The 211,813-nt window shown below is 43.3% G+C and overlaps 3 protein-coding genes and 1 long non-coding RNA gene across 19 annotated transcripts; 2 read left to right on the forward strand and 2 right to left on the reverse strand.

Annotated features, from left to right (window-relative positions):
- Positions 1 to 13,423: 13,423 nt before the first annotated feature.
- On the forward strand, positions 13,424 to 18,078 carry LOC308472953. The gene is made up of 2 exons (XR_013983813.1): positions 13,424 to 13,592; positions 14,715 to 18,078. It is a non-coding gene; the product is annotated as an uncharacterized lncRNA (long non-coding RNA).
- Positions 18,079 to 30,466: 12,388 nt separating this feature from the next.
- Positions 30,467 to 121,805, reverse strand: RASSF7 (Ras association domain family member 7). Of its 13 annotated transcripts, XM_080975663.1 has the most exons (9): positions 121,715 to 121,805; positions 109,697 to 109,817; positions 95,404 to 95,467; positions 94,661 to 94,777; positions 46,106 to 46,256; positions 41,803 to 42,710; positions 39,034 to 39,202; positions 36,016 to 36,123; positions 30,467 to 33,503 (listed from the first exon to the last, which is right to left on the reverse strand). In XM_080975663.1, the coding sequence occupies exons 5-9, from the start codon at positions 46,206 to 46,208 to the stop codon at positions 33,472 to 33,474; spliced, it is 1,320 nt and encodes a 439-aa protein (XP_080831789.1). In that variant the 5' UTR covers positions 46,209 to 46,256; positions 94,661 to 94,777; positions 95,404 to 95,467; positions 109,697 to 109,817; positions 121,715 to 121,805; the 3' UTR covers positions 30,467 to 33,471. The 13 variants fall into 13 exon arrangements, with proteins under 13 accessions (XP_080831789.1, XP_080831784.1, XP_080831786.1 ...); XM_080975658.1 differs by lacking the exon at positions 94,661 to 94,777; XM_080975660.1 differs by lacking the exon at positions 94,661 to 94,777 and having other exon boundaries at positions 39,014 to 39,202.
- Positions 82,799 to 171,555, forward strand: LMNTD2 (lamin tail domain containing 2). 4 transcript variants are annotated; one of them, XM_080975609.1, is made up of 16 exons: positions 82,799 to 83,138; positions 98,795 to 98,894; positions 124,174 to 124,386; positions 130,170 to 130,355; positions 134,677 to 134,758; positions 136,150 to 136,311; positions 142,112 to 142,210; positions 143,367 to 143,464; positions 149,764 to 149,900; positions 153,004 to 153,106; positions 155,698 to 155,893; positions 157,092 to 157,211; positions 158,142 to 158,332; positions 159,240 to 159,388; positions 161,266 to 161,348; positions 170,589 to 171,555. In XM_080975609.1, the coding sequence occupies exons 3-16, from the start codon at positions 124,301 to 124,303 to the stop codon at positions 170,733 to 170,735; spliced, it is 1,839 nt and encodes a 612-aa protein (XP_080831735.1). In that variant the 5' UTR covers positions 82,799 to 83,138; positions 98,795 to 98,894; positions 124,174 to 124,300; the 3' UTR covers positions 170,736 to 171,555. The 4 variants fall into 4 exon arrangements, with proteins under 4 accessions (XP_080831735.1, XP_080831733.1, XP_080831734.1 ...); XM_080975607.1 differs by lacking the exons at positions 82,799 to 83,138; positions 98,795 to 98,894 and adding an exon at positions 121,807 to 121,934; XM_080975608.1 differs by lacking the exons at positions 82,799 to 83,138; positions 98,795 to 98,894 and adding an exon at positions 121,807 to 121,934 and having other exon boundaries at positions 159,240 to 159,370.
- Positions 171,556 to 173,497: 1,942 nt separating this feature from the next.
- On the reverse strand, positions 173,498 to 208,950 carry LRRC56 (leucine rich repeat containing 56). Its single transcript, XM_080975819.1, has 13 exons — positions 208,811 to 208,950; positions 203,938 to 204,107; positions 197,503 to 197,590; positions 195,093 to 195,153; positions 187,243 to 187,339; positions 186,683 to 186,880; positions 183,537 to 183,714; positions 181,753 to 181,950; positions 179,884 to 179,948; positions 179,257 to 179,387; positions 177,112 to 177,305; positions 175,640 to 176,009; positions 173,498 to 173,878 (listed from the first exon to the last, which is right to left on the reverse strand). Exons 1-13 carry the CDS (start codon positions 208,839 to 208,841, stop codon positions 173,686 to 173,688), a joined length of 1,974 nt encoding a protein of 657 aa, XP_080831945.1. The 5' UTR covers positions 208,842 to 208,950; the 3' UTR covers positions 173,498 to 173,685.
- Positions 208,951 to 211,813: the final 2,863 nt, after the last annotated feature.

Raw genomic sequence — 211,813 nt, forward strand, 5'->3', positions numbered from 1 at the left:
GAGGACGTGCCAGGCAGCCCCTCCTCACAGCCCCGCCTCCGCTGCTGCTGCTGCTGCTGCAGCTGCTGGGCCATGTTGCATTTTCCTCGCCTCTCTGCCCCCCTCCTCCTCCGGGCAAGCGGCGTGGTTTGGGCGGCAGCGCCAGCAGCAACTCGACTCAGATCGGCAGGTTAGGGGTTGGGGGGGGGCGCAAATTACTTGCCTTGCCCCGGGTTAGGGGGCGCAAATTACTTGCCTTGCCCCGGGTGCTGACAACTCACGCTACGCCGCTGGGCTGCAGTGTGTAGGTGTGTCACGCAAACACCCTTATAAGGGGTTAGTTTAACCTCTGGTTTGCTAGTAAAACTAAATTACTGTATCACGAAATGATGTAAAACTGAATTACTGTGTCACGAAATGATGCATGTCTAAAAAGTGTGTCACCAACATGAAAAATTTTGAAAGCTCTGATTTAGATTATTTGTACCTGGCTCTTCAGCCAAAAGAGCTCCCGGAGTAGCTTTGAAACAATCAATTAAAACAAGACGGTCCTTACCTGGAGACTTAAAAAAAAAGGACACACAAGGAAAAAGGGACATGGAATGAAGAAGAAAATCACTCTGGTACAACAAATTCTTACAATGACCAGGCGGCACAGTTCAGGGGCAGGAGGTGCTGATGGAGCTGGTCTTTTGGCAAAGCTGATGGAATGAGCCCTGCTCCCCATCTCTCCCACTGAGGCAGTCTGGTGGAATGGCTGCCCCAGGTGACAGCTGAGGGAGAGGAGGCCTGATGGCAGCGAACTCCACACATTTATCATGCACTGTTTGTGAAGGTCTGCCTGAAATCTCCTGCCAGTCAGTTTCATTGGTTAGTTCTAGAATAACATCCCATTCTTCTCCCCCAAAACCACTCATAATTGTATAGCCTTCCTCAAGTCCCCCACTAGTTATCTTATTTACGATTTTCCTCTGTTATGAGAACTGCCTGTTTAATCTAGGCTCTTGTTCCTGAATACAGTGGTACCCCTGTATCTACAGATATCTCTGTATCTGAGAACTACCGTTCTCAGATCATTTGCAGTGTAGTCCTTTTAAAGCCAATGTGACTACTTAAGAAAAAACAAATAGGCCGTGCGCTTAGTACGAATTTGCACTACCACAGTAAGAATTGCACCTCCCAGTGGTACCTCTGTTACTATGTTCAGTTTAGTGACGGCTGGAAAAATGAGCAATTGTTTCAAAAACCCCTGGGGAAATGGCATTAAAGGGAAAGGGCAGGTAAGTCCAGGATACCGAACAACTAACTTGATGCCTAGTAGGGTTGCCAAGCTTCCACACCCTTTCAGTGCCATAGCTGTGATGTAAGTGGAAACGAAGCCAGTGAAACTTTTCTAAGCATGCCATGATGGAGGAAGCTACTGCTGCTCAATTCCTGTTTGCTATGTGACAGTTTAAGCAGTTTTGTAAATAAGCCCACAAAAGTTACTAGCCTGCCCCCACCCAATGTACCAGCCTGCTGGGGTCTCACTAAGGACAGGCAGAGCGCTCCACCAGCCTCCTCACTCACCTGCACGCAATTCCTTGTCACCTATGGCTACCAGGCTAGTGCTTAAATGCAGGGCTGAGTAAAAGGCATAGTAGTTCTCCCAAGAAAAATAGAGTGGCAACTCAAGCTACCTGTGGGGACAAATCGAGACATGAGCCAGGAGATAAGCAATTAGGATCTCCTGTACCCCCCCCCCCCCATTTAACAGCTTCAAGTTCATCTTTCCCCATCCAGATTATTTATTTTCCTATCCCACCTATTCTCCAAGGAGCTCCTTCCCATTTTATCCTCACAACAACCCAATGAGAGAGGTTAGGCACTGCAGGTGGAGACAGTGACTGGCCTAATGCCACTCAGTGACAGCTTCATGACAGAGTGGGGATTTGAACCCTGGTCTCCCAGGTCCTAGTCCAACAATCTGATCACTATAGCAGAGTTCGGGACTGCAATGCTGGCGGGGGATGGAGAGGATTATTTCCCTACCACCAGCAGCTCCTGGGCAAATGTTTTCCAAATAAAATTGCTTCCCCAAGCTATTTTTGGCCTTGTAGGGGAAATGTACGGGTATTTGCCCTTCCTCTACAGAATAACAACTTGGAGGGTGGGATTTTAATTGGGAAAACAAGGGGGCGGTTATCTCCCCCTCCCACCACATTATGGTTCGAGTACCATTTGCCCACAGTAGCTGCTGTTAATCGATGCTTAAAAAACAAATAGTCTGGGAAATCCTAACACCAAACCCCCATGCTGCATCTGGCCGTGCCTCTAACTCCCACCTCATCCAGCAGCTGACCAGCCCTGTGAGTGTGCCTGGACTGGGAAGCTGCTGGGGTGAAGCAGTGGGACCAGGGAGGAGTGGGAGAGGAAGCTTTGTCTGGCGGTCTCTGTCTCCCCAATGCCTGGCCCACTGCAAACAGATCAGGTACTCCCTCTCTCCACTCCTAGTCTGCAAAGGATTGGGCCTAAGCTTCCCAGAACCTTGGGAGTTATTCTTTCCACATGCTTCTGGGCCTGTTCTGGGGAGGGCAGGATGGTCAGCAGGCAGCATGCAATAGCACCAAGGTGGAGAATAGCATGTTCTCTGGTGTGCCCTTAGGGCTGCAGGTGGCTGCAAGCTCTATTGAATTCAGTAGGGCTTACTTCTGAGTAGGCACGCAGAGAATCAGACTGACCTTTGAGTTTATCTGCAAGGAGAGGCAGTTTGTTGAAAGCATAAGACTCCCAAGGAAACTGGGAAACGTACGAAGCAATCTCTCTCCCTTATACATAACATGTACTCATGAATCATGTAGGTTTCTTGCTCAGCCTTGGGATGGGATCTTGTCAGAAACCAGGGGAGGGTAGAGAGTGCCTTTCCCTGGTAAGACTAAAAAAATCAAAGTGAAGCAAGAACGACACCAGCCCCAGCTGTCCCTTTCTAGCAACGCTGAGAATGAAACGAAGCAAAAGTAGGAAACGGCCTTTCCAGCTATAATTCATGAGACGCTGAATGTTGAGGAGGAAAACAAGGCCTCCGCTATGAATGGAAGCCCGCCCAGATGCAATCTGAAGCACTCTTTTGGAACAAAGCAGGATTTGTTGATGTTTGGGGCTGTTCTTAGCAGAGAATACAGTTCCAGGGGGGGATCAGAGGAAGAGGGAAGGGGGGGTCAGGAATTAGAGAAGTTAGTTTAGTGCTCCTAAACCCCAAATGCTAGTCTTTCATTTACAGCAGAGTCCCTGTGTAATCACCTGACGTTTCCTACTTGTCCTTGTGCCTGCGTCGGCACCTTGAAATGCAGAAATGTAGCAGACAAAGCTTTTCCTGGCTTGGAGAGAAGAAATCTCTACCTGTGGAATTTCAGCCTGTTGGGCTGGTTTTAAAAAAAGGAGGAATACATTCAACTTCAGCTGGTACTCTTTAAATACCGTACTTCAAAGATATCTCAACCATTTTAATTCTTAAGATGCTGGAGCTGTAAAACAAGGGGAACACAATGCCATACCCTTCAACATTTCTCCAATGAAAATAGGGACGTCCCGTTCCATAATAAAAAATTTACTATTTATACCCCACACATCTTATTGGGTTGCCCCAGCACTCTGGGTAGCTTCCAGCATGTATAAAAACATCATAAAACATTAAACATTTTTTTAAAAAAACTTCCCTATACAAGATTGCCTTCAGACAGCTCCAGGGTCAGATAACTCTATACCTTCCAACATTTCTTCAATGAAAATAGGGACATCCTAAGGAAAAGCAGGACATGCAGGGATCAAATCGCCTCTCTAAATCAGGGACGTCCCTGGAAAATAGGGACACTTGGAGGGTCTGCAATGTAAAGTCATAAAAAGCTCCTGGCAAAGTAAAACAAGGAAGATCTGCCTCTGAAGATGGTTCAGAAACTGCAGAATACTGCTGCTGCGCTACTAAACGGGATCAGACATTACAAGCATTTCTCATTCCAGTTTAAGGTCTTGAGCTTGAAAGGGCTTCGAGACTTGGAGTAAAGGGCCCGACTCCAAATCTGCCTGCCCATAGTCTGGAATCACTGTCAGAGCCACCCCCCATATGAATTACAGAGAAAAGGGCCTTTTCAGTGGTGCTGCCTTGGCCTTGGAATGATCATCTCATAAAACTTTGCCAGACACCCACTTTTCAGTGGCAAATACCCCCAGGCTTCTTACTTTTCCTTGCTTGGTTTTATCTGGGTTATTTTGATGCTGTTTTGATGCTCCTTTTGTATGCTTCCCTTTTTTTTTTTTTAAGCTTATTTTTATGTATTCGTTATTTTATAGTGCTTTCAACATTTTATCGTAAGCTGATTACATGTCCAAAGAGTGTTGCATACAAAGTCATGATATATAAATAACTAAAACAATGAATATTGGCTTTGGTACAGCTCTAATCACATACATTGTTCTGTGACTAGTGGCCCCAGTTAAGGGGTGCATTTCCCCATCACTACACTCATCCATCAAATTCATGCTTGCATGAGCATCCTAAGGTGGGCACTCATCAGCTGAGTGCACAGGTCTCTCTCTTGAGAGAGGGAAGTCAGTGGTAGAGGTCATGTTTTGAATCCAAAGGTCCCAGGTTTAAACCTTGGCATCTCCAGATAGGGCTGGGAAATACTCCTGCCTGCAACACCGAGAAGCTCCTGGAAGCCAGTGAAGAGTAAACAATGCTGAGCTAAATAAACCAAAGGTCTGACTCAGTATAAGGCAGCTTCCTAGAATAAATGGATTAGTTGCCACTAACACTTGGGCTGTTTGACTTCTCAGGAAACACAGGAAGCTGTGAGCTTTCAGAGCCACACGATGACAAGGCATATTGCTGTGCTGAGCTGCAAGAAATGCCCGAGATCAGTGACGGCGAACCTTTTATAGACTGAGTGCCCAAACTGCAACCCAAGACCCACTTATTTATTGCAAAGTGCAAATACGGCAATTTAACCGGAATACTGAGGCTTTAGTTTAGAAAAAGCAGCACATACATTAACATAGTTTGTCTTAAAAGAAAAACACAATAACAGAGCTTTCAATGATACAACTGGTAAAAGTTTGAATTAAGATTATCCAAACTACGTAAGTAAGGAAAGCAATCCCAAGTGCTTTCATTGACTTAAAATTATTTGGCAGAGAATTCCACTTTAAGGATTCCCCGCTTTTAAGCTCCAGCCCGAGCAAGCAAGCGTTTTTGGCGTGGCCCTCTGAGCGTGCGCAGAGCGGTGACCCCATCGCACTACTGTTTTCTGAATGGCCCTGAGGGCTGCCCCACATGCTAGCCCCGCTCCCTCGCCCAGCCCCAACTGGCCCCTACGCAGGGCCCCTACGCGTGGCCAGAGAGTGTGTAAAGCCTCAAGCTCACAGCAAGAGGAGGAAGGCGGCCCACCAACACGGCAGTGTGCCTCTGAGCGTGTGCAGAGCGCTGTGCCCTCCCCACCCACAGCAGAGGCTCCCCAAGGGAAAACGCGCACCTTGGGCGTTGTGGCTTTGTTTTGCACCACCACCACCCCGACGTCCCATCCAAGGCGCTTCTACTCGGACACAAGTCCTAGGATCCACGCCCAGCCTCTGAAAAGAACATGAGTGCCTGCTTGGGGATAGTGTCACGTATCCGAATGGGACCAATGCTCCATCTGGCCCTTCCCTTTGCACCTCCCTGGCCACGAGGGCGCCTTCTCGGTCTGAGCATCTTGCGTGGAGCAGCTGAGCAAAAGGAGCCCTAAAGATGCTGCAGCAGCCAGGCCAGTTTGGGGAATTTGGCTCTTTACTGTTCTGCTTGTGCAGCATCCGAAACTGAGGGCCCACCATAATAATTGCCAGTGCTATTTTGCAACCCACTTGAACAAAATACTAATTGCCACAATATGCTCCAGAAACCTCTCCGCAATGGGGCGCAATGAACTCAGGCCAAAGAATAGCTGCGACCCCCATTTTGGAGAGAGTCAACACCCTGACGGGCATCACATCCCACTCCTGCTGCACAGTTTCCTGCGCCAACCCTCCACGCACATGGCGCTCTGGCCACCCAAGTTGAGCTAAGGACTCGATGCGCCACCCTTGCCTTCTGCCGGCTCTGTGCTGGGGCGACGGCCTGCGTGCCCCCTCTGGCATGCGTGGCATAGGTTCAACCACCACTGCCCTAGATTGACACTGGTTTATCAGCAGTGATTGACTTAACTAAAAATATATTATGGGAAACATTTAGCAAGGTGTCCACATACATGTTAAAAATCATTTATACATTATTGCTTTCTAAACAAAAAAAATATGTTACAATGCTGGAAACCTGATCAAAATCCGGAGAATGTACACGAATATCTTGCTAAATAAATTGTGTTTTTAATCTGACTTAATAGAATGAAATATAATCCAGCAATTATTGCATTTCCTCTTTGTAGTGAGAAATAAAATAATAGTAATAATGATATCGTCATCTACTCTTCCTCAAAAAGCCCAAGGAGGCTACCACCACAAGTCAGAAGAGTAAGTTATCCATTTTAAATACAGTTTGAAGACAACAACAATAAATACAATAAAGCAACCATAAAACACTAAAACATCAGAGACAGAAAAGATAAAAGACAGACCACCATCTCAATTATTTCTTGGACATTACAGCCACTGATGTCTGTGGTCCCTGACTGTAAGATATACTTTGGCTCTGACTGAAAAACACCCCATTGTCTTCACATAGAGGATTTGAATCCACTCCAGCCTCCGATGTGCTCTCCAGTGTATGGTCACGCACAGCTAAACACTGGGATAATTAGAACTACAGACACATTTCCCACGTAAAGCCAGCCATGGACTGTTCATTTTTATTGCTGAGCTGTAAAAGTGTTTCTGTGAGTCACAGAAAGGCAAATAAAGGCTCGACCAGTTTAGATTGTTAAGGGAGATCTCCACAGTAGATCGGACTGAAATTCAAAGAACACTAACTTGGAAAGCTATCCTTGTTCTCCCAGGCTTCCATCAGATGATCCCAGGCCAGCCACCAAGCTCTCTGTGTGGTCTCATGCAAGTCACTCTCCCTCTCTCAGCCTTCAACCTACCTCACAAGGTCATTGTTTGGGTCAATGAGGAAAGAGCTGTCAACAATTATAAAAACTGGGAAAAGCTAAGCATGACAAATCATAAGCCTTATGCCGGGAGTGGGGGGTGGACTGGATATTAAAAAAATCATTTTGAAGCAAACTGGGATCTCGGGACTTTCAATATTTTACACAAACTATCCAAAGCCGTGATTTCCAATGCCCCCACAGGGGGGCAATTTGATTTTTAAGGAGGGCAATTTGGAAGCTTGTTTAGACCAAGTTAATGGCCTTTTAGGCTTCCTTCACGTGAATCGGAGTTCACTTTTTGAATAACAAGAATTATATGTCATGGGGGGGGGGGCATCAGGATTTTAGAGATGCTTAGGTGGGGCATGGCTAAAAAAAGGTTGGGAACCACTGATCTAGAGTCTCTGTGAAAAACTGGTGTATGAAATTCTCATTACTTCTACATTCCACTTGACACACATCAATTTTGTTATTGGATTCCAACTAACTCAGTCTGAGGAAAAGGCTGTTGCTAAGAGGCCAGGCTCATGCTTTGTATGTGGAAGATTTAAAGCCCCTCAACTCCAAATGATCAAAGAGCTGGGAAAGGCTTTCCTTTGAGCTGTTGAAGAGCATCTGTCCGTCTCACTTTGAGACAGTTCTGGGTTACATGAACCAAGAAGTCTACCTAATATAAGGCAGCTTTGTATGGTCCGTTTATCCTCCTTGACTTCAGCTGTGGGGCAGGCTGAATATAAACTGTGCAAACGTCTAGGTGTGTCTGTGAGCTATAAACAGATGTGGTTTTATTGAAGGGCATTACCAGCAATGTACATATATATATGTGTGTGTGTGTGTGTGTGTGTGTGTGTGTGTAGTATAACCAGTATCTTCAGGCTCACACTGCTGTCATGTATAGGGTCAGGTTCAAGGTGCTGGCTTTGACCTTTAAAGCCCTTTGTGGCTTAGGGCCCTTGTATTTACAGAACCGCCTCTCCTGGTATGCCCTGCAGAGGACCTTAAGGTCCATGAATAACTATAGTTTAGAGGTCCCAGGCCCTAAGGAAGTCAGACTATCCTCCACCAGGGCCAGGGCCTTTTCAGTGATGACGCCGACCTGGTGGAATGCTCTGTCCCATGAGACCAGGGCCCCTCAGGATTTAACCTCCTTCCGTCAGGGCTGTAAGGCAGAGCTATTCCGCCTGGCCTTTAATTTGAATGCAGCCTGATCTTTTATTTCCCTTCTCTTCCCTCCCCCTCCCCTTTTATGAAGATTACCCACTCTGAGACCCCACAGCTAATTCTCCCCTGACCTCCTCGCTGGCCCAAGTAGGACTAATTCAGCCAACTAGCCCTGGTGACTATCTAATGCTTATTAGATGAATTTCCCCCAAATTGATTTATAAATTTTGAATTTTATTGTTATTCATGTTTTTATACTGTATTTTATGCTGCTTCTACAATTAAGGGTTTTTAATTTGTTGTTAGCTGCCCTGAGCCCAGTTTTCTGAACCAGGAAGGGCGGGGTATAAATAAAAATTTATTTATTATTATCATTATCATCATCGTTATTATTAAATGGACAAGGAACCACCTATTAGAACAAAGTAAATCTGCAGAAAATGTTTTACAAACTCTTTGATTTTTAAAATATGGTATTTCTCCTTTCTCCAGGGAAAAACTGTACAAGAACTTCTAGAGGTATAGCAGAAAATGCAGGAAGGTGCAGTAACATAATTATCAGCCTACACGTCTCTGCATTTTATTTTATTTATTTATTTAATTTATACTGCCCTTCATCACAAGATCTCAGGGCGGTTCACAAGATAAAAATAAGGGATAAAAGCACAAATAAACAGTTAGAACAAACACAACAAAACAATAACTCCCACCTCCCACAAACACATTCAAAAGCTTTACAATTTAAAATATTTACACACACAAAAAAACCATATGTATACCTGAAATTCAAGATAACACTTCATGTATCTGATGACATGAGTGTAATATGGGAAAGCTTACATCATAATAAAATGGTTGGTCTTTAAGTTGTCTGTCACAAGTTTCTTTGTTCACTAGAATGTAATGGGTGCTATTCCTCCCATTTTGCAGGGCAAGGGAACTTCAGCAGCCCTCAAATAGTCCTTTCTCACCCTCAGACCTGTCTCCTAGGCCATTCTTCTAATTGGCCCTGCTTCACACCCGATATTTTTGCCTGGCTGGAATGTGTCCTTCAACTCCTACAATGCCCTCATGCTTTGCGAATAGAGGAGGTGTGGCCAGTGGCCTACAGCATGAGAGCAACATTTGCATTTGTTGCTCCGCCCACTTTTGACTCTGGCCCTACCCACCCCTGGCGTTTGGTCCTCAGTCTGAAAATGGTTCCCCACCCCTGCTTTTGGGGATGCTTCTCTTCTGATACCTAACTATTTGGGAGGGACAAGTCCTTATTGGTTTCTATGGAGTTTACTCTAAGCCTCCATGTATTGCCCCATTGCTCTCAAGCATGTGGTTCAGCATGGGGCAGTAGGGAGCTACAGTTCACAGATCACCTAATTGTCGCAATCCAGTGGTAGCAGACACGGGTAAAGTGACCAACTACTCATGAAAGAAACCGCACGACAACCTGTTCTTGTGCCTTCAGCAGCAGCTGAGAAACAGCAGCTGGGTCTGCAGAAACCAGGAAATACTTTTCACAACACAGCTAAAAACCTGTATCATGTGCTAATCTTTGCCACAATGACCACCTGAAAAAATGATTAGCCATCACCCTTGGACAAAACCAGTACCTTTTCTTTACTGGCATGTATTGGAAGACCTTGTGTACAAGTATTAAAACTGTGTAAACTCATGCAAAGGGATCTAAGTCTTTAGGGCTTAGTTACTGCAAATCCCTGCAAAAGACAATTAGCCTGAGTCTAATCTCATTTACAGTGGTTCTAAACCACTGTAATTCCATGACTTCATTGGTATTGCTCTGCATGTATGCCAGCAGCACTAGATTAACCAATGAGCTTACTACACTCCAGTAAAGGAGGTTAGTCCATGCTGTTTTGTACACGTGCTGGTCTGCTGTGTAAGTAGACTAGAAATATTTTCAGTCTATCAAGTTGCCAACACCAGAGACAGCTTGCTCCAGTGAAATTGGCATATGAAGTAAGCAAGAAGCCACCCAAAGAAATGGAAAGCAGCAGTTTTCTAGTGCTGTTGTGGGACAGCTAGAAACACAGATTCAAGTATTACCAAGCAAAATTAGATGGAATACCAGGAAACATGCCTTAACTGTATGAATAGGCAGGCAACATGGAACACGAGAGGCAGGGAAGTTGTGGAGCATCGCAGGTTGACGGTTTTCTTTTTCTGGTTCATGTAACACCAGTGTTTGCTAAAAATCCCAAACTCTTTGAAACACTTCCTCTTGGGAGCAGAATGAATGCTCTGAAATGTACTTAATTTGGCTAATTCATTCTGGTTGCAGAACTCCACTTTCCTTGGCACTGAATCTACATTAGATTGGCAGCTAGTATGTATGCCAGTCACATATGACATATGAAAGCAATGCTGTTTCTAAGGGCAGAAAAGGATATGTGTTAAAAGCAGCCGATTAACTGGCTCAGAGGGGCAAACATACAGCTTAAAAAGCAGTGAGCAAGTGTGGAATTAACTAAGTAATCCAGAGAGAGGGGGGTGAATGCAAAGCAGAATATGATTAGCCCTCCCTTCGTTTTTGCACAGATGCTTGTCAGAGAGTAAGGGGGGGGGCTGCCTAGTCCAGATGCTCCTATACCTTTCAGTTGCCTAAAAATATTTTCCCGCCGCAGTTCCTACTGATAGGAGCGGCAACTGGTGGAATTTCCCCTTCTACACAATTCCTAAATTGATCTCTCTGGGGTCCTCTGGAAGCTCGCCAGCTGAGTGCCCCTAGGGCTCCTTCTGCCTTAGCAGTGGCTAGGATAAACCACTCACTGCTGTCTACCAGGGAAAGGGGGGCAGCAGGAGCTATGGAAAGACCCAGGGTGACTGACTGAGGATGTTTGCTGAGGGTTTATATGGGGCTGCTCATCATTAGGGGAGCGCAGGGTCCCACCAAGGACAAATACTGAGCTGTGGCAAGATGCTCCAGGTCCAACACGAACTCCAGATGCGAAGTGGGGAGAAAGAGCAACATAGGAAAGAACTAAATGGAGGGAGAGAGCAGCAAGTTGGGGCACTGGTGAGAGGAGAGAGGGGAAGAAAAAGGGGAAATGCGGGGGGTGGGGGTGGAAGGTGGAGAAATGGCAAAGGAGTAAATCTGGTCAGAAGAGAGTGGGAGTAGGAGGGCGATGATTGACAGGGAAACGGTAGCAGTAAGATCAATGCCTTTTTAATTGGCATCATCCGTGTCCCTATTCAGCATGGCCACCCGTGCCCCATTCCTATGCAGTGAGGTAAGGGGGCAGTAGTCCGTAGCCATTCCCCTCCATGCCTGCATAAGTTGTGCACAAATCCCTTATGCATCGTTGCTCTTTTGGCCTGAAAGCTTCCTGCCCTGCATTCCCGTCCTCTGGACTGCAGCCTCCGCCGCCGCTATAGGCTGAGTCTCTCCTCTTATGTAACACTTTTGCCACACTGTTATTTGAGGCTGAGCCGGGAGTGCAAGTGCTGAAGGCGTTCGACACGCTCCTCCTCCCAAGGATTCTTGTTCTTAGTTGACACCAATTCTGTAAATCTCATTGTAAAATTGGGGTAGGGAGTCAGAAAGAGGTTTTACAAATTACTTGGAAGGATTGCTGTAGTAGTGCATTGTCATTGCCATTTCTGCACTTTATCCTTTGCCTATACTTGATCGAGTCAAAGAATTGTAAAGTTGGAAGGGACGGCCGGGGGGGCGGGCGGGATACTGCTAGCCTACATTTAACAAAAACAATTGTGTAATTAAGAAAAATATGCCAAACATAATCTATGTGCAAACATGTGCACGTGTTGTGTGTGCGTTCTAGGGCCATGCCACTAGATACCCTTTCTGGAATGCAAGAGGGAGCTTGCTATAATAACGTTTAGGCGTTATGTGATCAGCTGAGAGACCTCCATTGTCATGCACGTCTTTTGCCCCAGCTACTGTACAAAGTGCCATGCAGTTCATAAAAGGTCACATTGTACTAAAAATCCACCCTGAGAATTCCTGCAAACCTAGAATTCCCGCAGTGGAAGATGATGAAACAGCATCTCAAAATCGCATCAAGGACTTGAACGGGGCTTGAAAGCAATACATTTAGATGCCCCTTCACGTGTTCTGTGCATCACTTAAGAAAAATTCAAATACACCTCTCCGGCTATGGTTCTATACACTTTTTTAAAAAGAAAAAAACTACGAAAGTGTCTGAAAGGAGCCATGCAATCCATGGACGCCAAGGAGCCCAACTTGAAGTACGAGGCTCAGGTGCACAAATGCCTTCGATTTGCACCACCACCATCCCAGGCAGCGTGCAAGATTTGTAGCGTTTGCCGCACAGTCTTGAATGTACTGTTCCCGTGCTAAAGATAAACCAGATCCCTTGGGCTTTTTGCACGCACACAAACACGCACACGCGCGCGCATCCTTTAAAGAAGCAAATGAGGTAAAAGAGCAGGGCGGGGTTTCTTTCGCTCCGTCTACCTTTTTGGAGAGGTGGAGGGGGGGATAGAGCAGGAGCGGCCGGGCTGCGCTCGAAAGATCCTTTGAGGACAGCGCGCGCCAGCTGCAAACAGCAGCTGCCTCGGCGGCCGCGCGGGGAAACATCTCGCGGCGCGCGCCCGCCCCTGCCGGCACCGCGCGCCGCTTGGGACCCGGCCTTCTGCCGCTCCTGCGCTTGCTACGTGCGCACTGACACTGTCCTCATGGCAAAGCCCAGGCTGGGCTGTACCACTCGGCGCCCCCGAGGAGGGGAGGGGCGGCCGAGGGGAGCCGAACCGCGCCAACTGAGAAAGGCGGCGGACGCGACGCCGCGGGCTCGACCCCGCCCGGCCCTTTCGCCAGCCGCGTTCCTGGAAAGGAGCCTGGCCGGCGGCAACCATTGCGGGAAAGGGAGCGGGGGGGAGGGAGGCGGGCGGGAGGAGAGCGGCATCGACGCTCGGGCAAGTACAGTTGGTTCCTCCCTAAAGTAAGGACGTGCAGAACCGAACGCGCCGCACCCCGCGCTGTAACTCCCGGGGCAGGGCGAAGGAGGGAGCTGCCTAGCCCCGCGCGAGGAGGGGGTCTCCGCCGATTGGCGGGCGCGGCGGGAGGCGTGGCTGGCCGGCAGCCGGGCGCAGCCTCCATTGGCGGACCCGCCGCGCGACGTCACCAGCCTCGATTTGCATGTAGCCAGGGCGGGGTAGGGGAGCGAAAGAGAAGGCAGGTTGCGCGGCAGCGGCGTGGGCTGGGTAGCGCAGCGCAACGCCGGGAAGGAGAAGTTTCCGCTGCTGCTGCCTCTGCTTCGCTCGCGCTCTCCCTCCTGCCTGTGGAAAGTGGGCAGCGCAGGCTGCCGAAAGGAGCCGGGTGGAAAGTGCCCGAGGAGAGGCGGCGCCTGCGAAGTTCAGGTAAGTGGGGTAACTAGGGAGGGAGGTGGGTGCTGGGGCTTCGGGGTAGGGCTTGGTTTCCGGCTGGGTGTTTTAAGGTTGGGCGCAGTTAAGGGGAAGCATTTTTAAAAAGTGGGGGGGGGGGACAGCATTTCTTGGTTTCACTTTCAGCGTGCGGCATAGAGCACCCCCCCCCCTTTCCCGGCCAAGTCAATTAAAAGGCGCATCCGTACTCAGGGAAGAATTTAAGTCGTCAAAGCCAAGTGTAGATGTTCGCCGAGGAACGAACGGAAGCAAGTTCGTACCAGGTCATTGACAGTCCTCGATCCCCCCCCCCCCAAGCTCTGGGAAAGGGCTCTGAACTTCCATTTAACTTTTTTCCTCCCCTTCTTAATATTATTTCGAAACGCTTCGTTGCCTAATGAAATTGCAGCTGATCCATTGAGGAGGAAAGAAGCAGTTTCACTTTGTCGCAAATTAGCCGGTCGATTAATTGGTCGGCCAGGTTTCCACACTCGCTCCGCTTCAGGGTGTGCAAGGAAAGGAATGGGGCTTCTTGCTTCGTTTTGGTTTGCGATCAGTATAACTTGATTCTGAGCAGACTTGCAAAAAGGGGTTGCGCTGTTCGGTTGCCTGTGCTTGTATAAACACCAAGTGGGGTGGCGGAGGATGTAATTCATATCCAGTTAAGTCAGTGGGTAAAAGTGGCGGCGTGGAATTGTCCTCCAGGTGGAAACGGAACTTCCTTATTGCTCCAACTTCTACAGCAAGATCTCTTCCTTTCTTTTCTGTGAATTAGCTGGGGGCTCTGAATCCACTTTTCAATGGACTGACCAGTTTCTTCCAAGTTGACATGATGTTTTGTGTTGGGAAAGTGCAGAACAGAATTAAGCAAAAAGTGGCCAAAGGGAGAGACTTCAAAACGCCTGCAGCTGACGCCTTGTCCTGTGTTGTAGAAAGTCCCTCTGGTGTGGTCTGCATCTGTCTTGCACATGTTGGAATGGCCCAGGGGTGTTGAAACAGAAGCTTTCTGGGCTTATTTTTGTATGTGTTGAAATATGGGAAGTAGTGTGGCCGAACATATTGGGTCTTAGGGAGTGCTGGTGGTGACTCTGCTGCTGATCTATTTCTTGTGTATTTCAGATCCATGTTGGTAGGGGCAGGGGTGGTGGTAGTGGGGTGTCTGTTGCTGACATCTTAGAAGAGCCAGCCTGCCTGTGGTTGGTCTAATTCTCCAGAAGCAGGTGAGCCACTGACTAACGCACATTGTGCTGCTAGTGCCCCCACTGTGCGTGTGACAGCGGCTAACCTGCTTTTCGGGCATCACTATGTCTCCTTCTGCTACCTCCTGCCCCTTCCCCAAGAAGAAACAACGCATTGGAGCCTGGTGACTTCTTCCAGTCTGAATGCAGTTGGAGAAAAGACTCCTTCAAGAGCTGGACATCAACCACTAACAAGCTTGCACGTCCATGGCTGTTGCAGAAGAGCAGAGTTGACGTGTGCACACTCATGGGCATGTATGTTCCTTCCTTTGAGGATGTATGGAAGATTCAAAATAAAATGTGTTGGATGTGCTATTAAATAGGTTGTGCTTTCCCTCGGGAAGGCGTGCAATTGGCAAAGACTACTTGGCTTGGACTCTCTTGGGTTTTCCCATAAAATCAATGAAGTGGAATGCATACAGAATGAAGCAGAGAGCTGTGTGGGTAAATGTATGATGGTCTGTCTAAGGGATTGAACACCCTTGCCAAAATAAAATAAAATTATACACTTCTAAAAAGTTGCTTAGTGGAGATTGTACTGAATCAAAGAATCTTCCTCCTGTCACGGTATAGTAATGAGTGAGTGAGTCAGGCAGTTGAGAAATTACAAGTGTGAGGGGCGCTCTCTGATCTTCTGAGCATCATTTGCAACCATTCTCCCCCCTTCCTCTGAGGTCTTTGTGGTTTCTTGCTCCTTTCTCCGCTTACTTGTCCTGTAGGTGCAGATTAGGACAGGACAAGGGGTTAAGCAATGGCCTGTAATCTCAGACACACGGACCACTTAAAAGTCCTTGGCACATGAGACCACCGCATTGCTGAAGCTGATCTGATCTAGGTCAGATGGATGAGTGACCCTCTCCCACAGAGCTATCTGTGTGCCACCTTGAATTCCATAATGGACGAAAGGCAGGATATAAATGTAGGAAAACAAACACTTACAAGCCTCTCTCCTGCATGAAAGGCAGAAATGCAGTTTTATGTGCACTGTCAGGGTTTTAAACTGATTGGTCATGCAGGAAAGTATATTTACAACTGCATTTCAGGCTTCTTTCATTTTCATGAAACCTGTGAAGAGGTTTTCTACCTGAAGTGCTTTTTTTTGTTTTTCAATCTGCCATTTCACATTTTTTACATTTTCCCTGCAGAAAAGTGATGGGAGGAAAAGCTTTTTCAATTTCACCAATATTGGGAACAGCTTCACCCACTCTTCCTTTCCCTGCTACTCCATAGCTGCTGCTGCTGCTGCTTCAAGAAAGAGAAGAGGGGAGCTTCCTCTTCAAAAGGGCATGGGGGATGCACACAGTGATTCCCCCCCTCCCGCCGGAAACTGTCAAGGCCCTGTTTCTCTGGAGAGCAGAGAAAAGGACAGTAAAGAAAATAGTTGAGCAAGCTAGGAGGATATCTGTGGGGTTGCATCATAGTCTAAACACAGAGCAAGGTGGAGTAGGCAAATGCCCTTGGGGGGTGTCTTCTCCCACGGCACCTGGGATGGTTAAGGTATAACATTTAAAGAGGTGAAAACACAACCTGTGAATAATGAAAATGTGGCATTAACAGGTGACTATCATTTTACCATTTGTGTCCAGTAGAAGGACTCTAGGATGGCCAAATTATTACTTTTTTATGTCTGGCTATGAAATAATTTTGCTTGAAGGAATGGTTAAAATTTTCTTGTAGGTCATTCTGTTCATGATGTAAAAACTGCCAGATTACCGTGGTTTTGTATCACTTCTGTTGGTTCTGTCTAACACTAGTTTTATGTGCAATGTTGTACAATTACTATTCCATTCCTCCTAATCACAATCTTATTAAGCAGGTCATTGCGCTCCGGCTGCCAAACCAAAATTGTGAGGGAGATACTCTTGGCAGTGATACTTAAGGAATCCATGGTGACAACTGGAATTTGGACCCAAATTTCCCTAGGTAGTCAAGCAATCCACTGTGTTGCATTGGCTCATTGTTCAGATGTGTTTATTTTCACAGTGAGGTTCCAGGAAAATGAAGGTGTAGTTACTGACAAAGCAGTATGCAAACACTAAAGGAGATGCTATATATGCCTCCCCAGCTACACAAATGTGGGACCATAAAACTGCTTCAAATATTAATTGTTGTACTAGCCCAAAGAGCTATGGTAGTGCTCAATGTCTTGCTAGCATGATTTGTGGAATGTGTGTTGCCAAAATATATATTATTTCCTTACATATACTTTGCAGCTTCTGATTGTAACACAGATCTGCCTGGCCTCTGTAGGGTGGTTAAAAACATAGTTGCCTTAATCTAATTCCAATGCCCAGACAGAAAGGAAAGTGATGCTGACAGCTGTTGGTTGATTAATGTTCTTAGGTTGTCTTTGGTTTGTGTGCTGTGCTCCTCCAGACTCTGGGAGTGCTCCAGTACACCTTACAATGTACACCTCATTGCAGTTCACTGGGTGTCTTTTTCATCAGAGAGGTTGCGAACTAAGTAAGCTAGAGGGAATTTCCTAGAGATATGTGTCTTCTGCAGTACCAACAACATAGATGAAATGGCCAGCTTTGCTTGTTACCAATTCCCTTGACAACAACACATATACTTCTGTCTTATAGGCAGGCAGGCACACTCATCCAGGCATGCTCCTCAGTTGATATACTGGAAGATCAAATAGCATGTGTGAATGAGCAATCGAAGACATGAAATAATTTTATCACCTCATTTTAAAAGAAGTCAGTGGAACTGGTTTACATATCCAGCTGTGAGTAATCAAGTGATGTATGTGAATGTGAGAACCAGCTTTAGTGATGAAACCTGGAGAAATATTCATTATGTATTAACGTGATTCTCTAAATGAAAGTGGATGACTTCTTCGAACAGAACGGATCCATTAGCCACCAACAATCAACTTACTTACAGTTTGTTGTTTGTTCTCAACTTTACAACTGTGTGTAAATTACCTATACGATACTGCTCAAAATAAGCAAGATTTTATATAGCATCACATTCACTATAAGGAAGATTTACTTTTTTCAGGGTACCCCACCAGTAAATTTCCCATTGCAGTGGCTCATGAACTCGTATGCTTATCTGTAAAATGGGAATAATTATGACCTAATGCAGGTTTGTGGCAAGGCTGAATAAGAGTTTGTAAAGCATTATATAACATAAGAAATTCATCATGTAATCTACTGGAAGGTTGTTGGCATTGGCAAATATTATTTGTCACTTCATCTTTGTCTTATTGTTAAATCAGTAAACATTTGCAACCAAAATGTGTGTGTGTGTGTTACTTTTGGGATGGAAATATGCTTTACTATGAGCCACATTTGATAATCCTCAGTTACTGAAAATGAGGAGGGGATCTAATTTCATCTTCTTTTATAACCTCACTTTACCATCCAAGTCACTGCATTTATACTCCCCTTTCGTTGTGACTTCATTTGCCATTTAGCTGACCTGTAGATATGTACAGGAACAATAAGAAATATTAGTATCCTCATCAAGACTATGGACTCTAGAGATCTCAAGAGGACCTTTAATTCTAAACAATGCACATTTCTGATGAGAAAAAGCAATTTATTTGTTGTGAACCCCGCCCCCCGCAACATAAGGCATGGATCTTAAATGGTAACTTTCAGGTATTTCTGTTTTGATGAAGAATGTTATGAGTTAAAAGTCAAATTATCTTAATTCTTGTTTTGCTACCAGTACATACATACTGAGAATTGAGATCCATGGTCATGCATGATTAAAGCATGTAGCTATGAAAGCAAAGATACCAGAATTCAAATGCAGGCTACTTAAGCAAAGTATGAAGGCTCTGCATTAAAAAAATAATAAAAAAATGTAATCAGACGCTCAAGTGGGGTAAAGTTTTGCTAAATATAAAATAACCAAGCACATAGGAGAACAAGTCTTGCTTACACAGGCAGCATAACTTCTCCAAGGGCAACTCCTGTCTCACAACTGATTATAAGTTATTTGGGAGTTTTAAGTATACTGATAGTTGTTTCAGCTTGCAGAGTATACTTGGACTTTCAAAAAGACTCCTGGGTTAAGCTTAGTTGTGTAAAAAGATGAGAGGTCCTGTGATTTAAGGGGACGGAGCAATTCCCTATGAGGAAAGCATTCAGGACCTTTTAGAGAAAAGGCAAGGAAGTGGTGACTTGCATGCATGCATGCAAGGAATTGTGCATGGCTTGGAAAAGTGCATGAAGAAAAGTCTGCCGCCTCAACACTCTAGAACTCGGGGATATCTCATGAATTGGAATTTTGGAAGGTTCAGGACAGATGATAGTAGCTCTCCAAGCACTGATGGCCCCCTACTTGGATGGCTTTAAAAGAAGATTAGACAAATTCATGGAGATAAGGCTATCAAGGGCTACTAGCTACAATGGCTGTGCTCTGCCTCTAGTGTCTGAGGCAGTAAAGTTATGACTACCAGGAGTCAGAAGCCATAGGAGGGAAGAGTGCTCTTGTGCCCGGCTCCTGCTTGCTGGTTTCCCACAGGCATCTGGTTGGCCACCGTGAGAACGGGATACTGGATGCATTGGCCTGACCCATCAGGCTGTTATGTTCTGATGCATAACACTATTCAACTGGAGAAGTAGGCATGCTGGTACTGTAGTGCTGTAAGAATTGCCAGTGAAGGCCATTTAACTTATTAAGAATTCTTTTGACTAAGATACAGTGGTACCTCGGGTTAAGAACTTAATTCGTTCTGGAGGTCCATTCTTAACCTGAAACTGTTCCTAACCTGAGGTACCACTTTAGCTAATGGGGCCTCCCGCTGCCAGCGCTGTGCGATTTCTGTTCTCACCCTGAAGCAAAGTTCTTAACCCGAGGTACTGTTTCTGGGTTAGCGGAGTCTGTAACCTGAAGTGTCTGTAACCCGAGGTACCACTGTACTCTGATGTATTATTATAATTCCTTTTGGAGAAGGCAGGTTGAGACACCCTTCCCTGCTCCTAATGTGCGCCAGTGTCTCTTGACTATGCCAGTGGGATCCTAGAAGAATGTAAATAGCATTTGGGGCTGAGAGCAGTATGTTTCTGAAGCACCGGAAGAGCACATGTTACTCTCACATCAATGTAAGCAGAGGCTTACATAATGCTTCTTAAAATCAGTTGGCAGGAAATTCCACTGGGATAGAGAACTTGCTCATCCAGAAACAGCCAGAATCTTTTGATACAGAACAAGAGCCACTGAAAAAATAATAAGGCGAATCCTAAACTCTTGTCTCCCTGCTATTAAGTGTCTCTTGCATAGGACATGTGCCCTTCTGGATTTGTTGGGTTTTGAAGTTACACTTCTTGACTCATTTGCAGTACCCTAAGCATGAGACTATTTGAGAGCAGCTTTGCTTATCTAGATGGCCTGGTGTGTGTGGGTGTGTTGACACAAGGCAGCGGCAGAGATAACAGGCTTGTATTGTGTGTTACTGAGTCTTACTTCCCTGATTGAAATGCTCTTGTTTAACTTGCTTGCAAGCCATCTGCCCAAAGATGATGAGCCCTCTTGGCTAAAGCAGCCCCTTCTAGTATATAAAAAACTCCTGTTTGCACATCACCTGGAAAGGCGTTGGAGTCAGCCAGGTCTCTTCCTGTACTTTAGACCTTGGATTTATGTAACAGGCAATTCCTGAAAGAAGACTTGGGAAAGCTGGCTGCAAGAAACCCAACATACAGAAATTTGCACTGCTGCTACATAGTCTACCTTTTGGTTTGTCCTACATTACAAGGGAAGGCCAAGACACACATTCTTGGCCAGGGGTGGGCGCTCTTTGGTCTTCCAGATGTTGCGGGACTACAACACCCATCATCCCTGCTGGCTGGCTGAGGCTGATGGAAGGCCAACAGCACCTGGAGGACCACAGATTCTCCTTTGATTGTGGCCTCAATTTTGACTCAGTATTTTGAGTTCTGGACCTTGCAGAAATGGCAGGTATGTAATACATGGAGGTGCCAAGCTGGCGAGGGAGGAGGATTAAGCTGGGTGAGTTGGGAAAGAACTTGTTTCTGCTCTTGAACTTCCATTATCAAATATTTCTAGCTGCTGCAGGAAGAGCATACTGGCCACCTCCACAGAAAGAGCAGGCAGCATCAGGCAACCACCACACTTTATAGCATGCTTGTTCTCTGTAGGGTTCTTCTCTCCCATTGGCTAGATTTCCCTCTGTTATGTGTAGGGAGAGTTGTTGGCCCTCTCTTCCCCACCTCGCCATATCTCCACATTTTGTTTAGTAATGCTGGCATAATGCGTTGCTCACTACTTCCATGAAATGCACAGCTTGCTGCATTGTTTACTAGGAAAGCATCGAGCGCAATAGAAAGTGACTCTGAAGTCTGCTTGAATCTGAAATAAGCTTACCAATGCTGCTAGGAACTGATGTTTGCCATCTTAAAAAACAAAACAAAACAAAAACAACCACACTGGTGACCTTACCCCTCTGGTATGACTTCATCAGCTATTGGAAATACAACATATCCACCCATGTGATGTTGCTGCTCAACTGTTCTTTGTCTAGCTGGCAGGGGGGGATGCCTGATGATGCCCACAAAGAGATGATTTGAAATCCCAGCTTGGACTATGAAAGTTAAATTCTACTCTGTGTAAAGAGAGCAGCCCTTTGATTGTTCATTAAAAAAAATAATTATTTGAATAAGGAATGGCTTTTGAAGAGGAGCCACCCCCCTCCATTCCCCATACTCCCTCCTTCACATACATAAAAATGTCCTCAGGCTCCATCTGTGTTCTTCCTGGTATCTTTAGGGCAGCACAGAAGCTAAAATCAGATGCTGACTCTGTACAAATTATTACGCTTGTAGCATGAGGGAATCCAGTTATGAAAGCAGAAGTAAACTCACCTCCTGCTTTGGCCATGATTCCTTCCGAAGGAACCCGTCAGGGGCAAGTTCGTGGCTGCACCCTGCTGCCAGCAAACAGCCTCCTTACATGCTTTTGTGAATAAATCTTGGTTCATTCCCAAAAGAGATTTAGGTAAGATTTAGGGGCGGCAAAAACAAAGCGAAAATAAAATAATAAACAAAATGGCCTCTAGCCATTACCCCAACTTGGTAACCTCCAGATGTTTTGGAGTATGGCTCCCATTAATCCTGACCAATGGTTGTGGTGCTGAGGGCTGATGGGGATTGGAGTCCAAAAACCACCGGAGGGGACCACATTGCTGGGCATGGAGTTAATTGACCACTGTGAAGCAAGTATGGTGACGGGGAGAGGAGCCACGAGAGGTGTCCTTCCTGCACCACTTGCAGTTGCCAACCCAGTTTCCTTTACACAAGGGTTCTTCTTCCAGAATGCTGCAGCAGCCTTTGTACTTCCTGCTCACAAGGTTTGGGAAGTTAAAGCTTGTCAGAATGGGCAATGTAGCTCACAGTTCTTGGTCAAGATATATCCGTCCACCTTCCAAGGATGTCATCTTTTTGTCCAGACGTCATGTATCCCAGAGGATGTATTTAGATGCCAGCTAGCTGTATGCATGATTATTTCCAGGTATGGCTGGTCAAGTGGGATCAAAATGTCTCACAGGGAAGACTCGCACATGGATTTTGCACAAGATATATATGCAGCAATGACTGCATATATAAATAGTTATTCATTAAATAACTATGAGGTTGAATTCTCAAATATGAAGGAAGCAGAACTATCTCAAACTGGAAATTGTGGGTGTTAAAACTGTGAGGAAAATAATGCGTTAAAAAATGGGAATGATTTTCCAGAGCATAGTCCGTTTGAATCCTAACAGAAAAAGAATGATACAAGGCTTTGTCATAGTTATGTGGTTGTAAATACCTATTTTACCATTGAGTTTCCAGGATGAAGAAAAGTATTAATCTGATGTTGCTTAGTAGGGCCTTCACAAATCTAGGGCAGGATTTTGGGGGAATTGTGTTGCTTCAGTGCTGAGTTCCAAACAGGCGGACTGTTGCTTTGCCTGAACAAATTTCCATACTAGGAGGTAAGTGGCAAGCCCCATCCCTCTTAGGAACTGTGTGACAGAAGTAGAAAGCTTGAAGCCTAATCGTTCTGTAGCACTAGGCCTTTCTTGTTTTTGCCTGAGCATTCATCCCAATACTTGGCCCAGTGTAGAAAGATGGCGGGGGCGAGGCAAGTTTACCAATAACATTCGCTAATAACAATGACTTGTAGGGGCTCTTGTGGAGTCTTGTCTCCTTTTCCTTGTGATCAGTAGCACTGAACAGCCAAGGGCATTCTGCTCATGTCTAACCCAAAGCACCCTAGCTCTTAGCCTCAGTCAATTAAATCCTCTGCCTTACCAGGCTTTGAAATTTTAATCTGCGATTTGCAAGTTGCTTAAACAAGAATGGCTAGGAGCTGCTGGTCCTCTGACCCGTTAATTAGACCCCGGCTTCTACTGAAGTCACAGATTTTGACCAAGAGGCAAAGTAGAGAGGAGAGGCCTGTATTATGGGAAGTTCTGAACACCCGTAGAACTTTTTCAAATGTTGTCAATGGCTTGTTCCATTGGGGTTTCTGGAATCAACAATGGATGGAAACTAAGGATGAGCGCATCATGGACTGCAAGTAAAGTGTTGCGCTGGAGCACCTCGACTTTGGCTGCTGTGGCCGATACCCACATGGAGAAGCGCAGTTGGGCTTGCTGCCACAGAATACCTCAGGAAGGAGCCAGCTGAGGCACTCAGGGCTCAGAATCTTGCTCAAGCCCTTCCTCCTCACGATCTCCTCTTCATTTTCCACACCATGCTTAAGTAATAGTTTGTTGTACGGTGGCCAGCAATTCCTTCCCGCTTCTCTGTAGTGGTTGGGGGGGACGGGACCAGAAGCATCTCCAGTGTAGTGAGGAGGCTTCTCCTGTCAGGCATAAAACTTTAATCAGAAACAATCAGCAGCCTTGAAATGGGAACAGCAAGCTGCAGAAGTCAAATCATCAATAAAATATTAAATGGCAGAAATGTATTACTGACGCCACCTCTGCGCAAAGCTCACCCCCCCCTTTAAAAACCACACCCAAAGGAGGAATGTAGAACATGGAGATGGTCTGCCTTTTTTGTCATAGATGCGCAGATGCTTTTAAATGAGAGCATATGCCCAGCGTTCATTGGCTTTCAGGAATAATAACCATCCATCTAGCCTGCTACTGGTGTGATGAAGTGAGAGCAAGAGATTTGCGAGGCTCACCAGCTAAGGAAAGCTCTTTAACTTGACTGGTGGCATGTCACAAGAAGTACAGCTTCCTCTTTACATAAATAGCAGAGCAGAATGGCTTCAAGATGCTTGGGGCTGAAGTGTTTCTTCCCCCCTCCCCCCCCTCTCTCTCTGCCTCTCTGCTAAGTGAAGGTATCTTGTTTAAAGGTGATACTGGGCAGAAGCGAAGCGATATTCTACATTTTGTAGAGCAGTCTTCCCTAACCAAACTGTAGTCTGAAAGAACAAGAGGAGAGGGCTGCTGTAGAGAATTTTGGGAGTAGGGTATTTGTGGAGGTCTTTCATGTTCCTCACCGAGAGGCTGGCCTACCACTAACATTCACAAGGTAAGACGGCAGTAATGGTATCCTGGGCAAAAAAGGCCCATCTCCCTGTTGAGTGGGGTAGTGCGGCAGCAGCGAGAGCTCCCATGTGCCATTTTGGAGCCCTTGGAGTAGGTTTTTTTCTGGACTTTTGGCTCACTGATGTCCTCTTTGGGCTCTGAGGAGGGTCTCCTCATGAGGCACAAAGACTTTCCATCTCCCTCCCGCCATTCCAGGTTAGAATTTATTTATTTATTTCCCAGCACAACTGGCAGGGACCCCTGTGCCTGTCCTGTTTCTCATGCTAGAACAGAGGTATTCTTACCATTGTTTATGTGAACATATGCATCTCTAACTTCCCCCAGACATCATGTGCAGGTGTTTCCCTGAGAAACTAAATTCCAAGTCCACCCAGAAAACTAAATATAAATCATCTACACGCATATTCAACATTCATTTTAAGTTGTGGCAAGCCTTTAAGTCATCACAGGATGAAGGCTGCCTACATTTCTAAAGAAATCTGTGTCCTGTCTGACCCAACATGGCAAATAAAAATGGTTTGTAGCAGGTTAGCTGTTTGCAAACCAAATCCAATTAGCTGGCCTTTGGCACCATTAAAAATGTTGGTTTGAGGATGTGTTGCAGAATGTTCTTGTTTGTACAATGCCTCTAAAAGATAAAACAGTTTAAAAATAAATGTCAGTTTTAGACTTAGTAAAGCTTTTGCATGCATAAATTAAAAGTCATAAAATATTCACTGTCAACATACTATTGATTAGTTGTGATGAGGGGGTGGAAATAGGTGATTACCTTCAACAAATTTGTGTTAGGTATAGGAATGCAGGTTTTTGAGCAGCTCAGAATTCATGAGCAGAGAACTAAGGTCTGTCAGTTTCAGGAGGGAGATTCTCTTTAGAGTCTTATGTGGGCTTACAGGGAAAAAGTTAATACCATTTGCAGGAGACCTGAATCAGATCAGGGCTATGGTACTGGGGGGGGGGCGGAATCCTTTGCAGTGCAGACCCCTACAACTGGACTCCTCAGATGCTGTATTAGTAGCCTATTGACTTCACAAAGCGTACAGGGAAAGGGAGAAAATAATCTCTTTCATGGAGCCAAAACAGACACATCTTGCATTCTGCTTGGCCCAGGTTCTTTTTTTTTTTTTGTACCAAATGTCATCATAAGGCACCAGCAGCCATTATTCTGTGGATTTTATTAGCATATTAAACTCAACTGGCTTTGCAGCTATTCAGCTATGTTTTATAGCTAACCCACAAAATCTCCTAGACAGCAGCAAGAGTAAAATACTAAGTAGATGGCAGTAGTGTAAACACCACTTTCAGACTTCCCTGACTGAGGGAATTTCAGAAAGGCAAAATAGTAGCTATAATATCCTGAAGGGTTCATTAACAAATCCTGTCCCATAGGAGAGATGTGAAGTTGATTTTACTTTATCTAATTTAGAGGATCCCACCCCCCACCCCTGGCAGCTAATGGCTGTTGTGCTGCTGCCACAACAGGCTAGCAGAATCCATTTTGTCAGAAATCATTAACACTGCAGCCAGTGCTTTTTCTGGGGGTACTCAAGGATATGCAGTACTAGCACCTCCCCTCCACCATGTTGAAAGTGTAGCACTTACTATAACAACTTCATGGTGCATACAGGGACATAGTTTTTTCTAAACAAAAAAATCACTGACTGCAGCCATCTCAAAATGCACACAATGAAGGAAAATTAGACATTGATGTGATGTTTTCTGGGAATTTCCATATTACTGAGGATAAAGCCTTCAAAAGTTAAAATAAAATAAAATAAATGCCATAGGGGACAAAACACATGGCACATAATGTGGACTCGATCCTTGGTGGCTTACGAATACATATGAGCAGAAGCCCGTGATGTGTGCTGTTAACCATCAATACTTTCTGTGACATTCTTTACAAAGAGTTATTGAGCTTTGTTTCCCACTGCAACAGCAATGGAGCTGTAGGAGGGTACGTGTAAAACAAGATGGTTTTATTTCTAGAACAGTTTGATGGGCTGGATCGATAGTCAGGAATTGCAAGCATCTTAACTGTCTTGTGTGCAAAAGCCAAACAATGCCATCAGAAGCTGACTTGATATCGTTGGTGGAGTGGCTCAGTGGCACTGTTCTTAAAGCATTTTATCCATTTGATGTGCTTACAAAGGAGATTATTTTGTGGCCCTATTTTGAACTGGAAAACCAGTGTAAAGCACAAAGGGATGATCCAACACATTTCAGGACACTGTGGAATTTGAATGGCTTATATTTGCCTCAAAACAATCCAGGATGGAGGGGCTATGCAGACAGGAGCGTGCTCAATTTGCAATAGTTCGTACTGAGTTCTATGGTTTCAGCTGGGAGACTTTGAAGTTTTTCTCTTGCTCCTGGCACTACTACCAGGGATGCTTACCAGGACACATACTTCCTCTGACCCCATTTGCTTTGATACTTGCGCTGCTCATTACAGACCATACTGTTTTCAAGTGGACATGCTAGGATTTGAGTATGGGACAAAGCTTGTTCTCTGCTACTGAGCCATGGCCCCTTCTGTTTCAAGATCTTTGTGTTTTCCACTGCATCTTGGTTGGTAAAAGTTGGATCTACAGTGGTACCTCGGGTTAAGTACTTAATTCGTTCCGGAGGTCCGTATTTAACCTGAAACTGTTCTTAACCTGAAGCACCACTTTAGCTAATGGGGCCTCCTTCTGCCGGCGTGCCGCTGGAGCACAATTTCTGTTCTCATTCTGAAGCAAAGTTCTTAACCTGAAGCACTATTTCTGGGTTAGCGGAGTCTGTAACCTGAAGCGTATGTAACCCGAGGTACCACTGTAGTAGAATTAAAATGGATCCTGCTTAATTTACATTTTGGTCTTCAAAAAATTACAATCTAGAGCCATTTCAATCGGGGTTCAGGCCCAGTTTTGACACAGAAACTGCTTTGGTTGCCTGGTATGGTGACTTCTGTTGGGAGAGAGAGAGGGGTAATGTGTCCCTGTTAATTCTCTTTGACCTCTCAGCAGCTTTCCATACCATCAGCCATGGTATCCTTCTGGAGGAGCTGTCCAAATTAGGGTTTGGTGGCACTGCTTTGTGGTGGTTCCAGTCCTACTTGAATGGTTGTTTCCAGAGGGTGGTTCTTGGTGAATGCTCTTTGGCCCCATTGAACCATCAATGTGGGGTTCCTCAGAGTTCATTTTTATCCTCAATCTACATGGAACTGCTGAGTGGGGTTATCCAGAGTTTTGGAGTATGCTGCCAGCAATATGTGATGTCACACAGCTCTGTTTATCCTATACATCTGCAGGTGTGGCTGTGGATATGCTGGACCATTGTGGTGCCTCTGGGTTAGATTACTGCAATGGGTTATATGTGGGGCTGCCCCTGAAGATGGTTTGGAAACTTCAGTTACTGCAGAATAAGGCGGCCAGCAAGATGGTTTGAGCATATTACAGTGATCCTGGCCCAACTGCACTGGCTATTAGTTTCCATGCCCAATTCTAAGTATAGGTTTTGACCTATAAAGTATTAAATGGCTTAGGACCGCTATACCTGAAGGACCACCTCTCCCCATATAAACTGTCCCAGACTCTGCATTCATCATCTGAGGCCCTTCTTTGTATGCCTCCTCCACAAGAGGTCTGGAGGGTGGCAACACAAGAATGGGCCTTTTCTGTGGTGGCTCCACATTTGTGGAATGCTCTGGCCAGAGAGGCTCACCTGGCCAGAGAGGCTCACCTGGCCAGAGAGGCTCACCTGAAGCACTATTTCTGGGTTAGCAGAGTCTGTAACCTGAAGCGTATGTAACCTGAAGCGTATGTAACCCGAGGTACCACTGTAATGGAGTCCAAATAGGGCCCTCGAAAACAAAAGAGCAAGCTCCAGTAACCCAAAGTGTGCCGAAGTACAAAAGGTGGCTCTATGAGGCAAAACCTCCCAAATGCAGCCCATTGGAACCAAGCATGCTCAGGAGCCACAAAGTGTTTCTGAAAAATTAAAACTGAGTGCAGAGTGTTAATTTGTTTGCTCGTGCCCCTAACAGCGGAAAGGGTGGAGCAGTCCTCCCCACTAGAGAAGAATGGCAAATTAAACTGTTGGACTATGCCAAAATGGCAAGATTGATCGGGAAGCTCAGGAACCAAGAAGACCAAAACTTTAACAAAGAATGGAAAAAAATTATAATTTATCTTGGAGACCACTGTAAGCAGATGGAAACTTTAGCAGGATTACAATAACACTTTCAATGTAGCAAGTACTATGGAGTTAATGGAGTTATATAAAATATGGACTATTGAAAAATATGCAGTTGAAAAGGTTAACAATAGGACCCATGGAGGGGAAAGTGGGAAGTCCAGAGATTCTGAGGAATTTCCAAATGTGTATGTGTATGTTTGTATTGTTATAATTTTATATTTGTAAAATCAAATAAAAATTATTTAAAAAAAAAAAAAGGGTGGAGCAGTCCTATTGAAGGGCAAGGATCTAATGCACCATTTTGTTGCATTTCCCACTTGTGTGTCTTCTTGCCAACATACCACTCCAACAGTGAGGCTACTTCATACATTTCTTTTGATGGGATTTAGCACCATTGTCACTAGATGATGTCTACCATTTCTTCACTGCTTGGAATGCAAGCCTCATTTATTGGTTGGCTGGAAAGGGCCCCCAAGAGACCACCTTTCTATTGTCATCTGTCCATCAGTCCTGGATTGCTGGAGCCATAGTAGCAGATGGAGTTCCAGTGTTGACTGACAGAGTTGGAGAGAGGATAGAATTAGGAAAGAAAAAGATGCTTAAATTTAACCATTAACGATGGCGAAGTCCTTTTGCAGAAACAGACCAAGTTGATTAGATTACTTTTGAAAAAGGAGCCTGCAGAGATTATTAGCTTTGCTGGGGGGGGGGGGGAGAGGCACGTAATGTGCTCTGCAGGAGGAGCCCACAGGACAACAGGGAGGTTGTTTAGTGGGAATGCAGTTAAACACAGCATCTGTATTTGAGCAGGGTGAACCAATGTTGATTTAAATGGCCTGCTGTCTCTTAGAACACAGAATGGTATCAGATAAGATCACATTGCCTTCTCTGCACTGCAATACAGCTGATAGGACCTAATCTGAACCAGGGTTCTTGACAGTATAAGCCCGGAGGCGGAACTCTGAGACAGAAACATCTAAAGCAAGCAAGAGTACCTTTGAGAACGTACAGCCGGCATTTTCATCACTCTAGATCATGGGTAGGCAAACTAAGGCCCAGGGGCCGGATCCGGCCCAATCACCTTCTAAATCCAGCCTGCGGATGGTCTGGGAATCAGCGTGTTTTTACATGAGTAGAATGTGTCCTTTTATTTAAAATGCATCTCTGGGTTATTTGTGGGACATAGGAATTCGTTAACCCCCCCCCCAAATAGTCCAGCCCCCCACAAGGTCTGAGGGACAGTGGACCAGCCCCCTGCTGATAAATTTGCTGACCCCTTCTCTAGATAGCTACAACTATTCTACATATTCTTGAGCAGTAAGGTATTTTGGGGTAAAGGGGGCAACCTACATGGACTACTAAGCAAGCCAACAGCTGTGCCTACATTTCTGGCCAACATCCTTGTTTCTGCATACTGTGGAGGCATCTATGTGCTAGAGACACATCACCATCCTTGTGCTAAAAGGAGGTGAGGCTCTGGGAGTGACTGACCTGAAAAGTGCTACAGCTATGAGGTATGTAAAAGTAACCACAATGTGTTTTGTTTTTGCAATTCATCTAGATTTTAAATCTTGCTTCTCACCCCAATATCTTAACAGGCACCCCAATTTTATATATTTTTTAGACTGGGGAAGGTAAGCCACCCCAACAAGATGAAAGTGTTCTACTTCCGTTCTTTTCTAACCCACCTGCAATTGTGTTAATGGATGCCACATGGCAGTGTGATCACCACTCATGCCAAGAGGAATTGTTGGACGCAGGCCATTCTGCAAGCAGCAGTGCTGCACTGATATTTTACTCCTCCATTGCATTTCCAGCTCAGCTATAATGTAACGTGCGGATGGGCTTGTTGTGACATTCAGGTGGAGTCATCGCCCAGGAACAAGGCTGGGGAACTCTCTTTGGTACGCAAAGACACACCTTAGAGCAAATTATTTTCAGGAATTTTATTACAATTTGAAACCAGACAATGCCAGTGCATGGGATATACATTCATACAAGGATTTTTTTTCCTAATCATAAAACAAGTCATATTTCTTATATAATACACAAAAGACATTTTAAAACAAGATCAGGGCTCCCAGAGCCATTCACAGCCTCCCACTCAAACATCCATTCAACCCTCCCATGCCAATTTGCCTCTCTTGGTTTCACAGTGAGAATGCACATCAGCTTTGGACATTATAAATACATAAAAGATGCACCTTAACTGGCACAAATAAAGAGTACAGCAAGTAATGCTACCAATAATTGTTATTTCATTCCCTCCATCATACTCCAATACACGGCTGTTAAAAAGCAGCTTCCATCACACATTTTGAAAATTGGAGTTAAAAGTTTATCCTTTTTTTATTTGAAGACCAAATTAATGTATGTTAAATAGACTCAAACTTATACAAATGAAAGGGGTTCTATCTGGTTTCATCAATGCAGCAGTCTAGGATGTTCGGTGCTACTGTCCTAGAAAATGTGGAATGTGTTTGGAAGCAAGTTGGGTTTGCAACATAAAAGTGTTAGTAAAAATTCATTACTGGCTCCACTCAGACCTGGTAAAAAAATGAGCAAGAGCTCTCTTTTAAAAATGTAAGCACCAAAACAACAAGGGTTTAAAAAATGTTGAAATTATTTTCCAACTAGTTTGTAAGAAGATATTGGCTGCACCTTTTACCACTGAACTAAGGAATGTCTCAGCATTTTTTGTTCTTAATTTTGAACTTATGCAGGACAGAAGCTTTATGGGTGCAGTTTAAGTTGCAAATGGAGAAATGATAGCATTCCATCCATGTCCAAGTAGTTAAGAAGATAGTAAAACAGAAGACTACATTATATTGGGAATTGTTCTATCAGACATAATAACTGGTACTTCTGAGGTCCCACCTAGTAGGCTGAATATTTAACAAGGTGGGTTTCTTCTACATAACTTTACATGCTTTGGCTGATTATTTGCAGTAGTATATGATCAGCCTCACAAAGGGAAGGTGTTCAACAGAGAAGTTCTGAAGCTATCCTTTCTTTTCTTAGGCTTCTGAATAACCAGCATCAACATGATGTGAAAATGCCACTTCATGTATGAAGCTTCTCCAGGGATGTATTGGGGGCAGGGGTAGCAGCATTCTAACTTGTTTAAAGTCTCCCATTTTTATTTTTGAAGAAGGCTTAGATAAAGAGAGTGTTAAAAAAAAGCAGTTAAATTACAGCAACATACTGCATGCCCATATTGAAGTTAATGTTGAACAGCACATTCAGCTTCACAGTCTACTCTGAGCACCCAACCAAGTTATATTAACAAACAATGCAAGAAACAACTAACTAAGAGTGTGGGAGATGCGGGTGGGAAGAAGTTTCCCCTTTCAGCAACCAGAATGCCAATTTTTACATTGGCAATCTGACACACACACACACGCAAGCATGCATATATATATACATGCTCCCCTACACTCTCACCCCCCCTCTCTCACACACACAGTTTTCTACTTTCCCCAGATTAAGCTCAACAGCATGTCCTGTGTAATGTAACTTGAAAGGAAATTCCTGTTGTGAATTGTAAGGGAAAGATAAACTCATTACTGCCACTACTGCTTTGCGTTTCCCTCCTCCCTGCCCCCACCCTCAAAATCCTTGAACAGGGACTCTACACCCATCTGATAAGGCCCACAACAAGCAGAGGCCAATGTACAGGAGATGTGGGGCACTGGCATAAATGTGAAAAGGGGTATAGACATAGGGTTCTCATTTTTTAATTTATAGCAGATGCCTTGAGCATCTTAAGCCACACTGAAATCAAACCTTGAGTTTACAATGTGTGTTCTCTCCGAACGACATGGAGGCTTTTGCCAAAGCAGAGGCCACTACAGGTAAGTCATTTGAAGAGCAGCATTGGGCTGATCTCATATGCAACACAAAACAAGCAGCCTTGCAGAAGCTACTTTGCAAAGGAGAAATATCAAGATACACAAACCCAGTAATTGGCCACTCAACAACAGAAGAGAACTCTCTTAGTTTGCAGTCACCGCTGGAGTAATTTCACAGTTATCAACAATTGGAAAAAGTCTGGGAAAACCCGCTTGGAAAAGTTTAGTTTTGCCATATGGGCCTTGGAACAGTTTAGAACAGGACTATTATACATTCCTGCACCAAACTATGCAGAGAAATATACCTGGACAGGATGAAGAGAGTCGATTCTCTTTGTGTAATAGTGGATGGTGCAATACTTGGCACGAGGCACAAATGGCAAGATACTGCTAGCACCTGAATCCCATTTTACCAGATCTGAAAGGTCCTTAGTATGAAAGGGACCTGTTGATGGCCACAAATTCAGTCTCAGGGCAACATTTCTTCATCTTTATATGTTCACCAAGAATAGAACAGTTTGTTTATCCCATTCCAACTTAAAAAAGAAAGCAAGATGTGCATCTTCACAAAATACCAAACATACAAGGTAAAAACTGCTATCATGCACACGTGGCAGCACTATAGTGCGTTGGTTCAGTCCAGTAAAGACATCTGGCTGATAAAATACCCTTTCACTGTATGGTAGTAGCTTGCGGTATAACCTTCTGAATGGACACAGAGGATTCATGCATATACACTCTGGATAGCTTTGTCTCCAGCAGGTTTCACACCCTTCCAGGGCAGCTGCCATTTAGTCCTCTTGTGTGATGAAGTTTTGAAATAGAAAGGTTATATAAATTTTCAGAGAAGCCACAAACAGCATCTTCATTTTAAATGATAACAAACAGGGTAGTAGTGATAAAAAATACAACCGGTCTGTTTCTTCCAATGCGTTAAGTTCTTTAAAAAAAAGTCTGTAAAAATATTTTGCACAACCTTCTATATCCATCCATTTATGATAAAAAGTCAAATACATACATGAAATAGGGTTTTATTTCTATACAGTTATACTCGCAAGGCAATCAGTCCTCCTTGGCTGGCCTTTTTACCTCCAGATGCTCTGCTTTGCTGACATGACTGCAAGACATATAAAAATAAATGAAGTGACCCCATTATGATGGCTTAGTGTTTGATAAACCAGAATATGAAGACAGAGAGGAAGGCAGGGGTGGGAAGGGAGGAAATGCTATTCCATGCAATTGCAGATTCAAACAAAAATAGCGACAGATTCTTCATGAAAGTGTGATCAAACTGAAATGATCACACAAGAAAATTTAAGAGGTGTACCTTACTGTAGTAGTATCACAAAATGGGAAAGCCCACCTAATCTGTACCACAAGCACAGAAAATTAGTTCAAGTCAACAGAGAATTTCATGATCATTTGCTCCTATATTCAAAGCAAAGTATCAGCATTTTCAGAAGCCATTCTCACCATTAAAATATGCAGAACTCTCCAAGAAGAGAATACCAGCTTGAGAAAACCAACTCTGATTTAATGTAGCACAGCCAAGAAAGTAGATAGAAAGGCTGTTGTGATGCTATAACTGTAAAGGATTCCTAGCTCTTTGTTGTGATAAGACTAAGATTCCATAGCCATCAAAAATAGTTATGGGGGTGGGAGGGAACTGCAAGCTATAATCAAGATAATTTAAAGCCCCAAATACTGCACCTAGATCGCTTCTGAAATATCTTGAGGATCCGGCTTTTAATTTTAACCCTCTCTATAGACTCAGTCAAGAAGGTTGCCCACAAAGTGAAGGTTGCTGGGATGCGGACCACCACCACACTCTAGTGGAACATTCCACAGGAATCCTTTTTAAAAACAGAACCCACTCAAACAAATGGGACCTGCCCAGGACAAGTTAACAGGAGATAAATCTATTTGCATAGATAAAAACGTTCAAAACTGGATATTGGGCCCATCATCATTGGCCAATTAGATCACCAAACTATTATTCCATGGATTGGGTCCTAATTCCCACAAAGTGATATCTTCACCAGCATCACCATTCGAGGGTTTAAAAACTGGTCTGGAAAGACAACGTGGACATACTGCATTACTTGCCTTGCTGTGTCTCAAAGTTGCTTTGACTAAGGTCCATAGGGACAACACGTGGAATGCACTGATTGCATTATAAAACACTAAATGTTTTGTCTGTCTGTCTGTCTGTCTCTCTCTCTCTCTCATGACACCACTTCGCAGGATGTGAGTGGAAACCTTATACTTTGTGCTGGTTTTCAGCCAGGCTGTCTAAAATTACCATTTGTTTCCTTCAGAGCTAAAATAGTTCTTGGCATCCACCTGTCTTGAGAGACAATGGAGTGCACCTCTGGGGGTGAAGTCAAACCACTGCAATAGCAGCACCAAAGTGACCTCCCTAGGGCACAAGTCTGGGCAGTGTGCTTGAAGATCCTGGGCTGGGGTCTGCAGGGCATTGGGGGGGGTAGCTCCGGTGGGGGACACATCGTGCTCCTTCCAGGGTAATTTGTTCCCAACCTGTACTCATGTGCTCACCTGTGGCTCCTAGAAGCTGTCAGCATGCAACAACAGCCATAACCCAGGAAATGGCTTCAACTGACCAGCTAAACCAGGAAGCTAAAACTGTGTCTTTTTAAAACAAGGAATGGGAACCTCTGGTCCTGACGTCATATGCAGGGAACTCGATCACACAGCCGATCCATGCAGAATGCAGGGTAGAACTCACTGCTGGACAGCAAGTACAGACTAGCATTTTAAAATTGTACAGACCAGTTCTGGTGCACTTTGAAGCAAGATATTTCATATCCTCAGCATACGGGATTAAAATTTACATTTGTCAAATGAAACTAACAATGGTGGATGAAGAAAGGGCTGCAATTAATTCATCAGGGATAGACAGCCACACATTCTGTAAGAGTTTATAAAAGAGAAAAGATCCCCTTGCCATCAACTCTTTAGGAATCTAAGCTGCTAACTAAAATATGAGACATTAAAGGAATTTGGCAGAATGACCTTGGGTGAAGGACAAGCGAATTGAATATGCAGGGCTTTGTCTTTGCTAGTGAAGTTTTAAATAGGCTTGAACTAGCAAACATCCTCAGCTGAGTAAGCAATACTGCACTGTGTAGCTAAAGCAACTGCTCCGAGACAAAATGCCATCCTGCAAGCGATTAGACTGTTACTGGTGAGTGTCTATTGATCTCTCACCCACTGCACAGTGGAGCAGTGACAAGAGCAGTCTTGGCCCGAGCCTATCATGTCATACAGCAGGCATAACTTCCTGTTATTCTCTGCTTACTCCCACCCTCAGCTTCTCTTCCCTTCTCTTTGGTTACTGCTGGCCCCAACATGCTACAGTTTATGGGCACCCCCTGCAAAACAACCGAGCCACTAGCTGCTGATTCAGGGAGTGGGGAGAGAGGAGGAGGAGCAGCACAGAAGGCAGGAGAGAAAAACTGAGGAGTAGAAGAAGAGTTTGTAGAAACAGCCACCTCCTTGCAGATGAAAGCTGCCCCCCCCCCATAGCAAGATTAGGACGTCTGGAGGACTGCTTGACAAGACCAGGTTTTCAGCACACAAGAGGCTTAGGGCAGTTCAAACATACACACCCTCAGGGTTCAAGCTGGACACCAGGGGGTTCTGAAGGTTTCGTGGATTGCCGAGGAACTGCTTGGCTGTGGCTCGGGGAGGAGAATCTGTGCTGGGCTCAAGTAGATCTAGGGAAAATAATCATGGTGACAGTTCAGTTAACCAAAAGTACAACAAAACAGCCCTGAATTTTCAGGAGCAGCACTTCGATACATATTTCCTTAAGCTCCGCCTTTCTGGAGTCATACCTCCTTACATTCCTCGGGTTTCTGAACTTTGGGTATATATATGTAACTGAACTTTATGCAATGCACTGGAGTTACACCTTTGGTTTTCTTCTCCACCCCCCTGTCCCCGCCCCATTTGTAGCATAATCAGTACATTGTAAGTACACACATTGCTCCCAATTCCTTAACCAGAATTAAGAGGTCAGGAGATGGCCATGTGATTCAAGTTCCCTCTCCTGTCCAGTACAAATAGGATGTTGAACCTGGTTTTGTATGGTAATGAATCTGAACATATGCAACTAAGCATTGCTTCCCTGTTTATCCCTCCCTCCCTTTCCTCTGTGATGAATTTCAGATTGCAAGCTGCTCAGGGCAGATACCTTCTCTCTTATGCTCTGTACAAACAAACAACAACAACCAATGTGTGCATAAACTCACGCTACAGCATTACCATGGCCTGCTTCTACTGATTTGGCTGGCTGTGCAGCCATGGAAACACTGTTTGCCACACAACTAAACAACAGACTGTTGTCTCCCCCCCCAACCCCCCCCTTATGGTAAACTTTAAAGCTGCTTAATTGGTATGTGGCAATATGCTTTCTTCTGGCAAAGGATCTCAGACTTTTTAAGGCACCCTTCCCCCTCATCAGTGGTGCCCAACATGTGTCCTGTGCTGCCACTTCTGACCCACATTCGCAGTTGATATCTCTGCTATTTCATCCCAATTCAGCTTTCTCCAGCTGGATAAATCACTGTATTGATCTCGTGGAGTACTAGTGGACCCAACTTCTGTGACCAGGCAGGCAGGCACCAGCATTTCCCATTGATTGATTTTGTGGAAGGCCACACCTTATGCCGACACCGCATCAGTGTGAAAAATCAGTAATAATTGTGTATTGGTGCAAAAAGAAAAACAACAACACCCAAGCCTGTTCCATACATGCACACTGTCAACTGCAAGATTTTTCTTGGAAACTAGAAAAATTCATACCTGAGGTGGTGCATTGTGCAGGTTATGCCAAGACAGACCCAGGGAACTACACTGCTGCAATTGCTGCCCACATTCCACAGCAAGAGCTTCAGCACAGGTGGGTCCCCCCCCCCAAAAATGAGCTGTATTCAGCTAAGTCTTACTCAGAATAGACCCACTGAAATTAATGAACCTAAGTTGGTAATATCTATTAGATTCAATGATTCTGCCTTGAGAAGGGCAAGTGTTGAATATCACCCAGTTAGTTTCTCATTTAGGCTGGCCTATATGCAGCGGCTGCAAAGTTAAGGGAAGGCTAACATATCTTCAAAGACTGGGCTAGCTAGCTAAAATACCATAGGATGCTGGGCTTTGAGAATGCCAGATCTCAGTAGAACCCCTCTCTCTGCCCATGAAAGCGTAAATCTGTAGTATTTAAGATGTCACAATACTCTGTGTTGTTTTCCCCCTGAAGCTGAGATAGGCAACTAGCAGAACAGACCTCTAGTCCAGACCATTTCCCGGAGGCTGCCCACTCAGATACTATGTTAAAGGAAATATTCTTGAATAAGTGGGAAGGGGACCACATTTCAGTTGCCACCATCACTGCTGTAGTTGTGGACCTTTGTAGTGCTTAACGGCTTGATGCTACCTTACCAACACAAGGCAAATTCAAAACCTATATAAATGCTTTTAGACATCTACCCTGTTTAAGCTGTGTTGCACTTCTTGTAATATGTGGGAATCCAGAGTTTAACATGGAGCAAGTTCAACAATCAGAAATTGACCTTTTCCTTTCTTAAATAGTTGTGCTAAATGTCCCACTTTGAACTTCCAGTTTTTCTTCACATTCATTTTTAGGTACCGTATTTTTCGCCCTATAGGACGCACTTTTTCCCCCTCCAAAAATGAAGGGGAAATGTGTGTGCGTCCTATGGGGCGAATGCAGGCTTTCGCTGAAGCCTGGAGAGCACCGACCCCTCTCGCTCTCCAGGCTTCAGGAGAGCCCCACCGCCAGCCCCACAAGCTCTGTCCGACAGCGGGAGAGGCGCAGCGCGCCTTTCCCGCTGTCCCCCGACTTGGTTAGAAGGCTGGCGGGGAGGAGAAGCCTGCTCCTCCCCGTCGCCAGCCCCGCAAACTCGGGGGACAGCGGGAGAGGCGCAGCACGCCTTTCCCGCTGTCCCCCGACTTGCTTAGAAGGCTGGCGGAGGGCTTCCCCCTCCTCCAGCCCCGCAAGCTCCCAGAGCGATGCCAAAGCTGCACGCAGCTTCGGCATCGCTCTGGGTCCCGTTCTGGGGGCTGGGGGAGGGGGAAGCTCGGGCTTCCCCCGCCCCAGCCCCGCGCCTGGGGGGGAAAATAATTTTCCCCCTTTATTTCCCCCCCCCCAAAATCTAGGTGCGTCCTACGGACCGGTGCGTCCTATAGGGCGAAAAATACGGTATATTTTCAAAGGAAGCTCTACCTAGCACAGTGTTTGGGTGCAAGATCCATACAGCAGAGTTCAAGCAGATGCCCAGAAACCTATCCACCTTCTCCCCCCACCCCCAACTGCTATTCCCTGCTACTGCAGTATAGATTTATGGATAAGTTTGTATCTGCTGTCCATTTGTTTCTCCAGCCAGATAATTTTAAAGGGAGGCTTCAAAGAAAGCCACACCAATGCATTTCCATGCGTTGCTGATTGTTTGCTGATGTCACAACTAGAGGCCAGAAAACTGGGGATATTGACATTCCCTACCAGCTTACATGAGAGGAAGCACAGTAGGAGGCCTTAACTAAAGTGAGGTCTCCTGCCTCCCCTCTCCCCCCAACTTTGCCCACCCTTTGAGTTGTGTTCCAACCTCCGGTTCTCTGGTGAGCCAGCAGCTCAGAGCTGGTTTCATCCAGCTGGGGTTCCGCTTCTGATCTGGGCTGTGGGGAAGTCACCATGGCTCCTGTCTGCTGGATGAACTGCTGCAAGTTACACTGCCTCAGCTCCTTATTTAGCTCCTCCAGCTCTTGGTTCTGGGCCTGCAAGATATAGGAGGAACAGGCAGAGTGAACTTATCTTCATCTGAGATATGAAGCTGCAGAAGAAAGGCTTCTGATCCCACCCCAGCCTCCTCCAACTCGCTTCTCTCTGCTTCTTGACCATTAGCAGAAATCTACCAGAAACTACATGAGCTGACAGGAATAATATGGTAGGTGGCTAGATATTCATTCCTGGATGCTTACACATTCCAAAAGCTTCTTTATCATGAAGTCAGTATCTGCTGGCAATCTGGTGTGGGTCTTTGTGGTGGGTGTTGGGGGTGCAACTGAGGATCTATCCACCAGTTCTAGACAACTTGCTAGCAAAACATCTAACCCCAAACAATCTCAAGCACACCCCCACCCCACTTTTGCATCGCTCAGGTGGCCCATTTTCCTCTTTGCTAACAGAATGACAATATTTTCTCTTCCTTTTAAATGTGGCTGAAAATGGAGACTGAAACATAAGAGCAAGATAACCCTTGTATTCTGACCGTGCTATAAAGACTGAGGATAGACTGTGAAAAGCACAGACCTGCAGACAAACAATCTATCTGATTCTCGTAATGGCTTTTGTATGTTACGGTAGTCTATTTATTTAGCTCTCAGATAGTGAGTGTGCTGCTTAATTGCTCCCACTTCATTGTGCCCTGCCTGCAGCCAGGAGAAACAAACCCACAGATGTGCATGGGCCTATTATTATTCTTACAGTTTGGAATTATTTTAATGGGTCCCCCACAAACCCATACACAATCATGTCCTTATAATCAGAGTCTGACAGAGGCAAAAGAAAAAAAAGTACAGTACAGTACACAGCATTTCCTCTACTTGGCCATAAGATGGCACCAATGTCTAGTCAATAGTTAAACAAGAACCAGAAGACTCAGGACTATTACTGCTGCTTACTTTTGCTTAAAGCAAAGAACAGAAAAGAAGCAACAGCTGCCTGTGTTTTGAAGATGCACATAATTAACATGCTGCTATAACACCTTCAAACACAGATTTCTAATAGCTAAATTAAACTGGAAGCAAACACGAGGATACAGTACTTTGCTTTCCCCGGGAATGTTCCTGAGCAAAATCACAGTTCTGAGCCTCCCTCCTCCAAAGGCAAATAATTCTGCTTGTGTTGCTGCTGCTGCAACGGAAGTGACTAAGCTGGGTGAAACACACCTGATGTATTGAATGACATGCCTGCAGAGCAAGCAGGAAAAATCAGAGAAGTGATTCATGCAGGGATACAGCAGGCTGGTTCTGCTTTGGGCTCACAGACGACTAATTTTTATTTCAAATATTATTATTTTTACCACACAGTAGTGTGCTTGGTGCACAGTTTGCATACCCTCCATCATTTCTCTAATGAAAATAGGGATGTCCCACTCCATAATGATAAATTATACTATTTATACCCCATACATCTCACTGGGTTGCCCCCAGCTGCTCTGGGTGGCTTCAAACATATATAAAAACAAAATAAAACATTAAACATTTAAAAAACCCTTCCCAATACAGGATTGCCTTCAGACAGCTCAGGGGTTGGATAACTTCATACCCTCCAACCTTTCTCCAATGAAAATAGGGACGTCCTAAGGAAAAGCAGGACATTCCGGGATCAAATCAGAAACTGGGACGGCTTCTCTAAATCAGCGACATCCCTAGAAAATAGGGACACTTGGAGGGTATGGAGTTTGGGGATTACTCTACAAATACAGTGGTAGCTGGTTTGATGTTGGCAAACAAGTAGCCTTTACCATTATTTAATGGTTTTATTTCTACATTTGTTCCAAAGCAATCCCTTTACTGTAGGATGCTTTCAGGGTTAGATTATACGCAAATGACCATTTTGCACACTCAAAGTGTGTGCACAGACATGCCCACAAATATAATTCCTATGTAAACCAACACATCACAGTACTATGCCTGTAGGACTGCACACCTCATAACCAGGTTCAATTCATGTCTGCAAGAGTTGCAGTATAACTTTATTAGGCCCGTTCTATCAATTCGGGTACAGAACAGCTTTAATTCCTTTGGGTTTGATGATCTTGCAAGATGCTAATCTCCCTGGTTCCATCCCAGCTAAACCACATGATAATCCTCATGGGAAGAGTCCTAAACTAAATTCAACAGAAACAACCACGAGCTTAGTGCCCAGTCTCAGAACATACAACATTGTGCAAGATCATTTCCATTTGGTTAATGTAACAGCTACACATTCTACTGCCACCTGCCAGGTTTATAACTCAATAGATTCAAGACCTCACCTAATCTACTGCTAAACGCCTGGAAGGGTAGAATTCTAAGGAAGTCCAAGGCTGCAAAGGAGACCCCGACACAGTTTTCCTGTAGAATTTTGTCTTATGTGGATGTACTTTTTTTTGCAACTAGACCTAGTATCCTAGTCTAACAGATGTACTATTAACTGCATCCTTATTCTGTGCTCAAGTGATTTAAATTGCAAAATGAGTAAAAGCAATGCTCAACTGCATTCTGAAAAACATTTAGAGGCCTAAAAACATGGGTATGCAATCATGCATCATGGAATGCAACTACCCATCCAGGGATCCCCTCAGAAAAGAACATTATTGTGAAGTGCATACCTGAAGGCTTTGCTCTGCTTCCTCCAAGGCCTTCCCCACAGTTTCCAGGCTGCTCTCCAGGTGGGCACTCTGCTTGGCCTTAGCTTCCAGATCCCTTTTCATTTTAGCTGCCATTTCTTCTAGTTCACTCGGGCTCTGCCTCGGAGCTTCCTTTGCCCTCTTGGCCCTCTCGGAAATCTCCCACTGAATTTCTCTCTCCAAGGCCTCCGTTTTCACCATAAGCTCATGTATTTTTTGCGTGTACTCCTCCATGGTGGCCCGCAGGGTGTGGACTTTCTCCTGGCGCTCCCTTTCGCACTCCTTCTCTGAGCGCAGTTCACTCTGCCAAAACCCTTCCTCACCCAGCTCACTCTCGTTTTGCCGAATCAGCTGCTCCAGGTGCAGGATCTCGTCCTCCTGGCAGGAGCCTCTGTTGTGTTCCCAGTGCCGGAGGTCCATTTCCAAGGCATCCCCCTGCATCTCCAGGGAGTAGAGATGCTCCTGTTGGTGCAGTATGGTCTTGAACAGTTCCTCTTTGGAAAGCAGGCCCCCACTAGCACCTTCCCTCCAGCCCACGCTGTCCTTCTTGTGTTGCTTCAGCTTGTTCTTGGCAAGCAGATCACTGGAGGCCATAGGGCCCAGGTTGAAGGTTAAGGATTTTTTGGGCTGCCTGGGCCTGGGCACTTCTGTGCCGACCGGCCTGGGTTTGATGGGCAGGCTAGCCCTGACAAACGTCCTCTCGGGTACCTGGGGAGCACTGTCTGAAGAAGGTCTCTCGGTGAGGCTGGGGCCTGTGCGCTGCAATATGAATTGCACGTCATTGGCGTACTGTCCGCACTTGGCCATGGACTCCACAGGGCATTCATGTGGGAGAAGCTGCCTCTCTTTCTCACGTAGTCTTTGGATGAGAACATAGCGACCTGTTTGACCTGAGAAGAGGGACAGGTGTAAGTGGGGAGCATTTCTTCACTACAGAAACACCAATAACCCTTCCTGCCCCGTTCTAGCTGCATCACACTCACATTCCACCCTAATATCCCTCTCACAAGGTCAAGTCCATTACACCAGAAGGCTGGATGTTTTTGGGGTGGGTGGACACTGAGCATTTATGAAAACTGATAGATCTGTCAACAAATTAAATAATAGGCAGTCTTGCCAGTGCCCCTCAGCCCACGCAGCTCCCATTCCAAGTTGGGCCACATGTTTTTAGCTCAACATTTGAAATGGAAATTCCATCCTTGAGAACTGAGTTTACCCTACTGCTCCATCAGAAAGCAGTTCTGGTTTAGAGGATGGATTGGACATTCACACCAATTTTTTTTCTTATAACTCAAGGTTAGGCATGAACTTAATCATTTACATCTTAATGTTTACACCCACTAGGGGAGGAAATACCAAATTTGGAAATACCAAAGCATTCCAAATGCAGCAGTTCCACCTCCATTTGTACCCTGAGCTAGGATTTGAGCTTCATTTGCACACATGACAAGCTAGCAACATGCTTAAACCTCTTACTAAAATAGGCTCCTTTGGGAGTGATGGGGAAGATGCGCATTTTGGGGAGGGTGGGCAGAATTTGGCTAAGTGGCCGAGCCTCACTTCTTCGCTCTGGAGGGTTGGAGAAATCCCTAGAACAGTGGGAAGGGGGAACAGGTGCTATGTGAATGGACCTCATTCCCCATTTCATAGCCCTTTTACCGCAACACTGAATCCCATACCCTGTGTTTGATCACCTTTCAAAAATCATGAAACAACCAGTTCCAGAAGTCCTCCTCTTTGACCCTGTCAACAGGTCCCCAGACAAGGAAGCAATTAGCTTTCTCCTGGCAGCTGGCAGGCTGATGACACCAGGTGGCTGGAAATCTTCTTCAGACTTTTCCTTGGACAATTGGTGCAGCCCAATTTAGTGCTTAGCGCTATCTGAGAAGTTAACCCATGCTGTCAGGTAGGCAAAGGGTCAGTCTCAACCAGAGGTGTTCTGACACTGTTTGGTTCCTACTCATACCATTTATTAATCCATTGAGGGAATGTAACCACCAAATTCTCAGAAGGGTTTTTGGAGAGATGGTTTATGTTGAGGAGCATCATATCTGTGGATTCTATCTAGGTGGAACTCCCTGACCATCCTTGCTCAGGGTATTTGCAAATAATTCAATGTGAGACCTTTAACTGTTTATTTCACTGTTAGTTTTGTCATTTGTTATACATTTTTGGGGGGAACCAGAAAGGGTTCTTTATCTTCTCCCACACTTGCTATATTGCCTCCCAAGGCCTCCTCTCCCCTCCACAATCTGACATTTTAATGCATACACTTAGTATCTGGAATGACTTTGGAAGATTTATTTCAAATTCCATTAACATTTTTTCTGGCTGCAGTTCTTGGGAGCATTTTAATGCAAGAACCGAAACCCTTTTAGGCAAAGTTATCATTAGCAAGATTTTGTGAGCTCCAACAGCTTCCAGTAGTGAGTCAATAAGCTGCTAGCCCACAAGGTTTTTGCCTTAAAAGCCCTGATGATTCCTTACCAGCTCATGGAGTACTTACATAAGCTGAAACTGAAACCCGATCTTGCAGAGTCAGGACACAAGTACCCCTAAATCTAGTTAAAGGGCAAAAGTGGAGGCTAATACAAGCTTCACTTGCTGTTCCTAGCACATTTCCGCATCAGAAAACACAGCGTAAGCCTGAGTACTGATCTGCCCAGAAAACAGTTAAGGGGAAAACAAACACGCAGGCTCTGAGTCATCCTTGTATGTTGCAAATGTAAATTAAGGTTGTGCTCTGACCATGTGAAATGCAGTATGACTGTTGAACGTGGGAGGTGGCAAACAATACCCAAGCCTCTTGTATACAGCAGAAGGCTTCATGAACAAACACCAGAGCTGCCCAATCACTACTTTAGTGCATCACTCATTATCTACTCGGGAAAATGTGTTATGGGAATTGAAAGCCAATTGTCTCACAAAGGACTTAAAAAGACGTATGAGGATAAATGAAATGCAGAACACCCTACTATGCAGAAATAGCAACCCAACTATAATTTGAGGGAAAGGGGCATCAGATAGCATTTGTCCTCACTAGCAACTTGCACATGCACACACACACACTCACATTTCATAAATTCCTCAGGCACATGCAGAACATTTCAGGAAAAGGCAGAGATTTCTCTTCTTTGCACTGAGTTATAGGGAAAGTTAAGAAAGAGCAGGAATTTGCAAGGGAGTACCCATATGAGAGACTAGCTCTTTAAATCTCCCCCCAACTCATTTCCCCCTTCCATGTATTCTCTGACAGTTTTTATTTGTTGTATGCTCCTGCAGTGCAACTCCCCGCTCCCCAGAATTAGAAGTAAGTGCCAGGGGTCAGCAACCTTTTTCAGCCGTGGGCCGGTCCACTATCCCTCAGACCTTGTGGTGGGCCAGACTATATTTGGGGGGGGGGGGGAATGAACGAATTCCTATGTCCCACAAATATCTGAGAGATGCATTTTAAATAAATCTACTCATGTAAAAACACGCTGATTCCCGGACCGTCCGTTGGCCAGATTGAGAAGGCGATTGGGCCGCATCCGGCCCCCGGGCCTTAGGTTGCCTACCACTGAGTAAGCCCATTTCAGGTGGAGGCTGCTTAGGAGGAATTGGCAGTGGAGAAGTGGCCAGAAGGGGTAAGCTACTCTTAATCAACCCCCTCACCATCCAAAAGCCTCTTCTACGCCTGCATTAGTTCAGCAAATGTGGTTTTTGGAAGTGCAAGTTTGCTGAACAATGTATAAGCAGTGACAATATGAAGCGCTTTATTAGCTTCATTAGTGATTGTAGTGGAGCCAGCTGTCTGTCCCTATTTTCCCCTTACCCCAGTGCAAACTTGTATCCTATCCCCCTTTACCTGTATTTCTTCCTCCCCCCATCCACCAAGCCCACGAGCTTCCCCAAATGAACCCAAGAGTGCTTAGAAGTCAAAAAAAAATATGCAAAAATACAAGAGGGAAGGAGTGAGTGGGGAAAATGGAGGGAAGGTTTATTTTTTCAGCATAAATCTGGGAAACAAGCCTACCTGTATGCCCAGACACACAAATGATTTTCACACAAAGCTTTGTAATATCCCTTCTATAAAAAAAACAAAAACGTAGTGACAAAAAAGGTAGCTGGAAGCTATGCATATCAAACATGGCAACATTCATGTATCTCCCATGTATTACAAAACAATGGCCATCCTTATTAGCGTAAGCTCCATTAACTTCATTTGATCTTGCTTCCAATGAAACTTGTAAAGGATTAAACTGCAAGCTTACTTTTAGACCAAGCAAGTGTAACGATTACTTACCAATGGCACGTGCCAATGCTATGACAACCTCCTGGCATGTGGTCTGTTCGGAGACACCGCATACAACCCGCTGGACACCATCCACCCAGACCTTTAGCTCCATCACCAAAACAGTAGATTAAACTTTCTGGATCATTGCAGTAGGTCTTCCCTGCAGAGATGTTTAAAGAAAGAGGAGTTTAAGCTTGCTGTCTGATTTCATTTTCACATACATTTTCTTGCTCCAGATTGCTCCAAGAGCAAAAATGCTAATTGGCTGACATTCAAGGAAGTTCTGAGGTGTCTATACCTCTTCTTCCCACCTCTCCAATTTCTAGCCCATCTGCTCCAACAGACGGTTCTAGGTTTTCTTAGGAAAAGCTTCTGGCTCAAAAAGAAATGGCAAACAATTCCCCCCCTTTTTTTCAGTTTCACAGCTTCCTAGATCATCTATCCCATCTCTCCAAAATGAAATACGACAGTTAGGACAGGACAATTCAGAATGCAGATGTGACATTTCACCACTCCAGATAGGTCAGCAATAGCCCCCTGCTAATCACGAACTTCAGAAACCAATAAATTTATGTAGCTAACTACAGTTTATCCTGTTCATGTTTCTGCTTGAGTTTCCAAAGACAGACTGTATGGGGTAGCTTGCATGAATGAAGAATAACAGGAGTCTAAAGCATAGTTCTGTTTTATAACAGGGTTGCCATATTTCAAAAAGTGAAAATCTGGACACAAATGTTGTTGAGCTTGACATTGCAACAACAATCCTAACACATTGCCTAGATGTAGCCAACCAGCACGAGAAAACCTAGATGAGATCAGAGATGGTGCTCAGTTTAAGACTGTGCGGGACACAAGAGGGTAGAACTGCTACCAGAGCATCCATAAGAAATTGTACAAACATATGCATATAGTAAATTCACCTTCTATCTGCTTTAGCTAATATTCAGATAAGCAAAGTCTGCAATCATATGATAAGCCGCAGCATATAAAGCAGTGAGGTCATACAGTTTGAATCATATGAATAGAAATACAGATCTGCATTAGGCCATGTGTCATTAATGGACTAAAACAGGTTCCTGGAGATAATAGGTTAGGCTAACCGGCTAAGAGATTAGTGAAAATTGCTTTGCCCTTTTCAAAAATTGCCTGACTGAAGTGGTATGCTGCACACACATTAATCAGCTCCTGTTCCTTCTACTTCTCACTTCATCAAATGATGAAGTCCTTTTCAGAGTTATTCAAGATACATCACTTAAGTCTTTAGAGAAGCATAGTTCTGTTTATCAGGATTCCGGATAAATCAGAGGATAACTACATTTACTGTTGTATTTCTGACATGAAACTTAAATGGAGATGAATATTAACATTTGGGTAAGTCAGAGAACAAGCTATTTTATTTTTAAAGCATTTTGGAAATTGTATGTTTGTATGTTTAACCCAAAGTCTCTGCAAGTCACTTTTCCTCATTTTTTAGTGGTGTGCAACAAGCCTGAAGAACGCAGCTGGCAATGCTTCAGCAGCCCAGATACCAGAGAACAAGAATGCTGCAAGTTAAATATTAAACAGCGCTAATCTGGTGTTAATCAGCTGCCTACCAGAACTATGAAAAGAATGAAGGGTTGTGGCTTACTGGCTGGATATCAGCCTCTTGGATTCCAGCCCTTCTTACAAAGTCACCTTTGGCCGACAATGCCACACCTGAAAAATGTTCTTTTCTCCCAGCCAGAGTGAAGTGCAAAAGTACATCACCCGGAAAAAGGAAAAGAAAAGAGCACCCACCCCATAATATCGCTACAACATGCCAAAGAGCAGGTTAGTTTTGACATTGTTAGTGGTGCGTTTCAGATTTCTCAACTCACGTGCATCTTACGTGGAGTTCTTCCTATAGTGCTAAGAGGAAAAACATTAACCATTTCAGGCGTTGTTGCACAGAATAGTAGAACAAAAGAATATGAGAAAAGGAGGATCAACCATAACTTTTTTTTCAGCCCAGCGCAACCCCATTTCATACATACATTCTCATGAGTCATGAAAATAAAACTTCTTATTTTAATTTTAAAATTACACCACAACCCACGCTGGGGCTCTTCTCTTACCTTGACACAAGAATCTCTGGGACTGCTAATTGTTGAGAGCTTGTCACCTTTTGCTGCATGGGGCAGAGCGGGGGTGGGGGACGACAACTCCCTGATAGTCCACATTCAGAACTCAATGAGTCTGGCAATTGAATATGACTTCACCACTAGTAATATACAGTGCCCTCTACCATACTTAAAGGCAGAGACCTAACTTTGGTAGGGCAAAGGGGAAGTTGCATGGCATACAGTGCTGTTTTCCTAGCACCTCATTTCTGTTCTCCAGCATGTTGTCTGAGGTGGTTGCCTCACTCTACCTAATAAGAGGGCTGGCCCCAAGGAAAGATTCAGTGCAGTGGGACACACAGCAATGAACCTCAGCCCACCGGGGTCTGGCTTGGCTATCTGCTTCTAGAGCAATGGGTATGGGTAGGTAGGGCCGCTAGATCCAAGCCATGATACATCTCTGTGTCTCAGTGGTTTGGCGCTCCACCACTGGACCACAGAACATGTGCTCAGCACCTGCTACTATCATCAAACTGAAAACCCTAAAATTATAGCCCATCCACATTGGCAACAAATTGCTAGAGAGTTTCAAGCAAAACATGAAGCAGGCATATGTTCTCACATCTCAGTTTTCCACAAATATGTAAACTAAGCATTTCAGGAATGTTCTGTTTTTAAAAGTGTAATGCTTATATGCAGTAATTATTGAACTATTTTTTTTTGGTAGAGGTTTCCAGTATAAACACATCCCTGCCAACATTTCACAGATGAAAACTCCTGCATATTAAAGGGTGGGGCTAGGCACTAAGTCCAGCAGTGTGGCTGGGAGACAAATGGTACATGCAAACTCCAGATGACAAAAGCAGCAAGGCAAGCCAGATACAACAAGGCAAGCAAAAAGGCACGTATACTGTACTGCATTTATACTATTTAGATAGGACATGCAAGTAGGCTCCATTTCCCCTGTCTTCCCCGTTCCACACCCCTGCAAGCTTCAGCTGCCATTCTGACTGGCTCATCTTTTCTAACAGTTGCTATTTCATTCTCTGTCCCTCCACCTCTTCCAGGTGCAGGTATTTTCCAATCTCAGCAGGCCAGGAGAACAAAACAGACACATCTAATCTGCATTTAGTGCTGCACCTTTGAGTAGAAAGTATCAGATGAAAAGGGCGGAAATCATTTTAATATAAAAGAATACATTTTATATCAGTTTCTCTGCCTGCATCTGTAAAAAAAAAGTGAAAATATATTATGATTTCTCAACAAGAATGTTTTAGTCACTAATGGGGATTTCCATTCAATCCAATTGCCTTTGATGAAGGGCAAGTTATATATATATATATATATATATATATATATATATAGAAGGCAGCCGTTATTTCTTCATCAGATTAAAAAACAATCCAGGAAGCAAATGCAACACAGATGCTGAAGTGATTGATCCTGTTCCAGAAACAGATGTAACTTAGAAATATTTCTATCAGTAATATTGAACTGATATTGTTTGATCTTGGTACATGCTCTGTTATAAATATTGAAAGTAGCTTCAGCTCATATTAAGTGCTTGTATCACAGAATTAAATACCAAATTACTAGAAGGACTTGAAAGGGATTGATTATTCATAATTTATTGTTCATGATGGCATGTCAAAACCCAATCCTGGTCTAAAATTCAGCACATAGCAGCAGCTGGCACAAACACAACTGGCTCAGCATGGCTCAACATGACTGAAGTTATCATGGGATGACTTGAAGACATCTGCCAAGGTCTAGGCGAGTTGTGTAAATGGCCCCTAATCAATAAACTTTATTTGATTATCTCTAGTTGTTGTGTTATGTATAAAAACATGCTACAAAAAGAAGGAACCAGTTTACATTTCTCCAAACCTTCATCAATTCGTCACAACTATTTCTTTTTTAAACTCAAGTCCTAGTCCTGGAAACTTTTTATGTTGGAATTTTAAGATTTTAGGTCTTTGATCATTTTGTTTTCTGCCAGGTTACTGTTTAAGAGCACTGTGCTTGAAGGCAGCTCACGTATCTGGACTTTTCCAACAAAACACATAGAATCATAGAATCACAGAACCGTAGAACTGTACATTTTGAAGGGACCCCATGGGTCATCTAGTCCCATGTTGTTTCTGCTGTGTTTGCAGCACTGAAGTGACCCCTCTGGGTTGCGGGGATGGAGAGTGTACATGGAAGTCCTGGGCTGCCTCGCTAATGTGATCCAAAGGAAAGCAGAGCAATATGTTTGGCACCAACTTGGCTGCAGGAGTTGCCAGGAGGCGGCATACAAGACACCGTCTAACCACCTTAGGGACTCCACTCCAGATTTGTGTAAGGTTTGCTTCTTAGCCTTTTCTTCTCCCGAAGATGTTCCACAAGGCAGTGGGTACAGATTGTTCCCCAGGATTTGCTCCCAAAGCCTTTCTCATGAATGAGTATAGCAACAAGGCAGTGGAGGTTTAGGATCAGAGTTTTCCTTCTCTTAGGCAGGCTACCTTCCCAGGTTGACGAGCCCCATCTGCCCCTTACTTCCCTGTGCAGCGCTTGCAGAAACCGCTTTCTTGGTACCACTGGACATACTATTGGGTCTCATCCGTTTAATCTGCTGGAGCCTGTCTTCGCATGCAGGGGATAGAAAAGTCCCTAACATACCGAGGGATCAAGACCCATTGGCTACCCTCACCTGGTCAAAACTGTTACTTGGGGTGTGGCCACTGTTGCAGAACTGACAGCTTCTAGGAGCCACAGATAACAGCTGATCAAAGGGACCAATGGTGGATGAACTACCCAGAAGCAGCACGACATATGCCCCACCAGAGATACCATCCCTCCCTGAACACCACATACTGCAATCCGGGAATCTCAGCTAAAGCACCCATGACAGATGGCCATTCAACATTTTGCTTCAAAACTTCCAATGAAGGAGAGTCCATAACCTCCTGAGGGAAAGTTCTTTCTGATGTTTAGTCGTAAGGCAATTTAGATGGTTCTGCATGTAAAACTGCTCATTGTTGAAAAATGCTTCTTTGTGTATCTGTCTTATTCATAGGAGCAAGCATGCAACATCAGTAAAGAACAGCACAACCTTATTCACTTGCAGACTCTCCAGGAAAGAGAAATACTACTTGCCACTCGTGGGGAAATATAGCATTCTTTGCAAAATGGCCCAGCTTGAACTCTATCACAGAAATGTGACAAAACATTAAAAATTTCCTGGGATTGGTAGACTTAAATGCTGCCTCGGGCTGCAGTACGGATTGGCATCAGTGGCGCCATAAGCACGCCAGCTGTTAAAGAGGTTGACATTATATGAAGTGGTGGCTTTCAGGTGCTATAATTCAGGTTTGGCTGTAAATCCTGACATGTCTGACTTAGTAACTGTGCTTATTTTTGTCTACAGATGAGGTCTAAATGTCTGGATGAAATAAGGCACTTCCTGAGAAATATAAAAAGGCAACTGTGGGGAGGAGGAGGGATGTGTGGGGGATGTGTGGGGCACTTATGAATCTCCCCATTCTCCCCCATTTCAAATATTTCATGAAGCTTTCAGTAAGGTGGATATTAAGCAATAAACAGGAAGCACCAATAATGAACCGCACTATGAGCTGCAGAGCACCACATAAAGTTATTTATGGTGGTTTTGCTCTTTTCAAGATGTACTTCCGTTTTATTATTTTTTAACACACTAGTGTTTCAATAACTCACTGTATGGATTCTATGGTAATACAGCTATTCTTCACAAGAGTGACTTCAGAAAGTTTTGACAAGTGAAGCGAACAGGAAGTAGTTCTATAAATCATCAGTGGCAGGGGGAAAGCTGGTGGATTTCAACGAGTAAGTAAGAATAATCCCTTTTTTGCAGTCAGATTTTACTTTTATGATGCATTTTTTTAAACTTTCTTTCAATCCTAGTACGTAGCTAATATGTAGTATGCAAAAAGCTTTTTAAAGCTGCACATGGTGAAGAAAGAAGTAACAGGAGGCAAGACAACTGTGACTATAAAAAGAAACATTTCCTGAAGGAGTGGGGGAAGGGATAGCATCTACTAAACAGCAACAATCAAGTAATGCACGGACCATAAAGTTGCTGCATGCTTGCTAATCCAAAATTGGGACATACATTGAAAATATCTGATAAGTTAATAAGGCCTAGGATATCATCTTCAGAAGTGTTATTAACTTTAACTCTACCTTTAATACCTGAAGGAGCGTCTCAGGAACCAGGAAGAGGGCCTTCTCGGTAGTGGTGCCCTCCCTGTGGAACACTCACCCTTCAAATATCAAGGAAATAAACAACTATCTGACTTTTGGAACACATCTGAAGGCAGCCCTGTATTGGGAAGTTTTTAATCTTGATGTTTTAGTATGTTCTGATATGTGCTGTGAGCTGCCCAGAATGGCTGGGGAAACCCAGCCAGATGGGCAGGGTATTACTACTACTACTACTACTACTACTACTACTACGACTACTACAAGGGCAGCATTGCTGTAATATGAAAGCGCTAAGTGGTAATCTTCTGAGTGAGACTATTCACTCTTCCTTAGCAGGAACAAAGGCAACTAGATTCCCCACTATTCCCCCTCCTGAATAAACTCAATAGTACTAATCCCTTCTTTGTACTGGTAATCAAGATTTCCCAAGGGTATGTTGTCTTCAAATAAGCCAATATGAATAGCCTGATATATTCAGATAAGCATCTGAAGACAATTCCCATGCTCTCCCTCATATTGTTGCAAGGCACAGTATCTTGTAAATCAAGGATGCATCTTGCACACTTCAGTCTCTCTTGTTAAGTGCCCAGCTTTTAAAAGGCACCTGCATAAGTAGGTTGGGGGAGGGGCATTCCCTTAAAGGCTCCTTTTCAAAGACCTGTATGTTCAGCACCACAACCTGACAGTAAGCACCCTTTTACCACAGCAGGAGGATAGCATTCTCAATATCAGCAGTATAATAAAGAATCCATAAACTCTGTAAATCATCTGCTTTCCAATAAAGTTGAAACAGCCACATTTCACAACACTCTTCAGGCAGAGTGAACAGACTGTGTGTGGACTGCAGTTGTCAGACACAGCAGCTGAGGCCTCTTTACACAAGCAATTTTGACATTAATAATCCAATTCTTCTCCAAGACCACAAATTTAAAAGGTCTGATGCATGGGCAGACAGGCTTAATTGCAACCATGTGTGTAAAAACGGCATAGTTATTCTTTTGGTGAGTTGCACAGAGAAACAGAACCTGCAGGCAATATCTAAGGCTTTGTACTCCTAGTTAACAGGAGTCAAAGTAATCCCATGCCAGCACCCTGACTGGCCTAGGTCAGCTATAAGACTGCTATAAGACTGCAGGATTCAATCATGTAAGAGCAAGTTCAGGTTGCACAATTAAAGTTTATTTGGCGTTCTTGCATAGCAAACCTGCTTCCCCTGCGCGTGCACACACACAAACCAGACTTTCTCCAATAAGGGTAAAACACTGAAAATGTGGGATAAAACTTTCATGACACAACATCATCTAACCTCCCTGCAAACAAATTAGAATGACCACTTAATCAATTGCTGGCATCATCTAACCTCTCCACAAACTTTGAGCAAACAGTTTTGGATGAATGCTCATTGCACTGCATTTGTACACAGACATTCCTTCATCTTTATAAGGCGTTTAAGTAATATTCTTAAATCAATGAAGCTGAATGCTGGAAAGTGCAGGATAGACCAAAGATCACTCACACATTCTGCTCCAGTGGTGCCTACCTAGAATTCACAGGTTGAATCCAAGGAAGAAGTTGCGTGAGTAAAACAGCTTCCCAAGCACAACAGAATCTCTTACACACATGAACCCCAAATGTGTTTTGGAGGGTTTTTTGGCGGCGGGCAAAACCCAGAACAGATTTAAGAGGGTGCATCAGTAGGAGAATTTCTGTAGTGCTTGTGAAGCTGCTCCACTTGTGCAGTGATTTAGTTTGATATGACTCCTGGTCTCTAGCATGTCTACAGTTCTAACCATTAATGGGCAGTTTTAGAAAGCTGAATACATTTAAGTCAACTAACTTGCAAGATAGAGGGCAGAGACTGAGAATCAGCAACTTGCCCAAAGCTCCAAAAACCACTTTGAGGGTTGTTGTTGTTTTAACAATCAAACGGCATATAAATTTTCTTAAATAAATTATGACTACTGCTCTCACCTTCTAAGTAGTAATTTTTCCTATTAAATTCTTTCATAAAATCAGATCACATCCTTATCTCACTATGATTTGTGAGCACGGTGGGGAAAATCATTATGCAGAAGTTAGGGTTGCCATACGTCCTGAATTTCCCAGACATATCTGAAATACTGCAATCAGCAGCAGTGTCAGAAAAAAGTGTCAGGGAAAATCTGGACATATGACAGCCCATGGCAGCAGTGTCGTTTTTGCCAATTTCCCATAAATAAAGCTCCAAAATGGATTCCCGCCTCCATGTTTTTGCCAAAACAACTCTTCCGGATTTTCACTGTTTGAAATATGACAACCCTACATAAGGAATCTATGAATCCAAAAAAGGGTAACTTGACAAGTTCAAGGTAGAAAGGAGAAAAATTATAACATTTAGTATCTGGAACATAGAGGAGTAGAAACATGCATAGGTTTTGCCTGAGCTCTCATATGGAACAGTATGTCATCCAAGATAAGGGGAAAATGGACATTTTGTTTCAGTTCCTAGCCCACACAATACAGCCTTTCATAGCCAAGGATTAACAGAAATTGCACCACAACAGCTTAGACAGCACACAATAACACCACCACATGCTCTCACAGGAAATATTAATTAATACCCCCCCCCCAACATCTTTGTGTAAAGACGTGGGTGGCGATGTGGTCTAAACCACTGAGCCTAGGGCTTTGCCGATCGGAAGGTCGGCGGTTCGAATCCCTGCGATGGGATGAACTCCCATTGTACGGTCCCTGCTCCTGCCCACCTAGCAGTTCAAAAGCACATCAAAGTGCAAGTAGATAAATAGGTACCGCTCCAGCAGGAAGGTAAACGGCGTTTCCGTGCACTGCTCTGGTTCGCCAGAAGCAGCTTAGTCATGCTGGCCACATGACCCGGAAAAACTGTCTGCGGACAAACGCCGGCTCCCTCAGCCAGTAAAGTGAGATGAGGGCTGCAAACCCAGAGTCGTCTGCGACTGGACTTAACAGTCAGGGGTCCCTTTATCTAACATTTTTGTAATTTGTGGATCTTACGAAATCTATCTTAGCAAAGCTTAACAAGCTTGCCATTAAAACAACATAGTAACCAGCCCTGTCATTAAGTTATTGTCCTAAATTTGTTTTGCCAGCAGTGAAATAAAATTTAGCTGAAATATTATAATGAACTATTGCTGCTGTTTTGTCAATTAAAAAAACCAGACTAAGCATAAAGTATAGTTTAAAGTTGCTTGTGCAATTTTATGAGGCAAACAAGAGGCATTTTTGTTGGTGTTAAGAGGTATTCATATTCTGAGGAGGATCTAATTTCTCAAATTAATCTAACTTGCACAAAACAATTCAGATAGACAGCTTTTTACTTCCTCCAGCCTACTTGTCACCAGCTAATCCAGCATTTAAATCAACCTCCTCTGAGGTGCAAGTAATGTTCTTAAACAATTTTTGCACACTCAAATCAAGAACACCTACATTTCCAGAAAGCAAAAGGAAGAGGTCATTTAGAAGTTACAAACCACTGCCTCTTGCTATTTTTATTGTAGAAGTAACATAAATGGCTTGGAGAAAACCTCCACTAAACAGCACAAACACTGCAGCAAAGTGCAGCTAAGCCTTTTGTATGTTCAGGCATGAAAAAATAATACAGTCATACCTCAGGTTAAATGTGCTTCAGGCTGAGTGTTTTCAGGTTACGCTCCGCGGCAACCCGGAAGTAGCGAAGCGCCTTACTTCTGGGTTTCACCACTCGCGCATGCGCAGACGCTCAAAATGACGTCACACACATACGTGGAAGCGGCGAATCGCGCAGTCGCAGGTTGTGTTCACTTCAGGATGCAAACGGGGCTCCGGAACGGATCCTGTTTGCATCCAGAGGTACCACTGTACATTTTTGAATGCTTGCCAAGTTTGTTCCAGGTACAGTGGTACCTCAGTTTAAGAACTTGATTTGTTCCGGAGGTCCGTTCTAAACCTGAAACTGTTCTTAACCTGAGGTACCATTTTAGCTAATGGGGCCTCCCGCTGCCGCCGCACGATTTCTGTTCTCATCCTGAAGGAAAGTTCTTAACCCGAGATACTATTTCTGGGTTAGCGGAGTCTGTAACCTGAAGCGTCTGTAACCCGAGGTACCACTGTAATGTATTTATTTTTGGGGGGGGGGGAGAAACCCACTTGACTGCTGCTTGCTGCTGCCCTGCCCTGCTTATTTACCCTTGGCAATCATTAACCAGCAGCTCCTCTATAGTACTTTCTGCAAGTACAATGTAGGAAAAACAATTTAACCAACAGCTATGTTTCACATAGTTGTTCTTGCTCCTTAATTGTGGGTGGGGGGACACCCTATATACAATGGGGAAAGGGTGCAGGGAAAGTGGCAGCTCTAATTAACATTATGATTTAAAAGAACCACATGCCATTATATATTTTTTGTTATTTGCCCTTGTAGATTCTTAAATGGGTAGCAGCAAACAGCTACCACTAGCAAAGCTGTGCTTGCCCCCCTCTCCTCCTGCTGCACCCCCCTCCCCATTTGGCTTGGGCAGTGTAGTAGGAGAACCCCCAGAACAACATGCAGGGGGAGGAGAGGGGAGATTGTTCTATCTGGCAAGCATAAATGTTTGCACTGACGGAATAATCGTAATAGCACAATGCTGAACTTCTCCCATACCTTAAATCCTGTAAAGTAAAGCTGCAACTTAAGAGAGAATTATGAAAAATGATTACGATATGTGGCTTCCATTCTGCCTTATCCTTCCACTACCCAGAAAACTGATTAAGTTGCACAAAACTTATAGTGAATATCCAAAATTATTACAGACATGAGAGGCATTACAATAGAGTTTAGTCTGCTACCACACTTTTCTTTTTGCTTTATCTAGATAGGGATTTTCAGAGAACTTCTACCAGGCTATTGCGGTCCCACCTCCCCCTCCCCCATTTCTCCCTCTCCTTTGTAACCAAAAGCAGCAGAACAATTAGAATACAAGGCCCATTAATCCCTTTGCTAGCGTGTGCAGAGTTTATCTTCAAATTTCTATCACTGGGGTTTAATTAAAAGACTCCCAAAAGGCAGGAAAAGCCATACCAACATTCCCCACATGCACATTATGTTGTGATTCTTAGCAGCAGGTCACACTGACAGCTGGATAAGGGGAAGTATTACTCAAACCAGATGAGCTAGTGTGTTTACATTTAAACAGGTTCTTACACAGATAAAAGCCTACAACCCTGCTTCAAAGAACAGGTATTTCAGGTTGCTAGGAAACATCAAGTCATCTCAGATAGGCTCTGGTGTGTGTGTGTTTTATAAACCACCAGATCACAGACAACACAAACCTCTTTATGTTGCCCAGCTGTGTTGCTTTCTGTTTTACTTAATCCCTAATCCCTAGAGAGGTTCACCCATTATACCCATGTGCTTTCCCACCTTTAAAAGGTGCACTTAAAAAGTAAATTAAAGATTATTGTCTTTTCAGATTGGTAAATACATCACACACTCCTGTTTCGGTCTTCGTGGTGTGCTCAGAGATTATTAGACAGCACTTCTTTAAAAATATATACTGAAGAAGGCTATTGCCTATACAGATTCAAGAGAGAACAATGGGTAACCTACTATTTGAGTCTCAAAGGCAAACATGGTCCCCATAAGGATGCTTAAAATGTAGGAAATGGGCCTTTAGTGTTGCAGGACCTACCCGTTGAAACTCCCTCCATTTACCGTACTTGTCAGAAGAAGAAAGTGGTTCTCTACTGTCTTTTTGGGCACATATCAACGACCTTCTTTTCTCAATTAGCCTTTTAAATTAATGTTTTTATATCAGTCTGATTTGTATTGGATTTGAAAAAAAGTTTCTATATATGAAATTGTTTTACATATGTTTTTCAAGATGTTTCATAGGCTTCAAGATGTTTCATAGGCAGTGATTCCTAAGTGGAATGGGGAACAAAAAAGCCTGCCTTATTCTGCCTGTAAAGAAAGAAAGAAAAATCTCATCCTACCATTATAACAACCCCATTAAAACAAGAGTCCTTGCTCTGTTGTGGCAAATTGACCTGCACAATTGCTAGATCCCTGGATGAGGTGGGCCCACCTGACAAGGACCATTGATGCCCAAGATTTGGTATGGTATACTAAATACAGTGGTACCTCGGGTTAAGTATTTAATTCGTTCCGGAGGTCCGTTCTTAACCTGAAACTGTTCTTAACCTGAGTTACCACTTTAGCTAATGGGGCTAATGGGGCTTCCTGCTGCTGCCGCCACACCGCCGAAGCACGATTTCTGTTCTCATCCTGAAGCAAAGTTCTTAACCCGAGGTACTATTTCTGGGTTAGCAGAGTCTGTAACCTGAAGCGTACGTAACCAAAGGTACCACTGTATAGTATCTGCAAAGAAACTAGATCAAGAGGAAGCCTTCTGTTTCAATATTTCTATTGTTTCCTTGCCCCGTCCTCCCCTTTTTTTTGAAGCCTGGGCATCTGGAAGACACTCCTATTCCATTAACAGTTGATTTGGCTTTGAGTGGGAAGTCTCCATTATTAAGGAGACAGTTTATCATTTGGGGGAATAGCTGAGTTTGGAGAAACAATACATTTTTACAGTGTCTTAGGTTCAGGTACAGAAACCTTTTCAAAACATGATTAGAGAATGCACACTAAAGCACATTCAAATCATATTCTTCCTCACAAATAATTCCAGACGCTGTGGTTTACAAATCCCAGCAACCCATAACAAACTACAGTTCCCAGAATTCAGGACACAGTCTCAATCATTCTCTCTAATGCAAATCATCAACATATTAACACAAGAAGAGTACAAAAACTAAGGCAGCTGTGTTGATTCATTCTTACCAGCAGCTGATAGCGTAAAACCCCATTCCTTAGGATCAGTATAACTGCAACCCTAGCACAGCTTCCTAGGATTAAGCTCCACTGAATTCACTGCTGCAGAATTCTACTGCATAGGTTCAATTTGTAAAGCCTGTTGAGCTTTAACCAAAGATTTTCACCCTTTGGTTTTTAAATTAGAAATGCAAACCATCTTTCAAAGAAATATTACCATTTAAACTAGGAACTCCATAAAAGAAAAATAAGAAAGGATCCAACCTCTGCTTATTTCTTACTTTCTTTAAGCTAATATGTCACAAAAAGTGCCTCATCGTCAGCTTATTCACTTGCAAAAGTGAGGAAGGTCCAGTCAATTATAGCTGGGAGCTGAGACAATAGTATAATCACACCTGCTCTGAAAAAAAACACCCCAGGCCTGCATCCCTTCCAAGATACCATTACATAAGGAGCCTGAACCTTAGCCAAGCAATATGTCTGCAGGCAATCAGAATGGTCACACTCCCAAAAAGTCTCTTTAAAACTATTTCAGTTTGAATTCTAGCCGATAATCTACAACTACCAATAAATTCAAGATAATTTTACTAGGCCAGGCAAAAACATCAATATGCATCCCTAATGCTGACCTTAAGAAGCCAGTGAAACAAAGGAGGCTAAATATCCCTGAACTGCATTTTTATTTGGCCTAACCTTGAGCATAGCCTTAGAACTGGTTTTACTTTGGAAGAATTCCGGTGACAATGACATTAAGGAAATATTCCAGTCCATCTTTGCTGAACTGGAATGCAACATAAGCCCAACACTACAGTTCATTAGAAAAGCAAACTTCAGACGTAAACAATCCAAAAACTTGTAAAATCATATTCACGTTCACAGTGACTACACTTCTGCTGCCAGACAGCCCACTCTCGTAAAATCTATGTGCATCACGTAGCCAGTTCAGTTTAAGATAGTTGCTCAATCACCATTTTAGCTTAATAAAAAGGCTATGGGCATGTGGCCATGACCATTTGGTGCTAAGCGTAACTATTTTGAAGAGATTGTGTATAATAAAGTTAGACAGAACTGTCAAATTTTGGCTCAGCTTCCAAGCAGCATTCCAGATTGCTGATGTGTAAGATAAAATGGGAGAAAGGCTTTAGCTGCTTGATTTCATTCTGCTAGAATGCAGTGTCTGGAAGTGGAATGGTTGTCAACACCAACAGCAATAGGAGGAAGCAAGTTTCATTTTGTCTCTTAACTGCAGCTTCCTTTTTTCATGAAGTGGTGTTTGGAGCCCACATCAAAGTCTTCCACAGATGGGGAAAATGTTTACACCTGAAGGCATTAATAATACCTGTGCATTCAGTTTCCAAGCAAAGCCAAAGCTAACCCCAAAATAACAGTATTCTTGTTCTGAATCCAGAAATCATGTGGGGGGGGGGCATACTGGTTTGTCTGTTTGTTTGTTTGTTTGCTATGTAAGCTAATTATATCAAGAAGCACATTTTTGTTTTTCAAAATCCCAAAATATGGATACTTAGGACAGGGAGAGCTGAGACAGATGGCAAGATGGCACAATCTTCTGGATGATGTTTTCACATGGCCTCCTAATAAAATGGAAAAACAAAGGGGGGTGTGCATGTGCAGTGTTCACACAAACTATGGGTAAGAAAACATGTAAAAAGCATTTACTGTGATATCATACCTATGTGAAAAGTCAAAATAGCAAGACCACCACTTCCCCATTTTACTGCTATCACTCCACACAAAGGACTGATGTGTTATTCAGAAGGCTTGCAATGTATAGTTTTAGCATTCTTCTGTTATTTTAATGTTCTTAGTGTTTGCATGTATTATGCTAGTTTGTCTAAATTAATTGTTTGAATAGTCTGGTGTTTGTTATAAAATGAGGACTGAGATATTAATAAAATGTAGGGTAGCAGCCTATCTTTCAGAATATTACATGCTTTAAAGAACAGAAATATAGATTAATTTAGTGGTAGTACCAATCAAGCCTGTGCCACCATAGAAAATACCTTATTTATTTGCTGAGGTGCTACTGCATCCTAATACTGCTATTGGGAAAATAACTAATAATGTAGAGCGATTGTGAGCTTGACCAAGGTCTGAATTAAATTAGTTATAAAATTGGAAATTTCTTTGAGAAACAGAAATTTTGTGTGTGTGTGTGTGTGTGTGTGTGTGTGTGTGTGTAAAAAAGAAATCTGCTTCTGAGCACAATTCAAAGTGTTGGTGCTGACCTTTAAAGTCCTAAACGGCCTCAGTACTGTATACCTGAAGGAGCGTCTCCTCCCCCATCGTCCAGCCCGGACACTGAGGTCCAGTGCCAAGGGCCTTCTGGTGGTTCCCTCACTGCAAGAAGTAAGGTTACAGGGAACCAGGCAAAGGACCTTCTTGGTAGTGGCGCCTGTCCTGTGGAACACCCTCCCAGCAGATGTCAAGGCAATAAGCAACTATTTTACTTTTAAAAGACAACTGAAGGCGGCCCTGTTTAGGGAAGTTTTTAATGTTTAATGCTGTATTGTTTTTAATATTCGGTTGGAAGCCGCCCAGAGTGGCTGGGGAAACCCAGCCAGATGGGTGGGGTATAAATAATACATTATGATGATGATGATGATGACTGAAAAGAATTACGTAAAATCTAGTACAGTAATACTTTACACAGTGGAAGTATATTCACAGGGGTTTTTTTCTGCTATTGGAGATCAGGAGTTACAGTGTCCAAACCAAGATAATATGATTACCTTGGTCAGGATCCAACTCACTGGTCTGATTCACACACCACTTTAACCATAGTAAAAATCAACTATAGTTTAAAGTGAATGAGCAGTGTGTTGGTACATGTTGCTGAAATCACAGGTACTTCTCTACAATACCTGAGCTGCTGGAAAAAACCAAGCCACATGGTCAGATTCAACTAAACTTAACTGCTAGCACAACATAACCCAGTCTCCTCCCCTGCCCCCTCAAATTGGTTGGAGGAGGCAGAAGAACCCCCAGAAGAGTGAGGGTGGGGGGGATAGTTCCATCTGGCAAACACAAATGCTTGTGATGGTAAGTATCATAACAGTATGGTGCTGAATTCCTCCCATAGCCTGGTTTGTTGTGTCCTTCCAAGCCCAGGATCACGGGTTGTTTCTCTCCAGACAAACCACAAGCAGAAACAAAGGTGTCTTCTTGGTTTGCCACCTGCAGTTTGTTTGGGGAAGCAAGTCAAGGCTTTATTTTAACTATGGCTTAATGCAGAGGGATGAATCTGTCTATGCAGTAGGCCCTGCTCCAGGCCCTCCTTGCTATGGGTCCTGTGATGCTGTATTCTGCTTGCCAGCATAAAGGATGGAAAGGTATGTGTGGTGCCAACGTGTGTGGAAATCCTTGACATTGGCCTGGCTAAAATGCACCCTACTGTACTATTGCTCTGCCACCATTTTACTATATTCCTGCCTTCCCTAGCAAGCACAATTTTCATCTTACATTATTTTCTCTAATCCATTTAAGGCAACCGTTTTGGCTAACTACAATTTGACTATTTTAAAACGTTAGGGAAATTCAAGGCTTTATTGGATCCACAATGTACACATTTCCCACAAAGTTGTGTATGTTTCTTTATCCTCCATTTAAGCAACTGGGAATTATTGCATTAACTTACCCTATTTAATTATGGAAATTATGGAGAAAAGAGCTGCAATGACTAGTCTCTCTGTGTGTGGCTGATCACAAACATTTTAAATCACCTTCCCTCTACTTCTCTTTTGTAAAACATGTCCTCATGAATGTCAACAAAATGTATGCCCCCCTGAACAGCCAGCTACAGAAATACTGTTTACTTAAAGGCTCTATATGGAATGGACATATCTGTCCTACAAAAATTAAAATCCTGCACCAAAAGCTGATACCTACGTTCGGCATTAAGTATGCAAACGAACCAATTTGCATAATTTCTCAATTTTATTTTGCGATTTTTACTGTTTAATTTCTCTTAAATCTTAATTTTGCTGTATCACCCCAAGAAGGATCAAAATATGCTAGAAAACTACTGCCTCAAATTGTGGTTAGCAGAAGCAGAGCACCTTTTTTAATCTTTATGTAGTTTCTTACAATATAAATAGCAATTATTTAGCCACACTGAAAGCGTATTGGCTTGATTATTTCAAATGTTCATCTTGGAAGAGATTGGGAGAAACCTGTAATTTTCATGCGGCAGAAGATTAGCTGCTAAATTGACTTTCAGGGTCAACAGCCTCACAAACTCAGAAATCCACTATCTTGACCCAGAATTGTTATGATTACATTTACTGGGTTTTTTAAAAAAATGCATTTGCTAGGATAATTTTTATAAATGAAACTGGCATTCTCAGTCATTTCTGTCATCAAGACTGAGCAACAGTCACACCAAAATTGCAACCCCTTCAAAATCTCTGTAAAAAACCCTCCTATACTGTATTTGCAAGCACACAGGGTAAAAAACCTACAGTATCCTCCTCCAAAAGGATAAGCACAGAAGTGAGAATCTAGTTTCAACTTCAATGTTTACTTCAATTTCCATTATTTGTTGTGGAGAGTTGGACTGCTCTGCACTGTTAATATACACATGGCTAACTCTGCGGCATAAATACTTGGATTATTATCACCCCTTATGGATTTGTCAGTTTTACTGCATTCTCTGAATGAATAATATAAGCAAAAGAATTCTTCCTATATGCGCTCACACAGAGGAAACAGAATACAAGCTTGGCTGCTGTGGGGAAAGAGAAAGGGTCTCCAAGAAGCATGTTAGCAGTCAGGGCTCCTCCAAACCTGAGGAAAATCTGTCACTCCAAGAGCAACTCATTTGTGCTGTTCAATGTATGTTGTGAACTGCCCTGAGATCTATGGATGAAGGGCGTTATATACATTTAATAAATCAATAAAAATAAAATAAATAGAAAGGCAGCAGTCCTGTTTCACATACCATACTTAGAAGAAACAAAGGTCTACTGTTGTGAAACGGCTACTGTTGTGATTATTTTTACATTTCAGAAGTGTAGGTCCCTGTCTCAAGGAGCTTACCATCTAATATGACCACAGAAGAAACAGGAAAGGCAGGAGCAAATAGAATAAGAATGCAGGACTATTTGAGTTGCACTTGCTTAGTTACAGAGGTGCTTGAAAACTACCACAGCAGAATTTATTCAGAGAGTGGCTTGTGCACAAAACTTTATTTTCCACGACACCAGTTCAGTCCAAACTTCCTTCTTATTGTACTTTCAAAGCAGGAGAAGCTACAGCTTGTAATGAAGAAAATAAAGCTGAAAATGCCACAGTGAGTGGTTACACTATACAGAACATTTCTTTCTGTGTAGGAGATCCAAATAAACACTTCCTTTTAAACCCCTACTGCAACTTTACCCAGCAACATAATCCAAGAAACTGATTAAATGTGCATGTACTTGTATATTCAATCTCTCATATATACACACAAACCTCCGGAGTTAAAGCTGTACTTGTCTTTTAAAGCTCAGGCAGCACATGTGCATGCAGATTCTGTAATGTTGCATTTGATTCAATTAGAAACAGCAGTGGCTGGGTGGACAGGTACCATAGTCCAAATTTGTTGAGGCTATATTAGATGGCAGACGATTAATAGACAAAAGGTAGGATAGTTGATTAACAATACTGTGTTAATTATATGAGAAACCATCTACATTTTTTGTTGCAGTGATGTTGCATACATACGTATAAGGCCAGAAAGCAGGCTGCAAGAATGTTTCAGTACACCCTATATGTGTATATTATCATCTTGCTCATATACTGGAAAGCCAGCATGACTCCTTTTCAGGTACAAAGTGTCCATTCATTCAGCTCATGTTCACTCCAGTTTATCTGGTTACTCAAGCGGAAGGTTAATTCTACCTGGCCATTCTCTCATGTAACAATGGCTGTTTCTGTGAACACAAATAGGGCTTCAGCAGCAGATTCTGGGAAAGTTCAAAGCCAATGAAGTTGTACTGCATTGGTTCCTATACTGTATGGGTTTTTACTTTAAAAGCAGGGGTAACTTTCTTTCAATTCAGGTAATATAACAAGTAGCCATTCCACATCCTCTTGATAGGGTGGCCAACTGAAGAAAAAAAACAGGGCTCCTGCACCTTTAATAGTTGTGCAAAAGAGCAAATTTAAGCAGGTATATCTTACATGACAAGTTCTACCTGCTGAAATCTGCTCTTCTACATCAAAGGTGTAGGAGCCCTGTCCTCTTGAACTAGTTGGATATGTTGTGGCTGAACCACAGCTCCTATTACAAGAATGTATAGGCATACTGAAGCATAATGTCGCACAACTTCAATTATAAAAGGAACAGAGGTAGCCACATTTTAGAAAATGACATAATGTCTCTCTGTAATGATTCTGACAGTTGCTTAGGCCTAACTATTAAATACTTATTTTCACATTAGGAAAAGGAGTGGTATATATAATTAGCAAACCAATTTTCTCAGTGCAAAACAGGCAGACTTCCATCAGCTTAGCTAAAATTCTACTATACACTGTAAGTAACTTTAGCTCCCATTTTAAACGGTGTTTCCATGAGCTGCTCTGGTTCGCCAGAAGCGGCTTAGTCATGCTGGCCATATGACCCGGAAGCTGTACGCCAGCTCCCTCGGCCAATAAAGCGAGATGAGCGCCACAACCCCAGAGTCATCTGCGACTGGGCCTAATGGTCAGGGGTCCCTTTACCTTTACCTAGGATTCTGCCTAGTTTACTGTTATAAGATGGTGCAAAGTTTTCCTAAAATTAGGCAAGTTTTAAATTCCTTAACACAAAGAACACACATTTAGCTTAAGCCCAATTTGTGAAAATACCTCAGAAAGAACCCATGAAATCAGGGTAAATTAAGCTACCAGACATAATACACATCAAATGAAAATGACAAGTGAGCTGTCATAATAATTATCTACTGACTTTCACTAACATTTGCTGGCCTGATCCTGGAAGCTAGTTACATCCACAGATAGGTATTCTTCCCACGACAACCCACCAACTCTTCAACACCTCTGCTTGGGTTCCTCACATAGCGGGAAATGATGGCAGGAGGAAGAGAAAGGGCATTTATGAAAACATGGCTAATACTTGTGCTGTATTTATTACTCCTGGGGATCTTATGATAAATGTATTTGGAAGAATCATACTGAGACAGAGTAGTAGCAGCAGGCAACTTTCTTATTGTTTTGGTAAAATAAATCAGCAGAGACAATGATAAAACAAGGATTCAAAGGTAAAAGTATGATCCAGTGATAAAATGCACTTCTGCTATTCCAGGTGATATTGATAGGATAAACAACTACCAGAATGAGAACAGAATGAGTTGGTAATGAAAGGCTGTATGCCAAAATCCTGAATGTGCACTACCAGGAATAGTGACTCACGGGTCTGTTCTCTTCTGTGATCAGTGACATGCTAGAAACTATTTAAGGACTCTCACAAACCTTTATACACAAGCCACTAAGCAGTGGCTGCTATGGACCACATTTGGTTCATGTGTACAATGTTCTCTCCAGGATCAAGCTCAGGAGAACAATTTGCAGCAGAAGCCAGTTGCAAAATGAGGATGAGCTAGTTAGTGCCTGTGACTTCAAACCTCCCCTCCTTTGTTTGCAGCAATTTTTTCCGTTTCAAAAAATTCATAGTTAGGATCACCCAGCAAACATGGAGGCTTCCAAATGTTGTTGGGACTCCCAACTCCTTTCAGCCCAAGCTAGAATGGCCAAAGCCCAGGGATGATGGGAGTTGCAGTCCAGTTTCAATTACCTTCTGCTTTTTGAGCCTTTCAAGAATGCATTCTATGGCCCAGCCAGTTACTACAACAAATCCTATGGGCAAAGAAAAATGCCCCTGAGCTGTGTCTGACTAAACATCTGTATTTCTAAATGTACTAAATCTGCAAGTCACAGGTTAGATCAGAGTATCCTGCCTGCAGAGAAGGAAAGATAGAGAAGCAGCAACTCTACATTTGACTTGACCACATATACTTAATGACCAGAAACCATAGATGGTATAAAGAAAGCTCATGACTAGTGCTCACCCATAAGAGAGGTCTACCTCTGATTCCGATCAGAAATTATCTTCAGAAAGGGTTAAGAGAAGAAGCAGCTCTCAGTTTTCATGTCATCCTCTTCCTGGGGTTTGACACTGCAACATTGTGTGCCCTTGCAACAATGGGAGAGCACCATTTTACACTTGGTGGTAGGAAACTGTCTTAGCTGGAGCTCTCCATAGCTATTTTAGCAATCCCGCCATGGTGCAAGTGTGTTTGAAGCCAGATCACAGTTAACTGTATGAGGACAAATGCTTTCAGTTTGAGAATCACTCCCCTCTCAATAGATAAAGATGACAAACAATCACAACCACTCAATCGGTGTCATAGCTCCTCCACTTGGGGAAGCGGTTCCACAATATCTTGCATATCATCACCCCTCTTTTATTTCCGAAACCTTGGAGAAAGTTGTCTGACTAAGACAGAGGGATGCTAGCAATAGATAACAAATATCCAGGGACTACAAGATCTCAGGTATAGTAGATGGGAACTGACATCCCAGTTCTTCTTTCATCTCCTTTTCCTAGACTGTAATAAACATTCTGAATCACCCCAAGACACTCAGTGAACCAGAAGCAGACCCTGCCCAGCCTGGATGGCTCCTGACTGGTAGAATTCCATTGATCTGCCAATCATTCCCCTATCTAGTCACCCTGATGGGGAGGGCTATTTACTGTGTTATGTCATCTCTCATGGATCACTAGGGAGAGGCCCTTGCATCTGGCAAGCCTGATGCTGATCTTATGTAAGTCAATTTAAGTATACAATTTAGAATTCTGTATGTTCTTTCGTTAGCCTCTTTTATTGCTCTCTTTTATTGCTTTTAAATAAACTTTGTTAATTTAAACTCTGGGGTTGGGTGGATTTGCTTACTCACCAGATTGGCTAGGCAAGCAGGTGGAGCAGTCTTGGGATCACATGCAAGGCTTAAAAGGACAGGTAAATGGGAGGAACAGGATTGTACCGATTTGCGGTGACCAGTTGTTTTCTTCCTCTCAGGTGACTACCCCTCGAGTCCAGAGGTTATCCTTGACTTATTGCTATGGTGCACAGAGGAATGGCTGTGACAAAAAGGTCCTGATCTCTGTCCATGTCTTAGCAAGAAAGGCTTGTCTTTTTCCAAATCCATGGGTTACAGATTAGACTGCCTAGCAGAGAGACAGGGAAAACCTGGTGGTAATTAGCTGGAAACCACCAGTGGTCACTCAAGACTAACTGCGATACAGAACATTTTAAAATGTACTGTGCCCATACAGTCTTTGTCCCTCACCATCAGAAAACCTGCAACTAACCATCTGTGCTGTTTTACTTATGAGGAGACCAGAAGTCTGTTTTAATTAGAGAAGGAAAGAATAGCTAGACTCTAACTACTGTATTTTTCACTCTATAACACGCACCTGACCATAACACGCACATAGTTTTTAGAGGAGGAAAACAAGAAAAAAATATTCTAAATGAAACAGTGGATGTATGATTTTTGTTGTTCATGCTGTGGCCACAGACATGTGATCTGACGGTGAGTTTGGGGTAGCCCAATGCAAAAATCCTGAGGACCCATGTGGATCCATGCTTTGTAACCACGTTTTTGCACCACTGCGGCCCCAGGCAACAGTGGGTGCGTGATTTTTTTGGTGTAAGCTGTAGCCATGGACATGTTATATGCTCTGATGGTGAATTTGGGGTGCCCAGTGCAAAAATCCTGAGGATCCATGTGGATCCGTGCTTTGTAACCACGTTTTAAGTGGGGAGGGAAGGAAAAGCACTCAAGGGACAAGGAATACGCGTGGGGTGGGTGGAGAAGGATGCTGTTAATAATGCAGAAGAGGGGTATAAGAGGAGAAGGCTCCTCTCCTCTCCCGCTTTGGTCCTTTAAAGGCTCTGCTTCTCTCCCTCCTCCCCGGCTCACTGAAAAACTTTGCTGCTATTTAAGCCAGCTGAGTGGGAAGGAGAGAGGGACAGAGAGCCTGCTTGCGAAAAACTTTGCTGCTATTTAGCGAGCTGTTCTCTCCCTCCTCCCCGGCTCGCAGAAAGAAACAGCTCCGGACTCGTGTAAGCGGCTCCTCTCCTCTCCTGCTTTGCTCCTTTAAAGCATGCAGGCTCTCTGTCCCTCTCTCCTCCCCACTCAGCGGCTCTTCTCCCGCTTTGCTGTTTCAAGGCGAGCCACGGAGGAGGGAAGGAAGGGGAACCATGTATCCTCTGCTCACGACTGCAGCAGATCCCCCCGCCATCCGTAGGCACTCGCTCCATAACACGCACAGACATTTCCCCTTACTTTCTAGGAGGAAAAAAGTGAGTGTTATGGTGCAAAAAATATGGTATATGGTTCTTTGGGGGTTTTTCACCTTGAAACAACACTCTGCTTTGTGCCTATTGTCATCTTCTTCCTTGTTTATTTTTTAATAAATTTCATATAAATTGGCTGTGGGGTTCTTGGCTGTGTTAATGCAATAATCCATAGAACTGGCAATCTCCCACATGCCTACACACTGGACGCATACAAGTGGTGTGAATGAGTGTGGTCTGGCCAGGGGTTGTGGAGAGCAGGCTGCTCTGATCTCTGGGATGGGATAAGGCAGCTGGAGGCTAGCCCTGCTTTCCCAATAAGTTGAGAAGAATTTGCCCAGGAAGCACAGCTGTCATTTTAAACATACAGTGGTGCCTCGCAAGACGAAATTAATTCATTCCGCGATTTTTTTCGTCTAGCGAATTTTTCGTCTTGCGAAGCATGAAATCCCATAGGAATGCATTGAAAATCAATTAATGTGTTCCTATGGTCAAAAAAAGTTCAAACAAAGCCAAATTTGGTACAACAAGAGTTTATTAAGTGCTCTTTAAAGTCACACATACTGTAAAGAGCATTTCAAAATTCAAACCCAGATTTTTAAAAAAAAAACCAGCAGAGTTGCCCAATGGTCACAGAAAATCATAAAAATACAGAAAAAAACCACAAGCTTCCAGATTCTTGCAAACCCCTCTCCAACTGTTCCCCCAGCCACCCAGCACACAGAAATTCAAATCCAGAATTTTTTTTAAAAAACAGCAGTTGCCCAATGGTCACAGAAAATCATAAAAATGCAGAAAAAAAACACACAAGCTTCCAGATTCTTGCAAACCCCTCCCCAACACCAAGTCCTTGAATTCCAAACACCCCAACCCAAAATCCAACCCCCCCAAAAAAAGTTTTAAAAGCTTAACTTACCAAATGGCTGCAAAAGAAGTTTTGGAAAAGCTTCAAAAATCACCAGAGTCTTTAAAAACCTCAAAAAAGGCTACTATGTACACTGCGTTCTATGAGTTGCTCCTCGAAGTCAAGTCACAACTGTATTAACGGTGTTAAGAAAAAGGAAACAAACTTGCAAGACGTTTTCGTCTTGCAAAGCAAGCCCATAGGGAAATTCGTCTTGCGAAGCAGCTCAAAAAACGGAAAACCCTTTCGTCTAGCGAGTTTTCCGTCTTGCGAGGCATTCGTCTTGCGGGGGCACCACTGTACTTGCTTTGGACTGCAAGAAATCACTTCCATCTGGGTGCAGAGGGTACTAAAGGGGAGTGTGGTGGCAGCAAACCAGATAGCTTAAGAGACAGTTGTGCAAAGAAGGCCATAAGCAGACACTCTTTGCCTCCACTTTCATTGCTCTGCAATTGTGTAAAGTTAGTTAAATAGGTGACAGCACTCTGGAATAAGGGAAACCAAAACTCTATAAAAAAGACAAATCCTTTAAAATAAGGAGGTACCCATCAATTCCAAGATGAGAAAAAGGAAGCACAGGTTAGAAATTTCCTCCAGTTGAAACAGACCCTACATGGCAAACCAGTGAATACAATTACAGGCACACAAGCAAACCCATTTTGGGTTTGAATCTGCACTTTGTTCTCTTCCCACTGCACCCCATAAAATAAAAATACTGTAATGGAAGCTTACAAGCTGTAGAAACTCATCTCTCAAACTATGTTGTGCTCTACTCTAAACATGGTGCAGTCTTTAAATTTTATCTTTACTGAATTCAAGCCAAAAACAGTACCCAAAAAACAGAAGCTGCTATACACTTCTGTCTTTTTTTGGAACTGATCAAAAGCACAGGCATAGTTCTGATTCCCAAACATGTAAAAATTTGGCAAGCATTTGAACAGTGAGCAGTACTAGCCATGTATCTTTTTATTTATTTACTTTTTCCACTTTCAACAAACAAGCATAAGGACAGGGGAGGGAAAATAATGTAATTTAGTGGAAATGGCACATCCATATCATGAATCATTCTGATAAAGTAATGAGTCAAGAAAGTAGTTTTGTGTTGCTCCATATAACTAATCTTTGCAGCAATTCTAGGAATCACAATGTTCTTGCCATTTAAGAATCAGGCAAATAAATGACTGGCTATTTCCTGCCAGGTTAAAGATAACAGCTGTTTGGGGACCCTGAAAGCCACAGCTGACCAGGGAATAATGCTGTAACTACAATAAATTGCTTCTGAAATCTAACAGGTACTCAAGTTGTTAAATAGTAATTTACAACCAGACAAAAAGCAAGATAGGAAAATAAAATACCCCATTCAGCATTCTCCCCACCATTTGCCAAAAAAACGGTTCTGAATATTTGACTCATTGTTACTATTAAACCAGATTTGAAGGCCCTGGAGGGATTGGCTGCACTACAGAGTTCCTCGCTGGAAAAAGGTATACATACAGTTATTGTTTTCAAAAGTGAAATTGGGTAACTTATTAGAGGGAAATTTAAACATTATCAAACAGAATTTTAAAACACTGCCAATATATATATTGTCTGAATTGACCTCTAACAATGCTGCGACCCACACGCTGTTTTGCGCTCCCCAGGACAACAAAGAAACTTTGTTCTAACAACCCACATTTTAGCCAGCAATGCACACATGCGCCCCTGCTACAGCAAACAAGATACAAAACCACTTGGACATAAAAATGATAATTCCACCCTAAGGAAGAACTAGCTATAAATAGTAATTAATAGCAAAGGATGAAAAGGCCAGATGTCAAATCAGACTTCTCACACAGGTCAATAAAGAAATAGGACGAGGGAGAGACCAAGACTTTTTATGCCAGACCAGCAGGGTGATGGCATGGCTAGGTAAAGGTAAAGGGACCCCTGACCATTAGGTCCAGTCGTGACCGACTCTGGGGTTGCGGGCCTCATCTCGCTTTATTGGCCGAGGGAGCCGGCGTACAGCTTCCAGGTCATGTGGCCAGTATGACTAAGCCACTTCTGGTGAATGCAGTTTACCTTCCTGCCGGAGCAGTACCTATTTATCTACTTGCACTTTGATGTGCTTTCAAACTGCTAGGTTGGCAGGAGCTGGGGCAGAGCAACAGGAGCTCACCCCGTCGCGGGGTTTCAAACCGCCGACCTTCTGATCGGCAAGCCCTAGGCTCAGTGGTTTAGACCACAGCGCCACCCGCATCCCTTGGCATGCCTACAAGGTACCAATAAGGCACCTTCTTCATGTTAGAAGGATAAGCATAACAGCTTCAGCCACTCACTAAGGCTTGATGTTTATGCAAGACTACTTGAGATGTAGTAAGAATCCAGGGCAAAAGTGAGGGAAGCAGATGACAGTGTGTCTTTCACCCTCCTCTTATGCATCTGCCTCCCGCAGTGGTTGTAGCTCTTGCGCACCCCTGCTTAAAAGCATGTGTCACTGAGCTCTGTGGTACCTCTGAGGTAAATGTGCACAGAGTCAAGCTTCCAAGCTGAGTAGTTAGACATTAGTTTTGGGGTGTGGGTTTTTTTTTTAATCTATCACTTTTAATAGTTACCATATTCCCACATGAGAAAATAAAGGTAGGGTTTTGTTTTGTAGGAACACAAATTTCACATATGTGTATTCAACAAGCCTTCAGGAACTCTTTAAGAATCAAAGAGAGAGAATGTTTCTTAACAAATCCAAGTTTCATGTATGCTTGAAAGTTTTTGCTACATTTTTTCCAGTAATGGTGTGCAAACACTTTCATTAATATTCATTTACAACAAGAAGTTTTAAAATCTGTAAAACCAACCTTTTCAGAGGACTGAACAAGTAGCCAATCATTCATTTAAGGCTGAAATATTTGGTAAGGATACTGGTGTGTTTTGCAAGTGCCCACTTTTAGGAGCAGTGTATGTTATTAATTAATGGGGGGGAGGTCATAAATCCTAAGGAGAAAATATTCATAATGGGTCTCTCCCCGCCCGCCCCCCCCCGCTCAAACTGAGCCACGCCTGCAGTTAAGCAATTCAGTCTGTTATCTTTCAGAAAAACTCACAGCATTATCTCACCCTTCACAAGCTAAGCAGCTTGTGTTCAGCTGCCAAAGTACAAATCATTGCTTCTCAGCAGGTGGTCTTTTTAAATTGAACAGAGAGGAAAGGTATCACAGAATAGCTCCAAGTAATCATGTCAATGCTGCCGTTATCAGATACATTTTTTTTTTTTACCTGTGCTCTTCATACTTATGCAACAGGGAAAGATGTTTCAAGCATAATGCAAAGCATGTCTCCCATCTCCTAGGACTTGGCTTGCATTTCCCCCAGAAATAAACAAACTGGTTCTGGTCAGTGTCTACCTGTCACAATAGGGCTGAATGCTCAACTGACATTATGTTGCAATTCAGCTGAGTGGAGGTAGAAGCCTATGTGCAGATCAAATGCTACACAGCTTGTTTTAATGGTGTCCAGCTATACAGCCATAAGCATAGTTCTATCTATATTGACTGATGTGTTGAATTGGCTTTTAACACCCAATCACAATCTGTTGGAGTAGGGGGTCAGCAACTGACACCAGGTGTCAAAAACCAATCTGGACTTCATCAGCATACAAATATCAGCTCAGCTTGCAATACAACATGGTGAGAAAAAAATAATCATATGATGGCCAGAGACTCGAAGGACTGTGCAGATAAAACTGACACGGTAGTGCCCATCTTCACAAATATTAAAATCCTAAAGAGATTTAGTGACCACTTCAGCAGTCTAGTAATCAGACAATGAACCAACCCCTAGCATTCCCAATTCTAAGATACCTACATAACGTCATCTATGCACAAACCTACAACAAATATCTTTACATTAAAAAGTCACTGCATTGATCCACAGCATCCCAAATACCTGACAGTGCAGCAAAACCACTTTGGATCCTAAAATAGCACTTTATCATATTATTCAGAAAGTGTTCAACAACTTTCCCACTAAGATCTCAATCTCATTACTCACCTGATGACTGCTACATGGCTTATTATTGCAAGGTATTGGAAGACTCTAAATACATACTTGTTTGAGATATGAATCACACAACTCTGCAACTTAATATTAATTGACAAACTGACAACCCATGTCCAAGAGTCAAACAGACAAGAAAAGTCCCATTAAAGGGTCATAATCATAGTGGAATGCAATCATTTACAAGTATTCTCAGTTAAGACAATGCTCCTCTCTCTGCCTCAGCTTCCCCTTCTATACTTTGCACATCTGCCTCATCTAGCTACAAACACAGCTGCTGTCAGTATTATATCCAGATGGTGGAGTGCTACCTTGATATTTTCAAACATTATGTTATAAGCTCAGAGAAAATGGCAACACGGAACTGAAGGAAGCAATTTCTTTTCCCTTAGAGTGCAGAAATATTTATCCATTATAGGGGAAGGGTGGGAAGCCAGGGATTTCGGTTCTCAATAGCCTCTTGAAACGAAAATATATTCCTCAGACAGGCGTTTAGCATAGATATACCCTCTCACATTAACGGCTCTCCAGTACTGATATTTTATCCAAATCACAACACTACGACAAACTATTCACGGAGAGACGAAGGTACTACTTCGCACACCAGGTTCCCTTCAGGCATTTTGGACTACGAGTTCCATCAGCTCCAGCCATCACAGTGCTGGCTAGCATAGTCAACAGCCAGAGTCCAACAGCATGTAGGGGGCCACTTGGTCCCCATCCCTGCTGTACAGAGTGTCACCTGGTTGCCATTACTTCATACTGGAAGAAAAGCTCTTCTGCATAAATCCACAACCATTCTTATTTTCTAGTACTTCATAACTTTGAGGACTTAACACTAGCAATGAAAGAGGTCCATTGCTCTCTAGCAACATAGGCTCCAGTCCCCAGATCCAATATTTTGAGGGTGGTAGTCAACTAAATCTTACTCAGAGCAGACCCACTGAAATTATGATAGTTAGCTCTGTCATGTTTATTAATTTCAATGGGTCCACTCTGAGTAAAATGAAGTTGAATTACCACCCTTAATCACTAGTGGCAATTTGTGCTCAATTAGAGCACTTCCATATCAGGAGCGAGGCATGCTGGTTTTGTTCCATGGGAAAAGGAAACAAACCTCTACTTTTTGGTATATCAGGAATTAAACAGTCAGCTACAACCTGAAGATCATAATTAATGTATTGTGACTGGGCAGCATATCCAAGCTACTCCCACATATTTCATTGAAGTGAAATCCTTATCTCCCTTCTCCTATTTCTCACTGAAGCATAAGAGAAAACTCACAAGAGCCAAACACGTATAACATCCAGATAAGCAAAGAAATCAATTGTTCTAATCTGATATATTTAACAGCAATCTTTTGAGATGCAAGGACTACCTTCAACATGACACCAAGTGCACACACATGCTTCTCTCCCACACCTCTACATATCCCAAAAATTGTAAGTAGTAACTGCTAGTCAGAACTACAGTTTTTGGACTACAGATGTAGTGGGCACACAAATCTTGATGATGACAAAGTGTACTCAAAGCATATGCAATGAAAGAGAGCTTGCCTATTTACACCATATTCATTAATCATCAAAGGATATCTTCATATTTTAAGCAAAATAAATGAGAATTCTAACAGTTACAGATTCTAGGGCAACATCCTGGAGCTTCATCTTTTACTTTGCTATATTCTACAATCAGAAAGTAGCCAATTTAAAATGGTATTGTTAAGTCAATACAATTCTGAGCAAATGGTTCAATATGAACAGTATGTGCATGTGCAGATGGGAAATAAAGAAGCTTTCTCACCTCTGTCCTGTAATAGCTTTGTTATGGACTTTCATTATGAGACATACTTTGCATGTTAAGCATGCCTAGTCCCACAGAGCACCACTCATCTTAAATGCTCAACTGCACTTAAACCCTACAAATGTCAAGAAGGCACATATACCGGTACATAATGAAACCTATGTAACATTGCCAAATAGTTTTAACAGCATTCTAAAGGAACTTAATTTTTCTAGCGACACATGTCAAGTGGTAGTTTCAACGGTAATTAAGACTGAATCCTACAATTACTTTCCTCAGTTACTTCTGAGTAAAGGCTCAGTAATCTTAACCCTATTTACCAGAGATTAAATCCCCTGCATTCAATAGGGCTTGCTTCTGAGTAGACATGGTTAGGAATGTGCTGTGATGGCACTTAAATCCCACACCACTTCAGAGATACATATCATCAGCATTAAGCAAATCTCTGTGAACTTGGAGTAGCTTTTTGCCATTAGTAAATAGACTTGGACCATACTGGCAGTCTATCAGATACTACTGTCTTATTCCATAAGGACTTCCATTAAACATGCCAAGGTAAATACATCCATCCCACAGTGGTCACTGAAAAGGATTCACCAACGCATGTTGCTCCCTTTTGTGAATCCCCATCAGAATTCTTCTCACGCACTAATCCAATCTCATGTAGAGGGGTAGTAACACTAAGGACTCAGCTACACAGCGGCAAATAAAACATTTTAAATCTGTTGTAAAGTGCAATATACAAATGTGACACTAGATGGTGACAGTGAGTTATGCAAAATTCAATGTATTTTTCAAAACATTTTATAAAAGCATTTTGATACATGCTGTGGCTTGGTCTAGACATAAAATTTCCTGTTCCTTGAGCATGACTGAAGCATATGAAAAAGGCCACATAGTTACAGTGTAGCATTTTGGTATAAACCAGTTAAAGATAAACTCCATATCTATTATAGCTATCAAACTGTTGTAATAAATGGGAACTTATTTAAAGATAACTATGAAAAATGTTGGTCTGAAGTGAAAAAAGATCTAGAAATTTGGTCAAATTTGAAGCTTTCACTGCTGGGCCGTATTGCTGCGATAAAAATGAATGTATTGCCTAGAATGTTGTTTTTGTTTCAAACTTTGCAGATCGTGGACAAAATGGATTGTTTCAAGAGGTGGCAGAAAGATATTTCTAAATTTGTCTGGCAGGGCAAGAAGCCCAGAATAAAATTTAAAATACTAACGGATGCAAAGGAAAGAGGTGGATTTGCCCTGCCAGACCTTAAACTTTACTATGAATCAGCAGCTTTCTGCTGGTTGAAAGAATGGCTACTTCTTGAAAACACTGACATTTTGGACTTGGAAGGTTTTAACAATGTATTTGGATGGCATGCATATCTATGGTATGATAAGGTCAAAGCACATAAAGCATTTAAAAACCACATTGTCAGGAAAGCGCTGTTTAATGTTTGGATAAGATATAAGGATTTGTTAGAAAAGAAAACTCCAAGGTGGCTGTCACCAATGGAAGCGAAAGCCTTGAGAAAGGTCAATATGGAGGTCAAATGGCCGAAATATTGGGAAATTTTGGAACAAGACGGAGACAGTCTGAAATTGCAGAGCTTTGAAAAGTTAAAAAACAAAGTGCGAGACTGGCTTCATTATTTTCAGATAATGGAGGCATTTAAATTGGACAAGAAAATTGGCTTCCAGGTGGAAAGATCCAAATTAGAAACAGAACTGTTAGAACCCAAAACTAAGAATTTGTCAAGAATGTATAACTTGCTGCTGAAATGGAATACTCAGGATGAAACAGTAAAATCGGCTATGATTAAATGGGCACAGGACATTGGACATAACATTATGTTTGCTGACTGGGAACAGTTGTGGACCACAGGTATGAAATTTACGGCATGTAAAAGAGAGAATATTATGAAAATGATATACAGGTGGTACATAACCCCAGTCAAGCTTGCAAAAATTTATCACTTGCCCGATAACAAATGTTGGAAATGTAAAGAAACTGAAGGCACATTTTTTCACCTTTGGTGGACGTGCCCAAAGATTAAGGCTTTCTGGGAAATGATATATAATGAATTAAAAAAGGTATTCAAGTATACCTTCCCTAAGAAACCAGAGGCCTTTCTCCTGGGCATAGTCGGCCAAATGGTGTTAAAAAAGGATAGAACTTTCTTTATGTATGCAACAACAGCAGCAAGAATACTCATCGCAAAGTATTGGAAGACACAAGAACTTCCCACGCTGGAGGAATGGCAGATGAAACTTATGGACTATATGGAACTGGCGGAAATGACTGGTAGAATCCGTGACCAGGGAGAAGAGTCGGTGGAGGAAGATTGGAAGAAATTCAAATACTATCTTCAGAAACATTGCAAAATTAAAGAATGTTAGAGTGATGTTGGACTGAAAATAAGCGGTTTCCAGCTGTACAGGTTAAGATCAATGACAGATTAAGGCTAAAGATTAGGATTAAAGATGTTTAATGAAATGGAAATTTGACAATTAAGAGGTAAAATTTTAATGCTACATTACATTAAGACTAAAGATTAGGTTTAAAGAAGTTGAAGTTATATATGTTAATATTATATTAAATTAAAGATTGGGATTAAAAAAGTGGAAAAGATATTGCTGGACAAACAATTTGGATTGGAATACAAAAGAGGGAGGTATGAGGAAGTCCAGAAAATAAGTAAATTTAAAAACGGAAATGGAAAAGAGATATTGTTTTTAATTGCTATGGTTTTTTTTATTGTTGATTTTTGTCTTTTGTGTCTTTTTTATTTTCTCTTTGAGATTTGTATGGTGTATTTGTGTATTCTTTTTTGATGTTTTTTTTTCTTTCTTTGTTGTTCAATTTCTGATTGAAACTTTAATAAAAATTATTATTAAAAAAAAAACTGTTGTAATAAAAAATAGAATTACAGTGGTACCTTGGTTTACAACCATAATCCATTCCGGAGGTCCGGTTGTAGACCAAAACAGGCTGTAACCCAAGGCATGCTTTTGCCAATGGGGCCTCCAAAAAATTGGGTTGTAATCCAAAAGAAAGAAAAAGGATTATAATCCAAAAAAAAGGACACACACTTCTGGGTTTGACATGGTTGTAATCCGTAATCCAAAATGGTTGCAAACCAAGGTACCACTGTACAATTCCTTTAAACAAGGAGGACTAACAATGTAAGGTATTCCCTGTTTAAGTGTTTGTACTATCAAATCAGAATATATTTTAATGCCTTTTCATTCAGCAATTTCTTACAGCTTTGAGTAATCTACATACAATGTATACAACAAATTATTTAAAGATAGTATTCCTTTTCATTAGATTCCGCTTATACATTAGAAAATATGAAAGTCGTAGCCATGGTTTATCCTTTCATATTGCATATGCCTCATATTGCCTTCTAGGCTTTTTACTTCAACTGTCTATCCTTGAACAGTGTTGTTAGATAGCTGGAGTTGGAGAGAAGTTTTGCTATAGCCTTTGTAGTACATTAGACAGTGATGCAGCCCAGAGCCATAGCTGGGAGGGGTAGCTGGGTTTTTTTGCCCCAGGTGAAGCCTCCAGGGAGGCACCGTTGAGGCTTCCAGCCTGTGTGTGCATGGGGGTGCCAAACTGGGTCTTTGACCTGGGTGAAATAAACCCTAGTTTTGCCCCTGATGCAGCCAGCGCCACAACTCTATACCTATGATTTCCATATCTCAAGGAATCCTGTAGTCTTTTGAGTTTGAACAGTGCACATAGAACTCAACATATGGTGAGCTCTGGAATACATTCCAGTGCATTACCCACCTGGAACTCACTCATCTCTCATCTCCATAAGGTCAGGATAGTATCTGCATCACTTTAATTCTTTCCTTCATGCTTTTTTTTAATTAAAATGTCTACTGCATGTTGCACTGAGGCTTTCACTGACCAAACCTTTCATAGCAACAGCCAAGCCTCTTTCTTCTGGGTGATTATAATTAGAACCCAATAAGGTGCATGAGTAAATCAAATGAATCCTTTTGATGTACACTACCTTGCTTTTGTCAACGGAAGAGTAATCTAAGGTCACAACCCAAGTCAGTAACAAAACTCCGCACAAACCCCCAGAGGGTTCCAACCCAGAGTCCCATGCTCTAACAATGCCACCTAATACAGGAAGTCACATGGGGAAAGGGGTTGATCACAGGACAAGCCCAAGGGGAGCAGCCAGATTTACATAACAGGCATAGCAGTTTATGGCCGATTCACACATGTTTACCTTATCCAGAGAATCTACTTATAAGTATCACTTCTAAAGGTGCTTATTCTACTCTTTGGACTGACTAGTGAAGCTGCTGCATGTCTGCATCAGGAAAAGGGAAGCACATGCAAATTGGTCTCTGTTGAAAAGTCGCAAATATTACATCGTTAGCCAAGCTCTACAAGATGCATTCCTTCTACTCTCAGTTTATTATGTCTGAAAGTCAAAGCAAATGCAAAGCAACTGGCAGTTCAGCATTGGTTGCAAAGGAATTTATTAATGCAGAGAAGTGTATAAAGTTACATAATAAAAAGGCTGTTTGTTTCATCTCCTTAACTTTAGATGGAGCCGCGCGGAAAAGCAGAAAACCTGTTGCCAGGCTAAGTGTAAACACAACAAGTGCAATTAAAACGAAGTCTGCTGCACTGTTGGTGCCACCTGTGCCTACTCATCCTCGCCTCCTACCAATCACTTTGATAGTTGCTTGGTACAGTAAAATGTTTCTAATACAAGATGTTCTTGAGCAGATAGAGAACTGTATTGGGGGGAAAACAATTACATTTTCAGAAGAAAGCAGGAGGAGAAAATATTGCACCAAAGTCTTAAACACTGTACTTCCAAATAAGTACAGAGGATTGCAGTCTTCTAGCCTACTGTTATGCACGTTTACTGATAAGAGGTTTCTGGTACAGCTCACATGCATTCACAGACTGGTTTCTTTTTTTATAGCTGTTGATACATGCTCTGAGCCTTAGGGGTAGGGTGGGTCAAATAGCAGAGTTCAAGGAAGAGGCCACATGCTTATAAATCAAGCGCAACAAGGAACACGTATGCATAGCTGAGCCTCAGCTGACTGTAAATCACAATACATTGCGGCGCATTTGGTGGGTGCTTGAGGTTCAAGCTTCAACGGCCAATGCGTGCTTCAATTTCAACATCGCAATGAGATCTTCTCACGGTTTGGGGGGTAGAAAAAAAATCAACTAACTTTACATAGGGAGAGGGAAGCCCATCCCGCCGCGCCGCCAGAAGAATTAAGCCCGCAAGGCCATATAATCTGATTTTACGGCAGGCTGAGCATCTTCTGAAAAGCCCAGGAGCCAACAGGCAAACGGCGGAGCCAGAGACTCGGTCCTCAAATATGTGCGACTCTCGGGGGCCGAAGCAAAGAGACGCGAGCAGGTTGAACAGGCTAAGCCGCTCCGCCGAAGGCTGCGAGCGAGTGGATTTTCCCCAAGGAATGGAAACGGGAGACAGATCGCGAGGTGGCCCCACCCTCCCCCAGTAGGGGACCAGCAGGGGAAAATAAAAGTGCCGGGTGATTCGCCCAGCGGGTGATTCCCAACTTGTGGAAGGCGCTGCCCAGCGCAGGACGGGGCCCACAATACAGAGGTCCGAGGAAACCAAGGGAGAGCGAGAGACGTTCCCAGCGACCCAGCGGGAGAAAAGAGGCATCTGTTGCGGCTCCCGCGAGGGAAGCGGGCGGAGCGGGGTAGAATTGTGTGAAGCGGCGGCGGGACTGGAGAGAAGCGGGGTTCTGGGGCTCCAAAAGTAAAGGCAGAAGGCAGGTAAATCGCACGGGACACCACGGAAACGGTGTCCGTGTGGGAGGCAGGGAGAAAGAGCGACCCGAGAGTCCATGGCGCGCATACTCCCTTACCTGGCCGAGTCTCCGCTCGCTTAAGCCGGGACAGAAACAGCCGAGCAAATCCTCTTTCCCGAGTCCAGCCCCTCCGGCGGCGGCGGCGGCTGTGCGGCTTCTTTCCGCCTTCTCTCGGCGCTGGCAGAACTACTGCTGCCTCCCGCGGCGCAAGGTCACCCGCTCCCCTCCAGTGGGCGAGCTGGCCCCTCGGTGTCGTCGTGCAGCATTCCGCTTCCCTCTTCTGGCTCCGGGTTTCGTAAAGCGCCCCTCACGGCCGCGGCCCCCCGCGAGGGTTGCAGCAAGTTGCTGGCTCGCTCGCGCCTGCCTTCCCTCTCGGCGGACGCACTAGGAGCCTCGGCTGGCACGGCGCGCGCGCGCGCACATACCTCTCCCAGCTGAGCTCCTGGCAGAAGAAATGCGACGCTTCGCTTGGTCTCCGCAACCTGCAGCCTCGCCTCAGCGCACCGGCCCGGAGCGCCCGGCTCGCGCTCCTCCCATTGGCCAGCCCCGCCTCCCCAGCCCCAGCCCCGGGCTCCGCCCCGCCCCCCGCTATGCCAGGTATGGGCAGAAGTACAACAGAGCAGCGGGGGAGAGCAGGAAGCGCCGTTGGCTCCCCTTCCGCTGCCAACCAGCAGATTCCCAAAGTTTGGAGGAAGACGAGCTTGCGTTTCTTTTTGAAATCGATATCCGTGGCAGAAGGCGGGTTTTGGAATCGTTCCCTAGCTCTAGGAGAGCTTTCCCCTGAGGCCAATCACATTGCATCCAGAGCATTGCCAAGTTTTCCTGGGTCTTTCCCCATAGCTTTTAGGTAAACAAACACCTGATCAAAGCCAGCGCTTACCTCTTCCAAGGCCACTTCCTTGGGAGTTTGGGACTCTTAATTACCTGGTGACAAATGAGGCTACCTCTCGCACCAGGAATCCTGGCTCTACAGCACCGGCAGATCCACTTGGTAGGTTGAATCAGGAATCTGCACTTCCTTGTTCGAAGGTTTTGAAGTTATTTTCATAAGTGACTCAGCAGAAAGAATATAACAGAAGTAGGGAGCTTTCCATGGGCCTAATTGGCAGGAGTCCTATTTCGGTCTGGAGGGGCTGTGCTCCCCAAGCCACAACCACCCATCCCATGCCTGGTGTCATACATGGTCAGGCATGGGGCAGGTAAACACACTGTGGCAAAAGTGTTGTTATTCGGTGACATATAAACTTTGCATGTGCAAGCTCCACTGAGATTCATTCCAAAAAAATCTTGGTTGGATGTTCCACTGAAATTAGTGGGACTTTATACTTCCCATAATGTATGTTTACAGTTGGGATATTAATGTTATAGTCTTAGCTTTGTCTCTATCTCAGACTGAATTACCTAATCCAGTTCCACCCCATACTCCTGCAATAAGTCATGGCAAATATTTGCCCTTGCATTAATCAGAGCTGGATCAAATCCATTTCTCATTCTTCCTCCTCTTATTGCTAGAAACTGCAATGCATTCCAGGAACTCTAGAGTAGTACATTTAACCTAGTTTAACAAAACAAGGGCAAATTTACATTTGTTTAGTAAAAAGAGACAAAGACTTGTTGAATGGCATAGGTCAGCATAGCCATAGTACTCTATATTACTAGCTACATAATTAGCTGCTAACACTTGCGTATGAAGTCACCATCTTATGTGATGATAATAACAAGAGGCAGGGTTGCATATATGTTGCAGTTGTTTAATGCAGCCTTCCCTTCAGATGTTTTTGGACTCCCAACTCTCTTCACCCTGACTATTGGCCCTGTCAGCTGGGGCCCAGTTATGTGGGCTTTCAAAAAAAAAAAAAAAAATTGGTGCAAATTAGGCTATTATGTAAAGGGAACTTTTGCACTGAAAAATTCTCAGTTTGCATCAGAAAAAATCTGATATCAGAAACCACAGGAAGTGATCTAATCTAGCATGTTTAAGTTACTTGTATTTAGCAGACAAGGTTAAAAACGTGGAAACTGCCAAACTTGCCTAATGTATTTGCAGTTTGTGTCTGTCCATTGTTACTAATGAATGTATGAAATGGGAAAAATTCCACAGGAAAATTCAGCACTCTAAAAATTTCCACCCCAAATCACTACGGAGGCTTCTGTAAGTTGTTACCAAAACATCTGTAGAGCACCAGATTGTGAAATCTAGTGTAATCCAATCTAGTACTTGCTTACTTGGAAGTAAATCTGAGGTCAATATGATATTTTGCATACTAAGTGTACTTAGGTGTGCAGTCTCACAGTACAGGATTTTTTATACACATGTGACAAATTGCAGTTAAAATACAATTAAAAATTCATCCATGAAAGCATTTATTGAAAGATATGCACAAGTTGAGCATAGTACTGTAGCCTTAGTTTTCTTCCCATTATGTTAAACAAGTGCTATCTTCACATTAGCAGCCCCAAGCACTGGACAGTGAATATAGATCCACTCCACTAGATTATTATTATTATATTTTCTAAAGCAATAAAAGTACATTCAGTGTCTGTTTTCAAATTGAAGAATCCTTCATACAAGTAAATTACAGTCAATTTGAAACACTTTTTGTGAAAGGGGAAAGAGAGGTGGAGGGGGGAAGGGGAAAGAGCGAGGTAGATGAGGGAGACATTAAGCTTTCATTCTTTACATATAGTATATGAGTGGCACATTTTTTTTCTCAGCATCACGTGGATAGGTGTCTTATTTTTGCTGGCAGAGTAAGAGATCACAGGAGCCAGGGTGTGGTTGGTTGCAGTTGATTGGTTGCAGTGTGTTTTGTTGATGTGTGTGACATGGAGGCGTTGCTGGGTTAATTTAGCCATATTGATTCATATGATGTCGGGGAGGATCAGTCACTGTCCTGTTGGCCTGTGTATGTAATAAAAGGGAGCCATTCTGGGGTGAAGGCACCTTCCTTTATTTGTCTTTGTGATAGTTTCAGTTTGTTAGCTTTTCTAGTAGGGTGGTTTTCCATACACTTTGGTACCAGTGATCCATGGACACTCCTGATAGTTCCCTCCAGTGTCTAGTTATGACACTCCTAGCTGCTGAGAGCATGTGACTTATGAGTTATCTGTCATGTAAGTGTGCATTATTGCCTTGGGAAATATTTAGTATGGACTATTCTAGAGTTGCTTCTATTACTTGTTTTGTTGTTTTGCAGATTTCTTGTAAGACTGATACCCAAAAGGATTGAATTTTAGGGCATTCCCACCACATGTGGAGGTGTGTTCTCATGGTGGTGCAGCCTCTCCAGAACCTAGGTGAAGTTCCTGGGTGCATCACTGCCACCTTATGTGGTGTTAGGCAGTGGCAAAGTGGCATGCTACAGCATGAGGGGCGGAGACCAGGTGAGGACGTGGCATAGCACTCCTGGGGGCGTGGTATGCTGCACATGGGGGTGTGGCGTGCGTCCTGGGGGCATGGCATGCCGCATGCGAGGGCGTGGCGCCCAGCATGGTGGGGGTGCACGGTGCGTGTCCGGCGAGCAGCTGTGATGATACCCCCCCTCCCAGCCCCCCCAGCCCCCCGTTCCTCTGCCAGTGGTGTTAGGTACTATCTGTAGATAAGTTTCAAAGTGAATTCCCTCCTCTTGCCTGAGAAGGGTTTAACGGGTGGGTTAGTGCACAGTTTCGACCATTGGGTTGGGTTTATTTCATACCCTATGTTGTGTTCCCATTGGTCTTTCACTCCACTAGCATTTTAAAGTAAAATATCATCATTTTCCCCCCTTTGGAGCGAGCCCCTGCTTGTTCTATTTATGGCACAGATATTGCTGGCTTTCAGTTTTGTTTAATATCACTAACAGCTTTTTAAAAGCCTCACAAGGAAAAAACAAACCAATAGTACAGATCCTTCAGTACCATGAGAGATTAAAGCTGCAATCCAAACTCCCTTACACTGACTGTGGGGTGCTTGGATTGAGCAGAGGCATCCTTCCGCTCACTTCTGCCAGCTCAGCTGCATTTCCACTGGTGCAGATCTCCCATTCCTTTCAGTCTTCAAACAGGAAAGCAGGTGGAAATTGCACTAGCAATATTCCTGCAAAGAAGAAGCCCCAAAATAGCATGGTCCGAGGGTGAGCCTGGGTTGCCCTGAGATCTGCTAGAACTAAGTTGTTGCCACAACTGGTGCTGGCTAATGTAGGAACCAATCCCAGCCTGGAGCTGACACAGGGATTGGGTCCAATCTGTCTTCCCTCCCACCCTTTTCACCACTGAGTGGCCAGGCTGTGCATGGGACACTAGCTCCGTTGCTCTGCAGAGCCAGAAGCAGCAGAAAATTCAAATTGCTCTGTAAGTTACAAAGTGATTGCTCTGAGAAGTCCCCAGGGAAAAGTATATAGGTCTGAAATTGTTCAGATGATACACAGTTGTTCCAGTTAAGAACATTAAGAACATTTTGGCCCATATTTGAATACTGACATGGTTTGGCATCTCGTTTCCTGCCCTGGGGACTTTTTATTTCTGAGAAAAGTCAAATAAGACGTAACATGATAGAAGTGCATAAAATGATGCATGGCATGGGAAAATTAAATAGAGAAAAGTTTTTCTCCCTCTCTCATCACACTGGAACTCATGCACATCCAATGAGGCTGAACGTTGGAAGATTCAGAAAAATTCAGGACAGATAAGAGAAAGTACTTTTTCATGCAGCACTACCCCAGGAGGCACTGATGGCCACCAATTAAGATGGCTTTAAAAGAGGTTTAGGCAAATTCATGGAGGATAAGCCTATTAAGAGCTACTAGCCAAGATGCCTATGCTCTGTTTCCACAATCAGAGGCAGTAATGCTTCTGAACACCAGTTGCAGACCTCAGGAGAAAGTGCTTGGGTCCTTCTTGGGAGTTTCCCATAGGTGTTTGGTGGACCACATTGAGAACAGGATGCTGGACTTGATCGGCCATTGGCCTGATCCAGTAGGCTCTTCTTATGCTATTATACTCTGTACCTTTAGCTGCACACAGGAATAAATAAGCAGGTAAAGGCAGATTTTCCCAGCATGGAAATAGGTACAAAGAAGGGGAAACTATCCCTTGTTGATTTTTGCCTCTCATGCCACAGTTTAAGGCATAGAGTCTCCTGTGTCCATAAAAAGAGATCACAACCCTCAGTTCCCTTTAAACAAAGCGCCTCTAAAACAATGATAAATGTTAACTTGCACACACAACTAAGGCTAAGTATTCCATTGGCAACAGAATGACACTGTAATTGGAGTTGATGTGAGCTGACACATGGAGAGTGCTTTGCTGTAATCCTACCAGCATCTGCAAGAAAACAACCTGATATACCACCTGAGCTGCTGGCAGTCAGCAGCTGACACCTTTATTTTTACCTGAGTCAAAAGTACACTTCCTGAGTTTGATCCAGGTTCTATCTAAGCTAGTAGCAAAACAAGGAAGTGACTCAGTGGCTCCATCTGAGTGGCCTATTCAAAGAATCAATCAGTTACTTATGCGAGTATTATTTGAATGTCATAAGCAATTAGGTGTCATAAGCAATTATGGGATTCCCTACCACTAGAGAAAAGTCTGTTTTCAGAGCAGAAGTCTTTGAACCAAACCAGGTGTGGTGAAGAATATCAGAATTTCCTGCTTTTTTATTTTTTAAACTAAAGGGAATGAGGAGAATTGGATTAGGTGATAATGTTTATCCCCATGCTGTTTTCCTAAACCAAATTCCACTCCCAAAGCTGTTATTTGTCCTATATGGGGAGAAAAACATACAGGTACTTGAATGGTGTTTGCATGCTTTCCCCCATGGGAGACAGAGCAGCTTTTGGGAGGGTTGATTAAAAATAGCTTAACAGATTGTGGTTTTGCTATTGGTTTTAAGCATCTTATTTCCCTGATGTGGAGAAAATCTTTATCTCAATCAACACCTCCCCCACCCTATAGACCTGCTTTGATCTGTAAAAAAGAAAAAGCTGTGGGATATCTTAATCATGGATCTCCTGTATCAAAGTGTAACTTGTAAATGTCTGCTTGATGCAACCCACTTCCTCTTCTTCATTATCCCTAAATTTGAGCTTTGCGAACAGAACAGGTATTTCCATGGAGAATTCCTAGTCTTACCATCTTGCTCTAATACAGTTCAGAAATACTGTTCTTGATTTGCGCTACTGCTACTTGTTTGCCAGCTCCGGCGGGAAGGTAAACAGTGTTTCCGTGCGCTGCTCTGGTTCACTAGAAGCAGCTTAGTCATGCTGGCCACATGACACAGAAGCTGTACGCTGGCTTCCTTGGCCAGTAAAGCGAGATGAGCGCCGCAACCCCAGAGTCGTCTGCGACTGGACCTAACAGTCAGGGGTCCCTTTACCTTTACCTTTACAACTGCAGTGCTTACACTCCAAAAAATAGGTGCATGTGTATGATGCAATGACCAGCTCAGGGGCAGGGTCTCTTTGGGTTCTTTAGACCACATTGTTTATTTCCATGGAGGGAAACAGCAAGCCTGTTTTACCAAAATTGCTTGGAATAGCCACTTGAACAAGAGAATGTCAAAATGTCAGAATGATTAAATCATTCTGGTTTATATGATTCTAGGTTGTAGATATTTTTTTCCAAGGGGAAATCCTTGCTGCACATTGATTTGGATTATAATCAAAAGGAAAAGCCAACAGGGAGTTTTTGTTGAATGCAGCAAGATAAACCTGCTTCATAAAAATAATTAAAAGCCTGTGTTTCGCTGACGATAAGGCGGTGCCATAAAACTGTCGCCTTTCTTGGCAGCAATCAACATGGGGGCTTGAAAAAATAATCTCTGTTTAGAGAACTGCCAGGAATGAAATGTGTCTACTTGATGTTTTCTAAACTCCAGTCATTTGCTAAAGCCTTTAAAGATTAGGGTTTTAAAGAAGCTGAGCCCCTGTCTCAAAAGATTTTGGGCTGGTCCTTAAATTCAGGTACATGTTTTCCGAAATCTAAATCATACAAGCTAAAGAAAGAAGCAGGTAGGGAGGCAGTAAGAACAAGCTTCAAGAAAAATCAGGATCCTTCCCACTATGGCAAAGGACTAAAATAGCTTCCCTGTCATAGCAAGTGGACAATTGTCCTCTGCTTGATCCTTTGGAAAACTGAGTGTGGTCTGCCAGTTTCAACGCATCAGTGCTATAAGGCAAAAAAAGGACAGATGTTTTTTCTAGCCATTCTTTGTTGTGTGTTCCTACTATTTGTTTGTTTGTTTGTTTGTTTTGTTTATATACCGCCCTTTATCATAAGATCTCAGGGTGGTTCAGATACACATACTACTACTACTACTACACACACACGGGTTCAGAGCTACATGTTTCAAGGCTTAGAGTATCTGGGAGGAATGGCCCTTAAATAGGTAAAAGGTTATGAAAGGTTGAGAATTGCTCCATTTATCCTCTAGACAGATCATATATTCGATGGAGCCCTATTGCTACATTGGGTGAAAGTAGGCTGGCAGTATACTCATTTCTGCACCAATCAATATACAGTACACAAAGGGAAGTTCCAGGAGAATTCATGACGTTCTAGGAAACAGTCCCAAGTGAAGCCCACCATCTAGTCTGAGAATCACTTCCTCAAGTCAAAGTACTGTATTAGGATAGGTCACATCCACACCATACAGCACATTTAAAATGCATGGCTTTCCCCAGTGAATTATGGGAACCATGCTGGGAATTGTAGTTTTGTACAATTGTAGTTTTGGCTAATCTACAATTCCTCAGATTCTTTGAAGGAAGCCATGTGATTTAGTGCAGATGTTTGGGTCTGGCTAATAGCTAAATGTGATCTCTTGGAGCCATTGGTCTTAGCAACTTTATGAAAGGGCAGGATACAAATATATCAGATAAATAGATAACAAGCTGTGAGAGAGATTTTTCACAGACATTCTGGTAATTCAATGAAGGAGGTGATAGAAACTAGTTTATAGGTGGTTTTTGTAAAACAATTCTGTGCTTTGTTTCTCAGATGACTGGTTAGGCCACTTTTTCTGGGATTGCATGTCACACAAATGCAATATGCCATTTGCGCTAATTAAAATAAATATATTTGCTGTGTGGGCACTGTCAGGCTTATATTATGCTTTAGGGAGCGTCTTTCCTTGTTTTAAATGCTTACGTTGCAAAATGTGTATACAATGTCACTCAACTACCTTAATTGTTCCTTTAATTAATTTTTTTCTTTGCTAGTTATTTTTTTAAGTAACGTATGCATCACCCTAGAAGACATCATCCTTGAAACAGAATACAGTCTAGAAATGCATTTGGATTGATCTGCGGAGAACACGGAGCCCTTTTTCATTCTCATTACAGAACTGAACTTGAATGGGTTTAAACCTCTCTGCCCAGCATCATGAGGAGGAGGAAAATTTCACTTTGTCTGCCCTTCAGATGTTTGATCAGAAAAACAGAGAAGGTGGAATTTTCCTCCCCATTGCAGTACTCGGCTAGGACTGGCTTAAAGGCCAGTGCCACAACGTTACCTGCTGCAGATTCTACTGTTGCTAGCAAAGCTGGAGTGTTGGCAGGTCTTTAAAAAAGGCTTGGGAAGGCAGTTTTGGCCTACTGTATTTGTTTGTACAATATGCGTACCGCTTAATCATTCACCACCAAGTGGTGTACAGAAGACCTAATGGAGTAAGACTAAAGATGAGTTAAATCAGAATTAAATTAAGAAGCCTGCTGGAATAAAAACAAAAGTATTTGGTTAGCACCAGACGTTCAACCTCTACTGGACATTCCACAAATTTGAATGCCCACAATACTGAATGCAAAGCTCCTTGTGGACATGAGTTGTGCATCCGAGTCATGGGGAACCAAAACAAGTGACTCCAAAGACCTCAGTGGCTGAGCAGGGATATAAGGGATCAGGCAGTTCCTCACATATCCTGGTCCCAAGATGCTAATACAAGAACCTGCAATCTAGCCTTGTAGCATATGGGCAGCCAGTGCAAGATTTCAACCACCAGAGTTCTGTGGTGGTGATACCCTGTTCCTGTTAACAGTCTAGCTACAGCATTTTACAACCACTAAAACCTGCAGACCAGGCCCAAGGATAGCCCCACATATAGCATATTGCAACAATTGAGGTTACCAATGAATGAATCATTATGGTCATTCTATCCTTGTCCAAGAATTACTGTAGTTGGTGTACCAGCCATAGCTGATAAAAAGAACTCCTAGCCACTGAGGGTAGTTGAGCCACTAGAGGCAACATCAGATCCAGCAACATCCCCAAAATCCAAACCTGTTCTTTCAGAGGAAGTGCAACCCAATCCAGAACAGGCAACTGGCCAAACTCCCAGACATAAAAACCATCAACCCACAGTTCTTCCATCTTCCCAGGGTTCAAGCTCAGTTTATTGGCCCACATCCACACCACCAGTGCAACCAAACAATGGTCCAGAACACTAGAAATAGAGCTGCTTGGCTTGCTTAGCATTATGTCTGAACCTGAACTAACCAGACTCATTTCAAACTATCCATGAGCTTTACAAACCATAAGCAGTAGACCAAGAACAAATCCAGGTTAAAGATTGTGGATCTCTGAAGTGCAGCTGTTTAGTCCAGGTTCATACATAATGCTAAGGCAGAGGAGTCCGGAACAGACCCAATCCATAGCAGCTTCCTCCACTTACCCAACTAGCTGGGCAGGTCTCATTTCTGATTTGTTGAAGTACTGAAGGCCACACTGAAAGTTGCTACAGAACTCTGTCTGCTTCTGTCTTCCAAGGATCAGCCTAACCCAAAGATTCTCTGGAGTTAATTTCATGCAGATTAAATTCAAAGGAGAAACATATAGTAAGTATGTGAATGGCTGATGGCCAGGTGGTGAAATTGGTGGTTGATTCTGTCGTACAATGAACTTCACTTCCCAGTTGTTAAGAATTATATTTGTTTATAATGCTTATTGAGTACACAAAATATGCATTGGTGGCTCTGTTATTCAGCTGATCTACAGCTAATTTAATAATCTTGCACACAAAGTGCCTGTCCTCCAAAGCATTACCTAAACATTTAAATGCTGATACCTGGGATTCAATACATATATGAGTCCTGGTTTAAATTAAGTTTTGTTGCCTTGTGAAAGTAAGTTTGCCTAAACAACCCTCCAAGTGGTTACCTGATCTGACATCTACAGCCACAAAGCTTCTTCTGAATTTTTAACTTTGTTGCTCCCTGGCTATGCCTTCTGGTTTATTCCATGACCCTGGTGACCTGGTGATGGACCACCTCAGCTCCACACCCTTCTTTCTCATCCCTTTGGCCTGATAATTGAGTAAACAAATCTTCTAAGGAAAGGTAGGCTCCTTCTTACTGCTACTTAAGTATAACTAGAGCACCACAGATACTTTTCAGAGACAGGAAGAAACTGCAGCTCTCATTGATCTTAGCAGAGAAGTGTTTGATCAGCACTTGTAAACACACACACACACACACACACACACACACACACACACGCGAGCCCCAGGTGCTCATCACCTGCAGTTGCACAATGTTATCAGTAAATGGGTCCTTTTGTTCATATTTACCCACTCGTTGAAGGGCTAAGGGGTAAAGAATCGGATTTTAAGTATGGATTCCAAATTATTTTTGAAACATCAGAACATTTTCTATTTTAAAATTGCTTTTAGTATTCCTGCCAATTCATATCTTAACTGGAATTTATCCTATCTCGCTCCCCTTTCTGGGTTTTTAAAGGGTTCTTCTCTTGGAAAAGTAATGCACTATGTATAAGTTTATTCATCTGGACAATTAAATGCCGACATTATCTTACTGAAAAGTTATAAATGGAAAGTTTTATGTATGTATTTATTTAAAATATCCATAAACATATGTCTTGAACTTGGGAATTTACTGCATGATTTATTTAAGCTTTGAGAAACTGTGGGCAACTGACTGCAGTTTTTTCCTCACCCAGGCCCCAGCAGCAGCAGAAAAAAGAAAGAAGGGGGGAAAGCAGATAAGTTACATTGTATGGTGGACTCCTGGCTCACCACACACAGAAGATACTCTCACAAGGAAGTTTCTCTTTCTGGACAAGGCTCATATCAATGGGTGATTGTCAAAAGTTGTGTAGCATGTTGACACTGACATTCTCCTACTGGCAAAAGTCCCATGGCTGCTGCAGCCTGTTGTCAGAAGTGATAATGTTGACCCTGGGTGTTACAATGCACATTGCAGCTTGCACTCACCGTGCAGCAAACTGGATGACCTCCAGGGTCCCTTCCAATGCTATGATTCCATTTTATGAAATATGGGAAGCAAAAGGCAGCCAGGTAAGAAAAATCTCACAGGTATTTTCTTTTAACACCATCCCAGCTTCAGAGATGCTTTCGTTGCTAAAGCTCTGTAGAGCAGCATGAAAATGGATGGCGTTGCATGGATAATTTTTGTTTTGTTTTACATGCTCACGTTGAAAACACAAGGACTATTTCATGGTAGTCTCTACTGTAAGAAAACCCTGAGGTTTGATCCAAGAGCCGATGAAGTTACATAGAATACCATTTTCAGGTCACACATTTCTTTTGTGGAGTGATCCCATGCATGCCTAAACAAATATGTATTGCAAGGGAATCATAATAAGACCCCTAGACTTCTGTTGGTTTGTCCTACTTATATACTGGGATTTCTTTAAAAAGGTTATGCTTTAACAAATTGAGTGAATGGGAACCTTTTCAAAGGTTACTCTTTGGAGGCAAACTGCCATGTTGAAAGAGGGCCTAGGGCTGCAATCCTATATCCACAAACCTGTGAAAGAGCACTATTGAAATCAACAGGCCTTGCTTCTAAGTATAGATGTATAGGATGGTCATGTGAGACTTTAAGTGGAAGCATACATAGAATTGCAATGTAAAAGGAATGCTTTACAGTGCATTTTTGATCACGTCTACACAAAAGTCAGTCCTAGTTAATTCAGTGAGGCCTACTCCCTGGTAAGTGGGGTTAGGATTGCACCCTTAGACGTTAAATGCAATAAGGTCACCACTTTCAGTGAAGCTTGTTTTCACTTAGATGTGTTTAGGATTGTAGCCTGTGCTAAAAAACCAGTTTGTGAAGAAAAACAAAGCTGAAGCAACAGAGCTGGTAACAATCCACCCCCACACAGGGCCCACCAGTGTTGGTTTTTCACAGGTACCAACCAGCATGCATTCCCGCCACCCCCCTTCCTGGGACATAGCAGGATTCATTATGTTACTGAGTATGGGAATGCAAACAGCTTCAGTGTGTCTGCCTGCAAGGAAGCTGATGACCTTAGCCATCTGGATCTTTCAAGCAGTTAGCAATGCAGTCACACTAATTTAGTTAACGTTTTTAAAAGACTCTCCAGGAGAAGCTTCCTCCTTCCCAGGGGCACTGACAACAGTGACCCACTGACCCTCTCTTGTACAGCTAGGTTCAAAAGCATAAAGCTGCAGCTGTTCAGAGTTTTTCTTCCCTCCCCAGTGACAGTGTTATGGGAGGACTAGGGCTACTGGAACAGCGTTACTGTTTATCTAGCACTGACCTCTCTTCTCCAAACATGAAGAAGCCACTTCAGCACAGCACAGCACAAGCCTGTCTCAGCACTTGCTTAGATACCTTCCCTGATTCTCAAAATGCTTCTCTGCTCTAGTACCAAGTCCTGCATAAGGATAGAGTTGATAATTCAGATCCTGGGTGTGTATCCCAGAAGTGAGCCATGAGAAATGCTGCCTGTTTTGAAGCTGTACTGCGCCACAAAACTTTACAAAAGCATGATCTGTTGCGGTACTGCATACTGAACCCTTCTTAAGGGGCTTTTAATAGAACGGGCCTCTCATACTTGCCTAGTATGGTTTAGTCCCATGGGCTGGCCCTCTCTTAAGCCTAAACAACAACAACAACTGCTTATAAATCTGCCTGTCTCTACTGAGTGCTGACCTGAGATTGGAAAAACCAAAGTACTCTATCCCTGGAACCCATAGGTAAAGAGAGAGTATTATACCATCCAACCATGGGTGTAGCCAGGATTTTTGTTTGGGGGGGGGACCAGGACTTTTGTTAGGGGGGCCAGAACTGATGTGATTAGTCAGTTAAGTATTTCTATTGTTTTACTTGATCTAGGGGGGCAGCTGCCCCCCTGGCTACGTCCATGCATCCAACTTTGTTTGCTGCCTATCTCTTGTGCTAACGAAGCAGAATGAGTAGTATTCCAATCCTTAAAGCTTCTGTAGCATTAATGGGCAAGTACACAGCAGTGAACCAGGAAATCTTGAAGGCCCATCTCACCTTTGCTATGAGCTCATTAAGTAGATTTAGTCAAGCCTCTTTCTCATATTCAGTCCAACTCCGTCTGCAATTAAGAATAATAATACTGACTTAGCTTTCTGGGTTGTTGTAACTCTTGGAAAACTACTGGAGGATACTTCTCTTAGCTCTTCTAGTGTGGATGTCTGTTTTATCCTCCTCACCCATGAGCCTATCAGTCGGTTGCAACAGCTGGAAAGCCACCTGCCATGTTGTATTGGGAACAGTGGTTCCCAACTGGTGGTACATGTAGCCCACCCAGGGGGTCCATGGCACCACTGGCATAACAAAAAGGTATTCTTTGTTACCAAATACCGAAGTTAGTCTCAAACATGCAGTATATACTTAATCTTGGCAACAGAATTCCCAGACTCCACCTTTTTAAGCAGGTTGTAATTATTTACAACAGGATTCATCTAATGAGGCCCATCAGTGAAAGCAGTGCACAGAGACTTCCGCTTATGCAACGGTGCTTTTCCCTCCTCATCTTCCTATGTGCTTCAAAAATTGGATGAGGGTGGAATCCTCCATAACAAAACAGGGGGGTGGAAGGGGTGGTTCCATTGGGCACGATGATATGGAACATTCAACACCACACAATTTTGAATTTGTTCCTGAGTTTCTAAATACCGTCTATCATCAAAAGTGTTTTCAAAATGGTTTGCATATAACGTTTTAATATAATAAAGCACATTATTGAAAGAGTTGTAGAAACTAAAACGGAATCTTAAAAAGTCAGCAATCTAAGATCTTAGCTCCCTGAAAGCATGAAAGAACACACAAAGTTTTTTACCTATCTCCGAAAACAGGAGGAGGATGTAAAATTACCTACCTACCCAGGGAAGGCATTCTCTAAATCCAGGGCCACCACAAAATAGCTCTGATCTTAGTTGATGGCAATCTAATACTGAAATAAAGAAATCGTACCTGACTGATTATAAAGCTTGGGGGGGGCGGTATTATAAGGATAAAGGAGAAACTCAGATCTGGTAGCCAATAAAGCAGTTTCAAAATTGGCACAATATTTTATGCTGCCTCTGCCTAACAACAATTGGGCACCTGCATTCAGAAGTACATAGAGCATTGTTGAACACTGACCCCAGAGAGGTTTGCTGGTGCCCTGCTTTATTTTGGTGTCAGGCACCAATCTTTTTTATTTTCCAGGATGTTTTAGATGAAGTTTTAATCCTACTAGTTGTTTTATGCTGCTTCTATAATGTTGCAGCATTTAGCTTATTTTTGTTTGTTTACATTTTTAAAAAAGTCTTTATGTAAACTGCCCTGGGAGTATGATTGAAGTACAGTATAAAAATATTGTAAATATTAAAGAGAACCAATCTGGAAGGTGACTAAGGAATGGCATTTACCATTTAATGACATCCCTCACATGCCCTGCTCCAGGTTCCTCCTCTGTCAGGAAGTTTACCTGGGACATACCCACCTAAGGAAGGTTTACCTTCTCTCTCCTGATACTTAGATGCCATGCAATGGCTAGACTTTTACAAACTGCTTTTGGGATTCTCTCTTCAGTATTTCTTGATTTGCTGGTCCTATTTTCTTTTTCTTGACACTGAATGTAATAGTTATGAAACTGTGTATTATGAATGTTTATGTAAACAACCAAATGGTTCTGGTAATTCCAAAATACACTTATGAGAAGCATCAATACTTTTTGCAACATTAAAACAACAGCAAACAACCAAGTTCCAAAGAAATAAAATTAATTCCAGGACTAGGATAAAAAACACCAATATCCGATGAACTGAGGAAAATAATAAAATAAGAAAAGATGGCTTCAGAACACCTTGCTCTAAATGTAACTGTACTGTTTCTCTCCTCCTGCCCCTTTTAGCTTTAGTCTGTGCTTTGGGTGCTACAGTGATGTCATGTTTTACAGACCTAGTTAATAGCCTCTGAAATGATGGCCTACACCCTGTGTTTATGTTTGATTCATTCTTTCAAATTGCTGCATGAAAGGACAAGGTTATTATTATTTCTGTGGAAGGGGAGGTGGGGGAATTAGTTGCCTAAAGTCAACCAGACATTTGGGACAGGGGAAAATCTAGACCTTTTTACTTTTAAATCTATGATGATTGACCTGTAGTTAGCAGCATTAGCATACCTTCTAGTCATTCAGTTCATACTTGTTTCAAGCACAAGATGGGAAGAAGCAACCTGCTCATAAGCAATTGTATTCTTGCCAACTTATTTTTAAAATGAACTACATTTTCCTATTGATGGCAGAAGCCAGGACAGGCCTGTGGCCAAGGAGTGGCCTCCCTCCTTGCCATTACATCGCTGGCCCTCTCAGCAATATCTTTATTGGCTCCTTTGTGTACAACCCCAACGCTAATTACCACCAAAGCTAAAAAGCCAATTCACATTTAATTTAAAACAGAGGCACAAGTTTCCTCTGTTCTGGTAAATGGCAGCATGGGCTGCAGTTTAGTCCATTGGATCACTTAGTTATATGCACAGATCAACTCCCTTATCTGCATGTGAGCTAGCACTGAGAAAGTGTTTATTACAGAATTGGAGCAATTCACTTGCCATCTTTGCTCTCCAGATGAGCCCCTAAAACCCATCTTCCCCATCCCTGCCTTTCTGCCACTCTGCCATACTCCCTGACTCCAAACTCTGGCATAACTCCTTCTTATGCCTTTCAAAGACACCGAACCTAGATTATATCATCCCTTAGGGGTAGGGGATGGACAGAGAGGTATGCTACTGCCCTCTTCACCCCCCCCCATTCAGAATATCCCAGAGTGGCCCTGTACCAAGCAGCCATGTTCTACCACTAGCTCCTATTGAGATACTCTCTTATAGAAGTCCAAGACCTGAGCCAGGTATTGCCCTAAGGTAGGGTTGCCATATGTCCTCTTTTTCCAGGACATGTCCTCTTTTTCAGGGATAACATTTCTGTTCCAGTGGATTTTTTAAATTTGCCAAAATGTCTGGAGGTGCGGGAGCGGGCTACCTTATATGTTGGATACGCAGTACTACACAACCAAGTGCAAAACATATACATACTGTGTGAATTTTGCATGGTGCAGGAAAGGACCAGGTCCTTGATTTTGTATATTTTGAAGGGACACTGCAGAATGTACCTGCTCCTGTACCCCCTCCCCTCCCCCCTGCCCCCTGTCCTCTTTTTCGCTCTTCAACAACCCTATAATGATAGTTTTATTGTCAGAAAACTGATACCAAAATCCTGAACAGCAGAGTTGACCTAATGTCTTAGATGATATTTGAGCCTCTTACATTATAAGAGAAGGTCTCAATTATTAACTATGTATGGTTTTTAATTTTAAATATAACAGTGAATTCTAATTTCCAGCAACTTCTTTTAAAATTGCACCAATTTTATTTTCAGATGGAGTGCAAGCATTCTGAGATGAAGCAGGTATGCTGGAAGGAGATCTCCCATTAAAAATGCAGGAGACTGAACTAAGTGAGATCATTATTTGACTGAGGTCAGTCCACTTATCTATAAAATGAGTATGATACTGATCTCACTTGTTGGGGTGTGGACAGAGAACAATGTGAAGACATTTTGAGGAGAAGGCAAAGGGTTGTTATTCTTACATTGCAAAGCAGGCTACTGATTGTTAATAATAAGCAAGCAGATGATACATAGTAGTTATTTCAGTCATATCTGATTTCTAACCCTCTGTTAATGACATTTTATCTTCTTGTCCTTTGAGAGAGATGCCTTCTACCCCAACAGCTTTTTACATCCACTTTCTGGCCTGTAGTAATTTAGGGTGGAACCCTGCATGCTTACCTGGGAGTAAGGCCTATTACTTTTTTCTTCTGAATAGACAAGCCCTTTGGAAGGGAACTCTGGAAGGAGACTTTCCAGCTGTTGTTAAAGCATAGCCAAGAGTCACAGATGATGGATGTAAGAGTCCATTAGCCATTTGTGCACGTTAAATTGCATCACAAAAAAATCATGTGCAGCACTACCCAGCAAGGAGAAGAGATCCTTACTAAGGGTGAAAAATAACTTTTCCATAATCAGATTTATCACAGATGGAATGTGAAAAAGGGATGTCCATCAGCATCATTGGGAAATGTGTCTGACTGACAGTTGATTTGGTCTGGTTTAAACACAAGACTGCACATCTTCAGTTCGAGCTGTACTGATATACCTAGCCGAGCAAGGTCTCTCTGAAGTGCCTACAGACAGAATCCAGATGTTTCTGCATGCAGAGCCAAGGAGGACAGCAGGGTCACCAACAGAGTAGGCAAGAGCTGGGGTTGAAACAAACCTGTTCAGTTTCATAATTGGGGGGAGTAAGCTGGGACACGTAAATCTTCTCTGCAACTCTGTCTATGAACCTTTTGAGTTCTGCAATAAGCAGCAGTCATCGCACTATAATATTGCTTAATAAGAGGTAAGTCATAAATTAAAATCATTAAAGTCATAAATTAAAAGTTTGGTGTCCTTAATTCGACGACAATAAATAAAGCAACATATTTATTGTTGTTGAATTAAGGGCACCAAACTCTGGGAAATTTTAAATTATGACTTACCCACCTGGCACGGGGGGCATATGCAGAAATTATCGAAGGTGATGATGCTGGGCCTACTCTGTTGCTGTTTTTTAAATAAAACAATTCCTGATGACTGGTGGCTATGAATTCTTGGAAGAAAACCAACTAATTTATGTGCAACTACAGGAGATACTATAGGGACACAGGTGGCGCTGTGGGTTAAACCACTGTGCTGCTTGGGCTTGCCAATCGAAAGGTCGGCGGTTCAAATCCCTGTGAGGGGGTGAGCTCCAGTTTTTCGGTCCCAGCTCCTGCCAACCTAGCAGTTCGAAAGCACACAGTGCAAGTAGATAAATAGGTACCACTCTGGCAGGAAGGTAAACGGCGTTTCTGTGCACTGCTCTGGTTTTGACAGAAGCAGCTTAGTCATGCTGGCCACATGATCTGGAAAAACTGTCTGCGGAAGTGGACAAATGCCAGCTCCTTCTGCCTTTAAAGCAAGATGAGTGCCACAACCCCAGAGTCATCCGTGACGCAACTGGACTTATTTGTTAGGGGTCCCTTTACCTTTACCTTACAGGAGATACTATACCTACTATGTTATAATGTTTTAACTAATTAAAAAGAGATAGATCTAATGGGGCAAACTGACATTTCTCAATCTGTCATTTTCTGTAAGTGGGAGACTGAATATTTAGAATTTAGAATTCATCGAAACTTCTTAAGTTTAAGAATTCACTCTAGTGGCTAATTCTGTAAACTGTAAATCCGTATTAAGGATGAAACCTCAGCTACAAGCAATAAATAAAACCTTCTAAAATCTAGAAGGACAATATTTCTGCTAAGACAGAAGCAATGTCAGGGACAGGACTAAGGGGCACCAGTATATGTCCTGGGAGCTGTGAAACAGGATTAAAGAGAAGATCTTAAATAGAGAGTGATAAAATTTATTTTTTCACACTTCTGTTCCTTAACTCCTCCTCCTTACCTTTAAAGCCCTAAATGGCTTGGGACCCAAATATCTGAAGTGCCTGCTCACACACCAATCTTGCACATGCTGTAGTTTGTTTTGAAGTTGTGAAGAATTATCTGCTGTTTTCTTGTCTTTTGTCTTATATGTTGTATGTTGTACAACACCCTGTAATCTGATATTATTATGAAAAATTATAAAAAATGTTCAAAACAAACAAGCTCTAGAGATGAGAGAAAGTGATGACAAACATGCCAGTCGAGTTGCTGTCAAATTCTCTTCCAGATAGAATCTGGCAGTGAAACAACAGTTCTATTCATGATGTAGTGGCAAAACAAACAAACTGGCACTTACTAGAATCCAGTACTGTTCTATCAAAAGACATCCATGTCATGCTAAGTGCTGCATATGTACAAGGAAGCTTCTTTACTGATGTGGCAATGTTGTGTTGGCAAAGAGGCCTGAAGTACAGGACTGAGGTGAGATTGCAGAGCTGTGCACCACACACATTCAGGAAGGCTATGCATGGCCTGGGATGATCTTCGCTCTCACTGCACCTGTGCAGAGCCCACCAGAGCTTTGTCAATGTTGGTAATGTCATCATTGACCAGTTGCCAGAAGTCTCTGTGCATCTTCACTGATGCTTAGCAGTCCTTTACAGGTCCTGGAACAGTAATTCCAGAATCTTGCTGAGCTTTGGATCAAATACGGGAGCTGGTGTAGAATTAATTAGAATAAAAATCTGGTTCTGACAAAAACTTTGTCCAGTGCAGAATCTGCCTACTTGTAATTAACATTCATAAGGTCAGATAAGTGAAGGAGAAGGCACCAGGTGATGCCTTGATACAGAGACCAGGTATTGCTTCCAAGTACTTCAGTAAGAGGACTCAGAAAGTTGCAAAAAGACTGATTTGCTGGTCCTTTCAACAATTCTTCTTCTTCTTCTTCTTCTTCTTCTTCTTCTTCTTCCTCCTCCTCCTCCTCCTCCTCCTCCTCCTCTTCCAAATACCTGGTACCATTGGCATAGCCAGGGGGGCAGCTGCCCCCCTAAATCAAGTAATTAAATAAAAATACTTGACTAACTGACCAATTGCATTGCAAATAAACTTGGTTCTGCCCCCATAAAACAAAGCTTGCCCGCCTAAAAGAAATCCTAGCTATGCCCATGAAAGTGTAAAAAGGTAAAGGTGAAGGACCCCTGACAGTTAAGTCCAATTGTGAATGACTCTGGGGTTGCGGCGCTATCTCGCTTTACTGGCCGAGGGAGTTGACGTTTGTCCGCATACAGTTTTTCCGGGTCATGTGGCCAGCATGACTAAGCCGCTTCTGGCGAACCAGAGCAGCGCACGGAAACGCCGTTTACCTTCCCGCTGGAGCGGTACCTATTTATCTACTTGCACTTTTATGTGCTTTCGAACTGCTCGGGCGTGGGGATTCGAACCGCCAACCTTCCGATTGGCAAACCCAAGGCTCAGTGGTTTACACCACAGCGCCACCCTCATCCCGAATGAAAGTGTAGGCACCCTGAAAATGTTTCTGGCACAGAAGATATACTTCCTCGTGAATAGAAGAGGCGCAGGGCTCTAGAGGGATGAAGAAGAAAAAGAGTTTGGATTTGATATCCCGTTTTATCACTACCCGAAGGAGTCTCAAAGCGGCTAACATTCTCCTTTCCCTTCCTCCCTCACAACAAACACTCTGTGAGGTGAGTGAGGCTGAGAGACTTCAGAGAAATGTGACTGGCCCAAGGTCACCCAGCAGCTGCATGTGGAGGAGCGGAGATGCGAACCCAGTTCCCCAGATTACGAGACTACCGCTCTTAACCACTACACCACACTGGCTCTCTCAGACCTGAACTCTTGTGATGAAACTGCAATGGTTGAATTATTCTCAAACACTTCCAAAAGGAGCAATGCGCTGTTGCAACTCTGAGAGATGCTACATGCATTGTATTTTTTTCAGTACATACATGAAACATTCATTATCTACATACACCTAGGTGTGAACCTAATAAATATGTGCTTGCACAACTATGTAACACTCAGACAGAAGCAAGGTCAAGGAGCCTGGACTGGCAGTGGCTTCCTGCCAGCTCAAATATAAACTACACATGACCATGGAAGATTCATATCTTTAAACATGGATCTACCTTTTTTAAAATGTAAAGCAGGGATAAGGAGATGGAACTGCTTAGAATCCATTTTAACAGCATTTCCATCCAAAAGCAGCTTAATCCATCATTAACTTAAGCATCTGTCTGACAGGTAGAGTGGCTTGGGACAATTATTTTCCAGCCTTGCTGAATGCATAATATGAAAAAAAGGATGTAATAAATACACAGCATTCATGATAGATACCCCAAGGCATAGGACAATATTATTCTCACAAAGAGCTGGTGTTTGTCTCCCTGTCACATTTGGATGAGCAATCAAAAGGGAAGGAACAAGCACAAGATGCCATTGCTTCCTTTTAGTCACATCTTCAAAAGCTTTTGTGCATGTATAATCAGCAAAACAAAGTAAAAGAAGAAGAAGAAATAGGTTGGCTATGACTACAATCAGAAGGCTGATCGCCGAAGAATTGATGCTTTTGAATTATGGTGCTGGAGGAGACTCTTGAGAGTCCCATGGACTGCAAGAAGATCAAACCTATCCATTCTTAAGAAAATCAGCCCTGAGTGCTCACTGGAAGGACAGATCGTGAAGCTGAGGCTCCAATACTTTGGCCACCTCATGAGAAGAGAAGACTCCCTGGAAAAGACCCTGATGTTGGGAAAGATGGAGGGCACAAGGAGAAGGGGACGACAGAGGACGAGATGGTTGGACAGTGTTCTCGAAGCTACCAGCATGAGTTTGACCAAACTGCGGGAGGCAGTGGAAGACAGGAGTGCCTGGCATGCTCTGGTCCATGGGGTCACGAAGAGTCAGACACGACTAAATGACTAAACAACAACACGACCACAATCCAGGGGGCTGTTTTAGGTGAGGAACCATTATACTCAACAGAGGAGGGCTTAGTTGTTGGCCTGTTATAAAGATTTCACTGCCTCACAGAAATCTCATTCCAGCAAAGGAAACAGGCAGAGAAGAAATATTGATTAAAATCTATAAATGCTTGAGGGGTTGCTATCTTTGTCATCTAACTCCTCCTGATCACAAGATGAAGCAGAAGACTAGTTCTTATTATAATTTCCCTTCTACAAAAGGACAGCACAGGGGTGTGGAACCTTTTTGTGTTCAAGGGCCATATTCATCTCTGGGTAATCTTCCAGGGGCCATATGCCATTGGGTGGGGCCAAAAGCATAAGTGAGTATATTTACATAAAATGTAAATTTTAACTTTACACAGCAGGCTAGTTCCTACACATCCACCCACCCCTCTGTGCCCTCCAGCCATGCAAGTGACAGACATTAACAGAGTTTAAAGACATACTCCAGCCAGACAGAACTATTCAAGGATGGTGCAAAGCCAAGTCAGTGAGGGGTGTGGTCTGAGGAAGAGTCCTGCGGGCCATCAAGAGAGACCAGGAAAGCTACATTTGGCTCTCCACTCCTAGGATAGCAGATTTTAGATTCAGAATAAGAATTTGGGAATTAATTTATCATGAACTTTCATTTCTTCTGGAAGCCACTGGGAACAGTAATCTAAGTTTTTCCAGAAAAACTTCTCAGCATGCTTGAGCACAGTGCAGAAGGCAAGGGAACCTGCTGGGACTTGAAGCACAGTAGAAATGGAGGTTTCAGATGCAAAAGGTGGAGTTTCCACATGGTTTTGAAGATGACTTGTCTGCTGTTGGCACTGCATGTTTCCCACGAAAGCATGAAGAAAATATGCATTTCCTATTACAGCTGGAGCAAAATGCCATGCAGTTGTGAAGAAGCAGCTGATCCCCACTAAGTTTGAATTTACTTCTGAGTAAACATGCATAGTGTCAAACCTTCAGGCCAACAATCCTGTATTATCAAAACTTTAATTTGGTTTGGCGGGGGGTTGCCTTCCGTTGTACAGGTAGTTTCGCGGGTGCTCAGTTAAAATAGAAAGGCACATTTAGGCATTTTTTGCATCTGTTGAGAAAAGTGTATAGAACTATCAGAGTGAATAAAGAATGCACCCATCACACTGAAATACCCAAATAGGCATTCTGTTAAAAATAATGTATTTCAATGCATATCAAAATGATGAAGTTCATCTTGAATCACTTTACTCCCACTGGGATGCATATTTGGGTAAATGTGGCTGTACAAAGGAGAATTGGCCTGGTTGTCACAGCAATGGAGACATCCTTTCCCCCTCACCCAATGTGCCAGAGGTTTATGGGAACAATGGCTGCAAACAGGTGTAGGGGGAAAGCACAAAAAAGTGGAAGGTAAGGAATTTTTCAATAACACTTTTACATTTCCAACAAAACATCAGGAAGAACTTTCTGACAGTAAGAGCTGTTCCCCAATGGAATGGACTTGCTTGGAAGACTGTAGATTTCCCTTCATTGGAGGCTTTTAAGCAGAGGTTGGATGGCCATCTGTCATTAATGCTTTGGTTGAGATGCCAGCATTGCAGGGGGTTGGACTAGATGACCCTTGGTACCCCTTCCAACTGCCCTTGAAAAATTATAACAATTGGTAGCTACATTTTGTGCGCTCATTTGCTACTACTATTACAGGATTACAGTCCTGAAGTTCCAGGCTTCTCATATCTATTTCTGAGCTTGAAAAATCTATTTGCTGAAGGCAAACAGGATTGCACTGGAAGAAACATCTATGGAATTGAGAAATAATTCCCCAGTGAAATTAAGTCCATAGCTCTTGTAGTTTGAGGCAAAGATAAGCATTGGCCAATCATCGCTTAAAGGTTTAACAATGCTTGCTTTGCTCTAAATGTGGACATAATTGCATATACTTTCATCAGATCTTCAGTGTTGCTTTCAAATATGTTATAATGTCAGTACAGTACATCTTTTTTGCTAATGTTCAATTAACCAGGTCGTCTTCAATCCACTAGTTCATAATGAGCAACTATACCCTTATCTTTCAAATCATTGCACCCTAATCAACCTTGCTACAGATTTACGCTGCCATAAATAATAAATAGCATATATCACTATTAAACTCTGTGAGAGGAAATTTGCTACTACCTCTGCCCTTATTGCAGCAATTACTTGTAGGAGTAATTTATATCAACCAAACAATCTAGTGCAGTGCAGGATTGCAGATAATGATCTTCATTCCACTGGAATTAAATCAAGTTCAATTACTGATCAATAGTATTTTACTACATACATCACAAGGAAAGAAAAGTATGCACAGGTTGTTGTACCACCTTATTTTGTTTCACATGATGCTCCACTGGTAATAGCTCACTTCCCCCACTAGCATAGCATGGGGGGCAGGGGGGCCGTGGCCCTGGGCACAAAAGCTTGGGGACGTGAACCAGACACCCCCTATATGCGCCCAGCATGCAAGCGCCTGCCCATTAACGGCGGGGACTGGGTGAGTGTGGAGGGCTGTAACCAAGTCCAAGCACGTGTAACTTCCAGCAGATCCACACCATACATTTAAGCACATTCAATGTACATGATTTCTGTCAGGGAATCCTGGTAACTGCAGCTTGTTAAGAGTTCTGGGAACTGTAGCTTTGTGAGGGGCAAACTACAATTCCCACAGTTCTTGGGGGGGGGGGAGTCACATGCTTTAAATATGTGTTGTGCTTTAAATCTATCGTGTGAATCTGCCCTTAATTAGGTATGTATTCTTTCCTTGTTTACCTCTGCCTCCATGTACCTCAATTTCCATTGTTGTTTTGCATATTGAATTTTAGATAGTAAGTTCCTCAGGGCAAGGACCTATACACTTTTATCCTGTAAAAAAACCTATGCACACTGAGCAGCCTTCAGCTGTTGGGTCATAAGTCAGGACCCAGAAGTGGGCTGCAATCTGACCAAAGTTTTATGCATCTATGTTTTTCACACCAATTTCTATTTTTTTCTAGGCTTTGATATTGATTTCTGGCAAGGGAGGAAAGTCATGCATTATGTTTGTGTGTGCAATGTCATCTAAGATGGTGGTTTTTGGACACATGTACATCAGCAGCTAGTGCAAAAGGGCTGACTAGGCTGCATGAAGGGTGAAACAGAAAAGGGCTGAGAGAGAAAATAAGAGAAGTAAACTTAATAGTGGGTCCCAGGTCAAAGCTTGGATTAAAGTTAGTAGGTATACAAAAGATTAAAGTCACTGATATATAAAACACACCCAACCCAGCCATCAGCAATGGACTTGTACTCAACACCCAGAATTGTCCTCAGCATCTGGAAATGTACGTTATAGTATTTTTCTGCAGCAAAGAGAATAAATCAGTAAAATACAGCCTGATCTATATGACATCGTAAATTAATTATCCCTGACCATCAAAGGCAGAAAATGCTCTCATCAGCCCGTGAACCAACCACCTAGAGAAGACGCTCTGGAACCAATCTAGGCTATTATGCTGATTACACTCATTGGAAGGGTTGCAGTAAGGCAACATTTCTGAGTGTGATGAGCAACAAGCTAAGACAGGAGAGCTGAGCAATAACTCTCCATAGGATACTTGTCAATTCTTCTGCTATTCTTGGCTGAAAATGAAGGTTTGGTACTACAGATACTGACTGCACTCTATTACTCTCATCTTTGGAAATAATCTCAAATGTCAAGTTCTACAGATGCAGGCTAACAAATTACTTGTGTACAACTTAATCTCACCCAAAACTGAGGTAACACTGAGTAACACAGGATTGCACCCCGAGGTGCAAATTCAAGCAACCAGTTCCTCAGAGCAAGGAGTGTGGAGCAAACTACAATAATTGATCTTTACATTCCAGAATAACTTCTGCACTTTTAATTTGGATTTTCCCTGTTTGCAAAGGCATTGTTTTGGCTTGCCAACAACTTGCCTGAAATTCAGTAACATCACATCCTTGAAGATCTTTCTCCAAATTAACTCTCAGATTCCTACACAGCAGCAGCAGCAGCAGCTCCCAGCCTTTCTTTAAAGTGAGCTCCCCTCAACCAGTGGTTCCTGTTCTTGGCTTAACCAAGCACCCCCCCCCCGCCCCAGAACTCGCTCCTCTGCTGGCCTGAAGGGGAACAGAGGACAGCTTTGTGCTGACAGGTTTCTCTTTAGCATTAAAGGCGGGATATTTTAGAAGCAGCGTACTTCCTTATGCTGCTGTAGCAGCCCTGGATCAGCCGTGTGATAATTTCAGTTGTTCTTTTCATCACCAAGAGTAGTCTAACATAAGACAAACAAATAAAAATCAGGTGCATTTTAAAGCACCTTTCTAGAAACCCTGCCTGGGCTGTTACAAAGCCTTGCAAAAATCGTTTTAACATAGCCACATAGAAGGTCTGCTCCTCCAACTGGGAATTAATTTTGGACATGGTCATTCATTATCCTACAACTGTATGTTAGGCTGAAATACTATAAAGGCCACTTGATGTGGAAATAAAGGCCACAGTCCTGTATACACAGCCCCTCACAGAGAATACTTCTTACAGTTGGACTTGCTTCAGACTAAATATACATAGGGTTGTGCTGTTGCAACTCCTATTAAAAACCAAAAGAACTTGTTTCCAAGGAGATATGCTTAGATCAGGTTATTACGGCAAGATCCCAAGCATGCTTACTCAGAAGTAAGTGAGATAGCAGCCTTAGGGCTAAATGAGAAAAGACAGGGCAGCCACATTCATTTATTCATGTGCCCTCTTTGTTCAGATATAAAAAAGCCATGGAATACAGGGGGTGTATTTGTAATGTTGTGCTGAGAGCTGGTATGGGGCAGCAAAACCATTCTCCCTCCCCTTCTTTACCTCACTCAATTCCATTGCTCAAATGACTTTTCTTCCAGCCCAGATTTGCTACCAGATGTGAGCAAGGTGGGGGAGAAAAGAGTTTCAAGCAACGAAGTGCAGTCAGGTGACACATGGAATGGCCCCCTTACTTGCACATAGAATCATAAAATTGTAGAGTTGGAAGGGACCCCGAGGGTCATCTTGTTCAACCTCCTGCAATGCAGGATTCTCAACTTGAGAATCACTGTGCATACCTTGTGTGTAAAAGAAAAAGGGGAGAAACCTCCACCCTCTACTTATATGGGAATATGACAAAGACATGCATACATACATGTGGCTGCCCACATCTAGTTTCTCCCTAAGATGCTTGAGTTTCTGGCCACTGGTTTCTACCAATTCAGAGAGAGTTGGTGAGTTTCAAGAGGCGACCAGAAAAAAAGTTTTTTTCCCATATAGTTGAGCATCCAATCCTAAGCAAGCATACTTGGAAGAAAATTCACCTGAACTCCATGTTGTAGTAGGTCATGTGTTACTTCCAAATTCAGTACTGTATATGTGCTTCAGATTAAACTGTAAATCAAATGCCTTTAGGGAATTTCTAATGCTACATTTGAAAGATGCTAGGACCCCACTAAGAGTTAAACTGGTGTCTAAACATCTGTCAAAAGGACTAATGCACACATTTAATTTTTGACGAACAGCGAGAAAAATTCTGGAAGCAGAAACAGGGTTGTGGCACGTGTAATACAACTCCAACATAATACTTATTTTCACAGATTTTTATAACAGGTGCAACTCCCAAGAGTCTTGTAAAACAGCTCTTATAAAAAGCAGGGATGCATTCAGCGAGGCTTTGGGAAGAATGATAACACCTCACTTGAAAATACTCCTAAGTTCATCAACACAATTATTTGCCATACAAAAAGTTTGACTAGAAATAAATAACTAAATAACCCATTCACCCACCCAAACAGCCAAAAGGTACCTGAAGAAAGTCCTGCTGGCTGCTGTGGTCCTGTGTGCTGCTGATCTTTCTTCTGTCCGTGCTGCACTCCTCTCAGAGCCCAGGAAAGTATGGCTGATCTGCTTCTCGTTGCCACGGACACCTAGGCTTTCAAAAAAGGAGCCACTGACCAATCAGGCCTCAGGGCTAGAATGGCTCTCAGCCCTAGGTCATGTGACACGTCCGTGTCTGTCTGAGTGAAAAGCATGACAATATCCATAAGGACCAAAGGGAGCTTGTCTTTGTATGACTCCAACGCTTTCCACCCCACCCCCCCAGCCACTCCTGCAGAGCCCCTCTTGACGGGAATCCTATTTAAGCCCTGTCCCACAAAGCTGCAGGTGGGAGGGGAGGGGGGAGAAAGGGCCCACAAGAGGAGAATGGATGAGGCTGAGCCAATGCACTGAACCTGCCTTGCACTTCCCGCAAATCTGATTTTAAAACTTTTTATCTTTTATCTGGCCGTCATTTCACATCTGACTCTAACTGCTGGTTTCATGTTGAAAGTTACTGACTCAGCTAACCTGACCAGAAATTGAAGGGCAGTCAGTCGAGGCCCGAGGAGGCAAGTGCCAGGGGCTTTCCACACAGCCAGTCCAAGTGTGCTCTAACTGCATTTCTTCCTTTGCACGATATTTCCTCGAGTCCCACTCACGAGGACAACAGTGCAATTTCACAGCTAAATCTAGATAAGAAGATATCTGTGTGGCTGTCCACATACATCTACCCTTTATTTAAAAAACCCCCCAAAAGGTGTGTGCTCCACAATGAAGCCGCAAATTATGTCAATTCCAAAGAATACAAATACAATATTCACAAAATGGAGAGATATTGTTTAGGAGAGGAGAAAAGGTGTGGCTTCGCTAATGCTCAGCCTCCTCCCTTTCAATAATATGATTACGTGAGAAGGACTACCCACGGGATTTTCAGGGCCCTTTACAAAATTTCCATCCAGCACCCCTGACCCAAATTTTATAATTTGGAGCTCTTGGGAGAAGAAATTGGAATAACAAGTTTAGCAAGCTGCAAAAGGGATGATGCAGGAAAGAAACCAAAGTTATGTACACTAGATGGTCAGAGCCTGAGCATTTCAAGCCCCCTCACTCTCTGCTGCTAATGCATCACCATGACTACACCACAACATTGTTGTAAGAAGTTCACATACTGGCTCAGAGTTGTCATGTGGGGGGTAGGTTTCCTACAAGTTGCAGAGCTCCATAGAGTTCCATCTCCATACGTCTGTCAATTAGTGCTCCTATTGGGAGGTAGGGCCAGCCCAAGACATTTTGCAGCCTGAGGCAAATTATTATTATTATTAATTTACTGGGTTGCTCCAGCCATTCTGGGTAGCTTCCAACACAATAAAAACACAGCAAAACAGCAAACATTAAAGGTAGCATCCCGCACCCTGTGCACAGAAGCTGACTGAAAGTTGACTCTTCTTTCAAAAATGAAGGTGGTATAGTTAGCTCACTGCAATTGAAGGCAGCAGATTAGCCTAGGAAACATTTAACAGGCCTTGTGGGACACACAATTGTTTTCCAACAGCTTTCCAATGCTCCCCTGACCTCCATGCAGCAGTTGCCTAATGGTCCTGCTTGAAGCACATAGCCTCTAAATAATTCCCGCATACAAAATAAGAACCAATAAAAGAAGCTGAATTTGGCTGTGGGCAAGAAGGGAAGGGGCATTATGCAAACACACCAATGGCACTTGGATAACCACTTTCTATTCAGCAATAATTTCAACGGCAAAAAATGCAGTGAATAGCAGAAGGATGGAGAGGGAGAGAAACAAACTTTCCCCATATATGAAGTACGCAGCATTACCATATTCCCACAACAGAAGCACAGCCTTGAGGGAAGGTATATGGTGTGTATACAATAAATTGTGTGGGAAAGGGCCCTAGTCTCACTCAGCACGACTGAATAATGAGCAGGGGCCACCTACTGTGCATGTAGCTCCTGTATATCCACCTACATCTATTTCTGCCCCGTCAGCTCCACTGCGTATAAATTATATGTTTTCTCTCTGTATCTGTCTTGCCCTTGGGACATAGAGAGCATATTGCATAACCAAACAGGTTACCTGTTGCTATGTCATATCACTCCTTCAAATAGCAAACTTAGGCTGCCAAAACAGAGTGGGGGAGGGGGAGAGAGGTACCAGCATGCTTGAGGGCATGAACATCTGCAGGAATTTTTCCAGATGACAATAACCTTTTGGAAGTGAGGCAACCCAAACTGTACCTACTGCTCCAACTGTGGTCTCCCCATAGGTTATGATATAGTATAACCATAGTATAACTGTGTTTTGATATTGGCAGTTTTGTTTTCTTTTTATCCCTTCCTTAATGATCCCTAACATGGAATTCACCATTTTTCACAGCTGGTGCACGCTGGGTTGACATCTTCATCATGCTATCCACTATGGCCCTGAGGTCTTGTTCCTTGTGAGTCACTACCAGTTCAGATGCCAATAATTTATATGAGAGATTTGGATTCTTTTGCCACAGTGTCCATCACTTGACATTATTGTGAAAAGATGGAGGAGGGGTTTAGAATAATCTGTTTTATAACCCAGACTTGGGGTTGTATTTCACTGTGATAATCACATCTCCACATTTGGGGGGGGGGGGGAGAGTTTCTAATTATCTGAATGCATATAAAATGAGAAATGTAATTCAAGCTCTTCTAATTGATGCAATGGAAAGGTGCTGACATGACAACCGAATTTGTGCCTTTGGCACAAGCCAAAGCTTTTACAGCTTTAACTAAAGGCTACATGTGTGGCTTTTTGTTTTTGTTTTTCTAACTCTGCAAAACAAGCTACAGTAGTACCTTGGGTTACAGACGCTTCAGGTTACAGACTCCACTAACCCAGAAATAATACCTCGGGTTAAGAACTTTACCTCAGGATGAGAACAGAAATCGCGTGGTGGCGGTGCGGCAGCGGGAGGCCCCATTAGCTAAAGTGGTACCTCAGGTTAAGAACAGTTTCAGGTTAAGAATGGACCTCCAGAACGAATTAAGTTCTTAACCTGAGGTACCACTGTATAAGAGTCCATTGCATGCTGCACTGTTAGTGCAGCTGATTTGCTTTGGGTTTGTGTCTGAAAGCATAAGCCAGCTCATAAAGCTCTTATGTGGACCAGCTACTATATAATTAAACAGAGGCACACACGACTCTCGGGATGAATTACATTACCACTACTTGCTACTGAATTTAGTATCCTGAAAAAAACAACCATGCCTCAAATTTGTATTTAGAGCACAGTAAATCCCAGGGCATTGTAGCTTCAAATCTCCTGCTCACAGTTTTGGATTATTGCGTGTGGTTTCTGTGTATTGTGACTGTGCCGAGATCCAGCATCACATATTACGTATTCATTTACCCTGCCACTGCCACAGAGGAGAGCAAAATGGCCTTAATTATTCATTCCAAATGTGGATTTTCTTCTTGACTACGTAAATTCATTTGCAAAATGAAGTGAACCAAGAAATAATTGTGATTTACTGTGAATGCAAGCTCTACAACAGTTTCTAGCTCATCATCTTGAGCTTGTTTCTCAGGTAACTTATTAAACATTGGAGAAGTCAGAAGAGAGGTATCAGGCTTGTACTGCTCTTCAGAAGCCTCCTGTGCCTGATCCAGGATATACTTACATAATTCATGCAGATAAAGGCTATGAAGAAGTGTTGGAAGTGGAAGATAAAAGATAAATACAAGCAGGGTCAGGTTTGAGTCAGAAAACTGCACTGCAGTGGACTCCCTCAGCAGAGCCAGAGCTATGTGGGGTGGGAGTGGACTAGCTGGGTTTCCCCCCCCCCCCAGGTGAAGCCTCCAGAGGGGGCACCATTGAGACTCCCAGCCTGTGTGTTGGTGTACGAAATGTGTGTGTGTGTGCGCACGCACGCCAAACTGAGTCTTTGACCCGGGTTAAATAAAGCCTAGTTTCGCCCCTGTCCCTCCGACCCTGGGTCCTGTGAAATGGTCCTGGAAGTGACAATAAACAGCACACTGAGTTTGTGGCCATTTTACTTTTCTACAGTGTCCCAGAGCACTATGGGAAATACTTGCTCCAAACTGCCTGGCATTGAGGGTCCCAGACAGGCTTTACTTCCCCAAAGTTGCCACATGCTGACACCGGGCTTGAATTTAGGCGCATACAGAGAAAGCCTTGGTTCTTTGTATAAAAGATCCCCTGTGTAAAGAGCTGAAAGCATACTCATGAGCTATGTAAATATTTCACCCAGATAAACTCAGCCTGCTTATTTTGAGTTACCACAAAAGTTCATGCAAAATCAAGAGTAATACCAGCGCCACCAATATGCATCTTCAACTCAAGCAAGTTCCCCAAGGTTCAATATTTGTTGCTACTTCCCACATAGAACTGATTACACACTGGCCCTAGCATAAGCAATATAGCAGAGAACATAGCAAGGATGTACTCTCACAGTTTAATTCACACACAATGTGAATGTTTAATGTGAATGTTTAATAAACCATGTTGCCTCACAGACCAGCAAACATGATGTGCCTTGACTCTCCAAAGCTTGGTTTTCCAGCTGCTTGTCTCATTTATTTGTAGCCTTATGAGCAGGGAGGTGGCCCCACACAAATTGGTTAGGCAAAGTTGTTGGAATCAAGCATAACACCAAACTACAGTTAAAAACAAGCCATGCTTTGTCAGCCAAAAACAAACCATGGCCACATATCATGGCTTGCCGACAGAAAAAAAAACCATGATTAATCTGCTAGGCTAGGTTCAAACATTTAACCAAAGCATAGTTAAGCTAAACAAGCCATGGTTTGGTGTTATGTGCAAATGAGACCACTGAAATAGCATGAGGCAAACTTTGCAATATTTTAGTTCAGTATTATAGACTTTGTTTGAAAGATATTATTCCAAAAAAGAATACCAAGCAAAATTATGTAAGAACAAGGCAACTAGAGAAGTGGGAATGCGTAAATGTAGTGCATTGTACACCTCAGGTCTTGGATGTGGTCCCAGAAGTATTGATTTACTTTTTAATGTAATGCATGTTTATGTGAAGTAATTCAAAATTGTTCTATCAATGCAAGCTTGTATAATATTATTAAGCTCCAAAATTCAAGAACTCTGTCAGCTTTCTGTAGAAGATATATTATTCTGAGCCAATTTATAAGTAACAAGGTTAGAATAATTGGGGTCCAAGAAAACCATTCTTGGACGTACTTTCCCCAAATTAAAACAACTCAACAGAAAAAGGCCTCAGTTCATTGTTTGCCTTGGGTTGTGGTACTGGCTTTCACCAGTGCAAAGATGTTGCACTGGTTGCACTAAAACAAGTGTATCAGGGCTGCCCCTGGATGTCTTATCGTTAGAGGCAAAACAGAAAATGCTGCACCTGCCATGTACCCACATATCCACTGCCTGCAGCAGTGGCAATGGGCATGAGAGCAATGGACATGCAGCAGAGCAGGCGGCCAACAATTGCCAGAGGCAGTGAGCAGCACGTTGTTCAAGAGCTGGATTTGCCACCGCTCACAGCTATCTGGAACCAGCAGCCCTGAGACAATTGCCTCACCTCATGGGCAGGCTGGTCCTGCGGTGTATGCATTGCAAACACTAACCGTTTATGTAAATAGCTCTCACATGTGCCCAAAGAGTTATTTCTGAACGAACCAGCAGTAAATCACACAAAGTAAGTGAAGTGAACTCTTTATTAGAAAACAAACAAACCAGGATCTCCATAGGAGTATCAGGCCTAATGAGCGCAGCAACTCTTCTTCAGTAGGACTTGCCCCCATGAAGCAGTTGCTGAGACTGAAGGTCCCCTCCTCCCCAAAGCAGCCTAAGTACCCACCTTTCCAATCTGAGACTGTGCCTGTGTGCCTGTCTTTGCTCCTCCCACTTTATGACACTCCTGGTTCTGGGAGACCAGGGGGCGGGGAGGAGAGCTTGTCGCAGCAGAAGGGGGAGACACCCATGCCTCTTCACCAACCTGACTCATCTCTCTGGCTCTTGACCTTCCTCATCGCACTCTCCTACTGCAGCTTCTACCTCTGATTCTGGACTGTTCACTTCACTAAGCCCTGTTAGCTCTTCAGCTTCTGACACGTCTTCTCAATCTTCTCCTTCTTCTCCCTCTGACCACTCATTGTCATCTCACCACCAATCCCCGTACTCTGAGCCTTCTTACTTTGAGGGTTCCCCAGCTGCTTCCTCCCACCATTCCTCTGTGTCCAGCCAGTCCATGACAATTCTTCAGAAGGGTTTGCTGTCAGGCTTCTGTTGTTTGAGATAGGCACAGCAGTTGCAGGTATACTGTGGTTTCTGGTAATGGTGGACATCTGGTTGGCAATGTATGGGCTTCCCAAATTTTCAGGCTCCTGAGTCCTCATTGTGATGATGGGGAGAAGGAGCACACCCAGAGATGGGTCCCGGATCCCCTTCCCCAACAAATTATCATAGCACTATTCCTTCAGGTTCTGCTATCATTATGCTGATCCATTATTAACTTACGAGTATCTAGAATTAGCCTGCATGCTTCCTTGTTTCACCTAACAGATTTCCAATGCTGCTCTCACAGTCCTGCCCACTAGAGAAGAGTGTTCCCAAAAGGTGAATGTATTCAGAATGGAATGTCATTATTTCTTTTTCTCACATTTTCAAATACTAACACCCCCATAAAAGTCAAACCTCTCAATTTGTTGGTTGTGTGATAATGCCCTTTATCTCATTCCTAAAGGACTCCTTCCTACCATCCAGTTCATCAAAGCACACAATGCTGATCAAATAAAACATGTGCTGTTAGGAAAGCCAGTAGTCACAAACATGTTGTAAATGCTAACTTCAGCATCTAAAATCCATACCACCCCCCACTTTCTCCATGTTAACTCCAAACCCCTTGAATTCTAATGGATCCTATCCTATCCTATCCTATCCTATCCTATCCTATCCTATCCTATCCATAGCAGTGGGTCTCTTTCCCTGAAACAGTTGTCAACATTATAGCTAGTGAGCAGAAAGGTACCCAATGCAGATAGCTATATATAGCTGCAGATAAAAATGCTGTTGTGAATCGCATCCATAGCAACACACTACCATGCTGCAAAGTACAAAATCGGTAAGGTCACAAAGATTTAAAAATGGAGGCTACAAGAGCTTAGGTTGGACAGCCACATGAGGAACTGATGGAAAAATAAAACCATTGGATTGGATTGAGACTTATTCATGTTTAAAGTAGAGCCATTAAAATCAAATATTGGTTTACTCCAAGCATGAATGCCAGAATCCCACCCATTGGCTGCATTCAAGTGTCAAAATAAACCATGGTTTATTGTGAGGGGAATGGACCATGCTCAGGCTTACACAACTCCCATTCATCCCTTCTTCTGGCACAGCTACAAGAAGGTATTCAGAAGCTTTTGGGTGCATTTTTGATTAACCACAGGTTGCCATTTCATCCAGATACAACAAACTGTAGTGTAAAAATAACAGCCTACACAACTACTCATACTGCAGGGGAAAACAATGCAGAGAAAGAAGAAAAACAATCAACTACAGTGGTACCTCAGGTTACAGACGCTTCAGGTTACAGACTCCGCTAACCCAGAAATAGTACCTTGGGTTAAGAACTTTGCTTCAGGATGAGAACAGAAATCACGTGGCAGCAGCAGGAGGCCCCATTAGCTAAAGTGGTACCTCAGGTTAAGAACAGTTTCAGGTTAAGAACGGACCTCCAGAACGAATTAAGTTCTTAACCTGAGGTAACACTGTATTTTGTACATTACAAAAGCTTGCATTGCTCCTGGTCTGGAGTTTATTCCTCCTTGTCACAGGCTACTGTGCAAATACAAATTTACAAGTTTGTAGCGAACAAGCGTAAAGTGGTAGTAATAGTGACTTGATATTATGTTCAGCTAGGGCCAACCTGAGATACATTAAAACATGAAAAGAGAGGAGTTTTGATTTTGTGTTTTAAAACACACTGATCGCTATACCACCGCACAGGCTGTAAATAGCAAAGAAGATTAGAACACACTAGAACACAGAGTAGAATGAGATTAGAAATGACATTACAGGTTTAAAGGCCCTTACCTTGCCACCTGTCAGAGAGACGTACACAATACCAATTCTCCCAAAACAGTTGCAACAGACTAGAGAAACCAACACAAGGCTCTGTTATGAGGCCAGAGACTGCCGTGCTCAGGTGGATGTGTTATTAGAACAAGAATCGGAGTTAGGAGGGTGCTGAGTTGGGTTAAAGGTTCATACTGTATGTTCACAGGAGACTAAATAGATTGTAAAGTAAAAATCCAATTAGCAAGTCTAACTGTAAGAAGTTGGGCTTTGAAACAGCATCAACAAATTGTATTAGCAACCAAGGAAGGGATCAGAGCAAAAATTTGAAAAAAGCCGATTTATGCAATTGATGGATGAACAAAATGCAAACATTTTAGCTGCAAAACATTTAAGATTTTGCCTATACTTTATCTCAACTTAGTCTGTCCCCAATCTTTGCCTATTTTTAGAAAATATTACAACAGGATATAAAATGTTACCCACAACCACATTTTACACACGGGCAATTAAAACAGCCCTTAAACGTTGAAAACAGTCCCCATTTCACCTTACCTTGAACAAATAAAGCAAAATATGTCATGATGTTTGGCTTTCCTCTTCTCTTTCTCCTAAGTATCATCAATTGACAGTACAAAAAGTAAGTAACAGAAATGAAGGGAGCAATTATGCCCCCCACTGGATTCTCCCTCAACCCCCTACCAAGACAATATTAGTCTTATAATCAATTCCTTGGGGGGGGGGTGCAAAAGCAACAAAATTCTAATTACAGGAAAGACACTTGATTTTCTTTGCTCTGCAGTCCTAAGATGTCAAAATGTCTAGACAGCTTGAAAAAGAAACTTTGACACAGCACCCTTTCTTGACAGAGTGGGGGGAGGAAGAAAGATAACAAGCTTATTACACATAAGTCATCCCTCATTACTTAAATTGAGCAGAAACATGCAAACTGGTCTGCAGCTGGAGTGAAATGGGAAGCTTGGGACATATTGAAGAATTGTCAACAGCCCATGTTATACTGATCACAATTTATTTTATTGCTTCTAGACAGCTGTATTTCCTAATTTCAATCAATAGTGGCCTGAAGTTAGACTGCTTTTGCACATGTGAACCAAATTCTGCAGCAAGAAAATGTACATTCTGAGCTTAGAATGAATTTTGCAATATTTTACAAAAGTTGTCCAAAGTTACTGAGTTTGATCAGAACCATTAGTACGGGAAGCCTTGAAGGCTTGAATCCTGACCACAAAATATCCCATTCAAAGCCCACTTTGGTTTCCATGCATTTATCAGATTTTCTACACATTCCTTGGCAGGGAGGGGATAAAAGCACTTGGGCACTTTTTGCTTCCAGCATTTATCTCTAGCAATGATTACTATATTTAAAAAAGAAAAAGAAAGTCATCCTGCTTAAGAAGCCAAATCAAATGTCAGATTCTTTGGCAGGTCACAAGGCAGAGATGAAGAGCATACTGAACATTTTTCTGACTGCAATTCCTAAAAGCATAGAATTCTAACACCCAGATTTCCTTCCTCCAATAAGCAGTAGCAATAGTCAACATTTGCGAAACACTCAGATGCACTGCACAACAAGCTAAAATTATGATGCGGAAATCTGTGGTCAACAAGAGGGATTTAAACTTCTATTGTTGTACACACAAAAGCAGGTAAAGCCCTATTCAAGCCGAATGTAAATTGGATGACAAATCTCTACAAATATGCTTTGTTGTATCTTCTTCCCTAAGTCTAAAAGAAAAGGATATAAAGATAAGGAGGCTAAAAGTTAACTTTAGGTCAACAAACCCATTGAGTTTTGAGGCCAAAAACAAAGTCAAGAAACACCAAAGGAAAAAGACTATAATAGATACATTAAGCTGGAACTAACCTCCAGGGGTCATCCAGGCTAACCTACCCTGTAGGGGTGGGATTCTAACTCAGAAAACTTTAACCAGCCAGGAGGCAAGACAAATAAACCAAAAATAAAATAAAATGAGACATTAGGGAGCCAGCTGTCATCTATTTAATGGTATATATGTTTTTTGTGTATATGTGTGTTTTTATATATGTGTGTTTTTATATTTTGTGTATATGTGTGTTTTTATATTTGTGTGTGCATACAAGAAAAGCCCTTTTTATTAATTTATTTAATTTTTATTTTAAACAATAAAGTCATTTTTCTAAATATCTTTATTTCTTTCTGTTTAGCTAACACAAGTAAAAGGTTAACTACTGAGCCCCCAAGATAATCATATCTTGGTAGGTTGGGCCCACTTCTTGGTTCCACCCCTGTGTTAAACAGACTCATAACATTTCAGCCAGATAGTTCTGCCATGTAGGAGTTTCCAACTTGTGTAGAAAATTATCCTCATCTAACACTATGGCTGTGTGCAAACGTAACTCTAAACCATGGTTTAGCACTATATGCAGAAGTGGAAACAAAATGCAAGTTACAACACAGGAACAATGAGGGAAAGGCAGTATCAGAGTAGTATGACCCTAAATGTCCCTTGCTAGGGATCACCAACAGGAGGGTGATATTGCACGTGTGTCCAGGAGCAGATGGCTCCTACTGCACTCCTAGTATAACTGGGAGCACCACGATCCCCGACATAGCATCATGTCCACACCAGGGACTGAGGTTCATTCCAAATAAATTATGATGCTAAGCCAAAGCTTGTTCTTGGCTTACCATTTGTGGTTTGGAACAAAACTACCCTCGACCCCCAGTTCTGATATAATACTAAGCCAGGAAGCATGGTTTGTCAGTCCCATTCCCACTAGTGGAAGAGTGAAGCAGCAACCATCTCTGTATTCATAGTAAACTATGGCTTACTGTGACATGTGAACTGAGCCTGGAAAGACTGAAAGAGATGAAGGAGTAACAAATACAAAAAAAGGGAGATTTGCTATATATATACTTTCTGCTCCGTTTGAGAATTTGGCATGTTTTATGCCTCTGCCTTTACAGACAAACTCTTAATAATTTATTGCCTTTGCTGCTTTGTCAATATGACACACTCAATTTGCAAACTCAACAAAATGATCTGTCTTGGGAACTCAGCCAACAAGTGTTTTATGAAGGCTTCAAGCAGAGAAGCCAACTCTGTTAAAACAGCATCCTGTTGATAAATCCTATCCCTATAGGTAGAGAGTGTAATGTGAGCAGGAACTAAAGTGATCAGATCCAGCTATAATAGTGTTAGAAACCCTTTGTTGTTCTTTCAAAGGTTGTGGGTTCACTTGCCATATTTTGTGGTCTAGTAGGCTTACACAATTATTTCTTTTCCATGTTACCTTCTTTGTCACATGAATTATCAATCCATTCTGTTTGAGTCTGGGTGCCCATACAGTCTTAACATACCCTGCCTGACTTCCATCTTCACTTTGCCCTTGCCTAAACTTCTTGTGGATTTCTCCTATGTAGAATAAGTGAATGGTTACATGGTTGGTTGGTATTTAAGAACTATGTGAAAGCATTGGTGTTCCTTTCTTGGGGTGCCATGCTTCATGTCGTCAATCCACATAAGCTTGCTCATCGCATGAAGTGCTGCATATGAGAATGAACCATCAAGATTGAACCACATATGCAAACTATTTCTCAGTGGAATCAGTTCACATATTTTGCTGCAATGAGAAACCACAGGTGTACATATATACACAAACCAAAATCTCACTTTTGTACTCCCTTCTCCCTCTTTTCCCATTCATTCTTTTTCTGTTGCAGTTTTCTCAATTATAATGGCATGTGTTTGTGTGGGGTATGTTGTGTTGTGCGTGGAGGAGTTAAGTGTGGAAACACAGTATGAGCAATATGTCAATACAAAACTGATGATTTCAAGAACCCATAATCTAAACTAACATTGCTTCGTATGAAAAATAAGTTACATACAGGAGAAATGTTCTTCTCCTTCTAAATCACTTCTGTGACTTACTGATTTTTCAGGAAGGCCCCAAGATAACTCTCTCCTCAATGGGTCTTTTTCTTTCTGGTCTCCCTCCCTGCATCATACTTCATTGTCTCCCACTTTACTACGTTACTATGGTGACCTCAACAAAGACTTTGCTAGGCCTCTGGGGCAGAGACACAACCAACAGTACTAGGATCACAAAGCTCACCCCCCCTAAGTGCAACAGCAGAGGAAAGATAGCCATGTGAGTTATGGGGGTTATGGGGCAGGGAGGGGATAAGCAACTATTTGATTGGGAAAACATAAGCAAGCAAACCTAGTTATTGGATCCCATTATTTTGGTGGTGGCAGTAGTGAGGAAGAATAACTTAAGAGACCATTTTGAAGTGGTGGTGCTTCCTATGTGTTACTGTGCTTGCCTTTACAACAATCCTGTAACACAGCCAGCAGTGGTTGTTGCTCATTGGGGCTGGTGGAGCAGAAGGGCAGGACACCAGTAGGAGTAGCAGGAGCTCGAGCCAATGACAGGCAGAGAGAAATAATTCTGTTTTTGTTCCTATTCTCATCCATGCTGAGTTCTACGAGAGAAACAATGGGCCTAAGGAGGAGGAAGCTGACAAGCAGTGCCACCCCCTGGGCTGGTTGTCAGTAAGAAGGCAGGCAGGCAAGGTCTTAATAATCATAGAAAAATAATCATAGAATCGTTGAGTTGAAAGGGACCACAAAGGTCCTCTAGTCCAACCCCGCTGCAACGCAGGCTTGCTGAGGGCAGGCTGGGGCTGGTGGCACAGTACCCCATTTTCCTAAACAGAAGCATCCACTGGGTCACTTTCCACCTCCATTTTATCCACTTAGAATAAAGGTGAGGGAAAGTGGCTTATCTAGGGCTATGCAAGAAAGAATTTCAACCCATCTCCCAGACCAAGTGCATCAAATATCACCTGAATGTCTGCATAGGCCATCTTAAATGCAACCACACAAAGAGAACTTTGATTTGTTTTCAAGCACAATATTTGTAATTGAGTCAATTTACTTCACACATTTAGCTGCTAGGCATAGTGTGGGGAAAAATGTACATGCATGTGTAGACCAGCCTGTGAATGGATTTAGAGCCTACCTGGACCTGGGAAGACAATGCTGGATCTGGGAGACTTTGTACCTGCTCTATTAAGGGGAGTTCAACCCCTTCAGAACAGGCTACACAGTTAATTCCAGGACATGAGAACCACTTACTCCCAGTGTCTCTGTCTTGTCAGGATTCAGCTTTTGTTTATTATCCCTCATCCAGAACACTGGCATATTAAATCCCTGTCCAGCCTCACATGGCTCAGAGGAGAGAAACAGGACAGAGTGTTGTCTGCATTCTGAGGGCACCTCACACCAAACCCTTCTCATCATTCTCATCTTCTCACAACATTCTTTGCTTCTTTGTGATACCTGAATTGTTCTCAGTGTTTTGATTAAATATTTAAATGCATGAATAATAAACCAAATACCACATGCTTGCTCAAAGTGTTTTGAACAAAATCTATTTCTTTTTAGTAGTTAGCTTTTTCCCCATTAACAGCATATTAAATATTTTTCTGGGATGCATTGTTACAGTGTTTATTCAAGGTGTTGTAAACTGTCACTGGTCTACTGTTGCATTTCCACATATTCACATAATTTGCCAGGTTGCTGCTGTTGGCATTCTCGTGCAGTTGACAATAAGTTCATGACTGAACATTCACACAACATAACTGGGACTGTCAGTGCTCCCACATGACTGGCAATAACAACAATTTCTGATATTTGCTGCAATATATGCATATGGTAGTGAGTTTTATAGATGCACTCATTGTGTGTGTAATGAAAAGTGTATCAGTTCCCAAATATATTGGATAACAAACGTTTATTGTTGTATCTCTCCTCCCATTTCTTCTCAGATACACGATCTCAGATTTTTTGCTGCTATGTAGCGAGCTGAGTGGGGAGGAGAGAGGGACAGAGAGCCTGCTTGCTTTAAAGGAACCAACCGGACAGGAGCCGCTTACACTCGTGTAAGCGACTCCTCTCCTCTCCCGCTTTGCTCCTTTAAAGAAGCGGGCTCTCTGTCTCTCTCTCCTCCCCACTCAGCGGCTCTTCTCCCGCTTTGCTGTTTCAAAGCGAGCCACGGAGGAGGGAAGGAAGGGGAACCATGGATCCTCTGCTCACAACTGCAGCAGATCCCCCCCGCCATCCGTAGGCATTCCCTCCATAATACGCACAGACATTTCCCCTTACTTTCTAGAAGGAAAAAAGTGAGTGTTATGGTGCAAAAAATACAGTAACTTTGGCTGAGGCTCTCTGTCAAGTCAAGGGCACATTAAGCAGTAAATTCAACTTTGTTCATATGCTATGTGTAAAATGGTTGGTGGTTGCAATTCATAGGAAGAGTAAAAGAGTAAAGAATGTTTTGATTTGCAGAGAATCTATGCTGCACAGTTATTTCTGTTTTTTCACAGGGAAAAGAAATCCAGCATAAAACAAGTCATTGTGGAAGAAGATGAAAATGAAATAGATAGGGATGCCGCTAACAGCCAGCTCGTGGGGGTAAAGGAGAAGGATTCTCCTGTCCTCAAACTCAGCGTGATGTTCAGCCCCAATCTGGACAGTGAAAGAGTTGGCAGCTCCAGTCCTTCCCCTTCTCCTGTTGAATCCCCGAAGAAACAGAGTGTGTAAGCATTGTTCACAAATGGATTCCTTCATAACCTTTAGAGCAGCTTTCTCCAAATTGGTGTCCTCTGGATGTTTTGGGCTACAAGTCCCCTCAGCTCCAGCATGCAGGGCCAACGCTCAGAGACAATAAGAGTAGAGTCCAACACCATCTAGCTAGGGAAGGCTGCTTCGCCGTTTCTTATATGTAGCTGGCACAGCACAATTTTGCTCCCATGTCATTTTTTTAGAGCCTTTTATAGACCCAAGTGAACATAAATATCCTAACACCTGCTGGTTAGACATGAGCTTTATTCTACTGTACCGACACACGTGCAAAGGTTTATACAGCGTTAACTTAAAATTGTGCAGTTTGCCATCTGAATGGCTGACACCTCAATCATGTTTGCACTTACTTTTGGGGACTGTTCCTCCACTGAAATAACGAAATCCACCCCTTCCTGGGTATATAACTGAAGTTGATCAATTGCCTCTTTCCCTTTGTCTTGTAAGGATGGGACTGTGAGGCAGCCATATGCCCTTTGTCTCATAATGGGGCAGAATAAAAAAAATAAAAAATGGGGCAGAATAAACAAAAGTAAACTGGGAATGATGCTTGTTGGGCTCACAAGGAGGGATGCCTTGTGAGCCCAACAAGCATCATTCCCAGTTTACTTTTGTTGGGCTCACAAGGAGGGATGCGGAGACTTCCGGGGTGGTGCCACCGGCAATGGCGGACTGCCTCTGAACTGGAGGGACTAGCTCCACGGAAAACGGGTCTTCTCCGCTACGGCGAAGTGGGGACCCACTTAAAAATCACAGGCGGCTGAAGCCTGTGACCATGGGACTCGGCGGGCACCTTTAGCGCCCCCCCAACCCGCTAAGGAACCCACTAACGGGCTCTGAAGTGAAGAGGGGGAAGTGGCGCGGTGCTGTGAATCAACTGCTATTTCCGTGGAGCGAAGCCGCATAACTGTTGCCGGAGAGCGCTGCCTTTTTCCTGGGACAATTTGGACTTTAAAATAAGCACCCGTGAGTACTTAGACTTTGAACAATTGGACATCAAATAAGGACTTGCGAGTAGGAAAGAATCGGACTTTAAAAATTTACTTGAATTTAGTACGGAACGGGAAGGTCTAAACAGGAAGTCATCCTTCCGTTCTTTTGTAAACAGAATAAAGCAAAGGCAATTTAAACTAGAGCTCAGGAAATCGCTTTTAAAAGATTGGATTTCACCATTTAAAATTGTGGAACCCCCCTTCGACAGCAGGAGAAGGGGGGGATCTTTTTGGACTGTTTAAAGTGACTTTAAAGTGAAGTAACTTTCCTCCATCCTGATCCTGGAGCGGGCTGTCAGGACTGATGCGTGAAGTTCATTAACCAAAGACAAGTGTTTTTGACAGATGGCTAAAAGAAGAGAAACCTCGTGATTCCACTGTTCCCTTTCGCATTTTAAAGGATTATATATGGACAAAGTATCTTAAAAAAGGAAACTTTGTTGCAAGAATAAATAGAAGTCTTCCCCCTAGGGGGAGTCTGTGAAATTGTAACTGTGAAACTGTAATTAACTCCAGGGAGTCGACAGCTGTTACAGATTACAACCGTGGGAACAAGTATCTGACCTTGTAGGACAATGTATTCAGAAGCCTTGTTGTATGCTCTCTATAAAACAAACGATCTACTGGAACAATTACACGAGAAGGTGAATTGGATGGCGACTTTGACTAGAAATTTTGAACAGGCAGTGGGAAACTTTGAACAGACAGTGGGAAAATATGTGGAGCTCAGGATTTAAATCAGGAGTGTGTCTTGACAGAACAGGAGTTTTTGACATTAAATCAGGAGTGTGTTTTGACAGAACAGGCCCAACAGGAATATGATTTTTTGGATTTGACAAATGAACTTGGAAAAAGCCATATCTGGAAAGGAAAAGTTTGGCTTGGTTTGGAAATGGGGGGCTGGATTGACCCCCCTATGCTGGGATGTTTGGACTTTTCAAATACGGCAACGGGCCGTGAGATGTTTGGGACTGTGGGGGCTCTCAATTCTGGAGGGCCTTTGAAACATGCTTTTAAATACTACATGGAATTCATTGTTGAACACGGAAAAGGGGCTGATCTGTTGAGAAGGGTTAAAAACATTGTCAAGCTGGAGTTACCACGAGCAGGAGACAAGGGAAAATACAGTTACAAATATGAAGAAGAGCCGCGGAAGGGTCATGGAAGAGACTTGAGGGCCTCGGACATAAGGTTGCCAGGTTAATGGGCTAGATTGACAGGAATAAGGACTGACAAAACCTGGAACCAGGAGGAAGGGACGCTGGATGAAGATTGGATCTGTTTATACCTCTTTTTTCTACCATTAGAACTGTTTTATAAAATTGATGAATGATAGAAAAATGTTGGAATGAAATTACTTGGCTTTAGCAAAGATGTTTAAAGAATTATGAAAAGAATATTATGATTATGAGAAGTTGGTAAGGATAAGATTTAAGTTTTAAGGTTTAAGGTTTAAGGTTTATTTTATTATAGAAAGATAAGGTCAAGGATTTGCTGGGATAATTAATAACTAGGATACAAAGAAAGGGAGGAGGAGGAGGTCTAAGAAAGAAGGTAATGACAGTTAAGGATTTGAAAATAATGAATTTGTTTTTAAATGTTTTTAAAGTTTTGTGATTTTTGCATTCTTCTTTTTTTCTGTCATTTTTTCTCATTTGGAATTTTTTCATATATGGTGGGAAGGGGTTGGTTTTTTTCTTCTTTTTTCTATTTTGTCAATTATTTTTATCCTTTGTACTCTCTTCTGCTTCTATTTTATTTTTTCTCTTTTTTGTAACATTTTGAAAATCTCAATAAATATCTTTAAAAAAAAAAACACACACACAAGGAGGGATGCTAACCTGAAAAGAAGATGTAAAGGAAGCCGCAGCTCGTGCACCTGTGCAGCTCAGGAGCATATATCTCTATTTAGTAGGTCCCGTTTTATCTAAAGAGCTTTCTTTCCAAGCAAGCACTGATGGAATTGCAGCCTCAGTAATCAAGCAGGAGAAGGAATATCAGCTGCTGTAGTTTGTCATTTCATGATGCTAGAGGAAGGCTTGGGAAATGAGAAAAACTTCCAGATTCCTTCTGCTATGCAACTACTAAACTTAGCCTTACCTTTCAGAAGTTACTTGTAAAGAAGTTAGGAGTGATTGGCTTTAGCAGGGGTTTGCCTGCAAAAGCTTAGCTTCCAGCCTTGCTTGTTACCTTTGGGTTGAAATGCAAAATATGCTTTCTATTTCTGAAGGTTTTTAGCAAGAGTTGAAAATTATTGGTTCTACCATCCCTTTATTTGCCTTTATCTAACAGATAACATGGCATATTTTTGCTGTTTACACCCCTCCCACCTAGCAACCAAAGGCTATTGAACACAAACAAAACCACTCAACTTGCTGTTTGTGAGATCAAGTGGAATAAATGAGAGACAGATGGAGGCAGGTAGAAAAACCTCTTAATCTTAGAAGAGCCAAGATATCATAGGAATCCCTGAATGCTGGAGCCAAAATAAGCTGACCCCTGAGTTGTGAAGAGGAGGAGTAAGAAGGAGGAAAAGAGACTGGAGGCTATCAAACAGAGGCCAGAATAGCAGGCCATCTGTAATTATTCCAACCTAGGAGGAGTCAAGATGGGCTCTGGGGAAACTGGCTTGATGCAAGAACAACAAGACATTTGGGTGAATTAGACTGCAGGTGAACATCTCGAAGAATAAGGGGTGAATGCATTCATGTCAAAGCTGAATTATGGAGACTAGTTTACAGCCAACTTTCTTCCTAAGGGATAAGGAAAGAGAGGGCATTTTCAGTCATTGTGTCCCATCTGTAGAATACCCTCACCAGGAAAGCCTGTCTGATGCCAACTTTGATGTAATTCCTTCCAGTCCCCTGCAAAATCATTTTTATTTGCCTGCGGCATGCAGTCTAAACTGGGTTTGATTTTGGCTTTATCTGTCTGCTGAATTCATATGGTTCCATTTCATTGCTGCTTCTGATATTTTAACTTGCTTTAATTATATACTTTTAACATGATAGCATAAGCGCCGGTTGGGCCCTCCAATTAAAATGTTCCTCCTCAGTACCAAAAATAACCATAGACATATAAATTGGATTCCAGGGATAAAACTGAACTAGAATCCCTTCCCCTTTGACGTCTACTTTTTTGTGCAGAGGGGAGTGTATGTGTTTGAAGGAAAAGGAGGAGCATTCAACCATGCTAAAGATTCCCCACTTGCAGCCATCCAGCCCACACACAGGTTTAATATTTGGGTGAGAACCAGACCCATCTGATGTCCTGTCCTAGATACTATAGCCCCAAAGTGGAGCAGCAGCCACATGCAAACTGTTTCCTCTATGGTCTTCCAGATGTGGTTGGATTCCAACTCCCATCAGCTCAAGGCAGCATAGCCAAAGATCAGGGATGATGGTAGTTGTAGTTCAGCAGCATCTGGAGGATCATAGGCTCCTACACTTGATGCAGACTGAACTTTAGAGACAGTGGTTGTCAGGGACTGGGCAGAGGAGGAATGGTGGAGACTGCCTCCCCAGCCTGACCCTTCCAGAGAAGAAGACAGTTCAGAATTACAACAGGGGTTTGAGGGAGATCACAGCTCAGAGGCAGATGAGGGGAAAAGCTGAGAAATAATGGGAGAGGAGGAGGAAGAAGCACCAGAGGGAGACAGCTGATGGACACAGTGTCTTTAGAAAGCATTCCAGATGCCCCCTCTCCCAGAACCCGGCAGGCATTGAAAGTAGGAGAGCAGAGAACTCAGAAGCAGAGGGCACATCTCAGCACCTGTAGTGATGACACATAATGGGAGAGAGGGAGGGGGTGGAAAATCACTCGCAGAAACACCATTTTCCAAGAGGCTGCATTTCTAAGCCTCTCTCTGTGAATATTGGATAAAAGGCAATGTTGGTAAGAAAATGTCCTTGTCTTATCCATTCGTGGCAACCCACCGTGGGGGTTGGATCCTCTGACACCTGACAGTGGTATAGAAAAGAAATGAGTGCAAATAAAGGCTCCTCCTGGCATCCTTTTTATTGGGTATTCATGATTGATGCCCCTGGTAGCATTAGGATTTGACAGATACCCGACCCCGCTTTTAATGCTGTTTGTGCCTGCAAACATTTTGGGGTAGACATACTGTTCTGTAGCCACTTCCAACTCTACAGTTCTATGATTTTGTTGCACTCTAGCACAAGAGTGCCTCTCCAGGTAGCAATAATGTGTTAGCACTGGGGAAGCATAACAGAATAATGAGGAAGGGTGTGTGGATGGGCCAGTATAAATGCACTACTACTGTTCTATTGCTGCATCAGAGACTTGTTTCAGAATACCAGGGAAAAACTGCACCAGTCTGGCTCTAAGAGAGATGGGCAGGTAAGTAAGAATTCTGACCCATAGTTATAGGTGTATTTTACTCCTCAAATGGCATGTTTGAACTGGAAACTTCCAGATAACCAGCAAAGATTTATTACGGTACAGATCCAGCAGGAGGGATAACAAAACGCTGCTTGTGGCTCACAACAAAAACTCTTATCTCACATGTCTTTAAATCACCTATGTATAACCAACCTGGAAAAATGACAGTTTCTTCACTGGAGACAGCCAACAATTTTGCAAAAGGTTTTTGCATATAGACAGTACTTTTGCCCCACTCTCTGTTCAAGCAGGTTTCTGAAAGAATTCAAACCTGCTTAGAAAAGACAAGAAGTGGCCTTCCTTGCGTGATACATCATACAAACCATAGCATTCTGTTTCCTTTGCAGGGCAACCCATTCTCCGCAGCTGAGCCCTGACCTGATGGAAAATCCACGAACGCTGCTCATGCTGCTGCGTCAGAGGGATCTGGAAATCATGGCACTGAAAAATGCTAACCGGAGAGATCAATCAGACCGGCTTGGCTGTATTTTGCAGCAACTTGTGAAGTCAAGGCAAAAACTGCCACTTAGGAGGTGAGCAACATAAAGCTTTACAAAACTGGAGTATGTGCCTACTGAAAAGCACTTGCAAAATTACAGGTGAAAAAGAAGGGCCGTGGCTGTCAGGTAACACCTAGGGCAAGAGCTGCTTTGCTGGAAGGGGCAGGATTTATTCTGTGATGGGCAAAGGGTATTGTGCAGATGCGCCCATAGGAAGCAAGGTTCAACACCTTTCGCAAAGGTAGGATTAAAAACATGATTTGCAGATTAAAGTCATTTATTGAAGGTTAACATATTGGGTGGATTCAACCAAATTGTTGCATGTGCAGAACATGGTCCACTCATGCAATGGAACTTTCTCCCTTCTCCCCATCACACCCTCTAAAGTTGCTCTGGAGGGTTGGGCAAACCACCACAACGGGTTGGGGGCTATGGAGAGGAGATGGTGTGGAAGTTCAGTTGCGCAAGCAGACGTCATTCCCCATACACATACCCACCTTCCTGCTAGTGCTACGCTCTTCCAAACTTTTAAGGATATATCTCTCTAACAGATTATCATAATGTGTAGGATTGTTAAGCAATTTCTGTACTGGGATTTTTTAAATAGTTTGACACTGGCTCCATTCTGGTGTGTTGACAGACCTGTGTGATTCCCCACTACACCAGAGATGAGTTGCACATTGGTGTGCAACTGAGCAACAAAAGTCACACAGTAATCTGGATGCAAACCATTTGCAAGATGAGGTGCATGGGAGGTGCATATATAAATCCTCTAAGCGGTTTGCAAAAGGATAAAACAAGACGTTAAAATTATCAGTGTAAATGGTTAAAAACAAGCATATGAAAGCATGCAAAAGATATAGTAAAATCAACACTAGCTAAAAGGAGAGAAAATGCATGTAACTTCTACATGTTGGATGGCCATTTGTCATGGATGCTTTAGCTGAGATTCCTACATTGCATGGGGATGACTAGATGACCCTTGGGGTCCCTTCTAACTCTACAATTCTATGATTCTATGTCTAGATAGACTGGAACAAAACTATTTTAAGCAGGTGGAATAAAGAGTACAGTGAAGGTGCCTGATGTCCTTAGGCAGGGAGTTCCAAAGTGTAAGTGCTCCCACATTAGAATAGAATATCAATTTCTTAAGAGTGTGGAATGGATATTACAAGGCACCTGTAACAGTGCCAGTTCTGAATTCTACTATCTCAGTCTACTGCTTTCTTCTATGTGTGATGTCTCAGACTCAGAGAATGGCTCTGAGTCAGAATTATGACTCATCAGACTTAGTTCCCCAGGTGAAATCCCTATTTGTCATGTATCTTGCTACACAGCGAACTGTCTGTGTACGAAATTTGCAAGTCTCCTCTCCAGCAGAAAGAGTTACTCCTGTACTGAGTTTTCTCCTTGTTTTCAGGAGAGAGAGAGAGAGTGGAAGGGAGTGTTATACTTTGCAATCCATCCCATGATTCACTGGACAAACAATGCCATTCTCCCTCCGCAAAGGAAGCAAGGGAAACAAAGAACCCATTCAAACCTAGTGATCCAGAACATGAATAATCTGCATGTGGCAAAGGGCAGCCACAATGCCTGTTATAAGAATAGCCTTTTTTAATGGTAGGATTCCAGGACATCTATTGTGCTATGAAACTCTGACTAAGGTCCCTTTTGATCTGGCCCATAAGAAGTAAGTCCAGCGTGGTGGTAGTATAGAATCACTAGTATCTGAAATGCTTAGCTATTAAAGCACCCTTACCTCCAGCTTTAAAAATGACTTGATCTGTAAACATGAACAGGAGATCATACTTCTCTCTGTGTCACGATAAGCTTTGGTTACTGATTTCTGCAGATCTGGTGCAGTTGATAGCACAGGTAATTTTAATTTTGTTTGGGTGCCAATCATAAGTCAAATGAAATAAAGTTCTTTTAAAAACAAATAATGCAACCATTAGTAAATGTGCAAACAGATATGCCACTCAGTGAAATCAGTTAAAAACTTTATGCTTTGCTGGGCAGAAGCAAGCAAGTTTTGTTTACCATCGGGATAGCTCAGTTGGTTAGAGCGTGGTGCTGAGAATGCCAAGGTTGCAGGTTCGATCCCCATAAGGGACAGCTGCTCTGCATTGCAGAGCACTGGACTAGATGACCCTCAGGGTCCCTTCCAAATCTATGATTCTAACACAAATGGAGTAGTCAATTGAAGAAAACCCGCCACACCAGAATGTTGTAGGCATTTAATGTCTCCGACGAGTGACAAGGAGATTGTCATCTAAATGACAGAAGGATGGAGCTCAGGCAAGGGATCTCTTCTGGGAGGTAGTTCCCAGGATATAGCACGACCATTAAAGTCCTGCTCCATGCTCTGACAGAGGACAGCTTCACTTTGTAAGCAGGAAGAACCAGGTATGCATATCTACTCCCATTCATCTTAATGATTCAAGGAAGTTATACAGGAGAAGACGGTCCCTAAAGTATTTTGATAGCTAGACTGCTCTTTCTAGCCATGAAAAGTTTAGAATTCATGATAAATATATTTTTTAAAAATCTGGTTTAGGCTATAAACGAACAAACAACCAGCATGGGTTGTAGTTCAGTAGCAGAGCACCTGCTCTGCACACAGAAGATTCTGGGTTCAATCCCTGGCAACTTCAGGTAGGGTTAAGATTATCCCAAGTCTGAAACCCTGGAAAGCTTCTGCCAGTCAGTGCAGAGAGTACTCAGGTAGATGCACCAATGGTCTGACTCAATATAAGGCAACTTCCTTTGTTCCAGAGTTTTTTTAAAAAAACAAACCAAAAGAACACCACCCCTAAAAAGTAAAAGCTCACAAAATGGGTTGGGTGTGAGGGAGTTGTGCTGCTCATCACCAGTCACGACAAAGGTACTATTCAACAGCCATCCATGACCATTCCACAACCACATTCTATATGGCTGTTGGTAGGGGACGCGGGTGGCGCTGTGGGTTAAACCACAGAGCCTAGGACTTGCTGATCGGAAGGTTGGTGGTTCGAATCCCCGCGACGGGGTGAGCTCCATTGCTCGGTCCCTGCTCCTGCCAACCTAGCAGTTCAAAAGCACGTCAAAGTACAAGTAGATAAATATGTACCACTCCAGTGGGAAGGTAAACGGCGTTTGTGTGCGCTGCTCTTTTTCGCCAGAAGCGGCTTAGTCATGCTGGCCACATGATCCGGAAGCTGTACTGGCTCCCTCGGGCAGTAAAGCGAGATGAGCGCCGCAACCCCAGAGTCGTCCGCGACTGGACCTAATGGTCAGGGATCCCTTTACCTTTACCTTAAGAGCACTGAATGCACCAGCTAAGGCAAGAATCGCATTTCCCAGCAACATAACTTACATTTGAGTGCTGGCTGGGGAATTGTGATAATCCACAAAACAGAAGTACTGCTGTGAAGGAAGCCCATCAGATTTCCCCACAGCAAATGTGTAACAGCCCTACATCTACTACTGCTCAAGATAGTTTTCTGGCTTCGCTTATCAATACCGTTAATCCTGCTGGTTTCCTTCTTGGCTTTTCTGAATTTAAGTTGACGCTTGAGTTTAAGCTGTGCAGTTAAGAACTGACAGCCAAGGAAGAGTTCATCTTGCCTTGAAGCAATGTTCCTATATAAATTGGAGGCTGCTATCCCACAAGGCATGACATCAGTCCTGGAGAGGGGATGTCAAGAGAAGGCAAGCTACAACCGGTGCAGGGAGCAACCAGAGCAAGGTTCTCAGAAGAGAAAATGTGCTCAGACTTCAATTTTTACCAACTTGGCATGCTCATCGGTATCAGATCAGAGAAAGGACAGGCAGGTTATATCAAACCTCACCTTGTTTATGGATCACAAGCAGCCACTCACAGCTTTGTCAATTTCAAGCAATTTCATGCAAGTGCACAATGACCTGGAACACAACCCCTGCACAAATGGGGAGTTGCCTGTATTTCAGTAGTACAAATCAAAGGTTTCCCTTTATCCTATTATATAATTCTGATTGCCATGGATTATGCTGTTGCCTTTCTCATCACTCTTCCACACGCACACACCCATTTAAATGTATTTCTAATGCTCCACTTTGTGAACGCAAACTGCTGTTTTTATTTAGTTTTTAATTATATCCTGCCATATTTAGTAGGATCTTGAGGATCCACGGAAAACAGTTTCACAGGGATTTCAGTTTAAGGGCAGAATATCGTTTGGGTTTCTAAGAAGAGTCTCTTCATTAAGAAGTATAGATCACAGAGCATAGGAAGCTATCAGTTTCTGAGATAAGCTAATGTGTATGTTAGTGGATTTCTTTTTCTCCAAACACAGCTGAAAAATTGAAGCAAAGTTTTAATTCCGCTTGTTTGCAGGAGCCCAAAGGAAGAAGGTCTTCAAGCAGAAGTTGACCAGCTGAATGATGAGATGAAGACTATCAAGAAGAACCATGAGAAGGTGAATGAGTAACAGACACAGTAACACTGGGTGGCCTTTTTGACAGGCCAGATATCACAAACACCTCCAAGCGGCAATTTAAAGAACAAAGTAAACAAACAGCGATATTGAAAAATGGACCAGAAGATAGGCAAATCTTGCTGGGTCAGGGATCATCCTGTTGATTCCCAGGAATCCTCCTGGATTCTTTTTTTTAAAAAATTACAGCTTTCAGGTGGATGCTGACTGCACCTAGTAATTTGCTAATTTTTAATTTGTTAGTAAGGCCCATGTCTTTTCATGTCTATTTGAGTCAGTTCTTAAGGACTTTGCCCTGAAAACGTCAGTTCAGGATTAGGTATCTGTCTTATATTTTCTCTAGAGACGATGGATGTAAATTTTAGATTCTATGCAATCTCCTTACTTACCTTCAGTACACCTTTCACTCTCTTGTCAATTTAGGGTTCAATCTCCTCCCTGGCATATTTTCATAATTTCTCAAGGTTGATTTTAATATTTCTAGCAATGTGCTTCCCAAATTCCTTTTTCACTTGCTTTATTGTCAACATACATTTGTTTTGCCAGAGTGTGTGCTCATTTGGGCATAACACTTACGATGGTTTTTTGTATTTCACATATTCATAAAAATAAAGAGAAACAGATGTTGACGATTGTACACTTGATCCAAAACTGCCTTTCTTCGACCTTCTAGCTCTCATTAACAGCCATGTGAGACCTATTCCAGAGTCACTTATGAAAAGGCCTTATATCTCCAATGTAAACAAGTATCAAGTGATGCATGTTGGAGCAAAAAAATATATAAATTTCAAGTAGATTCTCATGGGGTCTGAACTGGAGGTGACAGACCTTTTCTGTGAACCGCCCTGAGACCTCCAGGTATAGGGCAGTATATAAATTCAAGAAATAAAAATAATTAAATAATTTTAAAAACTGGATGTATTAAGACTCTGCTTTGTACACACGGTGTGGAAATTGGGCTGCATTGCTATGTTCACTTGCCTAGGTGTAAATCCTATAGAACTTGGTGAAACTTACTTCAGAGTAAATATGCATAGCACCAGGCTGTTAATTGCAGGCTCCTGGCCTAATATTTCAGCATATATGCTTTGCAGTGTGAGTTCATGAGTTTAACATCTGATGAAATCCCAAGAATCTTTAAGCAGAAATACGACCATTTTATCTGTGATCATGCAGTAGCTGGGAATATTAGTGAAATCAGTGGAACAAGAAAAGAAGCATTATCCTGGAATAAACTTTAAATGAGGCCTGTCTTTTGCTGGTTTTTCTTTTGCTGGCAGATAATTTGGGCCTTTGCTTTTTGATAAGCCTCTAATTTCCATTATTTCTCTTGTCCATCATTCCCTTTATTTTTTTTTTTAATTTTTCAAAAGGAAATAAAAGTGATGGAAGATAAACTTGCAAAGACAAAAATGCAGGTTATGTATTTGCAAAAGGCAGCAAAACCCCCCTCAAGAAAGACGGATGACGAATCAGACACCGAGTCTAGCACTTCACTGGATGAAGGGGCCAAATTAGCATGCGAGTGCTTCGAGGTAGGAGCGACAATGCATACTCTCTGATGCACTGTACTGCAAATTGGTAGAATGCAGTGTTTTTATTTTACATTTAATAATAATTAAGTCACAGAAGTATAATCATTTGGTGATATCCAGCTAAGTCATACTTGAAGTAGGCTCATTGATTTCATGGCTTCTACTGATTGTGACTAACATTGGATATAACCCACTGCATATATTCTTGCTGCTGCTTCTGGTTTTACAAGTTGCTGATGTAAGACAACAGTTTTTGAAAGAGATGAAGGTGGTACGCAGAGCTGTACCTACATGGTGCGCATAGACATTTCTTGTGTCCCACACAATTATTTATGTTCAAACAGATTTTTGAAGCAAGAAATACGTATGTAGCTCATCATCAGTTCCTCCATTCCACTTCAAATTATTTACTGTTTCCAGCCACGGGCTGAATTTTTATCCAATCCTGAACCTCATCTACCACATGTACCGTCTATTTTTCTTCAGCAAGAATGCTGCCTGTTGCCTCACTACTTTGCTGGTGTGTTCTCAGCATAGTAATTCTGAAAAATGCCAGTACATGGGGGGGGCGGGGAACGTGACGCTAGGACAGGGGTAGGCAACCTAAGTCCCGGGGGCCAGGTGTGGCCCAATCGCCTTCTCAATCTGGCCCGCGGATGGTCTGGGAATCAGCATTTTTTTACATGAATAGAATGTGTCCTTTTATTTAAAATATATCTCTGGGTTATTTGTGGGGCCTGCCTGGTATTTTTACATGAGTAGAATGTGTGCTTTTATTTAAAATGCATCTCTGGGTTATTTGTGGGGCATAGGAATTCATTCATCCCCCCCCCCCCCCAGAATATAGTCTGGCCCACTACATGGTCTGAGGGATGGTGGACCGGCCCATGGCTGAAAAAGGTTGCTGACACCTGCGCTATGAGGCATTTATAGCATGCAATTGGCATTTATAATGCCTAACCCTGGGGAAGAAAGGCTTTTGGAGTAATATTTTGAAGGCTTTTTGGTGTGTGTGTGTTTTTTAAACAGGCTCACACCGCACCATAAATCCCTTGTTTAATGCAAGTGTGTGCCTCCTGTCAATCACCAGAAGGGAGGGAGGCAATGAGAAGCAGAGGATTGGTGCAGTGTTGGTATGCTAGGGGGTTGGCTAGATGCTGGGAAAACATTTGAGGCCAGAAACAGAATACTAGACATTCTTCATGCATCAGGATTCAAATGAGATTAAACTGCATGAGCTGCAAATGATATCCCAAGGAACTGGAACAGAGCTGGAAGCCACTTGCGCGCTTTCTTTCTTTCTTTCTTTCTTTCTCTCTATCTCTCTTTTACAGTATTTCCTAATGTTCCTTTCACAACAGACCTGCCTTCCTCTATCAGCAAATGACTGTACAGTTGATATGTAAACAACTGAAGAAACTGTAGAAGAGCTAAACCACTTTTAAAAAGAAAGAAAGCACAGGACAGCAGCATCAAGACCCAAAACTAGTCAAAACCACCATGTGACATCAGTGGGAGCAGTGTATTGTCAGTTTGCACTTGCTGCAAATGCCCCTCTTAAACAGCAAGCCCACGTTGCTTAAATGGCCACCCTGGCAGGAACTCCCATGCACCCATTGGTTAGGGTGTTGGACTAGGACTTGCGAAAGCAGGCTTCAAATCCCCACTCAGCCCTGGAGCTCTTGGGCCAGTCCCCACCTCTTAGCCGAACCAAGCTCCCTGGGTTGTTGTGAGGATGAAATGGGGAGGAGAACCACGTACACCACCTTGAGATCCTTGTATATAAAGGTTGTAGATAAATGTAATAAAATAATAAATTGTTATAGCTGGGATGCCACTGAAGCTTTTCATATCAAGTGCACCACAAACCCACAAAGGAGAGTGCATGCAGTGGTGGAGCTTCATGCTCCAGCACCGGGGGGGGGGGCAAAGAGCAGGTGGGGGCGGTGCTGGCACGCGTCCTGGGCACACTGCTTGCGGGGGTGGGGTGCCCAGCACGGGCAGGGGGACAGCTGTGATGGAACCCCACCAGGATCACATTGCCGGGGGCGGTGCGCTCCCCCCACGCTCCTCTTCCTCCGCCAGTGAGTGCATGCAGTCCCATGAGAAGGGCTGAAACCAAGAAAAATATAGCTCCGTCTCAGCACTCTCCTCTGTGGGTTTATTGTGAGCATCAATTAGAGATCAGGGGGCAGAAGTCATTGCCCTTCTCCCTGTCAATGACTCGCTCTTGTTGCCCATGGCTGCCTGGGCAATGCTGAGCTGTAGAAAGCTCATGTGAGAAACAGGAAAAGCTCCTGGGCCAAAGTGAAGCTTTGTCCCTCAGAGATGTCAGTAACTCAAAGCTCAGAGGAAAGTCCAAGCAGCTCCGCAATGGCAGCTTAACAGGAAAGGTTAGGAGAGGTGTGAGATTGGGTCAAAGCAATTACTTCATTATCTTGACATCATTTCAGAGAGACAGAGAGGTGTGCACAGAGCAGCCAAGTGGCTAATGGGAGGAGAGGGAGAGGAGAAGGAGCACATCAGGCGAGAGCAAACCCATATTTTACAAATCCTGTGCCCAGGGACACCGCAGGCTCTTGTGCAGAGAGCCTCCAAGCTTCTTCAGTGTGTGCTGATCCGACAGTAAAGAAAAAGACCAGCACCCCAGCACCATACTTCTTAATGAGGATGATGATTCCTGGATGGAGACCTTGTAAGCCAACTTAGTAAGAGAAATGAGTTTTAAAAGATTCAGAAAAAGTCCAGAACTTACATAACTGCTTACATAAGCTGCAGCATCAAAGCAAGGCAAGAGAAGGAGGACACCTTGAGGCTGCAGCTGAGCTGAAGGGGCATTGAATAAGAGCATAAGAAGAGCCCTGCTCAAGGTTCATCAAATTCAGCACTGAATTTCATAGGCTGGCCCGTGAGAAGCTTCTAAGCAGTCAAGAGAGCTGGACTGTGCATGCTCACCCTGTGCAAACCCCTCAGCCTTGCATAATCCCTTCCCTGATTTGGGGTAGCTCAGTCGGTAGAGCATGAGTCTCTGAAGCTCAGGGTTGTGGGTTTGATCCCCATGTTGGGCAAACGATTCCTGCATTGCAGGGGGTTGGACTAGTTGACCCTCTACAGTTCTATGATTCTATTGCTATTCATGCATTTGGGACCAAGTGTGCAGAGAGGCAGTCTGCTGAATGTGTGTTGGCAATCTCCATGACCCACAAACCCTCACCCTGCTGAAGGCACGCCCCTAATGCATCAATAGCATTGGAGAGGAGCCTGCGTGGGGCATAAGCATGCATATCCCCACATGACTATAATTTTTAGGTTTCTGGAGGAGGACACATTTGATAGGCTGTCTGGAATCTTGAAAAGAAGCACCTCTATCACAGCAGTCTTCTCCACCTAGTACCCTTCAAATGTTTCAGACTACAACTCCCACTATACCCGGCTGTTGACCCTGCTTGTTAGGGCTGATGGGAATTCCAAAGCACACAAGCTTTGTGGATGCCTTTCATAAGGTCAGTGCCATGAAGACAAGAGAACCCAGAAGAGTGTGAGGGCTAGATACTTGACTCCTCAAAACCCACATACAGAAACACCGCCGTCTAGCACAATACTATATAGTCCATCTCAGTTGAATGAAGCAGCCTCAGAAGCATACCATCTTAGTATAATAAGTTAATAAGGTTTCATAAGTATAACCGCCTTCAGAGGCAAATCCTTGTTTAATGGGTTTTCCTGAAAAATAAAGGCTGAGGGATTATGACTTGTCAAAGGGCACTTGGGTTCAACCGCTGAACTGAGCTGTGATAGGAACTCAGATCCAAGCTCAACACTTTTAACATAGTGACTGTAAGCCACATTCATTTTTACAGTTGTAGTGTCTATATATCAAATCAGGGAGCTGCCTTGGTTAATATGTTGTAAAAGGGCTAAGTAGACCAATAGACTGGCTTTATGGTCTCTCTCTCTCTCTGTGTGTGTGTGTGTGTTGTGCTTGAACAGTGTTTGAACTACTCAGGTTTTGTTATGGCAGTGTGGCATCCTTCATTTTAAAAACAAAAGCAGCTGCCCCACCCTGCCTGGGTTAAAACTTCTGTTATTTCCTATGTGCATGCACATTAAAGTAACTTGTCCTAGAACTAACACTCTCTCACCCACACTTATATCCCACTTTTCTCAATTTGTGTCTGTATCAGTACTAATACCCCTCTCTCTTTCTCAGATGATGGCAACCCATCTTTAAAAGTACAGTACTGTTACTGTAGACCCAAGATTAATTGCAATAACTGGCCAGTAGGGGGCACTCACTGCTTGCAAAAAGTTTAATGCCTGTTTTCCTTTTTCTTCTCTAAAGCGAACACATCAAAGCCCCAGATTATGCAGAGTGCTGACATATGCTATTTCACTTGTATTTTGTTTCAATATATAGCCTGCTTCATCGCAAATGATCAGAATAAAATGTTTTTTAAAAAGGCAAAATATAAAGTAACTCCAGTCACAAAACATCACCACTAATAAGATCCTGAGCATTTGCCAAAAATATTTGATTCTGCTCTATGATGGCTGTTGAGTCCTAGGCCTTACAGATTGGTTGCATTTATAACTGAATCAGTCTTTTCCCTCTGGCCAAGCTCTGCTAAGGCATTGCCCTTGCCTTTTCTGTCGCTTATTGTCTCCTACTACCTCCTTTGTCCCATCCTTGCTTCCCATGTGCCCCCTGCCCCCCATCACTGCAGAGACGTATGGCTTATCCCATTGTTCTTTTCACTCTTTTCAGTCTTAAAAGGACTAGTCTACCAGGTGGATTGAGGATTAGTCCTAGCACCTTTATACAAATATAAGGTGGAACTGGGAATACAGTATACAGCTTTGATCACCCCATCTAAAAAAAAGAAAGAAAAAGAAAAATGTATACCGTATTTTTTGCTCTATAGGAAGCACCCGACCATAGGACGCACCTTGTTTTAGAGGAGGAGAACAAGGGAAAAAAATTCTCCCCTTCTCTGCTCAGCGCCCCTTCAGAGAAGCGGCAGGAGAAACGGAGCCCCTTCCATTTCTCCTCCCGCTTCGCTGAAGGGGCGCTGCGCAGCTCTCCCTCTCTGCTGAAGCCAGGAGAGTCTTGCTCTCCCGGCTTCAGCAAAAGGAACCCGAAGCCTCCGGAGTGCAGCAGGAGCTCACTCCCCTCTCACTCTCCAGGCTTCAGCGAAAGCAACGTGAAACCTCCGGAGTGTGGAGGGAGCGCTCCCTCTGCGCTTTAGAGGCTTCGCATTGCTATCGCTGAAGCCAAGGAGCCTGCATTCGCTCCATAGGATGCACACACATTTCCCCTTAATTTTTGGAGGGGAAAAAGTGCGTCCTATAGAGCGAAAAATATGGTACATTGCAGAGCTGGAAATGCTACAGAATAGGGCAGCCAGAATGATCCGGGAACTAGACCACCTCCCCCAAAAGGAAAGTCTAAAATGCTTGGAGCTTTTAAGATTAGAATACAAGGTGACTAAGATGGGACTTAGGAAAGCATGCACACTGTGGAGAAAGTAGATGTTTTTTCTCTCCCTCCCACATCATGGTAGAGGTTTGGTCATACAGTGAAAGATGAAAGGAAGTACTTCATTGCACAATGCATAATTGATTTCTGGAGGTTGCTGCCCTAATGTGTTGTGATGGTCACTGGCTTAGATGCCTTTTAAAAGGGACTAGACAAATTCATGAAAGGCTGATCTATCAATAGCTGGAAAATGCAACAAATAAATTCTAACTTGAGGGATTGGCAGGCACTAATAGTATCTGACTTTCCCCCCCTCTTGTGTAGCTCTGGTCAGAGACAGGAACAAAGGTAACATCAGAAACAAGTGATCTACGGCTTCGGAGAATTCCAAAGCACACAAGCTTTGTGGATGCCTTTCATAAGGTCAGTGCCATGAAGACAAGAGAACCCAGAAGAGTGTGAGGGCTAGATACTTGACTCTTCAAAACCCACATACAAAAACACCACTATCTAGCACAATACTATATAGCCCATCTCAGTTGAATGGAGCAGCCTTAGAAGCAACCAGTATGATCTTATTAAGTGTACCATCTTAGTATAATAAGTTTGCCTGCTTACAGTTTGCCTGTAATCACACTTTGCAACTTGTTATTGTTCAAGTTCCCTTACTCCAGTGAAATTCAGAGGAAGATAGACTTTTGATTAAGTGTTAATGGCTCTGAAATGAGAACAGACTGAACTATGAACCCCAAAATTTGGGATCTGCTCCAAACTAGTGCCAAACCTTTGCAGTTGTTTTGCAGCACTTGGTAGCAAAAAACCCATGTTTTGCAGCATCCCTCCAACTGAGCAATTGCTACTCAAAGCTAGGGTCATAGCTATCACCCCAAAACGCAATTGCAGGAAGCACATCAAGAAATACTTCAAGCCTGGGTTCCAATGCCAGAGTTTTGCTATTGTTTTGCAAACTTTTTGAAGTGAAACCCTCACATTTTGTCACACCCCCAACAGTGGGTCACTGCCTTACTCAGTGTGGGTTGGGGCCATAATGGACTTACTCCCGACAAGCACTGTTTCTGGGGGAGAAATTTTGGGGTTCGTAGTAGTTATTGGTGCTGGGACAATATTTCCCTATTTTAAAATAGGACCTGACACAATGGAACCCACGGTCTGTGTATGTGTGTGCACACAAGTAAGTGTGTACACACATACTTCCACACAAGTGTCCCCCCCCCCCAAGGAGCAGGCAATGCCTTCAAGAGGTAATCTGGCAGTCCTACATAAGGAATATACTTCTGGGCGGTCCCTTGTTTGGGCATGGGTTTGCTTAGTGTGCTTCATGGAGGGAACATAGCTGTATTTTCCTGTGTATAAAACGCCCCCATGTATAAGACGATCCCTATTTTTTGAGCCCAAAATTAAGAAATAAATAATTGCAACATTCTGTGTATAAGACGACCCCCAATTTTAAACTTAAAAAATTTGGAGGGAAATATAGTCTTAAACACGGGAAAATACAGTATTGTTACCTTTCCTTAATCGGGTGTTTATCGGTGTCATCACTCTTCCTGCTTTTTAGTTTGGAAGTATTTCGCTGAGTGAAGAGGAAAAAGATGAAATAATCCTGAAATTAGAGAAGGCACACAATGGTGCGCTGGAGGGAAGCTCACAGGAAAGGTAATTGCAAACCACAGGCTTTGTGACAGAAAGGACCAAAAGGGGCTTGCTAGAAAAACAGCAGCCTGTCTGAGGTAAGTCGCTATCTGAATACACCTGAGAATGTAGTAGAAGCATCCAAGGCAGCCTGTGGTCCTCTGTTTATTGCTTTACATCCTCTCAGCAGTGCTATAGGGCAGGGTCAAAGGAACCTTTTTCAAGCAGAAGGCTGCATACTTTTGAACCTGGGATAGCTCAGTCTGTAGAGCATGAGACTCTTAATCTCTGGGTCATGGGTTGGAGCCCCACATTGGGGGTTGGACTAGATGACCCTTGAGGTACCTTCCAGCCCTACAACTCTATGATTCTATGAAAAGTGAGTGGATCAATGATTCTAGCAATGAGAAGGCTAGATTCTATACACACTCGCATACCCCTCTCTGTCCTCCATCCAAGAAAGAGACAGTTCACAACATGCTGCAGCTAAAGAAAAATAAGCAAGGAGTATGAGAAGCAGGGTCAGTAGGGAGTAAGGCTAGGGAGGGGATGAGGTCTGGGGAGAGTCCTGGGGGCCATTTAGAGAGGCTTGAGGGGCACATTCACCCACTGGGTCTGAAGTTCCCCGCCTCTGTTATGGGGAAATCAGTACTGTGATTCCCTATGTACCGGTATTTCCTCTTGTGGCGGGGGGGGGGACAAGCAAGGAGTTGTATGGCATGGCAGCCACCATGGATTCTGAAATATACTCAGAGTCGCAAAGTGATTTCATGCTCTTTATTCAGCTCATAGTGGTGAGGAGGAATGGATAAATGTCCCCTCACAGTATCTGCTTTATATACATTATTTACACAATGGGCTGCACATGATTGGCTAATTCTGGAATTCTACTGTAAGCCAATCAGGTTGTGGATTCACTTCTATCTGGAGCAGGATTGGGTGGTTCCTGCCAACCAATCATACTGCTGCATTGTTCTAGGACCAATCAGACTGCTGCATTCTGAATCCTATTGTTCTAGGACCAATCAGACTGCTGCCTTTTGGATCCTATTGTTCTAGGACCAATCAGACTGCTACAGTTTGGATCCTATTCAACTCAGTACATAACACCCCTCCCCTCTAAGTTCCAGTCCTGCCCGGGAGGTCGCATTCATAGTCCTCAAGGTATGCCGGCGGCCTACGTGTGCGTTGTGGCCTGGGGTGTTCCCTGGTCCGGGCTCCGGGTTCTGGCTCGTGTTCCAAGGATGCTGGCTGTGATGCGGCTGTTTGGTCTGGTGCAACCGGCTCGCTCAGTCGTGGTTCTGGTTCCGGTGTCCTTTCGGCCTCACGGGTCCTCTCTGTATTTACTGATTCTGCCTCTCCTGCTGGCCCCTCCTGCTCTATGGGCCTCACTGCCCCGCTGTTCCCTTGGGACTCCTCTGACCTGTCCTCCTCCTGGTTTTCTCCCGGGAATCGTCGCCGTATCTGGTCGCAGTGGCGGCGCCAGCATTGCCCCCCATCCGTTAGCACCTCGTACGACACGGGGCCAGTGACCCTGGTGATTGTGGCGGGTACCCATGCTGGGCCTGCCCCAAAATTCTTTGCGTACACTGGGTCCTGGGCCTCGAAGGTCCGGGGGTTCCTGCCTTCCCCCACCACTACCTCATCCTGAGCTCTATCGGGGTGAAGGCGGTCCAATCTGATTGCAAGGCGCCGACCCATTAGTAGTTCAGCGGGGCTCCGGCCAGTCGTTGAGCTGGGGGTGCTGTGCTGTGCTAGAAGGAATGTGGCAAGGCGGTACTCCCAGTCCCCTTGCGTCATGCGGCGAAGGGTGTCCTTGGTGGTCCGCACCATGCGTTCTGCTTGGCCATTGGTGGCAGGGTGGAACGGCGCCGAACGGATGTGGCGGATGGCGTTCTGCGCTGTGAAGGTTTGGAATTCTCCTGACGTAAATGCAGTCCCGTTGTCTGAGACGAGAGTGTCAGGGAGCCCGTGGGTTGCAAACAGCCTGCGTAGTACCCGGATGGCTGCGGACGTGGAAGTGGACGGTACCAGTGCGACTTCCAGCCATTTGGTGTAGGAGTCCACCACTATGAAGAATGTTTTCCCCTGAAAGGGGCCAGCGAAATCCACATGCAGGCGTGACCATGGTGCTCGGGCGGACTCCCAGGACTGGACTGGGGCCCTTGGGGGATCTGGGCGGGATTCTTGGCAGGCCTGGCAGTGTTTGACCCAGGCCTCTATCTCTCCATCGATCCCCGGCCACCACACATAACTCCTGGCAAGGGCCTTCATTCTTACTACCCCTGGATGTGTCTCGTGTAGGGCTGTGAGGACTCTTTTGCAGAGGGGCTGGGGAACAACGACTCTGCTTCCCCATAACAGGCACCCCTTGTGGGCCGACAGTTCATGTTTGCGGGTTGTGTAGCCGGCGAATTCTGGCCCGGGGCTGCTGCTGGGCCATCCCCTCCACACCCAGTCCAGGACCCGGGAGATGACCCTATCTTTCTTGGAATGGTGTGCAACTTCTTGTGCCTGAATGGGGCGGTCGGGAAGCAGCTCCAGGCTCATAACCTCTTGTGCAGGTGCTGGGTCAGGGCCTGTTTCCGGTAGTGGTAGCCTGCTGAGGGCGTCCGCATGGCCCATCGCCTTCCCAGGTCGGTGAATCAGTGCATACTGGTAGCTGGCAAGGAAAATTGACCACCTGAGGACGCGAGGAGACAGCACTTGGGGGGTCTGCTTTTCGGGGGCAAACAAGCCAAGCAACGGCTTGTGGTCAGTCACCACGGTGAAGGGCCGCCCGTACAAGAAATCATGGAATTTTTTTACTCCCTTTACGATTGCCAGACCCTCCTTGTCGATTTGCGAGTAGTTCCGCTCGGTTGTGTTGAGTGTCTGGGAAAAGTACGCCACCGGTACCTCTCTTCCATCCGGGAGTTGGTGCCCCAGGACAGCTCCAATGCCATAGGGTGAGGCGTCGCATGCTAGCACCACCGGCAGCCTCTCGTCGAAGTGTGCCAAGACCGAGTTTGAGACAAGCAAGTCCTTGACTGCCTGGAATGCGGCCTCCTGGCGCTGGCCCCACACCCAAGGGGCCCGCTTGTCCAGGAGTCTGTGTAGGGGCTCCGCTACCGCCGCCTTGTGGGGAAGGAAGGAATGGTAAAAGTTCAATAGTCCCAAGAAGGCCTGAAGTTCAGTCTTGCTCTTGGGCGCTGGGGCATCACAAATGGCCCGTACCTTGTCCCCAGTCGGGTGGACCCCTTCTGCGTCCACCATAAATCCCAGAAAGTCCACCTGAGGCACTCCTAGTAGACATTTTTCCCGCTTCACCTTGAGACCCGCCGTCTGGAAACGGTGCAGAACGGTGCGGAGGCGGTCCTCAAACTCCTCTGGTGTGGGGCCGGCAATCAACACATCATCGAAGAAGGGGGTGACGCCAGGAATCCCTTTAAGGAGAGAGTCCATTATATTCTGGAATATGCCTGGTGCCACGCTGACACCGAATTGCAGCCGCTTTACCCTGAACGCTCCTCTGTGCGTCACAATCGTCTGTGCCTCTGCTGTGGCCTCATCTACTGGCAGCTGTTGATATGCTTGGGCCAAGTCCAGCTTGCCAAAAATTTTCGACCCAGCCAGGGTGGCAAGGACATGGCTGACCACTGGCACTGGGTATGCGTGGGCCGTGAGGGCCTTGTTTATGGTACATTTGTAGTCTGCGCAGATGCGGACCGAACCATTAGGCTTGACGGGTGTGACGATTGGGGTTTCCCAGGGAGCATTAGGCACCGGCTCCAGCACTCCTTGCTCTACGAGTCGGTCCAATTCCTCGTCTATACGGGGTTTCAAGGCGAACGGGACCCGGCGGGCCTTGAGCCTGACCGGTCGTACTGCGGGGTCAAGCTGTAGCGCAATGGGGGGGCCCGTATACTGTCCCAATTTCCCATCGAAAACCCCTGGAAATTCCTTGCATATGGCGTCCACGTCCACTTGTAAGCTAGTGTGGTTCACCCCGGTGACAGCTAGCCCCAGTGGTCCAAACCATGCCAATCCCAGTAAGCTAATGTAGGGGCCCTTGACCACAAGCAAGTCCAGTTGCCGCGTCCGCCCTCGGTATTGCACCCTGAAGGTCCCCACCCCCATTGTGGGGACCTTACGTTTCTGGAAGTCCCGGAGGGTGAATGGGGCCGGCCTGAGTTTGGGACCCCCAGTGGGACACAGTTTCCTTAAGGTCCTTGCCGAGATTATGGATAGAGTTGAACCCGTGTCAAGCTCCATGCGGCATGGGGCCCCCTCTATCTGTACCTCTACATAAATTTTCTCTACGTTGGGGTGGGGCAACTGGTATACCTGGAAGTCCGTGAGCTCCGTCGAGTTGCCTTGGTGCGTTGGGCCCCGGGACCTGGGGCTCTTGGATTGGTCATCTGATGCCTGGTGTCGGGTGGGCCGAGCCCGACACACCCGGGCGATGTGTCCCGATTTTCTGCACTGCCTGCACTCTGCGTTGCGGAAACGGCAGGTCCTCCTCTCGTGACTCTCCCCGCAGCTTGCGCAGTTCCCTCCTTCTCGTCGAGGCAGCTGTGGTCTGTGCGCTGCTTGAGTGCGCTGCTGTACTCGGTGCACCTCCTCCCTGTCGGATCCTGAGTCGTCGGTGAGGTCTTCATGGTGGACCCTCGGTTGGGATGGCAGGCTCGGCCGTGCCTCTTGGGTCGACCTCTCGGCAGCTTCTGTTGCCAGGGCCTCCTCCAGAGCGACCTGGAACGTTAGGTCCTTCTTAGCGTAGAGGCGTCGTTGCAGCTTCTCATCCTTCAGGCCACCGACGAGGCGGTCACGAAGCATGTTCTCCAGCTCTGAGAAGTTGCAGAACCGGGCGGCTTGGCGGAGAGAGGTCACAAACCCAGTTATGGTTTCCCCAGGGGCTTGCCGCTTTGCGTAGAAGGCATTTCGACGAGCCACCACTGAGGGCTGCGGCGAAAAGTGCCCCTTCAGCTGTTCCATTATTGTTTTGTATGGAACAGTAGCGACGTCTTCAGGCGCAAGGAGAGCCCGGGCGATTTCAAACGTCTCCTCTCCGCAGACGCTGAAGAATATCGCCCTCTTCTTGGCGTCTTCTTCGTCGGTGACCCCTTTGGCTTCTAGGAGGAAGGTGAAACGGGAGGCGTACGCTTCCCAGTCTCCAGATGCTGGGTTGAATGGCGAGAAGCTGCTGTTGGCTGCCATTCTGAGTTCCTTGTGCCCCGGAGCTGAAGCCTGGATACACGGTGCGAGGCAGCGGTGCGGCAGTTGGCGGTGCTGCGGTGCTGTGTGTGGCAGTCAGCTCAGCGGGATCCCACCTTCGTCGCCAGTGAAATATACTCAGAGTCGCAAAGTGATTTCATGCTCTTTATTCAGCTCATAGTGGTGAGGAGGAATGGATAAATGTCCCCTCACAGTATCTGCTTTATATACATTATTTACACAATGGGCTGCACATGATTGGCTAATTCTGGAATTCTACTGTAAGCCAATCAGGTTGTGGATTCACTTCTATCTGGAGCAGGATTGGGTGGTTCCTGCCAACCAATCATACTGCTGCATTGTTCTAGGACCAATCAGACTGCTGCATTCTGAATCCTATTGTTCTAGGACCAATCAGACTGCTGCCTTTTGGATCCTATTGTTCTAGGACCAATCAGACTGCTACAGTTTGGATCCTATTCAACTCAGTACATAACAGATTCCCACCCCCAACCTAGTGTCCCTGCTATGCCCCCTTTTTGAAGCTGTCAGTTTCTGTCCTCTTTAAAGTGAATGTGGGAAGTAGAGAGAAAAGATGCCTCTGCTCCAGCAGACAGGGCGTGTGAAATATCCGTGAAGTACCACCATTGCCACCCTGCAGAAATAGCAAATCCAGATTAAATTGGGGGGGGCGGGGGCGGGGGGCGGGATATAGGGTGACATTTTTATGAGGACAATGTCAAGTGACTACTACAAAAAAACTTGCACGCACAAACTACCAAGTCCACAGTAAACTTCCATGCGGAAGTGCCGTGTAAAGCAGAAAAGGCTAGCAAAATCCCTTTCCTCATGCAGCAGTCCTGCTATCTTTTTGATGAAGATGTACTCCCCACTCCAGTGCTAGAACACAAATTTTCCATTAGTTCTTTTGCAAGAACAAGCAAATAGGTTATGCACTTTGCGCCACAGCACCCCATTTTATGTGGATAGGATATCACACTGCTCCTAATGTATTGGGTATTGGGTATTCATCTGAATACAGCACTAAGAAGAATATGTGGGTTTGTTTGTTGAAAATTCTGGATTAGCCCAAAGGAATGCATGTCAAACTCCCCACCCCCACTTTACAGTTCACCTTCTGAACCATCCTCGTTGGCTGTCCTCACCTCTCAGAAATCAGACATCTTTTCAGTGCCTGACCCCAAAATGGTAGAATCGTCTTCCTTCAATACGGCACCATCTTCTGAGAAAATGCCCGTGGGGAAAAGTAAGTTCAAATTCTTCCTCTTTAAAAATAGTCCGGCATTGGCTAGTTGATCAAAAAGTCGTACATGCAATGCATACTCACACACACTCATGTGCAATGCACATAGGCCCAATGTAACCTAGGTTAATCTCTTGGACTGTTCCACGTATGCATTGACTTTACTGACAGAGCCTCTTCAGACTTGTGGGTTGGGTTTTTCTCTAATGTATTCTGTAACAGTGTCATTGCCACAATTATGACAGAATGCGAGCCTCTTACACCCCTTCCTCACACAACTGCTGCCCACCTGGGGTTGGCCAGTTGTGCCTTGATTAGCCATTAGTCTCCCCCACCACTTCCCTATGAGCTCACAGCCCTTTCCCCAGACAAGAAGAAATCTGGGGATGCTCAATTAAATATTGGATCTCCAGAACCTAGAATAAGCCACCCTGCATCACTTACAGTTCACTCAGAGAGTAAAGCAAACCCACAGCTCCCTACATCTGCCAGAGAACAGATTAACTTTTTGGTCTTTAACAACCCCGATCCTAGACTCCTGAAGCAGGAACCCAAACATTCTAGGCACATGGAGAATTACAAGAATCATTGATACTGGCAAACACATGCACCTCTGACCCCACTAACTAAATCACAAAGCTTTATAAAGAACAGGAGGGGAGATGACAAATAGACAAAGCAGTTTAAAAGAAAAGAGCACTGTGGCTCAGAGCTATGTAGGTTGACCTAAGCAACAACAGGCTTCTCAGTCTACTCACAAGTAACAGAACATAGATGATCAGTTGCAGGTCCTCCCCACCTCCCCCATGAGCAGTAAGGGACAACATGAACTCCTGATGAAGGGGTGGGGGGCAAAGGCTTGCCTTCAACAGCTCACTCTTAAGAACTCTATACCCCACCATTTGTTGCCATTCAGTGACCAATCAGCCATGTCATGTTTTGCAGGTAAAAAGAAAATCTACACCTTTGGGGGAATAATAGAATGCAAGGGTCAGAGGAAACTAGTTATAGTATATAGTTTAACAAACTGGTGTTAGTATAACTAACTAGTGTTAGTTAATGCCAGTATTTCCCACCACCTCATTGAGCTTCCCCCTTTTGAGGCTATGACTACAATCCTATACACACTTACTTGGGAGTAGGTCTCACTGAACTCCATTGGGCATACTTCTGAGTGGACATTCATAGGACTGCATTGTTTATTTCCCATGTCCGTGGATGACTTTCCTGCAGTAAAATAAAACTTATGGATGAATCATCATCACGCTATAGGAGCACAATCCTGCAAACAAGTAATTATGGAAGAATAACAGAATTTCCTTTCTATGTGGTGAAATTTCTCTGTAAAACAAAATACGTATTTACTCTTTAGCTATGCTATTCACCAGTGTTCTTACAGGAACACAAACCAAAAGCCCTAAAGCTTCCACCCTATGCTCATAACCTACCAAGCATGGGGTTAGGCCTGGTCAGGCTAGCAGAGGCAACCTTCCCTTTTGCCATGACAAAAGAAAACTATTGCAAAGCTGGCTGGTTACTCCTTCTCTGTCCCCATGGTCTTCTAAAGCATAATAAGCACTGTTTTACCTCCAAAGTTCCCTTGCCTGTCCCTGCTGACACATAAAACCTTTTCTCAAGCCCTCCATGGAATTGATACCATGGACACCATATTGAGCTGCTTGAAAGCTTGCCTTCTTTTTCCCTCCCTTTCTGCTGGCCCAGCGCCACCTAGTGGTCCTTGTGTTTATACAGCTACCTCACACCGTCTTGTCCCTCCTTCTTTCAAGACAGTTTCCTCTTCAGGCTATGGGTCCCTAGCCTGACTTCTCCAGCCCCTTCCTTAAACTATTTTTCTCTGGGCCTTGTGTCCTTCCCTACACTTCCTGAGGGAATCTCTTCCTACACGAGCATTTTCACCTGCCCTGCCAGCGGCCTTCCCTCTGTCCCTGCTGTCTTACAGCAGTCTGATCCTAGACTGAACATTTGGCGTTTCACTTGTGTCAAAGAAAGTGTACAACAAATAATCTTGTAGCATCTTCAAGACTAACACATCCATAATGGCATAAGCTTTGGGGACTAAAGTCCACAATTGTATCTGGCTGTTAGGTTTTAAAAAATCAATTATTCCCCTATCCTCCCTGATAACATGGCAAGCAAAACAAACTAGCCCCTAGTCCTGGCACATTCTTTCTGAGCAACTAAACTATTTTAACTTTTCATAGCACAGTGACTCAGCCAGTGGCGGAGCAGGTGTATTGATTGATTAAGTGAGGTAATTCTACTTTTCAGTTAGATAAATTATCCAATACATACGACATGGAGGTAACAGTTGTTGTTTTTTTAAAGCAACTCTACAATGTTCATAAGTTATTAAAAATTAGCATTCATGATCCCGCCTGGTACGGACACAGGAGACTTTGGAATTCCCTCCCTAGTTCATGAAGCTAGACTGCTTCCCGCCTTGTTGTCCTTCCACCAGCAGGACTTTTTTGTTTCAACAGGCTTTTGGGTATGGACTGCTTTTTATGAAAGGGCTAGTGCGGTGTTGTTTTTATTGTAATTATTTGTATGGGTGTTTTTTTATACATGTTATATATGTATATAGTTTTACTTCCATCAATGTTTAATTGCTTTTTAATGATTGTTCTTTTCCATGTTTTTAGCGGTTCTCATTTTTATATGTAAGCAGCCTTGTGTTCCATCAGGGGGAAAAGGCGTGTCTAAATAAATAAACAAATATTCATAAATACAGATAACTTATTTGTATAATGTATTTATTTATTATTGGATTTACATCCCACCTTTCAGCCAAAGCACCCAAGGCAGTTGGTAAGTTGAAAACATAAAGTGATATGTAAGAGAGAACAGAGAGACTTCTCTCAGACCCACTAAGGGTCATTTCCGGAGCTAATGGCCAGTGCTCTGTGGCCTGGGCTTCTCATCTGCCTTCCCCCAGGGCACACAGGCCTTTTCTAATGCAGCTAATATCACCACAATGTAATGTCTGACTTTCAGCTACAGTGGTTTTCCCTGGAAGTTTTCATTAGTTTTTCATTAGTTTTCATTCATATGCCATATGATTATATTATGTTTCAACTTTCGAAAGCTCCTTCCCTGGATCGTTGGAGCCTTGCACAGTCTCGTGCACTGTCAGAGGAAGAAATGCACACTCACATTTTGGCCTGCCCCTTCATAGAAGAATGCAGGAGGTGAGTACCTTCAGAGCTCAACTCTGGTGTGAGAAGCCTCTGCCTTGCAGTTTCACCGGACTTAAGGAGAGACTCCTGCATGCTTTCTGTTACTTTCCATTTTGAAGCAAACATTATTCCTTCCTCCTGGATGGTCTGTACGCTACTCCACTTTGTGTGAGATTCTCAGTAAAAGCTCAGTCAGTAAAAGACAGGGTGCACCCACCCAGTAGCAACCCAGTTGCCTACCTGGCTTTCCAATTTTGAGTTCAGTGCTGGTAAAGAAGATGGGGAGGGGTGAGGTGGCAGGGATGTTGGCGCAGTGTGGGCACAGTGGAGGGAGTGTTTGATGGGCTCCACCAGTGCCGGTACACCGCTGAACTCCCTGTCACCTTTTCCCTTTTAAGTTACTGGCAGCGGCCTCTGCCATGGGAAGCCAGATGACCAATGCCAACCTAGGCTGCTGTGCCCTGCTGACCACTCCTTGCTAAACCTGTGTCCACCTTTTCACTGAAAGCTGCACCCAGCGGCCACCCACCCCATCCTCTCATAGTGCAATAGTAGTTCTGCCTTCAAATGAGAAGATAAGCATTTTCAGAGCAGGGAGCAAAGACCTTTGTTTGCAAGTTTCACTTGGCACGCTTTGGGACAACAGTGCAGAACAAGCAACCCACATTCAGCTTTTTAGTGTTTGCTGCCCCACTTCGGAGCGCTTTTTGAGGCCCTGTATCATTCATCAGTTTGCCCATCCTTTTGTGTAGTGCTCCTTTTCTGAGACAATGTTCTGGCCCTACCTGCTGTCCACCACTGATCAACATGAAGGAGGCCCTCAGCAATGCAGGGTAGGGTCCACCCCTGAGGCACCCTCCGCCATTCTGTCAGACAGGTGTCTGGTGGATCCGGAGCTGCCAAAGAATCGTAAGTTATAAAGACCCAGAGAAGCAAAGTTGGGAAGAAGTTGGGCTTTTCACATTATGTGGATAACTGTGTGCTTAAAAGCATCAGCCATCTAGACTTACAAGTCCACTACAGTGGTACCTCGGGATGCGAACGGGATCCATTCTGGAGCCCCGTTCGCATCCTGAACAGAACGTAAGACGCGACTGCATGCCTGTGCATGTGCGGGTCGCATTTTGCCGCTTCCGTGCATGCATGTGATGTCATTTTGACCGTCTGTGCATACGCGAGCGTCGAAACCCGGACGTAAGCGCTCCATTACTTCCGGGTCACCGTGGAGCACAACCCGAAAATACTTATCCTGAAGCATATTTATCCCGAGGTATGACTGTACTAGCACCTCCAGCATCACCTTAAACTCACAAAGCAGCAACCCACTCTGTAACCACTTTGTGTAGTGTGCAAACATCTGCTCAACTCATGACTACATGCCCCCACGTGTGTGTGCACACATGGCATATGGCAAATATTTAATAATATTGGAAGTATAATAAAAATATTTCTGTTGAAGATAAACATGTATATCTGTAGTTAACCCAAGAAACTATAGCTGTTTATACTCTATACCTTAAAAACACATTCAAAGCACAGTCTTTTCCTCAAAGAATTCTGGGCACTGTAGTTTACTCCTCACAGAGTTACAATTCAAATCCACATGTTAACAAACAGCAGTGCCCATAATTCTTTGAGGAGAAAAATGTTCTTCGAATGTGCTTTGAAGGCATAGAATGTACGTAATCTAGACTTTGTATAGATGTGGTCTCTCCCACCCCCAAATATAGTTTACCCCAGGATTGTCAGGGTGGTGCTCATGGGTGCAGTTGCACATGCAGAGGCATTCACTGGTTCTCAGAGGCTTGCTTCCCCTGCTGAAATTAGACTTTTTGTTGCAGCCAATAGAAAGATTACAGAGTGTGCTTGGCCATTGTGTGCATGTAGTGCTCATGACAGTTTGTCCAATTTGCAAATGCACCCATGAGCAAGAAAAGGTTGGTGATCCGAGCTTTGCCCTAAATGATCCTTTTCTAATTCTACTATGTTTCCAGACAAATTCACAACTGTCTCAGCTGCTACTACTCTTGTAGCTTCAGACCGCCATTTTCCTTATACTGGAAACTAAGTGCAGTGGAACTTGGTTTTTGAACGTAATCCATTCTGGAAGACGTTCAACTTCCGAAACGTTCAAAAACTGAAGCATGCATTTCTGGAAGCATTTACTTATGGAAAATTCAATATGGAAGCCGTGTGGCACGTTTGACTTCTGAAAAGCGAAGCAGTTACTTTCAGGTTTTTGGCATTCGAAAACTGAAACAACCGACTTCCAAGACGTTCAGAAACCAAACTTCCACTGTACAAAAGTTACAGATGACTAAGTTGGTCTCTGAAAAGACTTGTTCTCTTCACAATTGCCTGTGCTTCTCTCAGTTGACTTCTAACCCACCACCTGTCTGGATTTTCACTTTTTGAAATATGGCAGCCCTAGATACCTCCCCTCTCCCATATCTCTTACCTTACTTCTTTTGTCTGCCTTACACTTTAAGAACCCCAGAAGTATTCCATCACAGGCCCATAAGTAGCATAGCTCATACCAATTGTTTCTAAATCAGTCACACCTAACCCATCTTTTTTCTCCTCTTCCCACTTTCTTCCCCTAGATGCCATATTGGTTCAGGACCATTAAGGATTGTGAGTGTACATAATACGGGCAAATTTGTCCGAATCTTCAATACATTATTGAACAAGGAAATAGATTTAAGTGGCTACATCATCCAGCAGTGGGTTAAAGACTTCCCAGTGTCTATCTATCGTTTCCCGAATGGCACCATTCTGCCTGCACAGCATCACATCACAGTAAGCAGCAGGGACCTCTCCTGCTTCCCAATCCTGAGTGTGATATAGATATACAAACCGTATTTTTCCATGTATAAGACGCCCCCATGTATAAACCACCTCCTATTTTGGGGGACTAAATTTAAAGAAAATGAGGGGAGATGGCCCAAAGTTGTTGAGCTTTTTAGGGGGAATTGCACTCATGCCATCAAAATCACCCCAGCAAATCCATTGCTGGGGGTTGGCAAAGTGGGCATCCACTCACCCCACGCCACTGAGGGCGGGAAGCTTCCTAGAGCACGGCCACCAACCAACTGGCTGGTGTGCACAGCTTCCCCTCCACGCAACTGCGGGAAACGCTCCCTAGAGTACACACCTCCCACAGCGGCATGGGGGGGGGAAGTTGCGCGACTGCAGCTCGCAACTCCCCCCCCCCCCAATATCCGTGTAAAGGACAATCCCAGTTTTTTGACATGATTTTTGAGTCAAAAAACCTTGTCTAATACATGGAAATTACGGTATATAAGATATTATCTTGCTGAACAATAATTTCATGCCACAGGTAGTCCAAAACATTTTGCTTCAGACAGATGACATCAATATGAACTGAAAGTTAGCCCACTGGATTTAAGAACTCTAAAAAGTTATTTTTGCTATAAAATTTTTCTATATCCTAAAAAAAGTTGAGTTTGAGCAAAGAAAGAAAGAAGGAATCAGTTGTCTCTATCTGAAATATTTCTAAATTGTACTGTGCGCTTATGGGTACTAAAATATTTTTAAAAAGCAAAATGGTTGTATGGGAAGTGTTGCTGCTTTCCCAGAAATGTGTAATTCTGACCAACAAAACAGAATGTATTTCTACCAGCATTACAGGGAAATAATAGACTATATATGGGTGGAATTTAACATCGTGCTAACACAGTTGCTCCATCAGCACAAGCATTTATGTTTGCCAGACCAGGGTTTTTTTAAAGCAGATTTCCTGACTGCACAGGAATTTAATGAGCAAAGCCAAAAGGGATTAACAAATTAGTAGTAGTTTTCTGGACTAGTTCACTTACTGGATCTCCTTTTCATTCCAAATTGTCTTTCCAAGTAGCTTTTCTCCCCATGAGGTCTGCAAAAACAGGGCACCAGGCTACAGTTACAGATGAAAATGGGAGGTACTGTAGGTCATACATTAATGTTGTGTCTCATCCATTTGCACTATATTTTATAGGTGTGGGCTGCAGGGGCCAACCTTGCTCATGAGCAAGCTTCAAACATGCCACTAAGCAGGCAACATTTTTTCAGAACGGGTCCAGAATGCACGACCTGCCTCTGTGACTACCATGGCCAGGTGAATTGCTTTGTTTAATAGTCTGGAGGGGAAGGGATGTACAGTGTGTTATAATTTTCTGAGTTTTAAAAATTAAAAAGGGGGAAAGGCCCAAAAGGTTGACCATCCTAAGGTAATGATAGCCAACGTGGGACCCCCCCCCCCAGATGTTGTTGGGTTACAACACTAGACATGATGGTTGCGGTTGATGGGAATCGTAGTCCAACAACACCTGCAGGGCACCACATTGGCTATCCATGACGTAGGGTGGCATTGTATCAGAGTAAACTTAAGCATAGATTTGTAATATGAAACAGTATTTCAGTGTGGTGGAGCTCATGAATATACATGAAACAGTGAGATGTTTATGTGAACCCAAAGTGTGCCTTGGGGTTGGTTTCTGTTGAATGAGGTCACCAAAGACCTATGGCATTTCTGTGACTTAAGGTGTTGTTTACATGGCGAGTGAAGCTGCAATTGGTTTCCCACATCCAGGGAACAGTGTATCTCTGTGTGTTTATTTTGTGTGTAAGTTATAGTACCCCTGCCCCTGTGCAGCCACCAAATGGCATCACAGCTTGTTTGGAGCAGAGCATTAGTAGTTATAAGCCAGCAGCTAAATATTAATGGCCACTTCTAAAATTTTGAATAAATGAATATAAACCTAAGTATGTGATCCTAGATTGTAATTTCTGGATCAACAGCTGATACACATTTATGGCTGTTGGGAATGAAGGACATGCTAAAGGACTTGCATGCCCTGAGGGGAAAGCAGAAGAGGGAATGTCTACCATCCACTTCTGAATAGATCCTGAGAGAATCCGTCCTTTTCTCATGCATTGATATAACAAATTGTCAACTACCATGGGAGCATTGAAAAGCAGTACTGTATTATATAAATGTTGAAGTCTGGTGAATAACTTTATTTTCCTTTCACTTTCATCTTCTAAGATTATCTCACAATATAGAGGTCCTCAGCACTTCATGGCAGCTGCAGATGCCTATAGCGATAATGTGGACCTTTCAGTGGACAAATTTCCCCTCAGTGAAGATGATGAAACTTTTGAGTCCTTGCCTTCGAGGCCAGACGTAGCTTCGTCCCAACGAATTCGTAGAACTTCAGGCATCTTGGTAAACAAAAGGTAGAGATTCAATCTAGGAGTGTGCTGGTGAGAAACAGGTAGAAGGAATGGAGTACAGTCAGTATCATGCAATGGTTTGCACATAACACTAAGCCATGGTTTATTAAACCATAGCTTAGTGTTATGCATGACCCCTTTTGAGCCACTTAACTATAGTTTGCTTACTGCATACAAACCACAAGCTGAATTCATTATTTGTTATTGGCTCACAAATCCTGGTTTATTTTACATGTTTGGTGTTATATGTGAACCTAGCACCTTTCCTTAACCATGGCTTGTTTGACACTCCCTGTCTTCTATAAATTCACAAAACTAGAAAGGCATGAGGCAAGATTAGCTCAAAAACCAAACAAATGTTGGAGAAACAAGTCGTGTTTTGTTTGATTGTCTGTAAGGCAACTTGTGGTTAACTCATGTTTTGTTAAACAAAGCATGGTTTAAAACAAACTATGGTTTAGTGTTAAGTGCAAATCGTAACATTACTATCACACTGCTAATATCAAACTCATGCCCTCTGAAGACTGTGGCTCTGAATCTTTAGATGCCAGCACCGATTTTTAGAACAGTGCAGTCTTGAAAGGTTTGATCTGCCATTTTAATTCAAAATGGCATCCAGTTGTATCCAAAGAGACGAAAACCTGCTCCATGATCTCAGGAAGCATTATGCAAAATTATGACAGAGGTGTCCAAGAGGTGTCCAAATGTGCAGTGTACAAACAACTTTCCAAAATATAAAGTCGATCAGGTTGATCACTTTCAGTGCCCAGATGCACCAGTGTGAAGTGTTTGCAGCTGCCCTGCAGCTGTTTGAAATGGGTAGTGTTGGTTGCAAGGAGCTGATGCTTATTCCGACTCTTTTAACAGGGTGAGCTTCCTCTTGGGTCAATCTTCCTTTTTTCCTGTTCAGGTTCCATGGACACTTTTCTTTTGATTCTGCACAAAGTAGCAAAATGCTGCTTAGTCGTGCCACAGGTATCAGGACGAAAATCAGTGATGCAAGCAGCGAAACTTCCAGCTTATATTCAGTTTCCTCAAAAAGTTTGCTTCCACTCATGGGTATGCAAGTCAACTCTGTTTTAACTATATCTGTTATTAAATATACGGTAATCTGTGTACTGCTATGTGCATTAAGGAAGAATTTTGTGCAATATTTGTCAAAATAAATAAAAAATAATTTTAGAAGCATAGCTTAATTCAATGTTTTCATAACTGGAACTAACTACACGTCACACGCAAACCGATGGTATGGATCCCTGATGCCTTCTTAAAAAAAGAAGGAAAAATAGCTCTAGGAGGGAGTGTTTTGAGCAGAGCATCAGCAAAGATAGGTTGCTTGCTTAGCTCTTTCCTGTCCATCATTTCTCAGCTCTGTATCACCGTCTAAGCAGTTCCCCACTCCCATTCCCTGCTGCTTTGGAAGACAAATGTGAAGCACAAAAAGGGTAGATACTGAAAGAGAGAAGCATTCCCTCTTTTTGTCCTCCCTACTCTGTTCACAATACTTCTTCCCCCCTCCAAAGTTTTATTCATTTCAGAATGGTGTTGGGCCTCCATTCGGTGTGTGTACACATACCATATAGTTAGCCCCATAGGACAATTCTACACTAGGGACCTAAATACAGTGGTGCCTCGGGTTAAGAACTTAATTCGTTCCGGAGGTCCATTCTTAACCTGAAACTGTTCTTAACCTGAGGTACCACTTTAGCTAATGGGGCCTCCTGCTGCCGCCGCACAATTTCTTTTCTCATCCTGAAGCAAAGTTCTTAACCCGAGGTACTATTTCTGGGTTAGTCGAGTCTGTAACCTGAAGCGTCTGTAACCCGAGGTACCACTGTATGGGTAATAAAAATGTTCCCCCTCCCACATAATATCCTGGAAGCTGAATGGATGGAGGACAGAAATCTCTCAACATCTCACAAAACACAGCCTCAGGTTCATTTAGTGTAGATGCACACCAAGAAACAATACCAATGTGCAGTGAGCAATCTAATTACAGTACCTAAATCTGTGGTCATGGGCACAGTGGCACCCTTGAGGATTTCCCCTGGTGCCCACAAAATCATTGAGCACCCTATTCACTGCCTCCTTGACATGACATGACATGGCAAAGGTGGGTATTCCCCCCCCCCCAAAGTACATAGAGCTGAAGGAGGAAGTTTCAAAGAGTGACACTCTTTCCTACTTTCTCGTTCAGTGCAATGTGTTTTTCATGTCTCAGACTGGCAGCAGAGCAATGAAGAGGAAGGAAAGGGGCATGAACTGGAAGACAGCAGAGGAAAAGGAAGTGGCAGGAGGCAGAATGAGAAAGTGAAGTGCCATAGGGGATGAGGGCCAGTGAAGGCTGCAGTCTGGGAAGGAGATGGGGAGTGTCCCAAGGGCCACATAGAGGCACCCAGAGAGCCACATTTGGCCTCTGGGTCTGAGGTTTCCTGCCCCTGCTCTGAATGATTTAGGTCAAGGTTACCTGAAGCACCCTTATTTTACTGTTAGATATTGTTTTCTAATTGGAAATTGTAAACAACTTTGTGGAAGAAGTTACTCAAAAAGTAGGATATACATGAACAAGTATGGCTATGTCTCCCTCCCCCATCATTTGATGGTACCAAACACAAGAACACGTTCTCCCCACCAACATTCCCAGTTGCTCTGTTCTTTCTGCAGTGTGTGGAATCATGTGCTAAGAAGTTAAATGAGGTGTGTGGTAAGACAGGGATAAATTGTGAGCCCTACTTGCTATTGTGTGAGTTCCAAAACACATTGTGCTCAGCCATTGCTCTGTGGGTCTAGATAAAGGTGTTCAATTGTTTATGATTCTTCTAAAGTAGGGAAGGGGCGTTTTAGACACCATCTTCAGTTTAGATTAAATTGCAAAGTGCATGTGGGGGCGAATTTTAGTGCTAATAAGGCACTCTGCTTTTATTGTTCTTTGGCAGAAAAGAATAGCAGTTCTTCAACCAGCGAGGGAGATTTTGCTTTTCAGACATGGCAGCCTCAAATTATGGAACCAGAAGCTAGAGTAAGTATGTTCATTAGTAACAAATACATGGAGAGGTTAGTGGCCTCCCCAGAGTCGTACTGTAAATGCTGTGTAGGCACCTCTGAGCCCAAGGTTGCTGGATAATCAGACATTGGAATAAAGAAACAGGAAACAGAGGTTTCCTTCTCCAAAGCATAGTACAAGTACAACTAGCAGAAAGTGTCCGAGGCTGTGTGGGAATTCTAAGAAACCCAAACATATTGTGATTTTTAAATGGATAGTATGATTTGTGAGTATGGCTGCTGTGCATGCCCCCCCCCCCCCCACCGATGCAGGGCTCAATGCATCCAATGGTATCCAAACATAGACAAAAAATACCTCTTCCACCTTAGGAAATCTTATCTGCAACTATCACTATGCCCTCTTGATTCAAAATTGTGTCTAGCCTCCAAACATAGAACAGGATGACCATCTCCATCTTGGAACCAAATTGGGGGACAATAACTTCAAGTCATCCAAATTGGCATAGTTTGGACTCATGATGCTTAATTGGGCAAAGTGACACCAAATTGGGCAACAATATCTTCAGGGGTGTCCACATTGGCACCATTTGGACCCATAACCAAAACTGAGTGAAGTCACATCAAAGTCACATTTTGGTCCACCATCTTGATTCAAAATAGCACCCAGCATCAAAACATAGATGAAGTTTGCTGCTTCCCCCCTCAGGAACTCTCATGCTGAGTTGGCCAATATCTTCAGAGGCATCCACATTGGCACAAGTTGGCCCGTCATGCCAAATTTGCTAAATAGTGAAATGATATATTCCGAGGTGTCCAAATTGGTGCAGGTTGGACACATCACACCAAAAACTGGACAACAACATGCCCAAGTCACATTTCAGTCTGCCATCTTGATTCAAAATGGCAGTCGGTTGCTGCCCCCACTTCAGCAGCCCTCATGTACAGTTTGAAATAAGCATAGTTTGGACCTGTCCCACCAAAAATTGGGCCGTCACGCTAAAGACATGTTTCAGTCTGCCAACGTCCAATCAATGGCAGCCGATGTCAAACATTAATGAAGACTACCACCCCCACTTTAGGAACCCTCATGGCAAATTTGTAAACAATAACTTGAGAGGCATCGCAACGTATAGGAAACTTTCCAAAATATACAGAAGATAAATTAGTACTAAAACATTTTTTTGAAATAAAGAATAAAAAATAAAAGAGCACTATAGCATGTCACACCACAATGCTATAATGCTTTAAAAAATTTTTTTTAAAGCATTCTGGCCATTGGCATTTTGCTGCAGGGTTAATGGCAATGACCAGAAAGCTTTTTATTTCTTAATTTTAGACAGCATTATGGTGTTAAGCACACTAACATTATTAAAAAAAATATAGCTGGAAAAACTTTAGCCCTAGTTAGGAGATCAATTAAATAACATAAACAGGGTGTTAAAAAGTACCTACCGCAAAGGTTATGGTGAATGTATGCAGAGTTTTGACAAGTTCACATGCACGATAGATCTCTGCCCATCTAATACTTTAAACAGACAGAAGTCGCACCAAGGGCAAGTACACCTAGTGAGACTGTGCTCTTAATTTTTTTTGGGGGGGGGGCGGGAGGAACAGACTTTCTACAGCCCGAGAAATGATGGAAGAACCAAAAAGGGATGGTGTTGGGTAGATTCCTCATAAAAAGGAAGTGAATGAAACATAGCTTAGTATAGACTGTGGAATCATCCAGGGGTTCCTTTAAATAACAGAGTTGGAGGAGCAGGGGTTAGTTTAGCTATCTGTATAAAAGCTCCTTTAGACCAGGATGATTTGAAGAAACAATAGGCTGTAGGAGTAAATCCAAAGCATGTAGGTGGCAGACTGTTATGTACTGAGTTGAATAGGATCCAAACTGTAGCAGTCTGATTGGTCCTAGAACAATAGGATCCAAAAGGCAGCAGTCTGATTGGTCCTAGAACAATAGGATTCAGAATGCAGCAGTCTGATTGGTCCTAGAACAATGCAGCAGTATGATTGGTTGGCAGGAACCACCCAATCCTGCTCCAGATAGAAGTGAATCCACAACCTGATTGGCTTACAGTAGAATTCCAGAATTAGCCAATCATGTGCAGCCCATTGTGTAAATAATGTATATAAAGCAGATACTGTGAGGGGACATTTATTCATTCCTCCTCACCACTATGAGCTGAATAAAGAGCATGAAATCACTTTGCGACTCTGAGTATATTTCACTGGCGACGAGGGTGGGATCCCGCTGAGCTGACTGCCACACGCAGCACCGCCAACTGCCGCACCGCTGCCTCGCACCGTGTATCCAGGCTTCAGCTCCGGGGCACAAGGAACTCAGAATGGCAGCCAACAGCAGCTTCTCGCCATTCAACCCAGCATCTGGAGACTGGGAAGCGTACGCCTCCCGTTTCACCTTCCTCCTAGAAGCCAAAGGGGTCACCGACGAAGAAGATGCCAAGAAGAGGGCGATATTCTTCAGCGTCTGCGGAGAGGAGACGTTTGAGATCGCCCGGGCTCTCCTTGCGCCTGAAGACGTCGCTACTGTTCCATACAAAACAATAATGGAACAGCTGAAGGGGCACTTTTCGCCGCAGCCCTCAGTGGTGGCTCGTCGAAATGCCTTCTACGCAAAGCGGCAAGCCCCTGGGGAAACCATAACTGGGTTTGTGACCTCTCTCCGCCAAGCCGCCCGGTTCTGCAACTTCTCAGAGCTGGAGAACATGCTTCGTGACCGCCTCGTCGGTGGCCTGAAGGATGAGAAGCTGCAACGGCGCCTCTACGCTAAGAAGGACCTAACGTTCCAGGTCGCTCTGGAGGAGGCCCTGGCAACAGAAGCTGCCGAGAGGTCGACCCAAGAGGCACGGCCGAGCCTGCCATCCCAACCGAGGGTCCACCATGAAGACCTCACCGACGACTCAGGATCCGACAGGGAGGAGGTGCACCGAGTACAGCAGCGCACTCAAGCAGCGCACAGACCACAGCTGCCTCGACGAGAAGGAGGGAACTGCGCAAGCTGCGGGGAGAGTCACGAGAGGAGGACCTGCCGTTTCCGCAACGCAGAGTGCAGGCAGTGCAGAAAATCGGGACACATCGCCCGGGTGTGTCGGGCTCGGCCCACCCGACACCAGGCATCAGATGACCAATCCAAGAGCCCCAGGTCCCGGGGCCCAACGCACCAAGGCAACTCGACGGAGCTCACGGACTTCCAGGTATACCAGTTGCCCCACCCCAACGTAGAGAAAATTTATGTAGAGGTACAGATAGAGGGGGCCCCATGCCGCATGGAGCTTGACACGGGTTCAACTCTATCCATAATCTCGGCAAGGACCTTAAGGAAACTGTGTCCCACTGGGGGTCCCAAACTCAGGCCGGCCCCATTCACCCTCCGGGACTTCCAGAAACGTAAGGTCCCCACAATGGGGGTGGGGACCTTCAGGGTGCAATACCGAGGGCGGACGCGGCAACTGGACTTGCTTGTGGTCAAGGGCCCCTACATTAGCTTACTGGGATTGGCATGGTTTGGACCACTGGGGCTAGCTGTCACCGGGGTGAACCACACTAGCTTACAAGTGGACGTGGACGCCATATGCAAGGAATTTCCAGGGGTTTTCGATGGGAAATTGGGACAGTATACGGGCCCCCCCATTGCGCTACAGCTTGACCCCGCAGTACGACCGGTCAGGCTCAAGGCCCGCCGGGTCCCGTTCGCCTTGAAACCCCGTATAGACGAGGAATTGGACCGACTCGTAGAGCAAGGAGTGCTGGAGCCGGTGCCTAATGCTCCCTGGGAAACCCCAATCGTCACACCCGTCAAGCCTAATGGTTCGGTCCGCATCTGCGCAGACTACAAATGTACCATAAACAAGGCCCTCACGGCCCACGCATACCCAGTGCCAGTGGTCAGCCATGTCCTTGCCACCCTGGCTGGGTCGAAAATTTTTGGCAAGCTGGACTTGGCCCAAGCATATCAACAGCTGCCAGTAGATGAGGCCACAGCAGAGGCACAGACGATTGTGACGCACAGAGGAGCGTTCAGGGTAAAGCGGCTGCAATTCGGTGTCAGCGTGGCACCAGGCATATTCCAGAATATAATGGACTCTCTCCTTAAAGGGATTCCTGGCGTCACCCCCTTCTTCGATGATGTGTTGATTGCCGGCCCCACACCAGAGGAGTTTGAGGACCGCCTCCGCACCGTTCTGCACCGTTTCCAGACGGCGGGTCTCAAGGTGAAGCGGGAAAAATGTCTACTAGGAGTGCCTCAGGTGGACTTTCTGGGATTTATGGTGGACGCAGAAGGGGTCCACCCGACTGGGGACAAGGTACGGGCCATTTGTGATGCCCCAGCGCCCAAGAGCAAGACTGAACTTCAGGCCTTCTTGGGACTATTGAACTTTTACCATTCCTTCCTTCCCCACAAGGCGGCGGTAGCGGAGCCCCTACACAGACTCCTGGACAAGCGGGCCCCTTGGGTGTGGGGCCAGCGCCAGGAGGCCGCATTCCAGGCAGTCAAGGACTTGCTTGTCTCAAACTCGGTCTTGGCACACTTCGACGAGAGGCTGCCGGTGGTGCTAGCATGCGACGCCTCACCCTATGGCATTGGAGCTGTCCTGGGGCACCAACTCCCGGATGGAAGAGAGGTACCGGTGGCGTACTTTTCCCAGACACTCAACACAACCGAGCGGAACTACTCGCAAATCGACAAGGAGGGTCTGGCAATCGTAAAGGGAGTAAAAAAATTCCATGATTTCTTGTACGGGCGGCCCTTCACCGTGGTGACTGACCACAAGCCGTTGCTTGGCTTGTTTGCCCCCGAAAAGCAGACCCCCCAAGTGCTGTCTCCTCGCGTCCTCAGGTGGTCAATTTTCCTTGCCAGCTACCAGTATGCACTGATTCACCGACCTGGGAAGGCGATGGGCCATGCGGACGCCCTCAGCAGGCTACCACTACCGGAAACAGGCCCTGACCCAGCACCTGCACAAGAGGTTATGAGCCTGGAGCTGCTTCCCGACCGCCCCATTCAGGCACAAGAAGTTGCACACCATTCCAAGAAAGATAGGGTCATCTCCCGGGTCCTGGACTGGGTGTGGAGGGGATGGCCCAGCAGCAGCCCCGGGCCAGAATTCGCCGGCTACACAACCCGCAAACATGAACTGTCGGCCCACAAGGGGTGCCTGTTATGGGGAAGCAGAGTCGTTGTTCCCCAGCCCCTCTGCAAAAGGGTCCTCACAGCCCTACACGAGACACATCCAGGGGTAGTAAGAATGAAGGCCCTTGCCAGGAGTTATGTGTGGTGGCCGGGGATCGATGGAGAGATAGAGGCCTGGGTCAAACACTGCCAGGCCTGCCAAGAATCCCGCCCAGATCCCCCAAGGGCCCCAGTCCAGTCCTGGGAGTCCGCCCGAGCACCATGGTCACGCCTGCATGTGGATTTCGCTGGCCCCTTTCAGGGGAAAACATTCTTCATAGTGGTGGACTCCTACACCAAATGGCTGGAAGTCGCACTGGTACCGTCCACTTCCACGTCCGCAGCCATCCGGGTACTACGCAGGCTGTTTGCAACCCACGGGCTCCCTGACACTCTCGTCTCAGACAACGGGACTGCATTTACGTCAGGAGAATTCCAAACCTTCACAGCGCAGAACGCCATCCGCCACATCCGTTCGGCGCCGTTCCACCCTGCCACCAATGGCCAAGCAGAACGCATGGTGCGGACCACCAAGGACACCCTTCGCCGCATGACGCAAGGGGACTGGGAGTACCGCCTTGCCACATTCCTGCTAGCACAGCACAGCACCCCCAGCTCAACGACTGGCCGGAGCCCCGCTGAACTACTAATGGGTCGGCGCCTTGCAATCAGATTGGACCGCCTTCACCCCGATAGAGCTCAGGATGAGGTAGTGGTGGGGGAAGGCAGGAACCCCCGGACCTTCGAGGCCCAGGACCCAGTGTACGCAAAGAATTTTGGGGCAGGCCCAGCATGGGTACCCGCCACAATCACCAGGGTCACTGGCCCCGTGTCGTACGAGGTGCTAACGGATGGGGGGCAATGCTGGCGCCGCCACTGCGACCAGATACGGCGACGATTCCCGGGAGAAAACCAGGAGGAGGACAGGTCAGAGGAGTCCCAAGGGAACAGCGGGGCAGTGAGGCCCATAGAGCAGGAGGGGCCAGCAGGAGAGGCAGAATCAGTAAATACAGAGAGGACCCGTGAGGCCGAAAGGACACCGGAACCAGAACCACGACTGAGCGAGCCGGTTGCACCAGACCAAACAGCCGCATCACAGCCAGCATCCTTGGAACACGAGCCAGAACCCGGAGCCCGGACCAGGGAACACCCCAGGCCACAACGCACACGTAGGCCGCCGGCATACCTTGAGGACTATGAATGCGACCTCCCGGGCAGGACTGGAACTTAGAGGGGAGGGGTGTTATGTACTGAGTTGAATAGGATCCAAACTGTAGCAGTCTGATTGGTCCTAGAACAATAGGATCCAAAAGGCAGCAGTCTGATTGGTCCTAGAACAATAGGATTCAGAATGCAGCAGTCTGATTGGTCCTAGAACAATGCAGCAGTATGATTGGTTGGCAGGAACCACCCAATCCTGCTCCAGATAGAAGTGAATCCACAACCTGATTGGCTTACAGTAGAATTCCAGAATTAGCCAATCATGTGCAGCCCATTGTGTAAATAATGTATATAAAGCAGATACTGTGAGGGGACATTTATTCATTCCTCCTCACCACTATGAGCTGAATAAAGAGCATGAAATCACTTTGCGACTCTGAGTATATTTCACAGACAGAGGGAGAATCTAGCTCAAGGAGAATAAGTACTTCTGTTCTGCTAACCTGCAAGGGTTGGATGTTTTAGAAGGAACATCTGGACCTTTTCCAATCCCCATCCTTTGTTTAGCTCTAATCCAGGATAAACTGATAATATAGGCAAGTCCCAAGAGAAAGCATGGAGAAATAGAAGGAAGAGTACATGGTGGCAGGGTGAATACCTAAGTCTCAACATTGACTCACCGGGCACTTCAGCTGGAAAGCCCTCTTTTTGTGCTAAATTGGAAATCTATTTTCTTTACCTCTTGCTTGCTTAGGTACATATCAGTGTGTTTACTTAAATAACAATTTCACAGTGTGCAGCAAATCCCATTAACTCCGAAAAGGATTGTAAAGAACCAGTGGTTATTGCATAGCGTGAGGATAGCAGCGCTATAAGATGACAGCATTTTAACTAGACCCAGGGACTGTGCTAAGGTTAATATGAGTAGAATGGGCAACGGCAGAAGAACAAAGATGCTGGCCCTTATAAACAGCCCCTGCCCCCTAAGTGCCAGACTATGATTATGGAAAAACACACAGAAAGAGCCACAGTGAATGCTGCTCATACAAATGCAGTCCTGGAACTGTTTTACATTAAAGGGCAGGAAATATTATAAAATAAGTACATGCATGTATGCATTCTGGGTTGTAGCCAACTAAGTTTTACTCAGAGTAGACACACTGAAATTAATGGACACAAGAAAGTCTTGCTTCTTACTTTCAATTGGTCAACTCTGAGTAGGACTAGCATTGGATACCTTGGGTTCACATCACGTGAGGGATCAGTTGTTATTATTTTGTGATTACACAAGTAAAAAGTATCCTAGCTGAACCTGCTATAATTTCAAGTCTTCCTACACACCTGCCAGTTCCAAGTTATTAATTCATTAGGTCAGTGTTGATGACTGAAATTATGACTTGCTGTAGCATCCATCTGCAGCAGAGGAAGAGGCGCCTCCCAAAGTCTTGCACATTTTCAGGCCTTGAGTAATTTCCTTTATTTAAAGATGAGGCTTCCTGCTATTACATTCTGTCATTTATGTAGCCCCACAAGTCACATTAAAACCAATGTAAAAAAAAATCTTGCATGTAATGTGCCTATTCCAGGAACCTTGAAAATTAGATGAACAGAGAGGCTGTTTGGCAGACCTTATATTAGGAAAAAAATGTTACTGCTGATCCTTAGTGGAGGAATTTAATTGCTCTGCTTCCCTGTCTCCCCCTGCACAACCAGTTAGTATTTTAGTAGAATTAAGGTGGCAATTTTTTCAAAGGCAAATAAATGGCATTTAGATTCCTAACTTCTAGTGAGTTAAGTAGATGTTTTTGCCTCTAGCTTGTGTCTCAGGTCTGTTGTGTGACTTTGACAAATATGTTCCTCTTTTCTCTGCCAAATTTGAAAAAGGAGAAATCTTTATCTTCCTTTGGGCAGAGGTCTTGGATATATTTAAGAGTGGGAAAGGCTTTGATACTTTCAACACTTCCACAAAAGGGCAGATGTTAATAGATATCACTGCTGCTAACACATCATACATATGGAGAATTCATCCTATAACAACAGGTTCTGGACTGTGCTTGCTGATTTGAGTAGTATGCTATACTAAGGTAAAGGTAAAGGACCCCTGGACAGTTAAGTCCAGTCAAAGGTGACTATGGGGTACTGCGCTCATCTCACTTCAGGCCGAAGGAGCCAGCTTTTGTCCACAGACAGCTTTCCAGGTCATGTGGCCAGCATGACTAAACTGCTCCTGGTGCAACGGAACACTGTGACAGAAGCACGGAAACGGCATTGCGGCGGACATGGGTGGTGCTGTGGTCTAAACTACTGAGCCTCTTGGACTTGAAAATCAGACTTGCCCAGGTTTGAATCCCTGGGACGGGGTGAGCTCGCATTGTTCTGTCCCAGCTTCTGCCAACCTAGCAGTTCGAAGTACACCAGTGCAAGTAGATAAATGGTACCGCTGCAGCAGGAAGGGTATGCTGTACTAAAACCACATCCAGGTAGCATAAGTGCTCTCTCTCTCTCTGTGTGTGACAGATAGAGAGACAGACAGACAGACAGACAGACAGACAGACAGACAGACAGACAGACAGGGATAATGAGGTGCAACACAAGGTTGCTTGATCTGATTCCCCCCTCCCTGTCTTGTTTGTAAAGCTCACCTTTTTCTGCTTAGATGACACACCAAAAGTCACAAAACAGCCAGCAATGAAACAGTCACAACACCAAACAGAACTACGCCCAAGATTCCTCTTTAGAGTTTCTATGACTGTTACGTGTAATTTAGTTTTAGTAGCAGAGTATTGGGCTTGGATAAAGTGTATAATTATATTTAACAAAGTACTGAAGGCAAATGCCTGCCACACACACCTGCTTTTAAATGCTGCTATCTTTTGGTAATAGCAATGTCCTTTTTTTCAGGAATTCAAGACTACGCTGGATACTACACTTCCCATGGTGTCCCTGATAGGACAGAGGAGTGCTCGCTCAAGATATGGCTTCAAGCATATGACTTACATGCCCACTATCACTGATCTGCACCTAAGGAGGTACTGTCCTGCTAGATGACATGCTGATGAATGTCAGCAGCCAAGGTGGTTTGCATGGCTTTAAATACACAGACAACTCTGCAGTTTGCCTGGCATGTATCTTTGTGACTTTCCCTTCCATTCCGAGGCAGTTCTTTGTGCCAGCTTAACTATCTTGGAAGGCGTAAGACAAGAAGCACCACGTTAATGGTGACGGGAAAGAGGCTTTAGGAGGCAGAGAAAAGAATTAAAGCTACATATTGCTAGGAATTTGGCAGACTCCCCGTTATCTTAAATTTAGCAAAGGGGTAGAATTTACCCCTAATTTTTTGAAGTATGAAGGAAAGATGCCAGGCGAGTGAAAAAACTCATGCTGAACCAGTTCAGGAGATTGTTGATAGCATCAATGCCATTAAGAACAGGAGAAACTGTTTTTATTTTGTGAACCACTCTCAGGTCTATGGATAGAGGGCAGTATACAAATTTAATAAATAAAATAACTAAGTACCAGTCCATTAAGAACAATTGATCATCCAGATGGTGTCCTTTCCCCCAGCTGTGTGTTAAGTTAGCAGAAGACAATAGCAGAGTTGAGAGGGGGAGGTTCCTAGGGTAACAGTGGGGCGTGATGTCACCACAGGAAGAGAGGGTGTCCTTTTGCAACAGACATTTTGGGGTTTCTGGGAAGAAGGGGCAGGAAGTGGGCAGAACAGCAGGCTGTTAGAAAGAGACATGGGCGCTTAGGATGCCTCTGAATCCAAGGCTGCATTGCTGGGAAGGACAAGTCCTTCTTGTGATGTAAATGCCATGAACTCTCTTCATCAAAACCAAGGTGTAGAATAAACCATATTTCATAAAGATGCTAGTCTCGGCTGTGCCTTGATTTCCCAACAGAAACACAACCTTGGTCAAGTGCCAAATCGCCTGAAATCTCTTGCTATCGCTTGGCAGAGATTGGGGTGGCCCAAACAATATTGTTAGATGGCTTTGGAGCAACATAAAACTCACACATTAACTGGGGACTGGAAAAATAATTTTGCATTTGGGGCAATCTAGGCATGTCTTTAAACATAGATTACCGCATAAAAAGAGACAGATTGGAAAAAAGCATATGGGAGAGATGGTTGGGGTTGATGAGGGTTGGACTCTAACATCTGGAGTGCATCATATTGGCTATCCCTGCTCTCTCACCATTTATATACAGAGGAGAATTTTAATGATGATTGCAAAGTGAGAGACTGGTGTAAAGAAGGAAGCTGGCTTAAATGGTGCATGTTTTGCCAAGGCCAGTTTTACACATTTTCTGGGAACCACCATTCTATGAATTTTGATTTTTCTCCTACAATCCCCTGCTCCATTTACTGCAGAAATGCATGCCTTCTAAGGGTGGGAATGTCCCAAATCTTCTTATATTCTTTAAATGTTTTGGCTTCAAAGGACAAGCTGAAGATATGGTGTGAACGTTCTTGGTTTCAGCTCCATTATGCATTTCAAACATTCAACTAGAAAGAAATGACCTACAGATTGGGATGCTGCATAATTCATGTATTATAAATAGTCTTCCAGAAAATAATTTAAACAATTACAGTACTTAGTTTCAAAATATTCACAATAATTGTTGAAATATACCTGTCTTGAGTGCCAGTTCATACATACCTTTTGTTCCACTTGCAAGCAGTCCCAACTGTCCTTGGGATTCGTGTGGATAAATATACAGTGTGAACTTGACTATCACATATGCAGACAGCAGCAACTCCCATGATTGTGGCAGCATGCTTTCTCCTGCTGACATGCTCACAACCACTGCTGCTCGCAACATCTGTGAATGCCTGCTCACGTGTTGACTTTATCCATAAGATGTCATACCTGGGGCCTGGTGGAATTGTTTACATTGTTATGCAAACCAGATCAGATTATACCAGTTCATAGCATTTCATATTGTATTCTAAAGCGGAATAAATGTTATTAAAAGTAGAGTAAGCTCCCTGCAGTGGTTGAATATGTGTGTGTGTGCGTCTGTGTGTCTGCACACGCAGACAAGCACATGCACGCACACACATATTCCTGTATTCCTTTAAAACTGATCTAGTAAAAAAAAGTTACAGAACATTTGATTGCAAATACATTTGTGGTAAAAACGCATGAAAAAGATGAGGCAAAGGAGAGATTGTTGGGAATCAACCTTGTCCACTGCAAATATATTTACAATGGACATCTGGCTTGGAGAAAACACAACCCACCCAATTCAGGTATATCTGTATGACAGCATTCTGGATGAGCATCAGAAGTTCCTTCCAAGTACAAAAAACCAGTGATGTGCTTAATCCCCCTCTCCCAAACTCCTTCTGAACTACTGAGTTTTTCCCTGCTAAAAAGAATAGAGAAGAATGATTTCAAGCAAGATGGAGTGTTTCTACATCAACGTGGAATCCAAGTTCGTGCCTGAATCAAGCTCTGAAAGAGAGAGTCCTGCTCAAAGCACACTCAATTCCATCTACACAGCTTTCCCAGTCTGTTGTATGATTTCACAAGAGGGACTGCATCCCTTTGACAGCAGTTGGACACAGGGAAGTAGCTGCAGCTGGATACCTGAGGGAACGCTGAAGGATGGTCTGTACCTTCCTCCCACTGGATGAGTCAAAGGGGCCACCCTGGCCATGAGGCCAGGCACGCAGCTGCTGTAAACATCAGGCATACAGTCACTTGAAAGGGCTATGGCGGCACAAGCTTTCATTCCTCCTTTTGCAGAAGCTGCCAAAATGGTTGATGGGGGAGTTGCAGATTCTCCATTCGCAGCAGCAGTTTTGTTTGAGGTCAATCAAATTGTTTATTTAAACTGCTTTGCTTACCTAGGGCACTGCTGTGTTCAGAGATCGTGATGAGTCAGAGAAGCCAGCCTGTGTTGCTCATAGGAAGATGGGAAACACAGAATGCAGCTGAAAGCGTCTGTGACTTGGCAACAACATACACACAGCTGCTGAGGGCATTTCCTACAATTTGGGAGTCTTGCTTTGAGCCGTCATTGAGATATTTGGCTTGCTCGGCAAGCTCTGCAGGGCAGCCTTGGCAGTCAGAGGGCGGACCACGTTCAGAACTGCAAGTCCCTCTGGCATTTTTGTGCATGAGCGAACAGCAGGTTGATGAGAGTTGATCATCTTGAGGAGCTTTCTATCTACAGAGGCTCTGAAAACAAGAAACACCAGAGTACAGTGAGTTGGCACAAATACGTTTCAGAGACTAAGCTAGAATTGCATAGTCACTTAAACCTTCTGCACTGGATGCAACAAAGAGGGATAAAACCTTTTCTGTACCCACTATGTCCCACCTCATTAGCATGGAGAACAACACACCACTCAGTTACAGAGATACAGTATATAGCATGCAGCTTGGGGGTACCTGTGGACCCATTACTATCATTGGAAGCACAAGTGGCCTTGGTGGCACAGAGTGCCTTTCATCAGCTTTGACTGGTGGCCCAGCTGCAGCCCTCTCTGGACTGAGATAGCCTTGCTTCTGTTGTCTATGATATGATAACCTTTAGGCTAGATTACTGCAATGTGTTTTATCATACATGCAGCTACCTTTGAAGATAATTTGCAAACTGCAGCTAGTGTAGAATTCAGAAGCCAGGTTGTCAACTGGAAGGCATATAACACTGATCCTGCCCAAAATCATTGGCTGCCCATTAGTTTTTAGCCTCAGATTGAAGAGCTGGGTTTCATCTACAAAGACTGATGTAACTCAGACCTCAGTACCTTAGAGACTGCCTCTCCTCATATGAGCCTATCCAGAGTCTGTGAATGTGTGGAATGTGGCAACGTGAGAACAGGTCTTTTCAGTGATGGTTATGCAATTTTCTCCCTAGGGAGATATGCCTGATGCCATCATTATCAACTTTTAGGTGCCATCCAAAGGCATTATTGTTTACCCTAGCATTTGGTTCTTAACTGGGCTCATATGGCACCTAGCTGTTTTTGGTGTTTGTCTTTTAGCTGGGTGGTGTAGGATTCATCCTTTATATAATACTGCAGGATGAGCACTTTGGGTAAATAATGTTGTTTTATTCTTTTGATGTTGTTTTAAATACTTGCCTTTGTATGTTTTTTTCCAACTGTAAGTTGCTTTGAGACATTTTATGTATAAATTATGGATAAATGTAATAATAATAATAATAATAATAATAATAATAATAATAATAGAGAATATGTTGCAAGTGTCAGGTGCAACTTAGCTTGCACTACAGTGGTACCTCGGGTTAAGTACTTAATTCGTTCCAGAGGTCTGTTCTTAACCTGAAACTGTTCTTAACCTGAAGCCCCACTTTAGCTAATGGGGCCTCCTGCTGCCGCCGCACCACCGGAGCCCGATTTCTGTTCTCATCCTGAAGCAAAGTTCTTAACCTGAAGCACTATTTCTGGGTTAGCGGAGTCTGTAACCTGAAGTGTATGTAACCTGAAGCGTATGTAACCTGAGGTACCACTGTATAGGCTGATGCATCTGCAAGAGGAAGAGTATATAGAGGAACCTCCAAACCTCCCAGATGGTCCTCCTTGTGCTGATCTGTTGAGACAATTTTTTCTGAAAAGCAGGGTAGATAGATAGATAGATCCATTGTTAATCTATGAAAGGGAGATGTGCAGTAGACAGGTGCTGAACAGCTGAAGCTAATCTTAGATGCAAGTTGTCAATGAAGCTTCTTGGAACTCATTTTTGAGAAGGATACCACCACCCAAAACAGAAAACCAAGCAGTAAGTATAAGATCAAAAGCCTGCAATCACACTCTTGAGAGAGAGAGTTAAGTATGCTTAAAACCAAAGCCAATGGGTTAAACCTTAAAGCACAGTTCACTCCATCCTGGATGTTATGAAGCAGCCTTTATCCCATGTGGATTTGTCCCATTTGGTTTAGCAATCCTAGTGAAAGAGCTACCTAGGTATCCCAACCTGATGTTTGCTGGTCCAATTGTTGCTGGTCCTGAAACAGGTCTCTTGGTCTGCTTGCTGTCGGGGCCAAAAGTCCTATGCCTCTGACTTAAGATAGATGTATCAGATAAGGAGAAATCAGGTTTTCTGCTGAGACTCTGAACAGTAGTCTTCTCAAACACATTCTGCACTGTATCACTGTTCTGAGTTGATGAAGGCTGTGGCTTTGGTAGAACTGCCTTTTCTGAACTGTGCACTTTCAGGCGTCTAGCTCCAACAAACTCAGTTCTCACTCGCTGTATGAATGCAGGCGAGGGACTTTTTGGAGGAGAGGGTACAATAGAGCGCTTTATAATGGTGGGCAATGAATTTTCCTGGACGTGCAATGAATCTGAAATGCAAAGGGAAAGCACAGCAATTTAAAAGCAGAGCATGTAACTTCACTCCCATCCACTTGAGAGCGTAAATCAGCAAACACAGGTGGCTGTAACCTTCCAACAGTTTGAGTTTGACTTCACCCCCAAAGGTGCACTCCTCCATTGTCTCCTGAGACAGACAGATGCCAACAACAACAACTGTAGTTAAGAGGCTTTCATGAACTGAGGTGGGTTTAGACCAGGAACTCTTGTTCTTATTAGAATGGCCTGAATTTCCATCTATTTAGCTATGAGAGGTTTCAAAATATTAAAGGACTGATAGTATAATTCAGTGCACGTTTACACAGAAATAAGTCCCACTAAATTGAATGGCACTCACTCCCTATGCAGTGTACCTAGAACGTCAGTATGAGTTCAACTCTCCCATCATTCAAGTTACAAAGATTGAATGGGAAAAGCTCACTGCTCCACACTATACGTTCTACTTGGTACAGCTTCTAAAGAATCTTGGTGTTTGTTACAAAACCCAATAGTTACTGTGGAAAGTTGGAAAGTAGGCAGGCATTCAATCATGGGAAATCAAAGGAAATCTTGATCTCCTATGGCTTCCAGTAGTTTAAATGATCAGAATTGCTTCTTCCCATGCACCTCCCTGTCATGCTCTATAACTTCTGGTCTCTGGAACCTTGCCATCACAACCTGCTTTGTCTCTCTCTTTCTTCCTTGCCTTCATATTCTGAAATCGGAAGGCAGGGACAAAAATATTGTAATCTGAATGCAAATAAAATGTTGATACAAGTTAGCATTATTTCTCTTCTGAGCACATACTTCGGGTCTTGTGATTCTTTTAAGCATAGGTATCTCAAATAGGAAGTTTGCTAAAATAATTACTCAAGCCAATCTTATTTTGTTAGCCAGAAAAATCCCCATGTGTGTATCTCAGAAGAAAATGATAGGAAAGATAACTCCATGCACATATTTTTGACAGAGAAAATGGAAATTTGCCAAAGATACATACATATCACAGGAACTTTAGAACTACAAAACCTAAGGCAGGCATATAATTGCTGTTACTTGTCAGTAACAACGGGTGCATTAATCATTTGGATAATGTACCTGATGATGACTGAGAAAGACGGGATTGGCAAGAAGAATCTGATGATGTGATTTCCATGATCTCCTCCTGAGTGGCTTCTTTCAAATCTTCATCACAGCTGTCACTCAAGCTGTAGTGTTCCTCCTCCTCACTTAATGTTAGTGTTGTTTTTAGCTCCTGGGGAGAATTTGCCCTTTGGAGAGCTTGTAGGTGCCTGCCAGAAATTTGATGCTAGTAAGTTTGATTTTCTTCCTGCCCTATCCGAACCACAAGTTCCAACACATTAAAAAAACATAATGCACTATACACCAGAATCTATAGATTTAAGATATATAATGACCCTATCTAAGTAAGAGTAAAATACTCCATGTTACAATACTCCTTCGGAGAAAAGCTTTAACCCTGGCACTGTATTCTCGCAACACTTTTAGATGTTCAGATTTGAGCTCTGGCCAGTCTCTTTTTGGAGGAAATGCCACAAAGAGAAAGCTTCCACCAAAAACTCTTCTGAAAGCTTTGGAACTCGCTTCTGGGAGCTGTTCATTTGGCTCCCTCTCATGGCATTACAGAAATGGATGGAGACTATTCTGTGCTTTTGAAAATTAGCCCCATTTTATGTGTTTTTATTTTTAGCTTTGGTATGAATTTTCATAGGATGGTTTCAAGGGGCTTTATTTCATTGTTTGGTTAACTGCTTTTGAAGCAGCAGTTGTAAAGCAATTTAAAATTTTTGTGAATAAATTAACACAATTTTTAAAAAATGGGTGTGGGTGTAGGTGTGTGTCCCATCACACAGATAGAAACAGGAACTCCCCATTGCACTTTAATGCTAAATTTGAAACATAGGACAAAAACCCTGAAAGAAAGATTGATGAGATGGAGGAAAAGCCTTGCCTACACCATTCCTTCCAGACATACAGCAATCATGCTGGCACGACAATTTTCCAAGGTGAGCAGCAAGGTTGACTGATGGCAACGATGTGAGCCAAAGATGTACAGCAGGGAATGGTTACTTGGTGCCCTCTAGATGTTTGCTGCACTATAATGCTCATCGTGCCAACTATTGGCCATTCTGGCTGGGGCTGATGGCAGTTGTACCCCAACATTTGGAGGGTGATAGGTTCCCTATTCCCGATGTACGACATAGTCTGCAGGGAATCTCTGTTAGTACAACCTTTGTTTTCCAATCTGTAAAAAGAGACTACCTCATCCGTGGGAAGAACATCTTGACTTAACAGGTGACAAATCAGTTCTGGGAACAGATTACATCAGAATTTAAGCGTGAAGGGCAATTCCTCAGAACTGCCACAAGGTGGCTTAAGTGCTTATCTTATCTCAGTGAGAAGAAACAGGCAGAGAACTAAACTTTCATATGCTAATTTAGAGAACAGGATAATCTAGTGAGCAAGGGTCCTTAAAAATGGGGTAAATGTGCTGGGTCACAAAAGTTTCCATAGTTCACATGCCTTAGGATTTGTGTGTGTTTAGAATGGTCTAAGAGATGAAGCATGGAGCATCTTGGAGCAAAACAGGTTTTCTGAAAAGAAGCTAAGGGTTGATATTACCAACTTCTTTATTCCATTTGGCATTTTGCAATGTTTCTTTAATAATTTTAATCCAAAATATATATTTAAATATTTATATTCTGCCCTTCTAGTGCTTATACATCACTGAGTGTAGATAGTAACAATTAATACTGCTATAAAATCCAATACTATTAAAAAAAACACACCCACACAATTAAAAACAGACAGGTGCAAAAGATAGAACAGAAAAAGCTGGTAAAAAAAGTCGATAAAAATCAAATACAGTAAAGTTTTGGCCAAGGCAAAATACCATGCGAAGGGGCCAACTGAGCCTCATGGGACAAAGTATTCCACTGTTTAGGTACGATCCCTTAGAATTCCCTCTCTCTTATCCCCAACAACAGTACCTCCGCTACAACAGAGACATAGAGAAGGGGCTCTCCATCAGATCTTAGGCAGCACTCAGGCTTGTATAGGAGGAGGTGATCCTTAAGGTATCCTGCGCCTAGGTCATGGCTTGGACAGAAGCAAGTCAGCTTATAGTTGAGTGTTCATTCCGTACAGTGCTCACTGGTTGCTCTATCTGGAGAGTAGCTCACTTGACAAACTGCCTTAATAAGACTAAATTTGAACTCTTACTGGAGGTGATGCTCTTTCAGGAGTTTCAGCTCAGCGTAGATGTCATCCGTATTTACATAATCAGTTTCTTCAATGTCAAAAGGATATACTGCCGGCTGACTTGGTGGCTGAAACAGGTTCATTACTGTAGGCTATAACATAGGTGAAATAATGTCAGAATACATCTGCTGTTCACTATATATTTGACTGAAAACTTCTCATTTCTCCAGGACCACAGATTGTTTGTTTGTTTTTTACAAGTTAATTTTCCTCTCGCAACCATTTTCTGAGGTAAAGAATTCTTCTTATTGCGGCCAGTGCATGCTACACCACCAGGCTACTGCTGTGATAGTTTATAGTGATAGTGATAGTTTAGATAGATGTCTGTCACTTCTCTATGTTCTCATGTGCTGGCATCCCACCCCACAATGGAAGGCCCTACACCGCCTTGCAGCTTGAGCTGTACAGACATGCAATTAACTTTTTTCAAAGTTTATTTCTTCTCAGAATGGTCTTCCTCACAGTAGAAATCTATGGAATTCTATAGAACTCTTCAGCTTTTATCTCCCTAGAATTAATGACATGCTGGCTTGCCAAGAAAAACGAAAAGAAAAAGAAAAAAGAAATTACATATGAAAGAAAACCTACACCTAGTTTCTGTCTCCGTGCATGAAGAGCTTTGATGGGGTTCCCACAAATAACTCTGCTGACACCTGGAAAAAGAAAAGTAAGAGGGTTTGTTCCAGTTTACCATTTCACAGCCACAGAAATCTTCCTATACTGTCATCCCATTTGCTTATATACCAGTATGTTAAGGGGAATGCAAGTTGTATGGTTAATGTGCATAACAACCAGCCATTAAGCACATTCACCAAGTGTCATGGAGAATGTGTCCATAATTTTTCCATGAATAGGGACATGTGCACAATTCCTGGTCTTCTTCTTTGGCAATCACTCATAGCCGAGTAAGATTGTCTTCCATGAACACGGTATTAACAGTGAGTCCGTAAGTGACTGTGGAGGCCAATTCTGGATCCACACGTCCCTCCACAGTGGGGACATAGGTTTCCGGGCGGGAGTTGATCATGGTGAGGGTTTGCCAAGCATGCCTTCCTCTTAGCAGGTTTCTCCCTTTCGTCCTCAGTTCAAGCATCTTCAAAGTCCATGACACCTTTGGTAAAGGCTGTTCTCCAACTGGAGCGCTCGCAGGCCAGTGTTTCCCAATTGTTGGTGTTTATATTACATTTTTAAAGATTTGCCTTGAGAGAGTCTTTAAACTTCTTTTGTTGACCACCACATTACGCTTTCCATTTTTAAGTTTGGAATAGAGCAGTTGCTCAAACAACATGGCCAGTCCAATGAAGCTGATGTTGAAGAATCATTTCTTCAACACTGGTAAATATATACATATTCTCCCAACAGGCCTTGGGAAATGTGACTGAATTTTTTTTTATATTCCTGACCACATTCTTTGGTCAATTTGCATAACCTCTAAGAAACATGCATTTTTTCCCTATGTCTTGTCCAGAAGTGGGCAATCTGCATTCCCTGGATTGCTTCTGACCCACTGCATAATCTTACATGGTCTGCAATGTACTCTCCTACTGATCAGCAGAGCAGCAGGAAGGGGGAGAGCTACAGATAAAGATCAACTTTTTTCTTCAGTTGAACCCCCTTTTCACCATTCTCACTGGTTTCCCAGGCAGCTGAGCAGCATAAGTGCAGTGGGGGGGGGGGTTTCAGGGAGAGAAAATTCTCCCACGATTCAGGTGAAAAATGGTCCCCCAAGGGAAAAGCTTAATAGCAGCATAGGATCAAGCATCATGGGAATTGCAAGGGAGCAAATATTTAGCCAGCTGAAGAAGGGTTACAAGCAGGCAAAAGAGGACTGCAAGAGAAAGAACAATGGCTGGCTGTTATGCATGCTATCTGCCCATTCCCTTTAACATATTCAACAATACAGATGGCTCATTCACTGCTTTTCATATTTCGGGAAAAGAAGTAGTAGATTTCCCCATTTTGGTTTAACTATTGGTGCACAGCTACTGCTTTGACACCACTGAATAGCATGCAAAGGTGAGCTGAGGTGGAGATAGTAATAATGGACAAATCCCCTCTTGCTCAGCTGAAGACAACATAATAGTCAAGTGGTCTCTTTACATCTAGTCACTGTAAGGCAGAAGTTTGTCTATCTGTATGGCAAGAGAGCTGGGGACAAACTCACTATGACATAGTGGATCATCCTACTGAAGGGCAGCAATAATATAAATGAAATGAAATGAAGTTTGAGCCATCAAACAATGCCTTTTAACCCACTGTGCTTATTTCCATGCTCCAATTAGCTGAAAGAGCTATACAAAAATAGAAGTCTGTGCCCAATGCACCTACATGTCATTCAAGGAAATATATGGGAGAGCAAGAATGCTTTTAAATCACCTGTGCACATGCACACATGCTTTTGGAAGAGAGGTTTGCAAAAGGGAGGTTAGGCAAGAATGGCACCAGGTATTCCCTTACCATGTGTCAAGTCACTGGCGTCATCTTCAGGCAACATCTCATCACAGATGGTAGCCTCCAGGAGGGTGCTACTACCAGAGAGCAAATGGGCGCTAAGTGGTCTTTGTGGAACCTGAGGTCGAGAAGCTGACAAGAGCTGAGTTATGGCAGGTCTCACAGCAGAGCCGGGCCTTCTTGCTACAGGTCCTAAATAAGAATCTAAACAGGGTGATGGGGGGGGGGGGAGTTCTGTGAGATATTGCAACACATAATAAGATGGTATAAATGTTCAGTTTAGCAAAGCAGTGATAATGAGCAGAGCAAAGGAAATTCTTTTCCGTATTCTAAGGTAATGTTGGTGCTTGTGCGCTCTCCTGTTGGAGCCTCGAGAGTGCTAGCTTTCTTCATTGTGAGTGTCATCTTCCAGCCACCCTGGTTCTGTAGAGATGTAAATATCTGACAGCAAGGTATAGAAAGAAGCTTAGAATGCAAGTATGAGAGCAGGTATTCAGAACCAACTCTGAAATGGTAATGACTTAAATAACAGTTGAAGTGTTTTTGGATCCAGCTATAGGGTTTCCACATTTAGGTAAAAATTATGGAATGGGAGTCTAGCAAAACATATACCACCAGTTCTGGTTTTGCATCAACTGGTCTCTGATTTTTTTATATATATTTCAGGATGGCTCCAAACAAAGTTGTCATCTATGTCATAATTTCAGCAGTGGTGTGTGTTGATACACCATTATTGTATTTTCAAAGCTAAAATTTCTCATCATTTCCAGAAGGTCTCGTGAAAAGAGCAGGAACTGTTTAATCAAAGAACACAGCACAATACTAGGTCATTAACTTCTGAATGGAACAAAAGACAAAGTACTTTGGAGCCTTAATGAGTTATTTTGGAAATGCATTAGTATTTTAAATAAATACAGTAATAAACCATAATTTTCAGGATGTCTGACTCCTGGGAAATGAATTTCACTGCAAGCTGTATAATCAATAAGCATCAAAACTTCATCAAGAAGTCAGTTCATTGTTCCTGTTCTGGACTAAATGGACCAAGTGGAACACCCTCCCACCAGATGTCAAAGAGAACAACAACTACCAGACTTTTAGAAGATATCTGAAGGCAGCCCTGTTTAGGGAAGCTTTTAGTGTTTGATGGATTACTGTATTTTAGTATTTTGTTGGAAGCCGCCCAGAGTGGCTGGGGAAGCCCAGCCAAGTGGCCGGGATATATATATATATAATAAAAATAATAATTATAATAATTATATCTCCCTCAGGGTAGTATTCAGCTGAACCTTGATGTTAACAGTGACAGACCAAAGTTTTCAAATGCTGCCTGCTGCTGGTGAGGTGAGGTGGACAATTTCAAACATGGCAAAGCAGCCGGTGGGAGGCTTCTGAACCCTTTCACTGCCTGCTGCTTGTTTCACTATCTCTAGCCACCTTTCCCCTAGCAAATCTTGAGAAGAAAAATAGTATGAGAGCCGGGGGGAGGGAGCAGGATGTGGAGGGCTTTGAAGCTCCTTTCCCACCTACCACACAAGAGGACCCACACCTATCTCTCTCTGTCTTACAGCTGTTTAAAGTGTTCTATGTGAAGACACACTTCTACTGCCATCACATCTAACTCTACCCTTACACTTTTGCAAAAGCTACTGCCCATTCTTATCCCTGATAACCAGGCCTGGCTCTGGTGCATACAAGAGAGTGTGCATGGATCTATGTCTGTACACATTATCTTCCCCTGAAACCTTGTCCCCAGCAAAAATGGATCCTTGGGAAATAATTTGACCTGCCTGAACAAGATGCCTCTTCAACTAGACTTCCATCTTTGATGGATTCCTTGACAAGTAGCCACTCCTTGTTCATCTTGCATGGGAAGGGAAGATCAGTTTGGTCTGCTGGTATTTCATCCAAATACTTTAAATGAGGGATGAGTTTTTTCACCTCAGCTCTGTAGTTGTAGTCTGGGACCTGGGGGGAAAAAACCCAAAGCAGAAATTTCTCAGTGTAGTCAATTCAAACACATTTTGACAAGGGAGAGGGGAGGGAAATCTGAGAAGTGGGCAGGAACTACATAAAGACACTATGAAACAGAGTCCACTAGCTCATCTAGTTCAGGGATGGGTAGAATGTAGACTGTAATCTATTGGTAGAGTCCTGGATGATTTACAGTAGATTTGCAAGAGTTTCTAACTTCCTCCCTTCCCCCCTCTTTTTTTTTACCATCCCTAGTTTATCTAGGCCAAGCTAGCAGGCGCAGAGAGCTTGATTCAGTCTAGAACTGTGGTGTGGAGACGAGTGTAAAATCCCTTTTCTCCATCACTTTACATCTAGATGGGCCTTAATTAGTCCCTTAAATTGGGACTTAAATTAGTCTGCTTGAAAGAAGAAACCTTACAGAAAAACTAGGAGTGGGATGCTGTGTGACAGGACTAATTTGGTTAGTTCTGGTGCTGAGGAAAATCCAGGGCTGAGCACATGTTCAGAAGCACCTTTGTTCCTTAATTTTAAGTGAATGGCTCGCTGTGGTTCTCGGGGTTCTAGTAAAAAAGCGAAGTAGATCCTGCAGACCTGAACTGCACACACTCTAGATCTAGACTACAGAAACTTCCTCTCACTCCACTATGACCTTTTTCTTTTGCAGTTTAAGATATGGGAAACTAGAACCTGGTCAGCAACTACTGGGCTACATCTACTTTCTTCCTACTAACCGATTCCTACGCAAATTTAAGGCAAGGCAAGGCAAGGCAAAGTGTGATCAGCCAGAGAGGCTTTTCTAGTGTTCCCCCCCCCCCTTTATGCACCTCACATACTGCCTCCTGTGACTCAGCCATGGCCAAGCAAAGAGGGAGCAGCTGGGGTCCATAAAAGGAGGACTCCCCCAATCCTCCTCTGCTGCACATGCTGGAGAGGAGGAGGTCAGAGTTCTTTGCTTATGACTCATCTTGTGTAGGAGAAATGACAAGCTGCATTATGAGGCATCCTTGAGATCAGGCACTATGCTAGGACCAGATGGGAAGCCCCTAGGGACTGGACTAAGCCCCCAGGCCACAGTTGCTGGTTACTAACAGATGGCTTTAGACACATGCATTAAAACGGCATCTTCTGGAGCAGCCTTTAGATTGCATGATTCTGTGAGGGTGCATCACCCCTAGATTTTGTATAGTGCTACAAGAGATCAGCAGCAAAGTAGCAGAAGTGGTAAATATATGCACCTGGAATATTTTCCCCACTTTCAATGAACTACAAACTGCTACTCCATCTGTATAATGTCAAGACTGGCTGATGAACTTTCAGCCTATATTCTTTCCCACAATAGGGTAATTACCTAGTACAGAAGACAAAATAATCTTTTTACATAGTGCATTTGCTTTCCGTTATATGGAAGCTATAGGTTTTCCAGTCTACAAGTCTGTAATGCTATCCGGGTTGAGGGGTGCATCACATTACATGTACACACACACATATATGGACACAGAGTGCTATTGAAACAGCTGTGATAGAGACCACCACATTCATCATCAGATTGTTGCTTTGGGTTTTAATGTCTGGAAGAGATGAGCTCATCTGGAAATCAAATTACACTGAGCAAACAGACAGCCTGTAGAGAGAGCTGTAAATTTAGCCGAATCAGTATATGTGATTTTATTTTTATTTTTCATAGAAAGGGCCAGGCAGAATTATTAGCTATCCTTGTTTGGAATGAAGTCTAGAAGATATATTTGTATTATTTCTACATTTGAAGGTGGTATGCAAATATGAAGCATGGCCTTAGATGCAACAGTGCAAGGAGGGGAATCTCCAGCTTGCAGGTCTAGTTCGGACTGCGAGGCTGTTCCTTGTAAACCACACCCACCTGCCCCTCACCAGGCATCATATGGGGTATAAGGTGTAGGACAGGTACACATGTGCCTATAAAGGAACAACCATGAGCATAAAGAGAGCTCCTGGTTGCTTTTTGATGGGGAAGACATGCTCCCAATCCATTTATGAGTGGTGGGAGCGTGCCTTGCTTCAACAGCACAAGGATGTTTTCATAGAAAGCGCTGCTAAAATGGAGGGGGAAAGTTTTGTTTTAGCAGTGGTTTCTATTATTATTATTATTATTTTAAAAAAAACCACCACCAACTGTCCAGTACAATACTGAACGCCAATAAATAATTATAGCTGAAACCAATTCAACTCAGCAGGCCAATAAATCTTATTTAAGCAAATGTGGCTGAGAATAAATAAGTCTTTGGGGCTCCTCTAAAGGCCTTTGTTGATGGGACATGTGCAATACTCCAGGTGTTAGCATGTTCCCTACTGCTGAAAAAGCCCTCTCTGTTGTGGCAGGCATGTGTCTAGGATTTTGGCTGCTGATCTTAAACTGCCACATCAATCAATACAAGACTGCCCATGCACCAGGGGAACACATTATTGCTGTGTACGCCGCAAGGATCTTACTTACACAGTAGACCCCCATTACACAACAAATTGGCTTTGAATCTCTTGAGAATTCCTAAAGTGGCCTGCAAGAGGGATTCCTGTACTAGAAACGAACAATACTGACATGGAGGATAGGTTCTGAACTGCAGCCACCAACAAGGGTGTTTCAGAAAGCTGTGGCCATTCTTAATATACAAACCAGGCAGCCATTATTATTTCTTTCTTTTCTGAAACATCTTCATATAAACACATCCCACTGATTTCAGCAGAACTCCCTTCAAATATGCTTTGGGTTGCACAGTGCTCAACCAGTGCTTGGGGGTGCTTAAGTCAGTTGTCATTTATTTATTTATTTATTTCATAAAATTTATAGACCGCTTGATTGTAAAAACCCTCTCTGGCCGAGCACGAGGTGAGGGTAAACTATGCTGTGCTAAGCAGTATCTTCTCGTAATCAGATTAAAACACAGATGCACGTTTTAAAACGAAATCTAAAAGCAAGCAAAGTTACCTCTGGAGATTGTGGGCTTGGCTTCAAGCAGATAAGATTTCCTTCCACTGTAAGGGCAGACAGAGTAACACAGAGCCCCAGATACTGAATCTGACTGAGGTCCTCCACGTTGTTTCCTTCTAGGTCGAGAATCTCAAGGTGCTCCAACAGGCTAAGTTGACTTAAGTCAGCAATATTGTTATATGCTATGTAGAGTTCCTAAAGGAAACCAAAGGGACCTTATCAACATGAAGTTTTAACCACTGCACATTTAGTAATGACAATGAACCCATGGCTTGCAGTTTGAGATATGGCACAATACTGAACTTTAGACCCCCTCAAGACCCAGAATTGCCAAGCACAATACATGATAAATTATGATGGAAGTACCTTTTAAGTACAAGGAATGGCACTGATTTCTATCAGACCTAAAATTAATTTTTAAAAGGCTCCAGCATCAGTTTAAGAAAGAAAGAAAATGAACAGGAACTTAAGGTTCTCTGCCTCATAAATGCCTCACAAAAAGAAGCTGAACATTAAGTAAACAGGGCAACTGAAGAAATATTTCAAATCTGTCCTACCTTCAAAGAGCAGCAGGAAGAGATACCATCTAAATCTGGAAGCCCACAGCGAGCCATCCAGAGGACTTGAAGATTAGACAACGCTGTTCCAAGGTCCCTTAAGGAAAGTTGACACTGTAAGTTCCAAGGGTTATGTATTCAGTTCATTTTAGTATTTTTCATCTTTGGCAAAGCAATAGAGATTTGGATTGAGGGTCAAATTCATCCATTATGTTTCACAGTAGCACTCTTATATTCAGGAGCTCATATGAGTAATGTAACATGTAATTTTATTACGTATATTTTTAAATTGCTAAATTTATCTATATTTTGATCAATTTTATGTATAGCTGTTTTCAAAGACAGATTTTTTTGTTAATTAAGTGGTATATAAATCTAGTTGGATAAATAAATAACAGGAGATTTACAGAAAGCACATTTCAGCTTCTGTCGCAGGGATTTCTGACGTTGCGGTTTATCCTGCTCAGGTTCAGAAGCTGGTGACAGCATACACTTACATTGTTTCTTCTTTGGCAGCTGGAGAGAGAAGATATTAGAGCAGGAGTAGTTAACCTTTTTATACCTACCGCCCACCAGTGCATCTTTCCTTACCGCCCACCAGTGCTCAATGGAAGGAGGATTCAACTTGTGCCGTAGAACCCTCTACCGCCCACCTAGAATCCTGAAACGCCCACTAGTGAGCGGTAGGGATCAGGTTGACAACCCCTGTATTAGAGTAACTCAGCTGGAAATAAGCTCTGCTTGGATTGGAACATGTATTGGTGTCACTGGGCCCCAGGCAATGAGGCTGGAATAGGCAGACCCATCACCCCCCCCCCCCCGATTTTTTCAGAGATATGAATTCATACATATACCCATCACACACATGCAAAACCACATATTCGCACCCAAAGAGAAATACAGCATATAAGCCTGGGATACCCAATGTGCTGCTCTCCAGATGACAACAGCTCCATTCCTTCCTAATCACTGACCATGCTGACTGGGGCTGCTGGTAGCTGGAATGGAACATCTGGATGCACTGATTTGGCTTCCCCTGGTATATCCTTTTTCAGTTCTGCTCTGATTCCCCATGTGTCGAAACAATATTCTGCCCTATTAATTTTCAAACTAAGTGCCAGAGATAAATGCTATAATAAGGTCACATATACATTAATTGATTAAAAGGAAAGTGTCTGCGATCCCAAAGTAACTGCCCACTGAGTTGGGTGTTCAACAATCCAAACGTAACTTGAATTAATTCATACCTGAGAGGTTGGCTTGGATAATTTTGCACTGTAGTATTTGAAAGTGAACCCAAAAGCTTTAAACTGAGTGTTTTCTCCAAGCAATGAAGGAGTCTTTGGAGATGAAGTCATAGAAGCATAAAAGTGACTAACAACAGAATTCTATGCATGTTTACTTAGAAATCATTTCCACTGTGTTCACTTGAGCTTTCTCCCTGGTAAGTGTAGCTAGGATTGTTGTCTAAAAGGATTAGTAAAGTAAAATTGATCACTAATGATTTTCCAGAACTCAACATTTCATTATGCATTGCAAAATCCGTTTTTACACACATCCTTCCATAGTACACATTCATGACATCCAATTCTTTGAGTTGAGGACACTTCGTGAAAACAAGAGAGAAAGCCAGTGTGGTTTGGCACAAAGTGGCATTTTGAGAGAACCACAATTTACTCAATAAATACTTTATTCAAAACTATTGGGAATAGGTTCATTTGAGCCAAAAACTTATTGGATAGATACCAGAAGAAGGCTCCCTTTGGCTTCACCAGTTTAAACCTAAAGTAATTCCAGATGTCATGTGAAAGATCCTGAAAGAAAATAAAAAGTGGTAGCCTAGCCTCAAAGCACTTCACATCAGCAACCCCCTGAAACTAATAGGAATCATAGAGTTGTAGAGTTGGAAGCGACCCTGAGATCATCTAGTCCAATCCCAGCAATGCAGGAATATACAGCTGTCCCATATGGGAATCAAACCTGCAACCTTGGAGTTATCAGCACCACACTCTAACCAACTGAGCTAACTTGAAGGTCTCAGAAATGTGTCTTTTTCAAACACAGATTAAACTTTGTGGTTGCAATTCTGCTTTTGCCATGTAGTGGAGAAGAGTGTATAGGGGCTCCTCATAGGATTCCAGTATAACCCTCCCTCCCTTGGCATGTTGCCCCAAGGACCTTTAAGCTGATGTCTTCTACCCCTCCAAGAACCCAGCAGCTTGGCCCTCCTAAACGGAGCAGTGAGCAGGATGAGATCAGAGAGTAGGTCTCTGCAGCAGCATGGGGTGCAAGAGGTCTCCATTTGATGTGAATGTTCTGGTGCTTTCTCAGGATCTCTATGGGAGCACTTGTGCAAATTCAGGGCTTGTCCACATTTGGCTTTAGCATGGATTGGAATCTGCCTGTCTTCTCTCATTAAATCAAGAGTCATCCACATGACATTACCTTCAATCAGCTGCAACTATGCTTATTTCCCCATGTGAATCTGAACTACCGTATTTTCCGCCCTATAGGACGCACTTTTTCCCCTCCAAAAATGAAGGGGAAATGTGCAAATGCAGGCTTCAGGAAGCTATCCGCAAGCCTTGGGAGCACGGCGGGAGTTCCCGCCGGGCTCCCAAGGCTTGCGGACAGCAGCCTGCAGCCCGAAACCCGGGGAGTGCAGCGGAGCGCACCCCGGGCTTCGGGCAGATATCCGCAAGCTTTGGGAGCCCGGCGCGACTTCCCGCCAGGCTCCCAAGGCTTGCGGACAGCAGCCTGCAGCCTGAAACCCGGGGAGTGCAGCGGAGTGCACCCCGGGCTGCGGGCAGATATCCGCAAGCCTTGGGAGCCCGGCTTCCCCTGCCCCAGCCCCGCGCCTGGAGGGGAAAATAATTTTTTTTCTTTATTCCCCCCCCCAAAAAAACCCTAGGTGCGCCCTATGGGCCGGTGCGCCCTATAGGGCGAAAAATACGGTAGGGGAAATGTGCGAATGCAGGCTTCAGGAAGCTATCCGCAAGCCTTGGGAGCACGGCGGGAGTTCCCAAGGCTTGCGGACAGCAGCCTGCAGCCCAAAACTCGGGGAGCGCAGCGGAGCGCACCCCGGGCTTTGGGCAGATATCCGCAAGCCTTGGGAGCCCGGCGCGACCTCCCGCCAGGCTCCCAAGGCTTGCGGACAGCAGCCTGCAGCCCGAAACCCAGGGAGTGCAGCGGAGTGCACCCCGGGCTTCGGGCAGATATCCGCAAGCCTTGGGAGCCCGGCTTGCCCCGCCTCAGCCCCGCGCCTGGAGGGGAAAATAGCTTTTTTTCTTTATTCCCCCCCCAAAAAAAACCTAGGTGCGCCCTATGGGCCCGTGCACCCTATAGGGCGAAAAATACGGTACCTCAATCTAGAGATACTTCAATAAGTGGTGAAACATCCAAAACAAAACCACTCCACTCCAGGGAGCAGGCAGATTGCATTGGTTTTATATAGCTGGGTCAGTTCTTGGTTCTACTAACCACCTTCCCACACCCTCTACTTCCCCTTTTAACTTTTCATTTCTTGCACCTCTGGCACTTATCTCCTATGGCTCCTCAAATGTCTACTAATTTTCTAAATAAAATAAAATAATAAAAAAATCTTTCCAGTAGCACCTTAGAGACTATACCAATAACTAACTTAGTTGGTCTCTAAGGTGCTACTGGAAGGAATTTTTTATGTTTTTATTTTATCTATTTTATTTTGTTTTGACTACAGCAGACCAACACGGCTACCTACCTGTAACTAGTACTAATTTTCTGTTTTGTTTTAACACTGATGAGCGCAAAAGTATAAATCTGCACAAGCACTACCACAGCAGAAAACTCCATTTAATTTGTACAGATCCATGCTTCAATTTTTCCTATTTTTCTAGTAGACTTCTTTTCCACTAGCAATATATATTTTGTGTTCTTCTGTTTATCAACTTTGACTACATATACATACATAATTTCTTATATTGGGAATTGAAGGTTTGCAATAATGAATGGAGAAGAAATAGCTGGTATCACTCCATTTTTATGGCTAACTTGTTTGATTTCCTTTTGTAATAATAATAATAAAATTCACTTGGTACAGCTTCCAAACTACACTAAGGAATGTAAACAATGGCCTCCATGACCCTCTGCTGGGCAGTTTCTGCACATGCCCAGTTTCTGCCCAAATGGAGGGTGTGGAATAAAGAAATTAGAAGGCAAGGAGAAACAACTGGCAAGTCTGTGGTGCCAGGGGGTGGAAAAGTCACTTTTTGCCAACTCCTTTCTGCCAGCACTTCTCGAGTCCATGCCAGTATAGTTTACAATGCAAGATAATTACAAGAGCTATGTTTACATTTATTACCCTTTAAAAACATGAATAAAGAGAAGGGAAGATAAATTTGTACAGCACTAAAATAAAAGACTGATTCTGCAAAATCTAAAAAACACAGGGTGGTACATGCTAGCAGGTACCGTACTTCCAATGTGAAAAGATAGCCCATATCTAAACATGTTCCATGGGAACTCCTTCAGTACAACTTAGTATTTCTAGTTTGCAGCCTCTGTACAAGTAGGCACTTTTGATCATATTGTTTAATAATTATTAATATTCCTATGCCGAATAAGTTGTTTAGACCTCCCTCCTAACTCACATATTAATGACCATTACCTTTATTCCTGTTGTAGTGTGTTCTTGAGATGCATGAAAGATTTTTTTTTGGTAAGCTTGCTGCATATATGGGTCTTTTAGCATTAAAGAATACATTTTATAATGTTAATCTATACCTGTGTCTCAAAAGTATCTTTGCCTTAAATTGAAACTTATCCTTTTGGCAATATTTCTAAAAAAAGAATAATATGTCATTTTCCTAGAAAATAAACAAAATAAAATAATAATTTGTAGACTGTGACCAACTTATGAAAATACATTGTATAAACTGCAAGTTTCAAGCTCTGAATTCATTGTATATTTGCCAATGAGATAATGGGCAATGCAGATTAATTTACTGTCCTTAAGCCACTTTTCTCTTAGTCTGATATTGGAGGGTAATTGTCTTAGAAAGCAGATAAGTGACAGACAAGAGTGACAAACTAACTCTTTATAGATCTCATCTTTCTTGCTGAAGATTATGTTCTACTCCTTGCTGTAACTGATGACTCTTTGGACCACTGTTGCCATGGAGACTGATAAGGATGGGCAACTCTCCTGCCAGCTGCCTAATTACACTATTATCTCCCAACATTCAATTCTTTGCGTTTTCTCAACGGTTGATGATAATTGTTCCTCTCTCATTTCTGACTAAATCACTTAGAACCTACATAACCGCTGGGAGCAACGTGTTGCAGGTGTATTTCAAATTGGTTAGATATGTACGTATCTGTTTTCAGACAGACAACATCATTTGTGATATTGGGTTCCTGAATAGAAATCTGGAGGCTTACAAACTGAGATTAGATCTCTGGTTTGCTGCAAACAGCCATATTTCTAAATATCGCAACCAAAAATGAGGGCAAGAAGGAGGAAAATATAATATCGAGTATCCATAACATTAAATCAGGTGTGGAGAACCTTTGGACCTCCAGATGCTGTTGAACTACAGCTTCCATCTTCCCTGGCCATTGGTAATGCTTGCAGGGACTGATGGGAGTTGTAGTTCAGCAATGTCTGGAAGGCCAAAGGTTCCCCACACCTGCATTGTATGGAAAGGAAAATGATGAAGTTCTGGGATTTTTCATAAAGAGGAGAACAATCCTTACTACCAGGTTTGATGAAAACCAACCATCTGCCTGCTAAAGGTCCCAGCAGCACAATTCTTTACATTACTCAAAAGTAAAATCCACTGGATTCAATGGGAATTACTCCCATGTTTGTGGATATAGGACCGCAGCCTGATTCTGGGACCAAGATGTTGCAGCAAGGGTGGGCTCCTCACATAGTTTTCAACCTCTGGGCTCTACATAAAGAGACAGGTCAAATAATTTTGAAATCTGATAGATAATAAAGCCATCCAAGGTGGTGGCCATCACTATGTCTTTGAGAGCAGAATTCACAGTTGAATTATGTGCCTTGTGACAAATTACTTTTGGGGGGGTCTGCCCTCAATCTTCCAACATTCAGCTTTACTGGATGGTCCCGGGTTCTAGTATTATGAGAAAAACTTATCTCCATCCACTTTCTCTATACAACGCATAATCATATACACCTCTACCATGTTCCCTGGTAGAGTCCTGGTGGGACAACAAAACTCCCTTCACTCCCCAAATTTGCTCAGGAAGGTCAGGCGAACCCTCAGAACAGTGTGTGGGGAGAGGAGAGATCATTCTGTCTGGCAAGGAGAGATGGTTGCATTGTCAGAACGATCCATCTACTACAATGTTGGATTCCACCTCTGTACTGTATGTTTATTGGCATTCCTACCTTAGCCCTCCAGGCAAATGGCAGCCACTGTACATTAACTGATAAAGCAGTGCAAAGGTGACTCAAAACAAATAGATGGTTTTGTGATATAGTACTCTGAAAATGACAGGTCGCTTAATAGTTGAGGATTACTGCATATGCCGAAAGCACAGCTACGGATGCTGCATCTAATAGAACAGCCTACGTTTTAAGAAAGTATTTATCTAGGATTTTACACATATCCTTTTACTCATCCCTGAAATTAGAAAGCAGAAGCAATTAGATTAGAAACGGTGGCTGTTAGCCAGACTAGAACGAATACCCCATTAGCTTTGAAATATAGTCCTTTTTGCCAGAATCATTAGGGAGATAAGTAACATATGTCATCATGCAAGAGTAAAAGATAGTTTTTTAACTTGCTCTCTTCAGAAAGTGTTCCATGTTTCTCCCTCAATTATTACTTCATAAATCTGATATTACTTGGCGGGAGAGAGATGAATGGAAGCAATAGAGTAAAAGCCTCATAAAATAAGTGTAAAGTAGGAAATTAACAAGGACCTAAAGCAATACCTTTTCATCACATTCTGTGTACAAAGTCTCCCTACTGACCGTGCAAAAATAAGTAGGCCAACCTCTAGATATTTGAGAAATAAACACACAAATATTGAGAGACTTTGCTGCAATTGCAATGGGGAAAGTGTGGGCTCTCACCCTTGAGATAGGAGAAATAAGGTCACTTTGGTCTTGACATTAAAAAGGAGAGGGCAAAGAGTGTAACAGGTTCAAAAAGGTTTTGTAATGAGTTCCAAATATGGTTTCACACAAACACTGCCTCCTGCAGGCTGGAGAAGGAAATTTGGTGTTTCTCACAATTATTCTATGACAGGAAGGTTTTCAGGCCTTCTCCCTTGGTATAATTGTGCCTACTATCTTGTTGCCAAACTCAGCCATAAGGTCTGCTTGCTGTGTTATATGGTCATAGCAGTGCTTTTGCAATTCACCACCACATACTGTATAACAATATTGTGTGGAACGACTTACTGTCACTTGGAAAACCACGTGTGGTTCTGTTATTTACAGATCATCAGTAGTGCTTATGTCTTTCTAAAAGGTATCGAGATATATTTGCTCTTTCCATGTGATTTTTTGAGATGCAGAAATTTCTTAAGATTGCAAAAGCATTGTACTTCATCCAGTAAAAGAATAATAAAAGTAGAAACCTCACATTTTTCATTTCCAAAGCAGTGCAAAACACACTTAAACACTATGAAAATAACTTGGCCAGTAGAGTTGTAGTCAAATAACATATGGAGGGCCACAAGTTCCCTATTACTGCATAGAACAACAGTAATATTTTCCCTGTATATAGAAGATTCAGAACTAGCTCACTCTGGATTATTGAGAGGTGCTGCTATGGGGTGGGGACAGAGAGTGAAAGCGTACTCTGGACTTTACTTTATGTACTATAGCTCCTTACCTCACTGACATAAGCATGCTGCTATTCAGTTTCAGTTGTTTTAGATTAGGCAGATAAGCACCTATAAGAACAGGGAAGAAAAGGAACAATTTGCAGTTTGGTAAAAGCAGTCTGTGTGTGATCCTCTTAGACATATAATGTCATAACTGCAGTTGTTTTAATGGTACAGCTTATATATTTGTTCACCATAATTTCTGATTGATTCTTGTGGTGCAACATATCTTCTCTGACTAATGCCATATGAAGAATCCATACTAAAAGAAGGCTTGCCTGGAAGTGATCACATACTGTCAGATTATATTTTACATCACTAGTAACTTGACATATTAAAAGTTACCTTTGAGAACCTCTCCCTGTGTCCTACATCTGTTTCTGCTGGGAACTATTTCCCTCACCTCTCAGATTTAAAGAAGATTTGAAAGAAGGATTGTTGCTTGTGGTGTGCACACTCTTCCCATTTTCACCGCTGGTCAAACAGGTTCTGCAGAATGTTGTAATTTGTATGTGTATATATTACAGGAAGCAAAGCCTTTTCAACACTCTCTCAAGGACTGCTGCTTGTATCCAGCCAATGTTTCCTGACTTATCCATCTCCCCCTCTCTTCAGATTTATCCACAGAACCTTAGTTTTTTGTTTTTTTAAAGCACTGGGTATTCAGCTAAGTTTTACTCAGAGCAGACTCACTGACTTAATGAACATGACTAAGCTGCATTAATTTCAGTGGGCCTACTCTGAGTAAAACTTAATTAAATACTACCCACTGTATTATCTAGAAATAATTCATAGCTGTGACCATTAACACTTTCAAACAAGATTTTTCTTATTCTGTATGTTACAAATTATTAGGGCCACAACATCTGGTCAAACCATTTGAGCTATTAAAAATCTTTCAATTAATTAACACCCTCCAGCACTTGCAAAAACAAAGATAAGCAATAAGCGTGAAATGTTATTGGGTGTACATGTGTTCTGTATTCTTTTCTGTTCCACCCATATGCAAGTGGGGTGGGGAGTCTCTGTTTTGATCTTACAATGTGGTTAGGTAGAAAATAAGATTCAAATTAATTGTCCAGTTTCTGAATCGTTCAATAAGTCTTAAAGTTTTTGTAGCACAAGCATTTTCTTACTGCTGCTAATGTAGATTATTGTTATGCATAGTTTATATGAGCCCATTTCTAGGTCATAATCAGTATTACAAAGCAAATTATTACAGGATAAATCAGTTCTGTAAGTAATAGGCTTCATGAAACAGATGCATGTCAAATGCTTTCCCCTACGTATGCATATTTAACGAAGACTATTTTCTTTTTGTCAGAAATCTTCAAGTTCATTTTCTTTCATTAAACTGTTTCTTCACCCAGAGAAGAAGGCAGCCTCAGACAGACAATCAACTTAGTGTGCCTGCCAGGAGGCAAAAATCAAATAAATAAGGGTGTGCCACGGGTAACTTGATTTGTGGCTCTTCCATAAAGAAACCTGGTAGCATAAGGGATGAGTTTACCAACCAGTATTTTCAAATAAGAGCTCATTCAGCTTGCTTTGAATGTAAATCCTGTCAGTATTTAGAAATGAAAGCTTTATAAATGCCACCTCCCTCAAGAAAAACCCCAGAAAGAAAGCTGCTCCACTTGGAACTTTTCTACCTCTTTAATATTAAAGAGATTTTCTTTAGCTCCAACTGACATAAGAACAGCCTGCTGGCTCATCTAGTCCAGCATCACATTCTCACAGTGACCAACCAGATGGCTGTGGGAAACCCACAAGCGGAACCTAGGTGCAACCGTACGCTCCTCACTAGTGATTCCCAGCAATGGACATTCAGCAGCAGACTGTCATTGATAGCCTTTCCTTCCACGAATTGGTCTAATCGTCTTTTAAAGCTAACCACTTGGTGGCCATCACTCCTTCTTGTGGGAAAGAATGCCAGCATTTAATTATGTGGTGTGGGAAGAAGTACTTGCTTTCGTTTCCTCTGAATCTTACAACATTCAGCTTTGTGGGATGTCCACCAGTTCTAGCATTATGAGAGAGAGAAAAGATTTCTCTATCGACTTTCTCCACACCATGAATGATTTTATGACTCCATTTAACTCTAAACTGAAAAGCTCCATGTGTCATACCCTCTTCTCATAGGGCAGCTGCTCCATCCCCTTGATCATGTGGGTTGACTTTTCTGAACTTTTCCCAGCTCTACAATACCTTTTTTGAGATGATGCAGCCAGAACTTTGCACAGCTTTCCAAATGTGGTTACACCATAGATTTGTATAATGGCATTATGATGTGGCAGTTATATTTTTAGTTCCTTTCCTAATAGTCCTGAGCATGGAATTTACCTTTTCACAGCTGCAGCACAATGGGTTCTAATAAACGGCTAAGAGGGTCTGAGCCAGAATAAAATGTTTTCTCACCAAAGTTTCCAAGGCTGTTCTCTCTTGTGTCTACATGCATCTCTAGAGCTTTCACTTGACGCAGATCATCTAGCCCAGTCAGTGTTTTCTACAACAATAAGCAAAGAATATGAAACTTGCATCCTTTATCATAATATTCTACAAAGAAATTAGTTTTCTGCTAGTAATTCAGTCCTACACAAAGGGTTCTCAGAAGGCCCCAAACTTGATGTTTAGCTTCTGTGCTAAACATCCATACAGATTTGGTTTTCTACAGAAGGGTGGGAAATAATGTAGCAATACGACAGAGAATTAGAAAGAGAAAGAAAAACAGCTGAGCTGCTTGGGGTAAAGTCTAAGTTTCCCAGAACTGATGGGAAGTTGGTAGTGCTCAACTTGAAACCTCTTTCGAGAGACGAACAGCACAATCTTAACAGTGTTAAAATCTACTAAGAAGAAAGTTATATTGAATTCAATGAGGTTTACTCCCAGATAAGTGCGGTTAGCATTGCAGTCTAAAATTGGAAAATATATAGTCACTAGAGACAAGAAGTAGACAAAAGTTGTTTCCTTTTTTCCTTTATAAGACACCTTAGACCTGCAGTCAATGTTTAAGACTTTGCAGGAAATATGTAGGACACCACCTAGTTACAATACCATTCTGAAGGGCACCTAAAACCCTTGCAGTCAACATACATTTTAATGTAAGAATTCTGCTCTATAATTGAAAGGGCAGAACTCTATTAAAAATGAATATTAGTATAAATGTTTTTAAATGTATAAATGTTCAATTAAAAAAGAATTAACAAAGTGGGAAAAGGAAAGGGAAAGCACATAGATGGGATAGCATCTGTTCTTAGATTGCATATGTCATGCAATACAATAGTTTCAACAGGGAACAAAATTCTCCCCCTCACATCACCTTTCTATAAAACTTCAACAACTGTCTGAAATGTTTTTGAACTTATTCATTCTATTTGTGGCCTCCCTGTCAAATGCATTTACCTCAACTTTGAAAAGTAATCACCTGCCAAGAAAAAAGGAAGTAATTCTGTCTTAAAAATATAAGATAGAACCCACTAACTTTAGTTTTCTCTGTGAAAAACAGTACAGTTAAGTGCATATCCCCAGATGCCATCAAATCTATTATTCAGAGAAAAGCATTTCTTCTATCATCTGTTTGTATATGCATATATGTGCACATTCCAGTCCTAAAAATAAATGGCCACAATTTATGAAAATCAGCAATCCGGGTACTAAAAGTTAGTCACTGAACAAAATATAATTTACAATTATATAAATTGAAACACAACATTCTCAATTGTTCGTACTAATAAATCAAATTTAATTATGGAAAGTAAATGAGGGTAGGCGCACTGTCATGGCTCCATGGAAAAGGACAGGAAGCTATGCAGAGCAAAAAAATCCTAAGCACTAGAAGACTTAATAGACTCAGAATAACCAACACTTTTTCAAGCTTATTCCATAGAACTGTAGAATCATTCTACAACCATGAGGACTAGAAACTTGCTTTTTACTACAAACATATACACTGTCCAGCACTAGCTGTTGTAGTACGATACTGACTGTATGCTCAATGCATGATTCATACTAGACTCATCTTCTGTTTTCAGAGAGGACAGAAAAAGATATAAATGCATAAGGATATGCACAAGGAAATACACTCACTGCAGTAATAAATATGCTGAGCAAACTGGTTTGAAACTGTCTATACACTACCACACCCAAGAGTAAGTAGGATATGGACCTAAATTTTGAAAGAGGAAAGGAAAAGTCAGGCACGCACAGCTTCAATTTTAAAATATTGTCTTCTTTCTGAAAGGCTAACAGAGTCTTCTCCCAGCTATAAAAAATGCTAAGACTGTGTAAGTGTGTTGGTGAGAAAATGATTTCCTGCTACTGTTCCATTAAAGAGTTCTAAACACTAAAAAAGACATAATGGAAATTTGTTTCTAATCAATTAGTTGAACAGCAGCGCTATTTTTAAACTTGAAAAAGCAAAAGGAAGTTAACAGTATGGAAGCAGCTGCTTCAACCTGAGCAACAAGAGGTCAAATAATAGTTACATTAGACTTGTTATTAAAGCGTGCTGCAAACATAGTTAGCGTTTCCTTGGCAATATTGTATATCTATATTTTAAAAAACAGGAAGCGACTGCTCCAACAATGCCCACTCAAAACTTTCAGGTCAAATGAAAGAAGTCCCTATTAGGCAAAAAAGAATGCAACTGTCAAAGGTAAGTACTGCATTACAAAAATCTTGACACATGAAAACTTGAAGAGTTTGAGTTGGTGCTGAAACCAGATTAGTTATTTTCAGTGCTTTTTTTCTTAAAAAAATATGTTCAGGGCTACTCTCATTTTCCTATTCATATTGAAATACTTCCCCTCAATGAGGCCAAACTTAGATTCACAAAATGTTTAGGTGTATGCGTACCCCTGCATACCCCTAGAAAAAAAAGCACTGGTTATTTTATTTTATTTATTTATAGTATTTCTCATCCACGCTTCACCATAACATCCCATGGCAGGCCACAACAATATATTATACAACTATAAACACAGATAAAACTGTTGCCGCTATAAAACAAGCAAGACCATTCTAAATGGAACAGAACAATATACATTCAACAAAACGAAATGTCTTAACTGTCAAAGACCAGGGTAAAGAGGTGTGTCTTCAGCATAGGGCAAAAGCTGTACAATGAAGGGGCTGTTCACACTCCTGTGGGAGGGAGTTCCAGAGTTTAGGGACTGCCACAGAGAAAGCTCCCTCCTGAGATGCCATTCCCTACACTTCTGAGGAAGGTGGAACTGCCACAAGAACCCCTAAGAAGGTCAGCAGGGATGGAAACAGGCCCCAAATATTTGAAGGGCTAAATTGTTTAGGACTGAAGCCTCACCAGACATGGGTCTTGCTGGGTTGTTTCATTTCAGACTGCAGATAGGGGATCAAACTAATTTTACTAGCTGTGTATGTAAAATGAGATGCTTTTGTGTTTTTTTTAATGTGGGAGAGCATTCAACATTTCATCTCCCATCCCTGCAACAGTGAGATCAGATTGGACATTTGCTAATCTGTTACAGCTTTCAGAGTATGTTGATCAGGGCAAGGACATCCTGATGGTTTTACACCCTACACTTTCCAAATAAAACGCTTTCACTCTAAAAGCAATTGCTGTTTTGATAAAGATGTCAACCCTCCTACGCCTTTGCTTCTATTACATCTCTTAGTGAAATTTCACTTGATAGTCTGCTTCTCGCTGACAGAGGCATGGCGTCTGAAGAGAAAAGTATATGCACTGAAATTCCCAAATTTCTTTTAAAATCAAAGTTTCCCTTCCTTCAACTGCCACATAGAAAGAAAAGGAAATGGCCCACAAGCAGCCTTGTTGAAGCTCCTTTCCCACAGAAAGCCCTGTCTACCATTGCATGTCGCTGCCTGTTTTCCATCATCTTCATCCCATCAAAATGCAGCCTGTTGTCTAGCTATCCCCCTGCCAGCAGATGTGAGCCATTTCCAGTGCACCCCAGGCCTTTCCCAGCCCTTAATTAGTAACCGAGTAAATAATGCATGCTACAACATAAAAACTGCATAGTCACAAGGGAATCCAGACTCATACCCTTTCCTACAGCACAATTATTTTACCAACACAAAACATTATTCAAATATTAACAAAATAGGAAAGTTTATCTCCTTTGAACAACACACAGGAAGTAGTGTTTTACATTGGCTCTTCTGTGGACAATGAAAGGTGGATGAAGGGATGCTTCAGGTCAGCGGTAGGTCTCAGGAGCAGTCCATGCAGTTATTGCTTTTAAAGCTATCGGGTAGGAACAAGCAAACCTCAAAGAGTGTGAGTGAGATGCTGGGCAAACTGCACTGACATTCAAGGTTGACAATGCCATGCTAGAGGAAGCCCACTAACATAACAAATTGAGTGATTTATATGTGCCAAATGTATGACCCATATACTGAGGCAGCTCTCTGCCTCTCTTATTCAGGGATGTTAATCATATTTGCGATGTTAGGATATAGATGTTTTAATCCTTTTGCTATTAAACAGAAATAAGGTTACTGTAAAAGAGGACCTTTTAATCCTTCTCTGTAGGATCTAATTACCGTATTTTTCGCCCCATAGGACGCACTTTTTCCCCTCCAAAAAAGAAGGGGAAATGTGTGTGCGTCCTATGGGGCGAATGCAGGCTTTCGCTGAAGCCTGGAGAGCGAGAGGCATCGGTGCGCACCGACCCCTCTCGCTCTCCAGGCTTCAGGAAGCTATCTGCAAGCCTTGCAAGCTCGGCGGGAGTTCCCGCGGGCTCACAAGGCTTGCGGGCAGCAGCCTGCAGCCCCGGCGAGTGTCTGCAAGCCTTGTGCGCCCGGCAGGAGGTCCCGCCGAGCGCGCGAGGCTTGGGGTGGCAGCCTGTCGCCCGAAGCACGGGGAGCCCTCCAGAGGGCTCCCCGTGCTTCGGGTGAGTGTCTGCAAGCCTTGCGCGCCCGGCAGGAGGTCCCGCCGAGCACGCGAGGCTTGAGGTGGCAGCATGTCGCCCGAAACACCCTCCGGAGGGCTCCCCGTGCTTCGGGCGAGTGTCTGCAAGCCTTGCGCGCCCGGCAGGAGGTCCCGCCGAGCGCGCGAGGCTTGGGGCGGCAGCCTGTCGCCCAAAGCACGGGGAGCCCTCCGGAGGGCTCCCCGTGCTTCGGGCGAGTGTCTGTAAGCCTTGCGCGCCCGGCAGGAGGTCCCCCCGAGCGCGCGGGGCTTGGGGCGGCAGCCTGTCGCCCGAAGCATGGGGAGCCCTCCGGAGGGTGCCCAGTGCTTCGGGTAGGTGTGCGCAAGGCTTGGGGCGGCAGCTGCGGGGTGGGGTGGGGAATAAATTTTTTTTATTCATTTCCCCCCCCAAAAAACGAGGTGCGTCCTAGGGCCGGTGCGCCCTATAGGACGAAAAATACGGTAATACTCATGTTGGTCATATATGTTTATGGAAGTGCCTGAGAGGTAGCCAGGAATACCAAAAGCATCTTTCAGTAGTCCAATTTGACTGGAAGTCCATCAGATATGCCACAGTAATGCAATGTTACCGCCCGGTTTCGAATCTTCCATTCCTGGGTAAGGTGACTGAGAGAGCGGTTGCTGAACAGCTCGGTAGGTTTCTGAATGAAACATCGGCTCTTGATCCATTCCAGTCCGGCTTCCGCGCTGGTCATGGGACCGAGACGGCTCTGGTCGCCCTAACAGATGATCTCCGCAGGCAGCTGGATCGAGGCGGGTCGGGGCTGCTGATTCTCCTAGACCTGTCAGCAGCCTTCGACATGGTCGATCACGAACTCCTGGACCACTGCCTTGCCGACGTGGGGATCCAGGGCACAGTCCTTCAATGGCTGCGCTCGTTTCTCTCTGGTCGGGGACAGAGGGTGGCGCTTGGGGGGGAATTGTCATCGCGCCACTCCTTGGTGTGTGGAGTGCCTCAGGGTGCGATTCTCTCCCCAATGCTTTTTAACATCTTTATGCGCCCCCTCGCCCAGCTTGTCCGGAGATTTGGGCTGGGTTGCCATCAGTATGCCGATGACACCCAACTCTATCTGTTGATGGATGGCCATCCTGACTCGGCCCCAGACACACTGACCAGATGTCTGGAAGCTGTGGCTGGATGGTTACGTGGGAGCCGGTTGAAGCTAAATCCTTCGAAGACAGAGGTCCTCTGGCTGGGACGGGGCGATATGGGATTGAGGGGGCAACTCCCATCTCTTGCGGGGGTGCAATTAGTGCCAGCATCGTCCGATAAGAGTTTGGGTGTAATCTTTGATACCTCGAGATCATATTCAGCCGGTACTATACCAGCTGCACTGCCTCCCGGTGGAGTACAGGATCAGGTTTAAGGTGCTGGTTTTAACCTTTAAAGCCCTATACGGCCTAGGACCCTCGTACCTACGGGACCGCCTCTCCTGGTATGTCCCACAGAGAAATTTACGGTCTGCAAATAAAAACATCCTGAAGATCCCAGGCCACAGAGAGGTTAGGCTGGCCTCAACTAGAGCCAGGGCTTTCTCGGCCGCGGCTCCAATCTGGTGGAACGCTCTGTCACAAGAGACTAGGGCCCTGCGGGACCTGACATCTTTCCGCAGGGCCTGCAAGACAGAGCTGTTCCACCAGGCCTTTGGTCAGGGCACAGCCTGACCCCCTCCTCTGGCAATCTGCACAGAATTTTGCTTAATGGTTGCCATCAATTTGATTTTAATTAATTTTATAATGAATGTTTTTAGAATGTTGGATTATTTTGATTGTTGTTAGCCGCCCTGAGCCCAGCTTCGGCTGGGAAGGGCGGGATATAAATAAAATTTATTATTATTATTTATTTATAATGTATATCAGCAAGCCTAATTTGATTGTTTCCATTCCAGAGTTCTCATTCCAGATGCATTAAGTTGGTATCTACTTACCAGTTTGTTGGGGGAAAGATATTCATTCACAAGTAGTTCTTCATCATCATCTTTAATTGATGGACTAGGATTCAGGAGACCTTGCCGACCCAAATCTGTGACCCGAACTGTAGCAGAACCTGGTCTTGAGACTCGGCCTAATTTCCAGTTTAGGTCCATCCCAGAATGTCCTAAACATTAACCACAGGAAGAGAAACTTGTTTGGTTTCAGCACTTACTTCTTACATTCTTAAGTCAAAGTCAGTCTGATGCATCTAGATAGTGTGGTGTTAAAATTGCAATCACATTGAAAACAGGTATAAAATGTTCCACCTATACACCCTGAATTTCACATTTCATTACATATATGTAACTGTGATACATTACTGTTTCTGGGCAAAAAAAAATAAAAAACCATTAAACCCCCACTGTTCCTTTTAGATTATATTCACTCACAAATGCTTAGTCATTCCAAGAACCAATAACAAACAAAGCTGTCAATTAATAACCATAAAAGACTATAAAACAACTATGAAACAGTGAAATTCTACATTCAACCCAGAAATAAAAGTAGCACTAAAAACTTTACTTGTTTAGAGAAAAATGAAAGAAATTCAACTACTGTAGTTCATTTATTTAAAAAGTAAAGGGTTTATACAGCCTCATCATGGGAACCCTGAAATTACATAACAGTGTGAAAGCATAAGAAGAGCTCTGCTGGATCAGATCCATCTATTTTTTTTTTTTAAAGCAATTTATTGGGTTTTACAATAAAAGTAAACATAATAAACAATATAACATTTGTCTTAACATAGTTTCACATTTTCTTTGGACTTCCTCACATCTCCCGCTCCCACTTTCATCATTGTAACATTTTGTCAGCAATTTATCATCTTATTTAAATTCTTATATCCCTTCTATATTTCATAATCTTATAATTCTCGAAAGGAGCTAAATTTTCACAGTCTTACTTATTTTCTTAAAAACTTCTAAATTTAGTGGTGCTCAGTTATTTTAATCTAGCATCTTATTTAGCATTCACTCAAATTGCAATACTTTTGTAAATAGTTCTTAAATTTCTTCCAGTCCTCCTCAATCCTCTCTTCTCCCAGGTCACGGATTCTGCCGGTCATTTCAGCCAGTTCCATGTAGTCTATCAGTTGTATCTGCCATTCTTCCAGTGTGGGTAGATCTTGAGTTTTCCAATGTTTTGCGAGAAGTATCCTTGCTGCTGTTGTTGCATACATAAAAAATGTCTGGTCCTTCTTTGCCACCCCTTGGCCGACAATACCCAAAAGGAAAGCCTCTGGTTTCTTAGTGAAGGTATATTTAAATACCTTTTTCAATTCATTATAAATCATTTCCCAGAACGCCTTCACTTTAGGGCAAGTCCACCAGAGGTGGAAGAACGTTCCCTCGCACTCTTTACATTTCCAACACTTATTATCAGACAGGTGGTAAATTTTGGCAAGTTTGACTGGGGTCATATACCATCTATAAATCATTTTCATTACATTTTCTTTCAGAGCGTTACATGCAGTAAATTTCAATCCATTACTCCACAACCTCTCCCAGTCCTCAAACATGATATTATGCCCAATGTCAGATCCATCTAGTCCAGCATAATATTTTTACAGTGTTCAAACAGATGCCTATAGGAAGGTGACAAGCAGCAGCTGAGTACAATAGCAACTCTCTCCACTTGTGATTCCCAGCAACTGGTACACAGAGAAATAGTAGAACACAGTCCTCATGGTTAGTATTAATTGAGAGCCCCATCCTTCATGAATTTGTCTAATTCTCTTTAAAGTCATCCAAGTTCACTCTGTCTTGTAAGAACACATTCCAAAGTTTAACTATGCACTGTATAAACTGCGTGCTCTGAATCTTCCAACATCAGTTTTGTTGGAAGACCCTGCATTCTAGTATAATGATACCCACTTCTTGCAAACCATGTATAAATCAGACACACCTTTAATGTGTCCTCCCTTGCTTGCAGTGCTCAAAATTTCCATGGTTCTAGGCACATTTTGTGACAGGGAATTTCATTAGTGTGAGCAGTTTCTGAGCTCGGTGCAGTACTGCATCTAAGATTTCAGATTAAAACTGCAGAGTGGAAGGAAAGGAGGACCTTATTCTGCCTCCCCACTTCCATCTACTCTCTGAAGCCTGGAGAATAGACCCTCTTAAGAATATTAGGGGGGTGGGCAGGGGAAGGACTAAACCATGTGGAAAATGAACATAATATTTTAGCTGCAGTTCATTCATTTTCAGCTTTGCATTCGTTATAAATAAAAACACGCCTAGACATTCTGTTGTTGCGCCCATAACCTAGGTTTAAGGTGCCATTTAGCTCCTAGCTTTCATATTTCAGTTTCTAACACTGCCGCATACTAGGCTGACATTTTCATCAGAAACTCAAGTGCTCTTTCCTGGTCAATCACCAGTTACCACAAATTCAAACCCATAGGGTCATAAATTGAACTGCCCTGAGACCTCCTGGTATAGGCCGATATATAAATTTAATAAATAATAAATATATAAATTATGAATGGGAGCAAGATCTTGCCATTCTACCTCCTGATGGGTGAAAAAGCATTGAATTTATTTAAATTGGGAGAAGTTGTAAAATAATCCTATATAAGAAGACACCAAATGTAATGGTGGGAATGCATAAATCACTAGACGGTGCACCTAAAGAGTTAATCAACACACGAGAAATAAAATTATTTATTTCACTGCTACCAAATACTACAGTTGCCGTGCAGAATGCCCTCTTATCTCTGAAACATGTATTAGAGCAACACTTACTTATGGTTTGACAAGAAAATCAATTCGTGGTTTAATATCTGAAGTTACGCTCCTGATTTTATACTTCCCAATATCGATCTGTTACTTGTAATTGTTTTACAACTGAATTAGCAAGCAGAACAACATTTTCTCCAGCTCCATATGTGTAAAACGCAATAAAATTAACAGTGGAGCAATTAAAAGATAGCCCAAATTAGAATCTTTTTGTGTAGCAAAACCGCTGCACAAAAGGACCACACCCATGGTAGCTTTATAGAGAGACCACTTCCCCCTTTTCAGTACAACTAGATTGCAGGCAAGAAGAGAAACATTTCAAGTGCCTAATGACCTGAGCTTCTCATGGCCAAAAAGATATTTCTGTCATAGACTGTAATACAGCAGTAGAACCTTGAAACGAGTAACAGGGTTCAATGAGAGCAATTAGTAGAGTTACTGAACTGTAAAGTGGTAGAGAGGAGATTTACATACTGTTATTGAAAACTGCTAAACTAGTATAGTGCCACAGATTCATTGTTAAATCTGTATCAATTTATGGAAGTGGCTTGGGCAGGGGCAGGACGGAGATAGTGGTGTCCTCCATCCGGTGGCAGCAGTATTGTGCTCATTGAAATGTGGCTGGGGTGAAGTGGTGACAGAAAAGATGGAGGACTTCCAGGTTGGCAGCTGCAGTTTTGAATGAGTGTGTGCACCTGCTGGCCTGCAGCCACCTTGGAGCACTCCTAATTTTGCCATCTCACCACCTTCCTGTCCCAGTGAGTGCTGTGCGACTGGAAGCATGCCGCCACCCACTGTGAATATGCAGTTCAATATTTTATTATATACTGGGTTTTTCAATTTCAACTATACAACAGTACTTCTAAACTGCTCTTAGGTCTGACATAGGATAGACAAAATAGTAGCATCTTTTGTTGGAACGTCAAGTTGAGAAGTTGCCAACCTTTTTGGGTCACTGGGAACATTTGGGATTCTGATAAAGTATGCCAAATGCCAGTCACATAATAGTTGCTATGAGGGTAAGGCATAACACAAAATGGCTGCCACATCTAAAAGAGCAGAAAAGAGACATGACCACAATATTGTGAGGACATGCCCCACCCCCTGCCCCCCAACAACTGGAAAAAAGACCCCTACATCGGCCATCACCACACTCATACATAAGTTCTTTGCACCTCTCCTTTGTTCAAATGGAGAAAGAGGGTGAGCACTGACTTCTGGCATCCAATTAAATGTGTTCATGTTTAAGGGGCGAGGTCAATGTAGGAGAGGCTGAGCCAGTGCAAACACAAGCTGAGCATCAAAAGCAAACAATTGTTAACGCAACGTAGATTTTTAGGGGATATTTACGGAGACCTTTTGCAGGTGCCATAGGAAATACTGGTGGGCACACAAGTGTCTGTAAGCTCAGAAGTGTTGATATAGAATCACAGAATCATAGAACTGTTGGAAGAGACCACAAAGTTCATTTAGTCACTTTGTACATACTCTATGGTATAACTTGCTTTTTATGTTTCTTCTTTGATATTGCATTACAAAAATTTGATTTAGTTGTTATAGAAATCTCAATATAAGGTATTCAGAAATAAATAAATAAATGAGAACAGCAGTTAAAATGGCATCATAAAATTATACCAGCAACAACAAGCTAAAAACATCAGCAGAGGCTCTAACCACAACAAAGCCAAATGGAATAAGATAAAAGCCTACTTAAAAGCTGGCAAAGAGCAGGTCTCCCTAATGAGTCTATTCCATAGTTTAGGCACAATGGAAAAGGCCACTCTCTTGTTCTCCACTAGCTCTACTTCCATAGGCCAAGGGAAGACAAGGAGAGTATGAGAACCTGAGCGCTTGGCTTGAGCTGGTTCATATAGGCAGAAGTGGTTGCTGAGATATGCTGTTCTCAGGTCACTTAGAGGCTTTGCAGGACAAAGCCAATACCATGAATTGAGCCCAGAAACAAACTGAAAGTGGAACAGACTTGGCCTAATATGATCCATCCTGCTGACCCCAGGCACAAATCTGGCCACAATGTTCTCAGCCAATTGAAGTTTCCAATTTTATCTTCAAGTGCGTTTTAGTGACTAACCTGGAAGTAACTGGAGTGTTGCACTTGTCATCCACTACAAGATTCTACAAATGAAGCATGTGAAGAACTAAAGGAGTGTAACGGATGTAGCACTGTCCAGCAAGCAGGTCAGTTTGCAAGCACTCTTTCCATTTTCAGTACAAAGATGTTTTCTCTATCTCTGGTGTTAATCTCTGGAAAAAAGCAATTTATAATTGTATCAGTTTAACTATCAATCCAATTACCACCACCACCACCTCTGCACCTCAGAGTATCATGGCAACTGCCAAATTTGGACATTCAAGAAATTATTGCTCTAAATGCTCTTACACCTGAAACTTTTTTTTAAAAAAAAGCATTGATTTCCAAAGTAATAGAACAATATATTTCAACAACTTTCCGCCTTCCTCTTCCCTTCCTGAAGAATTTAAATACATTTAAATTTAAATACATTTAAATACATTAAATACATTTAGATACATCATTTGTCCACTTGATAATATAACACCCATTCTGACACATTTCTATTAACAATCAAACTTATCCTTTCTACATTTCAGCTCCAAAATATAACTTTGATGAAAATCTTGGTACAGTGTCTAAATTAATCAATAGACTTTTGCTGCAGTCCATACTCAAAGGCAATAGCAGTTGTTTAAGCACTACTAAATAAAAAGTAATAAAATTTATGCAAGCTATAGACTGTGTGTGTGTATATATATATATATATATATATATATATGGTTTGGCTCCTCAGGAAGCTGTGAATGCCATTTTAAGTGTAATTTAGCAAAATTAGATAACCTCTTCTGGGGGAAAAATCTTTTGACAGCTGAGATTTACTATGATGTCACCAGGAAACTGCTATTACACCAATCAGTCCCTAATGTTAAAAACTATTTTTGCCCACATTTATGTATCAGGCTGCATTCTGTACAACTCTAATCCTGAAATGTCAGAACTGTTATTTGAATACAATTCTAAAAGGTGAAGGAAAACAAAGGTAGGGAGGGCATTTACACTATGAATATCATAATGAACTGTTTCACAAGATGACCCATTTGTTTCTATGGAAGCCGCCCAGAGTGGCTGGGGAAACCCAGCCAGATGGGCGGGGTACAAATAATAATTTATTATTATTATTATTATTACTGAATATATATTTGCTGATGGCAGATGTCCTTCCTGGCTTACTTCCATGTTCTAGGTCAAGGTGGGCAACCTGCAGGCCACATTTTATGCAGCCCCAATGCTTCCTTAAACTGCCTCATTCTTCAATCACATCAGAGGTCTTTCCTCTCCATTCCTTTCCTCCTTATTTTTCCTGACTTTTAAGTGCCCCACCATCTATTATGTCATTTTAGAACACAGGATAGTTTTTTATAGATAATTGATGAGTTTTTTTTTTTATTTTTAAAAAAAACGTTTTCATGGTTGTTTGGCTTCGAGAAAAGAAGTTTTCCCCACCTCACTATCTAATATCAAATTATTATGCTTCTGAATACACTCACACACACCAGAATCACGAATAAATTTTTTCACTTGCTTTCCAGAACATTAGCTATATTGGTCTGTTGTACTAAATAAAAAAAAAAAATCCTCTGGCCAAAATATTGGGAAATACTAGAAAAGGATGGAGACAATTGGAAATTGCAGAGTTTGGAGAAAATGAAAGACAAAGTGCGAGATTGGTTACATTACGCTCAGATTAAAGAAGTTTTTAAAAATGATAAGAAACTAGGGTTCCAGGTGGAGAAATCGAAACTAGAAACAGAATTGTTAGAACCAAAGATTAAGGTACTTTCAAGGATGTATAACTTGCTGTTGAAATGGAATACACAAGATGAAACGGTTAAATCGGCTATGATAAGGTGGGCACAGGACATTGGGTATAATATCATGTTTGAGGACTGGGAGAGGTTGTGGAGTAATGGATTGAAATTTACTGCATGTAACGCTCTGAAAGAAAATGTAATGAAAATGATTTATAGATGGTATATGACCCCAGTCAAACTCGCAAAAATTTACCACCTGTCTGATAATAAGTGTTGGAAATGTAAAGAGTGTGAGGGAACGTTCTTCCACCTGTGGTGGACTTGCCCTAAAGTGAAGGCGTTCTGGGAAATGATTTATAATGAATTGAAAAAGGTATTTAAATATACCTTCACTAAGAAACCAGAGGCTTTCCTTTTGGGTATTGTCGGCCAAGGGGTGGCAAAGAGGGACCAGACATTTTTTATGTATGCAACAACAGCAGCAAGGATACTTCTCGCAAAACACTGGAAAACTCAAGATCTACCCACACTGGAAGAATGGCAGATGCAACTGATAGACTACATGGAACTGGCTGAAATGACCGGCAGAATTCGTGACCTGGGAGAAGAGAGGATTGAGGAGGACTGGAAGAAATTTAAGAATTATTTACAAAAGCATTGTAATTTGAGTGAATGCTAAATAAGATGCTAGACTAAAATAACTGAGCACCACTAAATTTAGAAGTTTTTAAGAAAATAAGTAAGACTGTGAAAATTTAACTCCTTTCGAGAATTATAAGATTATGAAATATAGAAGGGATATAAGAATTTAAATAAGATGATAAATTGCTGACAAAATGGTACAACGATGAAAGTGGGAGCGGGAGATGTGAGGAAGTCCAAAGAAAATGTGAAATTATGTTAAGACAAATGTTATATTGTTTATTATGTTTACTTTTATTGTAAAACCCAATAAATTGCTTTAAAAAAAAAAAAATCCTCTGCATATTTATTTAAGAATAATCCCATCAAACACAGTGGGGCTTACTTCTGAGTAGACCTGTAAAGGATTAGGAATTTTTATTTTGAGGTAGCCAGTGAAAATTGAAACAGGGTGGTCTTTATTCTGAATTAATGTCCATCATAAGCACCAGTAGTTCTGGCTCTACCCACTCCCAGCAGATGAGCAGTCCAAGGAAATGTGGCCCTTGACAGAAAAAAGGTTACCCATCTATTTTAGGAGCAGTGAGGAGGAGTGCCAGGGTGAGAG

The sequence above is a fragment of the Podarcis pityusensis genome (assembly GCF_964106645.2).
Source record: "Podarcis pityusensis genome assembly, chromosome: 1".
Lineage (NCBI taxonomy): Eukaryota > Metazoa > Chordata > Lepidosauria > Squamata > Lacertidae > Podarcis > Podarcis pityusensis.

Coding starts and splice junctions, on each gene's coding strand:
- LMNTD2 (XM_080975607.1), top strand. CDS start 121,822: ATGGTGACCTCAACAAAGACTTTGCTAGGCCTCTGGGGCAGAGACACA. Junction 159,389..161,265: donor AAGTTTGCTTCCACTCATGG/GTATGCAAGTCA, acceptor GTTCTTTGGCAG/AAAAGAATAGCAGTTCTTCA. Junction 161,349..170,588: donor TTATGGAACCAGAAGCTAGA/GTAAGTATGTTC, acceptor CCTTTTTTTCAG/GAATTCAAGACTACGCTGGA.
- RASSF7 (XM_080975667.1), bottom strand. CDS start 46,208: ATGGAGCTAAAGGTCTGGGTGGATGGTGTCCAGCGGGTTGTATGCGGT. Junction 42,711..46,105: donor AGCATTGGCACGTGCCATTG/GTAAGTAATCGT, acceptor CCCTCTTCTCAG/GTCAAACAGGTCGCTATGTT. Junction 39,203..41,802: donor AAGCAGAGCAAAGCCTTCAG/GTATGCACTTCA, acceptor TATATCTTGCAG/GCCCAGAACCAAGAGCTGGA.
- LRRC56 (XM_080975819.1), bottom strand. CDS start 208,841: ATGACAAGTGCAACACTCCAGTTACTTCCAG. Junction 183,715..186,682: donor CAAGCCCACAATCTCCAGAG/GTAACTTTGCTT, acceptor TTTTCCCCCCAG/GTCCCAGACTACAACTACAG. Junction 173,879..175,639: donor ATTGGACCAGCAAACATCAG/GTTGGGATACCT, acceptor TCTTGTTTTCAG/AGCCTCTGTAGATAGAAAGC.